Source organism: Rutilus rutilus (assembly GCF_951802725.1).
Source record: "Rutilus rutilus genome assembly, chromosome: 4".
In the NCBI taxonomy this organism is placed as follows: domain Eukaryota; kingdom Metazoa; phylum Chordata; class Actinopteri; order Cypriniformes; family Leuciscidae; genus Rutilus; species Rutilus rutilus.
This window is the reverse complement of record NC_140212.1, coordinates 6,596,959-6,881,781: the sequence shown is the minus strand read 5'-3', so window position 1 is coordinate 6,881,781 and position 284,823 is coordinate 6,596,959. Positions and strand designations below refer to the sequence as shown.

At 38.4% G+C, this 284,823-nt stretch overlaps 25 protein-coding genes and 1 pseudogene across 33 annotated transcripts in view; 17 read left to right on the top strand and 9 right to left on the bottom strand.

The window, feature by feature from the left end:
* ccnd2b (cyclin D2, b) overlaps positions 1–13,739 on the top strand; it is a 14,667-nt gene extending 928 nt beyond the window's left edge. The window contains exons 1-5 of the mRNA XM_084406529.1: positions 1–729; positions 1,745–1,961; positions 4,393–4,551; positions 5,405–5,553; positions 11,096–13,739. The exon at positions 1–729 is cut by the window's left edge and continues 928 nt beyond it. Of these exons, the coding sequence (XP_084262655.1) occupies positions 427–729; positions 1,745–1,961; positions 4,393–4,551; positions 5,405–5,553; positions 11,096–11,263 (996 nt within the window). The 5' untranslated portion in view covers positions 1–426 and the 3' untranslated portion in view covers positions 11,264–13,739. The remainder of the gene's footprint in view (positions 730–1,744; positions 1,962–4,392; positions 4,552–5,404; positions 5,554–11,095) is intronic.
* A 404-nt stretch (positions 13,740–14,143) lies between these two features.
* tigarb (TP53 induced glycolysis regulatory phosphatase b) lies at positions 14,144–18,110 on the top strand. Its single transcript, XM_084406533.1, has 6 exons — positions 14,144–14,488; positions 14,804–14,841; positions 15,503–15,624; positions 15,756–15,833; positions 16,103–16,213; positions 16,643–18,110. The coding sequence occupies exons 1-6, from the start codon at positions 14,457–14,459 to the stop codon at positions 17,048–17,050; spliced, it is 789 nt and encodes a 262-aa protein (XP_084262659.1). The 5' UTR covers positions 14,144–14,456; the 3' UTR covers positions 17,051–18,110.
* Positions 18,111–29,194: 11,084 nt separating this feature from the next.
* Positions 29,195–34,312, top strand: fgf6b (fibroblast growth factor 6b). Its single transcript, XM_084406536.1, has 3 exons — positions 29,195–29,862; positions 30,294–30,397; positions 32,161–34,312. The coding sequence occupies exons 1-3, from the start codon at positions 29,514–29,516 to the stop codon at positions 32,335–32,337; spliced, it is 630 nt and encodes a 209-aa protein (XP_084262662.1). The 5' UTR covers positions 29,195–29,513; the 3' UTR covers positions 32,338–34,312.
* A 7,094-nt stretch (positions 34,313–41,406) lies between these two features.
* On the top strand, positions 41,407–43,175 carry fgf23 (fibroblast growth factor 23; the record flags this gene model as incomplete). Its single annotated transcript, XM_084406534.1, has 3 exons — positions 41,407–41,647; positions 41,848–41,951; positions 42,744–43,175. 3 exons carry the CDS (start codon positions 41,407–41,409, stop codon positions 43,173–43,175), a joined length of 777 nt encoding a protein of 258 aa, XP_084262660.1.
* Positions 43,176–44,703: 1,528 nt separating this feature from the next.
* rad51ap1 (RAD51 associated protein 1) lies at positions 44,704–51,548 on the top strand. Its single transcript, XM_084406528.1, has 10 exons — positions 44,704–45,115; positions 45,344–45,387; positions 45,470–45,599; positions 45,709–45,815; positions 45,910–45,987; positions 47,505–47,576; positions 47,753–47,875; positions 48,282–48,449; positions 48,991–49,128; positions 49,238–51,548. Exons 1-10 carry the CDS (start codon positions 45,099–45,101, stop codon positions 49,363–49,365), a joined length of 1,005 nt encoding a protein of 334 aa, XP_084262654.1. The 5' UTR covers positions 44,704–45,098; the 3' UTR covers positions 49,366–51,548.
* Positions 51,549–51,884: 336 nt separating this feature from the next.
* On the top strand, positions 51,885–58,159 carry LOC311288879 (putative polypeptide N-acetylgalactosaminyltransferase 8). Its single transcript, XM_084406515.1, has 11 exons — positions 51,885–52,156; positions 52,635–52,839; positions 52,915–53,081; positions 53,176–53,359; positions 53,700–53,897; positions 56,384–56,498; positions 56,585–56,770; positions 56,966–57,103; positions 57,185–57,280; positions 57,465–57,629; positions 57,723–58,159. Exons 1-11 carry the CDS (start codon positions 51,964–51,966, stop codon positions 57,852–57,854), a joined length of 1,779 nt encoding a protein of 592 aa, XP_084262641.1. The 5' UTR covers positions 51,885–51,963; the 3' UTR covers positions 57,855–58,159.
* A 1,532-nt stretch (positions 58,160–59,691) lies between these two features.
* On the top strand, positions 59,692–64,451 carry LOC311288899 (putative polypeptide N-acetylgalactosaminyltransferase 8). Its single transcript, XM_084406540.1, has 11 exons — positions 59,692–59,886; positions 60,803–61,019; positions 61,095–61,261; positions 61,351–61,534; positions 61,727–61,924; positions 62,828–62,942; positions 63,024–63,209; positions 63,405–63,542; positions 63,624–63,719; positions 63,884–64,048; positions 64,142–64,451. The coding sequence occupies exons 1-11, from the start codon at positions 59,694–59,696 to the stop codon at positions 64,271–64,273; spliced, it is 1,791 nt and encodes a 596-aa protein (XP_084262666.1). The 5' UTR covers positions 59,692–59,693; the 3' UTR covers positions 64,274–64,451.
* Positions 64,452–68,030: 3,579 nt separating this feature from the next.
* LOC311288882 (putative polypeptide N-acetylgalactosaminyltransferase 8) lies at positions 68,031–72,342 on the top strand (annotated as a pseudogene). Its single transcript, XR_014630275.1, has 11 exons — positions 68,031–68,223; positions 68,891–69,068; positions 69,144–69,310; positions 69,400–69,583; positions 69,778–69,976; positions 70,887–71,001; positions 71,083–71,268; positions 71,464–71,601; positions 71,683–71,778; positions 71,953–72,117; positions 72,210–72,342. The product of XR_014630275.1 is annotated as a putative polypeptide N-acetylgalactosaminyltransferase 8 (transcript).
* A 4,277-nt stretch (positions 72,343–76,619) lies between these two features.
* Positions 76,620–87,789, bottom strand: ada2b (adenosine deaminase 2b). Its single transcript, XM_084406521.1, has 10 exons — positions 87,632–87,789; positions 86,521–86,845; positions 85,911–86,130; positions 82,677–82,887; positions 81,324–81,451; positions 80,658–80,748; positions 80,360–80,468; positions 77,754–77,911; positions 77,430–77,632; positions 76,620–77,338 (listed from the first exon to the last, which is right to left on the bottom strand). Exons 1-10 carry the CDS (start codon positions 87,650–87,652, stop codon positions 77,245–77,247), a joined length of 1,560 nt encoding a protein of 519 aa, XP_084262647.1. The 5' UTR covers positions 87,653–87,789; the 3' UTR covers positions 76,620–77,244.
* Positions 87,790–87,913: 124 nt separating this feature from the next.
* On the bottom strand, positions 87,914–92,005 carry atp6v1e1b (ATPase H+ transporting V1 subunit E1b). The gene is made up of 9 exons (XM_084406535.1): positions 91,706–92,005; positions 90,978–91,043; positions 90,765–90,874; positions 90,498–90,564; positions 90,304–90,393; positions 90,148–90,216; positions 89,705–89,799; positions 89,512–89,599; positions 87,914–88,541 (listed from the first exon to the last, which is right to left on the bottom strand). Exons 1-9 carry the CDS (start codon positions 91,736–91,738, stop codon positions 88,479–88,481), a joined length of 681 nt encoding a protein of 226 aa, XP_084262661.1. The 5' UTR covers positions 91,739–92,005; the 3' UTR covers positions 87,914–88,478.
* A 508-nt stretch (positions 92,006–92,513) lies between these two features.
* On the top strand, positions 92,514–94,681 carry LOC311288896 (uncharacterized protein). The gene is made up of 2 exons (XM_084406537.1): positions 92,514–92,612; positions 93,672–94,681. The coding sequence occupies exon 2, from the start codon at positions 93,871–93,873 to the stop codon at positions 94,489–94,491; it is 621 nt and encodes a 206-aa protein (XP_084262663.1). The 5' UTR covers positions 92,514–92,612; positions 93,672–93,870; the 3' UTR covers positions 94,492–94,681.
* Positions 94,682–96,011: 1,330 nt separating this feature from the next.
* Positions 96,012–97,278, top strand: ccdc167 (coiled-coil domain containing 167). Its single transcript, XM_084406538.1, has 4 exons — positions 96,012–96,174; positions 96,409–96,503; positions 96,593–96,645; positions 97,140–97,278. Exons 1-4 carry the CDS (start codon positions 96,124–96,126, stop codon positions 97,241–97,243), a joined length of 303 nt encoding a protein of 100 aa, XP_084262664.1. The 5' UTR covers positions 96,012–96,123; the 3' UTR covers positions 97,244–97,278.
* Positions 97,279–98,634: 1,356 nt separating this feature from the next.
* LOC311288898 (clathrin coat assembly protein AP180) lies at positions 98,635–119,595 on the bottom strand. Its single transcript, XM_084406539.1, has 21 exons — positions 118,671–119,595; positions 115,660–115,802; positions 114,931–115,006; positions 114,688–114,790; positions 114,319–114,412; positions 114,061–114,172; positions 113,358–113,464; positions 113,228–113,269; positions 112,044–112,124; positions 111,245–111,360; positions 111,043–111,122; positions 110,452–110,466; positions 109,939–110,097; positions 108,314–108,412; positions 105,148–105,210; positions 102,096–102,227; positions 101,272–101,296; positions 101,100–101,166; positions 99,989–100,093; positions 99,769–99,868; positions 98,635–98,767 (listed from the first exon to the last, which is right to left on the bottom strand). The coding sequence occupies exons 1-20, from the start codon at positions 118,798–118,800 to the stop codon at positions 99,782–99,784; spliced, it is 1,836 nt and encodes a 611-aa protein (XP_084262665.1). The 5' UTR covers positions 118,801–119,595; the 3' UTR covers positions 98,635–98,767; positions 99,769–99,781.
* Positions 111,222–134,147, top strand: LOC311288890 (uncharacterized protein). Of its 2 annotated transcripts, XM_084406531.1 has the most exons (5): positions 111,222–111,349; positions 126,872–127,242; positions 128,890–129,612; positions 129,705–129,737; positions 130,994–134,147. In XM_084406531.1, the coding sequence occupies exons 2-5, from the start codon at positions 127,230–127,232 to the stop codon at positions 131,041–131,043; spliced, it is 819 nt and encodes a 272-aa protein (XP_084262657.1). In that variant the 5' UTR covers positions 111,222–111,349; positions 126,872–127,229; the 3' UTR covers positions 131,044–134,147. The 2 variants fall into 2 exon arrangements, with proteins under 2 accessions (XP_084262657.1, XP_084262656.1); XM_084406530.1 differs by lacking the exons at positions 111,222–111,349; positions 126,872–127,242 and adding an exon at positions 127,871–128,024.
* On the bottom strand, positions 120,757–126,540 carry LOC311288875 (GTPase IMAP family member 8). The gene is made up of 5 exons (XM_084406507.1): positions 126,402–126,540; positions 125,061–125,756; positions 123,964–124,680; positions 122,263–122,955; positions 120,757–121,961 (listed from the first exon to the last, which is right to left on the bottom strand). The coding sequence occupies exons 1-5, from the start codon at positions 126,430–126,432 to the stop codon at positions 121,159–121,161; spliced, it is 2,940 nt and encodes a 979-aa protein (XP_084262633.1). The 5' UTR covers positions 126,433–126,540; the 3' UTR covers positions 120,757–121,158.
* Positions 134,148–134,267: 120 nt separating the features above from the next.
* Positions 134,268–137,072, bottom strand: osgep (O-sialoglycoprotein endopeptidase). 3 transcript variants are annotated; one of them, XM_084406527.1, is made up of 12 exons: positions 137,020–137,072; positions 136,505–136,871; positions 136,264–136,383; positions 136,010–136,185; positions 135,745–135,840; positions 135,561–135,610; positions 135,379–135,457; positions 135,209–135,274; positions 135,024–135,114; positions 134,849–134,924; positions 134,630–134,728; positions 134,268–134,394 (listed from the first exon to the last, which is right to left on the bottom strand). In XM_084406527.1, exons 2-12 carry the CDS (start codon positions 136,617–136,619, stop codon positions 134,355–134,357), a joined length of 1,008 nt encoding a protein of 335 aa, XP_084262653.1. In that variant the 5' UTR covers positions 136,620–136,871; positions 137,020–137,072; the 3' UTR covers positions 134,268–134,354. The 3 variants fall into 3 exon arrangements, with proteins under 3 accessions (XP_084262653.1, XP_084262651.1, XP_084262652.1); XM_084406525.1 differs by having other exon boundaries at positions 136,505–136,627; positions 137,020–137,071; XM_084406526.1 differs by having other exon boundaries at positions 136,505–136,624; positions 137,020–137,068.
* On the top strand, positions 137,023–140,777 carry apex1 (APEX nuclease (multifunctional DNA repair enzyme) 1). Of its 2 annotated transcripts, XM_084406523.1 has the most exons (6): positions 137,247–137,375; positions 137,569–137,607; positions 137,738–137,857; positions 137,954–138,117; positions 139,207–139,399; positions 139,712–140,777. In XM_084406523.1, exons 2-6 carry the CDS (start codon positions 137,583–137,585, stop codon positions 140,224–140,226), a joined length of 1,017 nt encoding a protein of 338 aa, XP_084262649.1. In that variant the 5' UTR covers positions 137,247–137,375; positions 137,569–137,582; the 3' UTR covers positions 140,227–140,777. The 2 variants fall into 2 exon arrangements, with proteins under 2 accessions (XP_084262650.1, XP_084262649.1); XM_084406524.1 differs by lacking the exon at positions 137,569–137,607 and having other exon boundaries at positions 137,023–137,375.
* Positions 140,778–141,491: 714 nt separating this feature from the next.
* LOC311288874 (uncharacterized protein) lies at positions 141,492–152,849 on the top strand. 2 transcript variants are annotated; one of them, XM_084406506.1, is made up of 19 exons: positions 141,492–141,734; positions 141,889–142,082; positions 142,205–142,303; positions 142,410–142,505; positions 142,607–142,717; positions 142,792–142,915; positions 143,321–143,740; positions 144,421–144,667; positions 145,663–145,844; positions 145,929–146,154; positions 146,620–146,762; positions 147,459–147,708; positions 147,876–147,994; positions 148,654–148,894; positions 148,996–149,102; positions 150,620–150,869; positions 151,035–151,141; positions 152,216–152,474; positions 152,575–152,849. In XM_084406506.1, the coding sequence occupies exons 1-19, from the start codon at positions 141,707–141,709 to the stop codon at positions 152,783–152,785; spliced, it is 3,414 nt and encodes a 1,137-aa protein (XP_084262632.1). In that variant the 5' UTR covers positions 141,492–141,706; the 3' UTR covers positions 152,786–152,849. The 2 variants fall into 2 exon arrangements, with proteins under 2 accessions (XP_084262632.1, XP_084262631.1); XM_084406505.1 differs by having other exon boundaries at positions 151,032–151,141.
* A 1,178-nt stretch (positions 152,850–154,027) lies between these two features.
* Positions 154,028–159,030, bottom strand: LOC311288878 (uncharacterized protein). Its single transcript, XM_084406514.1, has 7 exons — positions 158,736–159,030; positions 158,026–158,222; positions 157,856–157,945; positions 157,659–157,754; positions 157,432–157,542; positions 157,192–157,345; positions 154,028–156,847 (listed from the first exon to the last, which is right to left on the bottom strand). Exons 1-7 carry the CDS (start codon positions 158,767–158,769, stop codon positions 155,163–155,165), a joined length of 2,367 nt encoding a protein of 788 aa, XP_084262640.1. The 5' UTR covers positions 158,770–159,030; the 3' UTR covers positions 154,028–155,162.
* Positions 159,031–160,797: 1,767 nt separating this feature from the next.
* LOC311288885 (tetraspanin-7-like) lies at positions 160,798–163,096 on the top strand. The gene has a single exon (XM_084406522.1). The coding sequence runs from the start codon at positions 161,009–161,011 to the stop codon at positions 162,095–162,097; it is 1,089 nt and encodes a 362-aa protein (XP_084262648.1). The 5' UTR covers positions 160,798–161,008; the 3' UTR covers positions 162,098–163,096.
* A 1,076-nt stretch (positions 163,097–164,172) lies between these two features.
* On the top strand, positions 164,173–183,337 carry LOC311289107 (scavenger receptor cysteine-rich domain-containing protein DMBT1). The gene is made up of 22 exons (XM_084406865.1): positions 164,173–164,217; positions 164,964–165,114; positions 166,404–166,478; positions 166,547–167,115; positions 168,890–169,089; positions 170,549–170,618; positions 170,718–171,056; positions 171,392–171,728; positions 171,761–171,942; positions 172,142–172,447; positions 172,556–172,858; positions 173,055–173,363; positions 173,545–173,847; positions 174,576–174,664; positions 174,765–174,845; positions 176,851–176,987; positions 179,127–179,176; positions 179,286–179,633; positions 179,730–180,038; positions 180,159–180,467; positions 181,063–181,196; positions 181,287–183,337. The coding sequence occupies exons 5-22, from the start codon at positions 169,084–169,086 to the stop codon at positions 181,401–181,403; spliced, it is 3,729 nt and encodes a 1,242-aa protein (XP_084262991.1). The 5' UTR covers positions 164,173–164,217; positions 164,964–165,114; positions 166,404–166,478; positions 166,547–167,115; positions 168,890–169,083; the 3' UTR covers positions 181,404–183,337.
* A 14,696-nt stretch (positions 183,338–198,033) lies between these two features.
* On the top strand, positions 198,034–199,304 carry smkr1 (small lysine rich protein 1). Its single transcript, XM_084408472.1, has 2 exons — positions 198,034–198,448; positions 198,576–199,304. Exons 1-2 carry the CDS (start codon positions 198,443–198,445, stop codon positions 198,831–198,833), a joined length of 264 nt encoding a protein of 87 aa, XP_084264598.1. The 5' UTR covers positions 198,034–198,442; the 3' UTR covers positions 198,834–199,304.
* Positions 199,305–200,500: 1,196 nt separating this feature from the next.
* Positions 200,501–208,463, bottom strand: cd9b (CD9 molecule b). Of its 2 annotated transcripts, none has more exons than XM_084406237.1 (8): positions 207,971–208,463; positions 204,127–204,229; positions 202,136–202,233; positions 201,618–201,692; positions 201,432–201,533; positions 201,227–201,316; positions 201,050–201,133; positions 200,501–200,962 (listed from the first exon to the last, which is right to left on the bottom strand). In XM_084406237.1, exons 1-8 carry the CDS (start codon positions 208,040–208,042, stop codon positions 200,897–200,899), a joined length of 690 nt encoding a protein of 229 aa, XP_084262363.1. In that variant the 5' UTR covers positions 208,043–208,463; the 3' UTR covers positions 200,501–200,896. The 2 variants fall into 2 exon arrangements, with proteins under 2 accessions (XP_084262363.1, XP_084262364.1); XM_084406238.1 differs by lacking the exon at positions 207,971–208,463 and adding an exon at positions 205,737–206,191.
* A 3,757-nt stretch (positions 208,464–212,220) lies between these two features.
* ano2b (anoctamin 2b) lies at positions 212,221–247,641 on the top strand. 2 transcript variants are annotated; one of them, XM_084407475.1, is made up of 27 exons: positions 212,245–212,300; positions 212,601–212,758; positions 214,082–214,120; positions 214,450–214,785; positions 218,671–218,769; positions 218,981–219,138; positions 219,299–219,353; positions 219,601–219,652; positions 220,286–220,341; positions 220,421–220,468; positions 220,554–220,618; positions 220,982–221,116; positions 221,610–221,770; positions 223,496–223,578; positions 224,057–224,137; positions 224,540–224,626; positions 233,047–233,121; positions 233,622–233,823; positions 234,565–234,676; positions 234,885–234,942; positions 235,298–235,398; positions 239,059–239,204; positions 240,839–240,991; positions 241,101–241,153; positions 242,662–242,843; positions 245,013–245,118; positions 246,274–247,641. In XM_084407475.1, exons 1-27 carry the CDS (start codon positions 212,270–212,272, stop codon positions 246,640–246,642), a joined length of 3,201 nt encoding a protein of 1,066 aa, XP_084263601.1. In that variant the 5' UTR covers positions 212,245–212,269; the 3' UTR covers positions 246,643–247,641. The 2 variants fall into 2 exon arrangements, with proteins under 2 accessions (XP_084263602.1, XP_084263601.1); XM_084407476.1 differs by lacking the exon at positions 224,540–224,626 and having other exon boundaries at positions 212,221–212,300; positions 246,274–247,638.
* A 3,267-nt stretch (positions 247,642–250,908) lies between these two features.
* On the bottom strand, positions 250,909–257,451 carry LOC311289527 (uncharacterized protein). Its single transcript, XM_084407602.1, has 6 exons — positions 257,158–257,451; positions 256,922–256,964; positions 256,612–256,731; positions 256,457–256,525; positions 253,003–253,095; positions 250,909–252,637 (listed from the first exon to the last, which is right to left on the bottom strand). The coding sequence occupies exons 1-6, from the start codon at positions 257,220–257,222 to the stop codon at positions 252,548–252,550; spliced, it is 480 nt and encodes a 159-aa protein (XP_084263728.1). The 5' UTR covers positions 257,223–257,451; the 3' UTR covers positions 250,909–252,547.
* A 942-nt stretch (positions 257,452–258,393) lies between these two features.
* ntf3 (neurotrophin 3) lies at positions 258,394–275,093 on the bottom strand. The gene is made up of 2 exons (XM_084406234.1): positions 274,934–275,093; positions 258,394–262,234 (listed from the first exon to the last, which is right to left on the bottom strand). Exons 1-2 carry the CDS (start codon positions 274,949–274,951, stop codon positions 261,461–261,463), a joined length of 792 nt encoding a protein of 263 aa, XP_084262360.1. The 5' UTR covers positions 274,952–275,093; the 3' UTR covers positions 258,394–261,460.
* Positions 275,094–284,823: the final 9,730 nt, after the last annotated feature.

Below are 284,823 nucleotides of genomic sequence, written 5' to 3'. Positions count from 1 at the left end.
AGTGAGTAAAATGAGTTGGACATGTGCATCAGCACGTGAGGGGAAATAATATTCAGAAAAGAAAATCACATGTCATGCAGGCTATGTCATGCATGTAAAAAAAAAAAAAAAAAAAAAAGTCTCTTCCGGGACCTGTTTGAATACACTGAATGTATTTTTGCACGGGTGGTTGAGTAGTGGTTTAATAAAAGATTGGCTAGAATGCCATGCATGTGCCATGACTGGCCAGGAAGGAGAGAATATGAGCATTTTTTTGCAACGTGAATTGAGGAGGAGGGACCGACATTGCCTTTTGGGTGGTCATTCAGTCATTGGAGTTGATCTGCTTCATCTGTAGTCTGTAGTTCAGAAAGAAAGACTCGTGCCTGGGATTGCAGCCTCCGTGATGTAAAAAGTGAAAGTTTTAACAGTGCAGACGACTTATTGATGCCTAAAGAACACCATCGTCCTCTTTGCATAGGCACAGCCACATGCAGCTGGCACTGTGAGGTGGTTATATTAGATATAGCCTATATCACCGAGAAAAGCCCAAACATGGAACTTTTTTGCTTGGAAAAGGACACAATAATGCGAGCTCAGAGAGATCCCAACATCTTCTGCGATGAAAGAGTATTGCAAAGTCTTCTAACAGTGGAGGACAGATATGTTCCGCAGGGACCCTATTTTAAACGTGTCCAGAAAGATATTCAGCCTTTTATGAGGCGGATGGTCGCGACGTGGATGCTGGAGGTTTGTAGTTAAAGGTTTATTTATGGAAAGTGTTTAGTTGGAGTGTGTAAAGACTATACAAAAAGTATTATGTAATGCAGATGAGATTATGTTGGCAAGAATCTGAAGTAGCTAGCTGGACTTTGGCAGACAGTCAAAGTCAAGAACCATTTCTGAAGTGCAAACTAAAAAAACATTAGCCCACACCTGTATGGATAGCATATAGGCAGCCTATGTGTAATCTATTCATCGATGTGCAAATATTGGCAAGGAAATTTTGATCGAGAAATCAGCAGGAAATGCAACTCAAACCTCCACACTTCGTGATAGCCTACATGTAATTTTAATATTAAACGCTTTTTTTTTCTTTTTCAAGACTTGCTTTATTGGACAGATGAGGGTCTGTGCTTTATTTACGTGTGCATGTTCAATGTTTTTTTGCATTTGTGTAATTTTTGCGAATTTTTTAAACAGCCTGTTAGTTGCTTGTGCGAAAGTGCAACCATGTTGAGAATCGTCGATTTAAACGTTTTACAGTTCATCAATGCAACGCAACAGTCGCATAGAGTTTAATTAGAGCGACACATATGTGTGATATTATATGCAGTCATTGACATTAGGAACTGAGTTTAGATCACTTTTTTTTTACCGTGACGAATCACCAAAGCAGTCATGTGTGGGCGTCATTTGGTTTCAAAGCACACCCGGCTTGAAATGAATGAAGATCTTTACCACTGGAAACTTCCTCTTTCTCATGAAAAGAGTTACACTAGGAACATATTGTAGTTGCAAATTGTACACGAAACTATTACATAAAGTAAAATTCATATAGCTTACGTGCAGGAAAGTATAGGCTTATATAGAAACGTAATAATGTCCCCTGTAGTAAAGCTAAAAAATGGAATAGCCTATGAAAAGAACATAAAGGCCTGCTTGAAGAGTATAACAATATTTTAAATAATGAAGTTGTTCAATGCACACTAAGCATTTGACAGACAGTCTAAATTGTGAATTAATTCTGTCCGTGTCCCTGTAGGTTTGTGAAGAGGAGAAATGTGAAGAGGATATCTTTCCCTTGGCAATGAACTACCTGGACAGGTTTTTAGCTGCAGTTCCTACAAGAAAATGTTTCTTGCAGCTTTTAGGGGCTGTGTGTCTCTTCCTGGCTTCAAAATTAAAAGCATGCCAGCCGCTGTCGGCCAGGAAGCTCTGCATGTACACGGACAACTCTATTACATCTCAACAACTGCTGGTAAGAGCTGCTGATGGCCTTGATGACAGCAAGAAGTCTTCCATCTGTTGTGTAATTCTATATTATTCAAACCCCAGATTAAATACATCATAGATTTTATATTAAATAGCCCTAGTTTGTGAGCTTCTGATTCATCATATTTTTATTATTGTAAAATGTAGCTATGGGATTGTTGGGTAAGTGAATTTAGAGCTTCCTTTGCCACATAATGGTTGTTTTGACATTGAACAATCTTCTGGTTTGAGCTAAGATGAAATTCTCTTGTGATTTTGGCCTCTGTGGCTGGAGTGAGGGATCTCTGATGAGCGTGAGAATGGTTTTGAAAGGTTCTCATACACCCTTAAAACAATGTTCTTTATTGGCATCTACAGTTCCATGAAGAACCCTTAGGTTCAAAAGCTCAAAAGGTTCTTTAGGTTATTAAAATGTTCTTCACACTAAGAAAAAAATGGTTATTTTAAGAGCTGAGAGGTTCTTTAGAGAACCCAAAATGGTTCTTCTATGGCATCAATGTGAAAACCCCCTTTTGGAACCTTTATTTTTAAGAGTGTAGATTGGCAAAGACGCTCTACTTCCATCAGACAAGTCTATTCTAATCTCATATGAGCTGGTAAAACCCTGGTAAAGTCTGGACTGAAATGATCTCTTGATGATCGCTTTTGGATGTGATGTGTGTTTATCGACCGAGGAAGAGAGAGAGAGAGCACAGGAAGGAAGGTAAATTAAGGCAACTGTTCTAACAAAAAGGTTTGCCATAAATTGCAGTGGTAATTTTAGTACCAACACAGATTCTTATTAGCAGACTGAAGCATCCAGAAGGAACTGGAGGTGTCTGTAGGAGTCTTGACCTTGATTTTGTGTCACTTTCAGGGACTGTCCCCACTTGCCGGAGTTTTCACTCACTTCAGATCTTTCACACTCTCTCTTCACTCATCAACACACACACACAATAAGGGTGGAGAGCTTCTCAACTTCTTCTTTGGACTGTTTTTCCCCTTGTGTCTTTGCTCTTGAGAGTTTCTCAGAAAGCAGCTTCAGCAGGGCGAAACAAAGCCAGCCGGGCACGTGCGAGGAAGGAAGTTGAGCGTGTGCATGGAATGCTCCTTCATTGGTGGTGGAAATCAAAGACAAGGGGCGGAGCTTTACATGATGACTTGATTCATTTTACAACTATGAAAGATCCATATTTAAAAAGCAACTCGACTCAGTGTTCCTGTTTTGAAGAATCACAAGTTGGAGAATGTGTTGAGTGACACAATGACACAACCTAGACTTTTTAAATACCAGTGTCAGTACAGCTTATGGTTCATGTCACAACCTTGTGTGTTAATGCAATACATGTTTTTGCATTTTAAAATCTTTCTGTCTGGAGTAAGTATAGCATGTAATTACCACACAAGATTGCAGTTGCCCAGTTGAAACATTAGGGGGCAATAAAACAGACTGCAGTCAGGAGTTTGATTCAGTCAGATACACTTTCATTGACAAACAATGGAGAAGTGATGGCATCAGATATTGATACTATGGTACTGAAATAATAAACTATGAATACTGAATAAATATGGTACTGACATAATAAATTAAGTTCAAAACGTAGGTTCGGGAGGAGCCTAAACATTCAGTCCTGTCAATCATCATTATGAGTGTACTATATAAGCAGCAAGCACCACGTCATCTCATCACATCTCCTCCCCTTCTCCTCCAGTAAATGATCTCTATCCTTTTATGCGCAATTCCATCATAGGGTTTTTTAATTCGGAGTTCAAGCCGAGCCTCGGGTTCGAGCCTCCTCCAAGGACAGCAAGCCAAGTTAGTTTACTATTGACCTTTAAGGTTGAATGGGCAGGCGAACTCGATTTTTCAAAGTTGTAAGTAAAACAGGTTTTTGGAGTACGTTTTCCGAGAAAATACCATTTCAGTCTTTCTACTGAATTTCGTGTTTAATTCAATTACTTTGTCATTTCTTTGTAATTATTTGTGAAATTTACTTTCAAAGTAAATCCTACACCAAATTGTATTCAGTGTAGACATTACTAGGTCCACATGGAATTTATGGCTGCAAAATGTTGCATGACATTGATATATATTATTGCATGACATGATATAGCAGATCTAGGCAGGTGGAGCTGGGAGAGGTGGAGCGTTTCAGAGGAACTCTGATGGCGTGCTGCATGTGCAGAGCACTGAACTAGACTATGTAAATAGTGAGCAAGCAGTCTCATTGGCTGTAGAATCAGCAAAGGCCAATCAGATTGTGCTGAAATTTTATAAAAGACCATCCTCAAGCCATCTGGGCCTGTTCGTAGATAATAACCAAAACTTTCTGCATCCTGTATCCATGTATAGTGGGTAATGTAATCTCTGTATGTTATCCTGCCTATCATATTCATTATCTCTTGTTCTGTTTTTGCCTCTCTCTGTCTCTCTGTTGGAGTGGGAGTTGGTGGTTCTAAGTAAATTAAAATGGAACCTGGCTGCCGTCACCCCTCTTGATTTCATCGAACACATCCTGCACAAACTGCCCTTCCCTGAAGACAGACAGACGCTGATCCGCAAACACGCGCAAACCTTCATCGCCCTCTGTGCAACAGGTAGGTGCTGAGTGACATTGACAGCATTCATCAAAACCTGATGGGCTGAATCTACATAACAGCCATTTCTGTGTTAGAAATCCATGATGTGAATGTGTTATGATGCTTTCGGCCTTGTTTTTTGCGTCTATAAAAGTGTTGTATATTTAACTGGGTGTGTTTCTGCGGCCCTGCATCTGTTCAAGAGGCTGAGGCCTGAACATGAGCCAAGCAAACATGAGAAGAGCTTTTTTGAGCTATTGCAAATGTTTTTGTCGTTGCGTTTAACAATTTTCTAAAGTTAGGAATGTTGGTTTACTGCACAGCTGCTAAACAGCGGCAGTCACTCGAGTGTAGTGTTTATTCAGGGATGACTGTTGCATCCTCTGCATCTGAAAAAAGCAGCACGATAACTCCAACAAAGCAGATGAAACGAACGACTTCCAGCACAGAATAGAGGAGGCTTTCCTCTCCAACTGAAAACCGAGGGCCCGTTCTCAGGATCTCAAGACAGAGGAAGAGGGGGAGTAGTTCCTGGAACCTCAAAGCCCTCTGAGAGATGAAGGGAGGGAGGAAGAAGGGGTGGGAGGAGAAGGAAGGCTCTCCTCATTTTCCATTCGCAGCTGCAGGAGGATTTAAGCAAGGTAGTGATGTTAAAACAGGTCTGAAACCGGAGAGCGTGTGAATGTCAGGTTAAGGTTTGTGTGGAATTCAAAACAGATGCACCTCCTCATTCAGACACCACAGATTGCGTAATCAGAACTGTTTCCTTGGAATTTATTTCGAAGTTTCTCTCAGGTGAGTAATGTTCTAGGGAGCTAACTGACCAGGTCACTAATGTTTTGGGAAATGCGTGTGTTTGTTTTTTCCTCAGATCACAGCTTCACCATGTACCCTCCCTCCATGATCGCCACAGGATGTGTGGGGGCAGCAGTATGTGGCCTCCAGCCCAACCAGAGCAACCAAAATCTGTGGGGGGACAATCTGACGGAGCTGCTGGCTAAAATCACCCACACTGAGGTGGTAAGTGTCCCAACATCTTCATACTAAAAACAATAGAAACAAAATCTCTGTAATTACAATGCTACAAAGCAAATTATCTTTTGATATATAGTTTAACCCAGGTTAAGCTAAAGTTTATTTGCTTAGTTGTACAGTAATCCATTCATTCTGTGACAGAACTACAGAACAACTTCCTGTAGATCCCTTTTTTTTTTTTTTCTGTTTTGATGCATTTCCTATTGGAAAATACAGCTGGGGTTGGACACATCTCGGACCTCATCTCTTTTTTTAAAAGCTTTATTTCAAGCAATGTTATTTTAGCATCATTGAAATGTATTATATATTAAAACATATTTTTACATATTAGATTTCAAATTATTAAGATTTTTAGAATGCCTTTTAAGAATACTTTTCCATCAACTGGTTAAAATGTATAACACTGTGTGTATGCTATCCCCGTAAACAAAGCAGCTGCACTACTTTCTGTTTCTGAACAGTATTTAAAGGGGTCATGATGTGGATTTTTTAAAATTATTTTAATGTTCCTTGAGATTCACTTATAATGTTAAAGTTTAAACAAAAACAAATACATAATTATTTTCCTCCCTCATTCTGACTGTCATAAATTATACGTTTTAAGGGGTGGCTCCTTTAAGTTTTGTCAGTAAACAGCCACTGTTATGATTGGCTAACATCATTGCACAGGAAACAGCATCAATAACCACTCGATGAAAACATCATCCACATCAAACCAAATCTTTCTGAAGCATCTGCTTCATCTTTCAACAAAAGTTCCTTTGCAAACTCTCATTACACTGTGCCTTGTTGACAAAACAACCTGCATTCAAATTCTCTGAACAAACCTATAATCCTCAGATGCAATCCATGATGTCATTAAAAATAAACCATCCACTTGTTCCTGATGCTGGTATCCTTCTGAAGTCTCTACAGAAATGAGCAATTGCATGCATCAAAGCAAACGTTCCTTAATGCATTAATTTACTCTTCCACTTGTCCTGTTGTCGGCAGACTCAAGCGCATGGAGTGCGTCAGTAACTGTATACTGTATCCAGTGTAGACAGCGACAGTGATTGTAATGGTTTCTATTTGCTTTTGACGCGACGTGACGCTCACATTCAGTGAGCAAGTGAAGCAGCCGTTAAGCGACTGAACGCCGTTGGGCAGGACCTATGGTGCCTCTGGAGGCAAATGCATTTGCCCGTGTGATGTCGCAGATCCCGCAATATCAAAACGAGTCGTTTTTGGAGCTTGATTAAATAAATGCTTTGTTTATAATGAGGAAGACGTTTTAAGCTATGAAACTTGTTTTAACTGTACAAAGACCTCTTATATGTCAAAAGATCAAGGCAAATTACAGTTTACAATTGAGTGTCCATGACAACTGATGACTGGCGGGAAACTAAGACAAAGAAACACATATGACTGATGAAAACAAACTGAAAGTCCATGAAAACAGAAACTTAGAACAAACAAAACTGAGTGCGTGTGACAGTCATAATTACAACAGAAAATATCTATCCTATACTGTATGTGGGGGGCCTTCGAATATTCCGTACAGTGATCCACTTCTCTAGATAGCATTTATTGAACATTAAATTGGACATGTTGGTCTTTCAAGATAAAGACTGTACACTTTAAAATGTGTACAAGTAAATTTTTCTTGAGAGACAAATTGTGGACATAGCCTCCATGTGTGTGTGCAGGACATTCATGCATGACTGTATGGAAATTGAGAAATGTCATTTTATGAATGAATGTTAGTGTGTGTTCAATGCAATGATGGCAGTGTGTTTTCAGAGCTGCATACTTGTGGCGAGACACAGGCCTCTCAACCACATCTGTGGATTAAAGCACAGTGCTACGCACACACACACCCACACACACACACTCATGCTCTTACACAAACGTACACATCTTGCCTTCAGGCTGTTTTGAAAGTCTCACAGTAAAACTTTTTTGAATTAGACCCAGAGAGTCAACGCCCCATTTAAACTCCTCACATACACTCATATGGTTGAACACATTCTTTGTCTTTCCTCAATGTAATGTGTTATTTTTTTTTTCTCCATCTGAAGTTCTGGAAAAAACACCACATGCCTCCATTAGCAACCATTCCTTCCTGTGCCTGTAGTTGTCAGGACAACAGGGCCTGTTGTGGCTGTCTCATTCGGTTTAGAGCAAGAACAGCCTGTCAGGTTTCAATTATCCTGAGAAAGACAAGAGTTTGATATGGGATCATTTCATTAGACCTCCCACTTTACTGCAGAAAGAGGCAGGCACAAGAAGTCAAAGTCTTATTGTTTGATAGTACATGGTCCTTTGTAGCCTATCGACATAAAGCCTAAACCAGTTTGCAACTTAATTTTGGCTAAGAACTGCAAACTTAAGGTGCGGTCACATTAGCAAAATTTTGGCATTCAATTTCACTACACTATTGTCTCTTGTCAGTAGTGTAGTGATGTAGGCATCACAATTCACACAGAAGTCACTTTTTAAACCAGACAATTTACTATCAATTTCTGAGTGAAAATTGTTTCCAATTTTTTTTTTTTTTACAGTCCATCACAAAAGTTCTGCTTTCCCCTGAGAAATACTACAATCTCTCGCAAAAGTATTGCTTTCCCCTAAGAAACTTTACGTTCTCACAAAAGTATTGCTTTCCCAGGAGAAACTTTGCGCTCTCTCACAAAAGTATTGCTTTCCCCCCAAGAAACTTTACGTTCTCTCTCAAAAGTATTGCTTTCCCCCGAGAAACTTTACGTTCTCTCACAAAAGTATTTCTTCCCCCGAGAAACTTTACGTTCTCTCACAAAAGTATTGCTTTCCCCCCAAGAAACTTTACGTTCTCTCACAAAAGTATTGCTTTCCCCCCAAGAAACTTTACGTTCTCTCACAAAAGTATTGCTTTCCCCCCAGAAACTTTACGTTCTCTCACAAAAGTATTGCTTTCCCCCGAGAAACTTTACGTTCTCTCACAAAAGTATTGCTTTCCCCCCAAGAAACTTTACGTTCTCTCACAAAAGTATTGCTTTCCCCCCAAGAAACTTTACGTTCTCTCTCAAAAGTATTGCTTTCCCCCGAGAAACTTTCCGTTCTCTCTCAAAAGTATTGCTTTCCCCCGAGAAACTTTACGTTCTCTCACAAAAGTATTGCTTTCCCCCCAAGAAACTTTACGTTCTCTCTCAAAAGTATTGCTTTCCCCCGAGAAACTTTACGTTCTCTCACAAAAGTATTGCTTTCCTCTGAGAAACTTTACGTTCTCTCACAAAAGTATTGCTTTCCCATTAGAAACTTTACGTTCTCTCACAAAAGTATTACTTTCCCCCGAGAAACTTTACGTTCTCTCACAAAAGTATTGCTTTCCCATTAGAAACTTTACATTCTCTCACAAAAGTATTGCTTTCCTCCCCGAGAAACTTTTCATTCTCTGGCAAAAGGATTGCTTTCCCCCAAGAAACTTTACGTTCTCTCGCAAAAGTATTGCTTTCCCCCAAGAAACTTTGCGCTCTCTCACAAAAGTATTGCTTTCACCTGAGAAACTTTACGTTCTCTCACAAAAGTATTGCTTTCCTCTGAGAAACTATACGTTCTCTCTCAAAAGTATTGCTTTCACCCGAGAAACTTAACGTTCTCTCACAAAAGTATTGCTTTCCTCTGAGAAACTTTACGTTCTCTCACAAAAGTATTGCTTTCCCATGAGAAACTTTACGTTCTCTGGCAAAAGTATTGCTTTCCCCCCCGAGAAGTATTTCCTCTGAGAAACTTTACGTTCTCTGGCAAAAGTATTGCTTTCCCACAAGAAACTTTACGTTCTCTGGCAAAAGTATTGCTTTCCCACGAGAAACTTTACGCTCTCTCAGAAAAGTATTGCTTTCCCCGAGAAACTTTACGTTCTCTGGCAAAAGTATTGCTTTCCCACGAGAAACTTTACGTTCTCTCACAAAAGTATTGCTTTCCCCCGAGAAACTTTACGTTCTCTCTCAAAAGTATTGCTTTCCCCCAAGAAACTTTACGTTCTCTCTGAAAAGTATTGCTTTCCCCCAAGAAACTTTACGTTCTCTCTGAAAAGTATTGCTTTCCCCCGAGAAACTTTACGTTCTCTCACAAAAGTATTACTTTCCCCCCAAGAAACTTTACGTTCTCTTGCAAAAGTATTGCTTTCCCCCGAGAAACTTTGTTCTCTCACAAAAGTATTGCTTTCCCATGAGAAATTTTACATTCTCTCGCAAAAGTATTGCTTTCCCACGAGAAACTTTGTTTTCTCGCAAAAGTATTGCTTTCCCATGAGAAACTTTATGTTCTCTCACAAAAGTATTGCTTTCCTCTGAGAAACTTTACGTTCTCTCACAAAAGTATTGCTTTCGTCTGAGAAACTTTGCGTTCTCTCACAAAAGTATTGCTTTCGTCTGAGAAACTTTGCGTTCTCTCGCAAAAGTATTGCTTTCCCCCAAGAAACTTTGCGCTCTCTCACAAAAGTATTGCTTTCACCCGAGAAACTTTACGTTCTCTCACAAAAGTATTGCTTTCCTCTGAGAAACTTTACGTTCTCTCTCAAAAGTATTGCTTTCACCCGAGAAACTTTATGTTCTCTCACAAAAGTATTGCTTTCCTCTGAGAAACTTTACGTTCTCTCTCAAAAGTATTGCTTTCCACTGAGAAACTTTACGTTCTCTCTGAAAAGTATTGCTTTCCCCCGAGAAACTTTACGTTCTCTCACAAAAGTATTACTTTCCCCCCAAGAAACTTTACGTTCTCTTGCAAAAGTATTGCTTTCCCCCGAGAAACTTTGTTCTCTCACAAAAGTATTGCTTTCCCATGAGAAACTTTACATTCTCTCGCAAAAGTATTGCTTTCCCATGAGAAACTTTGTTCTCTCACAAAAGTATTGCTTTCCTCTGAGAAACTTTACGTTCTCTCACAAAAGTATTGCTTTCCTCTGAGAAACTTTACGTTCTCTCACAAAAGTATTACTTTCCCATGAGAAACTTTGTTCTCTCGCAAAAGTATTGCTTTCCCATGAGAAACTCTATGTTCTCTCGCAAAAGTATTGCTTTCCCACGAGAAACTTTGTTCTCTCGCAAAATTATTGCTTTCCCATGAGAAACTTTACGTTCTCTCACAAAAGTATTGCTTTTCTCTGAGAAACTTTACGTTCTCTCACAAAAGTATTACTTTCCCGTGAGAAACTTTACGTTCTCTCGCAAAAGTATTGCTTTCCCACGAGAAACTTTGTTCTCTCGCAAAATTATTGCTTTCCCATGAGAAACTTTACGTTCTCTCACAAAAGTATTGCTTTTCTCTGAGAAACTTTACGTTCTCTCACAAAAGTATTACTTTCCCATGAGAAACTTTACATTCTCTAGCAAAAGGATTGCTTTCCCCCCGATAAACTGTTTTTTAACCATCACCATATCCCTATTGGTGGCCCGTACGGCACAACAGCGTAATTGTAGTATTTGTCAGTATGCAGTGCGTTTGAGGATGAAACTAGTGAGTATAGTGCTTACATTGGTTTCTACTTCTTTCCTTCTATTTCTTCTAGGACTGTCTGAAATCATGTCAAGAGCAGATTGAGCAGTTACTGACCAGCAGCCTGAAAGAAAGTCAACAACAACATCAACAACAACCGGACGGCAGAGCCAACAACAAAGGGACGCAATCTCAAAACCTGTCCTGCACCCCTACAGATGTCCGTGATGTCAATTTATGATGTTCCTGTTTCTATCCACCACACCTACTTAGCCTACAATTGATTTAGTTATTATTGTATTACTGTATTTAAGTTTTATTTCAAAGCCACATAAGGTGACTGTGACGTCTTGGTCATATGCGCATAATATACAAACACAAGCTTGACGTTTTATTAAGGAGCAAAACAGCTGCTGCTGCCGTCTCATATCTGCAGGCGGTGGCGTTTTACATACTTGAATTTAAATTGAATCGGCCTCAAACCATGATTAAATAATACAGTATGTTGTATATTGCTTAACAAAGAGCATACATCTGTATTGGCTATCATATGCAACTTTTATCTATTAATACTATTGATATTTTATTTAATAATTATAATAATAAGGACAAAAATACATTATTATTAAGAACGTTATGCTTTATATCGTATAGAATGTATTGCTTTAGTAATTCCCAGAGGCCGTTTTTTTATATACTAGGTAATTTAGGGTGTATCCAGATGTGATCCCACGAAATGCTATTCTAGACAGAGTTTCCCACGAAAGGATCAGTTTGCTTATCATCAAGATATTAATACAATGATCTTGAGGTCTTGAGGAGTTACTTCTTGGGTATGAGTAATTCCATTAGCATAGGGATTATTTACAGATGAATGTAATTACATGCAATAAGCGAATATGAATATGTTAAACGGTTTCTATCCATACATGGTGTCCATCACAGCTTCATGAGCACACTGGACGGTATCAGATAGACTAAGTATGTAGTGAACGTGAAGTAAAGGTGAGGTAGGCAAGGAAGAAAAGAGGTGAATTGAAGAACACAGAATGAAAGATTTTGCACGTGATTGAAATATGAAAGGTTTTAGACAGGTGGTTTCTGGAACGATCTAATCGTCGGATGAATAAAAGGTGCTGTTTGCTCATTTGACATTTAAAAACACCATCACATGCGAGTCAGAGACACTCGCTATGCTGAAGGGATTTATGGTGGTTTAATAATTTGGGAGTCTTAGAATCCTTCCTAGCAAATACACGATACAAATGCACTTTGAGATATCACCTCTCGCTGGTTATCCGTGCTATAAAAGAGGAGGGCAAGGGTTTTCATTATTTTGGCATTGTTTTTCTTTTTTAAGTTATTTTTGTTTTGGGGCTGGTTTCCCATATTAGGTGTGCTTGCGGGTTATAGTTTTAATTTTAGACCAACAAATTCAGACCATAAACTGATCTAACAGTCAGCATCTGCCATAGAAATGGTGAGGTTTGACATGCCAAGATTAGTTGTTTTTTTTTTTTTTTAGTTGTGTTAAATTCATGTCAGCATAGATAGGACATCATCAAATTTCTTTAAATCACTTTATTTTATTTGTCTATTTTATTTGATCTTGTCATCTACTTGAACTTTCTTATATAGGAAGAAGATATTTTGAAACATTATGCCAATTTCCTTTCTCTTTCTTCATTAGTTTGTTCTTGCACTTTTGAAAATCTATTTCTTAAGTCAGTTCTCTTTATATTAGTGGACCTAAAAGTAACTCAGAGGTATGAGGTGCGTTTACTTAAAATATAACATGTTGTGACCAATGTTCCATTCCAACACGTCTTTGCAAATGAACTCTACGTTTATGCTCAAAGTTTGATTATGAGTGTTTTTGAAACTGTTCATGTTTTTAAATAATTTTCACACATTTGGTTTTCAGTGTGTTTGTGTGCTATCATATCCTCATGTTAATTTTGTATTTTCCCCCAGTTCCTTTATTTCCGTGTAAATATTTAAACTTGTGTTCCAGTGCTGCTAAAAGAAAAAGAAAAATGAAAAAAGAGCTATTGCATACCTTCAGTTTTCATGTTGCTGCTATATCACAGAATCATTGAACGAGTTTTCATGGTGGCTGCATGTCTGTTTTCTGTTTGCATTTACACTGTCATTTATTTTACTGCAGATGGACCTTTAACAAGCAAACATGCATGCAAGTTTTACTTTCATATCTGCATGAACAGTCTCGCCTCATTTGGTCAATGCTGTCGAACTTGACTGTTGTCTGACTTATTTCCCTAGCTATTATATTAATATGTGTTATGAAATTCCTGCCCACAGTCGCGTTACCTCACAGTACTTCAGTCAAGAGTATATGGAGGAGGAGAATTAAAAAGGGTAGTTGAACCTCTTTAACGAGTTTATTATCCTACAGGTTAAGCACTTCTTTTATTAACTTGTCTTTCATCAAACAACTATAAATGTACTTACCAGGTGGTAGATGTAAGACCGGGGCAACACATTGTTTAAATACAAGATAATAATTTTATTTTATTTTGTTTTGTTATTTTGAAGCAATCAACTGTTAAAAGTTCCACCTCCACATCCCAAAAATATCCAAAGAAGTGGCATTTCAGCAATACCATAATTATTTTCACACTTTTGACTGTAAGTTTGAATATTTACCTCATTTTGGCCTATCACACATTCAATTCAATAAATATCAATTTGAACAAAACTGAGCAGTTTTTTTGTTTTGTTGTGTTAATTGCGAATACCACTGTAGACAAGAACCGAATGGCGCCCTTCTGTGGTGATTTAAATGAGTTACAGCAGAACGCTGTATAATAATAATAACGCCCTCGTGTGGTGAGTTTTGTCAATTACACAATATGAATTTCAAAATAGACGGATTGAGATATTGATTCTAACGGCCAGGTATTATTTCTCAGTTACATTGTTCAGTGTAATGTATTTATTTAGTTACTCTTTTCGCCGCCGTCTGTCACAAATAACTCGTGGTTCGTGATTCTTGCAAACGGTTTTCATTAAAAAAAAAAGTTTTTTAATTTATTTTAATGGCAGGAATAAATTTGATTTGAAATCCCGATTTGAATTTGAATGCAGTTCAAGAAAACGTTTGACACGTTATTATTATTATTATTATTTTGCCAGGCCAGGGGTATATAAAACAAAACAATTTACAGAAGTTACAATTTACAAACTGATTACAGGTGTTCAAAAGTAGGAACAGATATTAGAAAACAACATTTGCAACTCGTAGTAAAAAACAAACAAAAAAAGCATAAGATGCAGTGCACTTCCCACAAATCACCACAGGAGGGCGACAGAGTTCCATTCATTTAAGTGACGTCATTTATCTGCAACACTTTGACTCATGAACCAGGAAGAACACCAGTCATACATTTCATCTACTCTTGCAAATCTGTATTATGCTCACATTTGCATTAACGATCGTTCGACAGTAAGTGAGCACTTGTGTATTTTGCATGTTTGCTTTTGTTGTACATGTATACGAATGTTTATGATTTCTTTAGGTGATACGGTAGGGACAGAGAGCACATGCACGTGATCTACATCTGTTCTGCTTATACGCATCACTAAATGTTTACACGACTGCTTTATATTGCATATAGTCAACGCTGTGATCGGACATGTTTTGTCTGTAACTTAGTTGATAACAATGACCTCTACATGACATGACATGGCATGGCATGGCATGTGAGCTGTCCCTTCTGAAGTGATTTATCTCTATTTATTATCTGCTCTTGTTTCCTAGTGGGGAAACACAATACAACAGAGATAAATTGCTTCAAGGTAAGTAAATACACGTGTATGGTAATGCTTAGCTCAGTGGTTTCAATTGGTTAGATGCCACGAACACCCAAAACATGATCATCGTCGTGAGGGACTAGTTTCTTGACCCAATTTATATTGTGAATAAGTAATATAAATATTATTTGGAAAATATTTAGTTTCTTTTAAAGGCATTGTTCCGCCTAAAATTAAAATTAAGTCATAATTTACTCACCCTGGTGTGCTAATAGCGCAAGCGGGATATATATATATTTTTAATCTCCTTTTGTGGTTCAAATAAAAGAAAGAATGACATTCTAGCGAGCATCATCAAGCTTTTAAAAAAGATGCAAAGTTTTACAGAATGATATGCAACACGTGTGCCGTATATTTTTATATATTAAGTGTATAGCACTATCGAGTTAGATACATTATTCACTTATTTTTATTTTATTAATCAATTTTTATTTTAATATTGTAATCTATAATATACAATTATTTAATTTATTTACTTATTATTATTATTATTATAATTATTATTATTTTTAATTTTTACACTGATTTTCTCTAAACCTTTTCACGGACCCCCTAGTAGCCTACTCCTTGCGATAACCCCTGTTCAAGATGTGCTGTTGACCTTTTTGGTATGTGGATGAATGCTTTTTATTTCTCAAATGTGTAGGTCAGGGCATTGACACACCGCTGTCAGAGACGGGACATAAGCAGGCGGCGGCAGCTGGCCGGTACCTCAAAGATCTGCATTTCACCAATGTCTTTGTCAGTAACCTGCAAAGAGCCGTCCAGGTGTGTGTGTGTGTGTGTGTGTGTGTGTGTGTGTGTGTGTGTGTGTGTGTGTGTGTGTGTGAGACTGCATCTGTTCGATTTTGTGAGTGATTTATCCATCATATGAAATATAACTTCTTCTCCTTCTCAAGACAGCTGAAATCATTTTAGGAAACAATCTTCATTCTTCTGCGACTGAGATGAGATTGGATCCTTTACTCAGAGAGAGGGTGAGTGTCTATCTTAGCCAAGATTCGAGATTTTTATTTGTCACATGCACCGTTATATACACTAAACAACTTGCAGGGAAATGTAACCTTGGTCAGCTGTTTATACTGTGCATTAAATATATAAATATTTGATATAAGATTAACATCAGAAATAATAATGAAAAAGATAAGTAATAATAGTAATAAAACAAAATAGCATCTCTTTAATTTGGTATCCCATAGGAATTGCAGTAGTGTTAGTTCAAATGCACGTGTGATGTATTGGTCAGGGTTTTGGGGTGGCAGAGGGAAGACCAAAGGAACATCTGAAGAACATGGCGAACGCAGCGGGTCAGGCCTGCCGAGATTACACACCTCCCGGCGGAGAGACGCTGGAACAGGTAGAAACTGAGCCTTTCTCTAGGAAAACCAGTCTTGAATGTTGCCAAATATAATGCCACTTAAATCCAGAAGGAAATCAGAAGTAGTTTATACACTGAATTTGGAGCAGCTGGCTGTTGTGAAAGTACTTTGTTTAAAATAACGTTTTTATTGAGCAAACATACAGTAATATTGTGAAATATTATTACAATCTAAAATAACTGTGTTCTATTGTAATACATTTTAAAATGTAATATATTCCTGTGATCAAAGCTGGATTTTCAGCATCATTACACCAGTCATAATTGTGGTCCCCTTTAACCAAACTTTTAAACTGTAGAATACACAACTATAAAATTTACTGTTTTGTCATTTTCACTGTATTTTTTCCACGAGTGTAGTAACTGTTGACTGCTCTGACAGAAGAAACTGTTTCTGTGTTTATCCAGGTAAAGACACGCTTCAAGAAGTTCCTCAAATCCTTATATCAGTGCATGTTAGAGGAACAGGGCTCATCTGACCAGTGTTCTACATCCAGCTCTGGACCATCAGAACCAGAACAGCCTGTCATTGCTGGACTAGCCAGTGACGGAGTCCACAACGTACCCGTCCATGCTCTGATCGTTAGTCACGGGGCGTTCATTCGTGTGTCTGTGCGTCACCTAGTGGAGGACCTGCAGTGCTGTCTGCCAGCAGGCCTGAAGATGAACCAGGTGTTCTCCCCGTGCCCGAACACTGGCATCAGCAGGTTCATCATCACCCTCCGCAGAGAGGAGAGCGACCCGCGGGCCGCCCGCATCCAGTGTGTCTTTATCAACAGAAAAGACCACCTGGATGATGTCAAAAACTCTGATTAACAGTATTATGTGACCGTTTGGTTTATCTGGCATGGCCAGTGTTTTTATTTATTGCTCCTCACAAATTCAACGACTGAAGCGAAAAGCACATATAAGTGTGTGTGATTGATTTTATTGTGTAAATTATTTAACTGCAGTGATTTATTTATCCTGTCAGCTGACTGAATGCAAACAATCGTAAGACGTGTTTTTGATGTTGTCCGTTATATAAGCACTTTATACTCATACTACTGCGGTTTTGGCCTCTAAAATGCTGCAGTAATCACGCGTACTGAACATATATATTCATGTTTATGCAATAAAGAGATTCAGAGAAATGTGAAGCTAATAAGTTTTGATTTTTCTTTACATTTGTGGTTAAATCTTGACTGTTTACTGTGTAATTTATGTGCACAGAAAACGTCAAATATTGTGATGCTTTACCTTTAAAGGGGCTATATGTAAATAATGTAATGTATTAATTGCTTTTTTATTGCCAATGTGTGAACAACTTTATGTAAAGGACTCGGGACGGATTTGCCCGGAAAATCAGAAGGATGTGCGTTTACGCACGCTCCCGAGAGCCTCTGACTGACACATAAACAAATGCTTATACAATGTTCAGGATAATACCGAAAAACATTCTGTAGGTCTACTATAATTGCAATATTTCATGCACAAAAAAGGGATAAACTATAGTCTCACATAACCTCTTTCTTGACCTCTTTTTCTCATTGCTGTTATTTGTATTTTTGTTATTGAGAGGAAAGCACACAGCACATAGGCCCTTACACATTCATTCTAAATGTAATGTTGCTCAGCAGTGTGGAAGGTGTCGGATGATCGTTAACAGTATTCCAACTTATTTTTACTTCTAAGATGACAAAGAACTTTGACGTGAGTATATCGGAGCATTGAATCACTGTTTCGTACGTTACGTGTACACGAGCTGTTGGCTGCAGTTCATTTAACAGCCACCAGTGTCGCTAATAAGGGTTTCTGAAATCATTAATTGTATTTTTTGTCTCGAGGTTGAATGCTAAAAATGTGAGTTGTGAGATGCAGAGGTATGTAAACATGTTACACTCTTAGGAAAAAAGAGGTTAATTGGGTTATGTATATATTTATAGGTATATATAGAACCTTAGCTTGACTTCATTTTGAAGAACACTTTATGTCTTAAACGATTGCATTATACTTTAATGTTTAACAGGTTATTTCATTTTTTTTTCCTGAACAAAAAAGTATGTTTACAAGCTGTTTAATTTATAAAACTGAATAAAAATAACACATGAATTAAAACAAAATCCATTAAAACTTTCAAATGTCCTTCAAATATACCAAAGAAATACCACATTCTGGTCCACATAAGGCCATTTTGAGATTGTGTTTATTTTGATCCTTTTGTTGAATTTTCCATGTGGTTCCGTTGTTGTGTTTAATTGGTCTGTGCTATGTCGTCCATAGGATGGCGCTGTGCTACTGACCTCTGAAGGAGAGATGGGCCAACCTGCTGATGGAGAGAAGAACAGGACACGTCTCCGCTGTCGCCCACTCCAACAGGAAACTATCACCATCTTTGGTCCCTCATTTTCTCCCTGCCGACCGGCGAAGGAAACTTAGTGATCTTCTAAGGGTTGTCATTTTCCTGCCGGTAAGTGGGCGGCAGTTTGGTTGAGTTGGTCACGCAGGGGACCTGGACGGCTCAAATGTACCGACGTCCTACAATCCAAGCAGACGATAGACTAGTCTGTGGCCACACATTCTTCAACTCCTACAGAAGCTCCTAAAATATCTGCTCAGACAAATCACATTTACATTTTTTTTACACGCACTCACACACACACACACACACACGCTACATGAGTCATTGTGACCCATCAAAGCACTGCAGCATCTTCAGGTATGTTATTGCACAATTTGTTTATACACGTGCACAACCTGTAAAGTTGCTGAAAAAACAGATGTTACTTCTATAGACAGAAAAATGCCACTTCTAAATAAAACCAGCAGCTTTATTTAGTTTCCACAAAAAAGTTTAGACACCCAAACAAAGTCACGTGCTCACAATGTTTTGTTCTGTTGCAGTCCCACTTGACCAGCTGGTTTGCTGGTTGTCAGTCTGACAATAGATCAAACCAGACCATGAAATTCAGCTAAGAGGCCAGATAAGACTATCAAACCACATTGCACAGTTTTTCAGTTGTGTAATCCTAAATTTATATGTAATTGTATAATTTCATTTATTCCAGAATTCCAGCATTAAGTACAATGCAAAACCACTTAGTATTTTTTGTCTTGTTTTTCTTTTCAAATGAAGATTTACTTTTACTTTACATTTAAAAGGGAAATGGGTTACGATAATAAGCCTTGCTTTCTGAAAACCTCATAAAAAATGTATTGAGTTAAATATCTGTCAGTTAAGAAAAAGAGGCTACTTAATTCAGAGGGAAACCAAGATTATCTTTCTCTTTTTTCTAATCTTTTTAAAAAATAAAATAAGATACCTTAAGTAATTTTGCTTCTCAAGTAAATGTATTTTAATTTAAGAATGTTTAGATATTTGTATAACAAGATAAAATATATATTTTTCTCAGTTTATTAATTTACAGAACTGACTTCCCTTGTATTATAAATTAAATTATAACTGGCATGACATGAGGAAATGTTTCACTTCATTTCGGAACTGTAAAAGCCTGTTCACACCAAGACCGATAACAAGCAGGGTGGATTCTGATTGGATGTCATTATTTTATTGTTCATCTGCTGGAAAAAAATCATTCTGAAAGTGATTCCAACAATATTGTTTCTCTGTGCCATTATCGTTATAGCTGTGGTGTGGGCTCTGCTATTCTTTTAGAACTATCGTTATAGTTATCGTCTTTGTTGTGAACGGGCCTTAACTCTGAGGAAACTGAATGGGACCTTATACAAATATGGGCTTTCACCTGAAGAAGTAGTTGTAATTACTCTCTTGCTGTCAGTCTGAGCTTTGTTGGTGAAACTCCCCTATTACCACCTCTGAAAGCAGAGTTTACACTTCTTAATTTCTGCCTTTTCTGCTGTATAGTCGGTAGTGATAGTTGAGCCTCAGTGGTTTGATGACACAGCAACACTCTCATGGGCCCTGTGAAATGAACAATCAATAGGGTTTGCTTAGCACCTTCATTAATCACATACTGAAAGCCTAATCGAGCATAAAGAAGCCACATCATCCTACTACTAATTATATCAGAATCCATTTTTTGTTGGAATATGAATTTGGAATGTCGTTAATGATGGAAAGAAGAGCCATTTTATTTCCAGTGCTGTGAGCGGTGTTTATTTTGAATATTAAAATAAGAAAAAGGGCTGAAGGATGTAAGGTAACATCCTGTCTGATGGCATGATGGAGGACGTGGTGGTGAAGAGGTGTATTTATAGAGCGGCTTTCGAAGGGTGCATGCTAATGCTGATCTCTTCAGCTCTACATTTCCAGCTCATAATTAGAGCTGTTTAATTCGCGGGTACTGATTGTACTTCCTGTGCTCTCTATAAAAGGCCCCAAGGGCTGGACAGGGCTTTTTGGATATCCGCTTTTTGAGGGCTGTGGAACGCTCCGGTGCTCCTGTAACCCAGGAATTGCTCGAGGTCAGTTTTCCCCAGAAACAAACCGCAGTGTGACCACACTGGATTGTGCCACAGACCTTGGTGGGGACATTGTGGGTAGAGAAAGCTAGCGGTGCATTGTGTTCCGGAGTTTATTTTCCCTCAGTGTCTCTAAACGGTTGCTTTTGAAGACTTTTTTATGCAGAACACGGACTGCTGTGCAGCCAGTCTGCTAATTGCCTTGATAAAAGAGAGAGGCTGTGGATTTATGTGTGTGTGTGTGTGTGTGTAGGTGTGAGAGGATGTAAAAACAAGTTAATTTTGAACGCAATTTAAAAAAAAAATCTTGGTTAAAGGGCTTCAAAACATCCTGCAAGGTTCACAGCTTAAAACATCCTCCTCATTATAAACAATGCATTTATTTAATCAAGCTCCAAAAGCGGTTTGTTTGTATATTGTGGGATCTGTGATGTCATATGGGTGAATGCATTTGCATTTGCATATGCATATACACCATAGACCCCGCCTTTCGGAGAGCCTACTCTGCTCTGATTGGTCAGATGGAACAAACAAATATATTACACACTGCATGAATGTTTAATATTTAAATTAGCAACCCTTTAAAATTGGCAACCCTTGCAGTCACAACAGATACAAAATTTTTTTTTTTTTTTTTTTAAATAATATTGTTCTGTGAAGTATCAGTAGCTCCACAATTGCAGTGTCATATTCACACACTGGCTCCAGCACTGCAGGTTGGATTCAATAGTCTACTTTTATCAATGGAATGTGTTTAAGCTTCCATCCTACCTTAATTTAATTTAAATCAATTATCTAAGTTTCCTGTGTTTTGCATTTCCTGACTCATTTTTGCTTGGCTGGGAAATAACAAAGAACTAAGATGGAAAGTTACTCTTTAGTTGACTAGAGAGTGCATGATTGCCTTTATAACTTTTTTTTTATTATATTGATTTTCCAAGCAACTCTGAAGTTTTCTGATGCATGCATTCTGAAAAGTTTAATATTTTTATTTATTAATATTATTTTTATTTAATTTTTGTCTAGGACATCTATTGGATAAGTTTTTCCATATTTCTGCTGGGTGTGATCTGTGCAGACGCCATGCCAAAATGAGTGACAATGTCCCAGTGCTGCAATGCAGTAAATTAATAGCGGTTCCACTGGACACTCCGCCCGTTACACCAGCAGAGGGCGATGCCGGTGATGAAAGGTACCTAAATCACTCCAGTTGTGCTGGAAGGAAACATTTCTATTAAAGGCTACACCAGATTTTCAAGCTCACGCACGTTTTATTAAACAGGATTGAATAATTTAGAGAGAGAAAACTAACTAAAAGATTACAGAAATACATTTCTAATACTTACTACTAATGTTGGTGCTTTTGTTTTCCCATCAAAAATGAAGATCATTTGTTTTTGTCAATTAAGGAAATTATTACATTTTCAGTTGGCTATTATGTTCACTTAATTGAATATTTTTAAGTAGAAGGACTAAAACAGTATTTCTTGCAAAACATACTATAAACATGCTAGGCTAATTATATTAAGACATGATTATTAAATGCACTGTACAGGAAAAATAGTAAATAGTATTCCTAGGAAAAATATTAAAAAGTATATAGTATAAAATTGTATTTCTAGAGGAAAAAACCTCCCCACTTTCACTTCATAGTTCTTTTAAAGTCACCATGAAATAAAATGGACAATTCTTGTTTTTTGTGAAATATTGTGGTATTTATTATGAATGATTTATCCGTGCACATCTTTTTTTATTTTTTTATTCATGTGCCTCAGTAATCTATAATCAAAATAACTTCCCTTCCCTGATAGCGACATCTCTTCTCTTCTCTTCTCTTCTCTTCTCTTCTCTTCTCTTCTCTTCTCTTCTCTTCTCTTCTCTTCTCTTCTCGTCTTCTCTCATGCCTGGCTTGAAGGCGGGGCAATTTGTCACTCACATGAGACCCACCAATAGCAAACCACTACCATCCAATCAATGTCCAATGGACAAAATCAAGTCCCTCCCTACATTTTTTGTTGGTTGAAAAGCCGTTTCACATTCGGAATGGGGAAAAAAACTATCGCACCCCCTCAGTAGCCCCAATGGAAAACCTGTTTTTGTCTCTGACACTAATTTATATTAATTTATAGAGAAAATAACACAATAAAGAGAAGGGAATTACTTTTACTGATCCAACTGTTGCTTTTATAACAAAGTCTGTTGCTCCATCTAGAGTCATTGTGACCTTTTTATGGCTGTAGAGAATATACTGTAATTCACAAGGGCTGTTTTGGTTTGGGAAATCTTAATGAGTATCTAGAGAGTGTTATCTTTAATGATGATTAATGAATGCATTCCAGTTACTGTCTCCGTAATGAGATATTTATTATGTAAATGATTGCTGCTGCTGCAGTGCTTATTGGCACAGGGACAGAATCAGTGTCGTGGATGAGTCACTCCCCTCGCTCCCTTTGTGTGTGTGTGTGTGTGGCCTGGCAAACCCTACATTATGCAAATATATACAAAGTTGGCAATATCTGAAATCCTTGTCTTTATAGGGATGTTTTTTGGTCCCCATGAGGAAATCATACTAAGTGATGTTTTCTGAAAATGTAAAAATACAGAAAGTTTTCTGTGATGGGTAGGGTTAGTGTAAAGGGGATAGAGTATACCGTTTGTACAATTTAAAAATCATTATGTCTGTGGAAAGTCCCCATAAAACATGTAAACGCAACATGTGTGTGTGTGTTGCTTCATCAAACAAATTGCCCTGATCTACTCCTCTGCCCACCAAAGCCCCGACCACTTGTCCTTTGATGCAGTTGGTCCCTCTATTGCTGAAATGACAGAATGGAAAGAGGTGGATACACCCACCGTACACCCGCATCAGAGTCGGCAACACCATTCTCGCCTGTAGGGAGTGAGAATGTGTAAAGTGGCGCAAGGATGTCTAACAGAATGCCTTTCATTCCAGGGCTGGGCAGTGGGAGCCGGGTGCTGGTGTAGAGTTCAAGGGAATGCTGGGGGAACGCTGGGGTTGTGTCTTGCTGACTCAGCAGAAACCCTCCGTTGACATCATTCTGCTTTTACTTCATCGTTTGTCAGAACGAAATTCTCCAAAAGATAAATTGCCTTAACAAGTCACTTTAGTGCAGCCTGTTTCTGTGCAAACAAGTTATTCCGGCAGGATATGAAAGCTTTAGCGTAAGTTCTGCCGGGAAGACTCAATTGTTACGTCACTTATTACCTTCTCATCTATCCAATCATGTTCTAATACTTGTAGTATAAAAGATCGGTACTTACACATGTCTGAGTTTGCAGATGTTGATGCTTTCATTCGCCTCCATCCTCCCCACCACCACCAAGATGGTTCCTTCCCAAACCTCACAGGGGTCGGCTGCGGCCCTGCCTTCGTCTTCAGGCAGGAAATGCAGAGTCCGTACCCTCGGATTGCGAGCTATGGACGGGGGCCTACGCCAAAGAACTTTATATTATAATATTGCTTGCTGGGCTTTTAATAAATGTATAATTGTTACAGAGTCTTTCTGGTAGATCTGTGAACTTAGTAGCAATGCTGGTTAAGATGAGGGCTGTTGCATCTGACTCTATGCACTGAACCGTGATGTCTGTACTGTGACAGTGTATATATATATATATAGTACCAGTCAAAAGTTTGGAAACATTACTATTTTTAATGTTTTTGAAAGAAGTCTCTTATGCTCATCAAGCCTGCAGTTCAAAAAAAAAAAAAAAAAAAAAACAGTAATATTATGAAATATTATTACAATTTAAAATAATGGTTCTCTTTTTTAATATATTTTAAAATGTAATTTATTTTTGTGATGCAAAGCTGAATTTTTATCAGCAAGTACTCCAGTCTTTGGTGTCTTATGATCCTTCAGAAATCATTCTAATATGATGATTTGATACTCAGTTATTATCAATGATGGAAACAGTTGTGCTGTTTAATATATTTTTTTGGAATACTTTTTTCAGGATTCATTGATGAGTAAAACGTTAACAGCATTTATTCATAAAAACAGCATTTATTCAAAATAAAAACATTTCTAACAATATAAATCGTTACCATCACCTTTTATCAATTTAGCGCATCCTTGTTGAATTAAAGTACTAATTTCTTTTTAAAAAAAAAAGTTATTGTTCCCAAACTTTTGAACGGTAGTGTATATTGTTACAAAAGATTTCTATTCTAAATAAATACAGTTCTTTTTAACTTTTTATTCATCAAATAATCCTGAAAAAAGTATCTCAGGTTATAAAAAAAATATTAAGCAGCACACAACTGTTTCCAACATTGATCATAAATCAGCATATTAGAATGATTTCTGAAGGATCATAAGACACCAAAGACTGGAGTACTTGCTGATGAAAATTCAGCTTTGCATCACAAAAATAAATTACATTTTAAAGTATATTAAAAAAGAGAACCATTATTTTAAATTGTAATAATATTTCATAATATTACTTTTTTTTTTTTTTTTTTTTTTTTTTTAACTGCAGGCTTGATGAGCATAAGAGACTTCTTTCAAAAACATTAAAAATAGTAATGTTTCCAAACTTTTGACTGGTACTGTATATATATATATATATATATATATATATATATATATACTGTATTAGGGGTTGTTATGGTAGGGATGTAATGGTACATGTATTCGTCCCGAACCGCCACGGTGTCAAGCTGCTGTTTTTATCATACATTTTACAGATTTATTTTTAAAGTATCGATTGATTATTTATACATTTATAACACAATATCTCGTAATTGTGCGTCTGACTAGATCAGAGTGCATATGAGGACGATCCATACTCAATGCCTGATGTCACGCTGAGGCACACAGTGACTCATATAATGAGTGTTGAGAGGTGAGATTGAATAAAATGACTGTGCACTTTTCAGCTCACAAGAAAAAGAAGCAGACGGCATCAGGCTGTTCTCAAACAGAGAAACAACAGCGCAAAAAGCTTAAACACTGGAAAATAATCAGGATTCTGAACTCGATCAGCAAAAGTAAAGTGACCTTTGTTTTTAAGGTGGACAGAAATTTTACCTGAGTCATTGTGCTGTGAGTTTCAGCTGTGCTAATAGTGTGCGCAGAGCTCCTGCTCTCTGCAGGGGTCAGATGTTCTCTCTTGAGTTCTTGTCAGCTCATGAACACACTGTGCTTTTAGTGCTGTTCTTGCAGCTCGACCTGGCACACAAAATCTCTGCCACAAGAGGAACTTCACCACTGCAGAAACCACTTTACATCACTGGTGGTGAGATATATATATATATATATATATATATATATATATATATATATATATATATATATATATATATATATATAAAAGTTACTTTTAAAAGTAATGCATTACAATATTTCATTACTCCATAAAAATTAATTAATTGCGTTACTTAATTACTTTTTATGGAAATGCATTAAAATACTTTTGCGTAAATTTTTCACACCTGGGTGGGCTTGCTTGTTTTGTTTTTTTTGTAACAACAAAACATTTTTCTATTTTCAATTTTTTGCAAATGTAATGGCCAATTCACACCAAAAGTGAAATGAATAAGCCTTAGCCTGAAATAAATGCAAATTCACACCTGAACATCGGGGGGTGCAGTTAAAATAAACCTTTTGGCTGTGCAGCCATTCTGGATTGAAGAAGAATAGAATGCAGGAGAAGAAAGTTCAACACGCTTACTTTAGCAATAAAAATGGGAAAAAAATTTAACACAAATGTTATGTTTATCTATAGTCATTTTTGCTTATTAATATGGTTGAAGTGGAAGTTTTAGTATCTTAAAATGTTTTATTATTCTGAATTTTGAAATATTTCTGAATATTTTGTGGAAACAGTGATCCATAAAAAAATAACATTATCATTTTTTTATAATTATTTCATGAAGAAAGATCAAAAGAGCACCATTTATTTGAAATGAAAATCTTTTGTAACATTACAAAAATGTCATTTTTGATTAGTGAATCCAATTTTTTTTGTTGAATAAAATTGTTGATTCCTTTCAAAAAATCTTACTGATCACAAATTTTGTGAGTGTGATATATATAAAATATATATATATTTTTCAGGTGTAGGCTACATACACACATATACATATTGTACACTTATTGTATTTTAACCCCAATACCTTGTAGCATTTGTATTGTAGCTTCCAATTTGTAATTAATATTTACAAAAATTGCTCCAATCAACCATTTGTAATCAAATCCATTATTTCACACCAGTCTTGGTTTCTGAGCGCCTTTTTTGTGCTTTTTAAGAAAAATAAAAGGTGAACTGAAGGCGGTCGTGCCACTTTTCAATGTTGAATTATTGATCAGCTGTGTCAGCAAGATCACAGGCCTGACTCATATCCATCTCTGCCATTCCACTGGACACTTTTACAGACTGCCAGCTTTACTTTCAGCAGAGTGCCATCATGCAGATTGTTCTAGTCCCTGAGCTCACAGCTTGTTTTTAATGAATGGCTGGATGAATACATGTTAAAGTGGAGCATATGCTGCCATTTGGGCGGCGTGTTAAATGTTAAACGTCCGCTGATGCTCCTGATGTCATGCTTGAGTAATTCTCTCCTGGATTTCAGTGGCTCTCCTCAGCTGTCATTTCAATACCACCTAAACCCATGTTAATAAAAATCTAATTGAAAGGGTTTGAAACCACAGTATATCCAGTTACCGCGTTTGTGACAACCCCGCCTTGCACAAAGCCCTGTGGAATTACTATATTCTTCAAAACAATTATATTCTATATTCGATAGTGTTTGTGTGTGTATGTGTGCTACTGCTATGTTCTGCCTCTAACCTTAAAAAAATCACGTTCTGAACATGTGATATACAGTATTCGCATACACCATTAGAAGCTGTTGGAAGTAATTTATTAATCAAAGCTTCTGCTTTTTCCTCAGAGAAATGATTGAGTGAGTCACAGGCTGTTGAATCCTATCTCAGGTAAACTGAAGAGATGTGCATCAGCAGATGATTGGGTGCGGCGCAATCTGTCTGAACTTGAGAGGTAATGACAGCTGAATGCAGAAACTCTCACACGTTTCTGCTTTGATCTTAGTTTTGCTCTGTTATCAACATGGACGTGTGGAAATCATATGAATTATGCCACGGGGTGGGTTTGCTGTGCAGTGCATCAGCTTTAATGCAATGCAACCAGATTTATATGGGATATTAAAAGAGCCATATGATTGTGTTCCTGGAAAAATCTACTTTTTTTTTTGTACACCGTGTTACATGCATATAGACGTTAAGGCCCTGCAATGACATCACTGATGCTGATTATTGTAACATCGAATGCTGGTCTGCTCATGTTGGTGCGGAAGGAGTCAGAAGGGTTCAGGTATTTTACTGATTTTAGAATTCTTTGCTAATTAGACTGTCACTGTTTAGCAAGATGCGTGACAGCTGATGACTACTCAGCGACAAATGTTCAAGTCATGACTTTTAATTTTATTGCTACAGACTGCAGTTCTTCTTAGAGCAATTAACCTGATCTGCTGAATGACAGCTGTCAATCTTAAAGGATTCTATTAGTCACCATGAAATCAAAACTGACCATTCTTTGTTTTTTATGGAATATTGCAGTATTTACTGTAAAAAATGTACCTGTGCACATCTTTTTTTTTGTATTAGTCATGTGCCCTTGTAATCTTTAATCGAAATAACTTCCCATCCCTCTTGACAACCTGTCATGAGATCGACCAATAGCAAACCACAACGATTTTTTAGACCTATGACCTAATGTAAAAGTAGACCTAATGTAAAACAAAAACTGACTTAATGGTTGTGGTTTGCTATTATTTCGAATGTACGTATTTTAGTTGCATAATTCTATGCTCCTGATATTTGTTGATTTCGGAGTAATTATTCATTTTTGTTCGACATTCCAGAGAAGACAGGCACCTGCTCAAATAATGTGATTGGCGCTTTTCACACTGCCAACAACAGCGCCTCCCCAAACGTCATCCAGCCCGCGTTCGCTGTACTCTATGCGCACCTGGAGCTGCGTAGCGAAGCGCAGCATCTGCTGACGTCCGGACATTGCGCGCGGTCCGAACATTCTTGAAGGTGCGTTTTCTCAGCATCATCACCGTGACATCAAGAGACAGGCAGCCTCCCGGAAAATAAAAACATCACGCTGCACGAGACGGGGGACGTTGTATGATCGGCACGCATTGTGGGAGCGCAATATTCTGGAATTGGGTCGTTGTGTAAACTTCCTGCACAAACAGCCTGGGATGTGACAGACAGGGGTGCCATTGCTCTCCGATGACAAGTGGACTGTTTTTACACCATCCTTCTAAATAAGGAAGCAGGGCTGTCAGACATATGACCACCGTCCCGATTTGGGCGCTGCCAGAGTGCCCATCGCATCCCATGATCGCGCACAAGCCGTCCAATAAGGCTCAGCATGCGACCCCCATTTCACACGTGGAGTGACAGCAGCGTCCCATCATCATCAGACCGGCCAGTTTTTCTCGCCGCTTGCAACTTTCTCTCTTTCTCTCTCTCTCTTCTGCCTCCCCTCCCCTAATATGATGTCATGTAAGGATGAGGGTGGATTCTGAGGTGAGATAGGGATTTTGGTGAGTGGCATTCTCCACGACACGAGGCTTCGGAGTTACAAAACATGATCATCACCACCTTCTCCACCTCAAGTTGTGTCTCTGCGCTCTCTGCCCGTTCTTCTGCTGCTCTCATCTCGGGCCACCGTCGCATGCCCGAAGTCCTGACCTGCCTCGCTAAATTAAGCCTGCACCACCATGCCGAGGGAAGAAAAACTAGAAGAGGGGTATTTTTAGTGCCATTAATTTTGACCACGTGCCCCGAAGGTAAACCCGATGGCCATTGCGCAAAGGTTCCTCATCAGTATGTCCTGCGAGGCCAACGCGCAACACTGGCCAAGGACTGCCGTTCTGCTCTTGGGATTGCTCCTAGTTGGGATTGTGTCCTCCAGTCCGCTTCCGAGTAGGACTAATAGGACAACTTTATTGGAGAAGCGATGGGAGAGCCTGTTCTCCCGCTCCGTGCTGGGGATCTCTGGAGAGAGACCGGAGCCAAACTGGGAGAATGACTATTTGCTGGGCATCAAAAGAGTGCGGAGGCTGTACTGCAATGTAGGCATCGGGTTTCATCTTCAGGTCCTCCCAGACGGCAAGATAAACGGTGTACATAATGAGAACCAGTACAGTGAGTTCATGGAATAATGCAATAATTAATTGCGCAGAGCTCCGTATTCTTTATAGGCGACACTTGCAGTGTGCTTGCACAGTCCGCTGTCTTTGGAGGCGAAGACAAATCTATTAAAACACACCGTATCCATTAGTGCTAAATATCTGCGCGGGCTTAAACATGACATGAATGCTGGGACGGATATAGATGCCAACTTATTTTTACACCGGCTCCTTGAGCGGCCCAGAAGCGCTTAGAACATGCACTCAAAGTGTGAGGGATGTTCATATTTTGGCAATAATGTAGTAATGTAGTAGCCCAGTGGCGCGAGAGGCCATTTGCGCATCCACAATTGGCACCTGCAGAGGTTCCACCCACCGCATGCCTTGTTGTTCTGAGTCACGCGGATCCGCTTTATTGTGTGTAACATGCTTGTTCTGTTTGATCAGGTCTCATAGAGATCTCCACTGTGGCAAGAGGAGTGATTAGCCTGTACGGAGTGAAAAGCAAGCTGTTTGTCGCAATGAATAGCAGAGGAAGGTTGTACGGAACGGTAGGTGTGCGCAACTGTTTCCCTTCATTCTGCCTGCTGCCAATACAACGAGGCTTTGCATCCCCGAAGACATCGAGTGTGTGTGTGTGCGTGTGCTAAATAGGTGATGCTTCCATTGTGCGTTTTCAAGTAGAATTGATGATCCATGCATTTGGCTCGTGCTAGGGGGGCTCGTACGCGACTAATAATAGTGTTTACGGCGTGCATGGATGTGTGCTGCATTCAAATTTTCATGCATTATAAATATAATGTGCTCTTTGTTGACGTTTGCAACTGCTGCACGGCTTTTGCAAATTATTATTAAACGAATTCCAGGGTGCATTAGATCCAGGCACAGCGCCAAAGCAGCTTGCAAGCACTATCAAAAGGTTTGTAATAATTACTTGCATTAAGTCTATAAACAAACGCCTCTTTCCTTTTTATTCGCTGGTAGTTGTAATATTGGTAGATATAGGTTATAGAGTAGTCAGACATGTAGGCTAATGTGTAAGCCTAATTGCAGTTTTCATCTATAGTTCATGTACTGTCCAAGAGCCCTCAATAAGAAAAAAAAAGTGTGCTAAATTAAAATATGTTGTGGAGCTGCTTGCATTTACACATTGTTGTTGTTTTGAATTATAGTGATTATTAGTCATGTGCATTTAATTCTTTACACGTCGTATAAAGTGTGTCCCATGCAGGTTTGAAAAGAAAATGATACACTTAGCTAAAGTTTGGTATATGTGTGACAAGTGCAGTGCAACACTGGTCCTTTGGGCCCCATAAGCACATGACAGCTCTGTCCAAAAACTGCTGAGTGTTTCAAGAGCATCTCCTGGAGAAGCAGAGATAAAGTAGACTGTTCCACAGGCCGGCCTAGCAGTCATCAGTAAAATAATTAAAGTGATTTTTACTTAAAAGACTTGTTTGGGATTAGTGTATGAGGTTAATACTTCAGGTTAATGGTTTTCATGTAGTCAAGACTCACCTTAAAGTTTCTTTGCATGTGTGTGCATTTTCTCATTATGTTGTCCATTTCCCCGGTGTTAAGCAAAATCAAGCCATGATAATTTGAGAAACGGATCATTTCAAGAGGTTAGATCTATTTGTACTTGCAGATCTAATTAAACTCGTTTCAGTTTATTGCTAAGGCAACAAATTAATTTCTCACCTTTATGTCTTTCCAGACTGGTAAGACTATTGTTCCGAATATATTCCGAACACAGACGAATATCTTTTTGATGAAATATGAGAGCTTTCTGTCCCTCAATTGACAGCTACGCAACTACCACTTTGACGCTTAAAAAAGTTCATAAAGAGATCATAAAACTAATCCATATGAATCGATCGGTTTAGTCCAAATTTTCTGAAGAGACACGATTGCTTTATATGATGAACATATTTAGGCTTTTATTCACATATAAACATTGATCAGCGAATATAAACAGAAGCTCAACTGAACATGCTTGACATGCTGTGAAAACAAACGTGCTGCATAACACGAGAATGAACGTAATTGGTTTTCGCACGTCTAGCAAACATGCTTGAGCTTCTGTTTACCACAAATGATGTGTGTGTTGATAAATGTTTATGTGTATAAAAGCTTCAATTCAATCCGTTCATCATATAAAGCGACCGAGTCTCTTCAGAAAATTTGGACTAAACCACTCAACGTGTTCACTAAGTTTTTCATTTGTTTTCATTAATTTGTTTGCACTATTGTCAAAAAATGTGCATCTGACCGAATGCTGGCATTCACATCCCTTCTCTTGTCCTCCTTTCAGGCTACCTTTAAAGATGAATGCAAGTTCAAAGAGACCCTGCTGCCAAATAACTACAATGCCTACGAGTCCTCCATTTACAAGGGATTCTATGTCGCTCTCAGCAAACACGGGCGAGTGAAGCGAGGCAACAAGGCCACCACCGCCATGACGGTCACCCACTTCCTCCCTCGAATATGAGCAGACTCTTGCAATAGTTCTTCATTTGCACTGGTCTCCCCGAGAGATCTGAAAACTGACACACGAACATTACAAGGAACTGCAAGAATATCACCAAAATAGTACTTATTCTTTTTTTTATATGTATATTTGGATAGGCCAGCTTTTTATTAGAATCTCTGAATATGCTATCCGTCGCTGCTTCTTTCTTTTATTTATATATATACAAACATATATATTGACTATGGATGTGGAGGCTCCCCAGCCTTCCTTTCCCTAGTCAGGTGCTTGCCAAGAATTGAACAGACTCTGGGCTGGATGATGGAAGTCCTCCTCTGCTTTTTACAGTTCTCGGCTTATTACCTCAAAGAGCTACCTAGATGGTTTAAATGGATGCATGAAGTTACGCAGAGACGAACAATTGTTTATTTTTAGTTCTGTCTGAGCCGACACAAGCATAACGAGTCCTTTTTTTGTATCTTTGACAGTTATTTTGTTGTTTTTCCTCATGCTGTAGGGTTGTGTGAGCACTTAAAAGAAAGCAGATCTCTCTTGCTGCATGTTGCGCTGAGGTGCCTTGGCATTCCCGCACACCGCCCCTTTAACATGCATGCTCTGAACGCCCCGGGGCGTCAGAAATAGGGCTGATATGTTAGCCAGGGCCCCGCGGGGACTCTCCCACAAAGGCCCCGAAGAGGGGCGAGGGGGAGGGGTGTGCATCTCTGCTTTATTTTACCTTTCTCTGATCAGAGAACGTCGTATGAGGTGCGAGAGTGACTCATGAAGAGGCTGCCTTCAGCATCGTCTGCTGTCGACTAAACATGACCTTTTCTAGCAGAACCCCTGTTGGAGCTTTGAGGCTGTACGTTTTATTTGGACTAGAATTTCTTATGTTTTTGCAATTGAAACTTTTTTATAAAGAAACGGGGAAAAAACAACATGAAAAAATGTGAAATCTGCAGGGGAACTGATGCAAGCGCACACTGAAAATGGCTGGTTCAATTATACTATTGCTTATCACAGGTTTGCCTGAACAAAAGGAGCACTTGAAAATAAGCTTTAAGCATTGCTGTGAATGAGAAACGTCTTCTAAACCAATGAAAATACTGTAAATACTGACTGTGCACTGAAGAAGCCAGTAGCCCTGAGCTTTTGTCGCTTGTTGCTAAAGGCACACTGCCATCAATGATGGTATTTGATTCAAGGGAATACGTGCAGTATATATTTATTTATTTTTTGCTTCTGGTGTGAGTGTATGTGTGTGCGCACCTGTCCATGTGGATGCCTGTTTGTGCGTGTGTGTGAATCCTGGTCGAGGAGGGCAGTGGAGCCTGGACTCTTTCCTGTTGCTGCAGAGGCACTGCAGTGGCACCCGTTGCTGCTGCTCTATGCAAATGTAATTACAGGGTAGACGCTGTGGCATCCAAACTGAGGGACGCTCACTGTTTTTTTATGATTTTGGTTCGCCTGCCTTTGTTTGCATCAGTTTCTGTCACCAAATGTTGCCCCATCGTTAAGGCAAGACACTACAGGCAACAACATTGTTTTTTCACTGGTCAGTTTTGAGATTCTGGGCTATATGGCTTTCCATACTGTGTTGTTTTGGAGTAAGAATGCATCTAAAATAGTTTTTTTTTTTACACTTGATCTATTTGCGCCTGGAGATTTCAATTACAATACATTTTTTACTATTGCTAGTGGACAGACATATTTAAAGGCTGTGAGGTTTTTCTCCACTTCAGCAGCACTTTAAAGCCCAAAGTATACTGCACGAACGCAGGCGGTCGACACGTGCGCTCTAGAAAGTTTCATCTTTGTCCAGTGTCTGTGCTATTTTTTCTCCAGTCTGGTATTTTGTTGTTGTTGTTGTTGTTGTTTTGTCTCTTTAGTTAAGTTTTCTACTGTGAAACAACGGCCGGGCCAGTGTTGCCACCTTTTGAGACAACTGATTAGTGCAAAACAAATTCAATGCGCATGTGCAACTGGTTACAAAAGTCGGGCAGAATGCTTACTATTGTGGTGACGAAATTTGCGCCTCGCGTAAAAAAGATACATTTTTAGCTTAAAATGTTCCCAGCAACTCGTCGTAATTGCATTTTTACTTTATGATGAGTAACGCTGGGAACATATTAAGCTAAACCGGCTTGCCATAAACAAAAAGGAAGTATACTTTGGGCTTAACTTCCTAACTGTATTCTGAAGGTTTTTACAAAGGGTTTCGGTCATACATAATTTGCCTGATTTTATTCATAAAAACATGGTGAAAATATTTTTGGATAAAAAAGATATACACAAACCCCTCTGTAAAAACCTTTAACTCTAATACGTCAACTAAATGAAACAAGAATTTTGAACCTGGCTTAATCCAGTGTTTCTGAAAGTTGAAAACTTTCAGAAAACTTGTAATACAAAAAATGTTTGCAGTTCTTAATGTCACCAACTTGGGAAGTATGGTGAAATCTCTTAGTTATTTTTTCCCTATTCACCTTGGCTGTCTTGCCTTAAAGGGAAATCAAAAGGAATGACACTATTTTAGAAAGACTTATGGGACACCATGGCCTGGTTGTTTGTTCAATCTGTTTGAAGTATGTGGGTCCTCGTGGGTGGGGGTGGAATACCTGAGCAGAGGCCCCGCTGTTGACGTCCCTCTCGCACATAGACAGTCTTGTAAAAGCCACGGTGCCCAGGAGCCTTGAGATTCCTGTAGCACAAGGGTTCTTTCCGGTTTTCCATCCAACTTTAGTCCAAGGTCGTAGCTATGCACAAGAGTTGAACCGGTCGAAAATGCCCGACCAAGGTCTCGTTTCCTTTTCTCGTTATTCCAATATCACTTAATACAAGTCCCTTATTGTGTGATAGCATTTATTTGGATCCTGATTTCTTTCTTTTTTTAAGTTTTTTTTTTTTGTTGCTGTTTTTGTCTTTTTATTATGATAGGACATGTGTAGACGGGAAGCGTAGTGGGTGAGAAAGAGGGGGAAGGGATCAGGAAAGGTCCGCGGGCCGGGACTCAGACTCGGGTCTACCGAAGCACAGTATATGTCGGCACGAGGCTATTGACGCCGACATATCCTGAGTTCTTTCCTGCTCCTCAAAATCGTCCATATTTACTTTTTCCATGCCCGTTCCTGGTCTGTGCACGATTTATTGGTCTACATTATTCCAAATATTCACTCAGAAACTCATCACATTACAGAAGTAAAATAGGTTCATGTTTACTTTAAGCATCTGAAGACAGGCTTTGTGATTTTTATCTCAATGCCAAACTTTTCAGATCACCACGAATCAGCCAACACAATCTCTATTAGTGATCCATTAGTGATATGACCTTATTGGGTTATTAAAGTGCCCCATATGCAATTTTAAAGGTTCCTAGTTTAGTTTTTTGGTGATTCCTGCAATAAGTTTACATGCATCCAAGGTCAAAAAACACTTTAATTTTCTCATTATATACATTACAGCATTACCTCATTTCCCACAGTCTCAAAACGGTTAATTTGAAGATTCATTCTCTCTAAACCCCTCCTTTCTGAGAGCCTGCTCTGCTCTGATTGCTCTGATCTGCTCTGAGGCTTACCCAGTCTGTTATGATTGGTGAGGCTTACCCAGTCTGTTGTGATTGATGTACTCTGTTCTGATTGGTCAGATGACCCAGTCTGTTGTGATTGGTATACTCTGCTCTGATTGGTCAGATGGCCCAGTCTGTTGTGATAAGTCTGCTCTACTCTGATTGGTCAGACGGTTCAATCTGTTGTGATTAGTCTACTCTACTCTGATTGGTCAGATGGCCCAGTCTGTTGTTTTTGGTCTATTCTGCTCTGATTGGTCAGACAGCCCAGTCTGTTGTGATTGGTCCACTGCTTACAGCATGTGTCGGAAACTAAAAGCCCATTACTATATCTGAATTTCATCTCTGGAGGCTTCCTCAGCAATTGATGCACAGTGAAACATAAAGTAACGATGGCGTAGGTTTTACTGTATAAATTTGAGCCTGAGTCCTCATCCTTTGGAAGTTTATGCAAAGTGGATTTGCTTTCACAGCGCAAAAAACATAATCTTCTCGACGTGTCGACAAAACAAACCAAACTCCAGTCTCAGCTACATATAGCAGTGTTTTAGGGCAGGTCAATGTAGATGTCGTTCACAGGCAGCCAATGATGACCATAGGCTGGCATTATGCAAATTTGTTACATATGTAACAACGACTTGTTTCATGCAGTTCAGAATCGATTCTTTCTTTTGGGAGACAATAACTTTATTTGTCATGCACTGTAATCTTTATAACTTTGCAGACCCTTTACATTGACAAACAGCTATATTATACACTGCATAAAAAGTAATATAAAAAAAAAGCATAATGGGGCACTTTAAAAATGTAACTGGCTCCTTCCTTCCTCTAGCACAGTGAATATATCAGGACAGACCTCTGCAGGACTGACGCAATACTTTAGGGAGACAAAAATGCCTAATAATTTCTTGCCTATGCCACGCTGCTTGTTCTGTGGTCTCATCTGTTAAAATATGTTAAAGGCATTCAGTCATTACTTGTACATTAGCAAATTACTTCAGTTTTTTCTGCTGTGCCATTGAGGACTGTATTTAGCTGATGTGCCTCGGAATTCAAATCACTGTGAGTCCCAGTGAAACTTGTACACGTACTAAAACAATAAAACACATTTGTAAGACATAAATGTCACTATTCAATAGCTTTTCGTACACATTTAATGATGTCAGTGGATAAGCTAACATTTTGGCTTCATTAGAACCTTATTTTAAGATTAATTGATTCAATAAAGATCAAGGATTAATCGGTTTAGCAAACTATACTGCATGGTCAACCTATAAATCTATTTTAATATGTCTTCTGAATGTGTTGTAATATCTTGAGCACTAATGAAGCGTTAAGAATAGGGGAGTGAAATCAGGGAGTGTTTCTTTAATTTGTGTCCTGATTGTGACACCACCACACTCTTAGAAGAAAAGGTTCTATATAGAACCTTAAAGGATTCTGTAAGCGCTTATAGAACCTTTTAGGGGTTCCATCATGTATTATTTTATAAATGTTTTAATTCATTTTCAATAAAAATTTTTTTTTTAATTAAACAGATTTTAAACATACTTTATCACTAGAAAAATATTAAAAATAACACATTAATTATGAAAGTATTATGCAATCATTTAAGACATTTCTCGTTATATAGAAGTGTTTTGGCTTTAAAATTGAGGCAAGAACCCTAGGGTTTAATATAGAACCCCACTGAACCTTTTTTTCTAAGACTGAAGAATGAGCGATGTGCGTGAACATTTGGGAATCGGAGCCTTCTCATCTGCTGATGTATGTCGCTTGGATTTATAGCAACAGCTGTAAAAATGTTTATTGGGCATAGAATATAGACACCAGTTTCCTGGTAGACTCTGGACTCTTAACGCTCATGAGAAAAACGTATGTGCATGAATGACTGCAAGCTGTCACCGTCTGAATCCTCCTCACATATGGAGGGAGGCTTTCGGGAAGCACTGGGCATTAGAATGGGATGCCAGTTCTTGGCTTTGCAGTGTTTTTGTTTTGAAATGGCTTTTGTGTGGCTGATCCTGTTACAGTGAGAGGATAGACCCCGATGTCTGAGGGGGGTCATTAATCATTTAGAGTGATTTCTGGATTTTTGTCTTCTTTTTTTGTCACTAGCACATTACATAGGCTACTTCAATACATAAGCTACTTCAATTTGTTAAAGGGTAAACAGAAAAAAATAGATAAAGGAAAATAAGAAAGGATGTGAGTCAAAATCTGCTATGGGATAATTAAATATAACAATTCATGTAAAAATTTATATTTTATTGGAAAATTAAACAAAATTGTATCAAACTTTGATAATTCAACTGAGAAGATAGTGATCAAACTACATTTGATAAAAATCACCTGTCAAGTTTACAATATAGGCTACAGTTCATCTATTGCCAAATTTATGAAAAAAAGGTAGAAAACTATTGAAAATATTCAAATCAGTAATGTCAGATTCAGAAAGCTAGTTTGTGCATTAAACAATGTCCGTCAAAATATAACGTACAACTTCCTGTTTCCGTCAGGAACTAACCTTGAACAATGTTCACTAACCCGGGTGAAGTTTTTCAATTTGATTGGCGTTTATTCACTTTAGCATGCAGTGTGAAGTATTTCACTCCGTTCCCTGATCATTCCGATTCAATTTCAGCGAGGGAAGAACAAATTTATACTTACATGCGTAATGTATTATGTACATTATTGTCTTTGACAGACAGCATGTTGAAGCCGCTTATGCCGTCATTTTCTCCTTCTTCTCGGACAGCGATGACGTAGTCAAAACAACCGGTAGCGTGGGTTTTCCAGGAAATGCGTGACTCTGGACCTCTGCTTCTAGTAAATACTACAGTGTATTGTGCACATTATTTTTTGACAGACATCGATGTTGTGATATTCAAATGATGTGGATTTGAAAACAGATGAATTGTAAGCTCATAATTATTTATTCAGTGAAGTGATTGATGCCCCATGAGTGTGTTATGTCCAATTTTAGTTAGAATATTCCAACCGACAGTCAGCCTAAGTTTTTGACGGACGTGATAATGTGGATGAGGGGTGTTTGGGTAATTATAAAACGTGCTGGAGACGTTCAAATGCTTTTTGTGTTCATTATACTTATTTTACTGAATGAAGTTTATTTTGTAACTCAGAGACTGACATGTTTGGCTTGTCCAAAATGTTACTTTCAGCGGTCGCAAAAGTAACTTTTGAAAACTAAGGTCTTTTTTTCGTCTTTTTTAACCAGGAAAGGAGTGATTTTGATGCACAAAGTAATTTTTATTGTCTCCTATAACAAAAATATTTTATTTAAACCCATGAAAATGCAGATGCTGTTGTAAATATTAGTGAAAAATTACTTGTGCCATTATTACCCCTTAGCAGGTTTTGACTTATATATATTCTTTAGGAATGAATATATATATATATATATATATATATATACACACACACACACACACACATTAGTACAATCCAGGATTTTGTGTGGCTGTTTTGTGTTTCTGTCCGCTCCTCTTTGTAAACACATCTCTCACCCTTGCCTTAGTTACGATTTCTTGCAATGATTTTTGACAGAAAACTGAGGACATAATCATGTGTTTCTAAAAACAAGCGCTGATGCTATGTATAAATACAGATTTATTGAAAAATATTTTTTTTCCTTTACTTTTCTACGTATGTGCTGTGCACAGCAGTTTAATCATGTTCCAGATGTTAATAAAACTATTTTCTTTTTTTTTCTTTTTTTTTCATATGTGTGTGTATTTGTTTCACATTTTAATTATGCTCAAAGTAGCAAGTACAGTGAGCAGTCAGAACTGATTCTTTTCTAGAAATAATTGCCACTCCAGTCATGCTGTCAGGATGTCACACTCATACAGGATCATTTATACAACATGAAACAGTTCAATAAACTACTCGCAAGTATTCATAAACTTCTTCCCTGTCATGGTTATTTGAATTTTTGTCTGATTTGTATGTATAAATCTAAGCTTGAGAGTTATACAATTTATCTGTAAATCTGTTTATATATATATATATATATATATATATATATATATATATAATTATTATTATTATTTATTTTTTTAGATTTAATTATTTGGCCTTATCCAAGGCTAGTGCCTTTATTTTCTTCACAAATTGTTCCTGTTTGGTTTCCATTTTGGAATTCAAAAATATAAATTATTATTATAAAATATAAAAAGAATAAAGTATTTAAGGAATTAAAATATGATAAAGAATAATAGAAAGAAAAACAAGTTTAAGTATTAGACTATGTACAGTAGTGACCAAAAGTGATGTCTGGAGGGGATATTAGTTATAATGACCCTACAATTTTGAATAAACCATAAAAATATGAGGATATTATAAATATGAGGGAGGAACAAAACACTAAACTTGGTTAAGGTATTTATCTGACAAAATTATTTGGCAAAAAAAAAAAAAAAGAAGCAAACTTCAACTACAGGTTTTATTTGACTATTTTACATAGAAAAACAAAAAACTCACAGGAAAAAGCATACACTGACCCCAACATAATCAGTTAATAATATATTGTTGGTAATTTCGTTTTTGCATGTGTTCATCCTAATTTCTTTGTATGACCAAAAATGATGTCCGCACCATTTGTCATGTTTCATTGTGTTAGCATAAAAAATAAATAAAAATAAACACACACACACATACACACAAAACAAGTGACTCCAAGGACAACTAAGCAATGCTTATAAAATCTTTATGAAATTCTTAATTTTTTAACAAAGGAACACTATTTAAATTTTCTCAGGCCGGACATCAATTTTGGCCACTTCTGTTGCTATGAAAATGTTTTATTCTATGTTCTATTTATTCTATTATTATTATTATTATTATCATTATTGTTATATCTTTTTATATTATACACAGTTATGTTCATGTTTGGCCCATCTGAATCGGTCCCTGTTCGTGAATGAAGCACAAGTTCCCTCTGCTGGTCAACACGAGGAAGCTCAGATTGGGGTCATTCTACATTTACATTACATTTACATTTATTCATTTAGCAGACGCTTTTATCCACAGCGACTTAAAAATGTCCGGTCAGCCTACTGATCGTGCAGAGAAGTCAATGAATAGGTTAGAGAATCTTAAATAGCCAATATAAATCAACGTAAGCCTACATAAAGTTATACATCTTATTTTACGTTTGAGACACATTTGGAGGCCACCAAATGATTCTCACATGCAAAATAACAACTGAAATGAGCCGAGAGGGACTTGTGTCCCATGAGTTAAGACACATAGAACGTGAAATTTGTGGCAAATTGACAAACCAATTATGGTTTGCATGTCAATTACCTTCATAACAAGGTGGACATGTTGAAGCCGCCCCCTCACATCCTCTGGCTCTGGGGGCGAGTGTTGCGTAAAGGATGGTGGCGAGGAGTGGCACAGGATGCGTTTAAATAGCCACGCTCACAAACTTTTACCCATCACAACCTCTTCAGCTCTGCACACTGGTTTTACGCATCGATACTCTGCGCTCTGTGAAGATGCGTTGCGCACTTTCCAACCTGCACATGCTGCACTCTTCCGTCCTTGCGCTGTGGTTCACAGCTTTCCAGGGCTTCAGACCTGCGGATGCTGCCCCCAACCCTTCTCCTCTCCTGGGCTCCAACTGGGGAAACCCGCGGAGATTCATCCACCTTCAGACAACTTCAGACTTAAACAACTTCTACTTGGAGATCAGCCCGAACGGACATGTGCGCAAAACTACAAACCGGGGGTCTTACAGTGAGTAGCCTATACCTACTGTTTTTCATCAACATAAAGATGATGCCACCGATATTTAGGATATTAATACCAGTAAAATAAAAGTCAAAGTACACCAGTCTGAGCAAAGCTGATTAAATAAAACCAATTTTTATTTCATATCAAACACTGTCCTTTATATCTCCACAGTTTAATCTTCTTTTAATCCTGCATTTCAACAGGTGTAATTTTATTGAAGGCAGAGAGCAGAGACCGTCTGGCAATATTTGGAGTGAAAAGCAACCGATTTTTGTGCATGGACGCAGGAGGGACCCTTTTTACATCTGTAAGTTTTTAATCAAATGCATTTAAGTTGAAAAAGGTTAAAAAAAAAAATTAAGTAAGGCATAGTCTAATCTTATGTAAATTACACACAGATCATTATTAATACAGTAGCAATAAGGCCTGTTCACACCAAGGATGAGAACTATAAAGATATTGTTCTAAAAATAGTTCCAATAGCCTATAAAAGTCCACACCACAACTATAACCATAATGGCACAGAGAAAAGATATTTGGAATCACTTTCAGAACGAATTTTCCCCTACGGTCATCATCAGCTTCGTAAATCCTGCAAAGTTTTTTATATATATTTTTTTATGTATGTACATTTCTAATACTATAAATTATATTATATTACCTTTGGATCATATTACAAAAAACTAGTTAACACAGCTTTGAGGGTATAGCCTTTCTTTTTGAGCAGCTGTGGGAGTGACGGTAAAATTGACATCTCTCTTCCGACTGCCGTTAACAATCTCTCTCTATTTTTTCCCCTCTTTTGAAAGTTGCGAAACACTATTGTGCAGTTTTTCTTTTTTGTTATTTGAGCAAATGGGAACATGAAAAATATATTTAATGTAGTCTCTCATTCACCACTATAGAAGTTTACCCAACTATGATGACTTCTGCTTGTGAGAAACCCGGAAATGTGGCAAAGGTCAATTGTTATCGTTATCGTTATAGTTATAGTTCTTGGTGTGAATGGGCCTTACGTTTTAGTACATAATAATAGCCGTGACACTTTGCCTTCTTTGGATTCGTTATTTTACTATTGGTATATTTTTTATGTCTTCAGACGATCTGCAATAAAGAAGATTGTCTTTTTCACCACAAACTTTTGGAAAACAATCGTGACGTGTACTTCTCCACCAAGCATGGCATACTGCTTAACCTGGACGGGGCAAAACAGGTGTTCATAGCTGGACAAAACCTCCCTCAGTCATCTCTCTTCTTATCAGAGAAGAACACTGTCCCACTGGAGCGCCTGCAGCACCGGGAGCGGAGGAACCGTCAGGTGAATCCGTCAGACCCGCTGAACGCGCTCCGGTACGGAGAGGAGTCAGACTCCAGAGCTGCTCAAGAGGACGATGGGGACTTGGACATTGAGCCATCGGAGGGACAAAACATCTCCAGAGAAACCCTAGTTTCCCCATCCGATGATGACCCTTGGGACCTTCTTCACGACTCAAGCCCCGGCAGTCCCCGGATTTCAGCAATTGTCGGATAGACCATCTTGATCCTCCATGCAGGTGACTGTGGACCTGCCAACGTAAGAGTACGACTCCATAATACTTTCATCAATGGTCATAAATAAATATTTTAAAGGACATATACTAAAAATCAAATTCACATAGATCTGCAGATTCTTCAGGCTGTTTAATATCTGCATTCCACCAAATCTGAAGAACCTGCGTTGTTGTTTTTTCACCTGCCCCCATGAATTTGTCTTTGGTGCTGGACACCACCTGTGGATAACAATTGTCTACCGAGAAAGTATTTATTTATTTAATTAATTACATATGTTTTATTTATGGTATTTATATGGATGCTTTAAATGTTATATGTGCAGGGAAATGTTATAGACCTACCCGTTTTACTCATTTTAAATAAATAAAAAGTTGATTAAAGAAAACATGTTCTGTGATTTATTTGTGTCTTATTCGTCTTGCAGTAAATCTAAAAAGTAAGTTAGTTTTTTGTATTATTTTAATAAGCATTGAACAGTAAGCTATGACATAAAGGCAAACACAAAAACAGAGTATAGGCCTAAGTGTGATATTTTCAAAGATGAAAAAAGAAAAACAATCTCTGCAGAAAAGTGAGTTAGTTTATTCAGAAAAATATCATCTGTTTATCACCTTTTGGTCACTGCGAGATTTGTTTGATTGAACTTGTCCCTCAGTGGAAAGCTATCTGGTTTAACATCCTGTCATTAGAGGGGAATAATGAACACTCAGAATCAATCTGAAATCTGAGTCTCCAAGAATAAACCTTTCCACATTCTGTTTTGTTTCCAATGTCAAAGGCTGCACTTTGGTTATTTTTGGAAGGAAATGCCTTGCAGAGAGCCCACCTTTAGGTTACACTATGACCTGTTTATGTTAAAGCTCTACAACTAGAAAGAGGATTTAGATTTTGTAGCTGATTTGAGAGCAGTATGTTTTGAACGGACGAAAAAAAAAAAAAGAAAAAAAAAAAGTTTGATAGCCTAGCCTGACAAAATTACATTTTACAGTTTCTTATGTAAAATCTAAAAGTTTGTATAAATTTATAAGAAATATGTAGTACATTTTTTATTTACTTAAGAGAAGTTTCTGATGTAAAATTTCAATGGAGGTCTTAATCATTGTTTCAGTCTAAATCTGCTTTTAGGCTAATATTGCAATAGTCTCAAACTTTTTAATTATTTATTTATTACCAAAATAGCCTATATTCTGTGAAGTAATTCTAAACGATTTGAAATCCTTTACTAAGAGAGGATGTAACGTTATATATTGTTAAATAAGCAAAGAATCATCAGGTTATTACCATCTAACATACATAGCTAATTATTATTATTATTTATAATAATAATTATTATTATTATTTATAATAATAATAATAATAATTATTATTATTAAGATTTAGAAATACACCCAGGGGGTACACTATGATAAACAGCAAAAATAAATAAGTAAAATCAAAAGATAGACAAAACCCCATCTTTTGTCCGTGTGACGTGATCTCCGCTTCCACGCTTTTAGAATCGTATCCGCAGATTCGACATGTTTATAAAACGCACAAAGCTTGTACCAATTAAAACACGTTTCTTCGAGGTTTTAAGACCATATAATAATTGAAAACTACTATTGTATTTCAATCACTTACTTTGTGTTAAACTGGAAACACAACGGTAGGCACGCTTATAGTGAATTGCAAATTCGTATATTCAGATAGATTTCCGTAGTTTGTTTTCAGGCGGGACTGTAACGTTACCTCAGCTCACATCAAAACAAAATGATACAAATACAGACTTTCTAAAAGTGCCCATTATATTTTTAACTCGAGCAATAGATATCACGAAAGGTTGTAGAAAAATACTGCAGTAGTGTCAGTGTTCATAGCGCATAAAGTGCGATTTTAATTTTATTCTCTCTTTTTGCACAGAATAATGGACAGACCTTCCAGGTGCGTATTTACGTTACATAACGTTGTTTAATGAGTTAATCCATGCTTTAGATAAGTGTTGTCTTGTCACTTTCCATATGTGCCTGCTTCTGTATGACAGCTGTTGGTCTTTGTTTTTCGTAATTACCTGTTACTTCCTGATATTTTCATAATCAATCACCGTGAGTTAAAAAATCTGGAAAGTCAGTGTCCTCTTTGATGCAAACTGTGTTTTGTACCTGTCATCAGAAATAGGAAATCTGTTAACTACGCAGTCTTCCAAGACGATGATGGTGAGACATCTGATTTGCTTTAAGGATTTCACTTCAAAATCACTTAGAACCTATAAAGATGTTTACATGATTTATGTGACAGATGAGGACTTTACCTGTGTGAAACCTCCTCCAAAAAAAGCTAGAACGGCTGTTTCGGAGAGAAACCACAAGACAACAAGTCCATCTCCAAATGAAGTTGTTGATCCCACCAGCTCAGGAAGCAGCAAGAGGTTACAAAGAGCTTTTTTGCCTTTTCAAAACACATTTCACTCACAGAAAAGTATTAATGCACCACTGAGTGTATGTAATGACTCCATTGACCCTTTACTGTTATTTCAGGATGTCTCTGGATGATAAACATTATGACAGAGATTTGGAGACAGCTCTAACATTGTCATTGCTAAGCTCTCCAAGAACACAAGATGGAGAGCCTACAACCAAAACAGGTGAATTTTCTGCTGGTCTGAGTACTAATTTCCCTCATTCATGAAGTGCAAAGTTGTATTTTACTGTTATTTATTGTCTTCTTGTGTTCTGCAGATGATTGTGACGTGTCTCAGCCTGCTCAATGTTCTCCACCTGTTCTGATACACTGCAGTGCTGATAGCAGCCATTTAGGTAACAACAAATAATTTTGTCTTTTTACTGCTCACAAACTGATTATCTTTTCTCTTATATATGTGACCCGATCTGGTGAAATGAGTCGGAAGTCGCAACGTTCCATTTTAAGATATGGGCCGTTTATGTTGAAAAACATAACATTTTATTTTATTTATTTTTTTGTGCTAAATTTCAAAGAACAGACATTCAAAAATAATCTCCTAAAGTTTCGTAGTCCAGATAATTGAGTAAAGGTATTTAAATGACTATTAAAGTTTACAAAGTTTTACTAAATTCGCTGGAAATGAATATTGCTTTTCTCAACTCCTCTCATCACCTCTGAGCATTTCCCGGGTATCCCCTGAAACGTCTCTGCTCTCCAAATATGGTGTTATTTCAACTGACCGGCACGCGATTGGTCCAGCCATCCTCCTGTCAGACTCGCGGCGCTCTGTGTAAACAAGCTAGCAGATCTCCTCAGAAAGATTAAATATTATTAATTTGAGAAATGTCGCTGTCAAAAGAGAGCAAAGTCGCCAAAAAGTCGCCAAAAGCGTTGAACTCACTGGAGGCTTCTAACCTAAGCTCTGCTGCTGGTCATCAAGAGTGGCTAAGGCTAGTGATTGTATTGAATCTGGAGACGTGTCATCCTCTGATGACAGCGACAGCGAAAGTGACAGCCCTGTGGTATTTATCGTGTATGGATGTGAGTGAGTGCAATTATTCTGTGAGTGTATTTATCTGCAAGGAGTATCCATTACAATGTGTTTGATTTATTTTAACCCAATATTTAACTGTTGGTATATCCGTTATGAATATGTTTTACACTGTTATTGTCAACTAGCCTACACAAAGATATGATTGCATAGGCTAACATTATTTGTTCTCTGTTTCCTTGTCTCTCTGCCTCTCTCACTTTCTCTCTCTCTCTCTCTCTCTCACACACACACACACAAAGACACAAAGAGAGAGAGACACACACACACACCCTCTCTCAAGCAAAACTGTTGCACCTCTGTTCAATCTTTCTGATTTTAGTAAATGTTTGTAAAAGTGCCTTTTAAATTATTTATTCAAATAAAAACTTTAAAATAATTTGAGCTTCAGCCTGGCATAATAGTATATATTAATGTCTTTGGTCAAATTAAGCTGTACAATAAATAGTTCATCCCTTTAAATGCAATGGATTTTGAAAGATATCAACAAAAAACGGGCAAAAAACTTTAAAAGCGATTTTCTCAGGGTTTCAATTGGAAAATAACCATAATTCAAACGACCATAATTCAAATGTGTATATATTTACAACCATTCAAGGTATGACTTTGACTAGGATATCATTTGAAAGCTTATGGTCTCCTCTTTCCATTAATACCAAAATATCAGTTTTGAAATTTGGGTCACTGTGACTCATTTTGCTGGATCTGGTCACATATTTGTATGATTATTTGTACATATTTATGCAGCTTGATTCGACATTTCCATGTAAAAACCTTTGTCTATTCTCTAAACAAAACTCTGTGCTTGATTTTGTACAGTAGGTGACAGTCATCCCCATTCAGATTCTCCTCCTGTGCTGTCAAATTGTTGCATTGATGGCGGAAGTTTAGGTAATGCAGGTTTGTTATTATGCAGATATGAACTTTTGATGTTAACAAAATTGAAATTTCAAAGTGTTAAAATCAGTGTGTCAGAAAACTGCATCTTTGGGGCTGACAAAAAGAGAACAAATGTTACATTTTCTATGCATGTGTGCCTCTGTGTTTATTATTGTCTTTGTTCTCAGGGCTGAATTTGATCAGCATGGATCCCTCCCCTCCCAAAGTTTCCAAACAGACTGATGCCACAGAAAAGCAGAGAAAACCTGGGAAAACCAGAGATGAGGACTACCAGCTGCAAAACACACCAGGTTATCTGAGGACCTTCACAATCTTAATTAATGAGGCCATATAATGTATTTATGTCTAAAAGAGCATGTTTTCATGCTTGAATGTAAAAAAAAAAAAAAATCACATGTTTGACATGTAATTCAAGTGTATCAAGTTGTATCACCTCTTTTTCCAGTCTGTCAGTAACGCTCTGTTTAGTTCCTGTCTTTATGAAGCCCCTCCTTCTGAAAAGCACAATGTGCTGTGATTGGTCGATTGGACCAGTGTGTTGTGATTGGTCAACCACTTCGAGTGTGTTTGGGAAATTTTTTAAAGTCACGTGGACCTGGACTGGCCTCTGCTGCATTGTTTTCAGTGTTTTCATGATGAAATTTAATACTACTGATTCAAAATGTGGGCATTTATTTATGGTTGTTCTGGTTGCAGATTCGGAGAGTGATGCAGACTTCACTGAAGAAGATGAAAGTGAAGACGAGACATTCACGGCGAAGAAGATAAAGGTGGTGAAACTAAAGACAGAAAAAAAGTCACCACCTCCCGTGAAGGAAAAGAAAGACAAAAAGCCCACGAAAGCCTCAAAAGCTAAAACCTCAGGTGCTTTTGTTACTTAAGAGTGTGTTCACACTTGTAGTTCGTTTCTCTTTGTTTTTTTGGTCTGGACCAAAAAAGAGAAAATTATACATTTAGTCCTGGTTCACACTGTCATTTTTAACACCGAAACTAAAGGTACAGAACAACAAAAACGCTTTAAAAATACTAAATTATGATGAGAAAAAAAGGTATGCTTGAGTATTCTGTGAATTTCTGTCCTTTCTAGGGGTCGCATCTTGTGACATCAGGTCCTGGTTTTGGCTAGTTTAGATGGCTTTGGTCCGTGTTGTGTTTATATTTCTGTCGAACTGTACCAGAGTTTGTTTGGATGCGGAGCGAGACCCACCTTTTCATGGGTCTCGGTCCACTTGTCTGGTGCGCACCAGGGTTCGGCAGCGCTCACAGTCATTCAAATGAACCGCACTAAAAGAACAATCGCACCAGAGTTCATTTTAATTGAACCAAACCTGCCAAGCTGTGAACACCCTACATTTTACCGTCCGATGAAAGACATGCCACACTAACATCTCTCTCTTTCTGACAGCTCCCAGCCCAGCGGTCTGTCGGAGTCCAGCTGCTCCTGTGTCTGGACTGAAGAACACGCCAAAAACTCCACCTATCTCTAAACCTGCTCTCTGCTCCAGTCCTGCAGGGGGCAAATTGCCTAAGTGGAATCCCCCTGGTGAGACTACAGGCTGAAATCATCAATGCAAAGTTGTCAATTTTGACTGCCAAAAACTGAAAAAGTGCTGTATTTGTGGTCCTGTTGTAAATTCTAACTCCATTTTCAGGTCTGGTTGGCCGGAGTCCCGGTGCGTCTCAGAATGCAACTATGAAGTCTCCTGGACAGGGGCTGCGTTTAGGACTTTCCCGACTGGCTCGAATCAAACCCCTTCACCACAATGCTGCTGTGAACTAAACAGACTAGTTTTAAAGAAACTATATAATGAGAAGCTGCACATCTTTAGGTTTCCATGGCAGAAAAAAAAAATGGTAAGAAGTCTATTTTCAAAGTACTGAAATTTGTCCAGAATTTTAAGGTCTTTCATCCCTTACTTACAATTTATATGTAGGGAATAAATTATTTTTTGTTTTCAGTGTAATATTTTTAAATGTCTTTTGTGTGGTGTGTTTTAGCTCTGTAAATATGCACTTTTTGATAAACATTAAAGACTGTAATATGCTAAAATCTGAATTTTTTCATTCACTCCCTGAAGTGATATATTAGTGGACTAATGTAGGGAATAGTGAATGACGGTATGGGGGCGATTTCAGAAACAGCGCCTGTCTTAAGTGAACACTCAAGCCATGTCTCCCTCTAGTTGCCAAAACAAGCCATGAATGAAGGAGAGGGGGACAGTAGAGAAGCTGTCCTTGCCACAGTCATCTGGGGTGGAGCTTTACTTTTGTAAAGCTTCTTTGAAATATTATATATGGGCCATTCTACAGAATTGGTGCAAACTGCTGTCCGACAACCAAAAAACACATTTAAAAAGCATTTAAGTATTCAAATTTTAGATGTTTAATAAGATCCTTCTATTATCTATTGAATCCCACAATAATATTTAAAATATAAGTAAGCTTAATATATATAAAATCATCATTTGTTGGGTACTTTCAATTGGGAGGTGGCTGTCCCGAACCCTAACCCCTAAATTTCATCTTGTGAAAATGATATTGAAATATTTTTTGTTTGTTGTTTTTAAAAATATCTTTTTGATTTATTTTCTCTTTTGGTAGACGTCACTAGTACCAAACACCTTTTTTCTGCAACTAAGCAAACCTTTTTGGGTGTAATTACATAAAATTTAGTTTTTATGTGTGTACAACAGTTCAGAACTGTGCTAGGTTACCATGTGCTGGCTATCATCTTTGATCTTGGCTCAAAAGTATCCTAAATTGTCACTACCGAAACAGTCACTACCAAAACATGTGGTGAAGTTTTTGGTTGTGACATCTTTTTTTTTTTTTTTTTTTATTCAATAAAATTTAGTTTTTATGTGAGTATAACTGTTCAGAACTGTGCTAGGTAATCATCTTTGAACTAGGCTCAAAAGTATCTTAAATTGTTACTACTGAAACAGTCATGACTGAAACATGCCATCATTGTTTTGGTAGTGACAAAAGGGTGACATAATCATTTATTTGGGGGAAATAAACAAAATGTTTGTAGAGTGATGCAAATCATTAGTATCTTAGTATGTTTTAGTATGCAAGTTAAAATTCTGTAAAATGTGGTCGCTACTAAAACATTACTGTCACTACAGAAAATGTGCCGTCACGACCAAAACATGGATGTTTTGTCTAAAATAAAGTATGCTGAATTATCAACTAAGATGTTGTTATTATAGTGTTTGGTTCAATGTATATTCAAACTAATGAATCCTTAACTTTGAAATCAGTATGATTAACTTAATGCCTTTTACAAAGAAAAATTGGGTTCAAAATACAACAAATCTTATAATACACTTGAAATATTGTTAAAATTGTAATTGTTATTGATTTACCTGTGAAAACTTAAAAATATATTTACAAGGTAGATACAAATATTAATAGGTCGGTATAAGCCTTCTTATTAAATTATTTATTATTGTGTTTTGGTAACGACAAATCTGGGGAGAGGAAAAATATTCCCAAACTTTCTGAAAATGCAATGTGATAATTAACTGCACAATTACTAGAAATGTGTACCTTGGATATTATACAATTTGTAAACATACCAAATTTGTGGAAAAAGACACCTTTTTTTCAAGAAGTTTCCAACTCTGACTTTGAACCAATTCTGTAGAATGGGCCATATATTTAGTGTGCTGTGCAAATAAAACTGAAAACCAGCTCACCCAGTACTTCGTTTTCAGACGAACTGCCAACACAAACTTTTGAGTTCGTTAAATACTAGCCTATGGAAATTATAAAAGTCTTGTTTTGCAGAGGCAGGGTGTTTCTTCATAAATTAATGTTACAATACTATAAGTCAGCTCTTTCTAAGTAAGTCTTTCAATGCTGCAGGTTTTGTGAATACTGAAAACTGCAACAGGTGATAATCTCTTTGGGAATACTCTCACTATGTGCCTATTGTGACTTAAAATAAAATATCTGACTTTGGTGAACTTTTTGTGGGTGCATCTCAATTTCATTTTACATAAAATGGTTATTGGTGTAACAAGTGCTGTCTGTAATCATTTAGGCTAAATCAAAATTAATCCAAAACATTACATTTTTAAGGTTTTACTGAATAATATGATTGAGGTTCAGAAAGTTCAGTAAAGTAAAGTTAATATTTTCCAAGCTGTACCCAGTGTTTACCAGGATTCAATGTCCTGGTCTCCTCCTTCCCAAGATGAATGTGATCATGTTAGAGTGAAAAACATCAAGACAAACAAAAAAACACCCAGCAAACATTCGTGTCACAAAATCTAACAGTTCAACATTGGCTAGGGCCCACAGACTAACTGGTACGTGAAGAAGGATAACATCTTGACAGTTAACAAACTGTCATTAAGCTGTTCTGATCATCATGAGAATTAGCTGTGTGAAGAGTTTGTTTCCAGTCTTGTCTGTCGCTGTGGTGTTTCTCTATATGAGTTCTGTCAAGTGGGAAATCCAAACTCAAGAAAAGCAGCTTCACCAAGTCCAGCAGAATTTCTCGTTACATAGCGCACTTCTCCTCAACAAGCTGGACAAACTGGAGGCTCATTTATACGCTGTTGGTGAGTTTCTGTAATTAAATTTGACAAAATAAGTTTTGTTCTGTTTTACATGTTACCCTTTAAGCGTCTGTCATAATCTTATAGGTTAGTTCACCAAAATTTTTTAATTGTCATTAATTACTCACCCTCATGTCTTCGGAACACAAATGAAAATCTTTTTAATTAAATGATTTAAAAAAAAAAATTTAAACAGCTGTTACTAGGTCACGAATATGACTGGGATATCTCTTTTTAAACATCTTTTTAAAAACATGATGATAAACATTTTTCAAAAGTATTAAATTCGTGAGAAAAAAAAAGTATTGGGTTCACCTTTAGTTTTACATGCACAACATCACTATTTTGAAGAAACATGGACAGTTTGTATTAATGTCATTTTAAGTAGACTGATTTTCAAATAGATAAAACAACAGAAATCTGTTAATATGAGCATTAAAGTTCTAACGAATTTTATTGACTTACACAAACATTTTTGCAGAAGAGAAAAGCCTCAAAGTAAGAAATGAGAAGAAGCCAGCAAAGAAGCTGTTTCCAAACTCATATCTCTTCAAGAAATGGACAGTGGAACTTTCTGAGGACGACCAGAGGAAGGCTGAAGATCTCTTTCAGAAATACGGCTATAATGCCTTCCTCAGTGACCAGATGCCTCTGGACCGGGAGCTGCCGGACACTCGAGACCACAGGTGAGTTTCAGCCGTTCATGGAAACACTCTGACGTTCTTGCATTCATCCATTTTCCTTTTGTCATTGTTCTGTAGATGCATTGGCCGTGAATATCCACACAATCTGCCCACCATCAGCGTGATACTGATTTATCTGGATGAGGCTCTGTCTGTCATTCAAAGAGCCATTTGCAGCATCATCAACAGAACTCCAGCCCACCTGCTCAAAGAGATCATACTGGTGGACGACCACAGCAGAAATGGTTTGTTTCTCTCAAAACCTCATCAAATCCTATAGTTACAGATGCATATTATAAACAAACTGAGCTAGTCATTCTGGATGTATGTCTTCCACAGAAGAGCTGAAGACACAGCTGAATGTTTATGTCAGCTCCATCAATGAGAAGCACCCAGGCCTGGTGAAGATGGTGACCCATCCAGAACAGAAAGGCCTGTCCCAGGCCAGAATCTCAGGCTGGGAGGCTGCCACCGGAGATGTGGTTGCCATCTTGGACGCCCACATTGAGGTCCATGTCCAATGGTGTGAAACTGCTCAGCTGACTTCAGTATCTGGCAATAAAATCAATATTTGCTCAGCTAGATGATATTAAAACAAAATTGCATAACTGGTGCGAAGCAGTGTTGTAGTATTATTTTCAAATGAGTAATTTCCTAATATTTTGAATTAGCTTTTAGTTTTAGTAGTAATTGTTATGTTTATATTTCATTGTATTTCAGCTCTAATTCAATTACCGAAAAATATTTGAATAGCTTTAAATTTAGTGAACAATGACAACACTTGTGAACAACCACCACAGACACATGAACATTATAACAGTGTAATAATGAAATCACATTCTCAACTACTCTCTCACTTTTAGGGCGGAGCCTCTGCTTGCACGTATCCAGGCTGATCGCACGCTGGTCCTGAGTCCAGTGTTTGACAAAGTGAATTACTATGACTTGGAAGTGATAAACTATCCTGCCTCTGCTCATGGTTTTGACTGGGCTCTCTGGTGCATATACGTGGCTTTCCCACAGAAGTGGTACGATCAAAAAGACCCTTCACAGCCAGGAAAGTGAGTGTGTGTTGTGCAATATTGTGTTTAAGATGTGACTCCATATTAAAGAGACCATTTGATGCATCCTCTCCTCCGGTAGTTGTAACATAGCCTTCCCTCATGTTTTGAATAGCCTAACCTATGTAGTATTATTACTATATTTTTTTTTAACTTAATTTGTTTAATTTGGTCCTTTATGAATACAAAAAGACAGAAAATTTCTATAACTATTTTCTTTATTTTCCCACAAGATTTAAATCTTATTTTTAATCTAATATTATCTATTTAGATGTACACTCACCTAAAGGATTATTAGGAACACCATACTAATACTGTGTTTGACCCCCTTTCGCCTTCAGAACTGCCTTAATTCTACGTGGCATTGATTCAACAAGGTGCTGAAAGCATTCTTTAGAAATGTTGGCCCATATTGATAGGATAGCATCTTGCAGTTGATGGAGATTTGTGGGATGCACATCCAGGGCACGAAGCTCCCGTACCACCACATCCCAAAGATGAGATCTGGTGACTGTGGGGGCCATTTTAGGACAGTGAACTCATTGTCATGTTCAAGAAACCAATTTGAAATGATTCGAGCTTTGTGACATGGTGCATTATCCTGCTGGAAGTAGCCATCAGAGGATGGGTACATGGTGGTCATAAAGGGATGGACATGGTCATAAACAATGCTCAGGTAGGCCGTGGCATTTAAACGATGCCCAATTGGCACTAAGGGGCCTAAAGTGTGCCAAGAAAACATCCCCCACACCATTACACCACCACCACCAGCCTGCACAGTGGTAACAAGGCATGATGGATCCATGTTCTCATTCTGTTTACGCCAAATTCTGACTCTACCATCTGAATGTCTCAACAGAAATCGAGACTCCTCAGACCAGGCAACATTTTTCCAGTCTTCAACTGTCCAATTTTGGTGAGCTCGTGCAAATTGTAGCCTCTTTTTCCTATTTGTAGTGGAGATGAGTGGTACCCGGTGGGGTCTTCTGCTGTTGTAGCCCATCCGCCTCAAGGTTGTGCGTGTTGTGGCTTCACAAATGCTTTGCTGCATACCTCGGTTGTAACGAGTGGTTATTTCAGTCAAAGTTGCTCTTCTATCAGCTTGAATCAGTCGGCCCATTCTCCTCTGACCTCTAGCATCAACAAGGCATTTTCGCCCACAGGACTGCCGCATACTGGATGTTTTTCCCTTTTCACACCATTCTTTGTAAACCCTAGAAATGGTTGTGCGTGAAAATCCCAGTAACTGAGCAGATTGTGAAATACTCAGACCGGCCCGTCTGGCACCAACAACCATGCCACGCTCAAAATTGCTTAAATCACCTTTCTTTCCCATTCCACACCCCTAAATGCATTGAAGCAACTGCCATGTGATTGGTTGATTAGATAATTGCATTAATGAGAAATTGAACAGGTGTTCCTAATAATCCTTTAGGTGAGTGTATATTATTAATATTATTCATCTATAGGCCTATATATCATTTAAAAAGCATGTCACTGAATGCCACATAACACATTTGATTTGACTGGATAGTTGAAATATCATTATCATAGTTTCCAAGGAGCAAAAAAGCCATGTGAATAGAAAAAATATTTATGACAGTTAAATAAACAAATTAGAAATTTGACATTAAAATAATTATCTGCATTGTAAATGTGTTCAAATCAAAACCACTTCATATCTGTGTGCAGTCTGCATTGTGACTGATAAAAACACATTAGCCCCGTCATATGACCCCCCATTAATTTTAATGGGAATTTTGTGTATGTGTGTATGCATGTGAGTGTGTTCTGTATTGGGGATATTCTATAGTCTCGTGCCTTAATTTGTGTGTGTTTATTATTTTTTTCCCGCATTCCATTCATTCCTATGGGGGGTCAAATTGACCCGCCAGGGAAGGATTTGTTACTTTTTTATTACAACCAGATAAACTCCTCGAATCCAGTACATTTTTTGTTTGTGTGCATTCCAAGTTCAAGTGCGACAAAAGTCCTAAGGTTTTGGACCATTCTGAAGAACACTCAATTTTAAATTAAATTAATAAAATAAAATAAAAATAATTTCAGGTCAAAATAACCTGAGGAGAGGATGAGGGTTAATGTTTTCCTTTTCCTTTAGTGTGTAACCTATCTGTTACACGCTTGAGGTGTTTGGCCAATCACAGCGCAGTGGGTCAGCTGGCCAACCAGAGCACTCTGGGCTTTTTGGAAGGAGGAGCTTTGTAGAAATCAGTGTGTCAGACAGAGTGGGAATAGAGAGATGGCAATAATGTACATTATATGAAAATGTTTGTTTTTTTGAACATTAAAGAATGTTAACTATTCTAGTACACCCAATAAACACAATAATTACCTTTTAAAGTGTCACCATATAGCCTCTTTAGGTTCTTGTTGTATGAAAGCAGTTTCACGCTGGCAATCGTTCTGTTGAGCTGATGTTGCTATATTGTGCTCTATTAAGTCCGTTCTCTCCGCCTGTTCTCCAGGAGTCCCTCTGTAATGGGAATACTTGTGGTTGATCGTCTGTTCTTCGGTGAGATTGGGACTCTGGATGGAGGGATGCAGGTGTACGGAGGAGAGAACGTTGAATTAGGAATACGGGTAAAGCACATGATCATTCTACTGAATTATATTATATTAAACACTATATATTATACTATATTCAGTGTTGATTTTTCTCGGCTCAGGTGTGGCTGTGTGGAGGAAGTATAGAGATTGTTCCCTGCTCTAAAGTTGCTCACATTGAAAGGGCGCACAAACCCTACACGGCTGACCTTAGAGGTGTAATGAAGAGAAATGCCCTCAGAGTGGCAGAAGTTTGGATGGACGAATACAAGAAAAATGTCCACATCGCCTGGGGTGTCCCCATACAGGTAGATCTAATGAAAAGATTCAGCCACACAAATTCTGGATGTTCAAGACCAGTTCTAGGAGTCTTGATGTGTTGATTTTATCAGGTTCGGTTTGAGACCATTGAAGTAAACCGAGAGTTGTGACTAAAGGTTTGAAATGTTAAATTGTTTTGGCTCTTCATTAGATTTATGATCTGTTCTCTCCTTTTCCCACAGAACCATGGGATAGACATCGGTGATGTTTCAGAGAGAAAGAGACTGAGAGAGAGGCTGAAATGCAAACCATTCAAATGGTATCTGGAAAATGTCTATACAGCGTTAAATCCTAGGAATGATTTACTAGGTTATGGAGTGGTGAGTGACATATGGTTCACTATGACTCAAGAGAATTTTAGAGAGGTTTAATATAATGTCCTAATTATCTCTATCACACAGCTTATTAATGATCTGCAAACAAGTTTATGTTTGGATAAGGGGCCATCTGAGGAGAACACTCCCATTTTATATCCATGTCATTTCTCTTCCCCACAGGTATAATATCCTCTCTTCTCTTCTCTTCTCTTCTCTTCTCTTCTCTTCTCTTCTCTTCTCTTCTCTTCTCTTCTCTTCTCTTCTCTTCTCTTCTCTTCTCTTCTCTTCTCTTCTCTTCTCTTCTCTTCTCTTCTCTTTGTATTTTTGAGGAATATTTGACACACTTTAGTCTCGTCTTACACAGGTATTTTACTATACAGCAAGTGGTGAGATACTTGCTGATCCCCTGCCGACCCTTTTACACGATCGGAAGTGCTGTCTAATTGATCCCGGCTCAGGCAGGTTTCCAGAGCTGTCCTGGTGTTCAGGCACTGAAAAACAAAAACACATGTACTGGGACTTCAAACAGGTGAACAAACCCCAAATACTGAGAGGATACTATGGTATATCACAATATATTTCATTGTATGAAAACATTTTCTTCATCTTGTTTGATTTTTAGGGACAGGCCATACAGAACAGAGACACCAAACGCTGTCTGGAGATCAGTGCTGAGCAGAACGTAAAAAACGTTTTAATTCAGGAATGCAGAAACCAGCACTGGAAGATACAACATGTAATTCAGGATTTATGAAACTCAAGATATAATCAATTTAGATAAACGCAGCTGAAATGCTGGATCACGTTAAGAAACATCACAGAAAGTGTTATAAAATAACGTGAATGCAGCTATGAAAAATTTGAACTGAGAGAAATTAGATGCTAAAATGGCACAAAAATATAATTTGGCTGATGAGAAAGTAAAAATATAATTGATACTCGGAAAGAGGATTTAAGAAAAAAATAATGATTTTCACCTTTCAAATAGAAATCGCAATAAATGACAAAATAATTTGCAAAATAATAAGTCGCACAGCCCTAAATAAAACGCTTAACTATATAAAGATAAAGATTTGTCTTATCTGTTTACCTAGTATCTGTTTACTTGCATGTCATGTGAGATTTGTGATCATGTGAATGTGCTGTTAAATTATTGAAATATTCATTTAAATCCTCAGGGTGACACATCATATAATTAATTTACATATATGAGATTCAGAAATAAATTCATAAAGGTTTGGAACAACTGGGTGAGTAAATGATGACAGAATTTCAATTTATGTTCTGTCACCTATAGGCCTATATATCATTTAAAAAGCATGTCACTGAATGCCACATAACACATTTGATTTGACTGGATAGTTGAAATATCATTATCATAGTTTCCAAGGAGCAAAAAAGCCATGTGAATAGAAATAATATTTATGAGAGTTAAATAAACAAATTAGAAATTTGACATTAAAATAATTATCTGCATTGTAAATGTGTTCAAATCAAAACCACTTTTTGTGACTGATAAAAACACATTGGCCCCGTCATATGACCCCCCATTAATTTTAATGGGAATTTTGTGTTCTAACATTATTAGATCCTTTGGCATGACGACAAGTTCCATAATTCAGCTTATGCCTCATCAATCTATGCCTTTGTTATTGTAAGAGGTTAGCGACCCCTAGCGACGAAAAAAATTACATAATTGTGAAACAAATTACATAAAAGTGAACACTCAAGCCATGTCTCCCTCTAGCTGCCAAAACCAGCCATGTATGGAGGAGAGGGGAACAATAGAGAAGCTGTCCTTGCCACAGTCATCTGGGGTGGAGCTTTACTTATGTAGAACTTTACTTTACTTTAGAACATTATATATTGTGAAAGTGCTATGCAAATAAAACTGAAAACCAGCTCACCCAGTACTTCGGTTTCAGACGAACTGCCAACAAAGACTTTAAAGTTCATTAAATAGCCTGTGTAAATTTTAAAAGTCTTGTTTGCAGAGGCAGGGTGTTTCTATACTGTAAGTCAACTCTTTCTAAGTCTTTCAATGCTGCAGGTTTTGTGAATACTGAAAACTGCAACATGGTGATAATCTCTTTGGGAATACTCTCACTATGTGCCTATTGTGACTTAAAATAAAATATCTTTGACTTTTCCTAGTTTGGTGAACTTTATGTGGGTGATTCTCAATAAAAACAAATTACATAAAATAGTTATTGGTGTAACAAGTGCCTTCTGTAATAATTTAGGCTAAATCAAAATGAATCAAAAACACACACCATGAGAAAATGAAGTTAAAGGACTGTAATGTCAGACTGGTTCATTTTGCTGAATGATATCATTGAGGTTAAGACAGTTTGGTCAAGTGAATATTTTTGATGTGTTTAACTACCAGGATTCAATGTCCTGGTTTCCTCCTTCCCAAGATTAATGTGATCATGTTAGAGTGGTTAAGATCAGCCAAAAAAAAAAAAAAAACTCTCAGCAAACATTAGTGTCACAAACTCTAACATGGGACAGCACCCACAGACTAACTGGTACGTGAAGAAGGATAACATCTTGACAGTTAACAAACTGTGATTTTGCTGTTCTGATCATCATGAGAATTAGCTGTGTGAAGAGTTTGTTTCCAGTCTTGTCTGTCGCTGTGGTGTTTCTCTATATGAGTTCTCTCAAGTGGGAAATCCAAACTCAAGAAAAGCAGCTTCACCAAGTCCAGCAGAATTTCTCTCTACACAGCGCACTTCTCCTCAACAAGCTGGACAAACTGGAGGCTCATTTATACGCTGTTGGTGAGTTTCTAATATGTTTTGTAATGAAATTTGACAAAAATAATTTGTTCACCTGTTGTTTTATATATTACCCTTTAAACACTCTTTAAAGTTGTCAGGAGTCCAAAATTCACTCTATTTATTTTCTTATAGTTTACCCAAAAATGAAAAGAAAAAAAAACATAGGTTTGAATGACATAAGGTTGAGTAAATAATGAATATTTACTCAACTGTAAGAAAAAATGAAGTGGACGTCGAAGATCTCAAAAATGAAGTTTATTACAGCATAGCAGTGGCAAGGTACACAAAGCACCTTGGGTTCACCGGCATCAGAATGAACCCCGAACATACCCAATCCTAAACCTTTTATCCTGGTCTTAATGTAAATGAAGTTGCTCTTCTTGCAACAGCTGTGGTCTGTATGTTAATGAAATTGAGACACCCCATGGTCCCTAGTGTCCCACAGAAGGTTCTATGTTATTCTTTCAAATAAGAACAGTCAAAGGTTAAAGTGATAAGATTGTTTGAAGTCCCTTTAATCAAGATGGTTGTTGGTTGCCCTCTGTGATACTATTATTTACTTATTACTGAGATTGAATGTAATTTTCTCTATATGATAATTAAACTCTTTTAAGTGAAGGAACATTTTGATATACATATATATATTGGAGTGGAATTTTTGGGAACAGAACATAATTTCTTACACAACCTTATGTCATTCAAACCTATATGTTTTTTTTTCTTCTGTGGAACATATAATAAGATATTTCTGTCTGTCTGTCTTGATATATATGCAATGCATCATGCAAAAGTTTTCCATCAGCAATGCAATTAAGTGCTTAAGTGCAGAAATCTGTTAATATGAGCCTTAAGGTTTCAACTTTGCTGGTTTACCAGAGTAAAAAGTTCTAACAAATTTACACAAACTTTTTTGCAGAAGAGAAAAGCCTCAAAGTAAGAAATGAGAAGAAACCAGTGAAGAAGCCAGCAAAGAAGCTGTTTCCAAACTCATATCTCTTCAAGAAATGGACAGTGGAACTTTCTGAGGACGACCAGAGGAAGGCTGAAGATCTCTTTCAGAAATACGGCTATAATGCCTTCCTCAGTGACCAGATGCCTCTGGACCGGGAGCTGCCGGACACTCGAGACCACAGGTGAGTTTCAGCCGTTCATGGAAACACTCTGACGTTCTTGCATTCATCCATTTTCCTTTTGTCATTGTTCTGTAGATGCATTGGCCGTGAATATCCACACAATCTGCCCACCATCAGCGTGATACTGATTTATCTGGATGAGGCTCTGTCTGTCATTCAAAGAGCCATTTGCAGCATCATCAACAGAACTCCAGCCCACCTGCTCAAAGAGATCATACTGGTGGACGACCACAGCAGAAATGGTTTGTTTCTCTCAAAACCTCATCAAATCCTATAGTTACAGATGCATAAACAAACTGAGCTAGTCATTCTGGATGTATGTCTTCCACAGAAGAGCTGAAGACACAGCTGAATGTTTATGTCAGCTCCATCAATGAGAAGCACCCAGGCCTGGTGAAGATGGTGACCCATCCAGAGCAGAAAGGCCTGTCCCAGGCCAGAATCTCAGGCTGGGAGGCTGCCACCGGAGATGTGGTTGCCATCTTGGACGCCCACATTGAGGTCCATGTCAAATGGTGTGTAATTTTAGTAATTTTGTTATGTTTACATTTTATTGTATTTCAGCTTTATTTCAATTAACGAAAATTATTTGAATAGCTTTACTTTTAGTGAACAATGACAACACTTGTGAACAACCACCACAGACACATGAACATTATAACAGTGTAATAATGAAATCACATTCTCAAGTACTCTCTCACTTTTAGGGCGGAGCCTCTGCTTGCACGTATCCAGGCTGATCGCACGCTGGTCCTGAGTCCAGTGTTTGACAAAGCGAATTACTATGACTTGGAAGTGATAAACTATCCTGCCTCTGCTCATGGTTTTGACTGGACTCTCTGGTGCATATACGTGGCTTTCCCACAGAAGTGGTACGATCAAAAAGACCCTTCACAGCCAGGAAAGTGAGTGTGTGTTTTGTCTAAAATTGTGTTTAAGATGTGACTCCGTATTAAAGAGGCCATTTTATGCTTTTTTCCTTTCCCTTTAGTGTGTAATGCATCTGTTAGTGCATGTATAAGATCTGGAAATTTTCCACAAAAGGTATTTATTCTATCTAACAGAAAACACTGCTCCAGACCTGCCCAAAATGCATCAATCGAAGTCCAGATACAACTTCTGTAAAAGTCTGTCACAATTGAGTTTCATACCTGTCATGGCGCAGCTCTAAATAGAGTGGTGCAGGTATAACCCGGAAGACTAATTCACGACTGGTTCCTTCGAGATTTTCTTAAGGGTTTTTATAATTGGGTTTGTGTAATTTATGTTGTAGAACAAAACGTCAAAGTATCGTCAACTTATATTTACCACAGGCTTTATTTTACTCATAAATTGAAAAACCCCATTACAAAACCCCTTAGGAAAATCTTGAGGGAATCAGCTGCGAATTAGTCTTCCGGGCTCTGACGTCATACCTGCACCACTCTATAAGGTATATAAAGAAAAAAGGTGAGACACGATTGTGGTGTGGGGCATTACATATCTGTATCTGACACACGCTCGGCCAATCACAGCGCATTGGGTCAGCCGGCCAATCAGAGAACTCTGGGCTTTTCAGAAGGAGGAGCTTTGTAGATATCAGAGCTAGTCTGTTAGACAAAGAATAGAGGGGAATATGTGAAAAATTAAGTTTTTTGAATATTAAAGCATGATAACTAGTATAAACAAAGTAACAACCTTTTAAAATAGCATCACATGGCCTCTAAGTTTAAGTTGTATGAAAGCAGTTTCACGCTGGCAATCGTTCTGTTGAGCTGATGTTGCTATATTGTGCTCTATTAAATCCGTTCTCTCCGCCTGTTCTCCAGGAGTCCCTCTGTAATGGGAATACTTGTGGTTGATCGTCTGTTCTTCGGTGAGATTGGGACTCTGGATGGAGGGATGCAGGTGTACGGAGGAGAGAATGTTGAATTAGGAATACGGGTAAAGCACATGATCATTCTACTGAATTATATTATATTAAACACTATATATTATACTATATTCAGTGTTTTTTCGGCTCAGGTGTGGCTGTGTGGAGGAAGTATAGAGATTGTTCCCTGCTCTAAAGTTGCTCACATTGAAAGGGCACACAAACCCTACATGCCTGACCTTAGTGGTGTAATGAAGAGAAATGCCCTCAGGGTGGCAGAAGTTTGGATGGACGAATACAAGAAAAATGTCCACATCGCCTGGGGTGTCCCCATACAGGTAGATCTAATGAAAAGATTCAGCCACACAAATTCTGGATATTCAAGACTAGTTCTTGGAGTCTTAATGTGTTGATTTTATCAGGTTCGGTTTGAGACCATTAAAGTAAACCGAGAGGTGTGACTAAAGGTTTGAAATGTTAAATTGTTTTGGCTCTTCATTAGATTTATGATCTGTTCTCTCCTTTTCCCACAGAACCATGGGATAGACATCGGTGATGTTTCAGAGAGAAAGAGACTGAGAGAGAGGCTGAAATGCAAACCATTCAAATGGTATCTGGAAAATGTCTATACAGCGTTAAATCCTAGAAATGATGTATTAGGTTATGGAGTGGTGAGTGACATATGGTTCACTATGACTCAAGAGAATTTTAGAGAGGTTTAATATAATGTCCTTATTGTCTCTATCACACAGCTTATTAATGATCTGCAAACAAGTTTATGTTTGGATAAGGGGCCATCTGAGGAGAACACTCCCATTTTATATCCATGTCATTTCTCTTCCCCACAGGTATAATATCCTCTCTTCTCTTCTCTTCTCTTCTCTTCTCTTCTCTTCTCTTCTCTTCTCTTCTCTTCTCTTCTCTTCTCTTCTCTTCTCTTCTCTTCTCTTCTCTTCTCTTCTCTTTGTATTTTTGAGGAATATTTGACACACTTTAGTCTCGTCTTACACAGATATTTTACTATACAGCAAGTGGTGAGATACTTGCTGATCCCCTGCCGACCCTTTTACACGATCGGAAGTGCTGTCTAATTGATCCCGGCTCAGGCAGGTTTCCAGAGCTGTCCTGGTGTTCAGGCACTGAAAAACAAAAACACATGTACTGGGACTTCAAACAGGTGAACAAACCCCAAATACTGAGAGGATACTGTGGTATATCACAATCTGAACATTGCATGAATTTTTTTTTCTTCATCTTGTTTGATTTTCAGGGACAGGCCATACAGAACAGAGACACCAAACGCTGTCTGGAGATCAGTGCTGAGCAGAACGTAAAAAACGTTTTTATTCAGGAATGCAGAAACCAGCACTGGAAGATACAACATGTAATTCAGGATTTATGAAACTCAAGATATAATCAATTTAGATAAACGCAGCTGAAATGCTGGATCACGTTAAGAAACATCACAGAAAGTGTTATAAAATAACGTGAATGCAGCTACGAACATTTTGAACTGAATGAAATTAGACGCTAAAATGGCACAAAAATATCATATGGCTGATGAGAAAGTAAAAATATAATTGATACTCGGAAAGAGGAGTGATTTTCACCGTTCAAATAGAAATCACAATTAATGAAAAAATAATTAGCAAAATAATAAGTCGCACAGCCCTAAATAAAACACTTAACTATATAAAGATAAAAATTAGTTTTATCTGTTTACCTAGTATCTGTTTACTTGCATTTCATGTGAGATTTGTGAACATGCGAATGTACTGTTAAATTATTGAAATATTCATTTAAATCCTCAGGGTGACACATCATATAATTAATTTACATATAAGGGATTCAGCCGACAAATAAGTTTGAGAACACCTGATACAGAGCAAGTAAACTTTACATATAGTTTACAGAAACTTTACTAAATTAATGATAACCCCCCTAGTAAGTCCTTTTCTACTTGGATAAAGAAGTGTCTGTTTCAGTTTTTCAGAAGTACATTTACATGTAAATATATGTGAATTAAGCTTGTTTGATCTCCTATCGCTTTAGAGAGTCATTCTGTTGAGACCCCCACCCAGTTGAGCTCTAGTTAATATCAAGTGTTCAAAACTCCTCCGCTCACAGGAGCTCCTGCTGTTTTGAGTTCCACCTAGACAGTGACATTGAGTGTTAGGCCGTCTTGGGTTGAGTAGGTCGGGCCTCCTCTCGCTCAGAGAGTCGTTCTGCTGAGGCCTCCTCTCATCTGAGCTCTAACTAGACAGTGAAGGGCCGCCTTTGTAAACTGTCTTTGATTAGACCCGTCTCAGGCCCCTTTCCTTGGGTTGAACCAGATTCTCCTAGTGAAGTGACAAGGCGAGGGAACTCTCGTTTCTCCTTGCCTGAATTCCCCTAAAGGTAATGTCTGTCAGTTGGACTGGCATTACCAGACCTTGATCTCTGCCCTTGGGACAGGCGTTGTCCGCATGCCCCGGTTAGGGTTCTCCTGGCTTAGGGCATGGGCCTAGGTCATGGCTGTGGGGAATGGTGTCATTGACAATTCTGTTTGACATAAGTGAGGGATCGGTCTCTGGCATGTAAGTCCGTTGAGCCTTCTTTGTGCTTGTCATGGCCATTAGGCAGTTATTCCTTCAGCATGGTGGAGGGTACTCGTTCCCCAAAGTGTCTTCGGATGCAGTGCGAGTTCTCATTCGAAAGGGAACGTCTCAAGTTACGCATGTAACCATGGTTCCCTGAGAAGGGGAACAAGACACTGTGTTTTGCTGCCATGCTTCGGGTATACCTGTTCACGTCTCCTTCAGACAAAAGTGCTGATGACATGTACTCTTGGTGCCCTTTTATACTCACGGTTGCAATTAAAGGCAGGGTAGGTAGGATTTATTAAAAATTAAAGATCCAAATTTGTTAAAACTTTCTATATATATCAATACATAATTAAAATGTAAGAACTCTGAAAAAAAGAGTATAAAAATCAAGTGACTCTAGACCGTTTAATCTGTATTAAACACAGCTCATTATTTCGATTCGGGACGAATCAAAGGATTGGCTTAGGCGACTGTCACTCTCTCGCAACCATGGCAACCACCCTTTTGCCACACAGCACCTGCCCACTTGCGCGCGACCGTTTGATTTGAGGAGTGCGAGAGGCACGGAACCTGATCACACCTCCGTCCAGTAGATGGCGGTAATGCACTATGTTTGCAAGCTGCCAATAAAATCTATCGAAGAAGAAGAAGAAGGCACTGAACCTAGGAATACCAAAACAATGGCAGAGAAAGAGCAATCTAAATTTACAGTACCGGCATATGCAGTTAGTGAAGGCAAACCAGGCAAAAAAATGCCCCTTCCCCTCCGCTTGTCTCAGGTAAATAATGCGTCCTCTAGCTCAGCGGTCGGAGTCGCGCGTTCATGTGTTTTGGGGGCGTGGCTTTGGAAGAAGCACAGAAATGAGGGGGTGGAGTGAATGGAAATAATGAGATGTCTTTAAAACAGTCGTGAGAGGTCTACAGACACTCGATTTTGATACTTTCTTTTTCAGAGTACTTACATTTTAATTATGTATTGATATGTACATAAAGTTTAAACAAATTTGAAAAATAAAATTTTTAGACCATTTCTACCTACCCTGCCTTTAAGTGACGTCACAGGCTGTTTTTACACGTTTTTACATGTATTTCAGACATCGTCATGCCAGAGGCATTCCCCAAAGTGTCTTAGGACACAGTGTCTTGTTCCCCTTCTCAGGGAACCATGGTTACATGTGTAACTTGAGATGTTTTTCAAATATTATGCATCACATTGCATTGTTGCATAATATGTGCATCAATGTTCTCACTTGTGTTTTTGTAGTCTTCATGAAATATGAACCTCTTGTTTTGTTATAATCACACTCTGCCTGAAACTGAGGATATGTAATATGCGTATGTCATATATCAATAAGTTGTTAAAACATCTTATATTTGCTAAACTGTAAGTGAATGAAAATTCAAAATGATAAATGATTATAGGTATTTAATCAGCTCCATTAATAATTCTAGATACCTTATTGTCTGAATTGTTTAGATTTTTAGAATGCACATTAGCTTATTTTTCTGTGCTTCATACCACAGTCATGTTAAAAACATCAATGTAGTCACTCATCCATAAACATTATTAGATCCTTCGGCACGACGACAAGTTCCATAATTCAGCTTATGCATCATCAATCTATGCCTTTGTTATTGTAAGAGGTTAGTGACCCCTAGCGACAAATTTTTTTTACATAATTGTAGCTTTAAGTGAACGCTCAAGCCATGTCTCCCTCTAGCTGCCAAAACCAGCCATATATGGAGGAGAGGGGAACAATAGAGAAGCTGTCCTTGCCACAGTCATCTGGGGTGGAGCTTTACTTTTGTAAAGCTTCTTTAGAACATTATATATTGTGAAAGTGCTATGCAAATAAAACTGAAAACCAGCTCACCCAGCACTTCGTTTTCAGACGAACTGCCAACAAAGACTTTAAAGTTCATTAAATAGCATGTGTAAAATGTAAAAGTCTTGTTTGCAGAGGCAGGGTATTTCTTTATAAATTAATGTTACAATACTGTAAGTCAACTCTTTCTAAGTCTTTCAATGCTGCAGGTTTTGTGAATACTGAAAACTGCAACAGGGGATAATCTCTTTGGGAATACTCTCACTATGTGCCTATTGTGACTTAAAATAAAATATCTTTGACTTTTCCTAGTTTGGTGAACTTTATGTGGGTGATTCTCAATAAAAACAAATTACATAAAATAGTTATTGGTGTAACAAGTGCCTTCTGTAATAATTTAGGCTAAATCAAAATGAATCAAAAACACACACCATGAGAAAATGAAGTTAAAGGACTGTAATGTCAGACTGGTTCATTTTGCTGAATGATATCATTGAGGTTAAGACAGTTTGGTCAAGTGAATATTTTTGATGTGTTTAACTACCAGGATTCAATGTCCTGGTTTCCTCCTTCCCAAGATTAATGTGATCATGTTAGAGTGATAAAGATCAGCAAACTAAAAAAAAACTCTCAGCAAACATTAGTGTCACAAAATCTAACATGGGACAGCGCCCACAGACTAACTGGCACGCGAAGAAGGATAACATCTTGACAGTTAACAAACTGTGATTTTGCTGTTCTGATCATCATGAGAATTAGCAGTGTGAAGAGTTTGTTTCCAGTCTTGTCTGTCGCTGTGGTGTTTCTCTATATGAGTGCTCTCAAGTGGGAAATCCAAACTCAAGAAAAGCAGCTTCACCAAGTCCAGCAGAATTTCTCTCTACACAGCGCACTTCTCCTCAACAAGCTGGACAAACTGGAGGCTCATTTATACGCTGTTGGTGAGTTTCTAATGTTTTGTAATGAAATCTCTTTAAAGTTGTCAGGAAACCAAAATTCACTCTATTTTTTTTCTTATGGTTCACCCAAAAATAGAAATTCTTCATTTACTCAACCTTATGTCATTCAAACGTATGTTTTTTTCTTCTTCTGTGAAACATAAAATAAGATATTTCTGTCTGCCTGTCTGTCTTGATACTATGCAATGCATCATGCAAAAGTTTTCCATCACTAATGCAATTAAGTGCTTTAAAAAAAACAGCTGTTACTATGCCACTATGACTGGGATATCTCTTTTTAAAATAAAAACATGATGATAAACATTTTTCAAAAGTATTTTTCAAGTCTTGAGAAAAAAAATTACTGAGAAAAATTACATAACAATGTAAAACTAAAGGTGAATTACACCTTTATTTTTTACATTGTCATGCAAAATATTATTTAAATCACTATATTGAAGAAACTTGGTTGGATTGTATTAATGTAATTTAAAATGATTGTAGACAATGATTTTTAAATAGATAAAACAACAGAAATCTGTTAATATGAGCCATAAGGTTTCAACTTTGCTGGTTTACCAGAGTAAAAAGTTCTAACGAATTTTATTGACTTACACAAACATTTTTGCAGATGAGAAAAGCCTCAAAGTAAGAAATTAGAAGAAACCAGTGAAGAAGCCAGCAAAGAAACTGTTTCCAAACTCTGAACTCTTCAAGAAATGGACAGTGGAACTTTCTGAGGACGACCAGAGGAAGGCTGAAGATCTCTTTCAGAAATACGGCTATAATGCCTTCCTCAGTGACCAGATGCCTCTGGACCGGGAGCTGCCGGACACTCGAGACCACAGGTGAGTTTCAGCCGTTCATGGAAACACTCTGACGTTCTTGCATTCATCCATTTTCCTTTTGTCATTGTTCTGTAGATGCATTGGCCGTGAATATCCACACAATCTGCCCACCATCAGCGTGATACTGATTTATCTGGATGAGGCTCTGTCTGTCATTCAAAGAGCCATTTGCAGCATCATCAACAGAACTCCAGCCCACCTGCTCAAAGAGATCATACTGGTGGACGACCACAGCAGAAATGGTTTGTTTCTCTCAAAACCTCATCAAATCCTATAGTTACAGATGCATAAACAAACTGAGCTAGTCATTCTGGATGTATGTCTTCCACAGAAGAGCTGAAGACACAGCTGAATGTTTATGTCAGCTCCATCAATGAGAAGCACCCAGGCCTGGTGAAGATGGTGACCCATCCAGAGCAGAAAGGCCTGTCCCAGGCCAGAATCTCAGGCTGGGAGGCTGCCACCAGAGATGTGGTTGCCATCTTGGACGCCCACATTGAGGTCCATGTCAAATGGTGTGTAATTTTAGTAATCTTGTTATATTTACATTTTATTGTATTTCAGCTTTATTTCAATTAACGGAAATAATTTGAATAGCTTTAATTTTAGATAACAATGACAACACTTGTGAACAACCACCACAGACACATGAACATTATAACAGTGTAATAATGAAATGACATTTTCTCAACTACTCTCTCACTTTTAGGGCGGAGCCTCTGCTTGCACGTATCCTAGGCTGATCGGACGCTGGTCCTGAGTCCAGTGTTTGACAAAGTGAATTACAATGACTTGGAAGTGATAAACTATCCTGCCTTTGCTCATGGTTTTGACTGGGCTCTCTGGTGCACGTACGTGGCTTTCCCACAGAAGTGGTACGATCAAAAAGACCCTTCACAGCCAGGAAAGTGAGTGTGTGTTTTGTCTAATATTGTGTTTAAGATGTGACTCCGTATTAAAGAGGCCATTTTATGCTTTTTACCTTTCCCTTTAGTGTGTAATGCATCTGTTAGTGCATGTATAAGATATGGAAATTTTCCACAAAAGGTATTTATTCTATCTAACAGAAAACACTGCTCCAGTCCTGCCCAAAATGCATCAATCGAAGTCCAGATACAACTTCTGTAAACGTCTGTCACAATTGAGTTTCATACCTGTCATGGCGCAGCTCTAAATAGAGTGGTGCAGGTATAACCCGGAAGACTAATTCACAACTGGTTCCTTCGAGATTTTCTTAAGGGTTTTTATAATTGGATTTGTGTAATTTACGTTGTAGAACAAAACGTCAAAGTATCGTCAGCTTATATTTACCACAGGCTTTATTTTACTCATAAATTGAAAAACCCCATTACAAAACCCCTTAGGAAAATCTTGAGGGAATCAGCTGCGAATTAGTCTTCCCGGCTCTGACGTCATACCTGCACCACTCTATAAGGTATATAAAGAAAAAAGGTGAGACACGATTGTGGTGTGGGGCATTACATATCTGTATCTGACACACGCTCGGCCAATCACAGCGCATTGGGTCAGCCGGCCAATCAGAGAACTCTGGGCTTTTCGGAAGGAGGAGCTTTGTAGATATCAGAGCTAGTCTGTTAGACAAAGAATAGAGGGGGATATGTGAAAAATTAAGTTTTTTGATTTTTTTGATAACTATACTAGTAAACCCAATAAACAAAGTAACAACCTTTTAAAATAGCATCACATGGCCTCTAAGTTTAAGTTGTATGAAAGCAGTTTCACGCTGGCAATCGTTCTGTTGAGCTGATGTTGCTATATTGTGCTCTATTAAATCCGTTCTCTCCGCCTGTTCTCCAGGAGTCCCTCTGTAATGGGAATACTTGTGGTTGATCGTCTGTTCTTCGGTGAGATTGGGACTCTGGATGGAGGGATGCAGGTGTACGGAGGAGAGAACGTTGAATTAGGAATACGGGTAAAGCACATGATAATTCTACTGAATTATATTATATTAAACACTATATATTATACTATATTCAGTGTTTTTTCGGCTCAGGTGTGGCTGTGTGGAGGAAGTATAGAGATTGTTCCCTGCTCTAAAGTTGCTCACATTGAAAGGGCGCACAAACCCTACATGCCTGACCTTAGAGGTGTAATGAAGAGAAATGCCCTCAGGGTGGCAGAAGTTTGGATGGACGAGTACAAGAAATATGTCCACATCGCCTGGGGTGTCCCCATACAGGTAGATCTAATGAAAAGATTCAGCCACACAAATTCTGGATGTTCAAGACCAGTTCTAGGAGTCTTGATGTGTTGATTTTGTCAGGTTCGGTTTGAGACCATTAAAGTAAACCGAGAGGTGTGACTAAAGGTTTGAAATGTTAAATTGTTTTGGCTCTTCATTAGATTTATGATCTGTTCTCTCCTTTTCCCACAGAACCATGGGATAGACATCGGTGATGTTTCAGAGAGAAAGAGACTGAGAGAGAGGCTGAAATGCAAACCATTCAAATGGTATCTGGAAAATGTCTATACAGCGTTAAATCCTAGGAATGATTTACTAGGTTATGGAGTGGTGAGTGACATATGGTTCACTATGACTCAAGAGAATTTTAGAGAGGTTTAATATAATGTCCTAATTATCTCTATCACACAGCTTATTAATGATCTGCAAACAAGTTTATGTTTGGATAAGGGGCCATCTGAGGAGAACACTCCCATTTTATATCCATGTCATTTCTCTTCCCCACAGGTATAATATCCTCTCTTCTCTTCTCTTCTCTTCTCTTCTCTTCTCTTCTCTTCTCTTCTCTTCTCTTCTCTTCTCTTCTCTTCTCTTCTCTTCTCTTCTCTTCTCTTCTCTTCTCTTCTCTTCTCTTTGTATTTTTGAGGAATATTTGACACACTTTAGTCTCGTCTTACACAGGTATTTTACTATACAGCAAGTGGTGAGATACTTGCTGATCCCCTGCCGACCCTTTTACACGATCGGAAGCGCTGTCTAATTGATCCCGGCTCAGGCAGGTTTCCAGAGCTGTCCTGGTGTTCAGGCACTGAAAAACAAAAACACATGTACTGGGACTTCAAACAGGTGAACAAACCCCAAATACTGAGAGGATACTGTGGTATATCACAATCTGAACATTGCATGCAATTTTTTTCTTCATCTTGTTTGATTTTCAGGGACAGGCCATACAGAACAGAGACACCAAACGCTGTCTGGAGATCAGTGCTGAGCAGAACGTAAAAAACGTTTTTATTCAGGAATGCAGAAACCAGCACTGGAAGATACAACATGTAATTCAGGATTTATGAAACTCAAGATATAATCAATTTACATAAACGCAGCTGAAATGCTGGATCACGTTAAGAAACATCACAGAAAGTGTTATAAAATAACGTGAATGCAGCTATGAACATTTTGAACTGAATGAAATTAGACGCTAAAATGGCACAAAAATATCATATGGCTGATGAGAAAGTAAAAATATAATTGATACTCGGAAAGAGGAGTGATTTTCACCGTTCAAATAGAAATCACAATTAATGAAAAAATAATTAGCAAAATAATGTCGCACAGCCCTAAATAAAACACTTAACTATATAAAGATAAAAATTAGTTTTAGTTAATATCAAGTGTTCAAAACTCCTCCGCTCACAGGAGCTCCTGCTGTTTTGAGTTCCACCTAGACAGTGACATTGAGTGTTAGGCCGTCTTGGGTTGAGTAGGTCGGGCCTCCTCTTGCTCAGAGAGTCGTTCTGCTGAGGCCTCCTCTCATCTGAGCTCTAACTAGACAGTGGCATACGGGCATACGGGCCGCCTTTGTAAACTGTCTTTGATTAGACCCGTCTCAAGCCCCTTTCCTTGGGTTGAACCAGATTCTCCTAGTGAAGTGACAAGGCGAGGGAACTCTCGTTTCTCCTTGCCTGAATTCCCCTAAAGGTAATGTCTGTCAGTTGGACTGGCATTACCAGACCTTGATCTCTGCCCTTGGGACAGGCGTTGTTCGCATGCCCCGGTTAGGGTTCTCCTGGCTTAGGGCATGGGCCTAGGTCATGGCTGTGGGGAATGGTGTCATTGACAATTCCTTTTTGACCTAAGTGAGGGATCGGTTGAGCCTTCTTTGTGCTTGTCGTCGCCATTAGGCAGTTATTCCTTCAGCATGGTGGAGGGTACTCGTTCCCCAAAGTGTCTTCGGACGCAGTGCAAGTTCTCATTCGAAAGGGAACGTCTCAAGTTACGCATGTAACCATGGTTCCCTGAGAAGGGGAACAAGACACTGTGTTTTGCTGCCATGCTTCGGGCATACCTGTTCACGTCTCCTTCAGACAAAAGTGCTGATGACATACTCTTGGTGCCCTTTTATACTCACGGTTGCAATTAAGTGACGTCACAGGCTGTTTTTACACGTTTTTACATGTATTTCAGACATCGTCATGCCAGAGGCATTCCCCAAAGTGTCTTAGGACACAGTGTCTTGTTCCCCTTCTCAGGGAACCATGGTTACATGTGTAACTTGAGATGTTTTTCAAATATTATGCATCACATTGCATTGTTGCATAATATGTGCATCAATGTTCTCACTTGTGTTTTTGTAGTCTTTATGAAATATGAACCTCTTGTTTTGTTATAATCACACTCTGCCTGAAACTGAGGATATGTAATATGCGTATGTCATATATCAATAAGTTGTTAAAACATCTTATATTTGCTAAACTGTAAGTGAATGAAAATTCAAAATGATAAATGATTATAGGTATTTAATCAGCTCCATTAATAATTCTAGATACCTTATTGTCTGAATTGTTTAGATTTTTAGAATGCACATTAGCTTATTTTTCTGTGCTTCATACCACAGTCATGTTAAAAACATCAATGTAGTCACTCATCCATAAACATTATTAGATCCTTCGGCACGACGACAAGTTCCATAATTCAGCTTATGCATCATCAATCTATGCCTTTGTTATTGTAAGAGGTTAGTGACCCCTAGCGACGAATTTTTTTTACATAATTGTAGCTTTAAGTGAACGCTCAAGCCATGTCTCCCTCTAGCTGCCAAAACCAGCCATATATGGAGGAGAGGGGAACAGAAGCTGTCCTTGCCACAGTCATCTGGGGTGGAGCTTTACTTTTGTAAAGCTTCTTTAGAACATTATATATTGTGAAAGTGCTATGCAAATAAAACTGAAAACCAGCTCACCCAGCACTTCGTTTTCAGACGAACTGCCAACAAAGACTTTAAAGTTCATTAAATAGCCTGTGTAAAATGTAAAAGTCTTGTTTGCAGAGGCAGGGTATTTCTTTATAAATTAATGTTACAATACTGTAAGTCAACTCTTTCTAAGTCTTTCAATGCTGCAGGTTTTGTGAATACTGAAAACTGCAACAGGGGATAATCTCTTTGGGAATACTCTCACTATGTGCCTATTGTGACTTAAAATAAAATATCTTTGACTTTTCCTAGTTTGGTGAACTTTATGTGGGTGATTCTCAATAAAAACAAATTACATAAAATAGTTATTGGTGTAACAAGTTCCTTCTGTAATAATTTAGGCTAAATCAAAATGAATCAAAAACACACACCATGAGAAAATGAAGTTAAAGGACTGTAATGTCAGACTGGTTCATTTTGCTGAATGATATCATAGAGGTGAAGACAGTTTGGTCAAGTGAATATTTTTGATGTGTTTAACTACCAGGATTCAATGTCCTGGTTTCCTCCTTCCCAAGATTAATGTGATCATGTTAGAGTGATAAAGATCAGCAAACTAAAAAAAAACTCTCAGCAAACATTAGTGTCACAAACTCTAACATGGGACAGCGCCCACAGACTAACTGGTACGTGAAGAAGAAGGATAACATCTTGACAGTTAACAAACTGTGATTTTGCTGTTCTGATCATCATGAGAATTAGCTGTGTGAAGAGTTTGTTTCCAGTCTTGTCTGTCGCTGTGGTGTTTCTCTATATGAGTTCTGTCAAGTGGGAAATCCAAACTCAAGAAAAGCAGCTTCACCAAGTCCAGCAGAATTTCTCGTTACACAGCGCACTTCTCCTCAACAAGCTGGACAAACTGGAGGCTCATTTATACGCTGTTGGTGAGTTTCTAATGTTTTGTAATGAAATCTCTTTAAAGTTGTCAGGAAACCAAAATTCACTCTATTTTTTTTCTTATGGTTCACCCACAAATAGAAATTCTTCATTTACTCAACCTTATGTCATTCAAACGTATGTTTTTTTCTTCTTCTGTGAAACATAAAATAAGATATTTCTGTCTGCCTGTCTGTCTTGATACTATGCAATGCATCATGCAAAAGTTTTCCATCACTAATGCAATTAAGTGCTTTAAAAAAAAACAGCTGTTACTATGCCACTATGACTGGGATATCTCTTTTTAAAATAAAAACATGATGATAAACATTTTTCAAAAGTATTTTTCAAGTCTTGAGAAAAAAAATTACTGAGAAAAATTACATAACAATGTAAAACTAAAGGTGAATTACACCTTTATTTTTTACATTGTCATGCAAAATATTATTTAAATCACTATATTGAAGAAACTTGGTTGGATTGTATTAATGTAATTTAAAATGATTGTAGACAATGATTTTTAAATAGATAAAACAACAGAAATCTGTTAATATGAGCCATAAGGTTTCAACTTTGCTGGTTTACCAGAGTAAAAAGTTCTAACGAATTTTATTGACTTACACAAACATTTTTGCAGATGAGAAAAGCCTCAAAGGAAGAAATGAGAAGAAACCAGTGAAGAAGCCAGCAAAGAAACTGTTTCCAAACTCTGAACTCTTCAAGAAATGGACAGTGGAACTTTCTGAGGAAGACCAGAGGAAGGCTGAAGATCTCTTTCAGAAATACGGCTATAATGCCTTCCTCAGTGACCAGATGCCTCTGGACCGGGAGCTGCCGGACACTCGAGACCACAGGTGAGTTTCTCTCCGTCTGTTCTTCAGTGAGATTGGGACTCTGGATGGAGGTTGAATTAGGAATATGGGTAAAGCACATGATTGTTCTACTGAATTATGTTATATTATACTCTATATTCAATGTTGATTTTTTTCTCGGCTCAGGTGTGGCTGTGTGGAGGAAGTACAAGCGCAAAAACCCTACGTGCCTGACGACCTTACTGGCGAAATGAAGAGAGATGCCCTCAGAGTGGCAGAAGTTTGGATGGATGAATACAAGATAAATGTCCACATCGCAGGTATCATGAAAGAAATCCACTCATATCTTCCGTCTGTTTGATACATATCAAAAGACAGTTCTAGCAGTTTTGTTTTTTGTGTTAAGAGTGAGATGTGAAAATGATTTTCTTTGTTGACACATCAGTTTGCTGCTTTAACAAACTGACATTCATGAGATCTACTGGGAATATAACTGGTGTTTGCTAATTATTAGACTAGTCAAACAACCAGTGTTCCTGTTCTCGTCTTCTCATGCGGAACCATGGGATAGACAATAAATAGGATAGGATAAAATAGTAATAATATTTAAATTCAAAATAATGCAAAATAAATGGCTTGGTGAGCATAAGAGTCTTTGTGTAAACATGAACATGAACAAGTTCTTGATATACAGTATGGAGCGTGTGTTTTATTGTTTATGGTGGTAAAGAGGAATGTCATCAAGTACTAACAGAACTTCTACGGCAAGGGAGCCACACCAGACATCTGTGTTTATGTTCAAATATAAATGCTGTTGAATTGCAGGACTCATTGTATAAACCTCACAGTCTAAACTTGGTCAAAGCAGTATGTCAAATAATACTCTCGGCATTTAGTCAGTCCTTCTGCACAATGTGCTGATTTTTTTATTCTTCATTTTTTATTCTTCATTCGAAACCCCCTAGTTTTATAAGGTAACTACCCAGCTAACAAAATCTGTTCTAAAAGCTTTTCACTAACATTCCCATTAAGTTGGGAAAATGTTATTTCTGAATGTTCTCTGAACATAGACAATAAGGGAACATTCCATTTTATCATATTGCAAACATTATGGGAAGGTTACTTTTGAATGTTCTCTAAACATTCCGTAACATTTAAAATATGTTAGACGAACATCCAAAACGAACGTTCTATTAACATTACTGGAAGAACGTTTGTTCATAGCTTTGTGAGAAACCAAAGGTCTAAAAACGTTTCCTGTTAGCGCGATAATAATAATAAAAAAAAAATCCTCTCCTCTTCTGTTTGTCATGGTTATGAATTATCTGATTCTGCTACGAACTTATTCCACTTTTCCTGCCATATCGCCAAAGCTTTATTCTGTAGTTGTGGTGACAAGGAACTGTACCTGTTAAAAAGGGGGAAAATGCAACCTTAAATTCATCTTCTACATAACTGAAATTATTTCTCAAATGAAAGTGTATGAATAAATCTTGCACCTGATTGAATTCATCGCTAGCTCCTTCAGAGTGCCCAGGTTTGCGCTCAGCCCTCCAATACCCACAAAGGCCTGGTAGAAATCATAGGAGAGCCCAGTGGTCCCGAATAAGGTGGGATCATCAGAACTCACCACTATGGGATGACCGTCTGACATTAGTGCCGCAGCGGGGTGGTTTCGCAGATCCGAGACTAGCTTTAGCACCTGGAGAAAACAAAACACTGTTTATTCAACCAGTAACACTATAATTCTGCTTAGTCTGTCCGAATATCGTTTTAAATCACACCATGCGAAGTACAACAAATTTTTATTTGAAGGAATATACCTGGTTGGAAATGGGACACAACTCCACTGCCACCCCTCTTGTCCTGGAGAGCTGCTTGGCCAGAGGATGATGTACCAGCGCAAAGCCATGTCCAATGCGGCTGGTGTTAAACAATAAAGCGTCTAAAACGTTCCTGTCCACATCCGTACCATCCAAATCTAAAAGCAAACACCCATAGTCTAATGTGGCGAACTCGGAGACGAGGGAGAGATGGATCCAAATGCAGATGTTTTATTAAAGTATTATCAAAATAGTGATGGGCACTTTCGAAACAAGCCTCGAATAATTTGTTTCAAAATTCGAACCAGCGAGTATTTGTGTTTGTGATTTCGAAAAGCTTAGTTTCTCCCATCACTATATCAAAATACAAATAACTTAGAAACTGGAAAACGGAACACAAGGAGACTGAACTGAGAACAACAACTTACAGCCATAGAGAGACAAGACCTGACAAACAACATGGGAAACACAAGGGCTATACTGTATATACAGACATACTAACAAGGTAACAAGACACACATGTGAATACAATCAAGGGGAACCAATGAAACAAAAGGACTACAAAGGGACTATAAATATAGACTCAGAAAACTAGAAATATAACACATATTCTAAACAAACATGGAACATGTAACACAGTAAGCATATTCCAATTCAGCTATTATTGTACAACTACCCAGCTAAAAACATTCTAGTAAGGTTCTCTCAAATTTATGAACAAAAGGTCTTTCACTAACATTAACGTAACATTTTTGTGATTTCGAAAAGCTTCGTTTCTCCCATCACTATATCAAAATACAAATAACTCAGAAACTGGAAAACGGAACACAAGGAGACTGAACTGAGAACAACTTACAGCCATAGAAAGACAAGACCTGACAAACAACATGGGAAACACAAGGGCTATACTGTACACTCACCTAAAGGATTATTAGGAACACCATACTAATACTGTGTTTGACCCCCTTTCGCCTTCAGAACTGCCTTAATTCTACGTGGCATTGATTCAACAAGGTGCTGAAAGCATTCTTTAGAAATGTTGGCCCATATTGATAGATAGCATCTTGCTGTTGATGGAGATTTGTGGGATGCACATCCAGGGCACGAAGCTCCCGTTCCACCACAGCCTAAAGATGCTCTATTGGGTTGAGATCTGGTGACTGTGGGGGCCATTTTAGTACAATGAACTCATTGTCATGTTCAAGAAACCAATTTGAAATGATTCAAGCTTTGTGACATGGTGCATTATCCTGCTGGAAGTAGCCATCAGAGGATGGGTACATGGTGGTCATAAAGGGATGGACATGGTCAGAAACAATGCTCAGGTAGGCCGTGGCATTTAAACGATGCCCAATTGGCACTAAGGGGCCTAAAGTGTGCCAAGAAAACATCCCCCACACCATTACACCACCACCACCAGCCTGCACAGTGGTAACAAGGCATGACGGATCCATGTTCTCATTCTGTTTACGCCAAATTCTGACTCTACCATCTGAATGTCTCAACAGAAATCGAGACTCATCAGACCAGGCAACATTTTTCCAGTCTTCAACTGTCCAATTTTGGTGAGCTTGTGCAAATTGTAGCCTCTTTTTCCTATTTGTAGTGGAGATGAGTGGTACCCGGTGGGGTCTTCTGCTGTTGTAGCCCATCCGCCTCAAGGTTGTGCGTGTTGTGGCTTCACAAATGCTTTGCTGCATACCTCGGTTGTAACGAGTGGTTATTTCAGTCAAAGTTGCTCTTCTATCAGCTTGAATCAGTCGGCCCATTCTCCTCTGACCTCTAGCATCAACAAGGCATTTTCGCCCACAGGACTGCCGCATACTGGATGTTTTTCCCTTTTCACACCATTCTTTGTAAACCCTAGAAATGGTTGTGCGTGAAAATCCCAGTAACTGAGCAGATTGTGAAATACTCAGACCGGCCCATCTGGCACCAACAACCATGCCACGCTCAAAATTGCTTAAATCACCTTTCTTTCCCATTCTGACATTCAGTTTGGAGTTCTGGAGATTGTCTTGACCAGGACCACACCCCTAAATGCATTGAAGCAACTGCCATGTGATTGGTTGATTAGATAACTGCATTAATGAGAAATTTAACAGGTGTTCCTAATAATCCTTTAGGTGAGTGTATATACCAACATGCTAACAAGGTTACAAGACACACATGTGAATACAATCAAGGGGAACCAATGAAACAAAAGGACTACAAAGGGACTATAAATATAGACTCAGAAAACTAGAAATATAACATATATTCTAAACAAACAGGGAACATGTAACACAGTAAGCATATTCCAATTCAGCTATTATTGTACAACTACCCAGCTAAAATCATACTAGTAAGGTTCTCTCAAATTTATGAACAAAAGTTCTTTCAGTAACATTAACGTAACATTTTATTTGCAAAAACATTTAGTTGGATAGTTCATCTAACATTATTTAAACATGTTTCAAAACGTTCCCATAATAGTTGCAAAATTAAAACATAATTCTTTAAAAAAAGTTTTCAGAACTCAATGGGAACGTTGGTGAAATGTTCGTAGAGCATATTTTTGTGAGCTGGGTAACTAACTGAAAATGAAGTGAGCTACACATACTGACCTGTTTCTCCAGCATGGAAAAAGAAAGGTAGTTGTGTTTCCATCTCTGAAATGAGTGACAAGGCTTCTCGAAAGTACCAGATAGATCTTCCGGTGTCTTCACGACCTACCTACAGCAATAAATTGATCAAATCAGAGAAAAGTAATACTATTGTTACGTGCGGGGTCCTGATCAAGCCCAATTTCCTTGTGAAAAAGAACTTAAGCATACTTTTAAAAATAACTTAGTTCCCTTGGTTATTCCATTCTGGTGGCATGGCTATGGACTGTAACCTAACTTAGGTCAAGGATGAGATTACCAGGTCAAATCCAGCGACGATGTCTGGATATTTCCGCTGCATTTCAATGGCCTCTTGCACTGCCCCCTTCACCTGATATACATAAAGATTCCTGTGTGTGCATTCAGATCAGCAGAAAAGTATATTAAACCTCCTGTCAAAACAAAATCCTAGACAATATAATTCATCTTTTTGAACCGAGAGTTCACTAAAATGTTTCTTCTTACTTAGCATTAATTTATGGCATAGGTTTCTTTGCTTTTGTAATCTCAAGTTGATGTTTTAAGGAAGCATTATTATTCATCTAGTGCCATCATAATTGAAAAAATTAAAAAAATGTTTTTAAAAAACGGTAATCATTAAAGTGACTGAATTAACCAAAAAGGTACGCTCTTTTCAAAAAAAAAGAAAGAAAGAAATCACTGTATAAAATGCCATAATTGGCTTAAAGGCTGTAATTCTTTAATGGTTGTAAAAAAGAACATTTTAAAACATAAAACTGAACATACACGTTTCATTAGTGTTACAACCCTTGGTAACAGATATAAAAATTCTTTACATCAGAAGTAATATTTAATTATTATTTTGGAATGGTTGGTAAATGTATTTGGATTATTTAATCTGTTCATTGGAGAAAACAGGCAAGGGAACCACAGAGCATAATAATTTAGTGTAATGTAGTTTTACCTGTGGACAGTGAAGATTATACGAGTTCCTATGAAGTCTGGATGATTTGCTCTGAACTGCTCAGTGATGTTTCTGTAGACCTCCAGAGACCACGCTCTGTCATGAGTAGTGCCATCCAGTTCATATGCCTAAACATAATATCATTTTACAATATAGTTCGTTTTCAGGACAATATAAAATAAACATGGTTTTTGTTCATGGATTTGTTTACATGACCAGTCTGTAAGGGACAGTATTTGAAGTGCCACTATTGTGCTTTTTTGAATATTACCTTTTATGTAGTGTGTAATATGGCTGTTTGAGAATGTAAAAGGTCTGCAAAGTTTCAAAGATCAAAGTTATTGTCTCCCAAAAGAAAGAGCGATTCTGAACTGCCTGAAGCAAGTCGTCCTACTTCCTACATGTACGTAGGTTTGTAACAAATTTGCCTATGATTTTCATTGGCTGCCGCAAATTAATGTCTACTTTGACCCGCCCTCAAACACTGTAGTTGCAGCTGAAGCCTGGAAGTGTTTGGTTCGTGTTCATGTCGATATTTTTGCATGCTCTTCCAAAGGTTGAGGACTTGCGCTGGAATGGATAGGGTAAAACTGACACCATTACTGTTGCATCACTGTGTATCAAGTGCTGAGGAAGATCCGGAGCTTAAATTCAGATATAGTAATGGTCGTTTTGTTTCCGACACACGTTATAAGCAGTAGAACAATCACAATAGACTGGGCTGTCTGACCAATCAGAGCAATCAGAATGCTGCGTCATAAATTGCATTTATAGTAGGTAGCGGTAATACATTTGGTGTGAAACTTACTCTGTGACCGATAAAAAAGTATGTTCTATATAGTACGAATGTGTGTATTATGAATGAAATTCATGTGACCCACAACATTAGTTGCATCGCTTCACTTCCATTCACATATCCTCTCCTTTGGCCTTATAGTATAGTAAAGTCCATTGAATGCACACTTCAGAATCTCGCCAGAAGTAGTAGGTCATCTGGGTACTTTTCAACTACTCTTGAATGCTATGACTTCGGACATACTACTTGGCTCACATACTGGTTTTCATATACTGTATAGAATGGCAGTCCGAAGGAGGCATATCCATGCTTAGCGTGAGTCCTTTATCGAGGCGAGGTGATGCTGCAATGTATATTGTGAGAAAATTAAAGCCTTTTTTGGCCTTAAATGCATGTATACGAGACCTCCAAAACAAAATTAGGAACCTTTAAAATAGCAAAATAGAGGCACTTCAAGAAAAAACATGCAATCTGTTCACAAATTATTGTTGAATTTTTCATCCAAAAGCACACACTGTATAAACTTAATATTGTAATGTGGTTTAACAGTCGCAAACCTTGGACTGTCCGACCCTCAGCTCCACGTACATGATGTTGTCTTTGTAAAGCTCCGTCAGAGCCTCGTAAATGTAGTCCTTAAAAACAGGTGCATAGTTGATCAGCCCAGACAGAGCCATAAAAATCTTCTCAAACCTGTCCCATGCTGCATCTTGTGTTGGATAAGACGTCTCCGGGTCTTCCGTGAAGAGTGTAAGATTCCGCATTAAACTGAGAAATTGAATTCATGTAATTAGTCTATTTTCAGTTTGTTGGTTTTGGAACTGGTTATAATTAAATATGAATATATTAGGACACACACACACACACACACTGCTGCTGTTGATTATTGCTGTTGTTGTAGATTAATGCTGCTGCTGCTGCTGCAGAGCAAGTACAGGAACTTGCTACAGTAATTACTGCTGATACATACACTGATATGCTGATGTGAGCATGTAAGACACACTGCTTCAGAACAGATAGCATATCTAAAATTACCCGTAGCAGATCTACGCAGGGTAAGATGGAGGGTTTCAGAGGAACTCTGATATAAATGCTAACCAGCCATTTAAATGCTGAGCAGCAAGTTCATTGGCTGCAAATGTGACATGAACCAATCAGCTTGTGGCATGTGGTTAACAATATAAATATCAGCAGTTAAATTAAGGACCCATCAGCAGAGCCGGACAGTAACGGAGTACATTTACTTGAGTACAGTACTTAAGTACAATTTTGAGGGATCTGTACTTTACTCGAGTATCATTTTTGGGGAGTACTCATGACTTTACTCAAGTACATTTGAGAGGCAAATATTGTACTCTTTACTCCACTACATTTCTATCCATAACCGTGAGTACCCGTTACTTCTTCTAAAAAAAAAAAAACAAAAAAAAGGAAAAAAGAAAAATCTCGGAAACCCTCAATTTGTTGTTTCCCTCTCAAACGTGATTGGATTGTGCAGGCGCCACTGATTGGGACAGCCTATCAGCAATCACCTTCAGCTTTCCGCCAAAGTCAACTCCATGGTCAGAGACGAATTTAGATAAGAGACGAAACAATGGATGAAGACGCAGCAGGTCCATCCCGGGAATGTGCCAACCCGTGGCCCCACCTCGCCAGACTATTTCAATTTTCTGAACAAGTTAATGATAGTTTTCGCTTCAAGTGTTTGCTGTGTTTACCAATGTAAGCACTGTGGCAGTAGTAATGCAATATTTAGAAAATGTACTCTTGTACTCTTGATACTCAAGTACTTTTAAAAACTTGTACTTAAGTAGACATCTGACTGTAGTACTTTTACTTGTACTTGAGTAAAATTTAGGAAGGGGTATCTGTACTTTTACTCAAGTAATGAAGCTGTGTACTCTGTCCGCCTCTGCCCATCAGCCTGCGCCATCTAGAGTTTCATGACAGAACTTGGTGTATATATATATATATATATATATATATATATATATATATATATATATATATATACAGTGAGGAAAATAAGTATTTGAACACCCTGCTATTTTGCAAGTTCTCCCACTTGGAAATCATGGAGGGGTCTGAAATTGTCATCGTAGGTGCATGTCCACTGTGAGAGACATAATCTAAAAAAAAAAAATCCAGAAATCACAATATATGATTTTTTAACTATTTATTTGTATGATACAGCTGCAAATAAGTATTTGAACACCTGTCTATCAGCTAGAATTCTGACCCTCAAAGACCTGTTAGTCTGCCTTTAAAATGTCCACCTCCACTCCATTTATTATCCTAAATTAGATGCACCTGTTTGAGGTCGTTAGCTGCATAAAGACACCTGTCCACCCCATACAATCAGTAAGAATCCAACTACTAACATGGCCAAGACCAAAGAGCTGTCCAAAGACACTAGAGACAAAATTGTACACCTCCACAAGGCTGGAAAGGGCTACGGGGAAATTGCCAAGCAGCTTGGTGAAAAAAGGTCCACTGTTGGAGCAATCATTAGAAAATGGAAGAAGCTAAACATGACTGTCAATCTCCCTCGGACTGGGGCTCCATGTAAGATCTCACCTCGTGGGGTCTCAATGATCCTAAGAAAGGTGAGAAATCAGCCCAGAACTACACGGGAGGAGCTGGTCAATGACCTGAAAAGAGCTGGGACCACCGTTTCCAAGGTTACTGTTGGTAATACACTAAGACGTCATGGTTTGAAATTATGCATGGCACGGAAGGTTCCCCTGCTTAAACCAGCACATGTCAAGGCCCGTCTTAAGTTTGCCAATGACCATTTGGATGATCCAGAGGAGTCATGGGAGAAAGTCATGTGGTCAGATGAGACCAAAATAGAACTTTTTGGTCATAATTCCACTAAACGTGTTTGGAGGAAGAAGAATGATGAGTACCATCCCAAGAACACCATCCCTACTGTGAAGCATGGGGGTGGTAGCATCATGCTTTGGGGGTGTTTTTCTGCACATGGGACAGGGTGACTGCACTGTATTAAGGAGAGGATGACGGGGGCCATGTATTGCGAGATTTTGGGGAACAACCTCCTTCCCTCAGTTAGAGCATTGAAGATGGGTCGAGGCTGGGTCTTCCAACATGACAATGACCCGAAGCACACAGCCAGGATAACCAAGGAGTGGCTCTGTAAGAAGCATATCAAGGTTCTGGCGTGGCCTAGCCAGTCTCCAGACCTAAACCCAATAGAGAATCTTTGGAGGGAGCTCAAACTCCGTGTTTCTCAGCGACAGCCCAGAAACCTGACTGATCTAGAAGATCTGTGTGGAGGAGTGGGCCAAAATCCCTCCTGCAGTGTGTGCAAATCCTGGCAAAACTACAGGAAACGTTTGACCTCTGTAATTGCAAACAAAGGCTACTGTACCAAATATTAACATATTAGTAGTAACAATAGTAACAATATTACTTATTTGCAGCTGTATCATACAAATAAATAGTTAAAAAATCATACATTGTGATTTCTGGATTTTTTTTTTTTAGATTATGTCTCTCACAGTGGACATGCACCTACGATGACAATTTCAGACCCCTCGATGATTTCTAAGTGGGAGAACTTGCAAAATAGCAGGGTGTTCAAATACTTATTTTCCTCACTGTATATATATCTGTCAAACTGCCACTAAAGCCATACTTACAGTAAAAATGTATTTGTGGCATTTGGAAACAAATTATGCTTTTCAGTGCAATAACATATCCTGAATGGCCACTGCCATTTTTGTATCAGTGGTTATTTTTATGCCTGATGTTGAAATAAGTTTGATCACCTGTTATCAAAGGCAGTGACATCACTGAGGCTGGCCCTCAGCAGGTCTAGCCGTTTCCAGACAAAGCATCCAAAACGTGGAAAGGGCATAGTAGTAGAGAAAAGGAACTTCAGTGACCCGTCCCACGTGAAGCAGATGTAACAATGAGGCCTGTATGTTGCATTCAGCACCAGCCATTCCACACTCACCATAGCGGAGCTGTGGATGTGAAGGGCAGCACCTGTAAGGCAGAGAGTCATTTTGCATCTGAAGGACAGTTGTGCCCCAAATTATTTTATTTTATTTTTTTCAAACCATTTCAGCGCAAACTTTCAGAGATTTCATTAGTCATGTCAATCACAGTGCTGATTGCCTACACAATGCTACAACAAATCGTAACCCCTAACCCTACCCTACACCTTAACCTTAAAGGGGTCCTATTATCTGGGGGGTCCTACATTCTCAACTTTCTTTAGTTTGTAATGTTGCTGTTTGAGCATGAAAAAGGTCTGCCAAGTTCGAAAACACAAAGTGGTCCCCTTTAATCAATGAAATTGCCTTGGTGTGATTTGCACTGAACTTCTTTGGGGGAAAAAAAATCACATGTCCCAAACATATAACCATTTTTTACCCTTTGGCATTTTCTGTAGTAGTTTGAAGATGGGGCTTTTTTGCACAACGTGCCGTACTTTGAAGAAGTGATTGGCAGGTGGGAAAGGTGAATAAACCATTTCCTTCAGCTTTAGCTGGTGTAGGATTGAATCCAACTGCAGTTCAGCCGGAGTGAGCTCCACGCTGCCCCCTACTTGCTGGGAGATCTCCTGCTTCAGCATCAGATCCCTCTGATGGGGGTCTGGCATTGGATTACACTCTCTGACACACAGTAACATCAGCATGATCAGAGCTTCCCTGCTGAAGATACACCAGAAGAGACGCCTCATGCTTGTACAGAGATCCTGAGACAAGAGAGAGTGATATTCCTATGCTTATTAGTTTTTTTTTAAGTGATTTGTCTTTATCAAATGTGTCTGATGGTTCTAGATTCTTTTGTACTGTGCAATTTGCATCTAAACCACATTTCACTTTGCATTGGATATATTGTGTTAATACAAAATTAAACGCTGACTAAACTAAAAGCTCGAAGTCTCAAGTTCATAGCTGACAATCTGGAGATTCTCTTATGCGTCTTGCTAAACATCTAAATCAAATTGTTTTCTTATTTACAGGAATGGTTTGGATGCAAGTATTAACTTGTCTATTTTTTGTCCTTTTCCTAGTTTAACGTCTTAATCAGATCTATCCCTTGTTAAAGGTCAGGACAATAGTCTAATGTCAACTTTATTTCTTTGCAGTCATTCTGTGAAATGCATAAAAGGGTCTAAATTCACTTACTGCTGCATTTGAACTCGCTTTGTTCAAAACCAATCTTTGAACATAAATTGTATTAATAAACAATAAGCATTATTACTATGTACATGATCGAAATGTAACCTACATCATAATTATCATTATATTCAACATAGGTTATGTTAGATCTCACTATTTCCTTAGTATGGTTATTATTATTTGAATATGGTTGCTTGACCCATAGCCTTTGCTATAATCAAATAATTGACATTTCTAACAATCTAATAAAGAAAACCTCAGCAATAAGAAAACAGCATGCCTTAAAATATTACTATTGATTATAAAGTTATTACACATAAATATTATAAATACAATTATAAATATAAACTCCTTACCTTCAAGTTTATTTGACTCATTACTCCCTTTTTGTTCTCTGCTATTTGTCTTACATTCAGAGAGCATGCATTTCAGCTGCCTTGTTTCTGCATGTTAAGTTCCTCATTCTGAAGGACAGCACATATTGAGAATGTGATGACAATAGAGCATGTGACATACTGTGAAATCTTAAATGACTCGTAGAATAAGAGCCTTCAGCAAACCCTTCTCATTATGACATTCCCCAAATGACTGACATTTACCCATTTACCATCCACACTATAGACTCAGTAAGAACACAATGGGGGAAGATCTGGTCTATATTGTTTTTCATTGTGTCATTTTCACATCAATATAATCTTTGCAGTGTTAACAGACACGTTTGGTTCTGATATACAAGTCATGCTCTGCACCACAGTAAAGGACAGCAAATAAAAATTCAACTGAACAGATTGTAATAGTCAAGTCTGTGTCACCATTTTGTGGGATGTTCAAGATGTAGCTGTCGTCTAAATGGTTATCATCAGGTTCAGTTTGCAAACTAATGAGAGCTTTGGAATTTCATGGAATTTCTACATCAGTTTAAGTTTTTACGTTTCTGTAAACATAAACATGTTATATTCCAGCTGCATTCGGAATCAAACACAAAATGTTCAGGACCTGGAGATCCAGCAGCCAATCAAAACACTATTTTTTACAGCAAAAATGAATCACCACATACAGAACACACACATTCACATGATATTTTCTTAAATACAGACAGACAGACACAGGAATGGAGTCATTAACATCAGAATGAAAATAGAATACAACATCAAACAATGGCGTTCCGCCGTGGTTCTAAAAGGTTTCCTCTATGAATAAGAATCAGTCCATGAACTTGCGATTCTGGTTTGCACCAAACAGGACAACTCGGATTTCAGGCATCATCTGAAAAGAAATAAAAATCAAATAAAAATTCTAGCATTTATTTAACACTGCTTCTCAGTGTTGGTGGTAACGCATTTACAAGTAATGCGAGTTAAGTAATCAGATTACGTTTTTCAAGTAACTAGTAAAGTAATGCACAAGTTACTTTTTCAAATAAGTAACGCAAGTTACTTTATTTTCACATTTATTGTCTGACACCTCTTCCTGTCCCCATGTTGAGAGAAATCGGGAGTAAAATGCAGAGGCGTTGTGTGCGCTGTGTGAACATGACGGTTATTGTAGTTTGAAAATAAATGTGAACATGCATTCACTTATCTCACTTGCACAAAAACAGATTCAGTACTCCTCAAAATGAATAAAAACAGTAAACTATTAAGCAAATCTGAAATAATTAAAATGCTAAATAATTCATAATTCATCCATTTAATCCCACTTGGGATGCCCTAAACTGAACTTCGTGTTATTTTAATTTCTTATGCAAGATTTTTTTATTTCTTATGTATGTTGTGATTATTTTATGATTATTTTAACTCCTTTTCTATGTAAAGCACTTTGAATTACCACTATGTATGAAATGTGCTATATAAATACGCTTGCCTTGCCTTTATTAACCAATGTCTTTGCTGCTGACCTACAATTCAACCATAAGCAATAATGACTTTAGTTAAACATCACATTTGTGTTTAATTTTGTTTTTATTGCTGAAGTAAGAGTGTTGAACTTTCTTCTCCTGCATCATTTCATTTTGGTGTGAAAGGTTCTTGAAGGTTTTTATTAAAAAACAAAAAACCAAGCCCAGCCCAGGTGAGAAAAAGTAATCCAAAAGTAACGTAACATGACTTTCCAATAATAGTAACTAAGTAACGCAATTAGTTACTTTTTTAGGGAGTAACAATATTATAACACATTACTTTTAAAAGTAACTTTTCCCAACACTGTTCATAATCTTCTCAGCCCAAATGCTGTATACCTGTTGTGCCATGAGGTCCAGTCTGCTCTCCAGAGTGTTGGACACTTTGATCCTCCCATCAGCATTATACAGCTCAATACCACCAGAGCTACACAGAAAAACACACAAACTTTCATTACAAAGAAAAAAAAAAAAAAGAGAGCTAACATCGTTTAGGCTAATTTTATAAATGAGGAACTGCTTAGATGCTCACATTTCTGGAGAGAGGAAGTGGTCCTGGTCAATGCGCACTTCAAGACTGTCCTTCACAGCTGCCTTGTAAATGGGGATGTTTCTCTGCACAGCAGCCTAATAAAACATTTTTAAGTCGCTTTGAAATAAGTGTCTGCTAAATGAATAAATGTAAATGTAAAAGACAAATTTAGCTAAAGTCAGTCTTTTTAGATCAGTAGCTGTGTTTCCATCCAAAGTTGCAAATTTAACTTGAGCGCAAAATTGGAATATCGCATAAAACATTCTATTTAGTTTTTAATAATGTTTATTTGTATTTTAGTTATTTAGTACATCAAGTTAAACTAAATGAAAATGAGAAATGTTGTCTTGGCAACTAGCTAAAATAAGTTTTTTTCAGATAAAGTTGATTTTATTTAGTTTTTTTTAATGGTTTCAGTTGTCATTAAATATACATCCACAGACCTGCACTATGCCCACGTCCTGTTTGCGGCAACGGATGTTCACTTTGGGTTCCAGGAGTTGGTAAAAACCCTGAAACATGAGAATATTAGGGCATAAGACTCACAGAAAGTCTTTGACAGAACCGATTTGCTACACTCTGTATTATATACTGCTCACCTGCAGGATAAGTCCGTCCATCAAAGCAGCGTATCGGGATGGATCTCTGGCTACATTCGCTAGTCGTTGACGTGCGTCGTTTAGCAAATCCTAAAGAGCACAGAATTCAAACTGCTGCATAAACAGACAACAGAAACTCCCACCCAATATTTTGTTTAAGGATTGATGTGCCACAAAAGAGAACATGAACTAACCGAAATCATGTCATCACGGGCCTTCAGGACCTTCAGTCTGGCCTGGTTCATTAGGTTGGACATTTGACTGTGGAGAGGAAGCAAACCATTTAAACACTATTAAGGACAAAGAATTCACAATCAGATCATTTCATAAATAATTAAATGATTTGAAACCGCTTTACAACATGAAACGCTCGTTTGAGTAACAGATTTTGAGGAAACTGGGAATTTCCACAGTAATGATTCGGCCGTCTAGTGGATTAGGTCAGAGGAAGTCACACTCACATTTTCTTCTGCTGTTCGATCTGCTTCTCCTTCTTCTCATAATACTCCATGATCTTCAGACGCTGGGTCTGAACCAGCCGACCTTTCTCAATGTTGAACTCCTCCTCTGCCTGAAGGGGGTGTCATTTATCATATCAGTATATTTACACCATTTCCACTATAACATTGCATTGTTCTAATGGAATAATTTATTTAAAGCTAAACAAAAATGACCTTTGCATCAATCTCCTCTGCTTTTTCATTGGCCTCCTGCTCAATGAAAGCCATCATGTGCTTGATCTGGAAGAAATGGGAAAACGATAGGAGAACAATTTAATATCAATGGGGAAAAGGCTGTAGTGGAACCTGAAATCAGTGTAAATACAGGCACAAGCATTTTCTTTATTAAAACAAATAATCCTAAATATGATTAAACAAGTTTACAGTAGCAATAAGAGCTTCTTCTCGTGGTCCCATCACATGGATGTGGAATGTGTCTGTCTAGTGTGTATGTTTAGTAGGTTTCATGAATGCTATTACTATGCAGAACATCCTACATCTTCATATTTTGCATTATCTGCATTCTATATCTTGTGACACGTATTTGATATTATTCATCACACCACTTTGATGCATTTGCCTTTGGGATGATTGATTTAATTTGACCTTATTGATCCATTATGCACATGTGCGTGTTTCCATATACAACAATTCACTTTAATACACCCATTTAAATGTATTCATATAAATTCACTGTTATCATATAGACAGGTCTCGTGATGCTAGCGCGTGTCTAATGAATAAATGACGAACAACCTTGAAGGCCACATCGTCTTGTTATATCACGACGCTCCTGTCACGCTCGTCAAAAACAATGCATTTAGCAAAGCACTGAATGATTAATATTTCTATAGTGTTATGCTGTAATGAAGATTAAATGATGCATTTGAATGCGTTTTCACCTGCTTCTGGACGTCGGCATCGCTGAGCGCCATGACTGCTGCTGCTGCTGCTGTAAGAGGATTTTAAACTCCACCGACAGAAAAAGCTCGTGTCGCGGCAAAGGAAAGACGTCTTATATTTATGAAGACGTTAGAATATTTTTGGAAAAGCCTAAAGATTTAAAAACGCACAAAATGATATGTAAGTGGTCGATCGTGATAGTGTCAGAGTCGTGAAAATAGACTGGAAGGATCAGCTGATTCTCAGTCAACGATGACACATACGTCACATGACGCGTGTTTCCTCTCCGGGAACCAATCGGATCTCAGTGCGCGTGTAGGGCTTTTTATTTTGAACCTTTGACAAAATAATTAATAATAAAATCAAACCATTTCACCCAAAAGTTTTAAATGATAAAATAGCAGACATAAGATGAAATGGAAAATGGACAATTGAAAAAATGAAACATTTGGACACATTCTGGTTGTCTGCTACAGGATTTCATAAATCATTTAAAAGTCATTGTGAAAGTTTCCTTAAGAAAAACTAACTAGTGTAATTAAGAAAAACCCAACAACAAAAAATAAATAACAGTAACCTTTATTACAAGGTAGGCACTAACTTTGCTAAACAAACACGTCAAGCAAACAGGACTATGTCCTAAAGTAGGACAGATCAATGTGTCATGGACCAGAATAAGGTTAAGTGGGCCGATATGAGTTTTTACCACTTTGCCATGTCCCCATGAGTCGGACAGATGTAATGGGATAGGGGGTGGGACAGAGGGTGGGGTAGGGGACAGGCAAAGGGAGGCGCTGAATAGCATTCTGTTGCAGTAAAGCCCATAAGCTCCAGTGACCCCTCCTCTGTATTTATTCAAGCCTCAGTCTGCATTCATTTCCTGACTAAACCCTGTGCTCAGACAAGGTAAGATCTGTTTTCAATAGCTCCTCTTACAGAATATAAAATGACATATACAGGTTATGATTGGGTGTATTCTCTGTCTCTTACAGAAGAGTGAATGACAAAGCCAGAATTTACTGTCTTCTGATCTTAAATATAGTCCATGTGCATTTTATTTGTTGCTTCATAACAGTTATATTAATTTCCTGTATGAGAATGTAAGCTTGGACAGTTTTTTTTTTTATTTTCATAACATCTGCAGTGCTATAAGTTGCTATTGCATCTTTTCTATCACAGTTTGTTTTATATGAGGATAGTATCATATTATATTAACTGCCTTGTTACAGTGGACCTATTCAGCCACACTTAACTAAATATTCCTGCTGGTTAGAAGAGGTTTATACAAAAGTATAACCTGTGTCATCGTCCTCTCCCGTTTCACATTCTGTCCACTGGGTCACATTCAGCCATCTCTACACCATGTATTTCTTGCACATCTGATCCCTTTAAGCACGCTGACCTTTGATCTTGCCGATGGGGTTTAGGTTACTATCTCTTCACAATCCGACTGTTGACGCTGCAGATGTTTTCACTGCGGCGCTGGTTCAAACTCGAACTGCTGTTACCATCATGTTATGGGATTGGACACTAAATGAATGGCTGTAGTGTGTCTTTAGCATGTCAGTGGGAGATTTATGAGTTTAAACATTGATTAATCTGATTAAAGTAAATAAAATTTGGTCCTAAAAGAGTAAGATATGTCCTATGTGAACTGAACCATGATCTTGTCATGCCATGTGAAATATCTGACATGTGAACAGATTGAGATATATATAGGCTGCATAACTGGCCTATACATAGATCAGAACATGACAACAGATAAGGATGTTTGTAATTCTTTTGTAATTTGTCATGGACACAAATGCTGAGGTCAGATTTGGTAAACACTCCTGGCCCACATTTATTTTGATTTATTTATTTGCTCATTGAATATCATGTTTTGTTCAATTTGATTTGGTCTCTTTCTCACAACAAATTATGTACAGTATACATGACTGAATTCATTCTGTCTATCATCTTTAGGACTCACTGAAGACAGAACCGGTGAACATTAGTCAGATTTTCGGAGGGGAGAAAAAGATCTTCCATCCTGTCTGAGGACAGGCATTTTGCGGGGCCCGACCCTCCCCAGGATCTAACCTCAAGCCTGGAGGAGAGCAGCAGTGGTTCGGGCCTCTGGCAGACCGCAGGTCTAGCTGAGTCCTGGGCGTCTGTTGGCGACATGGAGACAGAGCTCAGAAGTCTAGAAACCAGTGAGATGGTTCTAGTTCAAGAGGACCACAGCGAGAACCACTCCTCCACCTCTGACATCATCCACTTAGAGGCGGAGCTCCACGAGAGGGCGGAGTCAGACGATGAAGAAGACCTTCAGAGCAGCGCGCTGAGCATGATCGGCAGCGATAGGGAGCTGGCGGAGATTGGGTCTGCTGCAGAATCAGATCTCAAGCCTCCACAGACAGGGGAACTTCTGATGTGTGTGGAGGAGCCAGTTGTGGAGGAAAATGAGACAGAGGTGGATTCTCAGCCATTTTTCACTCACAGCCCTCTTCTGTCCGAGCCGTTAGATTTCACACTGGCTTCTGTTCCCATACCTGAAATCATCTCACAGGTTTTAGATCATCTCCCACACTCTGCAGTCACACAGTCAGAGGAGTCTCATACTTCTGAATCTAGTAATGAGCCTAGCGTATCTCAAGACCACACAACGTCATCTTCGGAAGAGGCTGTTTCAAAGGCGGGCACGCTTCCCACCTCGCCCTTTGAACTCCCAGTGCTGCTAGTTGGTGTCGCCGCCCTGGTGGCGGTAGTGGGAGTACTTACTTATAAATTGAGTAGAAAGTAGCAGGACTGTTTCTCTCTTTCATAGCTTCAACATTGTACAACAATTCAACATATTGTTTTATGGATTACGTAATATATCAAATACAGTGTTTTTAAATATTGTAGTTTGTCTTATTTTGTTTTATTTACACACACATTCAAATACATACAACCCTGTCCTGTCACACATCTGGAACATCATCCTGATTATCAAAAGAAAAATACATTACAGTGTTTGCTGTAGGCTACTGTCTTCTTTTGATGAAAATAATTGTCTGACAGTAAATAAAAAAAACTATTACAGATAATTAGCATGTTGTCAGGATTAGTCAGTATTATCAGCTTAAAGGGATACTCCACTTTTTTCGGAAATATGCTCATTTTACATCTCCCCCAGAGTTAAACAGTTGAGTTTTACCGTTTTAGAATCCATTCAGCCGAACTCCGGGTCTGACGGTACCACTTTTAGCATAGCTTAGCACAGATCATTGATTCTGATGAGTCCAGTAGCATTTCTTTCAAAATGACCAAAGAGTTTCAATATTTTTCCTATTTAAAACTTGACTCTTCTGTAGTTAAACCGTGTACTAAGATCGACGGAAAATGAAAAGTTGCGATTTTCTAAGCCTATATGGCTAGGAACTACTCTCATTCCGGCGTAATAATCAAGGAACTGTGCGGCTGTACCATGGGTGCAGCAGGCGTAATGATATGACGCAGCGCCTGAAAATAGGTCTAATAGGTTAGACAAACTTAGTCCCGGTCACGTTGGAAGAAGTTACCGAGCTGGGGACTATTTTCAGGCACTGCGTCATATCATTACGCCTGCTGCACCCATGGTACAGCCGCACAGTTCCTTGATTATTACGCTGGAATGAGAGTAGTTCCTAGCCATATAGGCTTAGAAAATCGCAACTTTTCATTTTCCGTCGATCTTAGTACACGGTTTAACTACAGAAGAGTCAAGTTTTAAATAGGAAAAATATTGAAACTCTTTGGTCATTTTGAAAGAAATGCTACTGGACTCATCAGAATCAATGATCTGTGCTAAGCTATGCTAAAAGTGGTACCGTCAGACCCGGAGTTCGGCTGAATGGATTCTAAAACGGTAAAACTCAACTGTTTAACTCTGGGGGAGTTGTAAAATGAGCATATTTCCGAAAAAAGTGGAGTATCCCTTTAAATGTGTGCAGATTTTACTTAAAGTATTTATTTATTTATGCATTTATTTATTTCGATTTTGAGTCAAATGTGTTTAATAGCAATGTCCATCGCATTTGAGGATCGATATCTAAACATTTTTTAGTTTTTCTTCTTCTCACTAACATTCAGATATTACAATTGAATTAAACGCCAACAATAAAAACAACTAGCTAGCTAGGTTAGTTGATTACCTTAAAATTCTAAGATTTAAGATATCTCCGTCAATTCTTCATACTTTCTCCTACAAGCGGATGCGATGAGTGTTCTCCTGTTTGTTCAGCGAAGGTGTGGATTGCTTTGTCTAATATGAAATGTCACCGCTCCGACAGCAGATGGCAGTATGAATCTCGTCACAGACAAACAGCGACAAGCAAGAGAGTGATGAGTAAAAGATTTGTGTGCGGAAGTATTCTCATGATTTCTCTTCACTAAATTCTTAAAACCTTCCAAAATGAGTAAATCAAAGACGACGAAGAAAGAGAAAATAAGTGTGGCAAGCGAGGTAATGCACGTTTATACCATGTCATGTGTATGAAACCAGCCATAGGTCAATTATTCTGTAGGTAACGTTATATCTATATGAAACAGCTGACAGGTACTGGAATGATGACGCTACATTTATGCCCAGATATAATTTATTGAACATTTTGAATGTCTGTGCTATCCCGTATTAACCGATAAGTCCTATATGAACATCTGTTTTCATATTGATTATGCTTTTTTTTGCTGTCTTTAGATTGACCGCATTGAAGAGCGCAAATCACACTGTAAAAACAACCTGGAGAGGTCAGAGTTCAGACAGAGAAAAGAACAACTCTCGGACAGTGAAAGGTGGTTATTATGACAATATGATGATAAACATTTTTGCTGCATAATCTATTGTAGAAACGTAGCAAACGAGTCTTTTCATAAACTGACAGGCTCGCCCTTGAAGATGAGATGACCATAATGAATATCAGAATACAGAAATATGGTGAGTCACTTTTATGGAAAGATTAGGGGTGTAAAAATGCGTCAGTCTGACAATGAAAATTTAGTACATGGGTTATGGAATTTAAAGTAGCCGTGAAATCAAAATGAACAATTATTGTTGCAAGGAATATTGCAGTATTTATTTGACATAATTAATTTACATGATTTATCCATGCACATCTTTTTTAATTAATGTGCCTCAGAATCTTTAAACTTCCACTACCTCTTGCAACTTCTCTGACGACTGTTTACTGGCTTGAGGGCGGGACAACCTGTCACTCAAATGAGCTCGACCAATAGCAAACCACAACCATCCAAACAATTCCTAATGAACTAAATCAGGTCCCACCCTAAATTTTGTTCTTGTTTCACGTGGATACACATCACAATAGGAAATGTATCACAAAAATGTCTTGATGCATCGCGTCATTTGGTATTGAAACAAGTTTTGTTAAGCAGTTCTGTATGATGATGTCATTTTTGTTTTTTCTTCAGAAAAGGAGCTGCAGGTACTGAGAGGAGAGAACAGGAAGAACATGATGCTGTCCGTCGCTCTGTTAGCCATCAGTGCTCTTTTCTACTACACATTCATATATTAAAGAGGTATTTTCTGTCATGCCAAACACGGACTGAGAAAGAGCAATGGGGAGACTGATGTCAATTCATACCATCAGTGTCCACTCATTGGTTTGTTCAGTGGTTGTGGATCTGTCAGTGTCGCTTTAGCCATGAATACATTGTGCCATCTTCATCTTGGCTTCGGCATCCTGGATTGTCTGAACACTGCTTTATGTTTGCTGTGTAACAGCGTGACATAAGATGCTTGCGCATCAGAGAGAGAGACACAGATTGGGGATTAAATGTATGTTTATATGATTTTAATTTTTGGGAGCTCTTATGAACTTTACGAGATCACAAATTCAGTGTAAGCATATGCATTTACCCAATAATGACACGGTGGCGTTTCTCTCCAGATCACTGTTTATTGCATTTCAACAGGACTAACATGCACAAAGGTGGGAGGGGCAAAGGGTGTTATTCCATCCAAAAATAAAATTTATCAACAAAATGTTCAATTGAAATAAAAAACAGCCATCAATAAAATGCAATACTGTCCCATTAAACTGCTGTTTGTCCCTTTGATATCCTCGATACTTGCAGCACACACTCACTTGCAACGTTGCAATACAACAAAACACCGGCAGCCAGTTCTATTCAGTCCTCTGGTTTGAGACTGGCTGATGAACTCGCTGCTGATATAATCTGATCTGGCTCAATGGCGTCCCCCTTACACAACAAAGGAATTACATGCTGTGATATTATATTGTACGTACAAGCAGGACTCGATCGGCTCAGACAGTGTCTTTTGATGGACACAGACCTTTGTACAAATGGGATTTACTAACTAGCCATGTAGTATGCAAAGTAAACTTCTGACATAACTAAAATATATTCGACCTTTTTATCTCAAAATAAAGACTAAGGATATTCAAAACAATCTGTAATTTAAAATGTTCTAAAATGCATATTTATTTTCATTAAATGGTCACATGTTGCATGTAACTCACAATCAATATAGATACGAAAAAAATAATAAAATCAGGGCATTGATAAAAAGAAACAGTGCGTGAGACACTACCTTAACTCGTAATACGTTGATATTGTTCCCACAGAAGTTATTCCATGGTCAAAAGATGACTAATACTCGACTGATGATGACACATACCGGCCCAGTGATATTTACCACAGCAAAAAAAACATTTTCCACAGAAAACGTCACACATTTGATTTGATTTCCCACGGAAAGCGAGCCAGGAAAAATGAATGCACATCTATCATTAAGAGACCCGCAGATGCACGTTCAAGAATGCATCGCCCATTACTCTTCATAGTACTTTTTTTTTTTTTTAAATATATAGATCTGAAGTAACTGAGAACATTGAAATACAAACACACGTACACACATGTACTTAGTCACGTTCACGGTTTGTGCTACAACAACAGACAGAGAGGAAGGGAGGGAAAGAGAGAGAGAGAGAAGGAGGGACTGGAGGCCCTGAATGTGATGAACGGAAGAGAGTACACACGTCTGATTCATCAGGGCTGCACAATAAGTGTGACAACTGCAACAGAGAAAAAAGAAAGAGGTTTTAGTATTTTATATGCATATGTATTTGTGTTTGAATATATATACACATAATTACCTACATATGATTTTTGGAGTAGATCTACATGAACAATAGCCTTTGGTTCAAATAAGGTATCAAAAGCAGGACATTTTATGGTTTTATTGAACAACTATTAAAATACATAGTGCAATATACAAAATGCGAACAATCAACTTATGTACATTATGCCTGCAGAGGGCGCCAACAGCCTGATGATTGTTGGTGTTGCACTTTAAACGTGTCAAATCCTGTGTGTTATCCTTGAAATTCTTTCAAATGTCCGCCTGATCTTTAATATTTGGCCACTTCCTTATGATAGAAATGCTACAGCCACCGTAATTTCTTAAACAAGAAAATGTGGACATCAAATCATTCAAACTCAGATTGAGGGTTTTAACTTCTCTGAGCCGCTCTGAGCCGCTGGAAGAAACCTGCATGCATGTAAATAATCAAAGCGTTGAGCTTCACTCTGAAACCTGCAGCGCATATATTTATTCTCAGCATTTGTGATTTCAATTGCACTATGCTATATTATGATTTTTAAATGGTTTTAATATATCGTGCAGCAGCCTTAGAAAATGGTCTAATAATGCGGTCAATATAATACAAGCACTGTAAAAGGTTTTGCCACAAACTCAACTCGATCATGCTGATGTCACGAGACAGCTTTTCACCTCTACGAGAAATACCGTCACGTTTTAATATCGCTCCTTATACAGTATATATTAATAAATATCGATTGATCACTATACATTGATTACATTTTGATCCGTGTTCCCCTGATGGTTACGGCCCCAGATGACACTATTTTCATGTAACTCATGTTTTTTTAACTACATTCTTCATATAATATTAAAAACGAGATGCATCAGATGCAGAACATAATTTCCGCTTGTGTCTCATTGTGTTTCCTGTCGTCAGATTTCACATCTGCTGTAGCTGTAAGTTAAACTTACACCAGCTGCTCATCTACATGAAGTCTTTGATATTGAGGTCAGCGAGAGGATCTTTAGAAGGTGGAGGCTTCCTGGGACTCTGGGCCATTCCCGGAGACATCTGTGGGGGAAACGCACACATGACGGGAGCAGTAATTAAGTACGTGTGTCTGCATTTCTTGTCTAAATGACTATTTTAATGCCTGAGTGAAAAATTCAACTGAATTCATGTCTAAAATACCGGTTGTCCAGGGGCTCCTGCTGCCGGAAACTGTGGCCTCATCATTGGTTGTTGGGAGGCCATCATTGGTGAGCCAGGCATCATGGGAGAAGCTCCTGCTCCAGGCTGTGAATCACAGAGAGACACAGTAAGAGAAACAAACACAAACGCCTTCACACATACACATAAACACACACTCTTACCATGCCAAATGGTGATGGGGATCCCATGACAGGACAGACCCCAAGAGGGGAATTCTAAGCGGGTGGGAGGGATGGGGAGGAAAGGTTAACAACAAACAACAAAGAACAGGACAACACCTGAACAAAATGACTCTACGACACACAGACACACAGAAGGGAATCTGCACAGTGGGAACTGGGATGGTGGTTAACAGTTTGATTTAAGTGTGAATTTAAATATTTCAGGGGAGATGCACATGCATATATGTTTAGTATTATCATAATAATAAAAACAAAACAAAGAGAAGAGAAGGAAGCGGCTGTCAAGCCAAAACGGGTCTGAAGCTCTAAAGCGAGACTGAATCTGAAGCTACTGTTTGGCTTTTTCACACTGTACACAAACCATTAAGATTATGAATGTAAAGTTTGATACATCCTTTTGTACGTATATAATTCTATAATAACCAGTGCAGTGGTAACAATGAGCAATTCCTGTTACAGTATTTATTCATCTATGTTAACATTAGTTAATAATAAACTAGTAATAACAATGTAATAATAACAGATACAACTTTTAATTTAATAATGTATTTGTAAAAAAAATTTATTAACATGAACTAAGATCGATAAATGCTTTAGAAGTATTTTTCATTGTTAGTTCGTGTTATCTAATGTAGTAAACGTTAACAAATGGAACCTTATTGTAAAGTGTTACCAGTGCAGTTTATAAGAAGAAGTTGAAATGAGAAATGTACAGTTGATATTTCAAGAGTTTCAATCCTAAGTTTCATATATGAGAAAGCTCCGCCTCTTTAGTCCTGCTCATTTAGCTGATAGGAGCCAAGAGAGAGGCGGGGAGAAGGGGAAGCTCGTGATTGGCTCCACGCCATGCTGCTCAAAGCCATGCTCCACCCCCATGCTCCACATCTACAGAACAACACAACATTTACCATGGCAACGCCCCAGCTAGGGGTGGGTACCTGCGCTTGCCAGTTCGCCCCTCCAGATGCTTCACCCCTGAGACAGAGAGAGACAGAAACAGAAGAGGAACAGATACACAAATGTTTTTAAGGAGGCAAGAAAATATGGTGAAATCGAGGGTAGGACGTTACTGTATCTTACGGTTTCTGGTTCCCCATTGTCAAATCTGAAAGCACAGACAGAGAGATATACAATTTTAGATTCTTATAATTGTTAGCTCTTGCAATCTTAAAAATAAAGGTTCCAAAAGGTTTTCACAGTGATGTCATAAAAGAACCATTGAGGTTTCATTTGAACCTTTCAATGAACAGTTCCAGTTCTTAAAAGAAAACCATTTCATTATTCTAAAGAACCTTTTTCCACTATAAAAAAACCCTTTTGTTTAATGGAAAGGTTCTATGAATGTTAAAGTTTCACACTCTTAAAAATAAAGGTTCCAAAAGGTTGTTTTTTTTCCACAGCAATGTCATAGAAGAACCATTGGGGTTCCGCTGAGAACCGTTCAGTGAGTTTTTTTGTGTTTGTATGAAGAACACAAAGAAGCTCTTTCCACTATACCCCAATGGTTCTTCTATGACATCGCTGCGAAACAAAACCCTTTGTAACCTTTATTTTCTATGGTTCTATGGAATTTTAAGGTTCTATGGATGCTAAAGGTTCTCAGTCTTAAAAACAAAGGTTCTTTATTGGCATCAATGGTTCCATAAAGACAGCCATGGAACCTTTCCATTGCACAAAAGTTTCTTTAAGTGGAAAAACGTTCTTTAGATTATTAAAATGCTCTTCACACTGAGAAAAAAAGGTTCTTTTAAGAACTGTTCACTGAAAGGTTGTTTGGGCAACCAATAATGGTTCTTCTATGGCATCGCTGTGAGACCATAGATGCCATTAAAGACACTTTATTTTTTATTGTATTTTGGCTATGATTTTGGAGTACACCAAATAAAAAATGGATGGGAACGTACTGCTGGCCATGTTGGCCATAGCTGAGTCCAGGTTTCCTCCCATGGGTTTGACCGGTGAGTTGGTCATGGGTGACGCCCCTGACGCCTGGGGAGCCATAGCTGGCATGAGCATATCACCCATTCCATCAAAAGCTTAAGGGAGAGTGAAGAGTAAGACAAACATAGTGAGTGTTACGGAACAGGGAGCCGGAGACAGAAGAGCAGGTGAAAGAGTTTATTTAGCAGCAGTGGGCAGACAAACAGGTAAATGGAAAACACAAGGTAGAGGAGAGCACAGGACACAGACGCTGGAGAGGAATGCTGGGGATGAACACTGGAGGAATCGCTAGAGAACACAGGAGATAACACAGGTAAAGACACGGGAGGTATGGGTCTAACTGTTTCACACACTCGGGATAAACGAGACTGGACGATGAGGGAACACAAGGTGAGTGGTTTTATGGTGAAGTTAATTCACATATTAACAACACCTGCAGGTGTGGGCCAAGGAGGATGCTGGGAAATGTAGTGAAGGAGGTGGTGACTAGGCTGGTGATTGTGACAGTGAGCTTGTTTTTCAGTAATAGTAAGGAAAGGGGAGCTAAACTGTATGCTAACAACCCTCATGTAGGGTATATCGCTATGGCAACCAGTACAAGAAAAATCTTAACCCTGTGTCTACACCAGACACGAGCGGCGCAATGCGATATTATAATCAGTGATGTTGTCTACACTGGATGTGGCGCGACAAGACAAATTCCTGATGGTAAACTGATGCCCCATTCTATTCTGACGTACTTCAAGTGCTCTCGCTACTTCTGATATGAAGAACAAATTGATTTGCAATGGTCACTTTGTCACATCCAGTGTGGACAGCTTCTGCCTGTTGTGGCACAACAACGGTATAGTCCAGTGTAGGCATGGGCTGTGTCCGAAATCGCCCCCTATACCCTTAAATAGGGCATTATTTGAGGGAACAGCCATTTGTATTGGTGTCCGAAACCATAGTGGATGTTATTGAGTGCACTCATTCAATCCCATAATTAACCGCAATAACGGGTCTACACTCAACGGCTAGAGAATACCCATAATGCACTGTGAGGGTCAGGCCGAATGAATTCCCGCGTCTCACCAGAAGATGGCGCCCACATCCATTTTCCAAACCGCTGGTCCAATGTGGCTACATAATATCATACAGGTATAAATAACTTTTTAATTGATTAACACATTTTTTATATATATCTTTTCATTACTACTGGTACTGCCAGTTTCAAATGATTATTAAATGGTAAGCGCAAACTATGCAAAAGCGGCAGGCCTTCTGACGCACTCAGTGTCGTTTTCATTCACTCCTTCAAGTGGAGTATATATGAGTGGAGATATATAAGTGGAGAAATGCAGGGAATAGTGAATGATGGTACAGGGAGTGATTTCGAACACAACTATGATGTAAGAATGAGAGCAGAAAGAAAGAGAGCTGAGCGCTATCAAGACACACCATGACTACACACACACACTGACACATTAAACATTCATTCAATCATAACATTTAACAGCTTTGAAACACCTGTAGTGTTAGACTTGTTTCACACAGCATGCATAAGCAGCACTTACTACTACGAAAAGCTTGCTGTGCTTTTATATTGACGCTACAAACTACGGCTCAATACTGAAAATAATATTTTTATTGTAAAAAATGCTTTTTGTGTGCATGTAGCTGCATGTGGAATCAAGCCTGACATTCGTCTTTTTTCAAAAAATGGGTGATTATTTCCCTCCATTATTTTATGCTGCTATATTGCAAAAGATTGTGTTGATAAATAGGTTTATATTGCATTTTCAACATATTTTCTGCCCACTAAACACAGCAAAAATAGGCTCAGCGTCGTAACCTTTTAATTTGGGCACCGGTAACAGTATGCGCCACTGCTTACGCATGTGTTGTGAAACAAGCCTAAAATAGCCTACATTACTGGACAGCTTTAACTAAGCACAGATTTTTTATAATAAACTTTTCAACCATTAGTTTCTATTATAGCACATGTTAATACACAGGATCTAACACTGGAAATCTTTGCGAAACATCCAAACTTTCATTCATTCATCCATCCATCCATCTTATACTTTTCCTATAGCTTGGTTAGCAGTCTTTCAGTTTTCACTGAAGCCCTATTCTGCAATGCAGCAATGCATTGTGGGATTGCAGCTGGTGTAGGAGCATCAGAACTCACCAGTAGCACAGGAGGAAGCAAGCAATGACCCAAGAGCCAGATGGATGGGAAGAGATATGGAAAATGAAGAAAAATAATAATAAAAAGAGGGAATTTGAAACATTGGAAGAAGTAATAGAAGAAGAACATACAAAAGAGAACATGATCAGGAAGAGGAAAGTGTCGTCAAGCAGAAGAAACATCGGATGAGCACAAAAGAGAGTGAGTGAGTGAGTGAATGAGAGAAAAGAGAGAGCAGAATTAAGCAGCAAGGCATTGGGAAGAAGGTCCACGTAGAGCTGAGATGAACATAAACGCCACGCATGAGAGAAACAGATGGAAACACGGATCTCATCTCAACATGTCAGTATCACCACAAGTCCACAACACAACTGAGATGTAACTTGTCTAAACTCAATATACACCAGGCACACACACATCACTAAACTGACATCAACACATAAAAACACCTCTGCTATGTTAAAATGACACAAACACACAGAAGAAAAATGTTGATATATATAAACAAATAAATCATAGCTTAATTTGAGTTCGTATGGTTCATTGAAAAAAATGTGGATTACATAAATATATTGCATATCTGTATAGCATGTTTTTAGAAAATAGGATTTTCATTTTAATGTTGACTTTAGGTGCATGATTTGCTCCCCATCTCATTGCTATCGTTGAGAAACGACTGAGATCTGATTTGGGATTTGTCTTTCCTAAGGGTATGAAAACATGCTGCAGTTTCCATGCTATGGACTATGAAGATTGTAAACGTGACTGTTTTGAACACCAGACAAACCATAAAAATGACATGAAGAAAGAACAAAAAGTCATGAGGGCTGCAGGTGACGTACCCGACATCAGATCTCCACCTGTGGTTGCTGTGGCTGGTTTGGCCTCACCAGCACCCGCCGATTCTGATCCATCCACGCAGCATGAGGGTAAAAAAGTGAGCAGGTGAGTGAGCCAAAGCCATTACACTGAGAGTCAAGCCCAAAGAGAGAGAAAGAGAGAGATTGTTATCACCCAGCTAACAGAACTTATGTACAAACATTCTTCTAGTAACGTTAATAGAATGTTATCTGGTCTTTAATAACATTCTCAAAACATTAGCCCAAAAACATTATTTATACATCATTTATGGAACATTTTTTAACATTTTAGTTGGACATTCATCTAAAGTTTTTTGAATGTTACTACTTATTGGTTTCAGATGGTTCAGAGAACATTCAATAGTAACGTATCCATAATGTTTGCAGAATTATAAAATGGAACATTCCCTTAATGTTGTCTCTAACGTTCACATAACCAAGAAAAAGTAAAACCATTTAAAGGGGCTATATCAAGAATTCAGAAACCCTTGTTATTAGTGACACCGGTGGGCATAAAGTGAACTGCAGCCACAACTTATTGCTGGTGCTCGCACTTGAGCACACGTAACGTACAGGAGACTGAACGTGATTCGAGGCCAGTCTACAGTCTAAAAATCAGTCTACAGGCTTTCATAGACAACCTAGGAAGTCTTATGTAACAAGCTGTTCACACATTGGCAATAATAAATCAATTGATATATTCAAATTCTTACATATAGCCCCTTTAAAAAACTGTAATGTCCAGAGAACATTCAAAAATAACGTTTTCATTCACTTAATGGATGTTCTTAGAACATTTGTGTTAGCTGGGCACACAAATACAACCCACAGATGTGTTAAGAACCACAAAAGCACACACATACACCTTATTAAAGTCTTTTTCCTGCAGGTCAGGGAATCTCTCACAACTGCTGTCTGCTGTCCATCAACCATCAGAACAGCTTTATTTCCCAATAACAGAATCCATAGCAACCATCTGAGCAAAACATGCAAATCAAACCATTGCAAATCATGCACACTGGGGTTGTTACCAACCCCCAAACAGGTCCAGATTTGCCCCACTGTCTGGCCAGCTCATGGGGGCAGATAGAGCAGCGGCAGGAGGTTGAAACACATCTGGAGCACAGGAACGAGTTTAGTTGACATCTGAAGTCTTACTCGTTTAACATCCATTATTTGAAGAGTAACTTTATGCATCTATCTATATAAAAGGAACACTAAAATATCACACAACTAAACCCGTAAGGTGCATCAGTTTTAGGTCAGAACCCGCTTACTTTATCGATAAAGACAGGTGAATGAGATAAAGCCCAAGGGTGAAAGTGAAAATAAAAACGTCTAAGTGGGGATAATGTAACTAGTGGGTCTTGGAGACATTTCAAGAAAAACACAGACAGAGAGATTGGGAAAGAAAAAGGAGTGAATGAATGCCTAAGGGAGTGAGGGAGTGTGTCGACTGCCCTAGGAGAGAAGCATATTTGGCTCACCTTGAGCAGTCAAGGACAGAATGGAGAAAAAACAAGCGAGGCAAGGAATGAGTGGATGGATGTACTGTGTGTACCTGCTGAAAACAGGTCTAGACTGGGGTTAGGGTCTATTTTGGGAACAGATGAATCTGGCATGGGATGAAAAAAACCTAAAGACAAGAGGACATTTATAAAGACAAAAACATAATAATAATAAACATAAAACATAATAATAATAAAAACAAATAATATTAATAATACACAACACAAATCAAACCAATCAAAATCTAGGAAAAAAAAAAGATTTTCATGGGACATGCAACATTTCTGGCCTAAGGGGTTTACCAGCAAACAGGTCTATCGTTGGTGCTGGGGAAGCAGTGTGGGCTACATCGCTAGTGGTGGTGGAGACAGATGCCGGGCCAGTAGTGGGCGCCACTGAGCTAAAGAGAGCGTTACTGTCATCTACTGGCTGCAGGGAGAACAGGTCCAACTGAAGGGAGTTATCAGCAGAACCAGCCGCTGGAGCGAAGGGATCTATACCGGGAGAAGAGGGTGATCGAAAAACATCTTCAAGGCTCTGAGACTGTTGTTATTTATTATATCCACCTTATTTTGCAAAGCGGGAATTAGCTATTTTCTGCGAATGTGCGAGACTTCTGATTCATTAGCATCTACACTAATAACAAAAATATATTTCTAAGAATGTTTTGCTCAAAACGTTGAATGTTCAAAACGTCACGTTTTTCTTGTTTGTACGAATGTTAAGGAAACATTCCATTTTATAATTCTTCAAACATAATAAGAATGTTACTTTTGAATATATTCTCTGAACATTCTAAAACAAGTAGCCTATGAGCATTTAAAAAACGTTTGACGAATATCCAACTAAAATGTTTCAGAAAAAAACGTTACATGAATGATGTGTAAATGAAGAGTTTGTACTAACATTTTCAGAACATTATTAAAGACCAGATAACTTGAATGAACGTTCTATTAACGTTACCGGACGTTCATAACTTTGAGAGAACCTTGCCAGAACGTTTGCCAAAGGTCTGAGAATGTTCCCTGTTAATTGGGTATAATTTAATAACTAGAAGAATAACAAAGTGCAATATTGCGCCAATGTGTTTATGATTACAATAATGAATTAAGTTTGCAATATCAAACAGCATAACGGACTGTTTTAGTGGAACTGGAAGCAAATGGCACTGGAAGCCTCGCACATTCAAGTTACAAATAGCCGCACCTGCTCTTACATTAAAATAAGATGGATAAAGTCAACCTGAGGATGAATCTTCAGAGAAGGAAGAATGAGAAAGAAAAATAGAAGAACTCTCCTCTCTCTGTTGAAGTTAGAGCTGATTATTCTGTCAGAGTGTTGCGCGCCTAACAAGTCGACATCTGCTTCTGCCCCCCAGAGAACCGAACTTCCATGTTCAAAGACTATTGCCCTAGCAACACAGATAGCAATCTCCACGGCAACACCGATGCCAGTTCAGAAAACTCAACATTGACCAGAGGAGGCTTCATTAGGGAAGAGCCTGCAGAAGAGGCTCTATGTGGTTCTTAAAAGCGGTAAATGAAAACAATCACAAGCAAACACACTCTCTCTCTCTCTCTCTCTCACCCATTCTACACCGACATTCTCACATACACATATATGCGCTTGAATCACCCACCAGTTGCCGCGGTGCCATCGGCAGCAGAAGTGGGCGTGGCTGCTGTGGCCCCGCCCTCTGCAGCAGCAGCTGTTTCAGCCGCAGGGGCCGCAAACACATCTGGAGTACCGCACACAAGGGCCAAAGGGTTGACGTATAATAGCCAAAGAAAAGGACGAGAGGAGGAAGAGGAAATAGAGAGAGTAGATAGCATAGAGAAAAAGAAACGACATGACTTCAGTGTCATGCAAAGTTCGGAAAAAAGACATTTATTGCATTTGAAATATTTAAAATGATGTCCTGAATACTTAAAATAACATGCACTCTTAAAAATAAAGGCGTAACCTTTAACATCCATGGAACATTTCCATTGCACAAAATGTTCTTTATAGTGGAAAAAGTAGTGTTCTTCACACTAAGAAAATTGTTTTTTTTTAAGTTTCTTTGAGAAACCAAAAATGGTTCTTCTATGCCATCGCTCTGTAAACACCCTTTTGGAACCTTTATTTTCAAGAGTGCACTAATAATTCTGACCAATTTTGTTAATACTAAATATTCATAACCTATTTTACTTTAGTAACATGGCATGATTTCCAGGATATTCAACCATACGAAAGAAGGATTGAACTTGATCTTATCATTAAATCATTATTGAATGTATACGATTTTAAAATGGCTGCATTACTCACAAAATATTTACTAAATATCTGTTGATTAACATTAACTAATAGCCTATTCAGCCATGCAACCATAAATTAGAGTTATTTCAGAGGTTGTTTTCTTTTTAACTCTTTCCCCACCATTGGCGGAATTTCCCGGCTTTTCGTGTTTTCACTGTTATAAGGTAGGGGGCGCTATTATGCATCGTCTGAAAGAGTACTGAATCTCCAGATCAAAACACAGGCAAAAAAAAAGCAGAAACAAGTTACAAAAGCATTGCTTATGCACGTTGTAGTCTTTGAAAAAATATATATTTTCTTGCTACCCCCATTCAAGTGTTGTTAAAAAAAGAACAGCTTTTAAATAAAATGGGCTTTTTATTTAAAAGCAGAGGCTCTGTTATTTCTTTCTTCTTATTCAGGTATTCATACAACAAAATATTCTGGGGGCCATTGTGAAAATTATCAAAAATACAGGCCGTGGCTGGCAATTTTTTTGAAAACGCTGGCGTGGAAAGAGTTAACATAACTTTTTCTATGAGCATGTATTAGAAAGCAAAATGTGTCAGTTTTGATTTCATGCTCACTTTAAAACGTTTTGCATTCTCTGAATGTAAAACTGCAACTGAAAACCTGATTAAACTTACTGTGCAGTCTGCAAATGCAGCTACACATAAGAATAATCAAATGATTATAATTCATATGAGTAATTTTAATACACAAGATCTTGTGGAGCATTGATGGCAAACGAATGTCAAATAAAAACTGCAGCATGGAAGATATAAAGCAGAAAAGGAAATGAGAAGCTCTAGATTTCTACTGCAGACAGAAATGGAGCATTGATGACTACAGACTTCACAAATCACAAATGAAACACCGCAAACTGTGATTTTGATCTGATCTTTAATCTCTTTGCTGGGATGTTCCTCTGTTTCAGAATGTGCCACAGCCTTTACATCTTCTTAAGGAAGAAACCTCACTACTGACCTCCGAGGAGATCGGCTGAGCCGGAGGAAGCACCGGCAGCGGAAGGAGGAGGAGCCAATGAAACGGCTGCCTCAGCGGCTGTGGGCGTGGCTGAGGAGTTGGAGTCTACGGCAAGGGTTGGGTCAGGAAGGAGAGTCTCTGAAGTAAGGGAACCCATTTCTGCATAGCCACGCCCCCAGCGGACCAATATAAACACAACGTAAATAAACAGATAACCAGGAAAGGAACCAAAGAAGAGGGCAAGAGCATAAGAGAGAGAGAGGGAGAGAGAGAGAGAAAGATTCTACTGAGCAAAGACTGAGGGATTGACACAGAGATGTAAATGGATTCTCACTCTAAAAGGGCTTCAGGAGACTAGGTTTGTCATATATAGGACTGTCATATGGTCATTTTAAATTTCCCAGATGAGCTATAACAAGTGTTCAAAATGTTTAATAAAATGCATGAGACATTTAACACATCAAATCACGTGAAAACACATCTAACATAAAATGGAAAGCCAACAACGCTTACCTGACCCCAGCAGATCTGATGTGTCAGGGGCCCATCAGAGACAGATAGAAAAAGAGATTATCAAATTAAGTCACGCATTCATTAAGAGTTTATAGTGAGAAATGTAAAACAGGCGCTTTAAGGTAGGAAGTTTGTGTGTTAAAGGTCTGGTTTTGGGTTTTGTTCTAGGAAGTCTGTCATTTTATTTTGGGTTTACGGCAATTTTGGTTTTGTCATGGAGCAATATTAAGTTAAAATAGCTGATGTCATTGAGACCACATTCATGGTTTAATCAGTCAGCCTGACGGTTTTCTTGCTGGATGACCTATTTCACTCTAAAATATGTCACATTACGGAAGTGAAATGGGTTGTGAATGCTTTTTCATGTTGATAAGATCAATTATGATCATAAATATTTTATGGTTTCATATTAAAGTAACCCAATTTGAGCACGCTGGCACATATACTCCAACATCTTTGAGTCAGACCTCAGCATAGCCATGCATCTGAGCTTACTCCTTCGGAAAGGTCATTTAAATTTTTTGGTTTGGTCTGGAAATTGACATGTTCACATACTGAGTATGTGTGTGTGTGTATGTGTTTGAACTGTACCTCCCCAAGATGTGGGAGCAGCTGATGCTCCTCCTGCAGAAGGTCCAGAGGAAGACAACGGGTCCAGATCCAGAAGAGAACTACGGTAAAATAGAGACACACACTTTTATAAACATATGAAAAAACTGTACGGTCAGATATTATCTTGTGTTCTGATTAGCATTTTATTCTAACAGGAAGTGAGGTTACATGGGTCACTCACTCAGTGGCAGTTTCGGCAGCTGGCGTGGCCTCGGAGCGTGGCGGCTCCAAAGTGGGGACGGCAGCAGCAGATTTGGCGGGAGTGGAGGTTGGAGACACATTATTGGTGGGTGATCCCTAAAACATAACACAGAGCTACAGGTTAAGCATATGTGTGTGAGATCCATGAACAAAATCAAAATGATAATCAAATTAAGTGCCCACTTACCTTTGTGGGTGACCTGAAGGACACAAACAGAGACATTGAGATGATTTTATATAAAAATAACAAAACTGATAAAAATGTTGATGAGATTATTTAAAACTTACTCACCCTTCCCTGAACAAACCATTGCAGGAGGAGGAAAAGAACATCAATTAGTATTAATATTTACTTAGTTAGAGACCTTCTATTTCTTATCCAAAGAGACGTACAGTACAGTAACTTCAGAGACAAGTGATTTCACCAAGTAAAATATTTCAACCAATCAGATATAAGGGACATTTTTAGAGTTTATGTCAAGTTTAGACATTTTCTACATTAGTAACATGCATCTACATTAGTGCTGTTCACCTATCATTTCACCTATGAGGTATAAGTTATGGGTAGGGTTAAGTTTAGGAGTAGGGAAAGGGTTAGGACTATGTTTTCGGACAGGAATGTTGTTTCAGGATCAACTTAACATGTTTTACTTGGCAAAATCACAGTGACCAGCCATGGTTATGTGCCCTACCCAGGCTTCTCTATTAAATCTAGCATGCAGCATTTGATTTACAAGTTCAGAGTCACTTCCTATCTGACATTTAAAGTGATTTAGAATGAGTTCAGGGGTCTCGTACCCTTTCTTCCCTTCTAGACTGTTCATATGTGTCTCCAGAGATTCCAGAATACTGGTGGGAGCCTGAGAACAGCAAAATAAAACACACACGCATGATGAGCAGTCCAAAAACCGTCAGAGCACATTTGATATCATTATCTCTCAAGGTTTCACAGCAAATTCAAACAATAAAACACCACATCAAAACCAGCTGGGAACCTTTACTCAAACCACTCCTCACAGCACTGCAAAATCAGCTCACTGCACAAACTGTGGGACGGAGCTGGACTTCAGTGCATTGCTTTACCCAGCTTCTGAACAAAAAGGCTAATCGCAATGTGACCTTTTCATTTTTGAGAGAAAGTCAAGCCACGTTTATTTATGTAACACTTTATACAATACAGAAAGAAAACAGAAAAATAACAGTGTTAATTTAGCAAAATTCATCCGTTTTGAAAACTTTAATTACAGCTAAAAAGAAGCTCTACGGAAGGCTCTTTTCTGCTAGTTTCAGAGTGGTCAGATCAATAGTATTTTATAGATATTATTAGCCTTTTAAGGACACCTTTTTGGTGAGGAAAGGCAGAAACACATTTTATATGAGTTCTTAATTTTTTTACAAAGAAATCCACTGGGTCCAAATATGCCTACTTCTGTACTATATAGTAGGCAAAAAAACAGTATGTGAGCCGAGTCCAAATACATAGTATTCATAAAAAAGCAGGCAAAAAGTAGACCTAGTACTTCCAAAGTGCTCATTCGATGGACACTTTACTATCCCATGCGGCCATGGTAAAAGCAATGCACTGAGATGCACACTGCGTCCCATATCAGTCAACATGGTTACCGGCTCTTCGTTGAAGCAGTCTTTAAAGGGACAGTCTTCATTGTCTGAATCTGCCATGTCGGCAACTACGCCTGGATGCAGACACTGAGAATTCCCATGGGAGGGTGATTTAATAATGATGCTTGCTTAGGATAGATGAAAAGCTCTTTCACACTCACACCAGCTTTACTTCATTATTTTAAAAGGAAGACAACCAGTGCTCTAAAGTTTGCATAATCCATTGACATCAAGGAATCAATACTTGACCTGACTCTTATATAAATTAAGAGCTACACTATAGTGACACGCCAATAAATGTGCAATATGACAGTCACTATGACAGAGTACAATAGTAACTTACATAAGAGATGTCAGGGATGTCATTCTTATCCACTCCTATTTGCTGCAACAGAAACGCAATAATCATATTCTAAGTGAATTGGTATTCTGTAAATATGTTTGACTTTAAATATCTCTTCTTCTGGCCTTACCTCAGCAATTTTCATGAACTCTGCAATTTTGGTCACCCGGGTCAGAAATTTCTTATAAATCTCCAGAGAATCCTTGCATTCAGACTTCTTCATTTTGAAATATTTCTCTGTAGAACCAAAAAAACAGATCACAGCCCATTGTTTAAGGATAGAAGATTTGGTTAACGCTTTACTTAAGGCTTTAGTTTATATATAATCAATGATGGGTAAGTTACTCTAAAAAAGTAATGAATTACTAGCTACTCATTACATCTTCAACAGTGTAATTACTAATTACTCTCTCAAAAAAGTATTGTATTACTTATTACTAATTACTTGAAATCCAATATCAACCTTGACCAGTTGAACAATAAAAGGATAGACATGAAATGCTCTTTTAATTCTTTCAAACAAATAATATAAAATTGCATACATTTATATTTCTGCATTAATTAAGCCTTGTAATGCAACTTATAATGCATTGTATTGTCATGAATAATTGTAATACAGTTATAATGTATTATAATACTCATCTATTAATTGAACACACCTTTAGAAAATATAATGCATTAAAACACACGACAAACAACCAATTGTAGATGTAACCAGATGTAACAAGGAATCTGCACATATTATAATGCATTTTAACTTTAAGGCTATAGTAAGATGTGTTCAGAGATTGAGATCATCTATATAGATTATCTATAAATTATTTATCACATGCCTAATAAATTGATGATGCCGTCATTGTAGGATGCAAAGAGCTTTATCAGATCCTTAAAGAGAAGCAAGAATGCTGCGTTTATGATGCCGTTGTTCAAGTCTTTAGGATGAACCTGGGGGGAGGACATTTAAAACATTATTGTGAAGAATGGAGTATAAAAAAAACTAATAATGATAAAGTACAAGAACAATCATTGAAATAAATACAATCTCAGTTAATGGGACGCAGGTCCCAGATGTTGTGGGAGATGTTACTCACGTCAAACTCCAGCAGTGTGTCCACTTGAGTCTGCAGGGCAGGCATGGCCTTCAAGAGCTTGTCAGGAGCCATAGTCCTCATCACACCCTCAGCTCTGAGTGCACACACACACACACACACACACAGGAGTAACAGTTCAGTGCATGTATTTGCTGATTCCTGAGAAACCATCCTTTCTTTCGCTCTAACTCAGAGATGACATTCCCTTTGTGATCTGTAAATGTAACAACTCTGGGAGAAAAGTCTGAAGCGTTTCTAACAACATCATGCTATCTAAAATGTACTCTGATGTAATATTGAATAACTTGGAGTAACTAGTGTCTAAATGTTGCCAATGTGGCCTTCTATTCCCAGAATCAATCGACATACCCCTTTTTAACTCGAGTGAAGTCGAAGGCCATCGCGCGGTAAGCATATGCCTTCTCATTCAAGTACCGGGCATATCGCCTGATGAATGTCGACATGTCATAGCCTTGGAGACAGAAAAGATATAAACAGCCTTAGCTATATCACATTTAATGGATCACACTTCAGATCACACTTCATGGAATTAGTAAACAAGTTAAGTTAGATGTTTATGTGACTTTATTCATTTAACTTATACGAACTCACCATGGGAGCCTGTTTTGTCAATAAAGTTGCTGAGATTAAACAGGGAAGTTCGGGAGGCCAAATACTGGATGAATCTCTGGAGGGATTTAATCAGGACAAATCATGAAACACACAGTATTTATTTTATTTTATTTTATTATTTTATTTTATTTGACCAAAATGCCTTATGAACTCTGAACTTAATAAAACATGCAGTTTTCTACGGAGCCCTTAAAGGGACATGATGGTGGAAAAAATATAGGATGGGAGAAAAAACATATTTCAATGCTTTTGCGTTCTCTCGCAAAAGTTTTGCGTTCCCCCAAGAAACTTTGCGTTTTGCTTGTGAAACTTGGAGTGCGTCTCAATCAGCTCCCCAGTTCAGTGGACAGGGCACTGATCAGGTAGTCAGCCATTTTAAGGGCTGACTCAATCCAAAATCTCAATTCAAAACCTTACAAGGTTCTGAAACGTGACTACTGAACTAGGGAGCTGATTGAGACACATCCTTAGTTTTATAGTAAATCAGTCATGTATCCCTCACCTCATTGCCGTCGATGCAGATGTGGTGCATTTTATTGCATTTTTATAGCATATTCTCAAAACGTGTAATGAACTCTAAACTTGATAAAAGCAAATGCAGTCCTGCATGCAGTTTTCTTCTCTTATGCCAAAAGAAACTAGTAAACACATCTGTAAGATTGAGTTTAAACTTGATAAAAAGTTTAAAACAGTAATTTATTGCTTCACCTCATTGCCGTAGATGCTGATGTGGTGAGTCGTGGTTAGAGCTTTGAACACGACTATCCAGCTGGCGTTAGTGGATCTCTCGAATAGTGTGTCAGCCATCTGAGGGATGTTCACGTTTGTCTCGTTGGTGGCTGAGATCAGATCTGCACACAAAACACACGCACATTTACCACCACAGCGCTACGTACTGCAATGTGGATGAAGAGTTTTATGATTGTTAATATCAGCAGACAGATTCTTTAAGAGGGAAAATTCATAACATGCAATTGCATTTAGAAGCAGGAAACAGCCCCCACAGAGACAAACAACATCATGCCTGTGCAATTTTCCTGCATGTAAAAACATACTGCCATCAGCTATCACCCTGTAGCTCAAGAATGGTTGCCCACTGAAGCCAAGCAGGGTTGAGCCTGGTCAGTACCTGGATGGGAGACCTCATGGGAAAACTAGGGTGCTGCTCACACTGTGGTCTGTATGGGTCCTAACCATAGACTGTAAAAAAAATATGGACGTAGTGTTTCTGAAGAGCATTTTTGAAGCCCAAAGTTGGCGGAGACAGTCGTTGTCATCTTGGCTGCGCATCACTCTCGGATAACAGAAAGTGGGCAAAGAGGCGGGACGTGGGTGGAACTGAGGTGCCTGGTTGCCAGCAGACAAACGGCTAGTAGTGACAGCAGCGACAATCCACCTGTCACTCAAGTGGCCACGCCCTTAATTATGCAGAACTTTAAGGCTTAATTTAATTTAAACGGATGAGTTATAAAATTTAAAAAAAAAAACTCACAGTTGTCATGAAGGGCAAAATTAGCTATATAGACCAAAACCAATTTTTGTACCAGGCTGTAAACACATTTTTTCCTGCTGCAAAGTTGGGCATTTTAACATGGGGGATTTATGGAATTGACTCCCTTTTGGAGCCAAAAAAAAGCACCATCCTTCGGATGAGAATTTAAACCAAGGTGTCCAATTCACGTTCATACAGACAGTATTCGAAACGCTACTGTAAATTGCTGTTTGAACGGGACATTTTGAGGCTTGCACCTTATTGTCAATCCCAAAAACTGACAGAGTGACCGTAGCGTAATTTCCAACGACACACAAAGTAGAACTTTCAGACTGAATATCAGTTTTCAGTCTCAAGCAACTACTGAAAAAGTAGCAAATTTTACCCTCAAAAAAGATTTTATAAAGAAATAAAACTTGTTTTGGGACCATTAAGATTTCTTGCATTATGACATTGTCCCTAAATACTTTATACTAATTTTACTTATTTCTCAGTGATAATTCTCATTACATTCCCAATACTGTAATGCAAGAAAACTGGAATCAGCATGAATTAAAGGCACTTATAATTTAAATGATGCATCATTCTTTCGTTGGGAAATCTGGTGGAAAATGTGTTTAACTGTCATGAAAATAATATAACAAATGCAAAACAAATCCCAATAATCCTAATACAGGATTGATTTTCTTTAAACAAAATTTAAGTTATTTTTGTTTCTTTGGGAGTGCAATATGTCCCTGGCATTCTCTGGACAGACTTCCCGACAGGAGATCGTCTTAAATTCCATATAACGTTGTGCTCAGGGTGCCAATATGTTAGTCATGGCTGCTAGAGAGCACACTGCAGTGGAGTTAAGAAGCCAAGAATAGTCCAGATTAGAACACACTGAGATATAGTGTGAGTTGCGTTACTTACCACTAGTGCAATTTGTTGCTATGTAACATCACTATATATTGAAGTATATGGCATAGCAGTCCCTGTTTTGGGAGTCTGTATATATAGGTTATGAATATGTGAGCAGGTGCAGCTCATTGGGATTATGGAATTGCTCACGTGACTGGATTACAGACAGTGTAAATACAGACACATTGCAAACACACACACGCACCATATGTGTGAACACATGACTAAACTCTACCAATCAGTTGCTTTGGTCTCTTAACTACATGATGCAAGATCATACAAATCAATCCAAACAAATGCATCTAAAAAAAGACAGTGATAGCTTTGATATTTAAATACTATTCTATGAAGCAGCACAACAACATTGACAGAAAAGACCACATTAAACTAACAATCTGCGACTTTCTTGCAGTCTTGCGACTTTAAATTCAAAGCAAATGCTGCCTCTGTATTGGTATGAAGACCCTTTCGTGCAAACTGATACCATGTCATCATGATGTCACTGACTCACCCCTCCCCCTTCCCCAATAATCTACTTCAGTTTCCATGACAACCTCACCACCACCCCTCACGCCTTCCAATTCAACAGACAAATGGCTGGAGTTAACTCAACAAACACATCTCTTGTCACAAAACACCTGATAGTACTAAAGTAAAACAAGTTTGTGTCTGTAGACAGGCCAACAATGCTAAACCTTGCCAAGACAAAGCGGATTTATGAATCTATGGATTTCTGGAGTGCCTGTGAAATCACACATGTGATTCCCTGATGAAGGGATTGCTGATATTAACACACAACAAGATTCCCCAGCATGCATACCAGTGTCCTCACCTTTGGCTTTGTAAATAATACATGCATGCTTTGGCTGATCGATTTATAATTCAGAAGGCCTTCTCCTGCAGGACACAGAGCTCGAGGGCGACACGAAGATGCTTTTGTAGCCTCTCCGTCTTGTCTAAATGCAGTTGATTTCCTTCTGTCTTCTCTTTTACTGTCTCTCCCTCTCAGTTCCAGACCACACCACCCACATAAAGACACTTCAGGGTATGTTCTGTGCTGTCAGTTAAATGCAATCAGCTACACACACTGACACGCTTCTTAGAATATAAGCTCCTTATATTACATGCACCCTAAAAGGCAGGTTTTCCACTGACAGAATTGCAACTAGTAGCAAACAACCTCATTGAGTACAAGCCATGCATATACACAGCCTCGTTATTCTACGCATTGGACTGTGCTGTGGTGCTGAAGTGGACAGCGCCAGGTCTGAGTGAGACTGAACACGTTGAGGAATGAGGGTGAGTCAAAAAATGTCTCACTTACAATCCAGGTGCTTCTTCTTGGGCGCCATCACCTCGTGCGTGGTGGCTTTGCAAACGGCACGAGCCACCTCGGATCCGGTGAGCTGGTACTGCGCCGCGGCGATGCGATCCGTCAGAGTCTGTCCCGACATTTTCTCCCGGTAGCGTCGACAACCACCTCAAGAATCAACTTCAGGGGGAAGGACAGTCGAAATGCATATGATATTCGCCGACAAAAAATGAGACGGAATCCAAGGTGGCTCTACAGAAACTGACAATGTCGATTTTTCCTTTTGGTTTCCAACCAGAGCGCCTGAAATGACGTATTCAAAAGCACAAAAATATATGTTTGAAGTTTATTTCTAAAATTTGGTCGATGTAGGCGTCTATGCATGGGTTGGTTTCAGCACCATGGATAATGCTCCTATTACGTAACGCCCTACGCCGAGCTATTTTCTGGCTCTTGTGGGAAATAAATAATCAAAATAATACGGTAAACTGTCACCTTTGATTAGTATATGTATTTAAAAAAAACCTAAAAAACATCAAACCGAAATGACGGCGCGTTTTACGTTGAACCGGATCTTTTTTCAATGGAATGAATTAAATAAACGCACAAAAACGAGCTGAAAAAAACGTTCCGTTGATTAATCCTCTACCTATAAACCTGTTCGGGATTCCGGAGCCTCGGTATTATTCGGTCAAAGCCCGTGTGTCCTTCCCGTCCTGTCGGATGATGATGGTGATGATGACGTGTCTTTTTCAAGCCTTTTCAAGGGCGAGAGTATGAAGACAAGTAATTGTTCACGTTTCACTGATATATCGTGTAGATCTTGGATATTTAGTTGCTTATTTTTCTGGTAATGAAGGTTAAGGTCCTGCCTTTTCGGTTGTCGGTGGACCTGGTCAGGTGACGCATAACGGGCTCTTAAAGGGAAGCGGCGTCAAGCTGTCACGCGCCTTTAAGGGGTCTGTGCGCGTTCATGGTTCATCTGTCTGCATTCTGCTCCCTGAGCACAGAGGTACTTTCTCTGTCACGAGCTTTAAGTGAAATTAGCGGAATGGAGGAGAGTCACACACTTATTACACGTTTGGACTTTATTGTGTTATTGTGTATTGTGTGCTCTGTGAACAGGCTACATAAGCTATGTAGGCTACCTTTCCTATATTTCGTCAAGCTACTACACCTCTAGTGACTGAATGCAATGAAAACAGCAGCTTCATCATTCGGTTCACTAGGTGGAGACACTTCAACACTATTGATTCCCCCACCCCCCTATTTTTAGAACAAAGGTTTTCAACTTTTCAACTGCCACAACAATTTAATTTATCTACTGTACTTATTCACCAAGGAGACAACAGTGTCAGGGAAAAGCAAGACTGATATAAAATTATGTCCACTTTAAACAATCCTTTGAGTATTTTTATTAGCTAGGCTATATATTGAACAACTAGTTTAACATTTTAGCGTTTTAAACATGATTTGAATGTAAATGATTATAAAAGCATGATTGACATTTAAATATGTCATGGAACGTTCTCATAACTTTGGCTAACGTTCTAGTAAGGTTCTCTGAAAGTTATGAACAAACCTTCTTCCAGGAACTTTAAAGGAATAGTTCACCCAAAAGTGAATTTTTTTTTTTTATCATTTACTTCATTTTTACCCTCAAGTTGTTCCAAAACCAAAAGAAGATATTTTGAAGATTGTTGGTAACTACAGTTGACGTCACCCATTGACTTCCATAGTATTTTCTTCCTACTGTATATATATATATATATATATATATATATATAGTGTGTGTGTGTGTTTCACCTTTTATATAAAATAAAATAAAATCTTCTGCGAGATTATGATATAAAATATTTTCTGCTGTCACCAGCACTTATGAGAGTGTCAGCATGCTGTTCAAGATCATTTTGAATGAGAATTGTGTGATGCCAGCTGTATTAAAATATTTATTATTAAAAGACCATACCTATATTTGTGATTTATTAACTGGGACATTTTAATTCTGAATTCTTTTTCTGTTAGAGAGAAAAATGCACAGCTTCTTTTCAGACTTTAAAGGCACCGTGAAATCAAAATGGACAGTACTCTTTTTTTTGTGTGTGGAATATTGCGGTATTTATTATAAATGATTTATGAGTGTAGGCCTACATAATTGTTTTTAAATTAATGTGCCCTCGTAATCTTTATTCAAAATATCTTCCTCTCCCTCTTGCAGCAGCAACATCTCTTCTCTTCTCTGATGACATGTTTATTGGCGTGAGGGCAGGACAACCTGTCACTCACATGAGATCGACCAATAGCAAATCCAATAATTTCTTGATGGAAAAAAGTCCCACCCTAAATTTTTTCTTGTTCGAAAAGTTATTTCACTCAGATATATGTCACAATCAGGAAGAAAAGACTACCATAACTTCCGCTTCCGTTTCGTGAAGTTAGTCATGACCCATTTTAACCAATATGTTTATTTTTTTATCATTTCAGTACTGCAAAGCCCCATTCACTTTTCATCTGAGCAACCCCTTTCCTCACTTTCTGCTGACGCAGTTGCTTCAGAAGGTCGGCTGGGGTCATGTGTCTCTTTACTTCTGTCCTTCAGTTCCTCAAACATTCTACTACAGTGCCTGATGCTTTGCTTCAGCTCCCGCAATTCTCTTTGAACTCCCTCCAGGATGTCAAGTTTTGACAGTTTCCTGTCAATCGAGGCCAGATGTCCCTGAGCGTTCTCATTGATGCCTGAACTCTCACAGTTGATTGTTGTCATGCTGCTGCATTTCTCCTGCCACACCATCTCAAAATAAGAATCTATGAATGCCTCCAGCTCCTCAATGTTACTGTCACCCCATTGGTCAATTAGGTTCTGCAGGCTCTCTGACTGGACAAAATCCATAAAGGCTCTTTCTTTTGCAGTTTGAGCTGTGCAAGGTGTATTGCTGTGGTAATATGGAAGGGCTGGCCTACAAAACCTTTCCTCCTGTGATTCATTCCTGAATAATCGTTGTACATTCACTGGTTGCTCAGTTGGTGAAACATGGCGCACAGCAAGAGACCCTGTTTCAGGTCCATCTGTCCTATTCACACCAATCCATGATTCATTTGGGTGAAACCATTCTGAGCTGTTGAGCACCACTACTAGTCCTCGATGAAAGTTTCTGGGTAACGAGGTCCGACATAATCGGACACTCCTGCAAGCCAGTGATTCATTTTCATTTTGAAAAGGGCTGGAATCGGTGATGGTAATTCTCGGATCACTGGATGTAGAGATCCCAAACATTTGATGCTCTCCTGGAATGTCAGTGTCACCTGATATAAAAAGAGTTACAAACACTTTAAACATACAATACCAGAATCAAGCAAATATATAAACCTAAATGACTTAAATGCAGTAATACTATATGCAATAATCTATGGAAGCTTGAAGAAAAATATGTTGCGAGGTGTTAACTCAAAATTGTGAGATATAAACTTTCGATTGCAAGTTATAAAAGTCAGAATTGAGAGATATAAACTCGTAATCGTGAGAAAAAGAGCCACACTTGTGAGATTAAAGTCGCAATTACTTTTTTTTTCCAGTGGTGAAAACAAGCTTCCATAATGAACTCACCATGATGGATGTTTGTAGAGCTTCTAAGAAGGGTTTGCGATTCCCCAATCTGTATCCTGCTTTTGAACCTCAATTCGCCATGTACTAGAGGTCGTTTAATGTTCCCTTGATTTTCTGCACTGTTTAGTACCTGCTCTAACACCATCTCTTCTATCTTCTGCATCAGTTCTGCGACCTGAGTGCCATTGTCCTTGATCTTGTTGTTGAAAACCTGGTATATATTTCCGCATTTCTCCACCAGTGTCTGAAGTGCATCTCCTTCACTTTCAATGTACTGCTCCACGCTAACATCACCGAGCCAGTCTCCATTCGTGAACAACACAATGGTGCTGCTCCATACTTTCCCTCCCAGAACATGCAGATGGTCCTGAGCTGCTTTCAGGTTTTTTTGCGTAAATGAGGAACTGGCATTGACAACCAGCAGGAGGATGCAGATCCCACTGGCTAAACCAGAAACCCAGTCATGGAGAAGTTTCCTGCTGAACTCTGCATTATCTGGATACTCAGTTGTCCAGCCTGTTGTGTCACTGACCTCAACCTTTGTCTCGTTGAACATAACCGTGCCTCTAATGGGTTTTTGGCTGTCAGCCTCTTGTCCATCATTACCCAAAATGCAGCATGCAGATGATGTCTTACCAGAGTGCTTGCCGCCCAGGAGGAAAACTCTTATGGCTGAGGGCAATCGCACCTGATCTGTTAAGAGAAAGAAAACAAATCTTAAAGGGTAAGTTCTGTCATCATTTACTCACCCTCATGTTGTTCCAAACCCATAAGACTTAGAAATATATTTTTAATGAAATTAGATTCTCAAATCAGTTTCTGTCCCTCGATTAAAAGTCCAGCATGCAACCAAAACTTTGAAGATCCAAAAAAGGTCATAAAGGCATTGTTTAACGAAGTCTGACAGATTTAATTTAGGGGTTTACTTGACTTCATTTATTCATATGGATTAGTTTTAAGATTCCTTTATGATCTTTTTTGGATCTTTGTGGATTTTTGGATGTTTTAGTTGCAAAACCTTTCAGGTTTCATAAACAATATCTTAATTTGTGTTTCAAATTTTAACCAAAGTCTTATGAGTTTGAATGAGGGTGAACTTTTTTGATAAAAAAAATCAATACATCATCAATCCTTCTTCTAAAATGCATTTTTGTCTTACCCTGATTCACTATGGTAAGCGCCTATTATAAGTGGCAAACACAGAACAGAGGAGAGGAGAGCGTGACAGAGCTCATAACAAAACCAGAATCAACATCGGCTTGGCTTTTCAGAGATGGCGAGAACTGAGGGATTTGAAATGTTGTAAAAGTGACACGGAGATGGCGTTTTTATTACTCATCAAGTGAGTATTTTATTGAACAGAACAGATAAATCGCCATATGCGGCTCTCTAACAGAGTTCATTGTAAAGCATAATCTATTGCAAAAGGTAATTTAATTACAAGTTGTTGCGCTGTGCTGGAATTTATTTTCAAGGAAGTACCATGTCTATTAATGGGTATAGCTACAGTAACGTCTTCAGCTAGTCAGCTTGAGATCCATCTAAACACAGTCACAGAGACTGAAGCACAACCAGAACAATGTTCTTTAGCAAAATGCCTGCAGAGACCAAAGTTGCATAGTGTACATTTGATTCATACTCAAATTTTGTATCAGAGTCTAATTTATTAGATGATTCTGGAAGAAAAGGTTCTTGACTTACTCTTAAAAGCTCTCAAGCTTTCTCTTCGTCTCAGCACATTTTCACGCCGCAGCTTTGCCATGTCTTCCTGTACTTTCCGTTTTCTCTCAATCTCTTTAAAAAGACTCTCATCTGTTTGAAAGTGTCTCATGCTATTTCCTGCTGTCATCTCCTTTATCTTCTCCAGTAACTCTGTTGTCTGGGACTTATTCCCAAGGCTTTTGTTGTTTAGCACATGGTAGCGGTCTCCACATCTCTCCACGAGCCACTGGAGGGCCTTTCCTTCGCTTTCAATGTACTGCTCAATGGTTGTGTCACCAAGCCAGTCACCAAAGGTGAACAGCACTATAGCGTGATTCCAGACGTCCTTACCAACAAGCTCTACATGCTCTTCAATGGCTCTCCTGTAGACCTCTGTGAATGACCTGTCCAACCGCACCACCAAAAGGAAAGCATGGGGACCGGGTGGACACAAATAAACACTGTTGACAATTTCTTGTTTGTCAAAAGCTGAAGAATCCTGGGTAAAGTAGTTCATCCACCAGCCAGGTGTGTCCACCACTGTGACCTCTCTTTCCAACATTTTGAACGTTTTCTTCATGCACCGCGTGGTCCGCTTCTTTGCTGTAAAACTTAGGTCACTTCCTGCTGCTAGAATGCTGTTTCCTGTCAAGCTCTTCCCTGAGCCCTTTGCTCCAAGCAGGACGAGTCTTATGTTATGGTGATGAGATGAGTGCGCTGAAGGGAGGAAGAAAAACAATTAAGCTTTACAATAAAATGCATATGATAAAATACTAGTGTAAAGTCACATTTGTTTATATAGCACTTGATACAAATACTAAACAGTGTTAATGTTGTAACATGCATACATTTTAAAGGTTCTCTCAAAGTTATGACATTATTAATAACATATTTTAATAACTTAACATGAACATTAGCGAAACGTTCTTAGAACGTATTTTACATGTTAGTTTGGTTGCAAAGTTAGTGTCATTACCCAGCTCAATTTAGTTTCCTGCATCCTACAGTGTCAGACAGTGCAGTTAAATCGATAATATTACGTAATTGTCTTTTAATGGCACATTTATTGTTTTAGTGTACCTTATCTTAAAACTCACCCTTCAGAGTCGATCTCTGCTTCTGTATCTTCATCAGTCTCTGATGAGCCTTGAGCTCCACTTCCTTCTTCCTATCCTCTATCTCCTGTAACGCCTTTACATCCATTTCAAAATGTTGTCTTTCATTTTCTGCAACCATCTTGTCGATTTTCCCCATCAGTTCCATTACTTGGGTGGCATTGCATGTTTTCTGGGTATCAAGAACATGAAACCTGCCACTGCATTTCTTCAGGAGCCACTGGAGGGGTTTACCTGATGCCTGAACATGATCCTCAAATGATTTATTTTCGGAGTTTTTGCTTTTTGTGAACAGCACCAGAACGTGACTCCAAACCTTTTCTCTGAAGAGCTCAAGATGCTTTTCTACGGCTCTCCTCCGCTTTTCTATGAACACAGAATCTGTTTTCACCACCAGGAGAAAGACATGAGGCCCTGGGAGACTCAGACAGACGCTGTGTCTGATTTCTCTCCTGACCAGCTCTGGTGTGTCTTGTGCTGAGAAGTCACACCACCAACCTGGGGTATCCACCACCGCCACACTTCTCCCTTGTACTTCGGCTTTTCTTTTTAGGCAAGTGGTCCGTTCATGGAGGACAAACTCTTCTTGGTTTAAGATAGCATTTCCCACTAAGCTCTTTCCAGAATTTCGGCCTCCAAGTAGGATGATCCTCAACTCGAACAGATGCTGCACATTCCCTTGATTAAGAGACAAGTGTGATATATTTTCAGTGTTTTAGATTACAAGACATTATATTGTTCAGAGCTCAGGTTAATACCCAGCTAACAGGGATGTTCTTAGAACTTTAGTTAACATTCTGGCGAGGTCCTCTTAAAAGTCATGAACAAACATTCTTCAAATAACTTTAATAGAATTATCTGATCTTCAAAAACATTATCTTTGAACATTTTATAACTTATTGGGAGCAATAGCAAAACATTCTTGGAACATATTGTTGTCATGCCAGTCCTGGCATCTTCCAAAATGCACATGTTATGCAGTGCTTCTATTGTCCTCAAGTCTTTGCAGATTAATAATTCAAGAAAAAGACAAGACTGTGAGACATGAAGTTAAAATATAACCTCAAATTACACATCGAAGTGTGCAAAGTTTATAAAGACATACCCAATATGAGCCACAGCTGTAACTTGCACTTCTAAATCACATCTAAAAGATACAAATACTGACTCAAATGGTGAGTACTTACAGTACCATGGTATAAATATAAAAACCTGTGTGGTACATGAATCACTCCCCCTCTCCCCAATAACCGGTAATGATTGTGAACATTGTCTGTGAGGACATTTGTAAATAAATATTAAGAAATTTTAAACAAAACTTACTTTGATCCCGTGAAGTTCCTTTTAGAGCCATAACAGGTCATGAAGGTGTTTTATATATTTAATAAAAAAACAGTTTTTTTGTAGTTTTCCAGTGGAAATGGACAACACAAGTGAATCATCGTTAGGTGTGTTTTGGAACAAGTGTAATGTCAACCTTTTCCATGGGTCCAAAGTTTATACTGTAATAAACCAATCCCTAAAGTGAAATACCACAATGCCACTCCCTCAGAGCCATATACTTTTGAGGTTATGCTTAGTTTCTGTTTAATCAGATCTCTCCCCAATATGTTTTTCTTGCTCTTTATTATTAAAATGGGTGATGAAAAAGAAATATGAAAGCTATTCCATTGTAGAACTATTGCATTTATTATTGTTACTGTCAGGATATCATGATATCATGAATTTACTAATCGAACTGTAGTTTTATCTTTGTTATGTTACATTTTTGTCGTTGTTTGTGTTTGTTTCAGAGAGACTGATCACAGAGAGAAGGGCAACGTTCACAACAGTTAAAGCTTAAACCAAATACCACAAACAATCAGCAAATCTGAGTGTCCTCATCAAGCGAGTGACGAAATACAATACAAACAGAAAAACACAGATAAGCAGCTTGATCATGCACTCCATGAGACAAGAGGTCAAGAAACTGAGGGAAAGCAACAAAAAATCAGAGGTGATGATGAAGACAGGAGATATTCATATGAAGAGACCAGGAAAGGCTGCAAGGGAAATAACCAGAAACTTGAGGGGAGAATCAGAGAGGAAAGCAGGAGTAGTTCATGGCACACTTGCGTCTACAAAACAAAACACATTGATTAAGTGGACAGAATGGACACTGACGGTGAGACAAGGTTTAAACTCCAGAGATTTTCATTAATCTACATGTATGCCGACTTATTGTGTAGACTGACGGTTTTGTTCTCAAAAAAAAAAAAAAAAAAAAACTTTTTCTCTTTCCTCAAAGACCCCATGAAGGACCAGTAGGCTGTAGTAGGTATACATCTTGCAATAAACCATGATGTGCTACTAACTAGTCAGTTGCAAGATGCATTAAAGAAGGGACATTCTCATTCTAAAGAGCATTTTATTGAACAATAATCTTTGTAGTGCAGGATGAGCCATCAACATTTTTGGTCCATTTGTTTTGGTATGCTATATAGCGTATTGCATTGCATGGGATCTTTTTTGTATTCCTTTCTGAGCATAAAATATAGCCTACTTTATCTTTTTTTCTAAGATAATTTTAAACAATATTTAAACCTATATTCTGTTAATCCCGTTTAATCAAATTAAGTGATTAAGTTTAATTGTACATAAATATACTTGTTTTAAGTTTGCTTCTAATGTACTGGAAAACTACATGCAAATCAAGATAATGGCCAGATTTTTCTAGTTATCATCCATAATATAATTTCAAATCTGCTCCCGAGCCGTTCCCTCACTTCTTCGCGCCATCAGCACACCGGAAATTGTCATCGCCCCCATTTCCCCCTGGTGACTGTCACTTCCGTATGATCGTATTAAGCAACACGCCGCTGCGCGACATACTCACGTACACACACAATAAAGTCCAAACTGCTCTTAAAAACCGGATTTACCACACCGAAATGCATATCAAAACAGGTAAGTGTCGTCTTTAAATTGTATTTGGCTTGATTTGGATGTTAAAGTGCGGGAGTGTTTTGCAATATGAAGTTAACGTTAAGTTGTTTGTGCTCGAGCGGGACGAGACTTATGAAACTTTTGTTTCTGGATCTTTCCGAGGTCACTAACATCTTTCTTTGTTGTCGCTCAGATTTTTAATGATCTGAAATAAAATCAGTGGCTGTTATTTAATCTGACGCTTCGGGTTTGTTCTGCTGAAGGCGGTTGTTATGGGCGCTAAACATCCAAACATAAGCGGCCTGCTGTTAGCGTTAGCAATGTCGACACACTTAAACATTCAAACGTTTATAATGATATTGTGAAAAATATTTAACGATATAATAGTGGGTTAGACTTACAAACGCGTTTATTTAGTTCATTTAGACTATACCAAATGTGTGCCAATGACTGCGTGTTAGTGTCGTTTCTAGACCAGTGCTGTAAAAAAATCGTGTATCCAAACCGTCACTATCATCTGTAATGAGATGTTATTAATAAACGCTTCGTTGGAGATATTTTACTGAGCTGTCCTGGTTTCTCCGGTTAGTCCTCTCCGAGTTTGCAGATGTGTGAAGGAGGCGACGGATAGAAATTTCCAGTTACTTCTTGCTACGGCTCACTGATTCAAGACTCATTACTTTGCTTGGGGAATTTGTTTGCTTTCCTCCCATGCATTGTTTTTAACATTTATATATTACACCATAACACAGTTATTAATGTAATGGAAATGGTTAGGGTTTGATTTGATCAAATGAACATTAGATTAAAACTCAAGATTTTGGACAACTGAATATGTTTCCCAACAGTTTCGTGATTGAATAATTGGATTTGATTTATTCTTTAGGTACTTGGGAGTCAAGCAATGCAGTGTGCGAGTCCGACCCCTTGTGTGATCCGGCTGTCCTAGTGTCACCCCCTAAATCAGAACCACAGATCCGAAACCGTCGCCTCTCTCCCGGCTCTGGCAGCTGCGGTGGGGGAGGAGGGGGCTGTTCCTCTGGGATGGATAAACGTCAAGCCTCACCAAGTAGCCTGGAAGGTTCTCTTAACGGGGTGGGCCACACCCAGACCTTCACATCGAGCCGCGACAGAGAGCGTCGCACCCAGAATAAAGCAAGAAGCTTTCGACGAGACGGCCCGAGAGCGGGGCCACGTTCAGATGAGAGACACTCCAGAACCGGTCTGAAAGAACGATGGGTGGACAACAGCTTGTCTTTGCTTAAACCTCCACCTGCTTTCCCTGTGAAAGACAGCCCTGCCAAACTGCAGCCGGCCGTCAGCTACGCCTCCAAGGTGAAGGCAGGAGGAGGTTCTGTTGGGGCGGCAGAAGAGCCACCTGGTATCGGGGTTTTGCTGCAGAACCAGTGGGGACTGAGTTTCATCAGCGATGGCCCGGAAGCAGATGTTCCCCAGGAGAAGAGTCCGGTTGTCCATCCAGTAGCTGGAGAGGTTACTGTTAAACCCTCAGAGTCTCTGCCCGGTCAGGTCCAGAGAGGCTCTGAGAGTTCGGAGGAGCTGCTGCTTAGCTGTCGCCACCTGGAAGAAGCCTTGGAGTATCACACACAAGGTAAGACCATATAGTTGCGGTTGCACAAGGCATTAAGGTTTGTCTAACCACACTATGCTTTATCTCACTGATTTTTTTCTTTTAATCCACAGAATGGAACGCAATATTATGGAAACAAAAACAAGGTTGGTGTCTTTATTTTCGTTTAGTGGTCGACCGATATCATTTTTTTGACGGCCAATGCTGATACCTTATAGAGCAGTGATTTTATCTATCTATCTATCTATCTATCTATCTATCTATCTATCTATCTATCTATCTATATATATATATATATATATATATATATATATATATATATATATATATATATATATATATATATACACACACACAAATTTATATGCATACAGTGGTCAACATTTGAAGTGGATCAAAAAAGTTCATCAAAGTTGTCCTAAGACAGGAATGGGTATTGTTCAAAATTCATGTGTAACTGATGAACTTTTGAGGTTTTGATCCACTTCAAATGTTATATATATTTGTTTCTCACTGTTTGAAGATAACATTTGCATAACAGCTCAAAAGAGTTGTATTCAGGTGGACTTGATGATAGATAAATCTATAAAATAAACTTTTATACTTTATATGGTAACTTCTTGATTCTGTAATCCTACTATAGTATTAGTAATAAACAAAGAAATTGTAAAAAAAATGTATAAAACACAAGTAAACATTGTAACCAACTGTGCACTCAGTAATCTGGTAATATATTTTCTAAATTAGAGACAGGTAATGTTAATTTTATGCACAGCACACAGTGAATATGACATGAATTGGAGTGGCCAACTGGATATAGTGCAGCATAATTTGAAATCAAGGGTTTAAAGTTTGCCCATCGTGCGTCCACAGTGAAGCTGAACTCTCTTCTCCACATCCAACACACATGAACCAACCATTTCACACAGTTAATGTTTTTATGCAGTCTTCAAATTCAGAGTTTGCAACATTTGTAAAATGTTTATTAGATTTTCAAAAGCTTGTTTAAATCATATAATTGTGTATTTGCTGAAACGGTGGGTGATTAAGTATTACAGCATTTGCCTCTGTTACTAATTATAGAAAATAATGGAAGGTTAGACTTTTTGCATATAACATCTACTTTCTTTGTCTAACAGTTCTTTATAATAATGAATTGTACAGAACTGTTAGACAGACAGACAGTAAACTAATGAAAACTGGAGCTAAGACACTGTCAAAGTAAAAGTGCCACTTCCGACACATCAGCAAAACAGAAAACGTACCTGCCAATGCCAGAAATTATAAATGCCAAATATTGGCCGATTTGGTTGGTTATATCGGTTGACCACTATTATTAATATCCATGAAAGAGCAGAATGACTTTTTTTAGACTGTCATTAACAGACTCTTTGTTTTTCAGACCCTGGAAAGGTTGTTTGGTACAAGAACGCCCTGGAGTCGCCCGCCTAGCACACACTAACACAGCTTCACAAACACACACATACGAGACATGCCCCGCACTCAGGTTATCGCCCCCTCAACATTTCTACCGAGACACTTTGGACTTGTTCCCCTTTGAAGATCGATGTCTTGGACTTCTCGGTTGCCTTACAACAGAGTCTGCCTCAGGCGCAGAGTCCCTCTGCATACCTCTGTCATTTTATTGGTGGAGGATTGTCTCTTTTAAGGAAAAAAAAGCGTTATCAAGCTGCAATTTTATTTCATTGAACTGCAGTTTTACAGTTAAGAAATCCCTTTTATTCCTCCATTGTTCCTACTTGTGTGCGAGTGGTTAAGTCAAGCACTTTCTGACCTGTAGTTGAACACGTCATCCCTTTCTCTAAAGACTGAGCTTGTTTTTAGAACCAAATCCAGAATGTCTTTTTCATCAGTCTTCCCTCCCACAATAATCCCTTTCTTCCCACAAAAATTGTTCTCATGAAGTTTACAGAGGTGCAGCTGGCACGTTATGGCAGCACCTTCAAATGTCTATTGGTCTTAATGCTGTTTTTTAATATATATATTTCACCCAGATTGAATGTCGGTCATGAATCCTAATAGGAATCCGTTGCTGTGTATGACCTCCTTTTTTTTTTTTCTTTTTTTTTTTTTAGAAACATACAAATAATTTACACTGGAAGGTGTTCAGAGATTTAATCGAACAGTGTTGCATAATAAAAATGAATAAACTTGTTAAAATATTTCATGGTCTTCTGGTTTTTGTACAACCCAGAAATGTATCTCAAATAAAAAGATGGATATTTAGTATTTCAGGAATCCATTTGTATTTATAAACCGCTTGTCTGCATGGGGTGTAATATAAAGTGATGAACCAAAACATTATGACCACCTGCCTAATATGTTGTTGGTCCTCCGCGTGCTGCGAAAACCACTCTGACCCGTCGAGGCGTGGACTCTACACATCCCTGAAGGTGTCCTGTGTTTCTGGCACCAAGACTTAAGCAGCAGATCCTTCAAGTCCTGTAGGTTGCGAGGTGGAGCTGCTGTGCATCGAACTTGTTGCTCCTGCACATCCCACAGTAGGGAAATTTGAAGGCCAGGGCAACGTCTTGAACTCTTAATCATGTTCCTCAAACCATTCCTGAACAATGTGTGCAGAGTGCATTATCCTGCTGAAAGAGGCCACTTCCACCAGGAACACCGTCGTCATGAAAGGTTTTACCTGGTCTGCAACAATGTTTAGGTATTTGGCATGTGTCAAATTTACATCCACATGAATGGCCATGGTTTCCCAGCAGAACATTGCCCAGTGCATTAAACTCCCTCCACTGGCTTGTTGTCGTACCACAATGCATCATGGTGCCATCACTTCTCCAGGTAGACAGCATACACGGCCGTCCACGTGATGTAAAAGAAACGGGACTCATCGGACCTGGCAACCTTTTTTCCACTGCTCCAAGGCCTAGCTCTGATGTTTGCATACCAATTGTAGGTGCTTTGGACGGTGGACAGGGGTCATCATCGGTCTGTGTGAGTTTTGATAAAATTCCTCCCATAACCTTCACTAAAATTTTGTGTGACTTGTGCCACAGTAGACTTTCTGTTGGCTTTGACCAGACGGGATAGCCTTAGTTGCCCTCGTGCATCGATGAGCCTTGGGCGCCCAACACTCACCGGTTTGTGGTTTGTCCCTCCTTGGAACACTGTTGGTAAATTCTTACCACTACTGACTGGGAGAAACCCAGTCGCCTTGCTGTTTCATACTCTGACCCAGTCGCCTTGCCATAACAATATGGCCCTTGTCAAAGTCACTCAGATCTTTATTCCTGCCCATCTCCAGTATCCAACATGTTGATTACAAGAACTGATTGTTTGCTTACCATCTAATCTACCCAGACTTTAATATGTGGCCTTGTTTGGAGATGATCAACAATATTCACTTCACCTGCTATGACTGGTCATAATGTTTTGGGTCTGCATTAAATAATCTTGGATTAACATTTTTGCTGATTCACCACCACCACCAATCTTTAATGATGCCATATTGTCCATTGCCCAATGTTATTGATGCATGATTGTAAGTACAATGCTTTTGTACAGCACTTTACATCATGTTTTCAAAAGATTTGAGCTGTAGGTCAATGTTTTTACAAAAATATTAGAAAAAAATTCCTTTCTTCAACTGGGATATATAATGCCCTACAGTACGTGCACTTATGTGTACTTTCAGTGTACTTCCCAAAGAAAGTACTGGTAATATAAGGTAACTACATGGGTTAAGTTTAGGTTTATGGGTAGGTTTAGGGTTGGTACCTAGTTATAACCCAGTTAATAGCCGCTTTCCGACCAAGTAGTTCTAGGAACTGTCCACTTCTAAACAGTTCTAAGAACTACTCTCCCCTAAACTCGGTTTTGCTGTTTGCGTTCGCACTGGCCAAGTGGCCATAGGAACTGGTAGGAGGAGTAAGGGAGTGACGCAGGCACGGTGACTTTTATTTTGACGGCGCGACGGACCTTTATTTTGGCGGCGCTGAGAACGCCAGAGCAAACAATGCTCGCATTCTCTGTGTTTATTAGTTAGCAATCTGTCTAACAGTACAGTTTAATATGTTATTAGATAGAACTGTAATAGAAAGTAGACAGTATATGAAAAAAAGGTTATTAGCCTATGTGGTTGATGTCCAGTGTTGCTAGCTGTGCAGATAAACATAATCATGTTTGGCTTGCATGGTCCCCTCAAAGTTGCGTTGGATTTTCTCTTCAGCATAAAGGTTTAGAGACCCATCTATCACTGTTTTCCATGTTTGTATAGTTAGTTTATGGAGTAAATATATAGGCTATAATCTGTGTGTTTACATTCTAGCTGTTTTGAAAATGGCGGGTGCTGGTGTTCCGCGTGCGTTCGGTCATCAGCGTACACTAACGTCACGGATAGTTCCTATAGTGCTGGTTTAGACCCTACTCTGAAGTAGGACCCAAATTAGTTCCTACAAATGGAGTTCCTAGAACTAAAATCGTTCCTAGTTCCTGCGGTGCGAACACGCCGACATCCGGGTACTTTAGCCAATAGTTCTAGGAACTGTGAAAAGGTTCCTCCGGTCGGAAAGCGGCTAATGTAATAACTATAAGTACATAGTATGTACATGGTGAACAGGACTGTAAAAGAAAGTGCTAACACTTTTTCTGTCAATGATGTGAAATGAATGAATGAATGAATATTGAATTATGGGATCATGGGATCATGGACTTTAATGAAAAAAAATTACAACTTGACATTTAGGGCAAATTATATTGATAAGTAATCAGTTGCAGCAAAAACATCAGTCTCGCCATGTGACCTCTACTTCATCTGTTCTGTACCTGAAAAACACATTAGACTGTTAATGAATGATCACAGTCACAGTTAAACAAGAGAAACGACTGTTATCTCAGGTCTCTATTTAATCTCAACATGCAATGGAAAAATCAGTAGCCTAATGACAAAATAGCACTGTTATCTTTTATGGGAAGCAAAAAACATGCACAAAGCAAAACGTTTTATCAACTGAATGCCTAGCTTCTGGATGATGTGATGGTTATTTGTGAAGCTGTTTACCTTTGTGTTATCCAGGAGTCTGACAGCTCTGTGACGTGACCCGAGCGGAACATTTCCCAACCGGCCTGTGCAATCATTGCTCCATTGTCTATACAAAACCTGAAGGCACGATATCACATGAAGAGATTTACAACCATGACACTGACTCAATGTAATGAGAACAAGCTATCATGAGTTCTTTCAGCAGTGACATCCCGAAAGAAGGCGATCCTTTCTCACCTCTCATCCGTGGCAAAGATTCGAGCACCTCTCTCCTTACACATGACCCCCATCATCTCCTGCAGACGCATGTTACCTACAAAAGAGCACGCATTCAGATGTTGACAAAACTGCAATGCAGAGACCCAGTCCTGCAATGAGACTAAACACACTGTATTTCATGTGTAGCTCTTACAGCCGACTCCACCGACGATCAGAACCTCCTGAGAGCCGCAGTGAGCCATGGCTCTTTCCGTGATCTCCACCAGCATAGCGAACAGAGTCTCCTGTCAATCGCATGCAATTTTTAGTCACTTCTCATAATCATAAATGAATGTGTGTCTTATTGGAAGCATGAAGAGCATAGGTTCAAATACGCACTTGTAGGGAGAAACACAAATCCTCAGGTGTGCACTGACTTGTACTCAACATTTTGTGAGCAGCGTCCTACGTGTGAACAAATTATTGAGGGAGAAATGTTTTTATTTTATAGTACTGCAAACAGAATTTTAAAAAACAAAACACATGTTTCTCCCAGCCATTCATCTCACCTCTATATAAGACAAAATCCCAGAAAATGACACATCCATACCCTTCACCGTATATGGCAGCTCTATAAACTTGGTTCCCCTTAAGAATGCATACACACATTTACATAAATCAACCAAATGCTTTTACACAATTTAGATACTTAATGCTTGTACATGAACCATTAAAGTGCATGAAAACTTACTTCTTTGCCATCTGTTCAATGTTGTATCCAGGGCTGGGATCATTTGATATCTGTGAATACAGGTAACATCTTATAATTACACAAACCAAATCATCAAAGTATATTTTCCAATCCTCCTACAAGGTTATCAACCAAACAAACATACGATTCTACATATGTGTTTTGAAGTTAATTAAGCACTGACTTTGATGACCCTGGCAAACCGGTCCAGGCAGTTTCCCACAGCAATGTCGATAGTTTCTCCAAATATTCTGTAACGTCGTTCAGAATAGGCAATGACCTGAAGAGAATTGCAATGTAATTCTTTCAAGGAGTGAAATGAAGAAGGATATATGATACTGACTTGTCTGCACTTGATATTATAGCATATTTGATATATTATAGTATATATTATACTAATTTTATAAAACAAATGTTTTGTTCAATGTGTAAGACTTTTCAACTCTTGCCTGAGTATTTCCTCCGCTCACATATAGTACAGTGGGGTTCTGGGCATTGGTGATCAAACGGCCCATTTCTATGTGCCCAATACAGTGGTTCACCCCCAGCAATGGCTTGCCCCACAACTGGGCAACTGTCCTGGCCACAACTGCCACTGTCACCAGAGGGGCCCCCATTCCTGGCCCTGTACAACAGAGATATTTGATGAGCGGAGTAGGGTGGAAAAGTGCACAGTATACTACAGATAAGCAAAACCATTCACCTTTAGTGTACGCTACACAGTCAATGTCTGCAGATTTCAGCCCAGCTTCATCAAGCGCTTCCTGGAGGACGGTGAGAATCACACTGCGATGGTGTTTGGCCGTCTCGCCAGGTAGGAACCCTGAGAAGATCATAAGAAAGCAATGATAAAATAGTGCAAAGAAATAACGGTGGCACCTTTTATATAAAATGACACTGTTCACTACAGTTAAAGACTGACTGGTGAGGTCTGATGAGCTCACCTTGGCCAGGTGGGGTGATGTACGTGCGCCGGGGGTTTGACAGAACTTCCCCATCTCTGATGATACCCACACCGATCTTATTAGCACTGCCTTCAAATCCAATCACCACAGTCATGGTGTCTTCTTTGAAAATGAAACAGGAATCATTTGATAAAAAAAAATACTACATTCCTTTTTTCCCCCTCAAAATTCAAGTCTTAATGTAAGTCCTGCAAAAATGCTCTTCTTATGTTGTGAATGTAATATTAAACGAACAGGTTTAAAATATACACTTAAATATATAGGTACTGCATTAACTGTATATTATATAAATGGAGTTTAATGAATTCTGCTGATGTCTGGCTGTCACGGAGCTCTGTGACGCATGCTGTTGGATTAAAAAAGCCTGGTCAATAATTATATTGATTGAGATATCGGGATTATCATGGTTTTGGTTAATTATACTAATGCATATACTAAAAATTATAATTTTGATTTGCTTAATCTCTTAATTTCCACATCTTCTTCACACTTACCACACACTCGTTGGCTGTAAGACCATAACAACAGTTAAAAGGGCTTTCACAATATGCCTGGATGAAATTGATGGGTATAAGTGGGATAATACACTTTTTAAAGCAATACGAATGTATTTAAAATTTAAAAAATACCAATTCCTTTCGAATGTACTGAAAATAAATGTATTGTATTAATTTAATTTTTTATAAAAGCCACTTATTTTAGTCAGGCAATATCTCGGGCACCTCTTAATGGGGAAACGTGCGCCTCATCCACACTTGCAGAAAGCTTCGTGCCCGTCCGTGTAGAGCAATTCATAGTCCTGCACAGACTGAGCTATCAGTGTAATCTCAACTAAAGATTAAAGTGTTAGGTAAGAAAGAGCTATCTGTATATAATGGAATGCAAATTTATATTTAATGATTTTTCAGCTCGAACAATGTGAACATTTTCAAAATCTGAGCGTGATTGGTTCTTATTGTTTCATTCATTCAGGCCGCATTTTTTTTGGCAAACTTACAGACTGTTAAGTCACTTTTCTAATTTATATTCGTTCGTTATTTCAGCACACTGCAAGCACATGTATTTTGGTCTATGCAGTTTTTGTAAGTTTTTTCATCGCTTTTGTTCGAACTAATTACGTTCTTACGGTCTTTGTTGTTGACGGTTGCATAGCTTGCAGGGCACGATTCATTGAACATTTACACATTCCATTGCGCATGTCCTCTCTTGTAGGTGTACGTGTGTGTGCCGTCAGTTTCTTTCGTGTGTGTGGTCTTAAAACAACTGTAAACATGCCCAAAAGAGCCAAGAAGAACGAGGAAGCTGTGGATGGGGAGACTGGCAATGGAACTGGTACGGTGTTTTAAAACCTATATAAGAAAGCTGGCATCCCTAATAAGCTGCCATCCTCACAGATTACATCAGATAACGTTAACCTTTCTGTCACAGCACCTGCAAAGAAAGAGAAAAAAGGGAAAGAGCCAGAGGCCCCGATTCTGTATGAAGATCCTCCAGATAAGATGACCAGTAAAGATGACCGTGCAGCCAACATGAAAATCACCTCCTGGAATGTGGATGGTCTGCGGGCATGGGTTAAAAAGAACGGCCTTGATGTAAGAGATCACGTGCATTCATGCACTCAACATTTAAAGTGCCCCTATAATGCTAATTTTAAGGTTCATAATTTTGTTTTTGAGTCTTTTTTTTTGCTTTTTCCTCTCAAGGATTCAGTCTCTCTAAACCTCTCCTCTCTTAGAGTTCTCTCAAAGGAACTCTATTTTGATTGGTCAGATGACCGAGTATGGGGTCTCTGTGGAACAAAACTGGGTGTTTCTAAATTTGTGGGTGTTTATAAATCATGCAGTGAAAATGATGCCCTTCACCTGACCCCACCCTTAAACCCTACCCCCACTCAGGTAACGCGGTCGAAAACACCCCTCTGTTTATGGCCTCGCCCACTTATCTGGTAACTCCTAGTACTGTCCTGCAGAGACCTATACTTGGAGTGGCCAAGTCTGTTTTGATTGGTCTTCTGCTTACAGCACGTGTTGGAAACAAAACGCCCATTGCCATATCTGAATTTCAGCTCCAGAGCTTGGCACTTGATACACTGATACAAACAGTAACGATGGCGTCAGTTTTAGCGAAGCAATCTCATCCTTTTGAAGAGCATGCAAAGTGGATTTGCTTTTGCAGCGCATAAAACAGCATCTTCTCGACATGTTGATAACACAAACCAAAGTCTTCCAGTCTCAGCTACAACTAGAGTGTTTGAGGGTCAAAGCAGACATTCGCAGGCAGCCAATGAAAACCATACGCGGGCATTATGTAAATTTGTTCCAAACTTACATAGGATTGTGCTGGAAGTAAGACTGGAATTACTGACGACTCGTTTCAGGCAGTTCAGAATTGGTTCTTTCTTTTGGGAGACAATAACTCCATTTATCTGCTCTTTGATCTTTGAAACTTTGCTGCGCTTTTATATTCGCAAGCAGCTTTATATCACACTACATGATAGGTAATATCCGAAAAAGTGTAAAAGGGGCACTTTTAACACAATGGTTGTGTTTTACATGTTTATTATGGTCCTTCTTGGGCACTCTAACCCGTCTCTGTCTCTTTATGTAGCATTTGTGTTAGTCTATGTCAGATTACTAGGAATATGGACCATTTTCCACTCCTTTGTTGTTGTCTGCTTGCAGTGGGTACGTAAGGAGGACCCAGACGTGCTGTGTCTGCAGGAAACCAAGTGCGCTGAGAAAGCCCTGCCGTCTGATATCACTGAAATGCCCGAGTATCCACACAAGTACTGGGCTGGATCAGAGGATAAAGAGGGTTACAGCGGAGTGGCCATGCTCTGCAAGACCGAACCCCTCAGTGTCACCTATGGTATTGGTAAGTGTTACAAGGGATGTTATTCTTCTTAAAAAAAAACGTAATATTTTTTAGTAGTATTAAAGGGATAGTCCATCCAAAAATGAAAAATCTTAAAAATGTAAAGCCATTTCAAACCTGTATGTATTTATTTTTTCTGGGTAACATAAAAGAAGATATTTTGAAGATTATTATTCATTATCAGTTGCTATTCTTTTCATGGAAAAACTTTAAAAGTGTTATAAAACTATTTGATGTTAAATATCATCCAATTTTTTCACACTCTTGTGAAAGTTTTCTGTAAGCTTAATATCTCTTTCTGCTTGAAAACAGGTAAAGAGGAACATGATAAAGAGGGTCGGGTTATCACTGCTGAGTTTCCATCTTTCTTCCTGGTCACGGCGTATGTGCCCAATGCCAGCCGTGGTTTGGTGCGTCTGGACTACCGCAAGACCTGGGACGTGGATTTCCGGGCCTACCTGAGCAGCTTGGACCAGCGCAAGCCCCTGGTGCTGTGTGGCGATCTGAATGTGGCCCATCAAGAGATCGATCTTAAAAACCCCAAGGGTAACCGCAAGAACGCAGGCTTCACCCCAGAGGAGCGCGAGGGCTTCACGCAGCTTCTTGAGGCCGGTTTCACCGACAGTTTCCGGGAACTGTATCCGGAGCAAGCCAATGCCTACACCTTCTGGACCTACATGATGAACTGTCGATCCAAAAACGTCGGCTGGCGTTTGGACTACTTTGTGCTGTCGGCCGCATTGCTCCCGGGTCTGTGTGACAGCAAGATCCGAAACACGGCCATGGGAAGTGACCACTGTCCTATTACCCTGTATTTGGCTGTGTAGGTGAGGTTTCTCAGGACCACAACCATTCAGTTCCATAAAGAGAGTTCACATTTTAGTGCTTCATGCATATACACAGAAGGGTCTAGTCAGTCCTATTAGTTCTAGATTAGCATTTTCTTTCTAAATACCAAATACATGTCCAAATATAGGAATATGTGTGCTGCAGACATATATTAAAGAAGTCATGGTTGGTTAATCAAATTGTCTTTTAGTTTTGCAGCTTTGGGTCAGTATGCTGTTATTGCTCTCTTGAAATCAGATTGATAGATTGTTTTGACACTAAAATGTTTTAGAAAAATTCCTGTTATCTAAGTGACAACACCCTGCCAAACTACTGTAATAAACATTGTCTCAGTGCTGTGATTATAACAAAATGTTTTGAAGCTTGTAAAATACCTTGACCTACAACGATGTATGATGTGATATAATGTTTTTTGGATTTTGTCTTTGGTGCTATTTTAACCTTTGGATTTTACAAGACTCCCAACTTAGTGAAGTTAGTTGTAGTTAAATCTTACATATATCACATAAAGATTTGAAATAAAGTAGTTTATAAAAAAAATAAGTCTCTGATCTTTATTTTTTTCCTTTTTGTTAAACTGTATAATTCTAATTAAAGTCATTAACAAACATGGTACAACTGTAAATTAAACTGATTCATATTATATATATATATATATATATATATATATATATATATACAAGCAGTAGTTAAAAATTACATTAAAGTTATAATATTTTCTTTTAAAACAAATAGGGATCTACATCTACAAAATCCAACATCTTAATAAGTGCCATAATGGTAGATAAAAATTGAATTATATTTACTTGATACTTAAACAACAGAGGGATTTAAACTGCAGACTGCTGAATTATAAATTATATTACTCATGAACGTCAATTATGTAACGCGACGTTCGCCAATGGCAGGCGTTGACGTGTGGCTTATGAATATTAATAAGAACACGTGGTCGAAACTCCGGGAAGGTTACCAGAGCAACGTTGGTATGATAAAATTAAGTATTCATGAGCTAAATCCATGGCCACATCCTTCATAATAAAAGCCCCTCAGTTTTTCCATTTTTAAAATATCAACGTAAATCCAGAATGTTTCTGAAGTCCTTGTCCCAGACCAGTCTAGATGAAACCATATTAACAGTAAAAAGCATACAAAATAATCGCGAGTCGAAAGAATGGTTTGGAAGCTGGGTTTGTGAGATGGCCTGTTCAAAACTAGCATAATGTGGTTTTGCACCACCAGAGGGAGAACTCGAACTACACTGTAGACCAGACCAAAGCGGATTAGACCGGAATCTGTGTCGTTCAGTCCAGTGTTTTGAAACGAACGAAATGGTCAGGTGGAAAGCACATCGAAATTAAAAAGTATTCCGTTTTATAGCGCCTTTCTTCTAAATCATGTTACACTGCTTTTTAAAATATTAATTTCGAGATTGTTTAAAGTTGATTGAAGTTGTAAACAATGGAAGCTCTGTGGACAAAAATCGAAGGTGAGTAATTTCTTATCCTATGTCTTTTTGGAAGAGATTATAATTATTTATTTTAAAATGGCAATGCAATTATAAGATAGGCTAATTTAAATCCAGACTATCAAGTCAAAATGGGTTCCTAATGGTCTTGGTTTTTTTTTTTTTTTTTTATCAGACCCTCTTTCATTGATTAGCTTCATGGTTCCACCCTTGAGGTTGCTGTCTGCAGCCATGTGGCAGGTGACAGAGCAGAGACAGGTGAAGCACTATAGGATGCTGGAGGAGTTTGTAATCATGGTGACAGAGACTGTGCCAGAGCTTCTAAATGACCATCAGAGAGCTCAGCTTATTCTTGGATTAAGAGCAAGGGTATGAAATGTCACAGTACACAAAAACAGATAACATTTAGGATCCACCATGTAAAAGATTAATAGCTTTTCAGTTTCTAAAGAAGACAATGGTTCCAGTATTGTATCTGTTATTTTGCACAGCGTCTTCTGGAGCTATGTCGTGGTCAACATCAGGTCGACCTGGAAGAAATTCAGCTTCACATAGATCGAATCCGTGCTCCTTGTGTCAACAGTGATGAGGTCAGTGAGGTCAAATCATCCACATCTGGAGGTTGTTGACAACGCATGCTGTCTGCTTGAAACATCACGTTTGTGCTTAGATTTAAATTCAAGCATATTTCTGCAGGTTGTTGATGAAGACATGGAGGAATCTGAGGCTTGCTTCTTGGACCTCATTCGGACCCTTATCAGCAACCCCGAAGAGAGGGAGCATTTCTTCCAGGTTACAAACACATAAACATGGTCACACAACTCACTTGGTTTTTGCTGTTTTTCTTCCCGTGCCATGAAATAATTTTTCCCCCAACCCATTGCAATTAATAGAACATTTTCCCAGATGAATACGGACCCAAGTTTGACAAAACCCTACAGGAACTTATGGAAGACTTCCTCCTACAGCTGGACCGGATGATTTCAGTCCCAGACCTTTCACAGGTACATCAAGAAACATCAGTAAAGAACACTCACTGTGTTATTTCTCTTACCGTTGGTTTGATTTTGTTCCACAGACGGTCTCTTGGCTCAGGGCCTGTCCGTCTCTTCTGGAGGAATGCATTCATTCAGTTTTGGTCCCAAAGCAAATAAAGACCCTGCTTGAACGCCACAGAGCTAATGGAAATCTTCAGGACAATGGTAGAAGTTTTTACGTTAAACAATGTCATATCTATGTGAAAGATTATATCAGATGCATTTGCATTATGTGAATACAAGAAACAACTTTGACGGTTTCAGGCAGTTGCATCTGTGTTTGCAGTTGTAAATCAAATGGCTTATGCCGTCAAAATGACAATAGAACAGTTTCACCAATGAAACCGGAATTACAAAGGGACAGTTTCATTAAGGTGACAGTGACTAAACTTTAAAAATGCAGTAAAAAATGCAAAAAGCACTTAATTTTAACATGTATGTATTCTGTCCTACTACTTTCAATTAATTACTCTCCCCAGAAGCATTTTTGTTCAGCTTTCTTACTTGTGTATCATGTCCATCCGACACCTGGATTTTTAATTTGAGGTTTAATTTGTCTCTTTGTCGCAGCTCATAACAGCTTTACATTTTCATCTCAATCTCTCCCTCCGCTGGTTCGAGTCGTCATATCCAGCGATCACACAGAATCTGGCGACCCGCCTGAATCGGGAGCCGATTTAGATGGTCAAGACAAAGATGATTGCCACACTGATCTGGATACGCCCAGCTGCAAGTCTAAAAAGAGAAAATTCAAAATAGATTCAGAGGAGAGAGAAGATGAAGAGGATGATGATGATGATCAAAACTGGCCAATCATGGGTGCCCTATCTATAGAAAAGAGGAACAGTTATGATGACAGCTCTGTTGGTGAAGAGCTGAATCAGACACACACCAAAAGAAACTCGAAAAAATCCTCTAAAAGGAAAAGAGACGACAGTGGAGAAGTGTCCAGAGAGTTCACATTTATCAATCATTTGGGGGCATACACAGGTCAGTTCATTTTAAAGAGGACCCATTATGCTTTTTTATGCTTTCAACTTTTTTTAGTGTGTAATGTTGCTGTTTGAGCATGAAAAATGTCTGCAAAGTTACAAATTCACTCCAAAGGGAGTTCTTCTCTATATCAGTGCACACTGTTTCTGAACTGAAACGCCTCTGGGAACGAACACGACACAATATTCTTCATGTAAATAATTCCCATCCGAGGCATACTGAGAATAAAGGTTGAGTTGGTTTGTAGTGTGTTGAAACTCGCAGTTATGTGTTGTTACATTTCCCGAACACACTCGAAGCGCTTGACCACTCTGGTCTAGGCGACCAATCAGAAGAAGGGGCTTCATAGAGAAAATAACTAAGCAGAGTGTTACTGACAGACTGGGAAAAGAGGAGCTGCAACAATGTCAAAGATGTAAAAATAGGGTGTTTATTTGAACATTCAACTTTGAAACTTTTGAGACTTTGTAAAAGGGCATAATAGTTCCTCTTTAAATCTAAGTTTTCATTTATTAGTGGTGCATTCATGCAAAGTATTACACTTTAGCTTCTACCCACAACACCTTAGCATCATAAAGATAACTTTAGCTTGTGCAAGGACTGCTAAAAATCTAGTTTAATAATGATAATATGAGCAACTGAGCTGATTTACATGCTTTTCTGCTTTATTTACCCAGAAGAGTCTTCGTACCAGACCTCTGATGCTTCAAAAGTTCCTTGGTCAGAGGAAGAAACGTTCTGCCTCATTGACATATGGGGGAAAGACAGCGTCCAGCGGAGTCTAAAAGACTGTGCCCGCAACCGACACATTTTTAACCTCATTTCTAAGAAGATGTTCGAGAGAGGGTTTACCAGAACAGCAGAGCAGTGTCACACCAGGATAAAGCGCTTAAAAATGAGCTTTCGACAATGCCATGAAAACATGTGAGTTAATTCAGAAAGTGTTATTTTAGGTTTTGTTATAGTTTATTAATGTAACTAGCTTTTATTTTTATATTTTTAGTTTTCATGTTAATTTTACTTAAAGTTTTAGGTTTTATTTATTTCTAGTGTATAATGTTAGTGCTTATACTGAAACTTTCAGTTTATTGTCAAGGCAACATTTCTAATTTCCTTTAGTTTAAGTTTTTTAACAAATTTTTATATTTTATTTTATTTCAATTAAAATAAATGTTTTTAATAGTTTTATTTAATGATAAAAACCCTGATTTGAAGTTAACATGAAATCAAAATAGACTCTGTTTACTACCTTAATGATTGTTTTTGGTTTTATTGTTATTATTGTGAATGTTAATTAATGTTGACTTTTGCAACAAATAAAAATAAAAAATAAGAAAATGTTTTTTTTACATAAGACATAGACATGACATTCACTACACTTTAAAAGTTTGGGGTCCGTCAGATTATATATATATATATTTTTAAGAAGTTAAATCTTTTATCTTTCAGTAAAGAAACATTTCATAATGTTACAAAAATTCTATTTCAAATAAATGTTGTTTTTAGAACTTTTTATTTATCAAAGGATCCTGAAAAAAATATATCACTGTTTCCATAACAATATGAAGCCACAACTGTTTTTAACATTGATCATAAGAAATATTTCTTGAGCAACAAATCAGCATATTAGAATGTTTTTCTGAAAGATCATGTGACACTGAAGACTGGAGTAATGTTGCTGAAAATTCAACTTTGCATCACAGGAATAAATTACATTTTAAAATACACTCAAATAGAAAACATTTCTTTTAAATTGTAATGGTATTTTTTTTTATCAAATAAATGCAACCCTACTGACCCCAAACTTTTAAACAGTAGTGTATATAAATCTTTGAAATGTAAGAAACCTTTAAAACTGAATTCTGATTATAATTTTTTTCTTTGATTATAACTGAACTGAATCTGTGTTTGTTTGGCAGTGTGAGAGGAGAAAGACCGGAATGGAAGTTCTATAATGTTCTGGAGAAAATTCTCTGCCGTAAAGACTGCCGTACAGAACAGGAAGAAAGCATTAATGATGTCACCATTCCAGAAGAATCCTCAGGACAGCAGGCAGAAGACGACACTGATTGGGATGTTCTTGGTCATGTCGGACTAGAGGGTACTCAAATGTTCTGCGCATAATATATGACCTATATTAGACTTGCTGTATTATTGACCAAAGTTTCACTTACACCCTCTCAAGGCACCAGGAATATCCCATGGACAGACCTGGAGACGCAAACCCTCATCAGGATCTGGGGAGAAGACAAAACCCAGCGGGAGCTGCGAGGGGTTCTCCAGAACGGACACATCTTTGCCATGATCTCCAAAAAGATGGCCGCTCACGGTTACGTCCGAACAGCAGAGCAATGTCAGAGTAGAGTGAAAAGACTGAAGCTGTGCTTCAAACAGTCTCACGAGAGTAAACAGTGAGTGCTTTAGCATCTTCGACATCATTGTTAAAGGGATAGTTCACCCCCAAATTAAAATTCTTTCATTAATTACCCTCATGTCGTTCCAAATCCATAAGACTTTAAAAGTCTATAAAAGCCTAAATTCAATTTGTTCATCATATGAATCGATCGAGTCTCATCAGAAAATTTGGACTAAACCGCTTAATTCATATGGATTAGTGTTATGATCTCTTTATAAGCATCAAAGTGTCAGTTGCGTAGCTATCAATGGAGGGACAGAAAGCTCTCAGATTTAATCAAAAATGTGTTTGGAATGACACGAGGGTGAGTAATTAATGACAGTAACCCTTTAACGAATTCCTGATAGAGGAAAAGCTAAACTCAGCTGACAAGAGAATCTTGTGAATATAATTTAATTTACAGAGCACTGTTGTATTATTTTAAATTACTGATAGTGCTGTTCTTTAATTCTTTTTGCAGCACCGAGGGCAAAGAGCAAGTTGAATTTAAATTCTATAAACAGATGGAGAGAATTATGGCTAATGAAGAGTCATGCTCATCACAGATCAAAAAGGAGGAGTCTACGGACATCGAATACCAGGTGTACAAATACCAGGAAATAGGTATCTGTTCATTCCTGTTACTCTGCTGTAGACGGTTGTTTTGTAATACACTGCTGTTTGTGTCTTGTTAATGTGTGAGGTCAGTAAGAATTATTTATTTTTTCCAGCAAGGACACATTAAATCAACTGTGACAGTAAAGATATTTTTAATGTTACAAAAGATTTCTATTACAAATAAATGCTGTTCTTTTGATCTGTTCATCAAATAATACTGAATAAATGTATCACGGCAACTTTCCACAATAATAGTGATCAGAACAACTGTTTTCAATATAATAATAATCTTTAGAATGATTTCTGAAGGATCATTTGACACTGAGGACGGCAGAAATGGCTGCTGAAAATTCAGCTTTGCCATCACAGAAATAAATTACATTTTAAAATATATTCAAATAGAAAACAGTTCATTTAAATTGTAATAATATTTCACAATTTTACTGTATTTTTTTATCAATTAAATGCAGCCTTGGTGAGCATAAGACACTTTTCCCATAAACATAAAAAAATCGTATGGACCCTAAAAGTTTGAATGGTATTGTACTTATGTTCAACACAAAGAAGACATGCTGCTTGATTTCATGATCTAGCCATTTCAGTTTGCCCATGCAAACAATTTATACATTTTTAAGCATGATATAATTGTCCAAAAATGTCTAATACATGTGTGTCATGTCCTCCTATGATCACCCAACACAGAAACCACAATGAACTGCATGGATGATAGAAAGAAGGTTGCCTGGTCCGATGCAGAGACGCTGATTCTCCTCCAGTTATGGGGAAATGAACAGGTCCAGCAGAACCTTCAGCGTTGCCCTCACAACGGCCCCATCTACACAGAGATCTCTGAGAAGCTGAACGCTCACGGATACCTGCGCTCCGCTGAGCAGTGCCATACCAGAATCAAACGACTCAAAATCAGCTACAGGCAGTGCAGGGACAGCATCAGGTCAGTGGCCGACCGCATTCAAGAGACATTTGTGTTTTCAGCACCAAATAAGAGAGCAATCACATTAGCACATTATTTGTGAATATGGCCTGAGCACTAAATATAATTTTTAATGGAATATGCATATAATTTCAGCGTGTGTGTTTTTTTTTTTTTTTTCTGTGCAGTTCACCTGAAGCTGAACGTGTCGAATTTAAGTTCTATGACCTGATGGAACACATTTTTCAAAAGAATGCTTCATCCAAAGTGTCAGGAGATAATGAACCCAACATTGACATGAAATCAGGTACTTTTATTAAAGGGGTCCTATAATGCTTTTTTACATGTTCAACTTTCTTTAGTGTGTAATGTTGCTGTTTGAGCATGGAAAAGGTCTGCAAAGTTACAAAGCGAATAATCACTCCAAAGGGAGTTCTTCTCTATATCAGTGCACACTATTTCTGAACTCCCTGAAACGCCTCGATTGTAGTCTTTTTCAGGAACAAACACATCACAATATTCCTCATTTAAATAATTCAAGGCATACGCAGAAAAAAGGGTCTGGGCCTGGTTGAGTTAGTTAGTAGTGAGTTAAAACTTGCGGTTATGGTAAGGGGCTGTCCAGCTGACCAATCAGAGCACATTGCGATTTTTCAGAAGGAGGGGTTTCATAGATACAGGAACTAAACAAAGCGTTACTGACAGACTGGGAAGAGAGGTGCTGCAACAATGTCAAATATGGGGAAAATAATAGGACCCCTGTAAACGTCTATGTGCCAGATAGGAAAATTATTTTATTTCTTGATAAGTGAATTTGATATGTGTAATTTTATAACATAGTACATAGAATTAAGGGTTTATATTACGGCATATTTTTTTTTGCTAGAAACCCCAAAATGATTTTGTATAATACCTAATACCCATTTCTAATAATCCAGTTGAAAATAACATGTTTCCTTCTGTCAGAAACCTGCAGCAGGGTGGACCAGACAGCATCCTGGTCAGACTCTGAAACTGTAGCTCTAATAGACATTTGGGCGGAAGATGAGGTGCAGGAAGCCCTGAGAGGATCGGTCCATAACGGTCACGTGTTTGCTGATATAGCAGAGAAACTGAACAGTCAGGGATTCTTCAAAACACCAGAGCAATGCAGATGGAAGATCAAGAACCTGACAAAGAATTTCCGACAGTGTTACGAAAGGAAAAAGTGAGTTTGGCTTTATTTTTGCTTGTTGAAAATGAATGAAAAGTGAAAGTGTTTTTTTTTATCTGAGATTTAATAATGTCCTCCATATTGTTCTCATCTAGATGTGGCATAGAGAATATAGATTGTAAATACTATGATAAACTGGAGCAGGTTCTGGGTGATGAGGTCTTTTCAATGGATGTCTTTGATGAACATGATCAGGATGCAGGTTTGTGACTTTGAAGGTTGTGTGTTCGTTCGTTCACTCATTCACTCGCGGTTTGGGTGAATCTCAAAGGTATGGAAGCTTGTTTCCGCCACAAAAGAAAAATTTTTAAATGATAATTGCGACTTTTTATCTCACAATTGCGAGTTTACATCTCGCAATTCTGACTTTATTTCTCAGAATTGCGAGATACAAAGTCAGAATTGCGTGAAATAAAGTCGCAATTGCGTGTTATCAAGTCAGAATTGCGAGATATAAAGTCAGAATTACGTGAAATAAAGTCGCAATTGCGTGTTATCAAGTCAGAATTGCGAGATATAAAGTCAGAATTACGTGAAATAAAGTCACAATTGCGTGTTATAAAGTCAGAATTGCGTGATATAAAGTCACAATTGCGTGTTATAAAGTCAGAATTGCGTGATATAAAGTCACAATTGCGTGTTATAAAGTCAGAATTCTGACTTTTTTTCTCGGAATTGTGAGATATAAAGTCAGAATTTTGAGATATAAAGTCCAATTTTAAGGGGGGAAAAAAAGACGTACTTTTTCTTTTTTTCAGAATTGTTTATCTCACAATTCTGACTTTATAACACGCAATTGCGACTTTATATCATGCAATTCTGACTTTATATCTCCCAATTGCGTATTATAAAGTCAGAATTGCGTGATGTAAAGTCGCAATTGCGAGAAAAAAAGTCAGAATTCTGACTTAAGACGCAATTGCGACTTTATTTCACACAATTCTGACTTTATATCTCGCAATTCTGACTTTATATCTCGCAATTCTGACTTTATAATACGCAATTCTGACTTTATATCTCGCAATTCTGACTTTATAACACGCAATTCTGACTTTATAACACGCAATTCTGACTTTATATCTCGCAATTCTGACTTTATATCTCGCAATTCTGACTTTATATCTCGCAATTCTGACTTTATATCTCGCAATTCTGACTTTATTTCACGCAATTCTGACTTTATATCTCACAATTCTGACTTTATAACACGCAATTGCGACTTTATTTCACGCAATTCTGACTTTATATCTCAAAATTCTGAGAAATAAAGTCAGAATTGCGAGATGTAAACTCGCAATTGTGAGATAAAAAGTCGAAATTATCTCTTAAAATGTTTTATTCTGTGGCGGAAACAAGCTTCCATACAAAGGTAACATTTCCCCCCCCGCAAAAAAATTATGAATTCTGGAAATTTAGGAAAATTGAAGTTTAAACAAAAATTTTTTTTTACCTTGGATGTATTTAAAGCAATTGTAGGAGACTCCAAAACAAAATAAGTAACCTTTAAAATAGCGCAATAGGTTATAATTTATTTCTGCATTTACGCTATGAATAGAATGAGGTTTTTTTTTTCATTACAGTAATGGGAATTGTGCTTAACTATCTTGAAAATACTGTCACAATGAAAAACTTAATTTTCTTTAAGCAAAATGTTATTTCTTATTTCTCTCTTTTGTTTCTCTTTGAACCTAAACTCTTCATCCACCCGTTCTTCCTCAGAATACCAGCAGGCAGCCATGGTAGCCGTATCTGAATCAGGCAGGAAGATGACCTGGTCCGACCGGGAGACGCAGGCCCTGCTGGATATCTGGGGTGATGACCGTGTGCAACACAGCCTCATGTCCTGCCCGAAAAACAGGCACATATACAGATATATTTCAAAGAGAATGATGGCACTGGGTTTCAACAGAACGGGTGTCCAATGCCACTCGCGTGTAAAAAGGCTCAAGTCCCAGTTTTACTACGATGGGTGAGTGAGTTGAAGTCTGTGATGACTAGTTCTTAAAGGTTATGTTCAGAATTCAATAGTTGTGTCCTGTTTACTGCACAGCATAAATGCATAGTGTGTGCTATTCTGAACATAGAGGTATACTATTTTCAATACTGTATCTACTTTTAATGTGTTTTTCAGCAGGGAGGAGTGTAAATTCTATGATCAACTGGAGCAGATTATTTTAAAGGACAGAACATCTGATGACCAGGACATCAGTGAGCTGGAATCCATAACTGATTCTGATTCAGGTATCAGTCTGAAAATTGGTCATGCAAATTATTTTCTTTTCTTTTCTTTTTTTTAATCTAAATATAGGCCACGTCTACATTAATCCAGATACATTTGAAAACTTTTAGTTTCAAAATGCTTTGTCCACACTAGTGGTTTCCAAAAGTTTCTTGTCCAAACTGAAATATTGGAAAAAGCTTAAAGGGGCTATATGTCAGAAATTTCATGTATTAATCACTATTTTTTATTGCTAATGTGTGAACACCAGAATATTTTGTTGTATGAAAATCTGAACATGCAATATATCAAAAGGAAGAACAGAGCCTCTGCTTTTAAACAGTGTGTAAAATGTGTTTTATTCTAGCTTCATACATTCTTTTTTTATCCACACTTGAATGTGGGAAAGTTTCATAAAAAAGCAACATTTTGAGCAAAAAGCTAAGAAAAACACTTCTTTTGAATTTTTGTCAAAGACTATGTCCGGATCAGATTCAGAACGATGATCAAAACATAAATTGGGTAGATCTCATATATCAACACCCTCAAAGCTTTTGATTGTTTGAAAGTTTTGATTTATATGCTGTTTAATGTTAATGATAGCGTTATTTTGCATATACATTTGCTTACATATGCTATCGTTTGTTTCTGCTTTTTCTTCACACGTCTTTTGATCTGGAGATATAGTACTCTTTCAGAAGATCTGTAATCACGCCCCCTACCGTATAATAGTGAAAACAATGCAACACGGAAAGCCGGAAATTTCCGTCAATGGTGGGGAAAGAGTGAACATTTATTTTTAGCACATAGGCTACTAGTATAAACGTGTCATCGTACCTCCATTTTCACAGTCAACACAGAAAAGGCATTTTGAAATGTATCCACTTTGGCGAGCATCTTTAAAATGCCTTGGGCGCGATCTCAGCGTGGATGGAAGGTTGGACGTTTTCAAATGTATCTGGATTAATGTAGATGTAGCTATAGTCTCTCTTTCTAACTGGGATCTCTATATAAGTTCTTCTTGATATCAAAAAGTTTGAATATAATTTGTGAAGATCTATCATTTGTAGACCTGTGAAATGTGTTTGCGCGTCCAGACTCTTTAGCTCTCTCCAAACCTCCGACTGTGGAAGGGCCGAAGCTGGCATGGGGTGACAGTGAGACACACACACTTATATCCATCTGGGGGAGCGACCCTATCCAGGAGAGGCTGAAAGGTTGCGTCAAACGCAAACCTGTTTTCCAGCAGATCGCACTGGTCATGGCCGAGAAGGGCTACAGCAGGACAGACGAACAGTGTCGCTCCAGGATTAAAAGACTGAAGGCCAGTTACCGCCAGTGTCTTGATAATTACAGGTAGATACAACAACTTTGACCTCAAAAATGGAATATTAAAACATACTAATTAAATGTAAGAATTACGTATATATATATTTTTAATTTTCTCAACCCATAGAAATGAAGGGGAGCAGGTGGAGTGGAAGTTCTTCAAGCAGCTAAATAAAATATTTGAGAAGTACCCTCTAGATGAGACTGAAACCACCACGGCTCAGGAGCCAGAGACAGTTGGGAGAAAAAACCCTAGCAGGTCTGCAAAAGCACAGAGCTCAGGTGATTCTGAACTGCAAAAATGTCCTGATTTGACCCTAAAGGAACAGCAAAAATAATGTGCACACAATTTAGAGGCATCAAACTACAAATGGAGAATGAGGAGAAGGTATTTTAACATTGAAAATATACATATTTCACATTTATTATGTCAAGTGTATATGCAAACAAATTTTTTTTACCAGGAAATATACACTACCGTTCAAAAGTTTTGGGTCTGAACGATTCTTTTTGAAAGAACTGAATAGTCATATTCAACAATAACACATTCAATTAATCAAAAATGACAGTATAGACAATGATTTCTATTTTAAACAAATGCTGTTCTTTTGAATTTTCTACTCATCAGAGAATCCTGGAAAAAAAATTATCCCAGTTTCCACAAAAATAGCAGCACAACTGTTTTCAACATTGATAATAATCAGCATATTAGACTGATTTCTAGAGGATCATGTGACAGTGAAGCTTTGTATCACAGGAATAAATTACATTGAAAAATATCTTCAAATAATAGAAAACAGGTATTTTACATTTTAATATTGCACAATATTACAGTTTTTAGAATATTTTTCATGAAAGAAAATGCATCCTCATTTCAGACTTATTTAAAAACTTTGAACGGTAGTGCATGTTTGAGAAAAACACATTTTACTTGTTGGTGATAAACCTGACTACGCTACACTTGTGCCCCTGAATTACCTCTGGAGGGAGAGCAAGACTCAAATTCTCCTGTGTATCTAAGCTTGGGAATATAAATCAGATCTGACAGAGGTATTTTCTGTCATGTGGACTGTGGAGGATGGATTAAGGACACACACAAACCTTTAATCGTCTGAAACCTAAGCAAGAACATCCACTATCAAGCAGCAGAAATACAGGACCTTATATGTTCAGGTTCTCTCTGAACTCTGCATTCATATATATGTACATCTGAAAGACATTTGCCTAATGGTGCTGTTGTCATGTGGTCTCAGTTGATCACACGTTTTCACAGGGTAAAATCTAACACTGAAATGTAATTAGTCTCAGCTGCTTGGCAGCTTCAATAGTGTGGGACTGGGATGGCAGTCTTGGATTTGCATAGCAAGATGCGAACGGCATCCTGAAGCCACAGGTCTATTACTGAACAATTAACGGTTAGTAGTAAAAGTAATTAGAAAAACCAAGTCTAAATTTGTAACAAACAGCCCTTGTCTTAAGTATTTTATAACATGTTGAAATAACTGGATGGAGTTCTTCCTGGTGCAGACTGATTCCTCATCTGAATGCATAATCTTTCCAAAAAAGAAACTTCCAGAAAATGGGTTTGTATTGTATATTTGTATCATAAAAGGAAACAAATTTGTGCTACATGAAAAAAGAACCATTTTTTGTTCCATTTTGTACAAAAGCATCTGCTTTTAAATTATATTTGCTAGATTTAACAAATTTTAATATATATATATATATATATTATACAAATGTAAGTTACTGTTACACAGGATGATGCCAAAGGTCATTGTCTAAATCTCAATCTCCATTAAAGTGTGTAGCCAATGTGTATTGGCATTAGCCAAATTAAAGGGTTAAATGATAATTTACTCACCCTCATGTCGTTCCAAACCTGTAAGATTTTCATTCATCTTCAAAACAACAAATGAAGATATTTTATTCAAATGAGAGATTTCTGTCCTTCCGTTGACAGCTACACAACTACCACTTTGACGTTCCAAAAAGTTCAATAGTAAATAAAAGCCTAAATTAAATCTATTCATCATATAAAGCAATCGAGTTTCTTCAGAAAATGTGGACTAATACGATGGATTAGTTTTACGATCTCTTTATTAACTTTTTGTAGCGTTAAAGTTGTAGTTACACGGAATGTCAATGGAGGGACAGAAATATCTGATTTAATTAAAATATCTTCATTTGTCTTTTGAAGATGAACGACAGGCGAGTAATTGATGAGAATTTTTTCGTTTTTTTGTTGAACTAACCTTTAAGATCAGAGTTTGTGAACAAATACACATTGCATTGCTCAGTGATGGTGAAAGAGTGGACAGTGTTATTGTTACAGCTCTTCCAGACAATATTCTGGAGTGAGTTTATCCAATTTGCTTCTAAAGTGTCCAAGGTGGAAAACCATTTAGAATTTAGAATTGTTGTGAGTGTTTTAAATCCCACATTGATTCTGTTCTTAGGCATTTTACTGTGCAATAAACAGATTATTTATTTGTTTGTTTGTTGAAATGACTTGACCAGCATGATTCAGACATCACAATGGTAATGATGCCAACTATGTAAAGTACAAATTTATAAAGTATTTCCATGTGCAGTTTCAAATATGGGTTGCATAAACAAGCATGGTTTGGGAAACAAAACATTACCTTTTTAAAGTAATGATCAGCTGATATGAAATTAACTAGTCATTTTAAATCTGCATGTTCGCGTGTTCAGTCAAGGGCTTTTGGGTTCTAGTTTTACACGGCCACGGGTTTGGTCGTAGTTTCTTCTGCGATTACCTCGCTCGCTCAGGTGAATTCTCTCATGCTTCTTCAGAGGCCCAGCGAACTTAAAGCTCCTCCCGCAGTGAGAGCACTGCCACGGCCGCTCACCTGTGTGGCTGAGCATGTGGTTCTTCAGGTGAGACGAGTGCTTGTAAGTCTTTCCACATCTTTCACAGGTGAACGGCCGCTCGCCCGTGTGCACGCGTTCATGTCTCTTCATGTTCCCGATCTGAGAGAAGGCTTTTCCACAAATCTTGCAGCGGAACGGGCGTTCTCCGGTGTGTATGCGCAGGTGGCACCTTAGCATCTCAGGTCCAGCAAACGTCTTGTGACAAAGGGTGCACGGGATCTTGAGCCGGGGTCTCTCGTGGTTGCGCTGGTGCTTCTTCAAGTCGAACATGTAGACGAAGGACTTGCCGCAGATTGAACACAAGTACTGGCGCTCTCCTGCATGATAACCTTTGTGTCTTCGGAGGAGGCTGGCATAGATGAAACTCTTCCCGCACTGGTTACACTGGTATGAGCGCTCCATGGAATGGTAACGGACGTGGATGGACAGCTTAAATGCGGTCGGGAAGCTCTTTTCGCAGTGAGGACACTGGTGCAGGTTCTCTGAGGTGTGGCATTCGCGGTGAATCTTCAAGTATGAGCCCTGGGAGAAGCTCTTTCCACAGATGGTACACTTGTATGGTTTTTCGCCAGTGTGCACACGGATGTGCTTGATGAGGTCCGCTTTTTTGCGGAAGGTCTTGACGCACTGCGAGCATTTGAAAGGTCTGGCAAGCGAGTGTGTTTTGATGTGATTGGTCAGGAAGCTGAGACACCTGAAACTTTTGCCACAGTCTGAACACTGGAACGGCCGCTCGCCAGTGTGTGTGCGCATGTGATTCCTCAGCAAGCACTCGAAACGGAACTCTTTGTGACACTCGGGACACGTGTGTCTTTTCTCTTCCTGCATTGTCTGGGACTCAGAAGGAGCGGCCGCTGTCTTTTTGGAAAGAGCGGCTCGAGGTGGACTGCTCTTTCTGTGAATGATGGACTTTACAGATGGTGGTCTTTCTATGACAGGAACGTAGATCGTCTCCTCCCTCACAATCTCAACAGGAGTTGGAGGCAAAACTGGTAGTGAGACACCCTTTCCAGTTAATTCTGAGATCCACTGCTCTAAGCTGACCTGCCTCACACCAGAGGTTTCCACCATCTCGGATTGTTCTAGGAACTGCAGTTGAGTCGTCTCCTCTCCCTCGTTCTCAAACTCTGACACCACCACGGCAGAGCCATCGGCGGTGAGGTAGATCTGCTGGACTTCACAGATGCCTGAGTCTTTCTCTTCACAAAGTGCCTCTTCTTGCTGTAAACCATCCTCTGCTTCTTCAGTGTCAGCTATCGCTGTGAACTCCTCGCTGTCGGCTAAAGGCTCAGCCTCTTCTGTGTAACTCTGAGAGGGGCTCATTATGGCAATGGCCGCGTGATCAGATTCTGATTGGTTCTCTGTGCCTTCTGATTCAACGATAATTGTCTCTTGAGCAATGGAAGTGGGGGGTTCCTCGTCTTCAATGGTAAAGGCAGGCGAGACTGTTTCTTGTACGATTGGATGAGGCAAACAAACTACTTCAGCTGTAGAAGGGATGGACACTGTACAGACCAAAAGAAAAAAACTCCTTGTTAAAGCATCATTTGAATATTTTATAATAATACCATTTAAACTAATACAACTTTATTGTGTTTGTGCATATATCTCACAAAAACATGTTCAGGACACAATTTAAGTTAAAGGTGCAGTAAGCAATGTCTGAGAAATGCTGTTGAAAGTGGATCGTACCGAGCACCACAACACACTAGCCAATTTCTGTTTCTAAGAAATCGCTTACTGCACCTTTAAAATAATAAAGTTTTATATGAATTAAATATCTCTGTGTTTAATTCAGTTATTCAATACATGCCAACAAATGTGGTACAGTAGCAACAGCAAAGCTCACTTTCAGTGATAACTCCCGGAGAGTGCTCATTGTTTTTTGCATGCAATCTTCTGGTTTTGAAGTGCTGGAGCACATCCTTAATCTCCACTGGATCTGAGAGTGGCTGCACAATCTCCTCCATCATCGAGAGGCCACCACAAAGCCGTGAGGCTGTCTGAGAAAGTCATCAGATTTCAGATCAGAGTTACCTTGAATTTAACAATGTATAATGCATTATGCAATCTTTGAATGAGGACACACCTCTTTAAGGTTGGGTACTGGCAGCAGATCTTCCACTCGAGACAGGAACTCCCATGCAAGGCTCTGTAATACGGCATCATATCCTGAACCATATTCTACAGGGAAGACGTGCTGAAGACAGAGAAACAGAGGTGAAACATGGAAAACCAATTTTCATGCATGATTTATACATTCTTTTCACAGAAAAATGAAGAGGAAAGATATTAAAGATACAGCAAAAGACTAACCTGGATGAAATTCTCTTTCTTTTCGGTGTCCTCTAAAATGCCGTGGACCATTCTAATGAATTTGTTATTGATGATTTGACTTTCCACATCTTTCCACTGCATCAAATTGAAAGCAAAGAAACAAGACACTGATTTTTTTTTTTTGCAACAACTTGGTTAGTGCAATTACATAAAAAAAAAAAAAAAAAAACTATTACCTTATGTGTGAGATTTCGAAGAGAATCGAGATGTGCCTGAATGACCCACAGATCCGGCATTTTATCTTTCAGGCAAAGCTCCAAGATCACCTAAAAGAAAAAAATCCCACGTTACATGTGCTGTGTGTGTGTATATATATATATATGGATTTTGCTCAAATAAGATTTACCTTTTTACGCAGGTGAAAGATAAGTTTATTAACCAGACTTCGACTCATGATGTCTGGAACGGTCTCTGTTACCAGCATCACAAATTGCTCCAGCTTCCCGTACTGTGTCACATTACGACGTTGAATCACCTGCCATAGAAACGCTGACATCAGCCGAAGAGGCGGCACAACCAGACGCAGGGCAGAGAGAGGGAGAGCTTGAGGGAAAAAAACAAGGGGAATAAAGATGGTGCAGATCAATTTAAAATGAGTTATATTATCAGTAGATAATATAAAGAGATCTTAATATTTCTGAAAAAAAGTTGTTGTGATGCACTAAATTTAAATTCGAATGTATAGCCTAAGTAACGTAGTAGGCTATGTTTCAAAGAACTATTGTTCTTAGGAAGAAGTTAACTTTAAACTTTACATGCACGCTGAAAACTATATATATATATAATAATTAAACTTGACTAAAACAACTTAAATCTTATTTTAATGATTACATACAACTTGTAATTAATAATATAAACAGAACTATAATAAGAAAATGTATTTTAACTGTATAAATACAGTTTCAATAATTGCAAATGACATAACAAATAAGACCTTTCATTTACCAGGCCCTTCTTAAAAAATATAAACAAGTGTGTGAGTGAGTAACTTTAATAGGATTGGTTGTGCTAGCTTCACTCTCTTAGCATTTAACTCACAAGCTAAAAAATACTCACCCGCCTCGTGACTCTCTAAGTTAAGGATCTCCATTATTTAAAGTTAGAATAAATCTATATTTGTATTTTAGTCAAACTCTCAACGCCTTATGTCACTGACTCAAACCATAATAGCGGTTAAACCCAACGGCGAACGATTGTCGTGAAGTTGACCGAAGCAACGAACAACAAGACAACAACGCGCGAGCGGGATACCGGAAGTAGCCGGAAGTCAGTCTTTATTCCGCGTGTTTTTTTGTGTTTGGACGTGCACGACACCGCATCAGGTCTGGCGGATACAGTGTCCTACGTTGCCACCTGTTTAAAATAAAATGTGTCTATTTATATCTTTGCAAGTGATAAAAGGATACAAGGCATTATATATGTTCCGTAAAGCCCAGCTTTGTCCAACAATGAATGAACTCAAGTGTAAGTACCATCAAACAGTGTAACATGAAGACAAAAATGAAGACAAAAGGACATTGGGTGCATATTTCAGATTTACTGATAAAATAACTTGATAGCATTTCTCCTTGATAGGAGTTGTAAGATATAGTACCTACAGTTATAATAAAACATTCATTAGAATTGATAAAGAGTCTCCAATCAACCACAATCTTGCAACTCTTCTCTCACATTTTCTGTTCCCTCACTTTTCGGAGAGCCCATCATTGCCTTTCACTGACAGATGTCTTTTCTGAGAAGCACCTCCATTCATAAACACATTAATTTGAGGAATAAACATAAATTCCTCCTTCTATGGAGTGATGTTGTGGCGGAGAAGGCTGGTGCACTAGAAAAGGGGAGTCACGTTTCCTAAGCTTTTTCAAACGTCTGTTGAGCGAGATACTGCTCTATTAATATATTTTATAAATATGAATCATCATTAAGGGGGGATACTGAGTATTTCCTCTGTGTGAATCTTTATGTGTGCATGCAAAAGGTCAAAGTCTGGCTGGTGTGTGACAAAGTGTGAAGGATAAAACAAAAATATCAACTGTTGATTAATTTTAAAATCTTTTTGTTTACATAATCAGTCCATGCAATAAATATTACTGAACTGTTAATTTGGTTCAGCAAGGTAAGTTGTTTGTCTAAACAAAATTGTTCTTAATTTTTAAGAAAAAATACATTTATTATGGAATGGATCTCTATAAGCTCAAGAGAGGGGGTTAGAGAATTGTGTGTTACTTGATGATGTTTCATCAGCTTACCTGAGTAGTGAGGCCTGTTAATTTTGTATTTTGCAGTTTTATCTGGTTTGAATGAACTGGAGTACATGGACCACATCAGTAGAAAAAGTAAAGGTATGCAAATCTTCCTTCTTATGCTTGTGCTTAAATGCTGCAAATATGTTATTTAGACAAATATATAAATGATGCCTACATATCAATCATTATATTCTTAAAATAAAACAAATGGAATACATTTTAATTCAATTAAACTGTATTACATTTTTATGCATTACATGTATAATTATTATGTTATAATGTAAATGTATTATAAATGTAAAATGAATTATGTATTAAAAAGTATTATTTTGGGAGCAGATAGTGTGGGAAAAGCAGCCTACAAGTCAGCATACAAGGGAACTCTTTCAATGCTGTTTAAATGTTTTTTATTTTTTTATCCCAGAGAATGTGCACATAATAGCATAGAATACATACATATGTATAACAATGTATGCGCCTATGTATGTATATGTACAATACATAGGATAGCAAATTTAATATTCAAGACAATAAATATATAAAATGTGTCCTTGAATAAACACAAACACTCATACTATAGCATGCATGAGTAGTGCTGAATATCTATAAGATTTAATCTAAAAACTAATCAATATCAGTGTTGTAAAGACATTAGATTATTAAAGGCCTATTAAGGCCACACATCAATCAGAACAGACATTTATGATCCTGAGCGGGGGCTCCTGCGCCAGTAGAAGGAGATCAGGGTGGTGTGGGTTAACAGCATCATAGCCATATAATCACCACCCCCCCCCTCCCCCCACATATTGTCAGAGACGCAGTACAGGCAGACGGCCACTGCAGCAGCAAGAGAGTGTTAGAAATGTTGCAAATAAACATCGAAATTCTGTAGAGAGACGGCGGAAAAGCTGCAGGCGAAGATAAGCGTGCCATGCGTTCATCCAAAGACGATTTATGGTGAAATGAGGGTGTAAATAGGCGCTGGTGGGTTGATGACTAGCCATAAAGCACAGGAGGGAGTGATGAGGAAGGACCTATTCAAGAGAGGAGAAACAAAGGGAGGAGTAAAAGAGAGAGAGTGAAATGGTGGTAGATAAAGACGGGGCCATGAGCCCTGCACCGCCTTACGACTCGCTGCCAGCTCGGGCAAGTCCCTGCCGTCCAAAGGAGTGGGAGCGAGAGTTGCACGCTACTCAAAGACTGTCTTCTCCTCTACGACCGGCTCCATCCTCTGTTTCCCGTCGGCCTTCAGCACTCCCTGGCTATCTACTCTCTCCCTCCCGAGATTACGCTGACCAGCAGCAACGTCTTTCATTATCGCTGTGCTCAGAGGCCTCGCTGGCGCCCCCTGTGCCTGCAGTTGGAGCTGCCCCACCGTGCTGCCGGGCGGTGGGAGTCATGCCCTTGCTGCGCCTTGCACTCCTGATTTTCAGCTTCCTTTTTTGGGCAGCAGGCCTTGCGATCTTCACCCTGGGCATATGGGCGCAGGCTTCGTTATCCGACTACATGCTACTATCGGCGAACCGCTACCCTAACGCGCCCATCATCTTGTTAGGCACAGGTGCTTCTGTGACCGCCTGGGGTTTTTTAGGATGCTTGGGAGTGGCTGCCAACCTTCCTTACCTTCTACGGGTGTATGGCGTCTTCCAGTTGGTCACACTCATAGGTGGACTAGCGGCGGGTCTCTCAGGGCTCTTCTACAGGGAGGACATCGCTGAAGGTTTCCGTAGCGGACTTCAGAAAGCTGTATTGGACTATGGAGAAGACGAGGGCCGCGCAGACGCGCTTGACAGCCTTCAGAGGGCGCTAGAGTGCTGTGGCGCTGAGGGTTGGCGTGATTGGCTAATGTCCGATTGGGCTATCCAAGATGCTGTGTACTTAACAGGAAGTTTGGGGAATGATTCCTCCGCTGTGTCTTTACCAGACAGTTGCTGCATAAAACGCAAAGGCTGCCGTAACAGACCGTTGCCAGAGAATGGAGGCAGGAACATCGAGCTAGCAGGGATTCATGCTCACGGTTGTTTCCGCAAAGTCTTCAGCTTGGTAAATGACAACGTCTTTCACATTGCAGCAACAGTCCTGGGCCTTGCTTTCATACAGGTGGCAGGTATAGCCCTTGCATGTCTGCTTGCCAATCGTCTTTTGCCCAGACCGCAAAGACAAGCCCGTTGAAATAAAAAGCATTGTGAATTTCCTTTGCCTGGACTTTTGTATTACTTGCTGCAGTGTCTTGAGTTTAGATCAGTTTATAAGGAAGAATCCAGTCAATGTTTTATGGACAAAAAAATAAAAAAAATCCAAAATACTGCAAATGTGTAGGTAGAGCATCATTTAAATATTTGCATTCTTTGATTGTTGCATGACTCTGAATGACTTGTGATTTTGTCCAGTAGTTATGCAAATTAAAAAAAAGTCAAGAGTTTTATGATATGAGATTGTTGAATTGTATCTCTTTGATGTTTGTAGACATTCAGTTTTATTCGATTACTGATTAAAATATTATGTATAAAAAATGTAGAAATTGTATATGCCTTGTTTAATATGTATTCTGTAAATTGTTTTTCTATTAATAACCCATTAGAAATGTTACACTGATTGTAGACTTCATGGGGTTTAATTCATTATAAGGTTTCTAAACTCTTTTCCTATTGAATGCTTCACTGGCAGATAATTGTAATTGTACATTGATTCTATAAATATTGTCACTTAAAAGAAAAAACAAAACAAAAATATGACTACTTTCTAAAAAATGAATGTATAATAACAATATATAATTCATAATTGTGAATTGTTGCTTGCAACCCATTTCATTTAATATTCTGAAATGAGAAATATGCATGGCGGAATGTGTTTTTTATTTATTGGACTGATTGGATCCTGAAAATTGCGCATTACGTAAAATAATGGAGCCAGATTGAATGTAAGTTTAAAAAGCACCAAATTAAAAATAAATGAAAATAATATGAGAAAATAAAAATAACATATTTCAACTCAGCTGACCTTGAATGTGTCTGTCATGTAAAAAATAAAATAAAAATAGTTAAACAACAGCACCTATTAACTTTGTAGACTCTATCCACTTTTGATACCATGTATGCACACTGCACAACTTCATCTGGTTGTGTAGAAGCCTACATTTTATTGTTCTTCCTGAAATGGATAGACACTTGATTTATGTTTTCATTCCCCAAAGGTATGCTGACCGAACCACAATCTGCAATTTCAAACAAGCTTATTTATGAGGGTCTGTATTTATTTATCACACTCCTGCTGCAATTACAAGCAAGTGATAAATCATTGGAGTCTGAGGCACTCTCTCTTTAATGACCTGACACATAATGGATTGAAAGCCACCTCAACCTGCGAACAACTATTACATCCTTCAGATGACTAATTGTAAAATGTATTAAGCTACAGTAGTGATACTGCACACGGTAATAGGAAAATATTTGAGATAGATGAACATAGGATGGATTTTGTTGTGGTTTAGGCATAGACTGTAAAAAATAGGGTTTAGGCTAAGGTGTTCATGCAGTGTTGAGTCATTAATCCCTTGAAGAATTATGTTATTCTTGAATAGAGCACCTGCAAACGGTTCACAGTGCAAGACAAACTTTCATTAGTATCAGAATGGCACAAATTCTCACCCCACTACAATTAAGGCTAAAGTTCAATAACGTTGCATTATAAACACTGCCGCTGGATTCATCACTAGAACCGGGCTCACGTGTTTTTCTCGTGTGGAGCCGCAGTCGCGCTATCCGAACCGGCTCTTGCTTTACGTCTAGGACTGAACGCAGACGAAGTTTTACGTGATCCGCACGGGGCATAGTTTCTGAGCGGGTCTCGGGTGATTTGGGGCTTTGCGGATTGCTAGTGCGGACACCAATTCGGACAGTTCGCTTCGCTGGCTGACGGTTGTATTATCTGAAGACAGGGAGACAGACGGACAGTGTTGTTTTTGTCAGGAGATGGCGCTGTAGTCCTCATGTTGTTACCTTTAAAAGGTGTCGAGTAAGAAGTGTGTTGAACCCTGGTTGAACCAGAGAATGTTGAACCTGCTGCCAATTAATGGCACTGGGCTTGCTTGTCCAGCTTTTGGATTTGAATAAGTCTCTAAGAATTGAGAACTTTCTTTGCCTCATGCTTACTAGGATTTAAACATTACATTGAGCAAACTTCTGACCCGACCAGCACAGGCCCCATGTGGTCGGTTGGAAATTCAGATTAAAGGCGCAGGACGGAAGCCTTCGGTGCCGTTACTAATAAATATATATGCTAAAAATAAATAGGTAAATATTCCCACATACTTTGTTTTTATTTTAAACAATTAAACATATTTGCTTTGTTTTTACTTTTCAAACAATTCATTGCGCTACCCTGTTTGCATCTGTTGCCATTGGTCGGGGCTTGTTTTCGCCGATTGAACATGTTCAATCAGTGTTTTGAGCTGTGAAATGTCTGAGAAGTGACGAAAATTTTTTATCTGGTGATTGTCCGCATTGGTCAGTGTCTGTCTGTGCTGTGTGATTGGCTTTAAGACTAGAGAAAGGGATGCATTATTTATTAAATTAAAAAGTGAATGTTCAAAATCCTGAAGTCTGCAAAACAAAGGAACTATTTTCTAGAGTATACTGTCTTAAAAATGGGTATTAGTGTTAAAGATCATCAGGAAAGATTGAAGGTTGGTTTGGCCTACAATGAGATTTCATGGATCTCTCAGGAAGTTCTTCTTATTATTAGTATTTTTTTTTTTTGTAAAAAAAAAAAGTAAGATGTAACTTAGCTACCCTATTTTTTTACAGTCTATGGTAGCTACTCATGTCCAAGCCCTATACTGTCTATGTGTCCAAGCCCAAGGATTTTGTAAAACATAGCCTTGATATTTATATACAGCCATCTACTGGCCAGATTTATCACTACAACCAATTTTAGGGCTATGACCATGAATAATAAGATATACTGAAATGCATCCTCACTTTTTGTTTAAGTATTTTAAAATGTTTGCACTCATGAATTTGTCCATATTTCTCATCAGATTTGGCTCATTTGAGATCTTCCACCCTGCGGATGACTTTACAGGTTGACAAGGACCTAGTGTTGGACGGCGTGATACACGTGCACAACATTCTGAAATACAAGGAAAACATTTAGACCACCAAGAGAGGAATGCTACCTTCTTCAGAGAGGTTTTTTAACAATTATATATATATATATATATATATATGAAGAGATCAGATGCAAAAGAAATTTTCTTCTAGAATGATAATTTTTATCAAGCTCATATATTTAAGTTCAGTAATTTCACTTAAATGACAATTAATAGGTAATTTTCATTGCAATTTAAGTGAAATTACTGAACTTGAATATACGAGCTTGATAAAAATGATCATTCTAGAAGAAAATTTCAGACGGCACTTAGAGGCTTTTGCATCTGATCTCTTCATATATATATATCATAAATCATACAATATCATGTGTGTATATATGTTTACCCTATAGCTCAGTAGCGAACCGTATCTCTTGAAACTTGGCGCTCTTAACCCCTTCCCTCATCAGGAAAAAAGTGAAATGAACCTAGCTTACTGTGTCCTCTTTTATAGTACTGCATAAGTTACCTTTGAAAAGAAATGCAACAAGCAAACATCAGAGGGAGCGTGAGAGTTAACATCAAAATAAAACAAAAAGTAATAAAATGCAATTCATCATTACAGAGAATTCTATCATCACGCAATCTGTGTGTCACTCATTTCAGCGAAAAATGGAAAATGTAACTGGCCACAAAACCAACAAAATGTAATGTATGCCGGCGCATCAAGACAACGCTCAGAGCAAAGTACATTTGCGACAGACACTTCCGCATGTTGATGATAAATCATATCATTAGACTGGCACAGCAGCCGATTAAATGCATTTACCAGGCTGTATTAAACTTGTGATTTGGGAAAAAAATAAAATAAAGTTTTTCATATAAAACTTTATTTGTTTTCTCAAATAAAGCTTAACATATAAAACAGTGGCAGCGGCGGCCAGAATAACCTATTAGATATCACGTAACCTATTTGATTTTAAATAACTTACCCAAACAGCAAACAATTCCAGCAGTAAGCTTTAGCTTCTTGATTGATGCTGTCATCCAGGGGTATCGTTTAATTGTTGGGTTTGAAATGCTTTTAAAAGGTTTGGCTTTCTGCACCAAATTAAGCTCTGGTGTAGGTCTTCCTTTGCCGATTAACTGCTGCTTTCCTTTAAAAATGAATCGTGAAAACGGCGTGGATAATTTAGCAATGATGTCCTCATTAATGTTGCTTGCGGTTTCCATAGCGAATAGCGCTAGCTATTTTATCAGCGTTCAGCATTTTTTACAATAGGAGCCCTGACGGTTCTCCTCTGATGTACTGACAGTATATTTTTATAAATATTTGTGCACATAGAAATCTGTGAAATGCTTATATCAAATGTTATTGTCATGTAACAGAGAACGACACAAGGGATTTGGCAGTAATGGATGATTTATTCACAGATTGTTGAAACAGAACAGGAAAACTATCAGGTGAGTCACAATTCAATGCAATCCAACTGACAGTCACACTTAACTGAATACATTTCTCCTTTTTGCAGGTTTACACAGATGGATGAAGATGATACAGGCAGTACACGGAGTTTATGCTGCGGGACAGTAGACACCTGATGGGACGAGTCCGGTAGGTACACTCTCCAGCAGAGACTGATGAGAGCGGACGAGGATGTGTGGGAATCATGAGTATTTAACCAGTTCGTGCTAAAAGTGAGGCTGATCAGTATTCGGGTGACTGGGACGGGATGGGTGTAGTTGTAGGACCTGGTGCAGATGGTGTGTTGAGAGAGTCCATGACAGTACCCCCCTTCTGATGACCGAGCTGGAGGGCAACAAGGACAGCCTCTACCTCAGGGAGCAGGACGTTCTGGATTGTTTGTATGGAACACTGTGAGTAATGTCAGGTCCAGGATGTTATCCCGAGGTACCCATGATCGTTCCTCTGGGCCTTAGCCCTCCCAGTTCACGGGGTACTCAAGACATCCGTCTCCTCGCCGTGAGTCCAGGATGCTATGGGCTGATGTCCTACAGACTCAGTTGTGGAACTGATCGTGGAACAGTGTGCCTCGCTGTAGGAACTTAAGGTGGCAAACCGTCCTACAATGCAGTTTGGGTGAGGGGAAACTGAGGGGTCTTTTTCATCAATTTAATGAAGCCTTTAGATCGTAGTCAGGTGTTTCTTTTAAATAAATCTAGAATCTATTGTTTTAAGCAAAAAAAAAAAAAAAAGAACTTCCCTGTACTTAAAACAAAGCTGAACACAGAAGCAAAAATAAAGCATTATGAGCTCTAAAAAGATACTGCCAACCTGAGGATGTAAAAATATTACCTTAAGCAATTTACAGGTCCAAACCCCTGACTGTAAAAAATATTTATACACAATTATTTGTCATGGATATTCCCTCAATGTATTCATTTATTTTTACCAAGCCACATTAAATGAGATCTAAATGAGAATCAATCTGGAGTTTAAGCATTAACTTTATTAGTCCTACTGGCATCTGAATGGTTATACTAGTAAAAGCATAGGTGGAGGTTGAACCAACTCCAGGGTAAGGCTAAGAAGATGTGCTTCCCCTTTAAAAACACATTTAAATAGATTTCCTTGAAATAGTTTCAGGTTACGTGTCACTGCACAACCTACACATCCCAGCATAAATGCTAGATAAATTATTTGTTATTAAAGCGTCTATGTTCACAAACTACTGTTAATTTTAACGGGAAAAAGCACATTGTATGTCGGGTTTGACATGGCACAAAGAGCGCTCCCTTTGGCAATCACTAAAAAACGTACTCATTTTAGTCATCGCAATCTCACAAAGTTATGTTATAATCAATGAAGCTGACTGTACAATTCATTTTTTTATTTACATAATTGTTTGTTATAATGAGATGATTTGCGAATATGCAGAACTCAGAATCCACTTACGGCTCAAAACGCCACAGTTTTTGTTCTGATATAACAAAAGCTGAAAGTTACAAAAAATACATTTGTAGCCTAAAAGTGGCAGACATGATATGACTGCACATGGTCAGATTCAAGGTACTTTGTATTATTTATTCAGCAAAGCAAATCATTCTAAAACCCTTAAATGTTGTTTGAATAATATTCAAAGCAGCCAAATATAGTGTGGATTTCACATTGGGTATGCCTCAATTATATTCAAAGCAAATACAAAGTTTAAGAAGTTTTATATAAAAAAGAATCCATTCATCTGGAACTATGCCTATATTTACAACAGTCAATATGGCGGTCTTGAACTATTTTTAATAATTTCAACATTACACTCAACATTAAAAAAAATGTATGATTGATTGAACAATGTTTTTTTGGAATGACAAAAGTCAGAAATATAGGTGCATGTTAAATAACATATTTGGAGTAGGCCTATGTGAAATCTGCACCTTTCTGGGACAAAACCAGACACATTTACATTTAGTACAGTAGTTGTAGTAGAATACTTTACAATCAGATTATGAAGTAATTTATCCATTAACAAAACAACACACCACAATAATAAAGTAGCTGAGGTCTCTACTGTTGAGGCTCTTTGCAATTTTAAGTTCACAGTGGTTATTAGTTACATGAAAATCTGGTTATTAAATCAGATCCTAAAGACAAAAACTTCCAGGCCTTTCTATATTTACCCTCTATATTCTATATTTTGCAAACATAACAGCATAATGTATTTTCTAAGCTTAAAATAACAAACTAGATAAAAAGTTTGTCAAGACAAACTTGATTTTGGCTTAAGAAAGCCTGACCAGAAAATTTGAAGTGCTTTTATGTGTAAATACAGGTATAGCTCAGCATCTGTTTTTCATTAGGTAAGACTGCATTTTTGTTCATGGGGAAATTATACTCATTGGTTTTTATTACTCAACAGGAGATGAAGTAGACAAACATTGTGAACTCAGACGGACCTGATTGATTGTCGACTACATGCATATGCCTTCATTATATGGAGGTGAGCCATAGACTGGGAGGGGCCATTTGGTAAATTTATTCTTGAAAACTCAGACAAGATTAGTACCATGAGGCGGAACACAGCAACAGTTTCAGGTGTAATAGTTGAAGTATATGCAGGTAAGTGTCAAACGTTTTAATATATCTTTACTGTTCATGGAACTATACTCTCTTCTATATAATTCATTTAAGTGCATGGAAGGAAAGAGTATGTGGCAGATGCAATAGTCATTGCACTCTTTTTAAGTTTCTTCTCAAGAATATGCTCTATTACATATGGATCACTTGCACACAAATACAGATTTGCAATACCTTTTGCATTACATGAATTTTCTCATGCATTTTTCATTAATGCCACCTCAAATTTGTCTCATAGGTTTCAAGATTTTATTTTTGTCATTGTAACTGCATAATTTAGTGCTAATGTAACTGCACTTGATCACACAGATGAACATGCAGCACATACACATTGAGAAGAGATGTCACAAGACAAAAGATCCAACAGATTCTTTGTAAATGGACTGAAAAAAAGCTGCTTCAGCATAAATTACATTTAGGGCCTATAATTTAAGAGCTGGGATCATGAGGGATTAGTGGTCAAATTAAAGACTGGATGCAAAGTTACTTCAAGATGTAATTTGAATATTACTCAAAGCAGCACAATGCAAGAAACACAGGCTTCACTTCATTTCAGACAGGCCAGTTGCAACAAAGCCTAAAATTAAATCTGTTCATCATATAAAGCGATCATACGGAGCCCCTAAAGGGACATTGTGGTGGAAAAAATAAAGATGGAAGGAAAAATAATAAGTCAATGATTTTCGTTCTCTCGCAAATGACAAAAAACACAAAAACGTTTAGTTTTTTCCCTCACAAAAACATTTGCTTTCCCCCAGAGAAACTGCATTTGCTTGCAAAACCTTTTGAGCTATTTGCAAGCAAACACAAAGTTTCTTGGCAGACCGCAAAAGTTTTTGTGAGGGAGCACAAAGTTTCTTGGGGGAACGCAAAATATTTGTGAGAGAACGCAAAAGCATTTGATCATATTTCTTTCCTTCATGTCCCTTTAGGGGCTCCGTATGATCGTGTCTCTTCAGAACATTTGGACTAAACTGCTGGATTCATATGGATTAATTTTACAATCTCTTTATGAACCTTTTGAAGCTTCAATATGGTAGTTGTGTGGACTGTCAATGGAGGGACTGAAATCTCAGATTTTATTAAAAATATCTTCAACTATTCATAGTTTCAAAGATTAATAACTTGCATTTGCTTTTTGATGTCATGCTCATGTGAGACAAGTTTGATTGCACCTGCATGGACTTAAGAAAGTAAAAAGGTGTGTTGAAGTCAGTCGGTGGGAGGAACCAGAGCCAAACAGATTTAACCACTTTAAACCTCAATCACAACTCTACTTCCTAACATGGAGTAGGAGGGAACATGGGAGTGACATTTAACTAGTCATACATAGATTTTTTGACTTGCCAGTTTATAAACAGAACAACAAAAAGCAGGTGTGATGATTGCAGAGTGTATGTGAATATCAAAACTGGTTCATGTTATTATTTTTATTTTTTAGAATTCATTTGTTGGAGTTGAGGACTGTTCAGCAACAATGTCAGGCTCCGTGTGGCTCATTCCATTTCTGAGTAAGTAGTAACACTAACACGAACAAGCACGGTCAAGCAACTTTTTCAGTGACAGGGCTAGTATTTTTAACATTTTGTACTTTTTTCTGTTACATGAAGTTCTAGGCAAAACCATTTCAAGTACGTCTGAATCAATCAGACTGGTAAATGGCAACAACTCCTGTTCTGGACGAGTGGAGGTTTTCTATAATGGTCAGTGGGGAACAGTGTGTGATGATGGCTGGGATCTGTCAGATGCTGCAGTGGTGTGTAGAGATATGGGCTGTGGGGATGTGATAGAGGCAAAGAGTGCTGCTTATTTCGGACAAGGTTGGGAACAAGTATTCATAAGTGGTGTGACGTGTTTTGGAAATGAGTCTACGCTGAGCATTTGTGGATTTAAGAAAGCGGGACAGTTTTACTGTGACCATTCAAAGGATGCTGGAGTCATCTGTCATTGTAAGTTCACTGCAAAAAAACTATTGTCTATTTTTTCAGTAAAATATCTAAACATTCTTAAATCAAGATACATTTATTCAAAAAGCAAAATGACACAAGATAAAAAATAAAACTCGTTCTCCCTTTAAGTTTCAAGTTTTAAGAATTAAGTTTTTTTTTCTTCTTTTAAGTGTAAACTCAGCAATACCTTAAGTAATTTTGCTTCTGAGTCTTCATTTAAGATTTTTTAGATATTTGTACTGTGAAACAATTCAAAATACTAATCACTGTTTCTAATATTTATGTTGTGTGCATTTAAATGCATCAATATTCTGACTGCTCTGTGTGGAAATTAGCCCTCGTCAGATTGGTGAATGGCAGTCACTCCTGTTCTGGGCGAGTGGAGGTTCTCCATGACGGTCAGTGGGGAACAGTGTGTAATGATGGCTGGGATCTGTCAGATGCTGCAGTGGTGTGTAAAGAAATGGGCTGTGGCGAAGTTTTCGAGCAAAGGAGCGGTGGTTATTTTGGCCAGGGACTAGGGCCCGTATGGCTAAGTGATGTGCAGTGTTCTAACACTGAATCGACACTGAGACACTGCAGTTTAAAGGAATGGGGACAAAACTCATGTGGACATGAGAAGGATGCTGGAGTTGCCTGTCACTGTGAGTACGAAATCTTTTATGTATGTGTGTGTGCTTAAATTGATGGTTAAATCTGTGTAGAGAGATGGGATGTGGAGATGCTGTAGAGGCAAAGAGTTCTGCGTATTTCGGACAAGGTTTGGGACCAGTATGGTTGGATGATGTCAACTGCATTGGAAATGAGGCCACACTCGGTGCCTGTGAGTTAAAAAAATTAGGAGTGTACACTTCGCATTCAAAGGATGCTGGAGTCATCTGTCAGGGTAAGTCAATTTAATGAAATCAACAGCTTTGTGTGTGTTCCTTTCATTGCCATGCATGTAAGACCATATGAGATTATAACCTGAAGAGAAAATATTGTCACTGTAAAGTGAGTAAAAAAACATCATGGTCTGAATCTGTTGGGTAAACTATCCTAATATGTTTGCTTGTTTGTTTTCCTTTACTCTGTCTGGCCTTTAGGTCTTATTAAGCTGGTGAATGGCACTAACTCTTGTTCTGGGAGAGTGGAGGTTTTCTTTGATGGCCGATGGGGAACAGTGTGTGATGATGGCTGGGATTCTGCACGTGCCGCAGTGGTGTGTAAAGAATTGGGGTGTGGAGATGTTATAGAGGCAAAGAGTGCTGCTTATTTTGGACAGGGATCAGGACCAGTATGGCTAAGTGGGTTACAGTGCGCCACTGACTCTACACTGAGAAACTGTAATTCAAAGGGATGGGGGGAAAACACCTGTGGACATGAGAAGGATGCTGGAGTCTCATGTCAGCGTGAGTACAAAAACTTGTACACAAAATAAACAGTATCTTAAACTAAGCATGTAAACTTTGATTCATCATATTTGATCCACTTATAACTCTTGTTTTTGTGGGCATTAGCTAACATTAGACTGGCTAATGGCAGCACCTCTTGTTCTGGACGAGTGGAGGTTTTCAAAAACGGTCAGTGGGGAACAGTGTGTGATGATGGCTGGGATCTGTCAGATGCTGCAGTGGTGTGTAGAGAGGTGGGATGTGGGGATGCTGTAGAGGCAAAGAGTGCTGCTTATTTTGGACAAGGTGCAGGACAGATATTTATGGGCAGTGTAAACTGTGTTGGAAATGAGGCCACACTGAGAGTCTGTGAATCACGTAAATATGGAATGTATGACCATTCAAAGGACGCAGGAGTCATCTGTAACTGTAAGTAAAATCCACTGCTTTTCTAACTTTTTACACTCTCATTGTTATTTATGTAAAAAAGAGTTTATAGCAGCCCGGTGTGGGACTGAACTGAAAATGAAGTACAGTTATTAGGCATCGTAAAGGGAGAAAACATCCTAAATATGTATTTAATTAATTCACATGTTTCTTTTGCTTTCATTTATGTGACATTTAGCTCCTATCAGGCTCATTAATGGAAGAAACTCCTGTTCTGGAAGAGTGGAGGTTCGATATAATGGAATATGGGGAACAGTGTGTGATGATGGCTGGGATCTGTCAGATGCTGCAGTGGTGTGTAGAGAGATGGGCTGTGGGGATGTAATAGAGGCAAAAAATGCTGCTTATTTTGGTCAAGGATCAGGACCTGTATGGCTAAGTGATTTACAATGTTCTAACACTGAATCAAGACTGCAAGATTGTAAATCAAGTGGATGGGGAAAAGGCAGCTGTGGACATGAGAAAGATGCAGGAGTCATTTGTCAGGGTGAGTTCAAACTGCAGCCTTGTTCCTAATATTAAAAAATGAACAGCGTGCTTTACATCCCTTGCATAGAATGTAGTTAATATAATACAAAAATGATTTGCATTAAGCTCAAACTCAAACTGAATATATATATATATATATATATATATATATAATCTCCCTTCCTTTGTCTGAGCATTAGATATCATTAGGCTGGTCAACAGCACCAGCTCCTGTTCTGGGCGAGTGGAAGTTCTCCAGTATAGACAGTGGGGAACAGTGTGTGAGGATGGCTGGGATCTGTCAGATGCTGCAGTTTTGTGTAGAGAACTGGGCTGTGGAGCAGTTTTGGAAGTAAAGAGTTCTGCTTATTATGGAAAGGGTTCAGGAACAGTATGGATGAATAATGTAAACTGTTTTGGGAATGAGTCTACATTGATGAGCTGTTCATATAACAGAAGTCCAACCAGCTGTGCCCAGAAAGATGCGGGAGTCATTTGTGGATGTGAGTGCCAATTTTTTAATGTCAGCGAGTGATATAATGGACCCTTTTCACAAACTGTGAAGATGCATTTCTGTAAGTCTAGCACTTTCGTACGTTTTTTTTATGTTTTCATTTTTAAAGTCACCATGAAATCAAAATGGAACATTCTTATGTTTTATGAAATATTGCAGTATTTTTTGTATTTTTTATGCTTGTACCCTCATATTTTGAATCAAAATAACTTCCCCTCCCTCTTGCAGCAACTTCTCTTCTCTTCTCTTCTCTTCTCTGATGATGTGCTTACTGGCGTGAGGGCGGGACAACCTGTCACTCACGTGAGATCCACCAATAGCAAACCACAATGATCCAACCATCCAATCAGTTCAAAATCAAGTCCCGCCATAATTTGTTTTTGTTAGAGAAGCCGGATATACATCACAATAGGGAAGAAAAAAAATAATTTTTTTAAAGTAGGCTACATGTAGGCATACATTACAGCACTATACTGTTTTATTACCTTGGCATTAAATTAGAGAAAACTGGTTAACGCTGCAACGGCTGCAGATGCAATCAATTTTTCTTTTGCTACTTTGCTAATTATTTTTGTTGTAGTTTCCGTTCACCAGACGTTAAACCAACTATGAAGACTTCAGTGTCTGAGAACCCTGGAAATGTGAAAATGGTCCATTGAGCACAACAATGATTTGAGCAAGAAATTAAATTTTTTGAACTTTCTCACATTCACTCAGATATTAAAGTCCTGTTGAAGATTACAGTGAAGGCTGAACTTGGAGTCGACCCAAATGATTCTGGAATCATAAATACACTTTCAGAGGAGGTGAGAGCAGTGCTGCATCCTTCACTACTTTTTGCTGTCGTCTACTGTCTGCTCATGGTACTGTTGGCTCTTTGTATTTACCTTCATTTGGATCTCATAGATGAAGAAGCTGCGAATAAATGGAACTTTATCATTGAAAACTCAGGCAGATGGAAAAGTCTTCAAAAAGACAAAAGGAATTGCACCCTGACATTTTGGTAAGACTTTAGCACAACTTTAAAATGGTTTAATTTTGAATGTAATATTTTCCACAATGAAAATGTACAATGATGTTGGTTTCTCAGGTCATTGCTGGCATGCAGAGAAGAAAACAAGGATAATCTAATAGGAAATTGAATGCTACAATCTTTTATATATATATAATCTGACCTTTTATAAATATTATTAATAATTATCTTATGTAAGTTTTTCATACATGGCAGTGCTTCATATAATATCCCTGCAATTTTTGCTTTCCTAGTGACGATACATATTTGTGTTTAGATTATGAGAAAGTATCTTTGTTTCATATCCTAACTTGCTAACCAACATTTACATGTAATATATACAGTAATCTTGATATATCCAATATTGTACATATATGAACCTGTCTGGACTTTTATAATTGCACAAATGTAATTAGTGTTGTTAACAATAATTCAATTTGATTTAATTCCATTCTATTTCATTTAAAACACGAATCAGATTCAGACCATTGTAGAGTTACAAACTAAATAATTTGCCTTGGTTATCAGGGTGATCATTTCCTGATGAGTGTCCATGTTGTGACTGCTGTTACCATGGTACTCTAGGTATGGTATCATGTTACCATATTTAGGTAATTATTCCAGTTGCTTTGTTTTTGAAACTAGAATGAATCTTTCCACCCATGTCATGATAGCACTGTTGAGAAGCATCAAGGCTGGATGAGCTGGTGTCTCATTATTTGTCATAAATAACACACCAAAGTATTTTCAGGACACTTAGGCTATTTCACAAGTTCACACTTAGATACAATTTGAGGGGGTAAAGTTTAATGCGTATTTGGCGTGCTGTCCGGGGGGAGGGCTCCGAGCTCGGAGTTCGGCCCGAACCCAGGGTACTCCCCCCGTATGTAAGTGTTTAGGACTAGAAGCGTGGAGAAGGGGTGGTGGGGGGATGCTGCAAAACTGTCAATGGGATTGAGGTGAGACTGCTGAGTGTATATATACCTCTTACCATTGATTGCTGAGTGCTCTCCACTTGTGTTAATTATCTGAACGTGCTCCTCCCGAACTTTAATAAAACATCATATGTTCAGACTTCAAGCAAATTCATTTTTATTTTATTTTTCAACTCCGATATTTTCAGGCAGACTGTCTGCACTATTAATTGCAAGTGATCGAATAAGATTTGTGTGTCCAAACATAACCAACCTATCTGCATGGGTTGCTTTGGTAACGACGTATGTGTTGACAGGATGTATGTGACGAGGTTTTCAAAACGGATGCAGGAAAAATGGTGCATCATCTCGCTCTCCAATAACCATTTGCAATGGGTAATGAACTGAGACAGACCTGTGCATGCATTTAGCAGGAAAAGCAACCTATTACTATTCAAAAACAACAACAGCGTGCAACATGCACAATTACAGAAACTAGACTTTTATTTGAAACGTGGCTTCAGAAGACGTGTAATAAAGCACGCACGTCTTGTTATGATGCTTCTTTGTTGTCCATTTTGGAGCTTGACAGACAGTCCTAAAGAATGCAGGATTATTTCTGAAAGGTAAATATTCAAAAGCTTCACAGTTTGCATCTTGTTAATGGGGCCTTACAGAGTAATTAGGGAGGAACAACTCATTTAAACAACCAAACAAAATGCAAACAATCGAACAGCCTTTTGTGCAGTGCCAAGCAAGTGTTATGCAAGAGCATAAGTTTGAACAGAATTACAATTTCTGCGAACACCTAACAATGCAGACAGTTCCAAAGAATGAAGAAAAACCCAGCATTATGAGAGAGAGAACAAGTTGAAAGTGATAATATCTGAGAGACAGAGTGATTGCAACTATTGTGATCAATACCTCATAGTTTATTTTATGCCTAACCTGTTTGCACCCTTAGGTCAATGCTGCTTCAAGTGCAAATTACTAACTACTTTACCTGTTGAGTATATGCTGTAATTTACAAATATAGCCTATGTAATAATACACTAAAAAGGAGTGATTGTCTGGGTTGTCTGAAGGGAGGAGACATGGGCTGGAGGTTGTACCTCTAGATAAAAACACTATAAATCGCCAACATACAAACTTATCTTTCAGAGGGAGGAAGAATACAGAAGCATACATGGGACACTTCAAAAGGTTTAAACCCTTAGTCATATTTTGAACTTTCTGACTTTATTCTGCTGCTTCTATTTCTGTGCTAAAAGAATAAATGTTAATATTATTATCTCAAAGTGTGATTGATTCTCAGGTATGATTCTCTATAAAATATATGTCTAGTAGTAATACAAATAATTTTCATTTAGACAATAGAATTAGAGATCTGTCAGCTTAACCCTCTGGGCTTCTTCGGGTCAAAAATGACCCGAAACGTTTACGTTTTGAATTTTAAATTTTTTTGCTTCATCGGAATGGGATGACACTTGGTAACTTTTGTCGTATTAGCTATGTGAACACACAAAAAAATCATGGACATGATTCGGATATGTTAAAGGGTCGTAAAAAAAATAGTCGCACTTAGCTTCCTCCGGGTCAAAAATGACCGACATAGGAAATGAATGGGAAATACGAAAAAACACTAAAACTCAGAGAAACTTTTGGTGGTACAAACTACAAATCAGCCACTGTGCAGAAAAAAAGTGCACAGCAATAAAGGGGTGACACTCTAAAACATCAAGAGTGCAAATATGACACCCCCACCCCCCCCACACACACACACACACCCACACCCACAACCCACACACACAACAAATTTTGCACCAAACTTATAAAAACTATATAATCATAACTCCAAAACTGTAGCAAGGAGAGTCAAAAGGTAGGTATCGTTTGAAAGAACTCTTTTTACATTTTTTGAAAATATAAATTAGATTACATTTGGACATTGTCCTGCCGAGAAACGGCTGATAAAAGACAAAAATATATATATAATTTTTATTATGATTTTGCATATCTTTCTTATTTGTCATGGAATAACTCAGGAAGGAAATAAGGTAGGAGGAAAATTCTTTTTTAGTGAAGTCCCCCTACATGTTAGCTGCATCTGGATACAATTTTTTTTTTTTTTTGGATAAAGGAATCAAAAGTTACAGCATTTGGAAAAGAGATAGCCTTTTTGTACAGTCTTTGACACCCCCTCATGGGCAATTTTTTCTCCATGAAGAATATCTTGTCATAAAAGCAATAGATTATGTTCATTTTGGGCTCATTTTAATTGTAATAATATGCTGTAAAAAATGAAGTGCCATTTTCAATGATCTGTGAATGTTTCATGAGCTGTATGATGTTTTTGACACATTGCAGTACATTGTTTTATAGATTATGAAAAAAAATTCTATTTATCAGCAAATAACTCAGCAATACTTAAGAGTTTTTCAAAGTGGATACATTCACTGTAAAGTTCAGACTCTAAGCTTTCAAATGACATCAACTTTGTGTTAATCAAGGCAAAATTTCTGAAAAATATGATAAAGAATATTTTCGCAGCTAGGTGGCGCCTGCTGGCGGTACACTCGGTTTTAGAGGGATTACTCAGCACTCGTTAGGAGTTAATAAATGTGATTAGATGCATTAAAAAGCTGAGATCCTAAGCTTTAAAATGATATATAATTTGTGTTGTTCCATTCAGTGGTTGCTTAGTAATTAATTTTTTTCTTTCCGAATGGGAATAAAAAAAAATAAAAAAGCTATAGGCAGCCTATAGGCGGTTATAGGACATGACACATATTTATATATTTTTTAAGCCATTAGATGGCGCTCTTCTCACTTGAATTTTTTTTTTTTTAGGCCTGCACTCTATTTTGATGTGAAATGGTGCATTTATTGAAAAAAAAAGAAAAAGAAAATGAAATAAAAAATATATATATTAATTCTAATGGAAAAAATAGCTCATAAAAATTATATAATTAATGCAAAGTATCATAAAAATCTTTAAAAATTCTAAATAATATTAAAAAAATATTATTGAACAAAAATATATTTGATTGGTTTTCCTGGGGGAAAAAAAAGTTACATTTTAAGGCTTCGGTCTTTTTTGACCCGGAGGAAGCTAAGTGTAACCCATTTACGAAGAAGCTCAGAGGGTTAACATGCTTTTAATGCTTTTTGATAAAATCAGTTCAATTGGGCCACTTATGACTGTCAAAAATGGTCCAATTCATTATTTAGTCATAGGAAGTATAAGAAATTACCTATTACATTATTCAGTGCAAATCCAATGAAGTCATTCATTGTTCTCAGTTACTCTGATATATCTTTTAGTGTTATAATTTGTCTTAGTTTCTTTTCAGCAGCAGTGCTGTGCACCATATGGCTCATTTTACTTCAAGGTAAGAGCTCAAACACAGCTCGTACATATAAACTACCTTTTTAGTTTTTGCCCTACATACTGCATGACATTTTTGTGATTCTCAATGCTTTTTCTCTCATGACAAGCAGTTCTGGGAAATTCCACATTAAGCAAGGCTGCTTCAGTCAGACTAGTTGATGGCAGCAGCTCCTGTTCTGGGAGAGTGCAGGTTCTCCGCTCTGGAATGTGGGGAATTGTGTGTTACAAAGGCTGGGATTTGTTAGACGCAAATGTGGTGTGTAGAGAATTGGGCTGTGGGGAGGCTAAAGAGGTGAAGATAGCGGCATATTTTGGGCCGAGCTCAGGACAAGTATGGATAGATGAGGCGGAATGTGTTGGGATTGAATCCTCACTGACAGAATGCGCAGTGAGTTCACTGAACAATTGGGGACCAAGCAAATGCCTACATGACTTGTATGCTGGAGTCATCTGTCAGCGTGAGTAAAAAAACCTTTTACAATATGTTTAATTGCATATCTAATCGTGCTCAATATTATCACACTTTATTTTTTCATTTGAATGTGTCTCCTCAGTAAGAACTAGGCTGGTGAGTGGCGTCAACTCCTGTTCTGGACGAGTGGAGGTTCTCTATAATGGAACATGGGGAACAGTGTGTGATGATTACTGGGATCTGTCAGATGCTGCAGTGGTGTGTAGAGAGGTGGGCTGTGGGGATGTGATAGAGGCAAAGAGTGAAGCTTATTTTGGAGAAGGTTTAGGAGAAATATGGATGGATGATGTAAACTGCTCTGAAACTGAGCATGCATTGAGCAAATGTGAATTTGGGCAGTGGGGAGTGCATAACTGTTATCATTCAGAAGATGCTGGAGTCACCTGTCAGTGTAAGTGAACTACTGAAATGAACTGCGTTTTGTATTGTATTTATTTCAGTGTTTGTAATTAACAACAGTCAATATGATTGTAATTGCTTGACATCAGTGTTTTGTTTTCTTTTGCATCAGCCCTTGTGAGGTTGGTTAACGGCATTGACGCTTGTTCCGGAAGAGTGGAGGTGTTCCATAATGGAATATGGGGAACAGTGTGTGATGATGACTGGGATGCAGCCGATGCTGCAGTGGTGTGTAGAGAGATGGGCTGTGGAGGCATTAAAGAATTAACCAGTGGTTCTTTTTTTGGAGCCACATCAGGACAAATATGGATGGACAATGTAAACTGTACTGGGGAAGAGGTAGCACTGAGCACCTGTGCATTTCAGGGATGGGGAACACATGACTGTGGATTTTCAGAGCACGCTGGAGTCATCTGCAGTCGTGAGTTGCAAACCGGCAATTCCATTTAAAATAAATAGTTCACTCAAAATTGAAATTGTCATTATTTGAGGGGTTGCTCACTGCAGAGCCAATGGCCCTATCCCTAAACCTAATGGCTTAAGCTCCACCTCTTAGTTACACAGAGCTGGGCTAGCTAGTCAAAAAGTATTTGACCCATATGGCTCTGCAGTGATGCACCACTTGCATTGTTTGCTCACCCTCATGCTATTCCAAGCCTCTGTGCAGTTATTTTGCTGTCAATCATTATTTTGAAAAGTTTTTTCAATAGTTTTTTCCTGTTTTTTCAAGTCAGGATAGCGCCATATTCAATTTTTGGTAGGAATGAAAACAAGGCTGTGAGGAATAGAAATAGAATACAGTGCGTTCAATAAATTGTACTGTTGTTGAACAACAACCTGATTGTTTAGATGATTATTCTGGAAGAAATGGTCTGAAAACTAAAGTAATATTATTTTATATAATACATTTTCCTAGTACAATAATATATATAATCCATAATTGGACTGATTTGATTTATTATATATATTTTAAAAAAGTCCTAACCTAACTTTGCATCTTTTATACTGCTCTTTAGAGTTCACTACCACATACGGAGACCCTGGCCAGGACTCACATTCACGTATGAAAGTGCTGTTGAGGATTGAGGTGAAAACTGACTCCAGATTCAACCCAAATGATCCTGGAACCATGAGTAAACTGTTGGATGAGGTAGGAGCAGTGGAGTAACAATGAGCTGCATATTACACTACTTTCTGCTGTCATCTACTGACTGCTCATGTTACTATTGTTCTCTCATAGATGGGAAAGAAGTTACAAATAAGTGGACCTTTCTCACTGACTTTGAAAACTCAGCCAGATGGAAAAGTGTTCCAGAACATCTCCCAGGAAAAGAAAGTTCCAAGAACATGTAACTGACATGCTGGATAATGCAAATATATACATACATATAATTATTTTTGGATTTTACATGTTTTAAAATGTTGACTTTAATGTTCCTAATGTAGTTGACTGTGCCTCACAGGCAAATGCACCCAATCAATATAGTCAGCAATTTTGCTAAACAAATTAATATCACCCAATGAATTCAGTCATTAAAATGGCAAAAGATGTCAGCCTTACGTTGTATATATTCTTTATGATCATGTCCTGGTTGTTTTTGTTTTAATAGCCGCACACAGTCTATAATAAAAGCCAGCTTTCCATCAATCTAAAGATTGAGATAAATTTGTTGTCATTTGGTTGTAACCAAAAGCCATCTTTTAGGCAAATTGCTAATGGAAAAATTTACATCTGGTACACAACTGACGTTCTGAAATGTTCTCTACCAAAACTAAGACTCAATGCATTTTCCAGCTTTGAAATGTTATTTCTCAAGACTCACTTATAAAGTTTAACTGCCTCTATCTATCTATTTTGGAGATCGACAGACCCTGATTATTTGTGTTGCAATTTCTGTTACCTTTCTGTTTACTAATAAAATGTAATGCTCCTTTTTTCAGTCAGTTATATTTTAGATTATTCTAACATAATGTCCTGTTCTAACTGCAGACACACGATTTTGAATTCTTTTTTTTTTTGTCCCTAAAAATAAGTTGTATCATTGTGATACATATAATTCACCACAGGATGGCGATGTTTAGTTACATTACTCTATTAACAGCTTTAAACGTACAATATGTCATTTTTTTGCCGCTAGGGGTCGCTACCTCTTACAATAACAAAGGCGTAGTTTGATGACGCAACATTTGCTAAGAATTATGGATCTTGTCGTCAACGTCAAGCCGACCGATCTAATAATGTTTATGGATGAATACATCAATGTTTTTATCATGACTGTGATATGAAGCAGGTCGGGATTGCTAAGAGACAGCTATCAGCTCCACACGCGACGCGAGTCCCGCGGATATAAAAGGAATATGGACATTTCATTCTACCGAACTACACGCAAGTGCAGAATTACTACTCACAGGTCAGTTTATTAGACAAATTAAACTTGTGAGGTAACGCAGCGCTGTTTCACTTGGTCTAACATTACACTAGCACACTAAACTGCATTTGAATGTGTTGAAATTTATGTTATTCTATGTGTTAGTTTGTCTGTATGAGACTAGCAGTAAGCTAGATCAACATTAGAATAACATACAGATCATTTTCTAACATTTTATCATTGTTGAACTATATAACATTGATTAGTTTTATGTAAATGTGCTCACCTGTTTAATAAAGTACATGTAGGAGCGGTCGAAGTCTCGGACGTGGAGCTCTCGGCATCTCGAAAACACCGCGCTGATATTGATTCTCGTTTTAGTTCTCCTTTTTTATCCAAAGTCTGCTTGCCATGGTCCATAATGTTTGAACGAAACAACAACAGCGTGCAGATAGACATTACGAACTACACAGTTGTCCACGTCTGTCGCCTTGGTTACTATCAGAGGGCTCTGGTTACTATGGCAGTACGAGCGGAAACCAGGGAGAACGCGGATATGACGCCATTGACGGGCGACAAAACGGAAATAAAGAAACGGGACGTGTCTTCGAATTAAATTACAAATTTCTCCTGGTTTGAAAGTTGTTGGAAACAGTCGGGATAATGTAAGTACACAACTAAAAAATATATATATAACATAGATTTAGTGATTTTTGCTATTTTTAAAGCAAAAAAACGACATATTGTACCTTTAACAAAATAAATCGTCTCTATGGCCCTGTCCCAAATGGCACACTTCATGTGCACTTTCGGTCTTGTGAACTTACAATGGCTGCCGCGTGCGCGTGTCCGTGAGACCACAGTGTGTCCCATTTGTCATTTTTAGATCTCAGAAGGGTGCTCGCGAGCGCCCCCATGTGGTCGATTTGCACCCTTGATGCGCACTTTCGCCGAGCCCGCGCTGAAGCGGGCTCCACAGCAGACTTCTTCCCGACAGTCAAAGCGGCATTACGTCACGAAAGTGCGGACTCAGAGGAAGACCGCGAGTGCTTAGGGTTCCATTTGGGACAGGGCCAAAGTCTCTATAGTTTGTCTCATGTGAGTGACTCTTGAATCAGCTTATATTCAAAAAGTACGGAGCCTATAAAGGGACATGGTGATGAAAGGAATTTCACTGAGTGAAGTGTCAGAGGTTTCAGGTGGAGAATCCAGGTTGAAAGCTTATGAACTTTAAAATGAATAATGAAGTCAACACTCCAAAAAAAAAAATCCATTTGCAGCTTCCCCAGTGGCTCAGTGGTCTGACTGGTGGTTCTAGGTCTGGAGAATCCAGGTTCAAATCTCACTCTTGGAGTGGAAGAAGGCTTTAGTTTCATTGGTTTCTGATGAATTAAAAAAAGACAAAAGTCCCAAAAAAAAGAAGAGCAAGTGTGGAAGTGCCAGTGGCTCAGTGGTATGAGCATGTCCTCCTTGTCAGGAGGTTCCCGGTTGAAAACCGGCCTGGTCACGGAAGCATGCAGAATTGTATGATACAGCAAACACGTACCACTTCTACCACAGTCTGGAGCCGCTCGCTGTGGGAAACCAGCTCTGGCGGGTGCAGTCCTCCTCACTGGCATGGGCTGCTTCTGTGGGCCGCTCTACCACCAGGCTTTAACCAAGACCCCAGCTTCAGCAAGCTGGCACCAATCGGAGGCTCGTTGCTCATCGTTGGCTGGGCTGCAATGGCTCTTTGAACCCTGAGATGATGTTCTGTTTTGTTATTTGAACTAGAAAAAGAGGAGCTATGGGGTGGCTGAAGGAGAAAAAGGGTGGAGAATTTCAGATCTTATCTAAAACTAAAACCCTTTTCAGTCACATCTGGAAAGTGATGATAAGGCCTTGAGATCAAACATAACTCTTTTATTTCCCTCAAAACTGGCAGTCAGACTAGTTGACTAAAACACTGCAATAGTCCTTCTTATTACACTTCATAGTGAGAATATCAGAGGGCGATTCATTCAGAGACTAAAAAGGTAACGCTACAACTAGCGACTGATTTGCTATAGAGCGAGCAAGTCATTTGACAAGAGAAATGGACTTTATGCGGAAAGTTACTTACAGGTGAGTCGCGTGACACTCGTTTCCTTCATTTTATCCGTCTGTGTGTCGGTTTTATCTGCAGTTGAGCTGGAGTATGTGCTGTTAAAGTGACATTAAGAGCTGTTATCTCTTTTGCAGGATCTGCACGTGTTGTTGTGTTTGTCATCAAGCGTCATGTTGTCAAGCAGCAGAAGTGTCAGACTGAAGGAGAACCCCGCTTCTGCCGCCTAGTGGAGCGAATGAAGAACTGCACTTTACTGTCGGATTATAGTGGCAAGATCACATCTGAGACAAAGAGTCATGAAGCAGCAACAGAAACATGTTTAAATCCCACAGATGTAGATCATCTTTCACAAAGCCTGAGCCTGTGAAGTAGAATAAGTTCTGTGAAGTAGAATAATTGTTTGCCAATGAGAAAGTCAGGTCTTTCTTTTTTATGAATGTATTTTATTTTGAGAGAAGAACAGAAATTAGACTCGATTTGCAACGATGTAATTCACACAAATCTCCACAGGAGGGCGCAATAACTAGCCTGGCTCCGCCCTCCTGTGTACTTCCGCTCAATTTTATTTCTCTGTACAAATGAAATGTACGAGAGTCTGGTAGAACCAGGCTACGCAATAACAAGCTTGAATATAAAATCAACTTGACAAAAAAAGCAGTTTTACAAATCAAAAAAAGTTTTTCATCAAGAATAGCTCAGTGTAAGCAGATTTTTTTTTTTCAGATAATGAAAGTGAAGTATAATTACAAATCCTTGCAATATCAGTGATTGTCAAGTATTGTAATTGAGTATTTTTTGCCAATGACAAAAAGTATGTCTTAAGCTTTGAACTACGAAAAAAGTATTTAAATCTAATGTGAAAGACCAAGCCAGGTCAACACAATCTCTGTGACAGAGGATCATTGTTTGATCAAACTTTTTTTTTTTCATTGTTTTTACACTACAAACAAGATAAAGTGATTATAAAGCACGTTTATTATCTGAAACTCAATCAAATCCCACAGACCTGATGAACATCTTTTCCTCAAACTAAGTTAAGATCAAATTTAAATGACCTTAAAAACATCATCAGTGCATCTCAGGCTCTGTGGCTCAGTGGATAGTTGTCTTCCTTTCAAACTGGAAAGTTCTGGTTCAAGCTCAACATTTGCTGAAGTTATTCATCATTTAACACAAAGCTCTGGATCAAACCTGTTGAAAACGCTCATCATCTCTGCAGTCTCAGTGGCTCAGGAAATAAAGCGTTGTGTTTCAATCACAGCGTCCTGAGTTCAAATCCCACTATTGCTGACTTTCAATAGTTCTCATTAGACAAGGAGTCCCAAAAAACAGTTATTGCTGTGAAATCCATGATGGGTGAGTGGATAAACACACACTCTCAGAGGACAAGACTGTGATGAAGACACGGGATCAAATCTCACTTTCACGTCTTTATTGGAAACTCTCAGGATAATAGTGAAATAGAAGTTCCTTCACATCAACAGGCGAGAGATCTGTGGCTCACAGGTAAGAGCGCTGCCTCACGGTTCAGAAGTTGCTGGTTCAATCCCAGCCGGGTCTCTGCGATAGGAGTGTGGTGTCTGGCACTTTTAAAAGTTGTTAAAAGTAACTAAGTAATAGTTACTTTTACAAGTAACCAAGTAACTTTAACTAAGTAACTTTTAGTTGTTACTTAGTTACTTTTAAAAGTTACTTAGTTAAAAAGTTACTTAACTTTAACAGTTAAAAGTAACTGTTACTTAGTTTAAAAGTTATTACTTTTACTAAAACTATTACTTAGTTACTTTTAACAACTTTTAAAAGTAACAGTTACTTTTAAAAGTTACTTAGTTAAAAAGTTACTTAATTGTAAAAGTAGTAACTATTAGTTACTTTTAGTAACTATTACTTAGTTACTTTTAACAACTTTTAAGTAACTAAGTAACTTTTAAAAGTAACTAAGTAACAGTTACTTTTGACAACTAAATTTCTAAAACAAAAAAGTCAAAAAAAAAAAAAGTCCATGAAAGAAAAAAAGTGAAAAAAGTCCAAAAAAGAAAAGAAAAAAAAGTCAAAGTCCATGAATCCATGAATGAAAGAAAGAAAGAAAGAAAAAAAAAGGTTTTAAATAAGTTTATTTATTATATTATTAAACGTAGCAAATCATAAGCTAGAAAGCAGCATAACCGCAGCGACAGGTACTCCGAAACCTCGGGGGGGGGACACACACACACTACCCCCCCCTTTGGTTTTTTGGGTGTGCAGACGCCTGACCCGGGCTTGAACCATGGACCTTGGGAAGGTGATACCATGACTCCACCACTGCGCCACCAGCGCCTACACGGTTCGGCCGGTTCGGCCGGTTCTCCTGGTACATTTATCTTTCGAAACGGAGTCTGAAATCACAACAGAGTATAAAACCGCAACAACAAGCTGGAATAGAACCGGAAACCTTTCACTTCAGTGATGGTACCACTACCACTTAACCACCAAAGACGACACGATTAAATCAGTTCTCTGGTACGTTTGTCTTTCGAAAACTGAGTCTGAAATTGTATAAAACCACAACAAGCTGGAATAGAACCAACAAACTTTTGCTTTAGCGACGGTACTGCTACCACTGAACCACCGAAGACAACACTATTTTGACAGTTCTCCTGGTTTTATTTTTCGAAATAAAATTAGTTAGTAAATATGACATTATAGTACATGTATAGGAATCTTAACAGTGTTTTAGGAGTTCAAATATGGAATGATTAGTCACATGACAATTGGGACTCTGGTGATTGGCTCAAAACAATGTTCTGAACCCATGTGACAATGAAGCAAAGATGGCAGAAACCAGGCCATGCGATTCCAAAGCAACATGTAGAACTTGAGCGATTACCTCTGAGATGAATTTCAGAGTTACCTGAATAATGATTACCTCTGTGATTGAGGCTTGGGTTCAAATCACACAACTGAAAGCTTTAACTGGTTTATTTAAAAATCACAGGTCACATACAAGTAAATAGTGAAATAGAAGTTCCTTCACATGAACAGACAATAGATCTGTGGCTCACAGGTAAGAGCGCTGCCTCACGGGTTCAGAGGTTGCTGGTTAAATCCCAGCCGGGTCTCTGTGATAGGAGTGTGTGTGAGCGGTGTACACCCAAAGGAGGGGGATACCAGTGCGGTCTCCCCCCGGAGCTTCCGGCACAGTCACCAGCAGCGGTTATGCACGAAGAAAAAAAAAGTTAATTGTAAATAAAAAATGTCCCTTCCCCACCTGTTTAGATTCCCATCATTTGATTTTCAAAGGGGAGGCCCTTCAAAAAGAAAATGATGGGAACCTACATGTTTAACACAGTAAAACACACAATCACACATCATAAACATTACCTGTCCATGAGCAGATGTCCATCATTACAGTCAATGTCTGTCCACACGACTCAGATCTCTGCTTCTGTTGGCCGGGTTTACGCTCCACAACACATCACCGATTCTGTAGAGTCACGGCATAAACAAACACATTATCACACACTGTATATCTAAACAAAAATCTGAATTTAAAAAAATTCTGAATTCAGCTAAAATGAAATCTGTTATCACTAATGCTGTATAAATCAATTAACTGTTCGTCTTGTTTAATTCAATTACTGTCTTACAGGCCACAAAATTATTAAAACACAATAAAACTAAAAACTAATTCCTCATTCAAAGAATGCCAGACCTACAAAACATCAGTCAAAATTACAGAAATGATACGCGATGCAAACCAACAGCAAAGTGTCTAACCACTGCTCTTTACTTCATTGTTTCATGTTTGTAGTAACATTATGACATTTTCAATTAAAATATGCTTCAAAGCATGAAGCAACAGGAGAACATCAGAGCTTCACACAACTCCTGCTGACTCTCACATCAATCCAGAAAACACTGCAATATCAACTGAGACCTTCTTATTACACTTTATAGTGTGACTATCAGAGGGCGATTCATTCAGAGACTAAAAAGGTAACGCTACAACTAGCGACTGATTTGATAGAGCGAGCAAGTCATTTGACAAGAGAAATGGACTTTAATCGGAAAGTTACTTACAGGTGAGTCTCGTGTCATACTCGGTTCCCGCATTTTCTCCGTCTGTGTGTCAGTTTTATCTGCAGTTGAGCTGGAATATGTGCTGATAAAGTGACATTAAGAGCTGTTATCTCTTTTGCAGGATCTGCACGTGTTGTTGTGATTGTCATCAAGCGTCATGTTGTCAAGCAGCAGAAGTGTCAGACTGAAGGAGAACCCCGCTTCTGCCGCCTAGTGGAGCGGATGAAGAACTGCACTTTACTGTCGGATTATAGTGGCGAGATCACATCTGAGACTTTGCATCATGAAGCAGCAACAGAAACATGTTTAAATCCCACAGATGCAGTGGCCATCTTTCACAAAGCCTGAGCCTTCGTTACCTCATACACCTAGATTAGATACAAGCTCTGTGGCGCAGAAAATAATTGTTTGTTAATTGTTTGTTCGCCAATGACAAAAACTATGTCTTAAGGTTTGAACTATACAAAAAAAGTAATTAAATCTCAAGTGAAAGACCAAACCAGCCCTGAGTTCTACACAATCTCTGTGGTAGAGAGGATCATTGTTTGCTAAATCTTTTTTAAAATTGTTTTTACACTACAAACAAGATAAAGTGATTATAAAGCACATATATTAATTGAAACTCAGTGGTGTAATGGGTAAACGAGTGCCTTTGAATCACAAAACTGGAATCACAGTCCTGTGATCAAATCAAGTTGAACCCAGTGGCTCAGTGGTTTGGAAATTCCCGCTTTGAATCCCTCATGATGGTAAAAATGCTTTAGTTTCACCAGTTTTGTCCAAATAAAAAAGACATGCCTCCCAAAAAAAGAAAAGTTTATGTAGTGGCTCAGTGGACTGTGTGTCACTCCATCATGTGGAGAATCTGAATTCTAGTCCCACTCTTTGTTAAAATGCTTTAGTCTCACTGGTTTTGTCCAAATAAGAATTCATCCAGTTCCAGTGGCTCAGTGGTTTGAGCTTGTCCTCCTGTGTCGGGAGGATCCCGGTTTGAAACCGGCCTGGATACTGAAGCATGGTTGCGTTGAGGAACAGTCACCTGATAATGATCCGAGACAGGCGTCAGGAGAGAGAAGCTTGGAAACAAAGGGGGGAGGGAATATCCAAACTCCTCCCCCTGGGGGTTTCTCAGACCATAACAAGCAGCGGCTATGTTTTACGTCAAGTGTTTACTTATATTCACTAGCAAGGACCACGCCACAACTGCACGGAATTAGCTATTAGCTTTGTGAATGAATGAGGGTCGAAGGAAAAGGGGAAAGATGTTAACGACGGATCTCCGTCTGGCTGATCAGGGATTCTGACCCGGGAGACTCAGAGTGGGGGCTTCGTCTCGGTAGTCAGTAAGCTGAGTTACTTGAAGACCCCCCTGGATGCAGCCTGGAAGTAAAATTGAGATGTTAGAGATTGAAGGAGAGAGGATTGGGGTCGGGGGGAAGTGGGATGGATGGATGAGTTGGAAGGGGAGGGGTGGGTGGGGTCGAGTTAGAGGTTGAGGATGGATGGATGGATGGATGGATGGATGGATGGATGGATGAGTTGGAAGGGGAAGGGTGGGTGGGGTCGAGAGCTAGAGGTGGAAGGGTAAGGGTGGGTGGGTGGGTGGGGTTCGAACAAACTGAGAAGAACGGTGTGGTGAAGGTGGGTTCGGTGTATACAGACGGGGAGAGAGAGCTGATTAGTTGAGGCGTGGTCCTGCTCCCGAACTTCAATTAACTTATTAACTACATTAAAAATTATCCAATTCTGAGACAAAGTCAACAATTTTACAGCTGGTTTTTCCAGATAACCAGTTGCTCCACCAGGATCCAGACTAGGGCTTCTCCTCACTCCTCATCTTGTCCTCACCACCAATCGCTCCATTTGTTGATTTCTTGGAAACCTGACCAGTATTTGAACCAGAAACCTCTGAACCATGAGGCAGCACTCATACCAGTGAGCCACAGATCTCTTGGCTTTCACTTGCTGGAACTCATATATCACTGTTGTGACCCTGTGATTCTACAATAAACCAGTTAAAGTCAGACGAGGTTCGAACCCCTGTCTCTATCGCAGAACCAGCAACCTCTGAACCGTGAGGCAGCGCTCTTACCTGTGAGCCTTGTCCTGATCTCTGAGAGTGTGTGTTTATCCACTCGTCCATCATGGATTTCACAATAACAACTGTTTTTTGGGACTCCTTGTCTAATGAGAACTATTGAAAGTCAGCAATAGTGGGATTTGAACTCAGGACGCTGTGATTGAAACACAACGCTTTATCTCCTGAGCCACTGAGACTGCAGAGATGATGAGCGTTTTCAACAGGTTTGATCCAGAGCTTTGTGTTAAATGATGAATAACTTCAGCAAATGTTGAGCTTGAACCAGAACTTTCTGGTTTGAAAGGAAGACAACTATCCACTGAGCCACAGAGCCTGAGATGCACTGATGATGTTTTAAGGTCATTTAGATTTGATCTTAACTTAGTTTGAGGAAAAGATGTTCATTGTGTTTGTGGGATTTGATCACAGGACTCTGTTCCAGTGTTGCAATTCAAAGGCACTCGTTTACCCATTACACCACTGAGCTTCAGTTAATAAACGTGCTTTATCATCTCTTTATCTCAAAAACAATTAAAACAAACTTTTAGCAAACAATGATCCTCTCTGATCTGAGTTTTGTAGAACTCAGGGCTGGTTTACTCTATTACATAACTTTTTTTGTAGTTCAAAGATGTTGTACTTTTTGTTATTGTGGAAAAATACTCTATTACAATACTTGGTAGGAGAATTGGTAGGCAGAAAAACTGTTGACTTAGTCTCCAGTTAGGATGTTTATTTAATAAGTAAACATCTAGACTTGTCGTATAACCTCTGCTGGTTATCATCTCAGAAGAACCCAGGGGGAGACGTCTGGATATTACCTCCCCCTTCGTTTCCAACCTTCTCTCGACTCACCTGCCACGATCCGATCACTCCTCATGATCAGGTGACCGCTCGTTCCGCAACCACGCCGGTTTCGAACCGGGATCCTCCCGCCAAGGAGGACACGCTCATACCACTGAGCCACTGGAACTTCCACACTTGCTCTTGTCTTTTTTTATTCATCGAAAACCAATGAAACTAAAGCATTCTTCCACTCCAAGAATAAGATTTGAACCTGGATCCTCCAGAACAAGAAACAACACTCAGACCACTGAGCCACTGGGGAACCTGCAATTGCCTTGTTGAGTGTTGAGTGTTGACTTCATTATTCATTTTAAAGTTCACAAGCTTTCAACCTGGATTCTCCACTTGAGGGCGACGCTCAAAACAAAAAAAAGCTGCATGTGCCTGAGACTCTGATCTTCTTACAATATGTTGGACTGAACATCCTCAAAACCCTCAGAGTCTCAGGAACTCTCGACTGAAGCTCTTCTCATCTGCTCTGAGACTCGTGATGTTTGATGAACTATAAGGCTTTGATTCATTCATGATGAATCATCTTCACAGTTTCCTGACTCTTGTCATGAGCTGATGGTCAGTTTTGATTTTCTCCATGAGGAATTAATTTGATGGCATAAAGAAGCAAAAAAAAACCACACATTTTTAAAGATTTGAAACAATGAGTTGCAACCAAACGCCCTCCTGTGGTGAACTGGCAGTACAAAAGTTTTTAATGATAGGCAACAGCACATTCAAAAGATTCATGCTTCACGAATCAGTCACACCTAGTACAATGGAACATTATTCTCCACAAGGGTAACACTAAATCAGACTTTAAATTAATGTAGAACCACATAATAGTTTATATTTCTGTTTGTTGTTCAATTTAATGTTAATTATGTGGTTCTGAATTTAATTATGTCTGATTTAGTGTTACCCTGGTCGAGAATAATGTTCCTCTGAACTATATCTGACTTTGATTCTGTGTGTATTTATTTATCGTATTTGAAAATGTGCAACATTATGAATGCTTGCACTGTCAATTCATCACAGAATGGTGTTTGATTGTATTGAGTTTGTTTAAATCTGAATTGAATTTCATTGTTATGTAATGAGTTGAATTTTTTTTTTTTTTTCAGCCACCCACCAACTCTACACGATGTGATTGGTCTGATTAGAGTTTGGTTTTTCCAGCTGCTAGACGACCCTGGCTGCAAAATAAAATTTGCTGCTGCTAGGGTGTGTCTAGATTTCTAGGCTACTGTTGTGTATCATTAAGAAAGTCTTGTACTGCCAGTTCACCACAGGAGGGCGTTTGGTTGCAACTTGCTGATTCAAATCTCTAAAAGTGTGAATTTTGTTTTTGTTGCTTTCTACCATCAAATGAATTCCTCATGGAGAAAATCAAAACTGACCATCAGCTCATGACAAGAGTCAGAAAATTGTGAAGATGATTCAACATGAATTAATCTGAAGCCTTAAAGTTCATCAAACATCACGAGTCTCAGAGCAGATGAGAAGAGCTTCAGTCGAGAGTTCCTGAGACTCTCTGAGGGTTTTGAGGATGTTTCAGTCCAGCATCATATTGTGAGAAGATCAGAGTCTCAGGCACATGGAGCTTTTTTTTTTTTTAAGTGTCAGAGGTTTGAGTGTCGCCCTCAAGTGGAGAATCCAGGTTGAAAGCTGGTGAACTTTAAAATGAATAATGAAGTCAACACTCCAAAAAAAAAAAAAAAAAAAATACATTTGCAGATTCCCCAGTGGTTCAGTGGTCTGAGTGTTGGTTCTTGGTCTGGAGGATCCAGGTTCAAATCTCACTCTTGGAGTGGAAGAATGCTTTAGTTTCACAAACGAGTTACTAGGAGTGCTACTTGGGTGTTGAGAGGTGTGTTCCTCTGGTGCTCTTCAGTTTGGAGATCCAAAAATGTTTCCCAAATAAACAATGGTTCTGAGGCACTCAAAAGGAATATAGGTTTAGGCATTGGTTTCTGATGAATAAAAAAAAAGACACAATTCCCAAAAAAAGAAGAGCAAGTGCGGAAATGCCAGTGGCTCAGTGGTATGAGCATGTCCTCCTTGTCAGGAGGTTCCCGGTTCAAAACCAGCCTGGTCACAGAAGCATGGTTGCGTGATGCCCTTCCGAACATGAGCTGTGGGAGGACTGTCGGCTGAGATACAAGTGGAGGGCATCTGAGACCACGGTGGAGCGGCGGGTTATCGAGGAGTGAAGGTGGAAAAACTGTTGACTTATGGCGCTTTTTCCACTACACAGTACCAGCTCACCTCGACTCGCCTTTGTTTGGTTTTCCACTGTGTAAAAGTTGTACCTGTACCTGCTTCCAGGTACTTTTTTTCGTATCACCTCCGGCGAGGTTCAAAGTCAGCTGAGGCGATACTAAAATGTGACGTGAGAACGCGGCAGATTGCTGATTGGTCAGAGAGAATCGTCATCATTGCACGTGCCAGACGGAGTATCCTGAATAAAAAACAGCAAAAACAAAAACAGCATACACTCGATTTCCTCCATTGTCCTGTGTGTGTGGGTAGCGGGTGTGTGTCGCGTAGAAGATTAAGTCACGGCAGTTTCCTGCGGTGTCGCTATGACGACCAGGTACTATTGTGGAGGTACTATCTGCAATGGAAAACGGAGCGAATAGCGAGCCGAGTCGAGCTGGTACTGGTAATGGAAAAGCGCCATTAGTCTCCAGTTAGGATTTTTTTTTTAATAAGTAAACATCTAGACTTGTCATATAACCTCTGCTGGTTATCATCTCAGAAGACCCCAGAGGGAGACGTCTGGATATTACGTACCCCTTCGTTTCCAACCTTCCCTCGGCTCACCCGCCACGAAACCAAGCTTCCGTGACCAGGCCGGTTTCGAACCGGGATCCTCCCGCCAAAGAGGACATGCTCATACCACTGAGCCACTGACACTTCCACACTTGCTTTTTTTGGACTCTTGTCTTTTTTTATTCATCAAAAACCAATGAAACTAAAGCATTCTTCCACTCCAAGAATGAGATTTGAACCTGAATTCTCCAGACTAAGAAAGAACACTCAGACCACTGAGCCACTGGGGAAGCTGCAAATGCCTTGTTTTTGGTTTTTTTTTGGAGTGTTGCAAGCTTTCAACCTGGATTCTCCACTTGAGGGCTACGCTCAAAACAAAACAAAAGCTGCAAGTGCTGCATTCTCATGTTTTGTTGTGTTTTATCTCATGATTTATTAAAAATACATATCTTTTAAAATAGGCGAATGAAAGGAACTTACCTGAATTACAAAATCACCTTTTGATTTGTAGAAATATATTGTTAGATCTGTAATATATTTTCAAACTTGAGTCAGTAACGCCCTCCTGTGGTGAATTGTGTGAATTACACTGCAGCAACTTGTTTTGGCTATAACTCGAACCAAGGGAAAACCTTGCATGCAATAATTTTTTTTGCATCAATTTAATATTATTTTAAAAGTTTTTGATTACCTTATGAAGCAATAAATCATCTGGCAAAGTAATTCTTTTGGTTACAAGAAATATATTAGATCTGTAATATATATTTACAAATTTCAGCCAACTGAATACCGCCCTCCTGTGGTGAATTGTGTCAGTTACATTGCCGTTTTTTCCCCCTCTACGATTAAAGCTGAAGCCAGAAGAAAACCTTAAATTATATTACTTTACATTGATTACAAATTATTTCATGAACTATTTATTATCCTTTGCAGTTTTTTTTTACAGATCTAAGGATATATTTTAATATTAACTTAATTAAATATTACTGAAAGAATAAAGAACAATATTTAGTCTTTATATGGATTAAATCACTTTAGTATTGTTGTCTTCTATCAATCTTGCGATTTGATAAAATACATATATAAAAACATACGAATCAAAGGATCCTAACCAACTAGGCGAATTACATTGATTCGAGTTTTAGACAAACTTCTTCAGAGGAAAATTATATAATTTTTAATTGAATCAATAATTTTTTATAAATTGTTGATTACCATGTTATTTAGCAGATGCTGATTGCATCCTGACAATTTATATCGCTTGATCTAGTTATATTTGAGTTAGAGCAAAGACTTTAGGCCATTATACAGTCTTACAGGGACTTTGGTTAGAAGATCAACAAATCAACGCCCTCCTGTGGTGAACTGAGTGAATTACCATTTGGTAAAGACTTTATTATTTTGCATTGATTAAATATTGTGTAATAAACGGTTGATTACCATGTGATCTGCCAATTCACCACATGGTTAGAAATATATTCTTAGATCTGTGATAAATGTTTAAAAAAAATAGTCGTCAGAAATCAACTGAGTAACGCCCTCCAGCGGTGAATTGTGTGAAGTGCATCAATGTTGTTTTTTCAAAGGATAATTATATAATTTGTAAACCGTTTCTGTTTAAAAACCGTTGTGCAACGTTTGTGAAGAATTTTCCCGACAAAACGTTGCACAACGTTTTTTAAACAGAAACGGTGATGCGTTGAACACGCTGTTCTGATGACGCAAGAGTTGCAACTATGGCAGCTGAGAAGGCCATTCTTTGTGTTCTTTGTGAAGAATTTTCTGAGCCTGATGAAGTCGGTATAAATATGTGTTTAATACTACAAAATATGCCCGATGTTACAGTTACTGCACTTGCCGCCCAGAACAAAAGAGAACATCCCAATCGAGTGAAGGGATTTGTGGAAACTGAAATGGAAGCACACATCTTACCTAATTCAGACTAAAACACATCTATTTAGCCTCACATACTGACTTTATTTGTAGGTCATACTGTTTTAATACCCTGTATTTTCTTTCTCATTTTTAGGAAAAGCACTTAATTACCATTGTTTATTTCTATACCAATACACTTGCAATGAAGCTAAAAATATAAACAACTACATCATTATGTTGATATCCTATATTTTTTACAATAAAACTTTCGACAAACATGTCTTCTAATATCCTCAGTTTTTGCGTATACCGAGCTGCATCGAACACATTTGTAAATTACTTTTCTTGAACCCATTGTGCGAGTTCACTTTAATACCACGTGCTTTATATACATGTTGCTGCTGATTGGATTGCAGTTCTGACACACCCACCAAACAAGAGAAAACGTATCTCAAACCCCGTTGCACACCGGTGCACGCCGTTTCCTGGAAACATGACGTTCAACCCGGAAACCGTAGCAAAACGTTGCGCACCGTTTTGAACTTGAACGTGCCCCTTGACTTGAATCGTTCCAGAATTAATTGCGTGAATTACTTTGCTGCAACTTGTTTCACCAATAACTAAAGCCAGAGGGGGGAAATTGCCTTACATTAAATTGTTTTTCATTTATTTAATATTATTTTTTGCAGCTATAACTGGAGCCAGAGGAAAAGCTTTCATTACATTAATTTGAATTGATTTAAAAAATAATAATTTAATAAATTGTGGATTACCCTGTGATTTTTCAGATGATGATTTCATTTGCCAAATCACGTCGTTTGTTGAGCAGAAATGGACATCTGTAATACAAAACCAAAGCAACTGAACGCCCTCCTGTGGTGAAATGTGTGAATTACATCAGAGCCCCTCCCTATAGAGGGAGACTCACAAGTTAAGCTGTAAAATGTTAAGAAAGTTAAATGTACTGCCTGAGTGTTAACGTTTGACACGTTTGCATGACATAATCAGTTGTGATCTGGAGTCCGCTTTGATGAAATCGCTGCTATGAAATTAACTATGGTTTTACTACAACTGGCTAAAAGGTGGATATTATTGTTAAACTGTAGCACAAATTAACCATGGTTTTACTACACTAACAATAGTTTACCATGGTATTTGTGTTTTACAAATAATGTGGTTATAGCCTTCAAACGGTAACCGCCTAAATCCATGGTTACTACACTTTTACAAGTAAAAACATGGTTAATTTTCGTAAAAGGTTGATGACATGGCCCAGCTATACAATTATACTGTACCTTTATATCTTCTCCGATTGTTATAGTTGTTGTTGTCCCTCTTGAGCCGTGTGGTTTGAATCTAATTAGACTTCAATGAAGACGCACATGTAATGTTACTTCTTTTCACGTGGTACCCGTCTCTTTTCTCAGCGCATGGTCTGGATGGACTAATCAATCATTTGAGATTACGTGTGTGTGTGTGCGTGTGTATACAGTATGTGTCTGTAAGACTGTAACTAATATATATATATATATATATATATAGTGTATGTGTGTATATACAATTATTTATATAAAATTATTATATATAAAATACATTATATATATATATATAAAATATAAATTATATATATATATATATATTATATTAAATATATATATAATTTTTAAATAATTTTACATAAATAGTTGACTATTTTATTGTTTGCCAGATATACATATTTAAAATGAATATATTTAAATGATCATACTGTGTACAAACATTCAATAAGAAAAAAAACATTTCCAATTTTCTAATTCTGTTTATTTTCATACTTATTTTTTTGTTTATTCTTATTAACTTTTTATATTCTTTCTAATTTTTTAGAATATTTACTATTTAAATTCAGGGAATGTTCCTATAACTCAAATCTGAATGTCACTCTAAAGTCTTACTAAATGACCAGCAGGCATCTGGTTATTCTTACACATACTGAAACAGAGCAGATTCATGGGGGGGGGGTCACAGCAAAAAAGATCCCGGGCCGACCTGAAAAGCCAGTTGTGGATGAGTCCCGTTCTCCCATGAGCCGTCACTAAGACAACCCCAGATAAACAACAGCTCACAACAAAAGACCTCATATAAGAGGCACACATTGGAGAGGGACGGCAACTCTCTGGTAGGACATGCCTTTGGGTAGCTGATTACAAAATCACATTAAATGAGTTTAAAATCTAGGAAAACTTCTAAAAAATTCTTACATGCATTGACAAGGGTCAGTTATTTCTGTTTTTGAGTGCATTCAAGCGTCCAACTATTGTGTGAGAGGAAGGCACTCAATGATGGTAAGAAATGTTTCACTTCCTTCGATGTTTTACATTTTCATAAAAGTCCAAAAGACAAAAAACTGGTGGAATTTTTTTAATGATTTCTTTCATTCTTTCCCCAAATCTCATAATATAAACTTTATAGCCTTCAGGCACCAAGAAGTCAAGACCTCAAAGTGCCAGACCTGCAACAAAGAGCAAAGGAAAGCGCTCCTCCAAGAAGAGGTCTGTCAGTGCCAAAACCACAAAGACAAGTGTGGATATTCTGAGTCCAGCAGCCATGGAGAACATCTACTACATCTCCCATAATGCAGTGGACTGCTTGGAGTTCAGAGGATTCGGCTGGCCTGGGGCCACCAAGAAGAAAGGAAAAAAGGGCAAAAAACAAAAAAGCAAAAAATGACACGTGGATTTGTGCCAATTAAACCTTAATTCTATATGTATGCATTACTGTTCAACATTTTTTGATTAGTAATTAAGTTCATTATTTTTGAAAGAAGTCTCTTATGCTCACCAAGGCTGCATTTATTTGACCCAAAATACATAAAAAACGGTACTACTGTGAAATATTTTTACAATTTTAAATGACCGTTTTCAATTTGTTTAGAAAAGCTTTCCATTTCAGATAAATGCTGTTCTTTTGAACTTTCTATTCAGCAAATAATCCTGAATTTTTAAAAAAAAAAATTGGTTCACAACTGTTTTTAACATTAATAAGAAATGTTTCTTGAGCAGCAAATCAGCATATTAGACTGATTTCTGAAGGATCACGTGACACTGAAGACTGGAGTAATGATGCTGAAAATTCAGCTTTGCATCACAGGTATAAATTATATTTAAAATATATATTAAAATAGAAAAAAACTTACTTATAACAGCAGAAAGTTACATCTAAGTTGACTATTTCTTTTTGGATGATTTATCCTATTATATAAAAATTACAATCCAATAAATGTGTATTCCTTCAAACTGGTTTTCTGAAACTCTGTTAAAAGGTGTTTTAACACAAGCTACACTTAGGCTCTGTTTACACCTGGTATTAAGATGCGTTTCGGTGGATCGGATCACAAGTAGACGAGGGAGACATGTTCCCGGTTACACCTAGTGTTTTAATCCGTCTCTTTTGTCCACTTTTAACCACTTCTGTCCTGATTTCTTCGAGGGGAGGGTCTTTGGCCGTGTAAATCTATGGGATTTTTCAGATCTTTCGATCTAATGGATGAAATAAGCTAAATGCAATTTACATATGAACACGAAAGGAGACGACGGAAAAAAAATTCGGAGAGCAGCAGCTTTCGTTTCTGCTCTGATAGCCACGAGTGTGTGTTAGAAATCAGGAATGCTGAGAGAACATTGAGCTTGGTACATTTTTCGTAAGTTTAAAGCTGCATCTGAAATCGGATGCCTCCCTACAATATAATAGGTGAAAAACAGTATGTGACAAAAGTAGTATGTTCCAATTCACAGCACTTATAAAAGAGAAGGCAAAAAGTACCCGGATGACCTACTTCTTACGGCGAGACTCTGAAGTGTGTATACGATGGACACTTTACTATCCCATGAGGCCACGGGAGAGGATTAATGAATGGCAGTGAAGCGGCGTAACTTACGCTGGCATATCACATGATAGTGACAACATGGGGAACGTTGTACGTCCAGATTAGATTCACACCACACACACACATTCATACTATGTAGAACATACTTTTTTTTAGCGGCCGTGAAGTAATTACTTATTCAAAATAAGCACCTACTCAAGAGAGTACGCCATTTCGGATGCAGCCGAAAAGCCATCTGGTTAGTCCGTGTCCCGTAATGTTTCCGCATTAGGTCAGTAGGCGGAGAGTTGGCGGTCATTTGTGGCTGTTCGAACACATTCAACTACATGAGCACGTGTAGATACACGTCAAAAGCAATCATTACTACCTCTGAAAATGGACATGCTCAAAACGTTTGACACCTGTATTTAGCGGCGTCCAAAACGCATCACCAGGTGTAAACAGGACCTTACACGCATAAAAAACGCAAATCATCGGGTTTCCTTAAAATAAATAAATAACTACCATCCAGTCAATTAGTTATCAACTTTATTGGTAATTTAGGTGTTACTATACTGTCTATCCAGACACCCATATAGGTACATAAAATAAGCCACATAAAACATTACAAAAGAATATCAGAAGCTTGCAAGTACATTTAAAGAGGCAAATAAACGTTAGTCAAGACATCAAAGAAATTAAAAGCAGCCTCTAGCGCAATTCATTATTACACTCAGTGTATAAACGACATGTAACAGTTTGAGTGTTTGACTAATGCTGGGCTTTGTTAGAAGTTTATCAGAGTGATTTTGCAAACACATACCTATACCCCCATCCCCTCCACACACACACACACACACACACACGCACACACACACACACTCAGATAAATACAGAGCAGAAAACAGGCTGTTGCAGTAAGGACAGCTCATACGATGTCCCGGGTTCGTCGGATGGCGCAGCACAGAAGCATGCTGAAGATCATGCCAAAGATCTGACAACCAAAGAGACACGGGTTAATATCTGACCCCAGTGTGACTCGGCTACCTGCCCAAGAATCTCCACAGGAGCATCTACTCACCATGATCACCCCAATGCCAATCCCAACTCCTCCGATCACTTGAAGCCTAGATGAGAAGATGTCCTCAATAGCACTTGGGCAGTTCTGGAGCAGAAACAAAAGAGGTGACTATAGTACATTGGAAAAACACAAAATATAACTGAAGAGACTAAAGCTTATTTATTGAGTTTCTGGTACCGTTGTGATAAGGACTTCAGTTCCCTCCTTTTTGGGACAGATGTCAGATACTCCATCAATAATCGTTCCTGTTGGTCCACAGCAGTTCAACTAAACAAAAGCACACAGAAAACCGTCAGTCAGATTAAAGTTAAGCTTTTTGTCCTTCATTCAATAAATTTTTTTGCTCTTATGGTTTGAACAAACCATAAAAATGAACACTCACTCCATAGTGAATTGCTCGTAGAGTTTCCCTCAGCGCTTCCTGTTTAGTGTCTTTGAAGTTTTTAAATGTCTGCTGGTAGAAATCCTGGATATCGTTCACGACCTGAGAAGGAAGAGAGAAAGAAAGAGGACCCACTGTGAGAAAATGAACGAGTAAAAGGAGAAAGAGAGTATGAATGTCACCCACCTTTTCCTTATTGGACAATCCCCAGATTCCAGCGGCCACCTCTGCAGCAAAAATGATAAGCAGGAACACGAAGAACTGGAGGCAGCAAGAAAAAGGGAGAGATGAGGTGAACAAGGACATCAGCAAAAACTACTTCAAAATAAAAACATGTATTCCCGATACTAAGTACGAAGGGTACTTTTCCACGACAACAATGTACTAAAAACAAGTTTTTGAAAAGTTTCCCAAAACGGTCCCAGTTCACACGTATCAGCGAAAAAGACTAAAAACACTATTCTGCTGTCCGGCCAGTAGTTGGCGATGTCACTTAACGCGAAACACTACGTGCCTTTTGTAAACTACAAAAACATGTATTACATGGAGACGATGATGGTATCGTTTTTAAAAAAATGGTATTGTTTTTTTCATAAAAAGTTTTCCGTTTGTTTGTTGAAAACGGTGTTACGTAAACGCCCCCTGATACGAATGTAAAACAAAATCTTTTGGTTATGTGCTATAGAAGAATGGGAAGAACTCACCATTCCCAGCATGCATGCCGATTCTTTTATTGCTCCACAGCAGCCGAGGAACCCGACCACCATCATGACGGCACCTGCCACAATGAGGATGTAGACCCCTGAGGACAGAGAAAGACAGAACACCTCTTATTCCCCTGTACTTTTACATTCGTCTCATTTCTTTGGCTGCTCATCTGGAAAAAATACTTGAAATCAAGGGCATTTACTGTAAATTTTATTATTCTCAGATTCAGTTTATTACAGATACATATTTTGCTTAATGTATAGATGATCACTTTTTCCTTTAGCTGCCTTAATGGTTTATCAGAAAAAGCTATGCAAAGCAAAATATGCAAACCAAAATTCCATGCAAATGTCATGTGATGTATCCATAAGGCCAATTGACACCGCACAGACAAACAAGTTGGCTGTTGGATTTAGAATTTTATGAAAATAACTCATGTTAACACTGCCCCAACAGACAGGTGAAAACAAACCCTGATCAACGCTAACAGAAACCGACAGGGGACACACACACTGATCCGTCAAAACCCAACAAACGTACGTGTTTGATGCCGTTTGCTTAAACGGTGTGTGGCCTATAGAAACAGTAAAACGCCAGTCCACTAGCTGCTTTTCTGAACAGTCTGTCAGTAGGATGTTTGGCATTCCAGGACAGCCAGCTGCCACTCAGTGCTTTCGAAACCTCTGGCAGATACTTGGACACTTTCCCACTGAGATTATTATGTTTTTGTCTCTGTGGATGCGAACATTCTTCTTACAGCTCTTGAGGAAAATAAACCAGGCAAAACAAAAGGAGGTGGGATGGGAGCAAACAATGCGGGTTCTGTTGGCGAAGAGGAGAAAGGCATCTCTGTAAGGGATGATGGCAAGGGGCAGAGAGCTGACATCGTGTGGACCAAAGCCAGCCTCCTCCAAAACAGCACTGCCATTATAACTCAACAAACCAGCCTCTTAAAAAACAAACACGCAGACAGAAACCCAACATCCTGCTCTCTATATTTAGGTTGTTTTCACCCTTCAAAAACTGTGCCATGCTTTATAAGGGGGTTGGTTTATGGTTTAAAGTTCAAGTCGCTGGTTGTTGCTTTTTGGTCTTTCTCTGCAAGCCTTCAAAACTGGCGAGGAATTGAATCTTTGGGCCTTTCATAAAAGCAAACAAAGCATAGAAGAATAGATGGAGTGCTTTGAATTTTGGACGTGTTTTGTAGTTGTCGTGCCATTTGACATCGCTTTAAGAACTGGATTGTTCTGTGAACGTTGAATGACCAAGTCAGGGTGATGTCGTTTTATACACAACTGTTCAAAAGTTTGGAATAATTTATAAAGATTTATGTTTTTGAAAGAAGTCTCTTATGCTTAACAAGGCTGCATTCATTTGATCAAAAATACAGTAAAACAGTCAAATTAAGCAGCAAATCAGGATATTAGAATGATTTCTGAAGGATCATGTGACACTGAAGATCATGCTGAAAATTCAGCTTTGCCATCACAGGAATAAATTATATTATAAAATAGAAAACGGTTCTTTTAAATTGTAATAATATTTCATCAAAGTACTGTTTTTACTGTATTTTTTGATCAAATAAGCTTTGGTGAGCACAAGAGACTTCTTTAAAAAACACTTACTTACTACAAACTGTTGACCGGTAGTGTCTGTAATACATACATATTCTGATCAACTATAGAGAAGCCAAAACAACTCGTCTCACTTCAGACTGAATGGCCTTTCATTCGCTTCATGTTATAATTGTAGTATTCATGACACACCATTCACATGACAGATGGTCTGGTTTCTGGAAATTAGGTGTGGCTGGTTTCCATGACTACAATTTCAATTCATTCCCAAACATCAACTTACAAAGACCTGATCACGTAGGTGATAAAGGGAGCATGTGCGATCATGGTGTTGGGAGTTAAAGGTGGTTTTCTGATTCACTGAGAGGATATTTAGAACTGAGGAACCTAGCTTGGGAATGGCCAAATCTCACCTGTGAGGAACACAGATGGGGAATCTGTTGCAGTAAAGAGTCCTTTAGTTCTTTCATCGAAACGCAGCCAGAGGCCAACAGCTAAAACTCCTGTACCTGCGAGCTGTGGGAACAAACAAAACATTTTAATATATCCTATTAACATTTTAGTGGCCAAAAAAAAAAGAAGAAAAAAAAAAACAGTCTGCATGGTGCTACCTGTAAACACAGACATTGGCAAACTGAGTAACATAGAATAAATATAGCTGCAGGCCAAGCGTGACATTATTTACAAGGGCAGTGAGTACAGGAAGTCAGGTTCCAAACCAAATATTTGACTCTTTTTGAGAATGAAGTTCAACAGGCCTTATGGAACAACAGGCACCAACCTGATATTCTTGCTAGACTGCATTGAGAAAGATATATGCAAAGTTATGCTGAACCAACTCTAATTTCTCTTGACCAACTCAGGCAGTTCCCAGGACACAGTAATGTGGCTTCCATGAATGAGTAACAAGAACGATTACAATCTGGTACATGTTCTCACAGCCAAAAGTTAATCAACAGCCCACACTCACACACTTTACAGTCAAAACAGACAAAAAAATAAAAAAGCACCACACCTTTGTAGTTCATATTTCATTGGTGTGGAAATGGAGTAGGGTAAACTTTTCATTCTCCTACAGCCTTCTAAGAATTTGCACAAACTTTGGATCAGTGTATTTTCCTTGGGTGCTTTGACCAATGGGGTAATGAATACTGAGAAACAAACCAAACAAGCTAAACCAGATCACACTAAATAACCCCTACACACACACACACACACACACACACACACACACACACACAATAGAGTTGCAATCCTCCACTTTTCTTCTGTTTTGGGAAATGCAGTCATAGATATGAGCTCTGAGTCATAGTGAGTCACTGCCAGGGGTGTGGTGGAGGGCGGCTTCTCCCTCAAAGCTTCCCAAACTTATCCCGTCTTTTTCCACCCACACACAATAGGAGTCACCAATGGGAGGATATAGTGTTTGCTAGTTTGCTCACTCACCACAAAGCTAGCTTAAGACCAGGCCCAAATACCAAGGCCACTTTAAGACAAGATAATTGCTACAGACCCAAGCTTATTTTTGCTGTTATGATGTTATCTGTAAAGTAGAGGTCTGCATCTAACGTGTGCAATGTTAAAGCATAGTACATTCAAGCTAAAATGTCAATCAAAGATTTTCTTCAACAGGCTCAAATAAAAGTCATATGTTTAACCAAAGATTGATTAATGGTTGACAAACCTACATATTATAAACTAGAATCTTTATCAAGATTGTATGAAATTAACTACTAACAGCAGTTAGCCTGTGAACAAGAAACTCATATTTGTTGCTCAATGTTGAATATTGTAAACAAAATAATGCAGCATGTTAAGAAACACGCATCTCTCAAAGAGCAAAGTTTGTCAAACACTACATCCAATCAGGCAAGCAAACAAAGTATGACATGAAAACAAGCAACTAACAAACTCTTATATCCTCACCACATCACATTCAAGCCACATTCACATTTCTGTTAGAATGTTCCCACAAACATATTTGAATTAGCATGAACTCATGTAATGATTAAAAAATACCTACCCAGAAGATGAAGTTGAAGATAAAGAGCAAGTATTTGACACACGAAAACCCACCTGCGGCGGCCATGACTAAAAAGTTAGAGCTGTTTTAAGAGTAAACACCTGATACTGAGCACCTGAAATGTGCTTCTGTCCCACCTTAAAACAGGGGCGAGTGAACCAAAAAAAAAAAAAAAAAATCCAGCAAGCCGCACCCTCCTACCTAGTCTTTGTCAGAAGGAAAATAAGGAGGGGCAAAACCATTTTAGCTGAACTAAAAACTGAACTAACACAATTCAGTAGCGTATAAATGGAGTTTAAAAAAAAGTATAAAAGATCTATATTGTGCTTTAGTTGCCAAAATGGCATCAACACAAGCTGATCGGGTTTTACTTTTCATGTAACTCGAGCTGTCCCTCAGGAACACTGGGAAGTCAGAACACAGATATTGTCCCTTTGCTTGACACTTTTAAGTGGAGAGATGGGCTAGAAACAGAGACAGCACATTAACCCTATAAAGCCTGCTGTATCATATTTGATGCATGAATTTATAAGGCCTCTAAAATCAAAACATTGCTGAAAAACCTGTTGCATATCTTTTAGATGCCTTCTGCACCCTGATTGATAGTTTATACTGATTGAGAGTCTTTTCTAAAAATATCCACCACATGTCTTTTTGTTGTGGAATCTTTAATGATTTTTGCTTACTTGATTATCCATGCATTTTTTTTTTTTTTTTTTGAAAAATCATGTTAAAATGTAATTAAGAAATATGATACAACAGGCTTCTGAGGAAAGAAATCTCTCAATCATCATTGTATTGAGTTGCATTATATGTATTGCCTCCACAATGAAAACTACCGACCCTGATCATAAACATTTAAATATCACATTACTAAGATATTTTGGGAGGTATAGAGTGACGACTGATATACTGCATTTTATGTAACGTCATTGATTTACACGACAAACTATCAAAATTTCGTCGTATTTTTGGCCATATAAACAACAACATCTACAACAAAATGCCTTTTTTGGCTCAGTTTGGGCCTCTGGGAATAAAATAGTTTTTTTCCTCCTCAAGTATGAGTTCCATATTCTCACTATATCATATTATCTGAGCCATAAAAGCCTGATATATCAATCAATTATGAAAAAATCCGGACTATTATTTTTTATTTATTTGTCAGGCTTTAGAGTGTTAAGGATGGATGTGGTAGGTGAAGACACATTTTTATAGCCCCCAAACATCCAACAGTTTCTCAGATGAAATCATGGGGATCAGATTACTTGAATCAAAGCAAAATCTTTAGGCTATGTAAGTTGCTTAATATTAGGTTGCTGTCCTTTTCTCATTCTTTGTGAGATGATCATTCCTGGGGCTACATTTACCCTAATTTATGAGATGGATTAGTGATAGGGTTGCCTAGCAACAGGTATGCAAAACTTTGACTCTTCTCATGGTGAGCAAATTACCATCTTGAACAAAGCATATACCTTTCGTTTTCAAAATGTCGTCTAAAAACGCGTCTACTCGTGAACTATTCAACTATTAGGGCCTATCTAAGAAAAAAAAATTGTTAAGAGAACAAACAATGGCAGAAAGTTATATGCTTTGTCTTTATGTTCTCAACATGTTTTTCTTACCAGTTCCCATAACGCCAAATTTTTAATCAAGGTGTTAGCTCATGAATATTAATTAAGGCGTGCTGACGTTGTTAAACTTCCTGGAGATGAGTCACGTAATCTATTCTAATGGAAGTTATGAGTCAATTCGGATTATTTTTTTTTAATTTTTTTTTTGGAGAACAATATAACGTACAAAGAGGTTCAACTTTTAAAGTTATCTATGGGAATATTATGAAAAAAAATTACTCGCCGACAGATCAACGCAATTTGCGATCATATAGGCTTATTGTTTTCACCAATCAAGATGCCGAACATCACATTACGTAATCAATATTAATAAGTTAGCCTTCGCCATAGTAGGTAGTAATGTCTGCACGGATTTTCGAAATGACATAGGTAGCCAATCAATGACAAATAAATTCAGCACAAATAAATATCAGCCTAGTTAGTATATATTTACCGCGCCTTTTATGTTTAATAATCCAAAAAGTATGTATTTATGAAGCATATTCAAAGACTAGTTAGGCTGAATAGCAATTCTATATTAGACATTAAGAGCTTGGATACAGTTTTTTTCTTCTTTTTTTCAATAAATAAACATCCAAGAGTGAACTGTATTAAACTCACCCAAAATATGAAATTAAAGCCGAATATGATGTATTTGATGCACTGCTCAGCACCGGACAGACCTGACTTCATGTTGATCCAGGTTATAAGAAAACAGCAACAGATATTTTTTGTTGTTCTCAGATGTTTAAATTCCCAAAGGTCTGTGTGTGTCCTTATATTGCTGGTCTGGTGCTCAATGCTGTTGTCCAGAGGGGAAGTGACTGTTTATAACGGTAAACACCCACCTCTCACGTGAGGAAGGGACGCTCTGGAGTCTGTCACATTCACTTGACTTTCTTTCTTTCTTTCTTTCTTTCTTTCTTTCTTTCTTTCTTTCTTTCTTTCTTTCTTTCTTTCTTTCTTTCTTTCTTTCTTTCTTTCTTTCTTTCTTTCTTTCTTTCTTCTTGGATGATCATCTTATGTTATGAATTAATTAACAAGTTTGTACTCAAACGATGATGTAGAACATGTCAAAATTGTCTTCTTATGAGCTTTCTGTCTTGTCTTCTGTGCTTGTTTTTAGACTGTGAAGCTCTTTCACAGTCTGTGGCACAAGGTAGGAGTTGTCTTGTGATCTGAGTATTAAAATGGCACTTTGCACCTTTCTGTGACATGTCTCAATGCGTTTTCAATTTTAAGCTGGTAATCAATCACTTTCACCTTTATCAGCACAACAAAAAACTGCAATAACTAATTCTTCTAATGTAAATTATTGTGACACTATCAAATAAGCAGATCTGCGAGCATAATATAATCAGTGACATTTGATAAAAAGTGTGTGTATGTTCCAAGAAAGCCAGAAATACACTTACTTGAGAAGCAAAGGAATTTAGTATTTTTATATTGAGAAATGTTTTAAAATTAGGTGAGTAAATGTTTTAAACAAGAAAATTATCTGGAGAAATTATTATATATTATTATTGGCAGTTTTTTCTTCCTGTTTTAAGCAAAAACTCACTTCATTTTGATCAATTATTCAATAAGTAAATGTATATTGATTAAGAATGCTAATGAAAATACATCAAAAATACTGATTAGGAGAATCTTTTTTTATGTATGCAAGCAATGAATGAGTTCTACTGTGCTATATTTGTATCCTTTGGTTTTATTAATATTTTGAATGAGATTTTATGTTTTCTATTTACATTTTGTTTAAAGTTTTAGTTATCTTGTTGTGTTTTTACTTGTACATTTTTTTATTTACATTTTTATAAGTTTTTGTTTTCTAAAATATGTCTGTATAGTTTTTATACATTTTATTTCATTTTTATTGAAGTTTAAGTTTATATATATATATATATATATATAATGATATAATATATATCATTTTTTATTTCAAGTAACCAAAATGTTTTTTATGGTTTTAGTTTTGATCAAATTGATCAAAAACCTGCCTTAAGTTTCTCATGAAAACACCACAGATGACTCTTTCCTCTTTCAGATAAGATCTAATTATTGCTGGATGTCACATGACATGACATATCAGCTCAGTAAATTGTGGTGTCCTGTTCAAAAACTGTACTAAATCCTCAAATCCCATGGTTGAAATATGTTAAAGCATTTCACACAACATGTGGTATTTGCGGAAAAGGCTGAAAATGCAGATAATTAACATGCACTGCTACCTTACGCAATGATTACTCACGACTGCTTCCACACTGAACGTTTTCTGCTCTGTTTACAAAGTCTTTCCTCTGTTTAATTATAGAAGTTCTATGGTTTGATTGATTTTTCCTAAAGCTAGTGGTGCCAGCTCTCCTCTGTGCAGAGGCGAGTACAGTGAGGATGGGATTTTTGTTGAGGAACAATGAAACCCATTGTCACGATCAGAGTGTTGTGACACCCATCTATCTCTGCCTGTGATGCTTGTCACCCACAGCAACCACAAAACAATGACTGTCAATCACACTGACTCTTCGGAATATTTGAGCTGCAGTTATGGAATGGAATCAAACTGAATGTCTATTTACTTCACGAAGCCCTTGTCAAGAAGGCAGATGGCGTAGAACTGAGTCACAATGTTTCTCACCTCAGCATATCAGATTCTCATTAAATTCAATGGTCTTGGCACACAAATGATGAATTCCCTGCAGACACAAGACCTGTTTGACCTCAGAGTGACATTTCACCAGTAATTTCATTTTGAGGTGGGCTACTGAGTGAACAAGGCCTGGTTTTGTTAACACTAAAATCAAACTGTTATTTCATGGAATGTGTGCACATTTTCACATATTGTGCAAAGAGATAACCACATATAATCTGCGTCACAGAGACTAACCAAAAATCCTCCTTTATTCTAAATAAAACCCAATTGCATAAGTTTTTGTGTTTTTAGTCATAATCTTGGGTCTGGCGCATATCCTTTCACACCAGTGTTGCCAAATACGCAGTTTTTCCATGTTCCACTTCCTCAATATCTCAGCTTCCAACTCATGCCTTATTTTTCTTATAATGTATTTGAATTATGTTTTAACATTGTGCACTACGCTAAATAAAGTTTTTTTATTTGCTTCTACGGTTCTATGAAGTACCTTTAAAATGTTCTTCACATGCTCTTTGGGAAACTCAAATGGTTCTTCTGTGGCATGACTGTGAAAATCCTCTTTTTGGAACCTTTATTTACTGTACTGTGGATATTTATAATGTTTAAGCATTTTCTTGACTTCCCAGTTAACTCAGAACGTTCCCCTAATGTTATTTTTTGGTTATTTTTTTGGGAACCAAATACTTACGTTAGGGGAACGTTCTTTTTTGGTTTTATTTTTATGTAACAATAAAATAACGTTCCCAGAACATTGCAGGGTGGTTACCATAAAAAATAACGTTCTGGGAACCATAAACTAACATTCTGAGAATGTTCTGGGTACCAAAAACTAACGTTATGGGACCCAAAAATTGTTAGCTGGGTTCCTCAACTGGATTTGAACTATACCTAGCTCTTTCTGAAAGAAAGAGAGAGTTAGAAGGGACAATGAAATGCCTTATGTGAAAGGATCTCTCTTCAAAACAACTCTGTATTCATCCTGGCACAAAGACAATTTTGGAGGGAAAAAGAGCTCTTTGAGTGCATGGCATTGGAGGATAGTGGTGGTAAGGATGCTGCATTAACAGCGCCATCTCGTGGTTCTCAAACAAAATTATGTTCTTTAAATGTAGGCTAGTTTGTCGATACACATTCAGGCAAACTAATTTTCTATATCTCTATTGAAATAACAGCACTCAAATGGAATAGGTAATGACTTAAAAATATTAGCGACATTTACGATGCAATTTTGACTGTTGACCACATGAGAGAACGCTGCAAAAATTCTGATGAATTTAACAAAGAACAACCAACTTTAACCACAAGATGGCGGTAATGTCGCATCAATGCCCACATTCTCAAACCTCTCGGTGCTCAGGTGGTCTCTGTTCCAATATTCTCCACAAATACACATAAATCACTGTCTATATGTTGGTTTTCCTGTTGACTTTGATCAATACCTTGCCTTAACCTCCCACCGAGAATGGATTAAGATAAATACATACATTTAACAAAAATGATGGCTTCATAGTGCAAATCCCTCCCTTTCCAGTGGGCTAGATCTATCCAAATGTACCCTCCAGACCTGTGTGAGTAAAGTAAAGCATATATATCTATAAGTCAAAGGTGCAAAATGAATGAGAGCTTCAAAGCTGATTTAACAGGCAGGCTTTTGAAGAGTTAAACGTGACATATTCCCCATTCTTGTTTCCAAGAGGAAATCAACCAAATCGAGAGCAGTTGTGTGGGTGAGCTTTTGAGGGGTATAAGAACCGCTTCTGAATGGAGGAAATTCCACGTCTCCTCACTGATCTGAATGTGTGGTGTTCCTATAGACCTATATATAGAATGTAACTTGGCAACACGAAAAGCATGTGATTTATGTGTTCAAATGTATGTTTCACATAAAAGGCTGCTGGGCCTAACATTCTGGTGTGCAACCTGATTACACTTAATGGGGCAGTTGCATCATCTCGATGATAGATAGATAGATAGATAGATAGATAGATAGATAGATAGATAGATAGATAGATAGATAGATAGATAGATAGATAGATAGATAGATAGATAGATAGGTAGATAGATCATCTGTGGTGGAACTGGATGGTATGTGGGCTTTTTTCACCCATGACAGAAGGTCCTGGAAATTAGCTAAAGTTTGTCACTATCATAAGCCCTGTGTCTCTCCAGCAGTCATGGCATTAAATTAAGCCTGGCCAAAGCCTGGTGAGGATTTTGCGCCTTCACAGTCTCTAATCGCCCCATACCTGATTGTGCTTCAGGTCTCCGGTGACATGGCTATGAACGGATCCTGTTCGTATGTTGGTAAGTCATGACAAACCCTGTCCACAGATAATTGGCTATACACGCGCTTTTAAAACTCCTGACATTAGTTATAAAGCGCACCAGTATTTTTATATACATATATATTTATAGAAACATGTTGTTTTGCATAAAATATAACAGTGTTTTGATTATATGGAAATGTTATTGGTGTTGAATAAAGTTTATGCAAAGAGATCTGTTTTTGTTTTCTGTGATCAAAGAATTGTCTTTTTAAGTCTTTTTAGGGGTCTTTTGAGTGGTATTAATTGCGATTAAAACTGTACTGTTTCCCATCAACAGAGGTGCGTAAGTGTGTTCTGAATGGAGTCAGCACTGCCTTGAGTGAGTCCTCCTCTATTTGCAGTGATTTAAGGGAAATATCTGAGACTGAAGTTATGAACTCCATCAGCTGCACCTTTGATGATCCGTCTGACTCCATTGAAGAGTCTTGGCATCATGTGAGTAGCCTGATGAACGTGTCTATGTGGAAAATAAATTCAGTTTTTGTGTGTTATGTGTTTGTAGATTACTTCAAAGAAATAAAATGTTAGGGCCCTTAAGGATGCCTTTATTATAATAAGGGTGATGGGGTTGGGTACAACAGCGCTAAAGGCCCCCAAACCACTAAATAACAACAAACACCACAACACTTTCCTAATCACCTGTTGGTCGCTGTGTATGGGAAAAGTTGCCTGATCCATGTACTTGGAAAATGTAATCTGTTTTAAAGTGTGGCATTTTTTTGTTGCTAGTTTGAATCCATAAGTTAATAGTTAATAATTTTACACTGCTGGGATGGCAGAGGAGAAAGATGCCGAATGCATGAACCACAACAAAATACTTTACTTCATTGAGGGGAATAGATTTGTTGCAAAGGATATGCAAAGTGGAGCAAAGTGCATGGGGATTTATTTATGAAATATGTCTGTATGCCAATATGCCTGTTTACTAAAAGAAGGAAAATTAGGAGTTTGAACATTTGAGTTGTTATGAAATGTCATATGTGTTTAATAGGAAATGCAAACTTCATGAAGTGGTTGTTTTCAATTAGTGTCCTTAATAAGCAAGAAAAAAAATGTCTTGCTATCTCAAAAGTTTTTGCATCAAGTGGCAAATTCTGCTTGATCACTAAAACCTATATCTACACTATTTTACACTATATCACTTTTAATTATTATTATTTAATTTTTTTTACTCACAACAACCTTCTGGTAAAATATCTTTTAACAAGTATGTTTTACTCCATCTAACATAAATGACATATTTTTTCTTCATGTAAAAGCAGGCACATTGTGTTTATGGGAGCATTTAGCCCCACTGAAGCCTTTGTATTAAGCTTTAAATCACTACGCTATTTCGTGGAGAACGATTCATGCATTAATCGGATGTGCGCAGAATTTTTTGAACCTGTTGGCGACTCCATCTTTACACAGGCGCGCAATCCCCTCCGGCGCGTAATGATGCGCTCTGGTGCTTGGAGACGCGCAGGTATATTCCTTCAGGGACAATTAGTCAGGGACAAATCATAAGTTTCTGTGGAGATGCGTCCTGTTGTGCGTGAAGAAGCAAAGCTTTGCGCTTCCCAGTCAACGATGCCAAAACCAGACAGACGGATGGATTTCATGCTTTGCGAGATCGATGGATAAACAGAGGGAAAGATGGATGGTGCCGTCTCTGTAGGGTGACATCAGAAACGGGCATGCCACCAGAAACACACACAATTTTCCGGGAACGCCGAGGAACTGTTGCCGTTTCATCTTGTTTTTGTGTTTTTCTTTAAGTGTGACAACATGCTGCAGACAAGTGACAACAAGATACATGTGAGTATATGCTTTTGATTTCTCTAGAATAGTACTACTAGAATACCTGTAGCAATATGCAAACAGGTTAGCATTATAGTTCTACAGCCAGGAAATTGAATGAAGGAGGATAACCCAGAAATAAATGGCATCAATGACAAGTGTCTATTGCCTTCACTCTTTCAATCTAAATTGTATTGAGAGCAGCCAAATTAAGAAGCAATAGTCTGACCTACATCTATCCTCACCATACTCCCCCCTCCCTTTCTTCTGAGTTGAATTTGATATGCACACACACTGCTGATGAACACTGAGCCTGGGTACATTGTATTCTCCTCTCACCTGTTCAGGTGGCCAATAGCCTGATGGACGTGGACCAGGACCCTCGCAAACGGCTGTACTTTGCTGACGGCCGAAGGAAAGTGGACTATGTGCTGGTGTACCACTACCGAAAACGTTCCTTCGTCAGGGGGTCTCCTATTCAACACAGACTGTCCACTATCTCCAATGGTAGTTATCCTTTAGGAGTGGAGGAAAAAGACCCAGTGGGAGGGAAGGATGAACCTGTGGAGGTGGTGGTGGACGTCGGACCCCCGGACCCCGCCGATGGGGAGAAAATCATGATCCGAGAGGAGTTCGAGGGCAATTTAAAAGACGCTGGGCTGGAAATTGAGCGTGATAAAGAGGTGTGTGGAAGCTGAATATATCTTATTTGTGGTGTACAGTGGAATATTACATGCAAGTACATGCCTTCATTTGAGAATGAATTAGTTTTGCTTTAGCCAGATTTTTGATCTTTGTAAGGGCCACATCTGGTGCTGATTTTACAGAAAGCTGTCACTTTAGATCAGTTGAGTTGCGCCTTGTCAAAAACAATTTCAGTCAGGAACTTTCTATCATAGTCAAGAAATCTTAGGAAATGAGATCTTGACTGTGAAAAAGGGACTCTAATTTGGTTTCCTAAAAATTGTTTACTTAATAGTGTATGTGTGTGCGTGAATTATGAGCTAGTTAGTCTTTGCAAGTCCTACTACGTAACCTAATATTGGATTGAGCTACCATTTCACAGAGCATCAGACCAACAAGGGAATCATCCACGTATCATTGTTTTGTTAGCCATTACTTTTAAAGATCGCCTATTATGTAGTAATTGGACTGAATTCGTATGGTATTAGTAATGGTCCCAAGTGAACTCTTCTTTATCTGTTGCTAGGGAGCTTATATTGTCTCTGGGGACTAAAGTGAACTCTCCTAATCTTTTACTTAAAAAGCTAGTTGAAAAAAACTCCCTCTCTTGTAGACTATGGCAGAAAGACTTTATTATTGTGCGTCTCTGTGATTGTTTTGTACTGTGTGTCTTCATCTGTAGGGTGATAAGACTTGTGGTGTGAAGCCAAGTTAGATTATCAGGCTGGTAATAGTAGTGATTGTCTACTCTCTCACAGAAGAGCTGTGAACCGGCCTTTGACAGCACACTGAGTTAACTGTACCCTAGCCTGAAAGGGACCAAATTTCTGCTCTAAATTTAACGGTTTGCTATTTGTCATTGTTGTAAATGATAGATTCCCCATTTTCTAACACTGACTTAATCATCTGAGTGTTTCAGAATTGGCTTTATTAAACAATTTGGGGTGCTTTTTAGCATGTAAACATTTTTATTATCAAGCATGAGGTATTAAAAACATTGAGCTAGCCTATTAAACAATGCACACACTATGGCATAATTTCCCTTGGGAAACCTGGTAAGGTGGCAAGATGTACCTGATGTACCTGATGTACTGAAAAGCTTTGTCATGATGACTTTCATCGTCTTCATTATCATGATCACTGAACCCTAATTCAACACTGGTCTCCTGCTTTGTTTGATCACCATCATTACATTATGTTTTGCTCCGGGCGGTTCTTTCGAGGTGTGCTTTGTGACCGCTATACAAATACCTGCAGTCAGACACTCTGAATTATTCAGCCGGTAACTGAAGTTTGATTGCAGGCAGCCTGAACAGGGACAGCGGGTCAAGTCACACATTAACCATGTCTCACCTGCGGTCTTCCTCTTATCTCGACACACTGTTACAGTTTACTATCACTCTGGCGGATACACCGTCTCGGATAACTTCGGGAGTTTTAGAAAAGGCTAGTTTGGGTTTATTGTTTCATGCGGGAGCTGCCTGGTGGACTGACTCTATAGGGAGTGAAGTTTTGTTTTGAATATCTTCAATGCTCAAGGGGACGTCACTGCCGCAGGTATTATGTTTCAGTGGCAGCGTGTTTGTTTGTCTTAACAGCCCCATTCTGATGGATAACATTGGCTTTCTGTGGAGGCAATACATATACAAGTTTAAAAACAACAAAACCAGAGGTAAAATGTGGTGAGAAGGCTTGTCCTGTAGTTTATTGCTTTTTGGCATCAGTTAGTGATTGCTGTGTTCTTTTCTGCAGGGAACTCTTTTGGGGTGTTAATAGTGCTCCCTTTTCAATGGTGGGAAACGAATACTCCCACCAATGAAAAAGGAGCACTATTAACACCCCAAAAGAGTTCCCTGCAGAAAAGAACACAGCAATCACTAACTGAAAAATGTGCATGATGCATTTACAGACAGACCTTTTATCCTCTCTAGGTGTGTTATGAGCATTATTGCTGTCAATAACAACAAATGAAACAACATAATCATGTTCACAAGTCTGTCACGTAAAGTCTAGTCTCACGTCCTTGATGTCGAGTTCAAGCCAAGTCACAAGTCTCTTTCAGTAGTTTCTTTTAATGTATTACAGGTTAATTTGATCTGTAAATCTGTACATGCACACTCAATAGAACATTTCTCATCATTTTTCCCATAGTAAATGAATGGGTAACTACACAATTTCAGTTATGCAAGCAGTTTCTAGAGTAGATGCCAGTGTAAATCTTACGACATTCACCATGTTGAAACGCTTCTGTGTTACAGGAGAAAATGATTGCATAATCTCACTAGAGTTACAGCATGCACAAGAGACTTTTATCTGAACAGTGTCTTCTCCTTGTAGACCTAAAGTCTGTTCACAAGTCTTTAATTTGAGTCGAGTCTTATTTGTGAATTAAGTGCGTCTTCATCTCTGGTGTGAGCCATGTATTCTCAGGATTGTGTCCATTCAGAGATGTTGTTTCTCGACTCTTTGTTTGAGTTAATTATGCCAAATGTCAAAGGCAGGGCTCACCCTGCCATGAAGAGCCGTTTCCGCTCACGGGTCTTTGGGAGCCCCTCAAATGTCAGTCGCAGCCGGTTTCTGTAGCGATGGTTCCCTCTCAGACTGTGCTCAAATCGACCTAATTGCCTTACCCTGCTGAGATGAAGTACTAATTGGAATATCTTATCCTAATTAACCTTCTCAGATCCACATGTTATTTTTATCTCTCCTTTGTGGGTGTGTGTGTGGAGGGGCAGAAAAAAAAACAGCTGTGGTGTTGGAACGCAGGGGACGGTGAGGATGTCCTCAGGTTTCCATCATCTCTTTCTGTCTCATCACTCTCATCTCATCTCAATGTCTATTTCAGTTTCATCTTGCTTTCTTCTTAACTCATGCTTCTCTAGATGGCATGGCTGACCACTGCCAGACAGATACAGTTACTGTCATCTCTGTGTGGGCACGACGTAGCTTCAGTGTTGGATTTCATGGCTACAACTTGCAAAAAGAGATCATTTCCATACCCCCCAAGTTTATGTAATATATATAGTCCCTCTTTAGGGACTCTCAGATGGGCTTGATGACAATCTGCCACTCTTTTGACATTGACACTTCTAATCTGGGTTATTTTCAGTTTATGGGTTTGCTGTCGATTAGCACCGGCAATAATTTCAACAGTATGTTTAAACAAATGAGAAATATTTTTACGGTAAAATACTTTTTATAGAGACCCACGAAGCAAGTGGGCAGCACTCCAAATTGGTGTTTAAAATATGCAAGTACAACCACAACACTTAAACACTGCATTTGTTAGCGTGAGTTAACGCTACAACGTTAGTTAACATATTTATGTTCTTTAACCTTAAATTCCATGACCCAAAATGGAGAATGCATAAAGGGCCTGTATTGGAGTCCGTTGTTTTCCTGTTTTCCATGTAATGAAAGCATTTACGAATTTGCACAAATGCAAAAATTTTACCTTTAGGGCTACAACTGGTCCCTGGGGCAGTACCCTTAAAGAAACATCTTTGTACCTTATTTACCTCTAAAAGGATCATAGTAGTACCCCAAGAGTAGGCAACGTATTACATCTCTAAGGTACTAGTGTGCATATTTTAGGGGTAGATAAGGTACAATGTTGTCCCTTTAAGGGTACTGCCCCAGTGACAAGCTGTTATACCTCTAAAGGTACAATGTTACAGTTAACACACTTAAGCTATATGCCAAAATACTGCGGTAAGTCAATGCTTATCTTGTCTTTATTGTCCTCAACCAAAGTTTATGTTAAGAACAGGTGCTTATGCTTAAGGATTTTTTTTGTTTCTCTGAGTGTAACATTTTACTCATAAAATGACGCAATCAACATGGAGGCAGTATGTCAGGACCTTTCTCTTCGATTCTTTCCCCAGACCAAGACTCATGGTCAGGCTTTCATCCGGCTACATGCACCTTGGCAGGTGTTGAGCAGAGAGGCAGAGTTTCTCAAGATCAAGGTGCCCACCAAAAAGGTAGGATACAGCAGAGCTTTCTCTTATTCTCAAGACAGACACGAGTCCCTTGGGATGTCCTTATGTGAGCTCTCCACAAGCCCTCAGAAGTCCCTGCATGCGTGTCTCTGATGTATGTAAGGGAGAGAGGGAAAAGCACAAACGAATAATGCTGACTGATGATCTGAGGCTTTGCTGCTGATTTTGACTGAAAATGTTGTCTCTTGTTCAGAGTTACGAGTTGAGAGAAGAAAAAGGTCTGGCTGCCACCATGAACGAACTGTGGCGGAAGTTAAATCAACCGTTCCAGCCCAAAGTACCACATCAGGAGCAAGAGCACAGCCGCACCAAGTTCCTCTCTCACTGTTTCTCCCGGGACAAGCTCCACCTGTGAGAGCCTGGCGTGGTTGGGGTGATGTGGGGTTAAATGTCATCAGGGGCCACATGGGATTTTCTTCCTTTCTTAGAGGACTTGACAGGATTTGTTTGATTGCCAAAGGCATCTGTGTAACTCATGGATGTCTCATCGCTATTTTTGGCCTTTTTGCAGGTACAACATCAACTCAAAGGACACCTTCTTCGACAATGCCACAAGGAGCCGGATAGTGAGTCTGTTTTGCTTTGCTCATGAAAATTCTGTTAATTCAGAATGTGATACGTGTTCTTTGGTTGTTGAAAGAGAACACGATATACAAGAGGGAACAAAAGTTATTTGCTAGCAGCAGGAGATTGCCGTCTCTAGGCACAGTTCTAGGAAACCAATTCCGCCGGGAGTTTTCCAGGAACAATTTTCAGGTTTATTGTTTGCTTTGTATCTCTCTCACTCTTTCTCTCTCTTGCTGTCTGCCTCAGGTGTATGAAATCCTCAGACGCACCGCCTGCGCACGGACCTGCCAAACCATGGGTTAGTAATACATTAATCCATAACCTAAGTACGGACTAGTGTTCAGGGAATCCTCAGGATATTCAGGGCCAGAATGTGAGCTTTGGATGTGGGCATGGTGAAGTTGGGACAGGGTGCAACACAAGCCCATGCCATATGCTCCCTTGGACCAAGCCACAAAGCAGACGGACCACCGGGGGCTATTGGGAGATCGAGGCTATCCGGCAGAAGGGATGACTTGGTGCTCTCTCCAGTTCCCCCTGCCTTTCTTTCTGTCTGTCTCTCAGACTTTCTCTTACTCGGTTTCATACAAACTGAGTAAATTGGGTCATAAAGTTCTGGGATTGGGATCCGAATTGAAGCCGGGTCCATTGAGGTGGAAAGAGGGGGGTAGTGGGTAGTGGTCTTTCCAGCCTGTTGCTGGGGAGCTACTTTATTAATTGTGGGCTAATCACCAGAGCGTACGTGTCGTTCCTTTGAGGACTGATTAATTACTTTGATTAAAACCTGTGTTCTACATGTCAGCTGTCTTCCGCCTCCAGGACTCTGGCTTTCCAAACGCAATGAAGTTGGGTCACTTTAAAGTCATAGCAGTCAATCATTATTCCCACAGATGATGTTGAGTATTTTAAGGTGCTCTTTTTTGCCTTGCAGGTATCTCCACGCTGATAGCTAATGGGGTTTATGATTCAGCATTCCCGCTGCACGATGTGAGTTGTTTTTCTGGATTCTGCTTTACTTTCTTTCTCCTGTCAGGTTGACTTGAAATGTGTTTTTGTATGATTACAGGGAGACTTTCACCCCACTGGACAAGCCGAGGGGAAGAACGACAGACAAGTATGCTGCTATTGTGTTGCATTTTCTTTTCAACGAATAGAAGGGAGAATATGGTCAAATTCTGTATTTTTTGTACCCTTTTCAGCTGTTACATGATGAATGGGCAAGATATGGTGCTTTTTACAAGTATCAGCCTGTTGATCTTATCAGGTAACTGTTAAATCACTTTGACGCATTGCTTTAGATCAGAGATGCCCAAATCAACGCCTGCAGTGTCTGTGTTGACATCACAAATGATCAAATTACTAGAAGGGGCGAAAATAGGGAGGGGATCTTCATTTCTAATTTACATTTTTGAACTTTTTCTTAAAGTTTGCACTGGAATGTATAGAATACAAGTGAATTTGATTTAAAAAATACATTGAAATATAATATAGTTGGATATAATGCAGCTCTTACCTTTGGCACATAGCCTTTAATCAGGTTTGACTTTAAAACGTTTGGCACCTCTGCTTTTAAATTAATATTTCATGGATGCAACGCACACTCCCATGTTTTCTGTGTAACCTTTAGGAAGTACTTTGGGGAGAAGATAGGTCTCTACTTTGCCTGGCTTGGTGTCTATACTCAGCTTCTGATGCCTGCATCCGTGGTGGGCATCATCGTGTTCTTCTACGGCTGGGCCACTGTGGAAACAAACATACCTAGGTATGTGCCAGTAAAGCCCACCGAGAGCTGGGCATGGGTCCCTGTTGTGGGTGGGCACACGATATCTGCCAGGTTGAGAGTAACTAACTCTGATTATTATATTCCACTGATAATAAAATGATAATTCAAGGAACATAGTTCTGGTGTTTATGTTGTTGCATCTGATTCACGAAATTAATTTATGCTAGAATTGCAAGTGCTCTAAGAATGTGCTCAGCATGTATTTGTGACTGAAACATCTCAGGGGAGCACAGGAATATTGTGATCCTTTTTAATGCCAGTACTTATGTGAGTACACGGTGAACCAGACGATTTTTTTTTTGAGACCACAGTGAAGTTTTCTGTCCAGTGCAGTCACGAGATAAAATAGTGTTGCATTTTTAATTGATACTTTAGACATTAGGCCACGCTGATGGATGAACACGCTGCACCATATCAGGGCCATAATACATTTATTTGCATGGCTGTGTCTAATTTTGTGTGTTTCTGCCAGCCAGGAGATGTGTGACGAGGATCAGAACTTCACTATGTGTCCCCTCTGCGATCGGGCATGTGATTACTGGCATCTGAGCACAGCGTGTGGCACAGCGCGTGCCAGCCATCTCTTTGACAACCCAGCCACCGTGTTCTTCGCCATCTTCATGTCCCTCTGGGGTACGACCTAAAAATCCCTCTAGTTTTATTATCTCGATGTCTATTGTTTTATTCCATTATTGACACTTGATGAGTCTGATTCTCATATGATTACAATTCATACATCAGCATTAACTTAGGGGTGTCACCTGCACTCTGTCTTTGTTTTTGAACACAAAAATGACAGCCCTAGTTTAGGTATTAGTCATTTTTGTATATTATTTACTTGAAGAGCTGCCTCAGATCTGTTATTCAGTCCTATTGAAAATGAGACCAGTTCAAGCGGCTAGCATTAACATGCAGAAGTGCAGCAGTCTCCATAGTGATGGAGTTGAAGAGATGTTGAATGGCCAGAGAGTAGTGTTACCTCTTTCTGTCACCGCCTGAGTCCCCGCACGGGCCTGGCTGATGGAGGCATTGTGAAACCGCTCAATTCCTGACACTGACCCATCTTTGGCACCTGCGTGGGGTAGCAGAAGCTATACATTATTACTCATACAGAGACCCCCAGCAGCACGTATAGAGACTGCATCTGTTCATATGTAGGTACTGAGATGTATTAATTAGCCATCCAATACTGATTCAAAGCAAACACACACTGTTTAGGTCTTTATTGTGAAGACTTAAAGGCATAGCTCACCCAAAAAAATTCTGTCAGCTTTTATTTTCTCTCATGTCGTTCGAATTTCTTTCGTCAGTGTGTATTTTTGAGGAATATTCTATGCTTTACTTACATCTATAGTTTTTAAGTATAATCAAAGTGAATGAAGACTGGGGCTGTCAAAAGGAGAAACATACAGTGATCTATGAAAAAGATTCTCAACAAATAATTAAAGTTTTGGTCTGACGGTCACACAAAGCTGTCGACTTGTATTAAATAGTATGTCACATAGATTCCTTTATAGGATGGAAAAGAGCATTGTGCACATTCTGCTAAAAATCTCTTTTTGTGTTTGACTGAAAAAAAAAAAAAAACGATCATGCATATTTGGAATGATATGAAAGTTGGTAAATAATGACAGAATTACTAATCATAAATAGTGGTTCCACATGATGGAAACATGTTATCTCTACTCAAATATTTCATATAGCATCAACTAAACCCAGGTTGTCAAAATAACATACGTTAGGTGTTGGCAGTCAGAAGATTGTACTGGTTCCACCACAGCACTCCCATAATACTTAAAATTGAATTCTCATTAGCAGGTTCACAACTCAAGCACATCTCAATACTTCACCACAATGGTAATCCTGAAAACCACCAACATTACAGAAACTATTTTAAATACTAACACAATAGAGAGTATTAAACAGTAACAAGTCTCCCCATTTTCTCATCACACTAAAAATCCATAAAATAAACACTTTATTTTAAATTTACTCTCACTAGCCAGCCCAATGCAAAGCATGATGGGAAGTGGAAGTCATGTTCCCAGTTTTATAATGCTACTTTAACACAACAAAAATCATTTAGTTTAGTTTAAACTCAAAGAGATTAAGACAATTTGTTGAACATGATGAAATATGAAACAAATTATTTTGGATTAACTTGTTTTATTTAATTAAATTGAACAAGCAGAATAATTAATTGTAAGTGTCCCTTTAATGGTTTTGTAGATGAGATGTGATTTATCTTACATTAGGAAATGACACTTTGCCCCTTATAAATCATCTTTTGCTTCTCTTTTCCCATGAGTCTGATATTTGTCAACACTCATTTACTGTATGCCTCATCTCTCTCTTTAGCTGCCATGTTTCTAGAGCACTGGAAGCGCAGACAGATCAGTTTGAACTATAGTTGGGATCTGACAGGCATGGAGGAGGAGGAGGTACGTTCTCACACGTACACAGTCACATTATGTTACTCACTAGTATTTGCATGCCTGGATTACAGCGCAGTGGCCATGAGCTGATTTCAATGACAGTGTTTTTTTGACACTGACCGACTGAAAATGACTAATGCTGACTGTTATTTGATGCGACACAATGGTGGCGCCCCTATCCAGTGGTATTCAAGTTGATCCTGTATGTCCTCATGTGTTCTCAGCCAAAAATGGACTCACCAATATGTTAACTTGTTGTTTCTCTAAACGCAATCTTTCCCGCCAGGAAAAAGCGAAGGTTTGAGTTTTATGTTTGAAACTCTCTTCTTGCATACTGCTCTTTGAGATGTTGAGTCTGACTTTGCGTTGTGTCCTTGTGTTGCCCTGGATTTTTCACCTGTTTGAATGGTTTGAAACTCTGCAGCAGTCCACTGGGTTTCGCAAAGAGTAGAAAGCAAATGCCTCTTTGTCCTTTTCTCTTTAGGAGCATCCCAGACCGAAATACGAAACAATACTCCTTCAGAAGAGGCAGAGTAAGAAGAAAAATAAGAAGAACAAAAATGAGGTGGGCAGGATGTTTTTTTTGTTGTTGCTTGCTTTATGCATAATGCAGGCATTTCATTAATGGCTGACTTAAAAAGATCTAAATATATTTCCTTTTGGCTTCTGGCTTAGGAGCAATATGCAAATGCTTTATTGAAAAGAGTTGAAAAGGGAACTGCCATGGTTGTAGGGGCAGAGATGAGGGGGTGCCAAATGCTGTGGGCCTTCCCATCATGCACTGCGCTGGCCTGAAGCATTTGGCACCGGCGCTTTTGGGGCTCGTAGGCTGCGCTTTGCGTTGGTGATGCCCAAGAAAAAAGGATGATCTGGTCTGGTTTATGGAAAACCAAGATTTGCATTGTTAGCTAGAGTTATGCCCTCTGTCGCCAGCGATTGTGTGACGGTTAAGATCTGTGTGTTCCAGCCTGAGAGAGTTGTGGACGAGAGCGGGGAACTGGGGAAGGACAAATGGAGGCAGAGGTTACTGTCAGCCATGGCAGCTGGGAATCCGGTAAATGGCGCTCTCTCTTTCTCTCTCTATCTCATTCTCGCCTCAGTCTCTCCAGAGCCTTGTTTCCACCTGCTTGTGTTACAGTTTCTATATAAAACTCCCTAGTTGTGAAGTTGGAAGGTTTTGAACTGTAATGCTGTGTGACAGCATCCTAACCCAGCAATCCAACTCGGTCTTCATTTTGAAAGTTTTTTGCTCTGTCTACAGGCAAAAACATTGTTTCCTCATGCACTGGCCAATTTTGAGATTTTGGGCTGTTTGGCTTTTCATAATGTGTTGTTTCAGACTAGTGGAAAGAAATCCTCCAAAATGCACTTTTAAATGTTTATTACGCTATTTGTGGCTGTACATTTGAATCAAAATACTTATCTTTAAAGGTTGTTTTCTCAAAATATGTTTTTTCCTTATGCACTGAGCCAGAAACCTCCACTCTAGCACTTACCAAACTTTCCAGTTGTATTCCTATCGATGTTCTGAGGGTAAATTTTAATACATTTATTTGCATAAATTTGCGGGATAGACTCTTTAAAATAGGTCCAAGAGTTTTACACACCGGTCTGTTATTGTAGGGACATCGTCGTTACATTTTCATGCCCCTAAACATAACGCGGAACAAAACTAACCACTGTGATTGGTTGCTTTACATGTCAGTCATATGGCCTCTGGGCAGTCCTTAGCCAATGAAAGCTGCTATGGAGTCCAGACTTTCTGCCGTCAGTCTGTTTTCTGGCTAATTTGAGCGACGAAAACACAAACTAATAACACAGTAAAAAGAAATATCTGATCATCCTCCATAATGCGGTTACTATTTACATTTCATATCGTCTGTAAACTCTTGCATTACCAAGGCAATGACTGACGTATTTGTATAAGGCCTACATTCCAAAGAGCTTTGTTATCAGTGCTACATTGGAAAATGATCCAAAGTAAAGAGAACGGTTTGACCCGACATTAGATCATCAGATAATTGTTTTACCCTATTCACCAGGGGTGTCTTGCACAGCACTTTTAGTGAAAGAATTTGAGTCCCACTTAATTTCGCAAATGGCCCATGTGTCTGTCAGAGAGGCTCAGCTGGGTGGGGTGGTCACATCGGGGTCGTTGGCATGAGAAATACGGCCGTCTCTCACTCCTGTAATCCTCTTGCTGTAGGACGTGCATGTCAGGCTAATACAATTAGATCTCGTCAGCTCGCTCTTTCGGTTTCACGTTACCCAACGTTAGTCACGTCGTGATAACATTAAAGGCCAAGTGTGCTTGTGAGCTGTTTAGTAGTAAATGCACTGCAGGTCACTATAAAAACATGCTCAGTAAATAAATATGTTGTCCAGGAAAGTCTCATTAGATCATACTGATCACACATAAGGTGTGAACCTCAGAGATTTGAGCGTTTCGTTCGGAAAATATAGGTCGTGCTCATCAGTTTGACATCATTGCTTGTGTGGCCGTTGTCATGCATGAAGTGTAATTAGGCAAATGAGCCAAATAAATTAAGACTTGTTAGTTGATACATGACGCGGCTTTTAAACAGGTACACCAGCAGCCGTAGCCTTGTTTCTCCGTGTGTGTGTGTTGTGTTACGAGTCCAACTGTGTGAGTAGCTCAAGCTTCTTAAGGTTTCCCAGGGTTTGTAGAACATTAATCCTGGTTTAAATGTGGGGTTTGTTGCCTTAAAGATTATTTTTTACAAATAATAAAAAATCTAAATTCAATCCGTTGGGAATTAAAGTGTTTACAAGGCTGCTACAATGAGGGCTTACATAGAAAAGCTTACATAAAAGTCACTGGACTGGATTTGCTAAACGTTCTTGGCACCAAATCTTAGATAGTCAAAAGAAATAAGTTAAAGGCAGTCAATAGCAAGTAAACATGATATCCTACAGCACACCTGTATACTGTGCTTCTTATGTCAGATTTCAGATTTATCTTCCCATGATGGCATGAATATCCATAAAACAAGATAAATTTAATTGTGAAGCAAAACTATTTAAGTCTTGTTTTCAGAGACTATATCTTGAATTGTTTGTCCTTGTATATGCAAATTGACAATGCTCTCTATATTGTAAGCATAAACCTCTATAAGTGTACTAAACACTAAATAAGAAAACAAGCTTTTTTATGCAATTTTGATTGTCAATAAATGGTGTGTCTTGTAAAAAAGATTTTTGGAAATTATTAGTGGAAAACATAAAATAAAAAGCTGTTTTAAGAGACATGTCTTAATGTCTTGTTTTTCTTTCATGTGATTTTATTTTTCCAGTGGTAAAGGTTCAGCAATAATATTATTGGTTGTTCTGGTTTCATCTTGCATCTATATTCCTTATTAAAACTCGTTTAGAACAGGAGGCACGTATGCGGCATACTTTTGGACAGATTTAGTGACCTTTGACCTAATGTGTAGCCTATTTTTTGTTTTAGGGGCCTTTGTGTCCAAGAGTCACAGATTTAAATTCGTTACTTGCATTATGGCACTTTTCCCTCATTCTTATGTTTAGCTACTCTGTCCCAGATATCATGGCCTACGGTCAGTCCTGACCTAGATGTTCTGCAGATCCTTAAATCGAGACCATACATCCTAATGACTTCATTCAAAACACCCTGGACTTAGATATGTAGTGTTCTCAAAATCAAATCAGACCAGCACAGTTTTGGTCGGCTTGTTTGGGTGATAAACAAGCAGTAGTTCAGTATATTATCCAGTACATATTCACTGTAGAGCAAATAAGCAGCAGTCACCAGGGTCCAGTTTGATGCTCATCAGTTTCTGACCACTTTCTGTAAGCGATGTTGTGGTGGATAGGCTGGAAAAAACACTACACACAGGATTTCGCGACTGAGCGCTGATATACCTCTTCATGTTTCTCACAGCTCATTTGTTTTACCACAAAGCCCCAAAAACCCTTGGAAAACCAATAAATACCGGAGAGGCAGTAAGTCTTGCGGAAAACCCCCCCATATCACTCATTTTAGAGCCATGTGCGTGTGTGTGTGCAGTTTGTGGTGACCGCGAAGAGAGCGGATGATGAAAGGTATTTAGTTCAGGGAGTAATAATGCGTCTGCTTATTTTTCTTCACACACATGCTGAGTATGTTTATTATATGTTAAAGTGTGAAGTTTTCTATGAGATTAGAGACTTGCTGTGCAAGTTTAAGAGATGAGAATTAGATTCAGTGCAGTTTGCTACACAGACTGACCAGCAGAGAGCACTAGACTCCTGTGCGTTTTTGCATGCAAGCGTTCTTCCAAGCCGGGCTGAACGCCAGACCTCTGAATTAAGCAAAGTCCTCACATCTCCATGGAGACACGGGACACTCGAATCCCACTCCCTCTTACGCTCGGTTGGGTTTGCTCTTATCTTCGTCTCTTTAAAAGCCTTTATCGCATAACTATGTCATCTTGACAGCTATCTTTAGGCCACATTAGTGACGTTTGTTAATAAAATGCAGCACACCCTTTGCGTAGCTAATTTTAGAACAAAATGTTTTCATCGCCTCCTGAAGCAAAGTAAGGGAACATTCCTTATTATCTTTGAGGAGGAGAGTTGCATTTGCTTTCTGGAAGTGTGCATCTGGCTCGGTGGGAGAAGATAAAATGATTGACCTCTAACTGAGTTGTTGTTTGTGCTTTTCCAATGCAGATGGAATTTTTTAATACATTCTGCCTTCAGTTCATTCTGGGTCCAAAGGCCTGAAACTCTCTTTGGCCAAATATTGAAAGTTTCGTAGCAAAGATATTCAGAAGATATTAAGATAGAAGCTGTAGCAAGTAAACATCTGTGTATTGTGCTTCTCATTCAGATTTACCTTGCCCTAAATGTCATGTAATAAAAACCTTTATACACTGTAACAAATTACATGAATAATAAGTTTAACTTTCACTCATCAAAATAAGGTAAGCAATTTTCTACTTTTTTTTTTACAAGTTATAAAAGATTAAACTCATTTTTTAAGTCAGTTTAATGTAATTGAAGTTGAAATGACTTAAACATCCAAGTTGATTGTACTTAAAAATTTAAGGCAGCAACTTTTTTTTCTGATTTTATTAGTGTCTGATCATGATGATATTGAAGTCTGCAACATTTAATACAGAATGTTGCATAACTGAACTGTGCTTCAAATGTCATACGTCCTATACTTAATCAATGGCCTGGTGTGTTTATTAGAAAGATAATGATCTGAAGCATGTAGTTTTCTTTGCGTATAATCCTGCTCTGGTGGTCCTCTCCGATCAGAGCAGAGAGCTGGAAGGAGATGAGAGTGTATTTTAAAGGGATTTCAGATGTGTCAGATGGGGCTCACATCAGATTATTCCCTTCAGTTCCCGACGCCCAAAAGACAATCTTCAGTCAAGCCGCTCTTAATGGACCTTCACCTCTTTTATCGCTCATAAAGACCATAGAAGCTATTTTCATCAGTCCACCAGTCTGAAATATTCACTAGTAGGCTGTGCGTGTGTATTTCTAAGAAAAATTCAATCCTTTCTGTAATGTTTCTGTATTGTGTAAAACTGTATATGTGGCGGCTTACGTGTTCTAGGTTGCTAGCGTGGGCGCTGGCGTGGTTCCGGTTCTTGTTCTCTCTCGTCTCTGGCTTACAGTATGCTTGGAGGGTGGGGGTTGAGAGAAGGGGGCGTACAGTGACGTCAATGTGAACACGGCATCTCTGCAGAGCGACATATGGCGTGGAGGAAATCCCCACACTGGTGATCCTGTCACTAATTTCCCAAAGGGCTTAGTTGGGATGCTTGTGTGTAGTCCGTTTGTGAGAGAGCGTGTGGCGACCACGCGCTAACAAAACCTTGAGCCCATTGACATTTTCATGTCTGCTGGGCAGATCAATGTGGGTGATGTCAGGTTGACATGAAGTCTCATTAATGAAGAGATCATCCCATTACAAAAGGCCACAAGTCGGAAAGTTGCTGATGTGTAGGTTTTATAGACACCCTTACAAATGAAGCTTCCGAAAGGGTGTTTTTGCAGCAATGCCAAAGAAAAAACATTTGGGTTCCGCAAAGAATCTTTCAGTGAACAGTTCTTAAAAGAACCACTATTTTCTTGATGTGAAGAACATTAACAATCTAAAAATGTTGTGCTATGGAAAGGTTCTATTGATGTTAAAGGTTATCATAGATGCCAATAAAGAACCGTTACTGAATGTTACAGTGAGTTTGATTGATCATTTTTGAGCATTTCCATTTGTTTTGTGTAAATGGTAGCTGTAGATGTCACAACTTCTATGCAAAGATGAGTTTACCTTTCTTAATCTTGTTGTCTTTTGAATAACATTTCTGCAAAAACCTCTAGACAGCCAAAATGAAAGACAAAGAAAGTTGCACAGCATCTTGACTTAAGCTTAAGGAAGTGATATTCTCCATCCGACAGCTGTTGTACACAGAGGTAGAGCCCAACCCACTCTACAGTCACGAGCTGTTGAATTAATCCACTGATCTATATCCAATATATAACAGACAGACAAAGGCTGCTGTCCTCCGCCCATATCACGCAAGCACATAATCACATGTGAACCATCCTCCCCACTTTTATAATCTATCAACCTCCTTTGTCACAATGCCTTTGAGTTTCTTTCACAGGAACAATGACACTGACACTTTTCTTTGGTTGCAATTTATTCACATTTTATATGAAACCAATCAATTAAGTTTCTTAATTTCATCAGTCAATTCCAAAGGCTGAAACAACATTTAATAAAATGAAATGTGGAATTTATTTTTCATGCATTTGGAATATGCATTTATCCAAAGTGACGTATTGCTTTCAAGGTAAACATTTTTTCAGGTCATGCATTCCCTTTTTTATATACTAAAGTATATTTTTACATACTGTAGTTTTATTGTGCCAAATAGTTTAACAGAGAATTTTTTGCATCCATTGATTCACTTAAAGGGATAGTTCACCCAAAAAGGAAAATTCTGTCATCATTTACTCACCCTCAAGTTGTTCCAAACCTGTATTAATTTATTCCTTCTGCTGAAAACAAAAGAAGATATTTTGAAGAATGTCGGTAACCAAACAGTTGATGGTCACCATTAACTTCCATAGTATGAAAAAAATAAAATAAAAATACTTTGGAAGTCATTTTAGGGTGAACTGTCCCTTTAAGTATAATTTCTCAGTTCTTCTCTGACAAATCAAATGTGCAATTTAAAAATAAAAGGTGTTAATTATTTAAAAACTATGCCACCTGTCTTCTTCCTTCCTCTCTCTTTTTGTTTTTACAGTTTTTCTTGATGTGGCTGATTACATAAATAATGAACGCCATTCCTCTGCATTCTTTTGTCAGGCATCGTTTGTTATTGTTATTTATTGCTAAGCTTGCACGGCATCTGCGCCTGCGGAAATCCACAGAAAGATCCACAGATTTCAGTGGAATTCAAATGGCCCACATTTATACATTTTTTATGTATTTACATCCGTTTTCATCCATTACATTTACATCCATTTGTGATTTTCCTTCACAAATCAGCATAGAAAATGAGGACAAATGTGTAGATCTCATGTGGGCCTACGCTGTAAATAGGCTGTAAATAAAACAAAGATTATTGGAGTATATTTTACAAGTAAATACTATCAGTTATTCTACTTCAAGATTTCATGTTTAATTCATTGTGTTACCGTTTCTTTGTAATTATTTGTGAAATTTACTAGCAATTTCTGAGTAAAAATCCTACACTATTTTTTTCAAATACTTACGTACTTGTGGCACCTCACAGCATATTTGTATAGAGCTTGTACAGTCATCTCTGCTTGCCCTTGTGTCAAATACAGCGATACTTCCCATGAACTTAGTGTGAAATAGTGTGACCATTTTAAGAGGCGATCGCAGCCTGTCCCCAAATAACATCATGCATCGTAATGAAGAGTAAGCAACCGGTGAGACCGCAGACCTGCAGTAATTCCTCTCATTACAGGGTGAGGGTTTATGAGCTGAGCCTGTGGATCACAATTTCGTGACCCACATTCATTATTCTGGAAACCCTAAAGCTGTGGCATCTCGAAGGCTGTGCCTGGTTACGCTTTCCAAGTTCCTGGGTGCCAGGGTTTATTCATGCATTGTGCTAGGTGGTGCTGTTTGCCTCATAATGAGTCTAATTGCAGGAGGTAGATATCTGATCTGTCTGTTGCCACTGGTACCATGCAAAACCCTATAAATCTCCATTTATCAACAAATAGCTAGACAGCAACATAGGCACACTCCCACTGCCAAGCCAAGCTGTAATTCTGCAGCACTGGATATATCCTGCACAGATATGGCAATCCCAGAATGCATGCAACGAAGTTGAAAATGTTTTATTCATTACTGAATAGTATCAGAAATAGTTCCATCTATCCCTACCCTTAAACCTAACCCTCCCCATAACTTATCCCTAAAATCAGAGGGAAATGATAGGTGAATAACACTGATGTAGATGTCCTAACCGTGGTCCTTAGCATAAACTTGACATGAACTGTAAAGTTGTCCCTCAAATCTGATTGGTTGATTGGAATGTTGTTCCAGGATCAACAAAGATGTTGATCCAGGAACATGTTGTACTTGGTGAAATGACTTTCACTATCTCTACCAGTGTTTATGTGTGCTTTGTGTTCTGGTGCATTTTAGAGAATGGAGCCATTAGCTTGGCAGCATTATAACCTCAAATTGTTTTAGAATCAAAAAAGAACAAATGAACGTTGAACATCAAATCAATCACCTTTGAGGTTAGACAGTAGCTATAGACGGTAAACAGAGAGAACTATTTGTGCACTTGTTACTTAGAAAAATGTTCTCAGAAGGTTTGTCAAACACTCTGTCGATTATAAAGGATATTGTTTTCATTGCATGTTTTATGACTTGAAAGACACATAAGCTGCCTCTTAACATTCCTGTGGCCTGCTAATTCATTTCCCTCCCTTCCTCAGAACTAAAGCTGAATCCATTTTTACGCTGTTTGTAACATGTATTCCTAAGAGGAACATATGATTTGACTACTGTCGAAATTTTGACAGTGAAGGAAGACTAATCTCAATGGGAACAGACCACCCTCACTCCACGGCTGCCTGTTGTTTTTGGCTTGATGAGGATTTTGATCTAAACGCAAAGCAGGCATATTCAAGTTGTTTTATTCGCTGAAATAGGTCTTCCGTGTTGGCCGGATGTTTTGGAGATGTGATCTATCTCTTGAATGTACGGAATGTACAGTCCTCACTCTAGAGGAAGGCCAGGTGTTAATGGCCTTAATGTTGTCATGTTTTTACAAGTGGGCAGCTGAATTATTCCCCCTGATAGGCTAGTTCTGAGTCACTCTAAAAGCAACTCAAAAGTAAAGAGGCAAAGCTCCCAGAAAAACAGAAACACACGCTTTCAAACAGTGCACAGCATGCATGCTTCCATTAGTAACCTTAAATGTCTCTCTCCCTTCACAGACTGGACACGAGAAGCTAACATGGAGGGACAGACTGCCTGGATATTTCATCAACATTTCCTCCATTCTGTTCATGGTAACTCTTGAGAAAAGATTCAATTTATGGTCATTTCTATTAAAACCAAATATATTTGCACTTTAGTACATTTAAAATAAATAAAATGTAATTGTAATTTCGAATAACACACAACAATATAAATTATAATCATCTACTTTACATGTGCTTTAATGTTACCACATCAAAATAAGTGCACTTCTTTAAAGCACAATCAAAAATGATTAATGTCAGGATGACATGGAAGTTGCGATAGTCTTAATATGTACTTTAAAGTAAAAAAATTTGACATTATTACAAAGTGCACTTTTTTATTTCATTAATATGTGACCCTGGACCACAAAACCAGTCACAAGGGTCAGTTTTTTGCAATTGATATTCATACATCATCTGAAAGCTGAATGAATAAGCTTTCCATTTCCTCATAAGGGAAGTATTAGCCTTCCTGTCTGATGCAATGGTTTCTTACTTGCCCATATTTTATTTCTCATCCACTGTTTCTTGTTCCTCTCTGCCTGTAGTTTGGAGTGACGTGCTCTGCCGTGTTCAGTGTCATCATTTACCGCATCACCATCTCCGCCCTCATGGCAATGAGCCCAGACCCAGATGTCAAGTCCAACGTCCGAGTGACTGTCACGGCCACCGCCGTCATCATCAACCTGGTGGTCATCCTCATTCTAGACGAGATCTACGGCATGGTGGCTGCCTGGCTCACAGAACTGGGTGAGATTTGACCACCCATATTACAGCCTCTGTATTGTTGATGTGCATCACTTTAGGTCAACTTATCTCTTTTTTTTTGGATGTCCTTCTTCCCCTATTCGCTCACCCACACGGCATGAATCTTTGATTTGAGCCACTCCAGGAACGTTGGAGAAACTTTTCTTGTCAGTTAGCCATCACCGAGATTTCCTTTAGAGACGTTTTAATAAATGAGAGTCTTTGGGGATATGTAGGGAAGGAAGGAAAAGGAGAAAGCATGTGTTATCATCTCGTGAATAAGACATAGATTTGCCCGTACTTCTTTGATTTTTACTCTTAAAGTCCACATACTGTCTGTCTCACCCTAATGCTTTAACCTACTTCCAAACCCATTAATTCATGCTTGAATATGTTTTACCAGACTTACTGGAATTTGGGCTCTTTCTCAAGCCTATTAATGAAATATGGTGAATTTATTGCCAAAACCAATGTGGCACGGCCTGTAATCTGTTGTGGCAGATGAAGATTTAGGGAATGCCAGAAAACATGTAATCCCCTCCCAAACTCAACCATATGGTCTTCTGAAGAGCTCAATTCCTCGACCTTCAACCTAATGTTGATAAAGAGAAACATGTTGGGAGAAATTTCCAAGCCACCCCTTTTTTATTATGCTTGCCACAATACGAGCTTTTGTAATTGTCTGCAGTTTATCCAGAACATATTTGTCTGAAAACCCAAATAATTTATTTAATATGTCTGCAGAGATCCCTAAAACAGAGACCAACTTTGAGGAGCGTCTGATTCTGAAGGCTTTCCTCCTGAAGTTCATGAATGCCTATGCACCCATCTTCTATGTGGCCTTCTTCAAAGGGAGGTAGGTGGACAAGTTCAACCCCCAAAAACTGTTAACTGTATGAGAAAGAGAAAAGCACACAAACACGCACATATTTAGCTTCTGGTAAATGTGAAGTCTGAATGCAGCACAAACATCTGGCTTCAAATAAGACAGGCATGTAACCCTTGGCACTTCCTTTCTTGGGGTGAGATATATCCTGTGACCCTTATTCATGGATTTTTTACAGGTTTGCAGGCCGCCCCGGTGACTACGTTTATGTCTTCAATGACTACCGTATGGAAGAGGTGAGTACGGTTTTGCTTTTGTTGCATCCTTGATTAACACTACAACACCATGTTCAATGTGAGGGCTGCACAATTAATCGAAATAAAACATAAATCATGAAACGGCAATTTATCTCCAAATATGCTCCAACCATCTTCCCTTGTAATGAGAAACACTTATAAACCGTTGTCAAAAAAAGTGGTTTAAGGTTTAAAGCTCAGTGGTTTAAGGTTTGAAAATGACGCAAGAAAGACAGCCATAAATAGTAGTATTGTAATTTTAAAGTTGTACTGTAAAATAAAATAATAATAATAATTGTGCAAGTCTGTTCAACATCATGACACTGTAATAACATATTTTACCTTTTCTTCCCAGTGTGCTCCTGGTGGCTGTCTAATTGAACTCTGCATCCAGCTCAGTATCATCATGTTGGGGAAGCAGCTTATTCAAAATAACATCTTTGAGATCGGCATTCCGTAAGTTCCCGCTCCTCTCAGTGGATCTCATTAAATGTGCTCTACCACTAAACAAAATAGCTTTTCTATCTGGAAACTTTAGAAAGATCATTCCTTCAGATAAACAGTAAATACTGCTCCTGCTGAAATGGTTTATAGCTACGGCAAATCCTGAGATTGTAAGGTGATCTTCTCTCAAACTGCCTTCTCCAATTCCTGAATGACTTTATTTTGCTGGGTTTTTTTGTTGCTTTCTTTAATTCCTTTTACTCTCTCTTGGCACACAGGCAAACCTTCTAGCATGCCTGTCCTTGTACTCTAATAAACTGGATTCCTGTCTCATTTCACATGTTTGCACATGTGCCGCACCACGTCATTAATGAACAAGATAACATGCAAATCAGCGTGACTGATATTTAGGTATTAAGTCTGTTCTTGCAGAGCATGTAAACACAGACAGACAAATCATCACAGGTACATTGAGTGTGTGGTATGCATGCAGTAATACTTGTGCATATGGAACGATTGCAAAAATCTGGGACGAGATTTCCCCTGGGTGGCTGAAAGGACCTCTGAGTCGTGGACTTCCATTCTGTGGAAATCCCTTTTTAACCTATTTATCCTCGTCCTTCACAAGTACACCAGCTACAACTTATTCTCTATGTTTATTTTTTCTCTATATCCATTTCATTTCCACACAGATCTCTTTGATGTGTGCAATTCTGAAACATACAGTTTGTTGCGAGTTATCTGATAAACATGAGCACTTTTTTTATTTATGATTCATCGTATGACTTTATCTTGACCTCTATCTCTATTGTCATGCATTTTGGTCAATTTAAATGAACTCACTCAACTCACTCCCATGGCCGAGGTGGCCAGAAACACTCAAGGCACCTGCCTTTTGTTCCTTGCGGCATGCAACCCAAAAACGTCTTCTTTATGAACTACAACAGCAACTCAACGTGAGTTGATTGACAGCTGAGTAGCAAGAGTTCAAATCAGCTCTGTCTTTCTTCTTTCTTGTCTTGTTTGCCCTCACTCTAGTTGTAAACCATGTGTGAACATGTCTTTGGCATGTTCCACAAAATTGTCATTGCAGTTGACCTTTCTATCTTCCTTTTTCACCTCTGAGGTTGTTCAGAGTGCTTAAGTTAATTTAAGAATGCAAATCAAAAAAGCAATATGGCCCATGAGGGGAGAACAATGTCAAACCCATTCTCCCGTGCAGTTCTATAAATACTCGCCTTGGATTTCTTTTTTCGGGGGGAACGCACAGAAGTGGTCTTTGGTGGAAACGTACCATGATGGAGGCCAGGACAACTCGAGATCCCTGACCTACTTAATAGATCTAATCTCCCCACAGACCAATGCCATCCCACAATATTATAATAATGTGCATGCTAAAAACAGAGCCTTGTATGTTTAAAAGGGTGCTTCATCTTTTTTTAGGTCTGTTTTAGTTGACCAGTCGTTTTCCACCAGTAGGGGTTTGCGTGTCATTCTAACACATTCCCAGGTGCAAATTCATTCCAACAGCTAGTAAACGAGAGCTTTATCACGGATGGAGGAAAGCACTTATGATACAAAGGCGAGCATTAAAAAGTAATGTGCTGGAAAAAGCTGTAGTTTTGGAGACTAAATAATGCAGCAGATGCATTTGGAGGGTTTTATTGGGAGTGTTAATAAGCTATAGACGGATGGACCACACGGACCATTTCGTCCACTATATTTGGCCAGTCCAACGTGAGCTGTCATGCTCTCGCACTTGCTCTCCTGATGAGGACTCTCCAAACACGAAGGCTTGAACACAGAGCGATTCCTGTGCACGTCATGTTTGTTTTAATGACTTAAAAATGGGGTCAAAGTATGTTGTGGTTGTGATTGCATGGCGTGTTTGCTGGCGTGCTTTTAGGGCGAAATATATCCTGTTTCATTGAGCTTTTGAATTTTACAACTTGGGTCATTATATCAATTTACCTTGTTTTCAAAACCCACTTATATAAGCAACCTTCTCTTTGCTGAAATCCTAAACTGTTTAATGAGAAGTTTATGAGAGCTTTGCCTTTAAATGTGGAATAGCTCCAAACACTTTGGGAGTTATTTAGGGTCACCACCAACTGATCCCGATTTAGGTCCTGTGATCTCCACTGGCTCTTTTAGGTACTTTCAGGTGTTTTAACAGAAACATGTAGGACCTACAGTCATGCTGTTTGTGTTTTTGGTTTTTAGCATTGAATTGAGAGATTTAATGTGCTAGAACGTTCTGTATTGCTTGACTAATTTGATTTAGAGATTTGCATTCTTTTTGCTTTTATTCTTTTCCATGTAACCAAGCTGGAACAGACAGCCTTGTGTCTGTGTGGTTTGAACAGATGTGTACAATAATGAGATTACCAGAAAGTTATTTTGAGTCTTCTGTGTATGTGTGAATCAAATGAACTGGTCTGTCTGGTTTCATGATTAATTGGTTTATTACCAATTAATCATGAAACATCTGGAAGTTCATTCTCATGCCAGATCACTGAACTGATTCACTCAAAGGAATAGAGAGCAACAGTCGGGTTCTTGAAGTAAAAACCCCATTCATTTTCTCCATAGGGAAACTGACTTTTAACTTATAACCTTTAAAGACAGACCTACTGTGAGCTACAATGTTGTTAATTGATGGCATTTGCTTCTGTTCAAACCATCATCCTGCATTATTTCAACTTATTTTTAAAATAATTGTTTAACAGTGGAATTTGTGGTGACAAACTACATTAGCCATGATGCTCTACAGAAAATTACACCAATCAGAGAGTAGTCACCATCATTCACTCACTTTGAATGATGTACCCGAGTCAATCTCACAATGCTCTCAAAAACACTTAAATATTTGTATATATATATATATTGCTTTTATATATACAATCAACATTTTAAAATGAGTAGTTTTATGTTTTAATTTGATTGTGCTGTTTGCAATGCATCATGGGATTGTAGTTCTTTCTTTCACTAAAGCCGTTAAGTACACAGTCTTGTACCTTTGTATTTTTGTCTGATTTTCAAACACTTTTTTTTTGCTTCAAATCAAAGTTTGTAATGTAATGATTCAGCTTGAAGTTGGTTGGATTGGTCCATGGCTTACAACGCTTTAACAAATACTTTTTAAACATCCCTATGGTAGAAATGAATGCAAAATATACCTCCAGAAGCAATGCCGCTGAAAAAGTGGGCAGGCACTGTTGCACTCTATTTAAATTAAGTTAAAGCTCAGAAGCCACAAGGAAGTTTAATATGATGTTTTAAGAATAGTTTTCTAAAAAATAATTAGTGATGTTTGCCCGTTCTAAGGTGTTCTGTGTTGTATATATATATATATCTGTGTGATATTACATATATATATATAGCCAAAATATAGTTTGTAGCACAAGAAAAGTGCAGTCATTTTGGTTTTGGAAAAAAAACATCCAACTCTTTTTATGAGCAATAATAGTAGTTCAGTAAAAATAAACAAAGCACACATCATGTTGATGAGCCATGTGTTTGCATAAAATTCATATGCAGTTCTTAGAAACAAACCTGATACTTGACTCACTATCAAATCTGGGTCATGTTGGCTGCAAGGTCAAGTTTATAGCAACGGTTTGGGTGTTTACATTCTGTCTCTCTCTTTCTCCCTCTCATATCCCGCTTTAGAAAGCTGAAGAAGCTGTGCCGCACGCTCAAGGATAAGGAGCGGGACCCCAAGGAGATTGTGGAGCAGCCGGGTCGCCGCCAACAATGGCATCTGGACTATGACCTGGAGCCTTTTGACGGACTCACACCTGAATACATGGAGATGAGTGAGTGAAACTCAACTGTGTGTAAAAGCGAAAGTAGAGCGTCCTCAGAGTGAAATGCTGTGAAAAAAACATCTGGTTACTCTAACTTGTCCCCTTCGGCGGGACAGCAGGATTTGTTGTCAGAGGAATGCTTTGGTCTTTGGATTTGACACGCCCCAGAGGTTCAAGAAATATGCTAAAACTCAGTTATTAGAGTTTCTTAACGGTTTAAAGGGTAACAACTATGAATGAGCTTGTGAATTAAACCAATTGCCCCTTACATCTGTGTTTACAACCGGGAAAGGGCCTACATTCGCTAGCATGTGGCTTGCAGTGATACACAACTGAGTGTTTATGTAAGTTGCTGTGACGGCGTCTGCAAAACATCTGAATGCCTAGTAAACAGCAAAGTTAAACATATGAAAACCAATCCAAACTTGAATTACTATTATTCATTCTGCATTTACACAACCTAGTTATGCAGAGAACGTAAGACGCCGACAGATGTTTCCTAACACATTTGCAAACAATAGTTTTATTTCAACGAGCTCTGTATTAAAAAATTTTTTGTTTTCTTTTTCTTTTATGTATTTTGCTATATAAAATTTAATGCAGGTACACAACACTGTCTTCTGTGATAATCTGCCGAGTTTATTATGGTTCCCTATCATGATTGTTGATTGAGTGGTTTGACGTGGGACGGTTTAGTCCCTGGAGTGCCTGCGAGTTGCATAACAGTCTTTCGGCGACATATGCGTGAGAAAACCTGCACCTTAGTCTTTTCTCAAAAATGCATGGATGCTTTAATCCACTGCCAAGTAAAACTTTGTTTTTCATTCAAGGAACACTTATGAGACTCTCTGAATCAAAGAAACGATTGGGGAGAAATTGAAGATGAACTTACGACCCTCAGTAATAACACTGGTGGGAGATCAACACCTACACACTGTAAAAGATATTCTCAGTGAGAGCGGGAGAATGAGACCCAGTCATATGGATGTTTACGTAGGATACCCTCCAGCCTGATCTCTCTCAAACCATTGTTTGGTTGCTGCACAGAAAAAAACCCATGTGTCAATCAAGCCAAAGAAGGAAATGCCGATTCCCACAAGGCTTATGTTCCATGTGTTGTTGATTGACAAATAATCAGCTTGGTGTTTGACACCCATTCTGGTAATGTTAGAAGTTAGAACGATCACGGTGTTCAGTTTTCCTATTTTCATAATTATTTGAGCTATTTGTGAACATATTGTATAAGGATATTTGGTAAGACTTTAGTTTAGGGTGCAATTCTCACTATTAACTAGTTGCTAATTATCATGCATATTACCAGGATATTGGCTGTTTATTAGTGCTTAAAAAGCACATGTTAATGTCTTATTCTGCATGACCATATCCTGTCCAATACCAATAAGCTTAACAACTACCTTACAAACTATTATTAAGCATTAATTAGGAGTTTATTGAGGCAAAAGTCATAGTTAATAGTTAGTTAATAGTGAGAATTCGACAGTTGTATAATTTCAAAGTCTTAATGCCTGGTAACAGATAGCAGTCATGAGAATTGCTCTCTAACGCACATCAATCAAACTCCAGTTTGTAATCCAAATGTCTCCGCATGTAATCTCCATGTTTGTTTGTTTTCCATTCTTCAGTCATTCAGTTTGGATTTGTGTCACTCTTTGTGGCCTCATTCCCGCTGGCTCCGCTTTTCGCCCTCTTAAACAATATCATCGAGATCCGGCTCGACGCCAAGAAGTTCGTCACTGAGCTTCGCAGGCCAGATGCCGTGAGGGCCAAAGATATTGGTGAAAATCTCATATCAATATTTACACCACAACAATTCACTTGCATTCTGAATCAGACTCGCTCCTGGATCTACTAATTAAACCTCTGAATTGAAATGTTTCCTCACAGGTATCTGGTACAACATCTTGAGTGGTTTGGGAAAGTTCTCAGTCATCATCAATGTGAGTTCTCCTATATAACTCTGCTGCTTACAATATGCTAGTCATTTGAATGGAAAGTTTATTATATACAGGGATTCATAAAGACCCCAGGGTTCATCCTTGTTAAAGAGATCCTCTTATTGTTTTCATAAGACTTTGATGAACAAGATTCTTCAGACTTATATGCCTGGGTTCACATTATTCATGGAAGAAATCGATTTATGTCACAATTTATGTTCTAGCATTGCATGGATGTTCTTTCAACCCTACGGTTTCTTTCGTGCATGTCTCTTCAACTCAAAATTGAATAATAAACCCCAAGCAGATTTGTTTTAATAGATGTGATGTTCCCAAAATGAGAAGTAAGCCTTATGGCAAACCTGGTAAAGATCTTTCAGCTTCTCTTTGACCTTTCATTAAGGAAACCATATTTACTCAGCAGCCCAACATCTGATTCAGTCCAGCTGTGCTGTTCTTTTAGAAATCAAGTATTCGTTTAATGTTACAGCTATAAACTGGCTCTTTAATCCAATTAAATGACACCTATTATCAATGATGCCGCTCTGCATGTTTTCCATAGTGGTCTGACTCTGAACATTTAAGTTTGCTGATTTTCAACCCCGTTTGCATTGTTAAAATGTCAGTTGTATGTGCAAATGAACAATGTTTACTCTTTCTCTGTGTTACCCGGACCAATAAATGCCTGTAATTTTGTCAGCAAAAGTCTGCTGGATGATGGAAAACATGTAATTCGGCGGACTATTGACAGCACCAGGGCTTTTGTGAAACCTACAGATTTTACTTCGCCATTTTTGTATGCCCGTCCACAGACAGTCGCCACTGAAGGTTAACAAAACTGTTAAGGGTAGGTTTATCACTGAAAATGATTGTACTTTGTCTACTCTTTAAAATAATATAGCAACAGCCTTCTTACCGGAATGCGATGGTGTTTTGCCTTTGGGGTGTTCCTCTTCTTCCTAATTAACTGACAGAACGGCAGATTCTTTCAGTTTTTTTCCTCTCCGTTTGGCCTAAAACACCGTGTTCATTGTCATCCAGTTTGAAAAGGTTTTTCAGCTTTTCCTCTCCGGGTTTATGATTCTTTGCAGCCTTTAGCCACTGCCTACAACGCGCTGGATAACCCCAAAATAACTCACTGCCACTGAACATTTGAACTCTTGCACCCTGGAGCAATACAAGTCTACACCATTGTGGCTAAAAGTTTGCAAAGAAGTATTTCCTACTCAAGCAATGATTCTCGTCAAGCCTATTCAATAGGAGCAGACTGTTAGTGGCCTTGAATGGCAACATGCCCAGTGCATTATGGGTGTTGAGGTTTTACTATTAGTAAAAGGAAAGACAACAGCCCTATTTCTCTTGTTTCTCCTGTCAATTATTTTCACCTTTCTACCACATAGGCAGCAAAGTTTAATTGAACATTTAACTGAACCCATTTGTCAGCGGTGAATTATGCCTTTAATGATACTTGCTTGTTCACATTCTAATTACATATTCTTACATCATTTCAGGCTTTTGTCATCTCCTTCACATCAGATTTCATCCCTCGCCTGGTCTACCAGTACATATACAGCGAGACAGGGACCATGCACGGCTTCATCAACCACACGCTCTCTTACTTTAATGTCAGCAACTTCAAACCTGGAACTGTGCCTTCCATCTCCAGTCTCGGCAAAGACATTACAGTCTGCAGGTAGGAGTGATGAACTATATTACTATGACCTATGATTAAAAAAATCTAACAATTTATTGAACATCCATTGCCAAGCACAAAGCCATGAACATTATCATCAGCAATAAGAGCAGTTGTAACCAACCTAAACAAGCACTGATTGTTTACATCAAGGTGGTTCTTTGTAGGACAGTACACAGACCGTAAAGAGCCGTAAGACCCCTCATTTGCACCTCTTAAATCGTATATGAAATAAACATGTGTCGAAGCTATAATGGTCTGAACATACTGATCCTCTTGGATGGCGCCTGGGGATATTCTTCATCAAATTTGTCCACACCTTTAGTGCGTGGTTTTTCCATACCTGCAAATGGTTCTTTTACAGACCAGGTTAGTCGTGCTATCCATTTCAGTGTATTTAGTTCAGTGGTAAATTACGAAGAACTGGATCAATCGACTTAATGTGAATAGGGAGTGTAGATCGTCAGTTCTTTTGTAGTTAGCTGAAAGCACAAATATTGAACAAACAGACACGCACACATTCTATGGAAATCTACTGCACTGTCACAGGTTCCTTACAGGCCTGGTAATGAATAGACTTCTGCAGAATTCTCGTTCACATAAACTGCCGCCTTTTGCATGTTTATTTTTTTCACAGATATTATGTTATAGTTTACAATAAGGACTCATTTGTTAACATTAGTTCATGTATGAACAGTGAGCAATATATATATATATTTTTTTTCATTATCTTTTTCAATGTTAGTTAATAAAAATACAATTGTTTGTGTTAGTTTACAATGCATTAACTAATGTTAACAAATACATCTTTTAATTTTAAAAATGTATTAGCAAACATTGAAATTACCATTAAGACTAATAAATAGAAGTATTGTTCATTGTTAGTTCATGGGTAACTAATGTTACCAGATATAGCTACAACTACTAATACATTTTACAATAATCTGTTCCACAGAATTCTGCAGATTTTCCTCCACTGTCAGAGCAGAAAATGTGGAAAATCATGCACAGATTCCGCGTGGGCCTAAATAGTTTTGTAAACTATCTTAATGCGAAAAAACAATAATAATTCTAACGAAGCAGTGCTGTTTGCTTGTGTTGATAATGATAGTAATTCTGTTCATCGTTTCTCTGGAAAGAATTTTCTCTTGTTAAGATCATGAAAACAAACTTCTTTAACCCTCACGCCCAAATCACAGCAGGCAGCGGAATGGAAGAAAGAGAGACGGAGAGAAACTTCTGGATGGGACTCCATCACCCTGACGTGTGAGATCTCACCACTGCTTTGATTATCTCGGGCGGCCTTCACAACACAGATCAGAAGCATGTCAAGAAAAGTGCTTTTATCAGAACCTGTCTGCTTTTTCTGCTCCAAGCAGTTGAGAACGAGATTACGCTCGTTTGTTGGTGGACGTCAGCTACTCGGACCAAAGAGAAGTGGCAATCTGATGTCTGGGTTCCTTTGACCCTCCGTCTGTTTGTTAAGAGGACAGATAGATGGAGAGGGAGCAAGAGAGCAAGCTTGTCAGTGTTCTAAAATAGGGTTGGGGAACAAATCAAGCCCATGTTTTTACTGCACCATATTTGCCCTTTCTGGACCAGTATAACCAAACAAGGACTTCACCCCAGAGATCGTGTCTTTAGATGAAGCTATCTGACTGTCTGAGGAAATCAAAACCATGCAGTCTAACACATTCCACGTAGATTACTGTATATGGCCATGAAAGCAACGTCTTTAGTACGTTATTAAAGACTCAGAGTTTACTTTTCATAATTCAGTAGAGGAAATCAAAACATTTGGGAGCAGCCTGGTCTAATGAATAAGGCCAACTCAGTCTGATCCTGAACAGATAATCAAAATATGACCAAGAACGTCTCCTCGTACTACAACTATATGGTTTTAAACGATTTAAAAGTAACAGTTGCCAGTGTATCCCAAAGAGGAAACAAATCCACTTACACAATTAAATAGTTAAGGATGCAGTTCCTTCTTTTGCACTTTTGATCTTCATCATAATTAATACTGCTGTTGTGTTGTTTTGCCCTTTGTAGCCTTCTAGAAGCATGTGTTGAGCATGTGTTTTACATTTTCTGTTTCTTTTTATTGCAAACCTCGCTGGAGATGAATTAGCCTAGAATGACTCGGGATGCCTGTTCTTTTCATTTCAGATACAAGGACTACAGAGAACCGCCATGGTCGACAGAGGCGTACCAGTTCTCTAAACAGTACTGGTCGGTTCTAGCCGCTCGGTTAGGTTTCGTTATATTGTTTCAGGTACAAACTACTATTTTACCATTACGCCCAAATCTGCGTGCTCTTAACATTCAACAGTTTGACCAAGTGAATGCCAGAAAATCCAGAGTAAATTGACTATGAATGGAGGAACGTAAATGTAAAAGCCACACGACAGCTACCTCAGCAATATGAGAGGTTCAACCACATATAAATGATGCAGCCTTTGCACGTTAGGAAAAATGGTCTATACTTTATGGTGGTCAGAATAAGTGCTGTAACTCATTAGAAATGTCCTGCTGTCAGCATTTGTGGGTGGAAACTAATTTTATTGAAATGCAATTAAACAGTAAACCAAACAGTTAAAGGAATAGTTCAGTCCAAAATTAAATGTCATTCAACTTCAGTGTTGTTTCGAAGTGCATAGTGACCAAGGCTGTGATGAAGCTGCTAAAGGGGCTAGAAAAGGTGGAAGATTTTTTAAATAAATAACAACTTAAATTCAGTATTTTCCTCACTCAAAGCTTTAATATGACTTCAAAATGTCAAATTAATATTTGTATTCAGCAAGGATGCATTCATTTGATTAAGATTTCTGTTAAAAACTTCACACAAGAATCCTGAAAAAAAGGGTTTCCGCAAACATATTAAGCTGTGCAACTGTTTGCAACATTGATAATAATAATAAATGTTTCTTGATCAGCAAATCAGCATATTAGACTGATTTCTGAAGGATCATGTGACACTGAAGACTGGAGTAATAATGCTGAAAATTCAGCTTTGCCTCACAACAGGAATAAATGATGTTTAAAAATATATCCAATTTTTTAAATAATATTTCACAATGTTACTGTTTTTAATGTATTTTTTATCAAATGCACCCTTGTTAAGCAGAAACTTTTTCTTTCAAAAACACGTAAAATCTTTCAGAGCCCAGACTTTTGAATGGAAATGTATATATAAACTGCAAATGAGATTGCTTTTTCTTCATGACTATAAAAGCCTCAAGATCACAAACTCAATGTATAGACATCACTGGCAGAGTGCCAATACCTAAAACGCTGTCTGGTGTGGAAAAGATCCTCCATCTATTGAACAGAAAGATATATCTTTTCTTCACAGCCGCTGATGTGTATCATCTCCTGTTCCCCACCCGTGAACGAATATATAAACTTACGTGTTCTTCCACTCCTCCAGAACCTGGTGATAACCATGAGCATGCTGGTGGCCTGGGTCATCCCGGACGTGCCCAAAAACATCAGCGAGCAGCTGAAGAAGGAGAAGACTCTTCTGGTGGACGTCTTCCTAAACGAGGAAAAGGAGAAGTTGCAGCTGATCCAGAGCCTGTTCTCTAAAGATCTGTCCAAAGACCAGCAGGATGAGGTGCAGGTGTCGGATCAGACCTCGCTGCCCCTTCAGGAAACCCACCCTGGACCGGTCCTTTCCGCCCCGTCCCCGGGTTCCACAGCTCCCCGCACCCGGCCCAGAGCTGCAAGCTTCAGCCAATTCACCCGCCAGATGTCCATGTCTCCCCGCAGCGACATCACCCAGCACACGGCCGTGTGAAGGAGGTCGGGCGAGAGAAGATGAGTCTACCGGTGGAGCGTGTTTAACAGTGCCTGAGCGCTAAGTTTTGAGGATTTGCCGAAGTTTGAGGCTCTGTGTGGGGAGTTTTGGGAATCAGGTGTTGTCACTCCTTTTGGTCTCTGAACTGTATGTCTGAATGCCTGTTTTTAAACCCTCAGATGTTCCTAGTGTTTTCAGGGACATCTGACACACAAACTTGAGCTTCAATAGGACCGCTTGCAGATGCAGTCATTTCATATGCATTGGCGTTCGCCGAGCACAGGAACACGAGCGGGTCTCTTGGAATGTTTTTCTCCTTGATCTGTTCTTGAACGAGGATGTTTGTCGGTACAAACTCATAAAGAGCAGCACACATTTGGTGACGTTGCGTAATCTGTACATGCTGTCCAAATGCAAATCGCTTTGCACATTGTCCACGAGATGTAGCATATAACGGCAAATAATAACCCTTCATTTTCTCAGGTAACAGCGTCACTGTAGGCTGTATTTGTTCTCATCAATATGACCATTGTTGGGTTAATAAAGACTATGATGCGTGTTAGTAAGGTAAGATGCAACGAACACAATTACGATGTGGTACTGCGACGTATTCTGTGAAATGTGTGGCGTTTTGTCTTTTTAACGTCCCAGCCCTCTCGTAATGTAACACATTAAGGCAATATGTAATTAAACTCAAGTTTGTCAATCCATATATTTATGCTATGCCTTCTTCTGATAAAGTGCAGGGCTGTAGATTGGGATCACACAGCATTCGCTGTATTAATGATTGTGGAGCAGCTGGTCTTTTTGTGCCATGTCATCTGTAATCCTCCCATGAATTTGCCGTCACCGATGTGGGAAGGTTGAAGGGGGGTTACTGTCATCCAGGGAGGAAACATGGATGGATGTTGTGTGCCAACATCTGGCCATCAAGTCATCATTCACAATGCCTCATAGGACTTAATACTCATGCAAGAAGAATAAATATTTAATCCCAATTATGCGCTAGTGGATTTTCTTTCTCGCCCTCAAGGCATTGTGCTACGAGTCCCGCAGGGTCAATTCACTTGTGGTCCTGACTGTTGTTTGTTGTAATACCCTGATGATTGGCACACATGCTTAACAAAGCTATCTTTACCCAGTAGACACTGCTTCTCTATTCTCTTTTTCAGATTTACCAGGGCAGGATTTTGATCTTTTTGTGTTTTCACCTCAGAGCCACATTTGATTTATCCCTGGGGTCTGGACTTTACAATTCAAGAGGATTAAGATCTTGGCATTCACCATGAAGTCTATCCTATGTGCTTTATAGTTTCATGACAAAACCAGGCTGAAAAATACACATAAATATTTGTATTTCCCACAGATTAAAAAGCATGAGATGTGAGAAAAAGTTAAGCAGCTCAAGTCCAGAGGACTGCTGCCATGCAACTTACCAACTCATTTGACGGGCATCTAAGGTTGAGGCGTGTTTTACCCCCTTCGGCCTCTACTGGTTGCTATGTAGATATGAAAGTTGGACTGACTGATATGGCGGTCAGATTATGATTATGACACGTGAAAAAAGCTAAATAAGTTCATTAAGCGATGCAATGTTTGAAATACTTTTTTTGTAATAAGAAATTATTACTGTTACAAGTGTCAAATTAAAAGTTTTTATGAGTAAGTGTACATGACTTTAAACATACATAAACATATATGAGTCAAAATTTGCCAAGGGGTAATTAAATGTAACAAATCATGTCATAAAAATCACACTATTTATAATATATAAAATTACATCAGCATATGAGAGTGAAATTGGGGGGACTCATAATCACTCATTTAACAGTTCATCTATTACAAAAAGATCAGTCAAGAATAGAAAATTATTGAAAACATCCGGTAATGTGGGTTTTTTATGCTATTTTATGACTCACTGGACCTCTGCTTCGCGTAAATACTACAGTGTACTGTGCATGTTATTTTTTGACAGACATCCATGTTGTGATATATTTAAATGATGTGGATTTGAAAACAGATGGATCCTAAGGTAATAATTATTTATTTCTTAGCTGGCAAGTATTCAGTGAAGTGATTGATGTCCATGAGTGTGTTATGTCCATGTTTTTAGTTAATATTCCAACCGACAGTCAGCCTAAGTTTTTGACAGACGTGATAATCTGCGTAAGGGGTGATCAAACTATGTTTGATTTTTTGGGTAATTATAAAACATTTTAAATTCTTTTTACACAGTTCATTATACTTATTTTATAGAATTATTTTGTTACTCAGAGACTGACATGTTCAGCTGTCGGTAATTTGTTGACTTTTGAAAATCAAGTTAATTTTTCACAAGGAAAGGAGTGTTTTGATGAACAAAGTTGATTTTATTGCCTCTTATAACAAAGCTAATAAAATTCAGATTTTAATAGTGAAAATCACTTTTTAAAACGGTTGCTCCATTATTACCCCTCAGTAGATTTTGACTCATATTGAAAGGTACAATTAATTTCTTTATTATGAGTAATATAATATGTAATTTCTATATTTTTTGAATATTACTTGCACACTGTAATACTTTTTAAAGGACTGAGATATTTTGCAAATGTTTTATACTTCCTAAAATGGAATCATAACAATAAACATATATTACGGTGAATATTTAAGGCAAACACTATTTAACAAAAGCTTTAAACCCACATCCATTGTCTCTACCAATATCTTTAAATCTGCAGTCAGTGTTGATGCAATACTCTTGGCTTCATTAAACAAAAAAGATGACGATAACTCTTTCAAAATAAATTAAAATCTTGATGAAAAATCAGATTGGAAGTTCTTAAGGTTTTAAGGTTTAATAAGGGTTTTCAAGTGTCCTCGCGTGTACTCTTGCACAATCACAATTCAACTTGCTGCTCGTTGCCGTCTGGAAGTATCTTGTTGGTACGTAATCTTCTCCAAAGCCTTTATTCATCACACACAGCAGTGATACAAGAGCAGGGACAGATTTACCTGGCAATTAGGATTGGTTCTTACTGATTCTACTATCTTGGTTATGCATTACATCCGCCTACACAGGGTAGTATGAGCTGGTATTAGTTACATCAGTGATATTGTGGTTGTGATTGACTGCGGCGTATTCTCGCTCTAGTTGAAGACACACAATGCTGTGCTGGTGCGTGGTATTGTGATGTCAGAGACTGGTTTCTGAATTAAACATCGGCACATGGGGATGAGAAAGGAACCTGGAATAAGATCTGTGACAAACCTGAATCTCTCTCTCCCACAGGGCGTTCCTTCCTAGGGTGAGATGACGCACGGGGTGGTCACTTAAAATGCTGGAGTCAATGCATTGTTAATGTGAGGAGGATTTTTGATTAGCCTAACCGAAGCACAGCATCACTAAACTATCAGAGGACACCTGCAGAGTTTCACAATTCCCAGGCTGCTTGCGTGTTTTGAGCTAATTATTCTTTGCATGCACATTTCCACTGTTAAGATATTGTGTTTTCTTGTAGGCTACTACAAGTCATACAACTTTTTTTGCTCAATGCACGTTTCGAGACGTTAGATTTAGATTCTTTATATAACACTGTGTCTAAAGACAGAAGAGAGGCACTGGGGGTTGCATTCAGGTTCACTTCTTTTAAATGGCCTAAAGCACTGGCTTTTATCTGGAGTCGTTACACACCAGGCTTTCACATGGTTTCAGGTGTTAGCTACACTTGAAGGTTGCACCATTGTGCATTTCCACGGAAGCTCTGCCAATGGCACATTCCATAGTCAACTAGACTAAACCTTCAGATGACCTGATTTGTGAGTGATAGCCATTCATTTCCTGTATCTTTCTTCTTTTCCCTGTCTTAGGGCATTGTGTTTGGAATGGAATACTAGCTTAATATTACTAGCTTACTAAATATTATAAGTGCACTGCCTACGATTTTTCTAAACTTGACAAAATGCAACTATAAACAGTGGAACGTTGTTGTCACATGACCTGATTGATTATGTTGCATGTGATCCATACGTGATCTATATACGTTTTTATTATATTGGGCAGATCAGATAATAACCCCTTTCACACAGCAATCCTGGTAAATTACTATAATATTACCTGAATGATTTTTCCGGTAAATACACAAATGCACTGTTCTCACAAGCAATGCCGGACCGTATTTTTCCCCGGTACCATTCACACATCACCAGTACCTGCACCGTTTTCTTCATCCACCTGAATAAGGAGAAGAGCTTTAGTTTTATTTTTGTTCCTTTTTTATTTTATTTTTTACTTCTGAGTGACAGACGTGAGGGGAGGATCACACAGAATGCGGTTTTGCTCTTAAAAAAACGAGGCGCATAATAGTTATGACTGGCTCAAAGCAAACTTCTTAGGTCAGCTAGTCCTGACCTACGTGCTCATATACTGGTAATCTTCATTCTTTGTTCACACATAGCATCATACCGGTATTTTACTGATAATGTTACAACTTCTCATACCAGGAAATTGCCAGAACAGATGACAGTTGAAAAGTTCCTGTTCACACATGATCTCATTACAGTAATTTAGCGGTAATTTAGCTACCAGTAAAGACTGTGTGAAGGGGGCTAACGATTGTTACTACTTCCAGTTCATTCCCACAATGCAATACATCAATGCACTTTAATTTCCAGGAAGGTCAAGATGCAGTTTGGGATGCAGTTCTACATATTTTGCAAATGTATAGGTCTGCAGGTATTTCATGCGTACTGAAAACTCGCACAGTACGTACCAGAGATAGAGAATGTTAGTATGCTATTTTGAACTTCTATTCTAGTGCTCTGCTTTGACCATGTAGATTTATGAGAAAGAAGGGCCATGGCCTAGAAATGCTCAAAATGAGAAAATAACTTTTGAATGACCCAAAATGGCTTAGAAACATTTAATGTGCTAAATGGAGTCTAGAGGGGTGTAAGGGTGGTAAAGCTGGCAGGGAAAATTACTGTTTCATTTAAGATGGAATGCTTCAGTATGGTGGGATGAACTGCCCAGCCCTAGAACTATTTGCTGGAACGCTTGTTTTAGAAAAGACTCTAGCGTGTCGTAAGGTAGCATTTCACTGAAATGTGTCCCGCAGTGCACATTAAGGGTGTAGAATAAATCAGAGCTGTACAGCCCAGCTGCACTATAGTGAGTCTGTCATGAAATAAACACAACAGAGCACATGGAGGTGATGTAGAGCTGCAGCGTGCAGAAAGGAATTCTGGGATTTGAGGATGTGTGACACTAGAGACTGTAGCATTTTCCTGGCCCTCAGGGGTCAGACATGCTGTAACATGATCCTGCTGTGTTCTTCTCCCTTAATGCTAGACCTGTACCACTGGAACCACCTGTTTCTTTCTCTTCCATCCTTTCTTTATGCATTCTCTATTCTCATCCATCTCCATCACCACCTTTTGTGCTGGAGATCCCCAAAGATGCATAAAAGACTCTGAAAGACATGAGAATTAATTGCTTCTTGTTCTCTTTTGAATCTGAGCTCCTCTGTTTGTCTTTACCTCAGGTCTCCCTCCTCACCGCAGAGTCATGCGATTTATTGTCCATTTATACTCATCTGCTGCAATATTACAGTGAAACATCTGACATGTGACGCACATTACGCCGGTAGCTGTGATTTATTTGCCACACAGTCAGCCAGCTTGCTATTGAATCATTTTGAACATCAAATAAGCCATAACTCACTCGGTTAGCGTCTTTGAGTTTATATAAGAGGTAGAGCTATGATTTCTTAAGTTACATGATTTTCTGCTTATGGTTTAAACAGTCTAATATTAACACATCTTCAGAAGTTATGCTACCGCTACACACCTGTAATACATCATATAAAGCTTTGTTAGCAGTTTAAGTATTTGAATGATTTGGAGTTTTACCATTTAATAGTAAACACAGTTACAGTCTCATGAGAAGGTGCTTGACGGTCTCGTTTGCAGAACCTGGATCTAGACCCAAATCCTGAAGCACAACTTGCTTCTGAAAGTCCTGGAAATTAAAAGTGAGATGCATTAATATCTGAGATGATATATGAAGATACATTGTAGGTGAACTTCCTGAACTTTTACGGACCATTTTGTCCTTTTGACATGGTGTTTTTTTTAAACATGAAATTTGAATAATATGTTATGACATTTTTATGTGCATTTTTTGGTGTCTGTAGATGTAATCTGTGCCTGTCTATTGCTGCGAGTCAGGTATGGTATTGGTTAGCATATTTTGCATTAGATACGTTCAACATCTGGTCACATTCAGTCATACTGCTTTTGGGCCTCACATCTGTACCTGGGAATAGTACTAGTGTTTATGTGTGTGTGTTGGTCTGTCTGTATGTGTGTCCGGACAAACCTCACCCTAAATTCTCGTAGTCGGTCCAGTTTTGCACGGATGGTCTTACGTTGGACAGTCAGCTCGGCCACATGACTTTTCCACTGCTCTTCTTTCTCCTTTCACAGACACAAATACACAACATGTTCATAGTTCTAGAGAGAGTCAGAAATTGTGAAGACAGGATTCTAATACTGGGTTTATTGAGGGGCATGCAGCTTTGTAATAATATTAGGCTGTTGTTATGAAACCATTAATTTTGAAAATAGCATTAAGGGTCTATATTTATGTTGCAGTTTCCTTTTAAACTCTTCAGTCCTCTTATAATGTTAGTCAAGGATTCTTTTACCAAATTTAGCCTTACGTAACATTTTCCATCCTCTTTGTTTCTTAGAAATAAACTGCTTGTTTGTCCTATTATACAGTAGTGGACAAAAGTGATGTCTGGAGGGCATGTTTGTTTTTAATGACCCTACATGTTCGAGTAAACATCAAAATATGAGATAAATATATATTAAATATGAGGGAAGAACAAAACATGAAACTTGGTCAAGGTATTTATCTGACAACTATAGCATGTATCCAAAAAATGCATTGAAAAAGCAAAAAGTTATGTTGTTGACTACAACACAATCAGTTGTTAATATTTCATTGGTATGTTCAAACTTTTTTTGTATGACCGCCCGGTAATAATTGCCTGCACAATTTGTCATGTTTCATTGCGTTATCAAATAAAACAATTGACTCCAGTCCAAGCACAACGACGCAATATGCTTACAAAATATTTAACAAATTCTTAATAGTATTCGAACAAAGGGTGAAGATGTCAATTTTCTAAAGGCGAACATCACTTTTGGCCACTACTTTACTTTTAAGAATATATTTAAATGACCTCTGTTATGATTGGATAATCTCTCCGCATGTTAATACTTTAATCGTAATCAGAATGTTCCAAGTTGCTTGATACTGATTAGGCATTAAAATGTTAATCTGACTTGTTATATGTTAGTGTGCACATGGTTTCCATAAATGACTATAGTGACAATGACTATGTAGATCTCAAAGTAGAACACTGGTTCGATCTTCAGCAGAAATTACACAGCCATTTATTTCCAAACTGTCTAATGTTATTTCAAGCTTCTTATGGCTTAGAAGCAAGCCTGTGTCTGAGGGCTGATGCAGTGAGGTAGAACCTGATGTAGGGCTGCAGGAATGAGGATAGGCTTGACCTTTGACCTATGTAGGCTTCAGCCAGATCTTCTGAGGGTGCTACTTCCCGTCTCTAATGTGATACTATAAGCCAGGCAGTAAATGTAGCTGTGCTCGGCATGTGGAAGACGTTGAAACGCATCGCCTTCTATTCAAACTAATAAGAGAAAAAACAGGCTGTAACACCTCTTCCCTCAGAGGATTGAAACAGTCACAGGCTGTTCTCTACTAGCAACACACACTCACAAACGCACGGAGGGTGGGGTTATCCGATGGGATCTGAGGTTTGGGGGATGTAGGTTATGAATGACAACAGGATCAAATAGTACGCACATGGGAAACAAAAGTAAGTACTTCTTCCCTGACCCTTCTGTACATTAATCAGAGGACGGACACGCTGCAAACCTGAAAGCTCGCCGGGAGACTCTGAGCAGCTGGAGAGGAAGGAAGTGAGAGCGGTGGACTGTCTGTTTGTAGCCTTTAGATATTAGAAAGGCAGAACTCAAGGCTATTCCACCGACTTGACTGAGAGAGTCCCATTGGGGTTTCTTCTTAAGCGAGCGTGGAGTTAAAAAAGGCGTTGCAGGAATTCCTCAAGCTGTTGAATTTATGACAACGGCCAAGTGGACAACAACAATATGACTGTCCTTCAGTGACCTCACACTTGGCTGTTAGACTTGGACGCAGACCATGTGCAGCTGGGGGCTTCATCAACTTACACAAACAGTCCCTGAGCGTCCTGCACAACAGCTACACGGTAGCATGAGCTTTCCACCGTTGTATCTTGCATGCACAGTTTTAGTTTCATGCCCAAAAACATTTCATAGTTCTCTCACTGATTGTTACACACGCTGCATGTAAAATCACAAGCTTGGGGTGCATAGTTTATCATCATTTCTTAAAGGGTAATAGACCCTTTTCACACAGTTATATTTTCATTTTTTTTAAATGTACATTTATAACACATGTATTAGTGTATTAGTTAACGCTGCCATATTAGTGTTGCTAATACAACAGCTGACATCTTTCTCTCTTCTGGCCAATGTAAAAAAATTCCAAATATTTTATAGAAATGCTATTGTAGCTTCTTTCTTTCGCTATTGGCAAATGGGAATACAAACATTTTTTGTAGTTTGTTTCCGATCATCACTATATGTTTATGACTTATGATGACTTAGATGACTTCCAGGCAGAAGTTTCAAGTTTTTTTTAAAATATTCATTTTGATGTTTACTGTACATTTATTCATTTAGCATACAAGTTAAATCCAAAGCGATTTTGCAATTTGTTATAAGAACATTAATATTTGCAGTGACTAATTCCAAGTATAAGCTTTGTTTATGATTTAAATTTTAAATTTGAGTCACATACAGTATAGAGGCCAAAAGTGTGTCCGTCCTAGGAAAATTGACTTCTTCACTCTGTATTTAAATATTACTAAAATGTGTTAAAAAGTTGTGCTTTTGTTTTGCATAGTAAAATAAAACCCTTAGCTGTAGTTTGACTTTTTTGCCAAGTCATTTTGTCAGATAAATACCTTAACAAAGTTTAGTGTATTGTTCTATTGTTCATATTTAAAAATATATATCTCATATTTTGATGGTTTAATCCTTAAAAGCAAATATTCCCTCCAGACATCACTTTAGCACACTATTAGTAGCATGCAAAGTAGATATTGACACGCAAAGCTGTATACTTTGCTTTGTGTTTCTGTCTGAAATAATCAGTATTAGTTTTGGATGGACAACAATTGGACACTTTTCACAGATTTCTCCCAGTGTTTTCAGTTTAAATGTTCCTGGAGTCTGACGCCAAGTTTTTTTTTTTTTTTTTTGCATGTATTTACAACCATCTATTTACCCCGCTCCTAAATTCTAGATAAAAACAAAGCATACTGTAGTTGATTTTTTTGACATGCCAGTCAGAAGGTTATCAGCCAGAAAAAGCTGATTAAAGCAGACCAGACTTCACTCCACCTGCGCAGACTACCAAAGTCCTGTTTTTTTAAATACTTTTATAGCAGAAATGATTGCATTAGTGTGTTTACCTGGGCAACCTGGCCTTACAATACAGAGGTCACTGCATGTGCAGCCAAAGTTAGCAACAATGCAGACGTAATGCAATCAAGCACAATTAGCCTGACAATGTAAGTCTGCCGAAGCAGGTCTGTCATCTCTGGACAGACTCAGGCTGCGGACGGTGGAGACAGATATAATCAGTGTTATCACTGCAGACGGCAGTGCGGTGACTCTTTGACATGGGTCAACATACCTTCTGCCGTTCCTCTATCTCACGTTGCTTTTCTTGTTCCAGATGCTCTCTCTCCAGTCGACGGCGGATCTAGCAGAACAGAGAATAACGTAAGCATCGACGTGTTCATAAACAGACTTTGAGTGAAGTTAACAAGAAAACAAGTTGATGTTTACCCTATCTTCTTGCTTTTCCGGACACTCACTCTCCTGACATGTGCTCTCCGGACTCTTATCCGGCTTCCCAAGACTGTTTAAAAAAGTGTAGTCTTCCTCCTTACATAGATCTCGCATGCACTGAGTGGATAGCGAAAAAATGCACATGATGAGATAATTTATTTATTTATTTATGTTTTTATGTTAGAAATGCCCAGCTGGTCACAGGCTAAATTTGCAGTCAAAGCAGTTTTTTTGCAAGTCTTTTTTAAATGAATCCAATCTCACAGACTAAACATGCATGGAAAAGTTGCAATAGAAACATGAAAACCTTAGACATGGGAATTTGAGAAAATCTGTTCGCATGAGCCATCCTAAAAAAACAAAAACAAAGTAGAAAAGCCAAGTTTTTTACAGTCACACAGTTTTTTTGTTAATTAAAGTTAATTTTCACTGTGTCTTAAACACAACTACAGCACATACATATAGAATATCTCCTGTCTCCATTCATATAACTGCATAATTTTTGTCAAATTCAATCAGATGAGAATATCTCGGCCAGCTCACCTGGACTGGAGTTGTCTCTTTGCGCACTCCTTTCGTTTGCTTTCGTCTCCTTTTGTAAACCTCATACAAATGGTAATATACTGTGACGACGTGCAAAAGACATCATAGTTATTTCTGCACAAGGCTGCTAAAAAAACCACTGTGGTGCTAATAAAACTTCCTTTCACTTTTGATTAATTGAATTGCCTCATGTCAATATGTGCTTTCCTTCGCACTTCTGAACGAGATTTCTGTTCGGACAGATCGACAGTCAGGCTTCCCTGTCTCAGACCGTAATGTAGAAACCATAAGCCTGATCACAGGTCAGTAATGAACAGCACCTTCTAACAAATGCAATCAGCCTGCAGAAAAACACAAGAGGTCAGAGCTGTTTTCAGTGATGTCATTGGATCTTCTGGAATGCATATAGGCTTCAAAACATGGTTTGATGGAAATGTGTTTGCGTGACACAGAGAGGCACTTTAGCAGAACCAAGAATGTAGATCATATGATGAATTTGTCTGGAAAAAAAAATGTATAGGTTGTAGATTTTGACCAGAGGAAAGGTATTTGGATTGTTTTACTACTTTTAACCGCTACAGCTTTCAGAGGCGCCGTGGTTTAGGTGTGAAGGTCAAGGGTTGAAACATCACTCTGACAACACTTTTTGACAACACAAGTTATTGCCAGTGTGTTTATTAATTTAAACACTTCTAAAAAGTATTTTGGACCCCACTGACGTTCATTGTATATGGACAAAAACAGTTCAAACGTCTACTTTTATATTCTACGGAAGTCTGAGGGTAAGAATTGTATGATTTTTGTGTGAACTATGCCTTGAATTCACACTTAAAAATGTATGAATGTTATTTGCATTTGAAAATAATAAAAAATAAATGGCATTTAAAGACAGAACAAGCTCACTCTTCACATACAGATGTCTGTTTTATGTAGATTAAGTATTGACTCTTTCTGATTTTGACAGTAGTTAAAGTGATAAACTTACACCTGTGTAAATTTGAAGAGAAATTACTTCATACATCCATTAAAAATAATCAAATTAACAGTTGATTAAAACAGAAAAGTGAAGTTAGTTGCTCCTGCAGATTTGAACTCAAGATGTGCCTTGTTTTGCTATCTAATGCAATGACGTTCACGTATTGTAAAAAAGTGTGACTTAAGTGTCCAATGTGGTCAAATAAGGTCATTGTAGCCTATATTGACAGCTGGTTATGGACATTTTTTATCCTTTCACCTCATTTAACTCTTTTCAGCAGTGATTTTTCAAGTTCACTCCGTCTCAGGCTTTGCTCTTAAGAACACACCGCAAGAGGATTATATGCTAATTAACCATGGCCCAGAGCTATTTTCTTCCTGTGGGTTCTGGCAAACGAATGTATTTATAGGTCACTGAAGGTTGTTTAGTCCTATGCTCCTTCCCCATGGTTTTAAATAGACCATCCATGTTTGATTAGAAACACACAGATCATCTCACAATTCGAGGCTGGGAAACATCATTGGGTTCTTTTCTGGGGATTTGTGAATGATTGAAATGAGATATATTAAACCCTACAGATGACAATATTCATAGATTCCCAAAAGAACATAATCAGCAGGAAGGTTTAAAAAAAAAAAAAAAACTTTATTCAGACAAATCTCAGAGGAGGATGTTGTAGGCCAGATAAACAGCACTCCTTCAAGTATCAGCACGAGAAAGACATTTTGAGAGACATTACCATTATGGGAAAGTCTCTCTCTCTCAAAAAAAAATCAAATAACATTAAAAAAATACAAACAATGGGTAATGGGTACAGCCAAAAAAAAAAAAAAAAAAAAAAAAAACTACTTCACTAAACAACGACCACCAAGCAGACAAGTCTTTCTTCTTTACTAAAATAGAGACTTTCCTCGCGACTTTCTCAATTTAGACATACCGGAGATAATTGTCTGAATATTATTAAGAAGCATGTAGTCCTTAAATAGAGTTCGGTGTGTTTTGGCACAGTTTCCTTTTCAGCATAAAAGAGTTATCCATGGGTATCAGCAATGGCCGTTGGTCCATTATAAGGTCGGTTGTAGTGGTTTTAAAGCAGCAAGAATCCTACACAGTATGCATGACACCAGCAGGGCTTTTCAAGACAGCATCAAATACATAGGAATGTTTCAGTGAAAGTCATCCAAGACTGAGCAAAGACAAAATTGTTTAGGGATCCTCATGTTCCAGTGTAATAATGTGTGTTACAGGAAAGGCAGTGCATTTGGACAAATGTGTGGGCCATTCCCAGCAGAATCCTTGAAAGGTCCTGTGTTTCCGTAGAGGGCCGAACTGAAGCGGGACGATGTTGAATTCGAAAAAGATGTGTTGTATCCTTGGTGGTCTGTGGTTCTGTTTCGAATCTGAGCTGACACTCTGTTTCTCTGTCTCAGAACTTCACACCCAATACAAGCACTGGATATCCGGTCACAGAGTCAAAACAGTTCGATTTTAGTGCCTTTATCTAACCACCCTCTTGTGAAGCATGAAAATGCAATAAAACAAATTTGATGTCAATCTTTTTATAGCCACATCATAATAAACGATTGCATGCTAATAAAGTTTTATGTTCGGACATGGAGGACAAAGTCTTGGCACTTCACTTGATGTAATGGGTTTGGACCTCATTCTGGCTTATCTTGCTATGCTGATAGAGAAGTAAATATGTGTGGGTAACTAAAAATAACATCAATCCCACAAATGTTGGGTTCTACATGATGTTCCTTGGGTACACTTGGACAGTTCAGAGGTGACTTGAGCCACGTGTCACAAAGATAAGCCTGAACAAAAGCCGAGCCGCAGCTGCCTGGCTTTTAAAATGCTCTTCGTATGACCCCGAACATGCTGTCTATATGCCTCACGCTTTGCTTTTCGTGTTGTCTTGGGTATATCGTATTTATTGTGAAGCAGTACAAAGCATGATCTACTCTGATGTATATTTAATCAATTTGATGAAGAGGCTTACACGTTTTTTCAAGTCATTGCGTATCGAACATCTTACTGCAGATATCATAGGAATCTCTTCACCTTAGTGTCTCAAGACTATCGAGTGAGTAGGTCTCCTTATATAAACGTACAGAAGGAAAGCATGGCAGGCCTTTTTATAGCCGCAGCACACCGGCGAAATGCTTATCTCCTAAGATGAGTCTGACAAGAGGGAAACCCTCTTAAGGGGGAGATTACGTGTTCAAATCCCAGCTCTGCACGTATGTACATCGTCTTAAGGCAGCTTTACCTCTGTGTAAGACTACAGTGTCATTGGCAATGGCCCATTTCTTTATTATAGTCCTTTTGTTTACATGCTGCTCTTATTCATGCTGGCTTCGCTCTTTAAGTTCGTAGAGTAGCAATTGATCAAAGTGGGTGATCGAAAAGAGGCTACAAGTGCACTAAGCTTATTTCTGGTGGTCGTGGTGGTCACACTGGACTCTGGCAGGCTGGGCGGGGCTTCTGATGAGGGGCGTGGCCAGTAGGAGGAGCCTTTTTCAGCACTACTAATAGTGAGCAGTAGTTTCATCATCGGACCCTTACAAGTCAATACTTGGCTGCTTTCTAAGCACTTTGCCCTCTAAAATGATGTTGTGAATATCGCCTAAATACTTCCAGAAGGCCATCTAGAATCAATATACTGCCTAGATTGAATTTGTGAAATACTAAACCATATTTTTATATCACTTTTTGGTCCATATACTCTACTAGAATTGTGACTAATATTCCAGTGGTTTGCTTTGTTAGTGGCATTTCGATTCTTTTCCATCATGTTTTCATGGTGTACAAAAAATAGATATATTTCTTAGGTATTTCATGCAGTTTTGATACACATATACTGTACGTTTACATATTTTCATACAACATCCCGACTGTGATTCGTTTACCCAGATACGAAGAGGATATACTGACAGCCTGTTTCAGTAGAAAAACAGGTTTTCTTGAACAATACTGAAGTTAATATGATATTGAGTGGTCTGTGTTTTCCATTGCAACTGTTCCCAAGGTCCAGGTCTAGTGGAGTGACGTGTCCTCTGACTACGTGAGCAAGGCACAATTCAGCATGCAATGCTCCTGTAGCTTAGCGGCATTGCATGTTTTTTGTAAGTCTCTCTCTCACTCTCTCTCTTTTTTTAAAAAGATTTTTCTTTGCAAACAGCTTAAATAAATAACAAGTATATTTATACATTATACATAGACATGTATAAACTATATGCATTCCATATAACTTAAATAATAATTTATATTTATATATTTACAGGGAACAATAGAAAGACAGTGGTTGAGTTGCTGCAGTGTTTTTCACGTCCTGCGGTGTTTGCGTGAGAGCGCGCAGACGCACGAGGTGTCTATCCGTATCCAGCGCCAACCCACCCAAGTTTTATCCTGAGTGAGCGCGCGCACGTAAGACTGCGAGGTTTTGCACTGCGAGTTCCAGTGCTTCTCGTCAATCCCCCGACAGCTGCCCTTGTTGTGCTTGGCGGTCTCACATTTTGTCTCGTAAAAGTACTGCTTTATGTCCGTGCGTCCCACATTGACGGACCCTAAAACCGTGACCGGTCGTCCCTGAATGTCCACGGCCGTAGTCCTGTCGGTCACCCACTGGCTCTTGCTGTCACACACGGAGAACTCGGCCCTGTAGCTTTTGTGCTCGGCGTAGCGCTTCTGCCGTGTCTTGTTGCCGTCCTGGTTGCTGACGAAGTCGTTGGTTAGGTAGAGTGGCGGCGGTTGCAGCGGAGGCCTTTCGCTCAGGAGCACGCGTGGCGAGTTGTAACGCTTGTGCTGACGCAGCAGCTCCGACGAGATGTCCGTCACGGGCTGATAGATGGTCGAGCTGACTTTCTCCCTGTAGTCGGTCACTGCGGGTGTGTTTATGGTGGGGGAAGGAAGCGCGTCGAGGGCGTCCTGCTTCTGTCGGCTGCGGCTGATGTCGGCCTGCAGGAGCTTTATGATGAGCGTGTTGATGGGGTCCTGCGTGGGCCGCTGCTTGTCCATCGTAGAGGCTGAGATACCATAGAGGTACGCGAGGAACATCACGTACAGCAAGATGGACATCACTAGATTCACCTGTAAGATCTGTGAAGAAACAGGAGACGTTTTTGTAAGCACATACTCGGCAAAACGGTTTCCTTATAGTAGCAAACAAAGGAATTAACAAATGGCCCTGTGACAACACTGAATTCTCATGAAGCTCGTTATTGACATGCTATGACAAAAATGGTGGCACTTCCCCAACACATCTGCATGGCGACAGAGCATTAATGGGTGTGCGCTGAAAGATGGCCTGCGGTGATATGAAGTTTGCTCGGCCTCCCTTATGGCATGTTTATTTGAGCGCCTGGCGCATCCATTTGGCCCGGTGTGCGTTCTGCTTCATGACTGAGAGCAAATGGCATGAAACAGAAACCACAAAGTGCAAAACTCCCCGAGGCAAAAGAGTCTGCTAAAGCAATGGAGTGTCAAGTGTACATGGTATAAAAGATAAGACATTGTTTGAAGTGTAATCAAGCTCTTAAAGTTTATTCACCTTCATAAGTTTTATTTCTGTACTGTTTTTTTGTGTTTTTTTCATGCATTTATAGTTAATAGGACTAGAGCTGTTCAAGAATGACTTACATTTTGACTTGTTCCTCATGCACACTTTTATTCATATTTTTATTAATGACAATTTCTACATTTACCACTACATTTTTGTACTCGAAAGTTGTATCTGTTAATATTATTGGTAACACTTTATTTCTACTAATATTCTACTAACTAGAAGTAACTTTGCAACTACAGTACATGTCAACTAACTCTCATTAGAGACGGTCTGCTTAATATCTGATAACACTTTATTTTGATGCTCCGCCAACAAACAGACCTTCGACTGACTAGAAGTAACTTTACAAGTACGTCAACTTATTCCACTTACCTGAACCCTAACCTAACAGTTTACTAAAGTGTTCTACAGTTTAACTAATGCTCTACTAATACTCTAATACAAATAATATTAGTTAATACTACAATTAACTAATACTTGTATTGGGTTTAACTAAAGAGAGCAAGTTGAAATTTAGTTATTTAGTAGAATAGTCTAAAGTGGACCATCTAAATAAAGTATAACCATATATTGACTTAAGCCAACATGGAACAAATTTTTTTTTATAATGTTAACAAAGATGAATAAATACTGAAACAAATCTATTGCTAATTGTTAGTTATTGCATGCACTATTGTAAAGTGTTACCACTTCTCCTTTAAAGGCATTTATTTAATTTTTGGGTGAACAACTGTATTCTTTAAACACATTGTGGCCTTTTTCCACATTGCATCAAGCAAGAAGGTCTGTCCTCTGTGAGCCGTTTGTAATATTTAGTGCAGATTCTCATGCTAAATAAGGTAAGACTTGTGGTCTCCCAAATAATGCTAACAATTACAGTTAATAGCCTTTCAATTCTCCTTTCAACGGTAAGCAAGCGGTAGGCCTTGCTTGGCAATTATCAGATGCATTACTTTCCTAGTACAGTATGACATGGGTACCAACTCGTTACTACAACTAGACATCAGTAAAACTATGCATTCCTCCTCGGTTCTACCTGAATAACCAGATAGTGACTTGTTGCTTTCATGTTTTGTTTGAGATGAACTTCTCCATTGTGTCTTGGGATCACTCTAAATCATTTTGATAAAACAAGAGAATGTGAGCCATGGCGCCCGCTGCAAAACATCTTAGTGTCAAACCCAGAGTGGTTCAATTGTAAGTGACACTAAACTACAGACTCCAGTGCAAAGTGCAGCAACTGAAGACTAATTATGACACTGATACAGTGAGACAGAGGTGATGCAGACAGTCAGCGGTTACAGCTGCTACATCAAAGGGCCATATGGCAAGATGTTCAATGAAAATAAATATTAAGTGTGCTCCCTGATCTTTACGCTGCCCCGGGTACTTCTATATCTTTTTTCTGAACCACATGTCTTTGTGTTGAAGAACCGCAGGGTTTGGGAGGTCTTGGCATGGTGGGTGATAATGTCATGGGATGCTCGGTTTGTTACATAAACGATTGGTTTTAAATTAGACTTTGGTGACGAAATGAACACAAAGAGTTTTTGTTCTCCAGGAATGTTTGATCTTATGTCATTTGACATTGCGTTCAGAGTAATTCACCTGAATTTCATGGAAAATTATCTAATTCGTCATTGCTCCACAGTGCAAGTTTGCAGCCCATAGTTTGTGCATACTTTCAGGTCTGACCTTTGCTGTTTGCCGCAGATCTCTATAATGGACAGGACAAGCATATGAGGGAGGGACACACGGTGCTCACAAGAGATCGTTAATCACTCTGTCCTCATTATCGGCCAATAAGCATCACTAATTTCACTTTTTGGCAGGGGTAATGCCTGCAATTACACGTTGATGATTCAAAAGAGGGGCACGGCAAAGTCACCTTACAGGCAGCGGCGTAGAAAATTACTTTCTGCATCTGTACTTGCTGGGTGAACGTGACTTCTCCAAGAACAACATGTTCCATGTTCCAACAACATTCCAATCAACCAATCAAATTGGACAAGTTTACAGTTTATGTCAAGTTTAGGCTTAGAACCAGTGTATCATTTCCCTCTGATTTTAGGGATAAGTTATGGGTAGGGTTAGGTTTAAGGATAGGGATATGGTTAGGACAGGAATGTTGTTCCAGGATCAGCAAAATATGTTGACCCAGGAACATCGGCAAAATCACGTTGCTAGAAGTTCACAACAATTCAACTTCCGTCCATTACTGAAGTTGTGATTGAATAATATTTCATCTTCAGTAAAGAATTTAGCAGGGCATCAGCTTAATTCCAGGGCGAGCTAATAAGCTAAATTTGATAAACCAAATCTAATTTTCATTTGCAGGAAAATAAGCTAGACAACAAAGGGATACAATTTTGACTAAATTCTCAGGCAGTAAGTCAAGATTCAAAATAAGGCCAAAAATACAAAAGACCTGCAATAAAACTCTTTTTATGAGTATTTGTTCAAAATAAAAAATAAAAACACATTGTTTTACCATACCAGCTTCTTAAAAATGTACATAGGCCTGTGACTTTACGTATAAAAACAATCCATGATGTCAAACAGCACGTGACAATGAATGTGTATCGCATTGCCTCCGGGGACAAGTGTACAAAAACACAAGATCCTGGAATGAACGTCAATTACTCTTCCCATTTGGGCTCATTCAGGTGAACGCAGGGTGGAAATTTACTTGGAACTCTAGACCAGGGTTGAACAGATAATCTTCTTCATCCTCTTAAGTGCGATCAAATGCTCGGCTATGTTTGTGTACGTCCAGTAAGCTTTTAAAAGGGTTCTTCTTCATTAAGCTGCAAAAATTGCCCATAATGAGCAACTCAGTCACATTAAAATCATCTGGCTTCTCTTAAAGCATAATTTATAGCACAACAAATGATGTGATAGGAACACATGCACTTGAATCTGTTTCAACCATGTTTGAGAAGATAATCCTTTGCATCCTCTTAACTGCTCTCAAATACTTAGCTATGTTTCTTCATGTGCAGTAAACATTGTCAGGGACCTTCTGGGAAGCACGGCTAATGCGATCCCTCGCTAAACTAACAACAGTTTAAGGTTTGATCCATGCGGAGGACCTTTCCAAAAGCTTTCCTCTCAAACTCACATTAAAAATCTCACACTAAAAATATTTGTTTATGTGCTTTACTCTGTCATAAATGCAGGAAGTTCTCGTCTCACAGGAGCACAGATGTGCATTTATGCCTCTTCCTGGATGAACAGCAGCTTAAACAATCTTCTTCGGGAAGGTGCAAAAAAAAGAAAAGAAAAGAAGTTTGGTTAGGGGAGATGGTGCTTTTTTGTTTTCTTCTATCATCACAAATGAGCTACGCTTCTCAATTTCTATGCAAAAAGTTGCAGTAGGCTATGCCGATGCAAATGAAAGCTTTAGCGTAAGCTCTGCAGGGAAGACTCAATTGTTACGTCACTTATTACCTTCTCATCTATCCAATCGTGTTCTAATACTTGTAGTATAAAAGATTGGTACTTACACATGTCTGAGTTTGCAGATGCTGACGCCTACATTCACCTCCATCCTCCCCACCACCACCAGGATGGTCCCTTCCCTCCATCCTCCCCACCACCACCAGGATGGTCCCTTCCCAAACCTCCCAGGGGGTCGGCTGCGCCCCTGCCTTCGTCTTCAGGCAGGAAATGCAGATTCCGTACCCTCGGATTGTGAGCTATGGGACGGGGCCTACGCCAAAGAACTACTACACATTTTACCATAAATATGCTGCCATTTTGTTTTTCAATGAATCTGTTTACAGCATCGTTGTACTCTAAAAAGCACAAAGCATAATAAAAGCACCACAGTATTTTCTGAATCTTCTTAAAGCTGCAGTCCGTAACTTTTTTGGGTTAAAAATGATCCAAAATAAATGTTTGAGCAAGTACATAACCAGTCAGTGTTCGAAACGATCTGCTTGCCTTAGCTCGATTCAAAACGGTAAGCTTGTAATAATATTTTTCATTCCAGTGGTACTGGTGGATTTCCACGGGAAATTCGAGCATGTCTTTGCGTCATTACGTCACATCTGTACACATAAAGAAGAGTCTCGGCTAGAAGGCTATATTGCGTGTGAGGATGTTGGAGGTGGAGATTTATAGCCTTTTCTCACAGCACTTGATATAATTAAACTTATCAATTTGATGGCGGATCCAGAAAGGTTCAAACAACAATCACCAGTGACAACTGGAGATTCACCCATTGTAAAATACAAAAGACTTCGGAGTGGCAACAGAAAAAAAGAGACTGCAACCAGACCCATGTGAAAACAATGATAAATATCGGAAGGGCTTTTGAACGGTGGGGTGTTTTGAAGGGAGATAACTGCAATTGCAGATTTCGAACAGAGATGGCGACAAAGAGGAAAAACTACGGACTGCAGCTTTAAGTCACATAATAGCTATGTCTGAGGAACTGACCAAAAAAAAACAAAAAAAAAACGCATCAGTACAAATTTTTGCTGTTGAGAAAAACAATTAAGAGCTGGATAGAAAGGTTCCGAATGAATTTTGCTTTGTTCCTTACACAGTGTACGATTTCTGAAGACTTTTGAACTGCTTTTATGGTGCTTTATATGAACTATTGTGCGCAAGGATTCCTCAAAAATCATTTTGTATTGCACGAGAATGCATCAGGGGAGAGTAAATAACAGAACTGCTATTTTTAGGTGAACTTTTCCTTTAAAGTACAATAAAAAAAAATTAAAAAGAGGGAAAATGTTTTCTGCCAGCACTATATTTAGTCACATAATGAATCACCAGTGAATGATATATGATCTTCCTCTAAGAGTAATTCTGTAAAATGTTAACAAATTTAAGGCTGTTTTCTAAGTGATTTTATTGGACATATGGTTATAGTTAATGGGCAATACTAGAAGTTATAAAACATTTTGATACAATTATATTTATATTGTCACAAAGGTCTAAAGGGTATTTAAGAGAGGTTACAACTTTGTTCATTTTAAACAGATGAAATAAAGCAAACACAAACTCACTAAAGTGCCCAGACTCTCAGTGGGCCTTGATGAATGCCTTAAAGTTCCCCTGTGGTGAAAATCAAACTTTTAATGTTGTTTATATGTCTATGTGGTGCTTTTAATATGCTTTAAGACAACATAACATTTAAATTAGAAGTCAATAGAAGGAGTATTTTCCCCTTAAAACTGCAGTGAACCAAAGACAGCCTCAAAAATGCGGTTTGAAATCGCTGGTGTATCTGACGTCACAAACTATAGCCTACCTTGTAACCAATCACGTCAACGTGTGATCGTCAACGAGTGGATCTCTGAGCTGGTGTGAGTGAGTGGGGGCGGGGCTTATTTGCATATTCATAGAACCACGTATAATAAAATGTTTAGATTCAAGCTATTTTAAGGCATGAAGATTTTTTTTTTGGGGGGGGGGGGGGGGGGGGGGGCATCAAGAGGCCTCAGTACAGTTCATGCACAAACAGAATGTAGGCTAAGTTACTTGTTATTGGATAAAAGTTTTGCATTTTGTAACATTCCTGGTTAAAAATGCTTGCAAAGTGACCGCTACTATTTACGGTGTAAATCACTCCCTGTGATCTACACACATTGTTTTGCTCAACCCAAATTGTGCATGACACAAAAGTAGAGGAAGATTTTTTAAGTGGTGAATGATTTCCCTTGGTGGCAGTTCCACACACAACCTCCAAGCCAAACCACACCAGACTGTTTGAAACGCCTGGAATGACACTAAGTTCATGTGATTGGCCTAGTCAGCTGATAGGGCAGTTTATGGACTCTAGGTTGCTTTCTTCGGAATGCCCAAATTTGTTGACGCTCTAATCCATTTAAACTAGGTCGGAGAGGGGAGAAGCTGTCTGTGTACTTCAAATAATTAAGAAAAGTCCAAGACAAGATTAGACTTTTCACGCGGTATCAAGTTCGAAACACAAATTGCAATGATGAGTTCTTGGGCATGTACTCTACAAGCTCACCCACTCAGGAGTTTTTCCATTTTGTGCTGATAGCGATGTTAGCACCACATACGGCACCTCTACGGGCTATAAAAATTATGCAATAAACAACACATTCAGCATATTTGAATTCTTGATTGTATGTTGGTTTGGGACAGAATCAAGAATTGCTCTAGGAGTGGACTGATCTTCAGCAGATCAGAGGGATATTGTTCTTAAATTACCCTGGGCCCTGTTTATTCTAGTACTGCTCCTCCTCCGCCAAAATTGATGCGTTGTAGGCGATAGATAACAACCCAACAACCTCCTTTACTAAATGCTTCACAAGTGAGCATTGTTTAAAAGCTCACAAGTCTATAGCCTCAGAAGTAAATTACCTCAGAAAACTACATCAAGAAATTCCTTTCATTTACACACAACTGGCTCTCACACAAACTGTCCTGGGCAATCAGTTTGATCTGAGCAAAAAGGAATTGCTTTTTATATAACCTGAGTCTTGTGATATCAATGCATGAACCTTTTCTATATTGGTAGTAGATTCTCTCTTCATTGGAAAACAAAGGTCCTGGCTATCTATCTAGCCAATATTTTATAATGACATAATATCAAACTACATAAAACAGCACTCTCAGTGAACTCTAATTCCAGGACATGGGAGCATTAGGCGTCAAAATCTGGTCCTTGATCTTCTTTAACTGGTTTAGGCCACTCGATGCACAGCTCTGCACTTGCCTCAGGATTATTAATCCACATAAACACAGAGTCATTCCAAAAGGTCAGTTTAGGTCTGAATGCAAATGGACTGTTTGTTTGACTCTGCGTAAAAAAACTTTTCCTCCTGCCAAGATGTGATATAACGACGAATAAAAATCATTTGCATTCATATTTATATCTAATTTTCGAATACAGTTGAAGTTCAAACCTAGTTGTGCATCTACAGAGTAGCATGCCCATGTATGACAGGTGTTAATCTCGCACAGCACTGTGTCAGTGGCCTCGACATCGGGGCTTCTTCACCACCTACGCACATCATCTAAGACTGGCCAAGGAGGCTTACAACTCCCTGAGCTTTTAACTCCTAGAGGATTGGCCTGAGATTAGCAACAGCCTTCACACCACCCAATGCAACATTTAACACAGCGTTCAGCCCGGCACACGGTGCGCCACAGTCTAGATAACGGAAAATATTGGAGTTGCACGCTCAACATTCACAGGACTATTTTAGCATGCATTGACCAATCCGCACATCCTGATTTTGCAGAGTTAGACGCATTCCCGGGTCAACATATTTTGTTGATCCTTGAACAACATTCCTGTCCAAACATGTAAGGATTCCCATATCCCTACCACTAGACCTAACCATACCCATAAGTTATCCCTAAAATCAGAATCAGAGTCACCTAACCCTGGTTCTAAGCCTAAACTAGACAAACTTTAAACTTGTCCCTCAAATCTGATTGGTTGATTGGAATGTTGTTGACCAAAGATGTTGATCTAGGAACATGTTGCACTTTGTGAAATCGGGTTCTGAGACTAATCCGCTCAATGACCAGTTTGCAATGAAAGATTAACATATTTACACCAAATATTCATTTTCTGCTGTATCCGTCAAAATACAATACATTCAGAAAGAACAGCCAGTTTCTAATTTTTAGGGTCTTTTTTCCTGTCAGACTGGGATTGAAATCTTGAAATGTGCTTTATACCTCGAGCATATGCAAGGGCCATGTATCCAACTACAGAACAGTCTACAGTCTACAGAATCTACAGTGAATCGTTGACCTGAGCTAACAGATACTGATATACTCTGAATACTTCAGTCATATGGAGTAGGGATTTAGCTTTTGGAAGAAAACGAATCAAAGAATCAAAGAGTTTTCCATTCAGGCACACATTGAACTATTGTTTGGCTATATTGTTTGAATTCGAAACGTGCATACATTCAACTGGAGGAATACTACCGACTAGAATTATTACAATGAAAAGGAAAATACAATATAAAAAAGGTAAAAGCCACTTTAAAGTGGCTGCTCTCAAAGCAATGCATTGCACATTGAAAGCAAATTGCAGAATGACATGCTATCAAATGCATCTTATGGAATAAATCCAGAAGACATGAGCTACCCAAGTTGATGGACTCAGGATGGCTTAGGAGGCAGCGTGCCAGCGGAAGAAATCCACCCAGGATTTTCAAAGAAGAGTGTCTAAACCCTAATGCTGTCCAATTGCTTCCAGATGTTCCCCTAAAAGAGCGAATAGACCCCCTGTGTCTGGACACTCCATCTCTGACCAGCACCCTGCACTAACTTACATCTGGCTTCATGCTGAGTTCGCACACATCTCGGGTTAGTTCTGAATGGTTGTGAGATGTAAGACATGACCTGCAGTGTTTGAATACACATCAAGCTGTGGCATTTCTTGCAATCAAGAAAATGTCCGCAGATGCACGCCAACTTCACGCATTACGTTCAGAAGACAAACATTTCAACTGTTATGATTTATTGGTGGGTTTTTGTCGAAGGTTTTCAGACTTTCAATATTGAAAGCTAGACAAGCTATGTAAACTGTCAGCTCAGAGTACTAACACACAAGCTAGTTAACTCCAGTTCACCTTTAGCATGTCTTATGAAGCATGCTAGCTCATGTCATGTTGTCAAAAGTTCAGCGCCTCATGATGGAGTTATTCAGTGTAAGGGACGCATTGCAGCTGTTTGGCCTTCATGGCAGCTGGTGTCAACACCTCCCTTAACACAGTTCTTTCAGTCGGCATGTGTTTCTGGTAAGTTCTGATAATCAGCCAGCGCATTGAAGGGTATATTCCATGACAAGTGTAAGTTAATATAAAAAATGTGCATGTCAAATTTGTTGGCACTATTAGAGGGATTACAACACCAGTAAAAGTCTAAATTCCTTAAGATTTAAGACTTGGAAGTTATAGTTTCCATCTCACAGACTTTAACAGAATTCCCTTCCATAACATCGCAACAGCCATGATTACAAGCCTATTTTAATTGCTAATTAAAAATACAAAAGCATCAAAGTCAGGTGTCTCGGAGCCATAAAACAGAACTCAGACTATTAACGTGAAGTCTGGGAGTCAGTAGCGATTAGCCTGGATTTTATACTAAAATAAACACAGAACTCGCTCTCCGTTTGACACGACAATGCCAAACACAATAGTTAGTGTAATTAACACATCTTGGAGTTTGTAACGTGATCATGTTAGATGGTTGTTTTGATGTAATGTGATAGACGGGTGTTTGGCATCTGACAGCAACACTTTGTCAAGGATACAAACTACAAAAGGTGTAGGTACGTCCACTCAGCAGGATTGATAGATCTACGTGGCTTCATGTTTCATGCATCTCACCTCATGACACTTCCAGAACACATGTTAGAAGCCTTTTGGAAAAACTGATGTATTCTGGACATGTTCAGGCACACTTAAGACAAGACAAAAAAGTTTACTTTTTTTTTTTTAGGTCTCAAGTATGTTTAGTTTCTATTTAAAAAAATAATGCACACACACGTTGGGTTTCCATGTTTTATGGAGACTTTCCATAGACATAATGATTATTTTTATACTGTACAAAATGTATATTCTATCCCCTAACCTTAAGCCTACCCATCACAGAAAATTTTCTGCATTTTTACATTGATTTATGAGCCATTTTCCAAAAACACACAAGACAAATTAGCTCCTGACTACAATATCAAAAACATTTTTAAAAATATTGGCAATTACCAATTTTTGTGAGGGGTGTGTGGTTATAAAATGTCTAGACATCAACCACAGAGTATCAAACACCATCATTACCACAACATGTGCTGAACATTTCTGGTAAAAAAATATTATTTATTGTATTTTATTGGTAACAATATTGGCTCATTTGTCTCGAGCAATATCTCGCTTGCGATAAAGATGCTACTGTACAAACCTCTGTATGTCATTCTCACTCTAATGCCTCTATCCATACTAAAAGGTAATATTAACAGCCACATATAGAAATGCACAACCAAATTCTGCTATTGCTCCTTGCCAAAACAGCATTTGCAGTTCTAGCCGGAATAGTGCAAGTAAAATCATAAGAATGAAAGTATTAGATTACCCAGCATGCCGTGCTTCCGTGTTCTGCCACACAATATCAATGCTGCATGCTGATAAGGTAAACGTGACAGAAAAGAATGGAAATGCGATTGCAAATTCTGCGAAAATAAGCTGTGCAATTTATTGATGCACTATCGCTAGCTCTAACCATAGGTTTTGTTTTCATATCAATAGTGTGCAAAATGAAGAGTTACTAAGAAAATTAAGAGTTACTAAGAAATGCTCCATTTCTTTGAACCTGGCCTTGATAAATGATGTATTTAGGCCTGGCTGCCATCTGTCATTTCGATGACAGGTTGGTCGGTGCAATGAACTGACAGCTCAGACTCTGTAACCTGCTAGCGTAACATGCTTTCTCAAATATGAAACCAGCTAGGACAAGTTTATCAAGATGAAAAATATTATTTAATTTGTTAATGACAAATGAACATGTATCAGTCTGCACTATTTGGGATAGTGGTACATAAGGTATTCTATGATGAGACAATCCATATATGGTCAACGTTGTGAATTTCCCACAGTTTAAACATAGTGACCAACAACAGCAAAAATATTTTGGGTATGAGCGACCCATGATAAAGTTGATGAGACTCCTCGATGGCCAGCCAACATTTTTTGCCGTTCCCATTTTACAGTGACGGAGAGCTACCCAGAAAAACAAGGATGTGCTGCAACTGGCCCCGAACATTTACAGTTTTTAGAGCCACTACAGTTGAACTCAAACCACCGTAAGTAAACCACAAGCCGGAAGTGTTAAGTGTTTCAAAGCCGCAATAATGGAGAAAATCACGTAAGTGAATTGGTTATCCTGTTATTGTGTCCAAGCTGTGCAAGCTGTTTTAAAAATCTTGCCTAAATAAGGTCTTTATTTGCACGTGCTTTATGAAGAAATTGGAAACTTTGCATATATACTTTAGTCAAAAAATATGTAAAAATTGCGTGAAATTTATTACATTCCACAATGACTTCAGACCAGAGAAAACACTGTAAATCCTCAAACAGTGCCAAGAGTTCACTGCAGCCATGTAATATGTTTCTTTTGACACATTCACCCATACATTTAAGTTATTTGCATTAACCCTTTAGCCTCCTCGTCAGTGGTGCCTTGTGTCAAATCCTTTATTTGACAGATGCTTGTTTCAGGTGCATGCCTGCACAAGACTTCCCTCTACACACACACAGGGAAACATAAGCAGAAACACACAAGGCTGGAAGAAACAGGGCTTTCAAATACACAATTTGTATTGGTGGGGGGGGGGGGGGGGGGGGGGGGGAGAATATGCCTGCAACTTCCAGTTGAGGAACAGGGAGAGTAATAACTTGAACTCACAGAAAAAACTGAAGGGCTTCGAGAGCACTGGCCAATGGCATCTCCAGCACAGATTTATATGGATTATCTATTTTAGGGATTGTCTGCCAATCTCAGCCAGCTCTCGGAGGAAAGACGAAAGAGCAAAGTGTTTCTTAGACACGTTTAAGTCAATTTTAAAGTTTTAAAGTCTGTCATTTAAGTTTTTATGTTTTTTTTTTAAAACCATCTTTTTTTTTTTTTCAAATGAGTGCATCTGAACCTTTTATATATACAAAAATATTTATTATATTATATATATTTATATTTATCTAGATAAATATAAATAACAATATAACAATATGTATATTTATCTAGATAAATGTAATGCATTTAAAGTTACATCACACAAATACAGAGACAGATAGCCTACACATTAATTCACAGTTTAAAGACTTAAATAATCGTATTAAAAAACTCTTTGAATAGGAAAAAAAGTTTTCTAGGTAACCTATTGTTTTGTGCATAAAGAGAAGAGCACACTGTGAAAGGTAAGAAGTGAATTTGCCCGTACTGGTTTTCAGTTCAGCCCGAGGCGCATAGCAGGTCAAATTCTTCCCAAATACGCAAATGCGCTGAAAGTTCCAAAGACACTTTAACACTAACATTTTTGAGTAACATTGCAAAATTACGCAGTTGGTTTTCTAGAAAACCAGTTGTTTGACAAGCACAACTTTTTCCCAGTGGCAAATCGCACAGAAACCGTCCTGGAGAACAAGCGCAAATGCGCTACTGTACCAGGAGCCTTCCAGATTCCCACCAAACAATACATGGAAGCAGGTCGTGCAAAGAAACTTTGAAAGGATACATACCGTAATAAAGGTAACCATAGCATCGGTGAGGAAATATTCAGCAGTTCCGACATGAAGGTAATGAGTTTATAACGAATCCTTTTCGAAAGTTTCCGGATAGAAAGCGCGCGGTGCGTGCTGAGAGTCTCACTGGCGAGTGTAGCGCGCAGATCTCTCTCTCTCTCCCTCTCTCTCTATTTCCCTCCCTCTCTCTCTCTCTTTATCTCAACAAGCATAATCTTCTACTCTCCTGTGCACATCCAGCATAGACAGATGGCTTTTATAGGGTTTCTGTGCTTAGTCTAAAGTGATGCTGTTCTCATTAGTCAATCATGCATCGGTAACTCAAATAACTTTCATTTTATTTGTAATATTAACAAGCATTTTACTGTTATATTAAGTAATTCCCAGTTAAGCATTAAATGTAAATTAATTGCTCTTAAATAAACGCTTTGAAATTACTTTCATTTATATTCATTTTGAATTTACGTGAACTACTCTGCATTTTATGTTTTGTGATGAAAACTGCGATGGAAATTTCTTAATGGAAAAAGTGCATCAGACGTCTCCTGTGTAGATCTACAGTATTTGGCAGAACAACAGTTAGAGTAACTGATTATAGGTGTAATTCACACTTGTTTGGTAACAAAAGAAACCTCATACGAATAAAAAGAAATTGCATACTTTCTCATCTACTCGAATGGATATAAAAATTATTCCAAAGATCTAAATAACTAGGTATGGCAGCCAAGTGAAGAAAAAAATGTTGAAAAATTAATGCACAGTTTGCGCTCACAGGCATTAAGCGTGACTCAGCCGAGAGAGCTATAATCATAGTTGAAACTGTCGTAGTATACGCATATTATAAGAGTAGACTGAGAATGCAAATGATTTTATAATGGGCAGGGACAGGAAACACTCAACAACCCTCTATAATCCACTCTTTTCTTCTGTTAGTCGATCCTTTGTTGGAGATGTTTGTAGAACTTCTCGAGGTTTTTAAGCATTGCAGTGATGACATACAAGGATATTGATGTATCCAATTAACCATCTGTTGCCCTTGCAGAAAATAAAAGATGTCTTTCTGATGACTTATCATTTTCATCTTTCTTTTGTTTGCTCTGAACAGTCATGGTCACTATGATCCATATTTTATAATATAAATATGGATTCCATATTAATATTATAAAATTAAATAGACTGAGCCATAAATGCAATGTGACTTTAATGCTATGTGAAAATTGTCATAAACTACTGAACAAAACCTTCACCCCTTGTCCAGAAGCCTTTTTTAAATTTCTTTTATCAAAAGCCCACTCAGCAGGTAAAAAAAACTTACCTGTTAATTCTTGGTGTGAAGTTCCTGGTAACATGTGAATGTGTTTCTTCTTTTTCTTGAATGGCTATGTGACATCAAAAGAGAGATGTTTTTGGCCAAATTGTGGGTTTATCATGTGGTGTGTGTCACAATCAGGACAAATCTGCTTTATGATGTTTTCTGTCAAAGCACAGTCATGACACAACCAATAGTTGCGCCCCCGGAAGTTGTTGTAGCAATTCAACAGTCTTTTCCCCAACCAGGAAGCTAATCTGTAATATTCAATGAAGACATCAGTTGCTGAATGAGGACATATTTGGGATATTTCACAAATGAATTAATTTCCTTTTAAACCAGTCCATGAGGAAGAACACATTGAAGGAATTTGTCATGTCATTACTTCTTACATCATTTCAGGAACACATGTGTTCTTAAAATGATGAAAACTATGTGTTCCTGAAATGATGAAATGTGTTCTATTTGGAAATAGTTTCCATAGTTTTCTAGAAATAAAGCCTGAGCTTTACAGATGCTCAGCAATAAAACGAGAGCTGGATGCCAAATTCCATTTGGTAAATCACATAACTGTATGACCACAGCCGTGTCAAAAGTCTCTCTTTCTGTCATATGACAGCACTGATGGTAAGCAGTATTTGTGGAAGTGTAACAGGAATATTTTTGTGTTTAAAGGTGTATTTTTCTGCCAATAGTGGCAGCAAACGGAATTGCCATTTTCATTTTCTGTACCATATTATATTAATTTCCTGTGAAATCAAATTTGTTTTTCTGTTTGCAACATGTCAACTAACTCTCATTGGAGAGTGCTTAATATCTGCTAACACTTTATTTTGAAGCAAAGACCCTTTTCAAGGAAAGCCATATTTTCAACGCCTCCGGGCAGCTATTTCAGGCATCCAAGACCAAGTCCTATCAACTTAAATAGGGGAATCCTGAAATCTCAAAAACTGCATGCTGAACTCAAAATTGATAACATATTTCAAATCAGCAACAAAATCTGACATAAACTGTCCCATCAATCCTGTTTCTTATGCTTAAAAAAGCTTATTTGTCAGCAGCTGATTCTAACAGCAGCTGAAGTGATGCGATGAGTTTATCAATCAGCGTTTGACTCTTTTATTTAGAAGTCTGGACTTATTCCGCCATATTAGGTGTTGCACTTTATCTCATTCATAAGTAATATGAGTGCACAGTCCATTGTATATCTGAAGTCTTTGCTATAAGTAACTTTGCATACATGTCAACTTACCCGAACCCTAACCTAACAGTCTACTAATACTCTAATGAGTTAGTTGACATGTAGTTGAAAAGTTACTTATAGTTAGTAGAATGTCTAAAGTGGACAATTGAAATAAAGTTTAATTAATTTTTCTATTATTTTGTTTAACATTTCATGCTGTTTCACATATTAAATTATTTTCATTGCATTAACGCTCAATTTTGTTTCTTCCTTCTTGATGATCAATGCATCATCATTTAGTTTTTTTATTTTTAAAATAATTCTTTTTCTTCCATTTTATCATTGGTTTCATTGGGTATGTTGCCGTTTTTAAGCGTTTCCTCAATCCGCAGAGAAGCAAGCACACTTATTTTCCATCAGAAAATGAATGATGATTCAACCCACCCTACAGAGCACTTGTTATCTATAACCAACACTCAAGAGTTACCCAAGTGCAATGCTCCTCCTCGAGGCAGCTTTAAAGTTGAACAAAACATCTCACAAACGAGTGATTTGGCAGCCGTCAGGTTGGGCCAGGTGGTGTGTTTGCGTTTTTGTTTGAGAGGAATGCAGGGCACACCTTACTAGCATACAGTGGCTTCTGCTAACCTCAGCGTACACAGCTACTGCTGCTTTTCAAATAGTGCCACACAAAGAGACACAATGGAGTAAGAACAATGCCGGCACCTGTGGTTGGTTAAAGGAGTTCCCTGTTGTAAGCATGCTTTTTATTTTGTTTAATGACGGAGTACCTTTTGAATCATCTGTGGAGTAAATCTCCCCACAGACAGTTCTGTATAAAGTGTATCAAAACAGTGGCTGTTTGAGTATCTTTACGTCACCGATAAATAATGCGGCCCGTGCAAAAGTGAACTTGTTGCCAAATTAAATATTTATATACTTGCTTTTACAAGCGTGATGGTCTATTTGCACTACGTTCGTTTTGTATGTACAGTACTCGGAAAGAGATTTTAGGAATTACACGGATGAGTAATTGAGAAGCATAGCATGATTTATGTGCTAAAAGATCGGATTTCCTTGTGCGGGCGCTTTGTGCTTGTTGAGCAGTCAATAAAGCATTCGTGTGAAGCCATTGCAAAACTTGATTTACTAATATAAGGCCACTGAGCAGTGATTCACTGGATATATATGGGCCAAAGTAGTAAAGTTAATCTTTCAAACCGCAGGAACTTCTCTACACGTTCCTTCCTTTTCCACTTTCGTCTTTTAGTCGCAGTCTGCATTCAGCACTTTCACCTGCACCTACAATGAGTCTGTTGTTTATAGTCTCGTTCGGGCATTGCTAAAGTCGCTTTTTCGTGATGGATGAGGTGTCTCCCACCTGGCTCCGAGGCCAACAGGGCGTTGATCTCTGCCCCTCGTCACAGTAAGCCATGGCTAGAGGGGAAGGTGGGAAAGATGTATCAAGGAGATTGAAAGAAAGAGGAGGGGAGGAGGGAGCGCTGCTGTCGGTGTAGGTCAGATCGAGTTTCTGCCCGATTACAACCGTCACCCCAACCAACCCCAAACACGAATACGGTGGCGCCAAATAGAAAAGTGAAAATGTGCTAAAACATGCACTCTTAAAAACAAAGGTTCCCAAAGGGGGATTTCACAGCGGTGCCATTGAAGAGCCAATTCTGGTTCCTCAAAGAACCTTCCAGTGCACAATTCTTAAAAGAAGCAGTTCTTAGTGTGAAAACCTAATGAACCTTGCTTGACGCGCAAGAACCAATTAGATTCATTCTCGTATGTTGTGCAGCATGTTTGAGCTTCCTTAAGAACCAATGAGGTTTGATCTCGCGTCGCAGCTTCTGTATGTTCGCTGATCAATGTTTATATGTGAATAAAAGCCTAAATTAAATCTGTTCATCATATAAAGCGATCGAGTCTCTTCAGAAAATTTGGACTACACTGCTCAATTCATATGGATAAGTTTAACGATCTCTTTATGAACTTTTTGAAGTGACAAAGTGATTAAATTCTCTCTTAAATTCTCTTCATTTTCGAGTTTCGAAGATGAACGAAAGTCTTACGGGTTTGGAATAATTCATTGGTGACGATATAGCTCGGCTGTGGAAATGGCGGTGTACTAGGCCTGCCAATTCCTGCCTTCCCACATTTATTTACTTTGTTCTCACACTTAGGCGTTCACTGGTGGTCTTTCCTCCTCTCTCCCTGATTTGTATCCTGTGGAAGTGTTGAGTCTTTGCTGTACTGTTTCGCTTCCCTTGGGTCCCGTACCGCTTCTCCTCCCTTTTTACATCAAGCCTCTTAAGCATCCATGCTCTATTGCTGCTTTGAGTCAACTCTTCCTTCTTGCTTTGTCTTTTAAAGTGTTTCTGTTCAAACGGATCCGACCGCTGCGTTCACGCAAACACCAGGGAGTTCTCACTGGGTCCAAACCGTCGAGGGGTTGCAGACAGGGCCTCCCTTGTGCTCTTTGTGCGGCGAATCCAACAGCGCAGACCACTGACCTGAAAAGTGAGCCAGGGAGCGCAGCGTAACTCAAGGCCCGGGGTTCAGCTTACCTGCTGGGCTGCTGTGAGAGCGGAGCGGAGTGCTCTCTTCGCAGGGTTAGATTGCCCATTGAGATAAGGGCCAAATACCATACGAGAGTTGTTAAGCAATACTGCTACAACACAAGAGACAGATAACACGGCGGTCAGAGCCCGCTGGGGAATGTTAGCTCGCTGTGTTAAGCGGCACTGAAATTGCACCGAGTCTGCAGAGGGGGTTTTCCATTTGCCTCTTTCAAAAGAGTCTTATTGTTGTCAAGTGCCATGTCTGAAAATAAAGTCAGTACACTATAGAGCCAGCACGTTATATAATATTTCAAAGCCAATTAAGCAGAAAATTAATCAGCCTATTCAATATTCCCATACAAGACTGTTTCAGTATGTAAGATAACAAGACCTCTCACTTGAATACATTTATTTCCACGTGAGTACAGAAATAACCAACAAAACAAAATAAAAAGCCAGGTCGGCACATTGTTTCTCCTGAGAAATTAAATGTGAACTCTTTTACATGAGAAAAGTTTAACATGTTTTTTTTTCTGAAAATAATTGAACAAATCTGATCCCACTTTCACTTAACAATTCAAGATTCCTTAACATTTACACTAACAATTCTTACGAATGATTTTAGAGGTGGAAGAAATGCAGTTCAAACAACAATAATATATTAAATAAATATTAAATTAAATATTTGAAATATATATTATACAACAATAATAAACAAACAAAAGCATACTGTATTTTAACACGCTGGTAATGGTTCTACCAGTAGGCGACAAGTGACTGTCGAATCACTGACTGACTAATTCGTTCAAAACACTGATTCATTCAGGAACAAAATAAGTGACTGGCTGCGTTCAAAAACTCTTGAGTCGTTACTTCTTTTGGTTCTTCACAAACAACGTAAATTCTATATACAGTCAGTGTGTGTAGCATGAATGTAATCTGGGCGTGATACATTTGTCATGTCACTTACAGTCATGCCGCTTCACTGACATTCACAAATCCTTTCCTATGAGGATAGGAAAGCCTTAAAGTTTCCATTGGATGTGCAATTTTGAAGTAGTAGGTCATCCTGGTACTTATTTTCTGTTTTATGAATACTGTTCATTTGGACATACTACTTTTTTCACATACTGTTTTTTGCCTGCTATATAGTAGGGAAGTATGTATATTTGGATGGAGCCACTGTTATAAGGGAGTCATTGAATTGTTTAATCAACCAATTAGTTCAAAAACATGATTTCATTCAAGGATGAAAAACACCAGTTGCTTGAAGACTAAAAGGTTCATTTTGCTTTGACTTTTAAACTATTTTTGCTGGTAAGCTAGTCATAATCGGACTGCATTGGTCTCGCTGTGGCGCCACTGAATACTATATGTGTTGCAGAATATTTTAATATGGTATTTCGTGTGCATCTGCAGAAGAACGCACATGTGGGAACCATTAATGGAACCAAATTTAAAACAATTGAGTTTTTTTAAAAGAACCTACAGTCATAAAAAATTGCCACACATTGCCTGACAGTATATTTTGAATTGTGCATCTTTTTTTAGTTGTTTTTGGGTGAGCATGCTTCATATGATTTATTTGTGTGTAAGTTAATCAGGAATATGGCAGGACTTCATATATATACACATATAGCCTATCTATATATATATATATATATATATATATATATATATATATATGCAGCAAATTAAGTTTATTTTCAACGCTTACTTTAAGAGTAATCATCTGACAGTTTTCCTGTCCTAGAGCAATTTAATCAGTGTGTGGAGAATATACTGTAACAGTGGTCACCTTGGTAGCAATGTCATTAAAAACCACCTTAAATGTTGTTTTTACACTTATGCAACATTGATAATCTGACACAGGTGAGCCTGTGACCGTCCGTCAGTTCAGGAGAGGTCATCTCAATCATTAGCACATGCTAAAGAGACAGGGAGTCTAAGCACAAAGATTCTCTTATCTTAAACGGTAATCAACCATCACACCATGTCTAGAATTTCACCTTTAAGGTACATGACATAGTTCCTGATGCTTTAACAATACATTTGTGTCAGACTGTTAAACAGTGCTTATAAGGAAGCAAGTAAATTTCCACAGTACCTTCTGGACCCATCTGCTAAATAAATAATGCTTGTTGTCAGTTTTAAGTAGGCGAGGTGTGTAACCGTATGGTTTGGTGTCATATATACTCCACATGGTGGGCAAGTGGATCTTTACCTGGACTTGACAGGCGAGAGCAATTCCGCGAAACGTAATCCGAGGATCAAAGCTTGTCCTAGTCCACTCTGTGGTCAGAACGTTTCTGATGATTTCCAAACTGCCATATAGGGTCGTCTTTAAGAGCTTCAAGTTTCACCTCAGTTCAAAGTTGGAGTTCTTATGATTCACTACGTCTTAGAAATGTTTGGCATGCATCAGGATTGAATTTCATGTCTTTTTGTCCTCAGGTGTTTGGATGGTTCACAATGTGCCCACATTAGACTGGGAGTGACTATAATACCAAGTTGACTGATAAGCTTGTGTGCAGAAATATTCATACTAACTATGCATGCTGAAAAAAAATCGAACAGACACCAATCAGATATCGTCTTATGGTGCGAGCACATATGTTCTTCTAGCAAATGCACAGCAACAGTGACCTGAACACGAGGCTTCCGCTCTACACAGGAGTGGCTGCCATTGCATTTGGCTACAAAGCAGTGTGGAAACCTGAACACAGATAATTATAGATTGTGACAGGTGCAGACTCCGCAAAATAGTCTGGAAACTGAATGTGTGTCTGCTCTAATTTAGTATTAATTGGATTTTCCCAGGGCAAATCATCAGGACATTAAATGGGCCAACCAAAACAGCAACTGTTTTCTGGTTTTGCAGCAACTGCCAAATCACACTCTACAATTTTTAAGTTAGGTTTAAACCTGTTTTAACTTGAAGTTTATTTGGCAGAAATGACAAATTCTGACACACAACTTTTTTTTTTTAAATACATAAATCAGTCTATTAAACATGGTCATCCTGTTTCTCTAGTTGTGTTGCACATTGGCTCCAGACACTTTATATTACCCTTTCATCATCTTGTTTCGAAATATCATAGGTATTGATTGCTATGATTTTTATTCGTTTTTTCCCCCACATCAGACCGTTGCATAAAAAGCAGTTTGACGCTGCATTAAATTACTTTGAATGTTAAAATATTTTCTCTCATTAGGAATGAATATAAGTATACAATATTAGAATATAATATTAGAAAAATATAATATTTCTATGCTATTTTTACAGAATAGTATAAATGAAGGTGAAGGAAAATGTAATTCCTCATGACAAGAGCCCTTTAAACTCAAAGAAAAGTGAGGAGGCAGATTCGTCTGTTGGAGTGGTACTTCATGACGATCTTGTGTTTCATTCACAGCCAGTCAGTTAGCACACAGGTAAGTGTTTATGTTGGATCTTGAACTGAAAGTTTATTTCAACACCCTCGTGTTAAGGAATGTCATTCGCCAGCCAGCAAGCATTTTTGTACCTCACTGCCAAGAACAGTAGACCTTTTCGAGCCCACAAATCAACACTTTTAATATGTAGGTGCAGGCTTACACTTGAAATTAGCATTTAGATATTTTTTACTGAGTCATTTCTTACTTTTAGGGTGCCCTTTTTTCCCACAGATGTCTGATAATCCAGCGGATGACAAACAAATACCTTGTGTGACAGCAGTGACACCAGGATCGATGGGCTGAATCTGAGGTTAAAGCTGACTCGAATATAATGACGTATGGTAAACTGCGTCATCATCTTTGTCTTTGTCTGTCCTCTTTAATAATCTTTAAAGGTTCTTTTAGGAGACACAAAGCAGGCCCAATCCATATGGATTTCTGGATGTAATGGCCAAAGATAGTTGGTGATTGTTTTTTGGTTTGTGGGTAAAGGAGTATGAGATGCTTGGTCTGAATTTCTACAGATGCTCGGATGTTAACATTTCCTATATGATATTAATTTCAAGTCTTTTTAAGCAGCTTATCTGAGCAAAGGGTGAACAAAGTTGATGGAAAAAACAGATTACAAAAAAAAAAAAAAAAAAATTCACAGAAATGCAAAGGGAGAACCATTTTTGGTCTTTTGGTCAGTGAACCAAAGACGGTCTCAGAAATCACGAAGGGGGTGGGGGGGCAGCCTCAAGAGCAGCCAAGTTATTTTTCTGTTATGAAAAATTGGATACATTTAGCTATGTATATAGCGGGTGAATTATGTATATGATGTATATTACGATGTTGTGATGAATTATGTGCCTTTCGCCACTGACGTTCTAAGTTGTTCAAAGCGTTTCTAAGGATGCTGATTGCTAGAAGGCACCTGTCGGACTCTGAGATGGTGAACGGGAACATGGTTTGTGTAACATTAGCAACACATTATTAGCTGATTGATAACGTAGTCAAGAAAAAGGCTAATCATATTAATTACGGTAATGTGTCTGATGTAGTAGACAGCGATACACAAGAACGTATCACCATTCTGATACATCCACTTGTAGACGAGCTGTTATAATCGCTCTTCCACTTCTTCTGCATCAGTTTCTGCTTCAAACATATATGGCCAGTATTTCCACTTGCGATCGTGTAGCGTTTACTACAGTAAAGTTGACCGAGTGAATCAGGTATTCTGAGCTTGTGCGATTGAGTGGAGGCAGGGCTAATTTACATATTTATGAGTGGGGTGTAGAGTTACATTCACACTATTTTAGGGATTTTTTTTTATTTTGTCAATCAAAGATGAGTTTTAAGGGTTTCAATTACTGACTAGGGGGGGCTTTAAAAGAACCGCTTTTTTTAG

Bases quoted from the DNA above. Each gene is read 5' to 3' on its own strand.
- tigarb (XM_084406533.1), top strand. From the start codon at position 14,457: ATGCTCACATTTGCATTAACGATCGTTCGACA. The intron at 15,834-16,102 runs GTGAGTGTCTAT...TGTATTGGTCAG, and splicing joins ATCCTTTACTCAGAGAGAGG to GGTTTTGGGGTGGCAGAGGG. The intron at 16,214-16,642 runs GTAGAAACTGAG...GTGTTTATCCAG, and splicing joins GCGGAGAGACGCTGGAACAG to GTAAAGACACGCTTCAAGAA.
- fgf6b (XM_084406536.1), top strand. From the start codon at position 29,514: ATGGCCATTGCGCAAAGGTTCCTCATCAGTATGTCCTGCGAGGCCAAC. The intron at 29,863-30,293 runs GTGAGTTCATGG...CTGTTTGATCAG, and splicing joins ACATAATGAGAACCAGTACA to GTCTCATAGAGATCTCCACT. The intron at 30,398-32,160 runs GTAGGTGTGCGC...TCCTCCTTTCAG, and splicing joins GAGGAAGGTTGTACGGAACG to GCTACCTTTAAAGATGAATG.
- rad51ap1 (XM_084406528.1), top strand. The intron at 47,876-48,281 runs GTTATCTGAGGA...TTCTGGTTGCAG, and splicing joins CCAGCTGCAAAACACACCAG to ATTCGGAGAGTGATGCAGAC. The intron at 48,450-48,990 runs GTGCTTTTGTTA...TCTTTCTGACAG, and splicing joins CTCAAAAGCTAAAACCTCAG to CTCCCAGCCCAGCGGTCTGT.
- LOC311288879 (XM_084406515.1), top strand. From the start codon at position 51,964: ATGAGAATTAGCTGTGTGAAGAGTTTGTTTCCAGTCTTGTCTGTCGCT. The intron at 52,840-52,914 runs GTGAGTTTCAGC...ATTGTTCTGTAG, and splicing joins CCGGACACTCGAGACCACAG to ATGCATTGGCCGTGAATATC. The intron at 56,771-56,965 runs GTAGATCTAATG...CTTTTCCCACAG, and splicing joins CCTGGGGTGTCCCCATACAG to AACCATGGGATAGACATCGG.
- LOC311288899 (XM_084406540.1), top strand. From the start codon at position 59,694: ATGAGAATTAGCTGTGTGAAGAGTTTGTTTCCAGTCTTGTCTGTCGCT. The intron at 61,262-61,350 runs GTTTGTTTCTCT...TGTCTTCCACAG, and splicing joins GGACGACCACAGCAGAAATG to AAGAGCTGAAGACACAGCTG. The intron at 63,720-63,883 runs GTATAATATCCT...CGTCTTACACAG, and splicing joins GTCATTTCTCTTCCCCACAG to ATATTTTACTATACAGCAAG.
- ada2b (XM_084406521.1), bottom strand. From the start codon at position 87,652: ATGAGTCAAATAAACTTGAAG. The intron at 86,846-87,631 runs GTAAGGAGTTTA...CTCTTGTCTCAG, and splicing joins TGAGTCAAATAAACTTGAAG to GATCTCTGTACAAGCATGAG. The intron at 82,888-85,910 runs GTGATCAAACTT...TCAATTTCTCAG, and splicing joins GTCACTGCCTTTGATAACAG to TTTAATGCGGAATCTTACAC.
- atp6v1e1b (XM_084406535.1), bottom strand. From the start codon at position 91,738: ATGGCGCTCAGCGATGCCGACGTCCAGAAGCAG. The intron at 89,800-90,147 runs GTCTGTGGATGT...ATGTTTTATTAG, and splicing joins AGGACGTGGGCATAGTGCAG to GCTGCTGTGCAGAGAAACAT. The intron at 88,542-89,511 runs GTATACAGCATT...ATTTCTTTTCAG, and splicing joins TGGACCTCATGGCACAACAG to ATGATGCCTGAAATCCGAGT.
- LOC311288896 (XM_084406537.1), top strand. From the start codon at position 93,871: ATGGAGACAGAGCTCAGAAGTCTAGAAACCAGTGAGATGGTTCTAGTT.
- ccdc167 (XM_084406538.1), top strand. From the start codon at position 96,124: ATGAGTAAATCAAAGACGACGAAGAAAGAGAAAATAAGTGTGGCAAGC. The intron at 96,175-96,408 runs GTAATGCACGTT...TGCTGTCTTTAG, and splicing joins AAATAAGTGTGGCAAGCGAG to ATTGACCGCATTGAAGAGCG. The intron at 96,646-97,139 runs GTGAGTCACTTT...TTTTTTCTTCAG, and splicing joins TATCAGAATACAGAAATATG to AAAAGGAGCTGCAGGTACTG.
- LOC311288898 (XM_084406539.1), bottom strand. From the start codon at position 118,800: ATGTCGGGACAGACTCTGACGGATCGCATCGCCGCGGCGCAGTACCAG. The intron at 115,803-118,670 runs GTAAGTGAGACA...TTTTGTGTGCAG, and splicing joins CAAGAAGAAGCACCTGGATT to ATCTGATCTCAGCCACCAAC. The intron at 111,123-111,244 runs GTGAGTGACCCA...ATTTTACCGTAG, and splicing joins GCTGCCGAAACTGCCACTGA to TTCTCTTCTGGATCTGGACC.
- LOC311288875 (XM_084406507.1), bottom strand. From the start codon at position 126,432: ATGGCTCTAAAAGGAACTTCACGGGATCAAA. The intron at 124,681-125,060 runs GTGAGTTTTAAG...TCCTCCCTTCAG, and splicing joins GCAGAGATCGACTCTGAAGG to CGCACTCATCTCATCACCAT. The intron at 122,956-123,963 runs GTAAGTCAAGAA...TTCTCTTAACAG, and splicing joins AAGCTTGAGAGCTTTTAAGA to ATCAGGTGCGATTGCCCTCA.
- LOC311288890 (XM_084406530.1), top strand. From the start codon at position 127,913: ATGATCGTATTAAGCAACACGCCGCTGCGCGACATACTCACGTACACA. The intron at 128,025-128,889 runs GTAAGTGTCGTC...TTTATTCTTTAG, and splicing joins CGAAATGCATATCAAAACAG to GTACTTGGGAGTCAAGCAAT. The intron at 129,738-130,993 runs GTTGGTGTCTTT...TTTGTTTTTCAG, and splicing joins ATTATGGAAACAAAAACAAG to ACCCTGGAAAGGTTGTTTGG.
- osgep (XM_084406527.1), bottom strand. From the start codon at position 136,619: ATGACTGTGGTGATTGGATTTGAAGGCAGTGCTAATAAGATCGGTGTG. The intron at 135,841-136,009 runs GCAAGAGTTGAA...AATTCTCTTCAG, and splicing joins TGAGCGGAGGAAATACTCAG to GTCATTGCCTATTCTGAACG. The intron at 135,458-135,560 runs GTAAGTTTTCAT...TGCATTCTTAAG, and splicing joins ATTGAACAGATGGCAAAGAA to GGGAACCAAGTTTATAGAGC.
- apex1 (XM_084406523.1), top strand. From the start codon at position 137,583: ATGTATTTTGGTCTATGCAGTTTTT. The intron at 137,608-137,737 runs GTAAGTTTTTTC...CCTCTCTTGTAG, and splicing joins TTTTGGTCTATGCAGTTTTT to GTGTACGTGTGTGTGCCGTC. The intron at 139,400-139,711 runs GTAAGTGTTACA...GCTTGAAAACAG, and splicing joins CAGTGTCACCTATGGTATTG to GTAAAGAGGAACATGATAAA.
- LOC311288874 (XM_084406505.1), top strand. From the start codon at position 141,707: ATGGAAGCTCTGTGGACAAAAATCGAAG. The intron at 146,155-146,619 runs GTGAGTGCTTTA...TTCTTTTTGCAG, and splicing joins CAGTCTCACGAGAGTAAACA to CACCGAGGGCAAAGAGCAAG. The intron at 150,870-151,031 runs GTGAGTGAGTTG...TGTGTTTTTCAG, and splicing joins TCCCAGTTTTACTACGATGG to CAGGGAGGAGTGTAAATTCT.
- LOC311288878 (XM_084406514.1), bottom strand. From the start codon at position 158,769: ATGGAGATCCTTAACTTAGAGAGTCACGAGGCGG. The intron at 158,223-158,735 runs GTGAGTATTTTT...TTTTCCCTCAAG, and splicing joins CTTAGAGAGTCACGAGGCGG to CTCTCCCTCTCTCTGCCCTG. The intron at 157,543-157,658 runs GTTAGTCTTTTG...CTCTGTCTTCAG, and splicing joins AGAAAGAGAATTTCATCCAG to CACGTCTTCCCTGTAGAATA.
- LOC311288885 (XM_084406522.1), top strand. From the start codon at position 161,009: ATGGTGGTAGATAAAGACGGGGCCATGAGCCCTGCACCGCCTTACGAC.
- LOC311289107 (XM_084406865.1), top strand. The intron at 176,988-179,126 runs GTTTAAACCCTT...AATTTGTCTTAG, and splicing joins TACATGGGACACTTCAAAAG to TTTCTTTTCAGCAGCAGTGC. The intron at 179,634-179,729 runs GTGAGTAAAAAA...GTGTCTCCTCAG, and splicing joins TGCTGGAGTCATCTGTCAGC to TAAGAACTAGGCTGGTGAGT.
- cd9b (XM_084406237.1), bottom strand. From the start codon at position 208,042: ATGAAGTCAGGTCTGTCCGGTGCTGAGCAGTGCATCAAATACATCATA. The intron at 202,234-204,126 runs GTGAGATTTGGC...CTCTGTCCTCAG, and splicing joins CCCATCTGTGTTCCTCACAG to GGGTCTACATCCTCATTGTG. The intron at 201,693-202,135 runs GTGAGTTCTTCC...TGCTGCCTCCAG, and splicing joins CGGCATGCATGCTGGGAATG to TTCTTCGTGTTCCTGCTTAT.
- ano2b (XM_084407475.1), top strand. From the start codon at position 212,270: ATGGCTATGAACGGATCCTGTTCGTATGTTG. The intron at 221,771-223,495 runs GTACGACCTAAA...CTCTCTCTTTAG, and splicing joins CATCTTCATGTCCCTCTGGG to CTGCCATGTTTCTAGAGCAC. The intron at 224,627-233,046 runs GTAAATGGCGCT...CTCCCTTCACAG, and splicing joins CCATGGCAGCTGGGAATCCG to ACTGGACACGAGAAGCTAAC.
- LOC311289527 (XM_084407602.1), bottom strand. From the start codon at position 257,222: ATGAGGTTTACAAAAGGAGACGAAAGCAAACGAAAGGAGTGCGCAAAG. The intron at 256,965-257,157 runs GTGAGCTGGCCG...TTGTTTTTTTAG, and splicing joins AAGAGACAACTCCAGTCCAG to GATGGCTCATGCGAACAGAT. The intron at 256,526-256,611 runs GTAAACATCAAC...CTGTTCTGCTAG, and splicing joins CGGAAAAGCAAGAAGATAGG to ATCCGCCGTCGACTGGAGAG.